The sequence below is a fragment of the Eptesicus fuscus genome, chromosome 9, assembly GCF_027574615.1.
Source record: "Eptesicus fuscus isolate TK198812 chromosome 9, DD_ASM_mEF_20220401, whole genome shotgun sequence".
NCBI classification, from domain to species: Eukaryota; Metazoa; Chordata; class Mammalia; order Chiroptera; family Vespertilionidae; genus Eptesicus; species Eptesicus fuscus.
In genome coordinates this window covers 19,942,964-20,223,188 of record NC_072481.1, presented here as the reverse complement: position 1 = coordinate 20,223,188, position 280,225 = coordinate 19,942,964, and the positions used below count along the sequence as shown (strand labels likewise).

Below are 280,225 nucleotides of genomic sequence, written 5' to 3'. Positions count from 1 at the left end.
TCTGTTGTCAGTTATCAAGTCGTGGAATTGGGACAAGTGAGCATTGTTCCTGAGGCTAGGCTTCCTGTGTCACTTGAGTTTTCTATGTGTCTGTCTGGTACTGAAGAAGCACAGGGAACAGGAACAAAGGGTGGTGGAGCCAGCTGGCTCTGTCATCCCTCTCTGTCTTCCATAGTCCTCCGAAGCCTTGGAGTTCATGAAGCGAGACCTGACAGAGTTCACCCAGGTGGTGCAGCATGACACGGCCTGCACCATTGCAGCCACGGCCAGCGTGGTCAAGGAGAAGCTGGCTGTGAGTACAACCTATATCCTCAAAGTGACTGTCCCTCACACCTGACCTATTTTGAGACCATGGTGGAGGCTCACAACTTTTCTCCCATTTTTCTTTTATGTAATTTTTTTTCCCCATGGGCTCTCATTTAGAAAGAATTGTGTCTGCCAAGCAAACAAGCTACATCTATGTATTAAGTATTAATAAGCTTTCCCACTTCTTACTGTCTTAGCAGATGTTATCCTATTACCAATGCAATTCATTGTAGATAATTTAGAAAATACAAATAAGTAAAAGAAAAAGAGAGAGCCCTAACCAGTTTGGCTCAGTGGATAGAGCGTCGGCCTGCGGACTCAAGGGTCCTGGGTTCGATTCTGGTCGAGGGCATGTACCTTGGTTGCGGGCACATCCCCAGTAGGGGGTGTGCAGGAGGCAGCTGATCGATGTTTCTCTCTCATTGATGTTTCTAACTCTCTATCCCTCTCCCTTCCTCTCTGTAAAAAATCAATAAAATACATTTAAAGAAAAAGAAAGAGAGGCCTAGAGACATCCAAAATGCCATCTCCCAGCGATAACTACTGTTACTATGTGGGAGTATATCCCTTAGGTACCCTTTTATTTTCATAATTGGAATCAACTGAAGACCATGTTTTGTAACCTATCTTTTTTTTTTTTTTTAATTCAGAGAGGAAGGGCAGCAAGGGGACGGGGGGTGTAGGGAAAAACATCGATCGGTTGCCTCCTATCCGCACCCCAACTGGGGATTGATTTTGCAACCTGGATATGTGTCCTGACTAGGAATCGAACCCGCCACCTTTCAGTGCACAGGATGACACTCCAACAAACTGAGCTACACTAGCCAGGGCTGTAACCTACTTTTTTACTTAATCATTACAGATTTCATTCTGCAGCTTCACAAATGGCATGGTATTCTATTATGTGGCTAGTTTCCTATTTCATTTTTCCTCAGTATTGTAAAGAGAGGTACAGTGAACATTCTGATTGCTAAATCTTTGCCTCTCACATTTTATTTCTAAATAAAATAACTATACTCATCCTATGATCCTTTCCTAAAATATTGGAAGGGATCATAGGATGAGTATAGTTATAGGCCTTTTAATATCTGTTGCAAAACTACCCTCCAGAAAGGTGTGCCAACTTATATTTTTACTGGCCCTGTTTTTATTAATCAGAACTGTGCATTGGAATCCTCTTCTGAGTTAGGAGTTTGATTCTGAAGTCAGTGTGGAAGAGAAAATTGTATACAGTCAAATGTATCCCTGCAAGTCTCAAGTTTCTGATGAAGTACAGTACACTGGTTTTTTACAGTTTTCCCTTTAGTGATGGACAGATTGCAATTTCTTCATTTGCTCACCAGCTGATTCAGTTGCCTTGTAACTAGAGGCCATGTTATGAAAAACATGTTTGGCAGTTTCTTACCAAGCGTGTTTTGTTGAAAGTTGTAAAATGCTGCCTGCCTGCTAACCACAGCTACAGATGAGCATGAAAGACAAGTGGTAGTCCTGCTGAACTGCGATAATCCAGCCAGCAGCAGAGACAGCACTTGTTTCTTTCATTTATTTATTCCTTTTTTATTCCAAAAATAGGATTGTATACCTGTTCTAGGCACTAAAATAGGTTCTGGTTTAAAATGCCAGGGAAAATAAATAATTAAAATGCCTGGGCAGCCTCGTTAGGAATAAATATTATAGTTTTCCACGAGGTCTGTACAGCCTGACCCTGTCTCTCAGCATCTCATCCCTGCTGGCTCGAGGACATTCTGACCAGTGTGGCTCAAGCTTGGTGTCCATACATTGGCCCTCAGCTAGTCCTCTGCTTGCCTCTAGGCAAGACAATGTTCTGATCCAGCCCATATTTCCTCAAACTTCATAGAAAATATTCCACTTCCTGAGCAGTCATGATGAAATTGTGATATTACAATATTGCTATTTATTAAATGTTTGCTATATGCCAGCATTGTGCATGCCTTATCTCTATTTTTTTTGGTGCTGAAACTCACATGCCTTATCTTTTTAATCTTCACAGTAGCCCTCTGAAGGAAATATAGTTATCTGAATTTTACAGAAAAGGAAACATAGACTCAAGGAGGATTTAGGTCTCATATCAGCAAGTAGTAGAGCTAGGATTCAAATTAAAGTTTGATTCCATAGCTAGTACCTTTCTCATCGCATAGGTCTTCCCCACTGAATGTCTAGGGCATGGCTCCTCACCTGTCAATCTTTGCTCAGTCTGGCTGACCCTGAAATTTTGATGAAACAGCCAATCAAAGGAGCTCTGCTCTGACCTACAGAGGCCTACTGCAGCCCTATTCTGCACCCCCATCTGGGGGATGGGAACCCTGGCTGCCTCTCTCTCCTCCAGCCCCAGAGATGGGGTGAGAAGTTGTGAGTGCTTCCCTGGTCCCCACATACACAGTAAATTTTTGCCCTTGATACTTCACCACCGCTCTATGCCCCATACCCCAGATTGTAGCCTGCCCCTGGACCACTTGCTTCCTCTGCTGGCTTATCTTTCAGACTGAAGGCTCCTCGGGGGCGACGGAGAAAATGAAGAAGGGTTTGTCTGACTTCCTAGGGGTGATCTCCGACACCTTTGCTCCCTCAGCAGACAAAACCATCGACTGCGATGTCATCACCCTGATGGGCACACCCTCTGGCACAGCTGAGCTCTATGATGGCACCAAGGTATTCACTAGTGGCTTTCCCTGCAGTTGTCTAACAGCCCTGAGCTCTAGCTTCCCACATGTACTCCCAAAAGCAATGTGTGTTCTGGCTAAAAAGCATATATATGTATAGAACTGAATTGGAGAACACCGATAAGCAAGAAGATAATTATTTCTAAAATCATAATCCCATCAGTCAAAAAGAACCACTGATTTCTTATTGATGTATAGCCCTTCCTTCCTCCCTCCCTCCCTCCCTCCCTCCCTCCCTCCCTCCCTCCCTCCCTCCCTCCCTCCCTCCCTCCCTCCCTCCTTTCCTTCCTGTCTTTCTTTTAAAGAAGAAGGAGCTGCACAGAGAGAGTGTAGAGGGGAGTATTGGTATATTGGGATAATGCTCTAACCAACTGAGCTACCCGGCCAAGGCTAGCCTGTCATTTTTTTTGTTTACAAACATGGGTAAAGATAGTTTAGGGGTTTTTTTTGTTTTGTTTTGTTTTTGTTTTTTTTGTGTGTTTTTTTTTTTTACCAAAAAGGCACTTTATACATGCAATTTTGTTACCTGCTTTTGAAAAATTTATGATAAACTCAGCACCTTTCCTAATCACCATCATTTTTAATGTCTTTAAAATGAATATGGCATAATTTATTTCATTTTTTAAATATATTTTTATTGATTTCAGAGAGGAAGGGAGAGGGAGAGAGAGACAGAAACATCAATGATGAGAGAGAATCATTGATTGGCTGCCTCCTGCATGCCCCCTACTGGGAATTGAGCCCACAACCCGTGCATGTGCCCTTGACCGGAATCGAGCCCGGGACCCTTCAGTCAACAGGCCAAACCGGCTAGAGGTAGCATAATTTATTTTGTCACTTCCCTGTGTTGCACATTTGGATTCCTTTCAGATTTCATCCATAATGAGGAATGCTGTAGGGAGCATCTTGACAGACATGGTCTGCTCTATATTTGGAATATTTAAAACTAACTTCCAATAGGAACACTTGTATGGGAGGAGGATGTCTATATTTCTATCGCATTTTATTTTCTCTCATTACTTCTTGGATGTCATGGAGTGTTTTTTCCTAAATTCCATGGTGTCGTAGCTGTTTGGCCTCCTTCATAGCGTTTTACCACATTGAATTTCCATTCCAAACGTACTGAACTCCAGGAATTGGCACCACCACTTAGTGAAATTTGAGTAGAATTGTGAAAATTTTAAAATGACAGGTTTTTAAATTATAACAGTGAATCACCAAAACCACTTGCTGCAGTTCTGATGCAGCCAGCCAGCCCATGCTTCATGTAATACTGAGGGAGGAAGGGGGCTTTCTGTTCACCAGCTAAAGTTTGCCGCTTCCATGGCCCTCATTGGAACACAGCTTACAGTTCACTTGGCAGATGGCCATGAAATTAAGAGATTCTTGATGAATGGTTTTAACTTGGGGAAGTTATTTATTTCAAAACTTGTCCATAAATTTGGACCTTATTAATATTTTTGCATTAGTTTTTCAAACTCTACATAATTCAAAAGTATTTTATACATATAGTTTTGTAGCCTGTTTACCCTGTATTTCCTTAGTGTAATATTAGGTGAGAGATCGTTTTTCTCAGAGCCTGCTTTTGGACTCCTAGCCCAGCACTCCCCTCCCCAGCCTGCTTTAATTGACAAGTGTCCTGTGGGTATGGTAACCGACAGGAGAGAAGCGGGGCTGTGGTCGGTTAGGTACACTGGCAGAGAGGGGGTGCTTTCTTTGCCCAGCTTCCCAGAATTTATGTTCCTTTTCTGTGTTGTTGTTTTTTTAAAATATATTTTTATTGATTTCAGAGAGGAAAGGAGAAGGAGAGAGATAGAAGCTTCAGTGATGCGAGAGAACCACTGATCTGCTGCCTCCTGTCTGCTTCCACACTGGGGATCCAGCCCATAACCTGGGCATGTGCCCTGACTGGGAATGGAACTGTGACCTCCTGGTTCAGAGGTCAATGTTCATCCACTGAGCCGCACCAGCTTGCTGTTGTTGTTTTTTTCTTTATTGCTCCAGTCAACAAAAGGGAAACTTTATTGAGGCACCAGGGCCACGGGGTTCAGGCAGAAGGCAGCCAGTCCTGTGGGCTCGAGGAGGTGGTGGAGAGGCCTTATTTATTAACCTTCTTCTGGGGACACAGGTTGTTGGTGTGGCCTCACTTCTTTCGGGAGTTGACAGCTTGGGGGTGCAGGCAGGTGTAACACTTGTGACATCATCTTGACACAGTTGTACTTCTGGGAGAGCTGGAGGAGGAAGGGCTCGATGATGCCACCCTGTAGATGAAGCACCAAGTGTAGGGTGTACTCTTTCTGAATGTTGTAGTCTGAAAGAGCGCAGCCATCCTCCAGTTGTTTGCCCACAAAAATCAGGCACTATTGGGTAGGTTTTGGGTTTTGGCTTTGATGTTCTCAATGGGCTCAACCTCGAGGGTGATGGTCTTGCCAGTCAGAGTCTTCACAGAGATCTACATCTCTGCACCTGCTGGGGAGGCGGCTCCACCACCTCATTGAAGAATCTTCTCTGTTTCTTATAGGCTCGTCTCTATAGCCTGCAGTCAGACCCGGCAACCTACTGCAATGAACCAGATGGTGAGGGGGTAGCTGTGGGGGGGTGGGCATGCAGGGAAGGGAGACCAAGGGCTAAGCATCCCCTGTGTAGAGGGACCAGAGTGGGGCGAGTGTGTACCTTAGATCTGGTGGGATGGGTGATGGTCCTTCTTCCTCCCTGAACCCAGGCTATCTTCATCCCTGTATGCAAAGACTTCGACCCTTTCCCTCATCCTCAGCTCAGGCTCCCTCCCAGCCCTGTTGCCTGCCTGTTTGCTAAACCCCTGTGGTACAGCAAGCCCCAGGCTGGGAACTGGAGGTCAGAAATGAGTCAAACCCTCAACCTGGAGACCTTCAGGAACCTGCTGTTAGGAGAGAGAAACAAGAAACAGTGAATAAAGCAAAGGTGGTAGATTTGGAATGACTGCTTCTATAGAATGATGGGTGCAGAGGGAACCCAGAGGGATGGCACCCAACCTAGCCTGGGAAACTAGGACGTGACACTTGAATTGATGTTTTAAGGATGAATTAGCAGTAAATTAATTTTATCTTTAAAGTGGGGGGTGGGTGCTTAAGCGGAAGGTCCAGAAAGAACAGGGAGTAGCTGGCATTTGGGAAGGTTGAATTAAAGGGTGCATGTGAGGGAACGAGAGCAGTGAGAGATGCGGTGGAAGCCAGATTGGAATGCTTTGGGTGTCAGACTAAGCAGTTTGAATTTTGTCCTAAAATGCTCAAGGTAGTACTTCTTAACATTTTTTTAAGTCAAATGCCTTTAAAAATCTGTTGAAAATAACAGACCCTCTCTTCACAAAATTTTATATGCAAAATGAGAATTCTTTGACTGTTTGAAGTCCATCTTTGGAACAAAGCTTTAAAAGCCTTCCTATAGAGAACTAGTGAAGGATTTTGAGGCCTGAGGTGATCAGATTTTATATTATATAAAAGAGTTCTGGGCAGTGTTGTGAAGGATGAAATAGAGGGAGAGATAGAAGACAGGAAGACAAGTTAGGAGGCTTGGTAGCAGTCCTCACATCAGAGATAGGGCCAGAACCTAGGAGGTGGCAGGAGGAATGAAGAGGAAAGTGTGCATGTCTAGAAGGGTCCTCAGGTTTCCATTGGATCCCTGGGTGGATCAGGTTGGGCAGGAAAGAAAATGAGTTGGGTTTGCAGCACCTGTGCAAGTGGACGTGTCCAGGGGATACTTGGACCCCTGGATCTGGAGGCTTTTCAAGAGGGAAGCAATGGCTCCCAGAGTAAAAACCTGGATTGGTCACATGAGGGAAGACAGAGAAGTAGCCATTGGATCTGGAAACATGAGTCACTGGTAACCTGAGAACAGCTCTTTGAGAGAGGAGATCCAGTGGCCAAGTGCAGTGGGCTACACAGTGAGTGGGCATGGGAGAGATGGAGTCTGCAGCCCTCCTGGAGGTCATGAAGGTGCTGCGCCTGATATCACCCACCCCTTCACCCTACATACTCCCCACCGTGGGCCAAATGGCTTTGAGAAAAACCTTATCCATGACCAGGCTTAGGTGTGTTTATTGTAGGCAGGCCCCGTGTTCTTTCCTCAGACCAGGGAACTGACCATCAGTGTCTGTCCCTCCACAGGGCCCCCGGAATTGTTTGACGCCTGGCTTTCCCAGTTCTGCTTGGAGGAGAAGAAGGGGGAGATCTCAGAGCTCCTTGTAGGCAGCCCCTCCATCCGGGCCCTCTACACCAAGATGGTGAGGGCCCAGCTGGCAGGACCTCAGCCAGCTCCCAGCTTGAGGTGTCGGGAGGTGGGAGAGACATATCCTGAGTCATTTCAGAGTCATCTGGCTTAGAGAGCAGTGGGAGACCCTACAGAGCCAAACCAGCCAGTTCCTGGGCCAAGAATTTGCACGGGGGGGATTGATATGCCAGGTTTCTGGCCATCGTGGTGAGAAATGGAAGGACTGGCAAAGCCTGGTGCAATTCCTATTCTCTCTCCTGGGCCAACCTAGGCCAGGAAGGTAGCAGGAGTGGGGTGTGGTTTGGAAATACTCTGATAATCATTGCTCAACCTCTTACTGTATTTGAAGTCCAGAGTGGCTAGGAGCTGGCTGATAAGGCTGGGATGCAGACCCCACACAACCACTCCAGAAGTTTCATCTTTGCTGTCCCCTCCCTCCAGGTGCCAGCAGCTGTTTCCCATTCAGAATTCTGGCATCGGTATTTTTATAAAGTTCATCAACTGGAGCAGGTATGCTGGCCTAGCCTGGCTAGGTACTCGACTCAGCCATGGGGGAAGTGAGCTGAATTTTGTTGAGGGAAGAAGGGGACACAGGGTGCCAAGAGTTCTGGGGTCAGGACCAGATCTAGGAAGAGGGTGCTCTGACTGTTCCTCGACATCTGCTCCCCCACATTCAGGAGCAGGCCCGGAGGGATGCCCTGAAGCAGCGGGCAGAACAAAGCATCTCTGAGGAGCCTAGATGGGAAGAGGAAGAAGGTAAGACATTGGGCAGGTAACAGGTCCTGCCTGTGGGGGATTGTCTGTCCATTCTCTCTGAATCCTGGAGAGACATAGCACCCCAGGGAAACGTAATGAGTGTGTGCATGCTAAGGATAGGCTGAGCTGACGAGATGTTTCCCAAGGCTGGTGGGATCCTAGGTACAGAAAGCACCTAATCTGCTGTGTCCGCCGTTGTAGCAGATTACCCTGCCAGCCATGGACCAGCTACTGCAGAGTCACCTGGGATGCTTATTGAAATCCCAGAGCCCCTTATCCTCTCTTGTAAGATTCTATGGCCAAACTTACGGGGTTGTTGTGGGGTTTTTTGTTACTGTTTTTTAAATTTATTTTTAGAGAGAGAGAAACATCCATGTCAGAGAGAAACATCAACCAACTGCCTCCTGTACATGCCCCTATGGGATTGAACCCGCAACCTGGGTTTGCGCCCTGCTGGGCAATCGAACCTATGACTTTTTGGTATACTGGATGGGATGACACTCCAACCAACTGAGTCACACAGGCCAGGGCCAAACTTGTATTTAACAAGCTTCCCTAGTAATGTTAATGCCCAGCCAAACTTGGGAACCGCTGGCTTAGGGAGGGAGCTAAGCATCCTCTATGGCAGCTCAGCGTTTGACAGTGTGTGGGAGCCACCTGTATGATAAGTGCTTATATTATACTAGAGGCCCGGTGCATGAAATCCGTGCTGGGGGGGTCCCCTCAGCCCAGCCTGCACCCTCTCCAATCTGGGACCCCTTGGGGGGCGGGCCTAAACCGGCAGTCAGAAATCCCTCTCACAATCCTGGACTGCTAGCTCCTAATCACTCACCTGCCTGCCTGCCTGGTTGCCCCTAACTGACCCCCCCCCCCTGCTGTCCTGGTTGCCCCTCACTGCCTCTGCATGCTGACCTGATCACCCCTAACTGCCCCCCCCCGCCCCCGCCGGTCTGGTCACCCCTTACTCTCCCCCCCCCCCCTCCCGCCAGCCTGATCTCCCCCAACTGCCCTCCCTGCTGGCCTGGTTACCCCCAACTGCCCCCCCTGCCAGCCTGGTCGCCCCATGCAGCCTGCTGTTCAGTCATTTGTTCGTCCCTCACTAACCCCTGCTGCCAGCCTGGTCGCCCGACACAGCCTGCTTGTTCAGTCGTTTGGTCGTGCCTCACTAACCCCCCTGCCGGCCTAGTTGTAGGCAGCCATCTTGTGAGGGTGTGAGGATTAATTTGCATATTACCTCTATTATATAGGATACCCAACCTGTACTAAGAGCTTTATATATATGGTCATTACCACAACTCCATTATCCTCTTTTATAAATGAGGCAAGTAAGTTAAAGAAAAGTTAAAAAAAAACACCCACAAAGTGCTTTGCCTGAGATCATACATCTAGGATGTAGCAGAGCCTGATCTCAACTCAAAACTGACAGAAAAAGAAAACTTAAAAGTCTTAGTTTTCTAGTCTATAATGCCATCTTGGGCTGAATTTCTGGAAGCCGAGTGCCCACCAGATACGGGCATGGCCTCAAGGGTAAGTGACACTTGGACAGGGCGTGTCTGCAGAAGAACCTGAGGGAGAGGGGTGAGGACACTGGCACCTTTCATCGTGATCAGAGCAAACTGGGAGAAAACCGAGGCCTGTCTTCAGAGAGCTTCAGGGTTGTCGGGGCTGACCAGGGCACATTGCCCGCTTTCCCTGCTTTTCTCTCTTGACAGAGGAGCTTGTGGGCATTTCACCCCCACCTCCAAAAGAGGCAAAGGTTCCTGTGGCCAAAACTTGCACATCCCTTGAAGGAGGACCTGGCCCCCAGAGTCCCTGTGAAGAGAATCTGGTGATCCCAGTCGAGCCTCCCACAGAAGTCACTCCATCAGAGAGCAGCGAGAGTATCTCCCTCGTGACCCAGATTGCCAAACCTGCCACCACACCTGAGGCGCCAGGACTGCCCAAGGACCTGTCCCAAAAGCTTCTAGAGGCATCTTTGGAGGAACAGAGCCTGGCTGTGGATGTGGGCGAGACTGGACCCCCACCCCCAGCTCAGTCTAAGCCCCACACCCCTGCCGGTCGCCCCAGTGGCCCAGAGCCCAGGCCTCCAGCCAGAGTAGAGACTCTCAGGGAGGAGGTGCTCACAGACTTACGGGTGTTTGAGCTGAACTCGGACAGTGGAAAATCTACACCTTCCAACAATGGAAAGAAAGGTAAGTCAAGGCCTGAGCCCAGGGAGTGCGTGGGGCAGGGCCAGTGAGAGTTGACACCTCACAAGGCAGCCTGATCTCCTTGACCCTTGTGAGAATCCTGGGAGCAGCTGTCCTTCATTTGTGATACTGATGGTGATGACAGTTACTATGTATTATTTATTTATTTTTAAACATATTTCATTGATTTTTTACAGAGAGGAAGGGAGAGGGAGAGAGAGTTAGAAACATCGATGAGAGACAAACATCAATCAGCTGCCTCCTGCACACCCCCTACTGGGAATGTGCCTGCAACCAAGGTACATGCCCCTGACCGGGATCGAACCCAGGACCCTTCAGTCTGCAGGCCGACACTCTATCCACTGAGCCAGCCCAGTCAGGGCTACTATATATTATTTATTACCTTAGTCCAATTCTAAAATACACTGATTAAAGTGCATCTTACAAATTAAGGTTTATGTCAGGTCCTGTGCTAAGTTTGTAGCATTACTTTTAATTTCTCACATCTTACAACCCAGTGAGGTCACTGTTAACTGTCCTCGTTTTACAGATGAAGAAAGTGAGGCTCAGAAATATTAATTAACTGCTCAAATCACATGGCCACAAGTGGCCAGCCCAGATTCAGACCCAGGTCTGTCTGACTTGAAGCCCACGCCCTTAACTACCTACCGAATTCTATCCTTTTGGACAATTTAACCTTATCTTGGGGTGGGTATTCTGGTGACACTGATTGATGTCAAGGGTCTTCTTTCCTGGGTCACCTTAGGAAAGTCATTTAGCTTCCCTAAGCCTTCATTAATTATTATTATAAAATATATATAAATAAAACATACATGTACAGTTTTGTGGGGGTTTTTGTTAATCCTCACTGGATATTTTCCATTGATTTTGAGAGAGTGGAAGGGAGAGGAGGAGACAGAGAGAGAGAAACATCAATTGGTTGCCTCCCAGGTCGAGCCTGCAACCAAGGTATGTGCCCTTGACCTGAATCAAACATGGGACCCTTCAGTCCACAGGCCAGTGCTCTATCCACTAAGCCAAACTGGGTAGGGCTGCATTACAGTTTAAAGAATAAGGTTAATACTCATGAACTTTCTGTGAGCCAGCTTAAGTAATAAGCTTTAGTTTCTTATCTGTATAATGGAATTTTAATCTGGATACTCTGTGACTTGATGTCACGGGGGAACCTCTCTAACTCCTAGAATACCTCTCTAAGAGGCAGCTGATGGCCAGCAAGACCTTCCCTCAACTCCTCACACACACATGCATCCTGTCTTTGCCAGCACTCGGTACCAGTCAGCCATAGAGCTTGCCCATCTGGTGAGGGCTAGCCTGCTGGCACATGAGGGACTGGTTTGCTGCAGTGGGTGGGAAACAGACCCCACTATACCCTACCCTGCTCCCTGATGGAAACTGCAGGGTTTCTAGTTTCCAAACAGAGTGCTTTCCTTCTGACTGGTTCAGTGAGGTCATCCATTGAGCTCCTACCTATTCTTTGTGAGACACTGAGGAGGGAGGGGCAAAAGTTGCAGTCTTTGTGATGAAACATGAAGCTGTGTGGGACAGACTTGTATTGGAGAAGGTCAAAGAAAGAAGGAACATCTCGGCGTCAGCGAGTCTTTCACCGAGGAGACCAGCATTGTCTAGGAGAGTTGGAGAGTTTGGGGCAGGTGCGGGGAAGTAGTCCAGGCTCAGTGTGCCTACAAAGTCCATTTAGCAGAGGGCATGGGGCACATTGCAGGGGGGTGACCAAAGCCCACTTTTCTGTGTTGTCTCCTACAAGAGGGAGGAACAAGAAGGGTGAATGGATTGGCTCAGAAATAGAACTTAAGAACGTAAGCTGATTTTAGAAGGTTGGACTTAGGGTCACAAAGCAGCGGGGCATGCTGCATATATTATATGCCCAACCTGTACTAAGAGCCTCACATGGGGAGGCTCTGGGTTCAGATCCCAACTTTGCTCATAAGCCATGTGACTTCAGAAAAGTTACTGATCTCTAAGCCTTCGTTTACGCCTCTATCAACTGGGGGTAATTGTTCCAAGTGCTTAATCAAGGAGAAATGCTTTGGAGAAATGATAATAAGTGGTACTAGTCTCTGAACACTTTCTGTATGTTCATATAGCTCTGTGCTAAGCACGATATGCATAATCACTCAATCTTCACAAAAGCCCTGTGGGTTCTGTGCAATAGTCCCCATTTTTTATTAGTAGGAAACAGATCAGTCACCTACCCAATTAGTAGGAAACAGATCAGTCACCTACCCAATTAGAAAAGTATGAAATAGTCATTTAGGAGAGTGGATGAGTAGGTGATGGATCAACAGGTAGTGTGTGGTTGCTGGGTGGGTGGTACTACGGGCCCATTGGAGGTAGTCGTCATTAACTTGGAGACACTGGTCAGCACTATTGCACTTTTGTCCAGCCACATTCAGTTGCTCAGGTGCAGGCACAGAGCAGATGGGGAGTTGGATTTAACCAGGGTCCAAGTTTAGCCAGGTGAAATCAGTGGAAGAAAAGGAGACAGTCAAGTACACGCAAGAAGTGATCAGAATGATGGCTCATGGAATCCTAGCTGGACAAGGGAGGAAATAGCGGTGAAAGAGTTGTAGGGTTAAAGAATTATAGGTTCCATTTGGAATCCCATCAGAGAACATCAGGAAAATGAGTGGTGGGTGAAAGAAACTGGACATAATGAGATTTTGGGGAAGATGCAGCAAAAGCTCTTAACCACGCTGTTTTACTGTCTGCGGTGCACTCAGGGATTCACGGAAGGAGAGGCTGGGGATTTGATGCAGAAGACCCACCAGGAGTAGTTGTAGTCAGTGAGGGGAAGCCAGGGTCTTGGACGAGGGTAGGACAGTGGGAACAGAGTAGAGGGAGTAAATCTTAAAAGGAAGACTGGAGACTTAGAGACAGAGTGACTCCTTTCCGCTTGTATTACTTCCTAAAATGACATGAGGGAGGCTTGGTCTCTGGGTGCAGCAGTCTTTCCTGGGGTCTAGCCGCAGGGTCTCCCAGGTCCCAGTGCAATTCCCGTCTTTGCAGATTTGCTTCCTACCTGAGGTTAGTAATTAAAAAAACACACAGAAAAACGCCATCGTGAAGTCTAAAATGATGGTTGCATAGATGAGTTTTCTGCCACGTGCACAGATAATGGAGATCTTACTGCTCTCCTTGTGTGACAGGACCGGATGGTGGGACACGGCAGATGGCAGAGCCCCAGTTCACATCTCTGCCACTCAAAGCCTTCGTTTTCTCATCTGTAAGCCTGGACTGTAAATACCTACCTTAGAGGGCGGATGTGAAGTGCTCCAAAAAGTTTAGCTGATACTCTGTTTTCTAAAGGGTCTGCCCTAGCATTTAAGCCTGAAGAAGAGAGTTTTAAATCCCTAAAGGACCACTGAGGCTAGAGAAAGCTGTCATGGCCACAGCCACAGCTCTAAAGTGACAAATCAGCTAGGAGTCTGGCTTCTACCTCACAGGGAGCCTGCACTGTCAGATGGCCAGGTGGGTCCCACCAAAGTGTTCTGAAAGCACAGGGACACTTAGATGTGGATCAGAAGAACTGGGTCTTGGTGGCACATCTGTTCCTGACTAGCTGTGGGGCCATGTGCAACATCACTTAACTTTGAGAAGAGACCTTTAAGGACTCCATTTGTTAAATATCCACTATGTACATATGTTACGGGCACCTTCCATGGATATTTATAATATTAACACTATCTTGTATCGAACTGAAGGTTCTGGTCTACACAGAATCATCCAGGTTCCTGCAGAATCCTGGGCCATCCCCTAGATTGCTGAGTCTGAATGAGGGGGTTGGGGAGCAGGCGTCTGCATTCTAATAAGCTCCTCCAGTGGTTCTTTGCAAAGAGGGTGGTTTATCTTTGTTTATAAGTAGACTGAAGCTCAGAGTAACTTGCCCAAGACGACAATAAATAAAAGAGTCGGGATTCCACCCAGATTGACTTGGTTCCATAGACCATGCTCTTACCACACTGCTTATAGTTAGCTAGGTGGCTAAGAGGAGAGAACAGTGTGAGACCCCTTATAAAGAATGTGGGGGCCGAAACCGGTTTGGCTCAGTGGATAGAGCGTCGGCCTGCGGACTCAAGGGTCCCAGGTTCGATTCCGGTCGGGGGCATGTGCCTTGGTTGCGGGCACATCCCCAGTGGTGGGTGTGCAGGAGGCGGCTGATCGATGTTTCTCTCTCATCGATGTTTGTAATTCTCTGTCCCTCTCTCTTCCTCTCTGTAGAAAATCAATAAAATAAAAAAAAAAAAGAATGTGGGGGCTGGGCTTAGGGAGGGTCTGAGACCCTAAGCACCTGGTGAGGAGCAAGTTAGACAAGAAATAAGGAGAAATTATGAGTCATGCTATTGGAATCAGGGGCCTACATTTTTTAAAGGTGCTTTAAAAAAAAAAAAAAGATTACAAGGTAATATATGTTTCTTTTAGGAAAAAAACCACACCAAGAAAAATTACCCCATGACCTCATCACCTAGGGTTAACGATTGTTAGTATTTTTGTGGATATCTTGCTGATCTTTTCTGCATGTGTGCATACATCTGTGAGCATATTTCTAAAATGGAATCTTACTGCATATACTTTTTTTTACACGAACTATAGCTTCTTAGTAATAACTTTCAATGTACATTTTTTAAGTATTTGCTTGTAAGAAGTCATAACCAAATATGAATTTTTAGAGCAGTGGTTGTCAAACTTGAGCAGGCATCAGAATCACCTAGAACAGGGACGGATAAACTTGTTCTGTATAGAAAAACGTATAGGTCTAGATCACAAGTATGTTAGACTTTTGGGGGCATACATACAGTCTCTGTCTAAACTACTAAGCTGTGCTGTTGTAGCCTCAAAGCACCCATAGGCAATGTGTGTACAACATTTTATTTCCAAAAAACAGAGGCTGGATTTGGTCCATGGGCCATGGTTTACCAACCCCTGGTTTACAGAAAGGGTCCATGAATATTTATTGAGAACAAGCTATGTGTTCTAGTCACTTGGAATATATGGGAAAATAAAACCAACACCCTGCCTGCTCTTGAGGAGCTCTCATTTTAACTCCTATATTATTAGACAGTAAACATTAAATCTGATGGTATATGCTAGGACGTGACAAAAAAAATGGAAAAAAAGAACAACTAGAGCAGAGAGGGGAATAGGTTGCAATTTAAAAGGATGTTAGAAAATAAAAGGATGGTTAGGGTAGGCCATACTTAGATGGTGAGCTTTGAATAAAGGTGTACAGGAAGTTAGGAAGTTGGCTTGTGGATATAGGAGAATTCCAGGTATAGGGAACAGCCCATGCAAAGGCCCTGCAGTGGGAATGTGCCTGGTGTTTTAGATGTAGCAAGATCAGTGTAGGCAGAATGGAGGGAGTAAAGAGGAAGAGGTTCATTGTTTATTCTGGAAGATTTTTGGGACTCCCAGGGAACCTTGGAACCAAAGTGCTTCTCTATTCTTCAGTAACTTGCTTTTCCTCACTTAATAGTATAGTTTAATACTATTTGTCATGTATATGTCCTGCAGCCTAACCTTTAAAAGCCACATAATGTTCCATCACATCACTACCCTATTTATTTATGTTTGTAATTCTCTTATCAGTGGATTTTCAGGTGGTTTTTTAAGTTTTCATCACTATAGCAGCACTACAGTGAACATTCTTTTGGCTACATTTTTTACTGAATCTAGGATTTTTCCTTAGATTCCTAAAAGTGGGAAGTGGGCTAGAACAACAGCAGAAGGCAAAGACCTTTGTTGTGTATTTGTCAGGTCCTTTTAAAGAGTGCCATTATCTCTAGCTTTGACCTCTTCACATACCACTCTCTGACTTCGACACTGTGGATTTTGGTTCTAGGCTCAAGCACAGACATCAGCGAGGACTGGGAGAAGGACTTTGACTTGGACATGACTGAAGAAGAAGTGCAGATGGCACTTTCCAAAGTGGATGCCTCGGGTGAGGTGAGTGGACCTGGTTGGCCACAGGGAAGCAAGCCCAGCGATCCCAGGGTCTGAGGCCTCTCCCTCTCAAGCCCAACTGTTCCCTCAGGGTGGATGGATCCCTGTGCCTATCTGAGATGGCAGACTGCAGAAAGAGAGCTGGGACCTCCCCCTCAGGCCCTGAGCAGTTGTCATTGGTAGGCTCTGCTTCCCCTCAGTTCCAGGATGGAAGAAAGGGAGAGTTCCTGATATTAGCTCTGTGTCAGAATCACCAAGGAACTATTAAAAAATACAGATGCCAAACCCCGCTCCAGATCTTCTGACTCATGGTCCCCCAGGTTGGGACCTGAGCAGATTTCTAGCCTTGGAGACAAAAGACAGTGTGATCTAGGGCTAATCACTTAGCCTAAAACATGGAATTGATAATTATAAGCTTATAAGCTGTGATAGACAATGATCGACACATTAAGCATAGTGCCTGGGACTTGGGAGCACTAGTATATGTTACCAAAACCACCACAAGACCCAGTCCAGTTATGAGCTCATTCTTCACTTCCTCTCAAAATAAAAAATGGGTCATTTTGAATGAGAGGCTAGGGATAAAACTCTCATAGCTAGTAAATAACAGGCATATGATTCAAGTCAGTGTTACTTCCACTGTCCACCATGTAACTCATGCACCTGCTAAAGCGGTAAACAGATTAGAGGCACGGGGAGGGCCTTGTTTTTCATATTGGAAAACTGAAGCCCGAGAGGAGGCAGTGACCCATGCGAGAGCATTTTGTACCTGTGACTTCATGATACCCAAGGCAGAAAGGCCCTGGTGTCCTGTCATGGCTTTTGTGTCTTTGCAGCCTGACATCCAGTCTTCCTGAGCAGAGTTATTTTGTAACTCGTCATAGCAGGGATCAGCAGGCAGCAGGCCCAGAGGAAGTGGCCTGGGAAGACTTTAGCTAAGGACTGGGGTGCCGGAGCCCCTAGTGAAGACCCTGTAAGCACCTGTAGTCCAGGGCCACGCTTGCTTCTAATTTAGTGCCGCTCTCAAGCTCTCTGCCTCTCTGAGCCATCTTCGTAGCTGCTCAGCAGGAGACAAGTTTTCGTTAAGGAATTGCTGGCTTCGTTCCTGTGGGCAGGGTGTCCCCCTTGTAGAGACAAGTGTTGGTTGGTGGAAACATTTCCTTTGGGTCTGGAATGATCAGAGAAGCAGACTCACCCCTTAGGTAGAGGGCAGCTCTGCGCCCAGACACATTCCCTAAGACTGTGGTTCACTCATGGGCAGTGTATGGCCCAGGGCAGTCGGGGGCTTGGGGGAGGGCTGTCTGGAAATGGAGGCAGCAAGGGGAGCTTTGGGTCTGGGTTTGACTTAGAGGAATAAATTGGTATTTGTGCTCTCCATTGTCCTCTCCCATTTGCAGCTGGAAGATGTAGAGTGGGAGGACTGGGAATGAGGGGAGCCAGAGCAAGCAGCTCCCCCTCCCACAGCACCTCCCATTTCCCTCGATCGTCTCAGCCCAGCCCTGGAAGACACTGACCAAGAATGTCCCCCAAATGGCCTCTCAACCAGAGCTCTAGGCACAGATTCTGGGTTGCTTCTTGCTGGCCCTGTGGGCCCCTGCTCACATCTGGGAAGGGGCTCACAAACCAAGAACTCTGACTTGTGCCAACCATAGGATGACCTAAGGGGAGGAAACCTATCCCCTCACCGGAAGAGCCTACATTTTTATGCTGAATACCCCGTTCCTGGGGACTCTTGCTGGGAAGTCCCAAGGGAGAGCTCCATCCCTTCTGCCTGCGTGGACAGAAGCTGAACCACCAGTCTCTCGGAAGAAGCCAAGTCAACACGCTGTCCACCCATAAGCAGGCAAGGAAGGACATGCCACCTGCCATTGGCTAGATAGGGATGGCAAACAGTGTGGTCCTTATTCCAGTGGGTAAGAGACATTTGATTCTGGGAAATTAGCCTCTCTTGGGAATCTCCTCTTCCCAGGCATTTTCCATTCCCAGAAAGGTTCCTTGTGGTTCAGAATCTAGAGACCAAACCCCGAGTTCCCATCTCCTTTCATCCAGCCCAGGCTGGTGTGTCCCCCACGCCTTTCCCAGGGCTTCTTCCTGTCAGATGCACCCAAGTCCTTAGCCCAGCCGTGCCACCTGCAAGACTCTGCTCTTGCTTTTCTTCCCCTCCCCGTGGAGGGAGGGCCCTTCAGGCCTTCTGTGCGATGCCTGGGGGGTACTTGGTCCAGCCAGCTACCCACCTCAATTCACCTGGATCTTAGGACACAAGCCAGCTCGCAGTGGTACAGAGCAGTGATCAAAGCTGATACTTACACTTCCGGTAAGCCCAATTTCTCTGCCTCAGCCCTCTGCTTCTAAACGGATGTGCTGGGTGAGTTCTTGAGACTCATCAGGCTTCTGAAAAAGCTCTTCTTGAAGGCAGACCCGTCTTTGTCTCTCTCACCCTCCACTCTGCTAAAGCGGCCCCTCTCTTGGGGGACTGCGGGCTGCAGGAATCCCTGGAGGTCCTGGCGCTTACAGTGCTGCTCTGGTATTCTAGTGCGTAGTCTGGTGTGCACCAGTGATTTAATGGGAGCGCGGCTGGGATCCCAAGGAGTGAGGGGGTGGGGTGGAGAGAATGCTGAATCTTTTTGATGGGATGAGGTTTTTCTCTTTGTAATTATTTCTTTAGTTTAATTAATCTTTTGGTTGTTTGTGCAATATTATATATTTTAAATTATAATGCATCTCCCCAGAGTATTTTGTAGCTGGGAAAAGAAAAAAAGGAGAAAAAAAAAAGATTCTAACAGCTGTTAGTTTTGTAATTAAAAAAAGAAAGAAAAAAGAACTTTGTTCTGAACCTTTTCCAGACTGTCGTTAACAGCATTAAAGAGATTCAACAGAAGCTGGAAGATGTCTGGGGGTCTGTTCCTGTCCCCCATGGCAGCTGGGGCAGGACATTCACAGTGTGCAGAGTGGCTTCCTGCTTAGAATCTGGGGTGGGGGTGGGGGAGAGGGAGGAAGGGGGGGTGGCCTGGGTTCTGAGGAAGTCCCTGTCCTCGTCTCAGACTCAGCCTGGCCTTTGGAATGAGAAGGGGCAGGACTCCCAACAGGCTTCTCACCAAGACTAGAAGTCAAGAGGCCAATTCTGCATTCCCAGTGCTTCTGCTTTTATTTGGAAAGGAAGTTGCAACAACAGTGGCTCCAATTGCTCTTGGTCATTGTTCTCCCCTTCACCCCCCCGTATATGTATGATTCTGGGGTCTAATTTAATTAACTTGAGTTAAATGCCCGTATGAAAATCACTTGTCAGTCATAATAAAAGGGAAGTCTGAATGAGGCCCTCTGGTTCCATGAAGATCTTTAAAGGGAAAGAAAAGTCAGGCGGGGAGGGTGTAGGTAAGGTTTAGGATAAGTAAACTTACAGTGTAAAATATATACCACCAGTTCAGAAGCGGGTTTTTGGGTTTGCTTTCTCCCCTGCTTTATTGGGGAGGACTTGCCATTGCTTTTATGAAGTGCTTGCTAGCCATGGATGCCAACTAACTTCTTCGATCGAAGGCCGGAGGATCATGTCTGGTTCCAGGAGCTGCTTGAGCAAGTCCTGGCATTCGGCCGAGATGCCCAGGTGAGTGGGGAAGGACACCCCCTTCTGCTGCTGCCACAGCATCTTGGGAATGTCTGTGTCATCAAAAGGTAGGCTGGCACAGAGCATGACGTAGAGGACGACGCCCATGCTCCAGACATCACCCTTCTTGCTATCGTGGGGGATGCCCTGCAGCACCTCGGGAGCGGCGTAGGCTGTGCTGCCGCAGAAGGTCTGGCTCAGCTCCCGGCGTGACTTGGGCAACACCTTGGCGAAGCCGAAGTCAGTCAGCTTCAGGTTGCAGCCCTGCAGCAAGGCGTTCTCACACTTCAGGTCCCGGTGGGCCACGCCACAGCCGTGGCAGTAGCGGATGGCCTCGACCATCTGACAGAAGAGGGCCTTCGTTCGGCTCTCGGGCAGAGGCCCCCCATTCAGCACGCAGTCAAATACATCCCCTCCCTCGGCCAGCTCCATCACCAGGTAGATTTTACCATCGGCAGACTCCAGCATCTCGTACACCTGGATGATGTTCTTGTGGTCCAGGGTGCGGACGATCTGGAGCTCCCGAGGCAGGAATCTCTGGATAAATTCTGAGGAAACCAGGGGAAAGGAGGTATCAGTCCAGAAGAGCCTAACTCCTCCCTCCCGTCTCCTGCCCTCCAACATGTGTCTGCCTGCCCACCATGTCGGGCTGGTGCTTCTAGACACAATGTCAAGTTCCCTTTAACAGTTTTAAACATCTAGATGCTTGGACTGTACAAAGAATATTTATCTTTGTAGTTAATACATTATTCAAAGGAACTACATGCCAACCTCAAGGACTGTTGGGAGCAGCCTGTGAGACCATGGATATCCAAGAGCCACTGACACTCATATTCTGAGGCCCGATTTGCCCACAGTGTGTCACCCAGCGCCTCTCACCCCTGCCTCCTGACCCACAGTTCTTCCCATGAGCCCAGTCTTTTTCCCATCTCCACCCCCTCCACACCAGCCCCTGCCCTCTGGTAGCCCTGATCATGCCTCCTCCGCTGATCTCTGTTCCCCTGATGGGCTTAGGTTCTGCCTCTGAGGACCCTTCACCCCCTGCCATTTAATCTTAGGTTTTGGAAGGTGTGATGTTCCTGGACTCCCAGCATCCCTCTGTTCCCCACTGACCTACGCCAGAGCCACAGTCCCTCTTGCTTTCCCTTGGTTTTAGTCTAAAGGGGAAGAGGAGTGGTCCTTCTGGCTGGAGGAGGCCCCCACCCACGTCCGCCAGCCCTCCCCCCCACCCTCCCAAGGGGCCCCAGCTCACCTTCTGGCCCTCCCATCTTGTCTATAATTTTAATTGCCACCTTTCTTTGGTGTTTTTTGGAAAATGCTTCTTTGACTTTTGAGTAGGTCCCTTCCCCAATGGTCTTGCCGAGCTGGTACCCATTGGAGAGCAGAAAGTCCTCCATGCTGTCTAGCGTCTCCTTCCTATCACCCTCTCAGCTCATGCTGCCTCTGTGAGGCAGCTCTACTCCACCATAGCCCTTGGCCGGGTCCTTTTCTCCCCAAGGACTTCATCCACAGCAGCCCCTATCGCTAGAACATTCAGCCGCAGATGGTGGGGAGGGAGAGGGCCAGACATTTTTAAACTCCAGCCCAATTGTGATGTAGATGTAGTGTGACCCTTGGCCAAAATGGATAGTGCCCCTCTGCCCTCACCAAACCCAGCCCCGGTTAAGCATCGCTGCGCCCCCACCCCCAAGCCCGGCGGCGCGTTGCAGCCCAGCCTGGTGCGGAGGCGCCCTCCGGCTGTCCGCGCCGCCCGGAACGCCAGGCTCCTTTTCATGGACGCCACTGGTGGCTGTAGCCGCCCGCGCCCCCATCGGGCTGCCGGGGGTCTGCGCCGCCCAGTCTCAAGGCGCCATGGCAAGAACCCACCGGCTTCCTGCTCCCGGTGGGTGCTGGGCGGTGGGAGGGTTCCCCGGCGGGAGGAACGGGTTCTGTGAGGTCAGCACGCCAGGCCCGGGTCACAATGCAGCCCTCCCCCTCGACGCCCGTGTCCGCACGCGCCGCAGACACCTGCCCGGCTCCGCCTGGACCGGAGCGTCCTTCCGCGGCCAGGACTCAGGCAGCTGCGTCCAGCCTGGGACTGGCCTCGGCCTCCAGCAGGTGAGGAACGGCCCAGGGCGCGGACGCGGGGAGGGAGCGCCCGGCGGCCCCGAGGCGTCCTGACCGGCCCTCCCCGTGCAGAGCGACCCGGGGCCTGGACATGAGTGCCCAGGAGCCCCCTCAGGGTCGGAGATTTCCCATTGAGGCCGGAGACTCCCCTGGCCTTGCCGCCACCCCCGAGTCCCAGGACAACCCAGAGCCGGTCGCTACGGAGCACAACCGGGTCAGGTGAGCCGGCGCCCTCCCCCGCGGTCCCTCCTGCGCTCTCGGGTCGTCCCTGTCCCAGAGGGTCTTGAGCAAAAAAGCCATCCCCAGACAGCCGCCCCCAGTAAGGGCCCCACATCCACGCCCCCCCTCGGAGACCAAGTGCACTCCGCCGGGGAGGCCCCCACAGCGCCCCCTGTCGCCCCGCTTTCCTCAGGCCGCTTCGACGCTGCCCGGGCTGCCACTGCCTGACGCTGCTGCACGTGCCCATCGACGTCTACCTGGCTATGGGCGGGAGCCCCCGGGCCCGCGCCACCTGAGTGCGCCTCGCACGTCGCGCGCGCCGAGCATGAGACAATGATGCACATTTTAAAATAAAGAATGATGCACATTTTAATAAAGCACAGCATAAACTGTTCTTTCCACTCCGGGCTGGCCGTGTATGTCTGTCCCGTCGGATCGGGCCGCGGACTTCTCTGCTTCATCCCATAGTGCCTTCCCTTAGGCTGCCTCCTCCCTTGGATCCCGCCAGCCCCAGGGCTCTCCCGGCCCGGTGCCCACCCTTCCCCCTTTTCTTGCTAGTCATGCATGACCGCTTCTCTGGCAGCCTTTCCTCTCGGACCCTTTCCCCTTATGCTCCTCTCTCCCCCATCCCTCTCGTGGTCTCCAGTGAAAGTTGTATTGCTGTGCTCCCGGGCCTAGATAAGCTGGGGACTGGAGGGGATGGGCAGACAACTTGAATAAAGAGAATGATCCCCCACACCAGGCTCATTCAATTCTCCCAAGATGCACTTCGGTTTTGCTACCTGCTGTTTTGTAACCCTGGGCATCTCTGGTTTTGGTGGAAGAGTTAGGGGCTGCCTCTTCTATTGTGACCCTTGGTTTCTCCTAGAACCGGTGGGACCAGAAAAAGATTGAGAAATAGGTCATTTGAAAAACTGATTTCTTATTCCTATTTTACAGGTGAGGAAACTGAGCCTTGAGAGCCTTGCCTAAGGTCCCCCAACTGATAGGTGATGCTATCATATTCCTGTGTCCTCAAACTCAATGCCCTAAAAGCTATTGAGGGCCATGACAGGAAGTTGCCTGGAAGTGTAGTAATTAAGCTGAACAAGTATTTTCCACTTTCCAATTTTGCTTTAATGAACCTGTATTATTTTAATACTAGAGGCCCAGTGCACGAAATTCATACATGGGGGGAGGGGTGTCCCTCAGCCCAACCTGCATCCTCTCCAATCTGGGACCCCGAGGGATGTCCAACTGCTCGTTTAGGCCCGATCCCACCTAAATGGGCAGTCGGACATCCCTCTCACAATCCAGGACTGCTGGCTCCCAACTGCTCGCCTGCCTGCCTGCCTGATTGCCCCTAACCACTTCTGCCTGCCAACCTGATCATCCCTAACCACTCCCCTGCTGACCTGGTCCCCCCCAACTGCCCTTCCCTGCAGGCCTGGTTGCCCCCAACTGCCCTCCCTTGCAGGCCTGGTCCCTTCCAACTGCCCTCTCCTACTGGCCTGATCGCCTACAACTGCCATCCCCTGCCGGCCATCTTGTGGCAGCCATCTTGTGTCCACATGGAGGTGGTCATCTTTGACCACATGGGGTGGCCATCTTGTGTGTTGGAGTGATAGTCAATTTGCATATTACCTCTTTATTACATAGGATTGGAAAAATATATGTAAGCCAAAGATCAGATTCAGTCTCCTGTCTCCTGAGATCTAAGTACAATTGACTTAATTTCCCTCCCCTAATCACATAGGGAAGAAGGCCAAGCTGTCCTCAGAGCACTTCAGAATCCCACAGTGGTCGCTAACCGGTGGTCCGTGAAGTCCAAAGGGTTGGCGACCGCTGCTTTAAGACATTCTGGTACTTGAAAGCCCCCCACACCTATCTTTCCCTCCACCATAATAACCCCTGGCATCAGGCACTAGTGCTGGCTTTTCTCTCCTCCTTCACTGCTCTCCTCCTCCACCCGTACCTCCTGGAAAACCCCTCAGGGATTCTCAGTTCTGTTAAATGGAATAATCCAGCTGTCTCTATCCCCACCAAACTTAATGTCAGCCCTCTGAAGCCTAGCAACCCATGCTGCTGCTCTGCAGAAAAAGGACCTCATTCCCTGTAAACGGTACTCACCCTCCTTAGCAGGATGTTTTCATTTTAAGGGAGAAAAAAAGGTTATCAGGCTCTGTATTGGTGGGGTCTCACCATTGAGAGCAACTGAAGTTAGTTTGAGCAAAAAGAAATTACTTATTTTAAGTGCCTTGTGAGGATATAAGCTAGTGATTAAAGCAAGAACTGTAGGAGCCAGGGCATCTATCTGGCTATAACCAAGGATTCAATCCCACCAGGACTGCCCCATTGTTCCTCTCTCATCCCAGATTATCTCCTGGGCAGGCAGCACGTCCGAAAGCAGCTTAGAAATCCCCAGAAGGGAGAGATGTTTTCTCCCAGTCTCTGTATATCTACCCGTAGAGGGACAGCAATTGGCCCTTCTTAAATCATGTGTACACACCTTGGGCCAATTACCATTGCCAAGAAGGTGGGAGACGGTAATCAACAGGCTTGGCCATAGGTAAGCCTTTCCTTGAGGTGTAGGTAAGCACAGCCAGGTGATTGACAGCATCACCAGAAAATAATGGGTAAAGATGGAGAAAAAACCAAACCAGGAGCAGAGACAGCTTATGCAAAGATTGGAAGATTGGAATGCCTGGAGTAAAAGAGGCCAGAAAAGAAGGGGTAGAGAGTGGCAGGGGTCAGGGTGACAACTCTGTTCTCTGGCAATGAGGAGCCGTGGACAGTATGACCGGGTTGGCAATGAGGAGCCGTGGACAGTATGACCGGGTGTCAGGCCTCTGGGTTCTAGTTCAGGCTTTGTCCCTGGCACAGACAATACAGGTCCCAGGCCTGTGCAGGGCACTGCAGATTCAGTGGTGAACCTGAACGGCACTGGCCTTGGCCCTCATAGAACTCACATGGCCTAGCCTACCAATCAACTACCAGGAGGCCTCACTCAGGCAAGGCTCTTCCCTCAGGGCCCCTTTCCCCCCTGATTAAAAAAAAAAAAAAAAAAAAAGGCACTGGCTGAGTTCTTTGGACTTTGCCAGCCCCATAATGCTGAATCCTTCCCATCTTCCTTTCTCCCATCTCTCTTACTTCCTTTGTCCCATCTTCTCAACCTTCCTTTCCTTAAAAAAAAAAAATCTATCTATCTATCTATGTATCTTTGGGGCAATATATATATTGCTTCATCCCATGTGCTTGGATAGTGAGGGATGCAAAGATTCCAGACACACCCCTTGCCGATGGGCCAGACCCTGGAGCTAGTAAGCTCTAGAATGTCCATGAGTAAGGGCATTCTAGGTGGAAGGAACGCTGTGGACAAAGGCAGGAGGCAGAAAAGTGCAGGGCAAGTTCAAGGAATTCAATCAACTTTCACCAGTACCTACCGGGCCACACCCGGTGCTGAGAGCCCAGGCCTGAATCTGATCACTTGCCCTTGCCGAGCTCAGAATTCAGGGGATCCAGGAATGAATTCACAGAAGAGAAGCTGGATTGAGACACTGAGCTGGAACTTTGTTCTGTAGGTGACAGGGAGCACAACAGGCTCCAATCTGGATCACGTCTCTCTCCTACTTCTCATCTTCTCCATTCTGTCCTCGGCCGCTGCTGCTTCTTTCCCACTGAAAAAGTCACTGGCCTAAATTCTAGTCCTGGGTTTGAGTCCTGACTACCATTTACAAGCTGTGCAACCTTGGGCTAGTTACTTAGCCTCTCTGAGTCTCCATTTCCAAATCTGTAAAACGAGATTAATGACACCTGGTGGAAGGTTTCAGTAAAGTCATGTGAGTACAGCACCAGGCAGGAATAGCTAGCCTTGAAGACCGAGAGGCTGATGCCGCTCCTACCGTTGGCTTCAAGGGGCAGCAGAGAGCCGGCCAGCCAAGTCCCCAGGGGCTGGGTGATGCCCAGCCAGGGAGGGGCTTGGGGAATCCCTCTTGCCTCCCTCTGCCAGCTTCCCAGCAGTTCTGCTCAGAAGCCTACAAACTTGGTAGGGGGGCATTTCCAGGGGAATCCCCGAGTGGTAAAAGCAGAGCTGCCTCCCTCACCCTATAGGGTAAAGCTGTCCCCAGATCCCAAAGCAGGATCCCAGATCCCAGCCTTATTGTCTGGACCTGAGGAATGGGGAGGGGCCCGGGGCAAAGGGGATGCTTGACTCACCGCCTTCCCTTATTCTCTCAGACACCTTATTAGCCAGCCCCTCCCTCAGGACTCCCTTTTAGAAGGAGGGGGTGAAGTACAGATGGACCCCCAGGTTACCATGGAGATGGCAGGGGAAGGGTTGCTGTGTCGTTATGGCAACAATTGACGTCAGCACCATCTTTTCCCATTGCTTGATATGAAACCGGGGCAGCCACCCCAACCACAAGCAAGTTCCCATAAAACCTTCTCCTCTTACTGAGCCAATCAACCAGGGGTCGACAGGCTTAAAATAGTTCTGGAGTTAAAAGCACAGACTCTGATGCCAGTCAAACCTTAGATCCAATCCTCCTCCTGCCTCATTTTAGCTGTGTGAATTTGAGCAAATTCCTTAAACCCTGAAAGTCTCCTATGTACAATGCGGGTACATAAGCTGGGGGACTCCAGGGTCAGTGTGAGGATCCCAGTCCCGGAGAATCGTGCAGGCAGTGGGCACGTGTGAAGTGCACACTGATGTCAGGGACTGTCCAGAGTCCTGGAGGCCTGTCAGGGGGTGATGGACCTTCAGATATAGACTCACAGACCCTAGAAGGCTCCTGAGACTTCCAAGGACTGGGTCCCAGAGACTGAGCATTTCAGAATTTGGGGGTCAGAGTGGAGCCAGAGACAGTGGAATGTCCAGACTCTGAGGAAACCCCAAATATCACTTTCCCTGAAACCCCATCACATCTGGACTCTGACCCAACTTCCCTTTTGTCCTCCCCTCTGCCTCATCTGGGTCTTCTTAGCAGCCTCTTCCTCTTGGGCCTCCACCTGCTCCTCTAGGAAAAATGATGAATGAGGGCCCCTGGGAAGACTCAGGAAACCCCAAACCAGGTAGATCAGTGAGTTGGACACCACAGGGATATGGGTGGCCCAGCTCCCATGGCCTCTCCCCACCCACCCTTGGGGTAGGGCACCAGAATCATTTTCATTCCCTCTCTCTTTCCCAAGCCCAGTCCAGATGACCACAGTCCATCCTGCTACCCCTCCAAATCAAGCCCTCGTTGCTACTCATCTGGATTACTCCAGCAGTCTCCTAACCAGGCCCTCTGATTTCTTCCTCGCTTGATTCCTCCAGTCTGGACTTGTTTTATAAAGACCACAAACCCAGCCATGTCATTCTCCTATTTAAATCTCATCCATGGCTTCTTTACATCACTTGTCCAGCCACACTGGACACCCCTCAGCTCTTCACTAAACCTTTTTCCCACCTTTAAGCACACGGGTCCTTCTGCCTGGAATGGCCTCCTTTCCAATCCCACTGACCCTTCAGATCTCCACCAACTGTCACTTCTCAAAGAAGGCTCCTCTGCCCACCTGTTTCTGCCCTCCCATAGCACCTAGTTATCCCATTGTGTGCTTACTCTATTCTTTAATCCCTGTTGAATGGCTGTCTAGCCCATTTCGATATGGATTCAGTGAGGGCAGGGGGCTGCGACATATTCATCCTGACACCCCCAGGGCCTAAAATGGGAGGGCTAAGGATCTTGTAGAATGTCTGCAGATTAGATTAGCTAGCCAATGGCTGCTTGAGAAGTCCACAGAGCAGAGGCCACAGTGCTGTAGGAGAAGGAAAAGCAGAGCCAGCTGGGGGTGTCCAGAATGGCTTCCCTAGGGAACTGACACTGGAACTGAGATAAGAAGCAGTTACCATGCCTAACTGGTTTGGCTCAGTGGATAGAGCGTCAGCCTGCGGACTGAAAGGTCCCAGGTTCGATTCCGGTCAAGGGCATGTACCTTGGTTGCGGGCACATCCCCAGTGGGAGGTGTGCAGGAGGCAGCTGATCGATGTTTCTAACTCTCTATTCCTCTCCTTTCCTCTCTGTAAAAAATCAATAAAATATATTAAAAAAAAAAAAAAGCAGTTACCCAGGCAAAAACCTAGGGGTGGGAAATGTCCCAGCACTGGGATTGGTGTGTGCCATGGGTGAACTTTTTGCTGAAGACACTGTGCAGAGGGACATGCTCATGTTTGGACAGGCAACCCTGGTTGCTTTGTGGGAACAGACCACCTAAGAGATCCAGAGTGGCAGCAGGAGACAAGTCAGGAGGCTGCTGCAGCCTCCCAGGTGCAAGGCGACAGGCACTGGGACCAGGTGTCAGCAGAGGAAATGGAGAGAAGCAATGGGACTTGGATGTGTCTCAGAGAGGACAGGATTTTGCAGCTCCTTGAACATCGAAAGGGAAGAGTATAGAACCAAGCCCAGATTTCTAGTTCAGGCAACTGCGGAGAGGGCCAAGCCGGGGAACATAAGAGGAAGGGCAGGGGCTGGGCGTGTTTCCTGTGAGGTGGGACATCTAGGGGGAGGGGTCCAAGAGACAGGTGTGGAGCAGGGAAAAGCGGTCAGGGCTGAAAGAGAGAAGTGAGTCTGACACAGGTGGACACCAAAGGCATGGGAACCGATGAGATGAGATTCCCTTGGGACTGACGGCAGAGGGCCCGGGAACACCTATGTTTAGGCAGTGAGCAAAGGATGAGAAATTTGCCATGTGGCCGCAATCAGTAAGATAAGAAAACCAAGAGTGCAGTGTCCAGAAAAACAAGGACACGAAAGTACTCCAAACAGGAGACAGTATGTGACTGTGCCGAAGCCACCACTGCTAAGAGGTCAAGTGAGATAAAGCCTTGAGAGCATCCTTTGGATTTAGCCACAAGGAGGTCAGCGGTGACCTTGGTGAGGAAAGGTGGGGGCGGGAGCCACACTGTGTGAGTGCGGAGGCAGAAAGGGAGTGCACACAACTCTTCCAAGCATGTTGGCTGTGCAGGGATCTAGAGAAGGACACTGGGCTGAAGGAGGGCTTTCTTCTTTCTTGTTCAAAGATAGGAAGGACTACAGCCTGCCTGTGGCTGGGAAGGAGCCGTCAGGGAGGGGAAGGTTGGAGAGAAAGAAAGGGGAAGGAATGAGAGGAGATTCCCTAAGGAAGAAAAAGAGATAAGTCCCCAAATGTGGTTGCACAATTTGAAGTTGGGGAGGGCAAGTCAGGACCTGTGCTGGACTCTGGGGGCTCAAAACAGCTGCCCACTCTCCCCAGCAGCCAGTATGAGTCACTGGGGGGGAAATAGCCCAAACTGGCAGTGTGGGAAAGGGAGCTGGGCCAGAACGTTCCTCAGGATCCCAAGGGGTTGAGGGCTCTGAGCCCTGAACCCCATGCTCTGAGCAGGACAAGGGCACAGAAGAGTTATCTCCCTCTTTGTTGAGGGGGGCTGGCGGGTGGGGGGCAAACAGAGTAGTAGGAAGCCAGGGTTTTACTTTTGGCTTTTCTCTACTCCTCTTTGAACCTGTTTCCCTTTCTGCAAAGAGTGGGTTAGACCAGATTGAGGACTTTTTTAGGGGGAGGGGAGGTAGTCAGGAACCCTTTCTAGATTCTTTCCAGAAATATACTTGTGTTTGGAACTTTGCAGACAGTTTAGGGGTCCTGAAGCTCCCAGAAACGAATTCCTGAACTAGATAACAATTCCTGAACTCCAGCTGGCTGAGAGCCTCTGACATTTAAGAGTGCCCTGGAGCAAGGGGAAAAGGCTCTTAAAGGGCCGAGCGGGGCTCCTAAACCTGGGAGCAGGGAGGCCTTTTGAGGTGTGGGTTCTACCTGAGCACACCACCAGGGTGTGAGAGTGGAGGCTGGAGTGGAACAGGGGTTTATTCAACCGGCAGCTGACCTTCCTGCCCTCAGCCCCCTCTTGCTGCCTCTGCCTGTCCTTGCCCTTCTGACCCCGGTCCTGGGGAAGTGTCTCAGGGGATGCTGAAGATCTGGTGACCAGCTCTCTCCCACTAAAGCGGCTGGTGAAGTCAGACAACAGACTGGACCCCGCCTGAGGGGCTGGCGCTGCCCCCACCCCACCCTGCCAGCTGAGGCCTCCTGCTAAAAACAGCCGGGCCCAGGGGGACTATGGGCTTTCAGGCCCCCGCCCCCTCCACGCCGGGGCAGGTATTAAAGAGGCCGAAGCCGGGCCAGGCGGCCTGGACACCATGCTATTCACCGAGACTGCCCACTTCGTGGTGAATTTTCTTCTTTCCCGGTGAGGGGGATGGGGGATGGCGCTGGCAGGATCCGGGGCCCTGGTCTGGCAGGTGGGGGAAGGAGGGCCAGGCCCGTGGGAAGACCCCGACGGGAGCCTCCAATCCCCCTCCCAGTCCCTCTGAATGGACCAGGAGTGAACCCCGCCTTTGCCTCGTCTCATCTGATTCGAGGCGGCCCCTCCTCCCCGCTCGTCTCCCCCTCCTGGGGTGACCGCTGCCCCACGTCCCCGCAGGCGACCCCGGGCCACGCCACCGCACCGCCTGGACCAGGAGCTGTGTTTCTGGGGCTGCCGGGGCCCGTCCCTGCCGGCGCCCGCCGCCCGCCGCAGTCTGGGCGACTACTGGCTGAGCCCGCAGCGCCGCCTCCCGCCCGGCGCCGCCTGGCGCTGGCCGGCGCGCAACCTGCTGCTGCTGCCGGGGGCCACGGGCCTGGCGGACATCCCCTCCGCGCGGTGGCCCAGCTGCTACGGCGCGCGCCCGCGCCTCACGTGAGCGAGGGACCAGGGGGAGAGGGGCGGGGCCTATCGCCGGGGGCGGGGTCTGTGAGAAGGGGCGGATCCCCACCGCCGAGAAGCCAGTCAGGAGTTGGATGGGCTGGGCTTGACGGTTCCTGCGAGCGGGAGGAGGGGCGGGACTGGGAGGAAGGGGCGGAACCTGAGGGGCTGAGAGCGGGTAAGGGGCGGGGCTAGGCGGAGTGGGCGGAGCCCCGGGGGGAGTAGGGGAGCCTTCCTCCCATCTTGTCTGCCAAATTTTCCCGCCCTCCAGCTGGACGCACCGGTGGCAGAATATTAACTACCAATTCCTGGGCAAGAGGAAGAGACATCTAGTTCCTCTGCGCCCGTGAGAACCGGTAAGGGGCGGGGCCGGAGAGGGGGAGACCACAGAGGGGCGTGTTGTGGGGGCGGGGCCTAGGGGAGGGTTGGGGCGGGGCAAGGCCTGAATACGAGGTGGGTGCACTGTTGCTGCAGACTTCAGGACCTGGAGGAGTTGAGCTGAAATGGAAGAGGCATGTGGGCCCGGCTAGTGTGGCTCAGAAGGCTGAGCATCGACCTATGAACTAGGTCAGGATTCGGTCAGGGCACCTGCCCCGATTGCGGGGGTCAATCCCCGGTAGGAGGCGTGCAGGAAGCAGCTGATCAATGATTCTCTCTTATCGTTGATGTTTCTCTCCCTTCTTCTCTGAAATCAATATATATGTGTGTATATATATATTATATACACACACATATATATGTATATATATATATATATATATTTATTTTTTTTTTTAAGAAGAGGCACATGGGCTGGGTGGGGGTCTCTGCGGGGTTATTTATCCCTGCCTTTCTCATACCAACACCAACATATTTTAAAGATTAGCATATTTTAACCATATTAAAATTCCTGTTCATCAGAAGACATCTAAAAAAGTAAAATAAGAGTTCCAAACAGGACTCCTCAAATAATGCCAACTTTGTGCCCTGCATGAGGAGTGCTGGGACCAGGATAGGTCTTGACTTTGGGCACCAACTAGATCAGGAGTGACTCCAGCCCTTGGCCGGGTGACTAAGCTGAATGACCTCAGGGAAGGAAGGCAGGGTCCACCTGACAGGCACTGTCATGGTGGTCATCCTGTGTGTGTCTGTGCACGCTTACACTTCTGCGCATCTCTGAACGACTGCATCCACCTTTCAGTATGGCTCAGTTTCTGTGTATCCGTCTATCTCTGGTCTCTGTGTCCATTTATTTATTCAACAAATATTTATCAAGGGCCCTTTTCAGTGGTTTGTGTCAGGTTTATACACTGAGTCACAGGGTTCACATTTAGTGAAACAAGCAGTTGAAGTCCCTGCCCTCATGGAGCCTATATTCTGGTTGGGGAGACAGACAATAAAAAGAGGTCAGAGATCAAAAGTTCTGTGTTTAAGAAGAACAAGGTGGATCAGATGCTACTTTCTATGTAGTGGGCAGGATTTGGTCTTGTTCCCAGATCTAGAAGAGTGCCTGACTCTTGATTGGGGCTCAGTCAATGCTGAATGAATGCATTTGTTGGTCAGGAAGTCTTGACTGAGGAGGTTAACTCTCTGACAAGGCCTGCAGTATGAGGGGGTCAACACTCCAGACCCTGGGAAGTGTTCTGGACAGAGGAAACAGCATATGTCTAGTGGGTGGCCCCTGGCCTCTGGCTGGCTGTCCTCAAGTACCCCTATTGCCATCTCTGTTTTTGTGATCTTGGGATCCACAGGGCAGGTTTAAACAGGGCCCCTCCAGGGTGTCTAGAAGTAAGGTCACTGCAGAGCTAATTCACCCCACTGAACCATTCTGGCCTGGCCATTTCCCTTAAAGCAGTGGTTGGCAAACTCATTAGTCAACAGAGCCAAATATCAACAGTACAACAATTGCAATTTCTTTTGAGAGCCGAAAACCGACTTCTGCGCACGGGCCACGAAGTTCCAATCGCACTGTACGTGCGCGCCCGCACGTGGTATTTTGTGGAAGAGCCACACTCAAGGGGCCAAAGAGGCGCATGTGGCTTGAGAGCCGCAGTTTGCGGACCACTGCCTTAAAGCAACCCCTCCCCCTAGAGCCTCAGTCCCAAGACCTCTGGCTCCTTTCCAGGGTAGTATCCTGCAGCTCAGAAGGAAGTCCTTCGTCCTGTCTAACCACAGTCCCTGCTGGCCAGCCCTTTCCTCTCATTCTGCCTTGCGGGCAGAAGGGAGGAGATGGGCTGGCCCTGTGGGAGCAGGTACTGCCTGGACTGAGAGCCCAGTAAAGACCTGCCAGAGTGGGGGGTGACACCCCCCTGCATTCCCCAGGAGATAAACCTCAGAGGGGCAGAGGTAATTATTCACCTTGGAAGCCTCTGCCACATCCATGATCTCATTTAACCCTTCAACATCCTATTTTACAGATGGAAACTCAGGCAGGCCCAGAGAGGAAAACATGGCAGAACTGGGACCAGAACCCAGGTCTCTTGATAAAGTAGAAATAATCATAACAAATAATATTTATTGATCTGTGCCAGGTACCATGCTTAAGCTTTGCATTCAATTATCTTTCTTTTAAATATATATATACATATGTATATGTATATGTGTGTGTGTGTGTGTGTGTGTGTGTGTATATATATATATATATATATATATATATATATATATTTGTATTGATTTCAGAGAGGTAGGGAGAGGGAGAGAGAGATAGAAACATCAATGATGAGAGAGAGAATAATTGATTGGCTGCCTCCTGCATGCTCCACACTGGGGATCGAGCCCACAACCAGGCATGTGTCCTTGACCAGGAATCAAACCATGACCTCCTGGTTCATAGGTCCATGCTCAACCACTGAGCCACCCTGGCTGGGCTCAATTATCTTTCTTAAGCCTCATCACAACCCTGGGAGGTGGGTACCTTCATTATTTTCCTTATCCTCCGATGAGACTGAGGCTCAGGGCCATCAGATGACTTGCTCAAGGACACCTGCTAGTTCATGGCAGAGCGGCGTGTGAGGCCAGGCAGCCTGGCATGCTCAGCTACACGCCCTGTGCCTGTGGGTCCAGAGGCGTGTCACAGATGCCTGTTTTCCAGGGATTTGGGAAGACAGACTTCAGGTTCATCGCATGATGGTCCTGGAGCTGACTTGTGCCAAGCCAGGATGAGCAGAAAGATGGCCTGGCCTGGGAGCACTGCACCATCTCCTGTCCCTCTCTGAGGGTGAAGATGACCTAACTCTGACTTCTCCTGGGCTCTCTGCCCTTCAGTGCCCAAATAAAGCTGCTTCCACCTCTCTGTGGCTCTCTCAGTTCTCCCCATTCCCACACAAGGAGTTATACTGAACCCCAGGGGTTGGGGGGCATCTGCTGTCACCCCCAATATTCCCACTGCACCCATTCCCACCCATGAACCCCCCAGTAGGGTAGACTGGATGAACCAGACCTGGCTCCTGCTCTCCAGACTCTCACAGCGATAGAAAGAGAAAGGCAGAGGTTTACTTCAGCTCAGTAAAATGCCACGGGGGTGGGGGGACGATGACATTGGTTTCTGTGAGGCACAGAGGGTCTTCTGGGCCAGAAAAGCCTTCAGGAGGGGTCCCTTGAGCTGAATCTTGATGGGCGAGCATCAAGGAAGGCACACACGCGGCACACAGTGAAGGCAGAATTGGCGGCATGGAGAAAGGTCTGGTGATGTGTAGGCTGAAATGGTCATCCCACTGATGGGATGGTGAGACTGGCAGCCCAGTGGACGTGGACTAAAATGAAGCCAGCTGGGCTTGGAGCGTCAAAGGAAAAAACTTTATTTTTGCTTCAAAGAGTTTGAAGGCCAAAGTAGGGAGTCAGACATTCTCCAGAAGGAAGTTGGGAGACATGGACAGGTTTAAAGCAGGGGAAGGACATGGTCCCCTCCTGGGGCCTCAGATCCACGCTGGTGGGCGATAGTGGTCCCCAGCCCTCCATTAGTTCCAAGGCCCCGAACCTGTCCCAGGGCTCCCCCCCACACACTCTCCCAGGTCCTGCGCAGGACTGAGTCCCAGCACTGTCTTCAGGAGCCACTCCGCTCTAGTGGATCCCGGCTAGTCCTGTGGCTTCAAATTTGGGGACCCCCCAAAAAAAACTCCTCTGAAGTCCAGGTTTGTTGATCCATTAACTGCAGCCTGATGTCTCCATTCTTTTTTTTTTTTTTTTTTTATGTCTCCATTCTAATAAGCATCTCAAACTAACTCTGAGGCTGCACTCATACTCCCAGCACTGAGTAACACCATGTGAGAAGTGCTGAGTGGGAACCCTAAGCCCAGAGATGTGGCGTACGTGGTGGGGAGAGCCATTCCTTCCTCCTGGGGAATCGGAAAGTCCTCAGGAGAGGTTTGGTCTGGGTTTTAAGGGGAAAGTAGAAACTCAGCAAGCAGAGAAGTGGGGAGAGGCATTCTAGGTGGCGGGACATCATGTCCACAGGCCCTGAGGTGGCGGCTCAGCACTCCGAACTAAAAAGTCCAGTACATCTGAAGTTCAGTGGACTGAGGAGAAAATGAGGCAAAGGAGGCCAGGAGCTCAATCTCTCAGAGGCATAACCTGGAGCAGTGGGGGAGGGCCACCGGGATGCCGGCCCCTGGTGCGGATAGAAGGGAAGGGGAATTTGTGGATGGACTGGGAGGGGACAGACAGATAAAGTATGTGCTGGAGGGGGGCTCCAGAGTGTGTGTCTTTCTGGGAAAAGCCACTAAAAGGAGGTCCCAGGGGGCCACTTAGGGGTGCAAGACAAGAGGAAGAGAATCCTCAGGGTTCTGGGGAGAGGCAGAATCCTTTACCATTTAAGGAAGGTACTGAGCCAAATCCCTCTGAACAATTCAGTATCTGGTCAGTCTGGATCAGCCTGGTCAGTCCCTCTACCCCCTACCCCAGAAGATTGTTGATGGAGAGACTCAAGGTTTTCTCAGGGTGGTCCTAGACCCTCATCTCCTCTCCCCAGGGCAGGGAGGGAGGAGAGGAAAGGGAATGGGCACACTGTTGAGTGCTAACTTTGTGTCAGGCCTTTGCCTGGCATGTCATATAACCGAATCTAGGAACATGGCTGAATTTCCCGGGTGCTCCTTGCCTCAGGACTTCGGTTTTACAGGCTTTACTGGCTGGCACTAGCTCATTTATCTCACAGTAACCCTAAGAAGTGGATACTGTTATTCCCATTTTACAGATGAGAAAACTGAGGCTCAGAGAGAGCCTAAAGCCACACAACTAGGATATGATGGAGCCAGCTCTTCACCACTACAACTGGCTCAACACAATAACTCACTGAACCCTTTCCACACCTGAAGTGGCACCCAGTGTCCTCATTTTAGAGTGAGCATGGTGAGTGTCAGTGTGGGGAAGGGTTCTGTTAGGGTCACAAAGCTGGAAGATAACAGTAATTTGGGTCCAGATCATTTGGAGGAAGAGGCTGAATGGGAGAGGTGGTGAGTAGTGTGGAGAGAACGGGGTGGGACTGGGGACTGGTCTGGGAGAGAATTTCAGTTTCCCTTTTAAAGGGACTTCCCCTAAGTGGGGGATTTTGGCTGGAAAGTTGTAAGCAATCCACATTCCACCTCTTCCCCAAAGACACTCAGGATCTAAAAAGAAACTGAAAGTTGGGAAGATGGGAGGGAAGGTGGAAGGGAGAGGTTCAGGGCAGCCCAGAAAAACTGGATTGAATTTCTGGTGACTTCATCCAGCCTGGGGGAGATAGGTAGGTGAACTGAGATACACACCTCTTGGCTATCGTCGAAACAGCCTGGGCCCTGTCCATTACGCAGCCACCCCCCACCACACACACAGAGACCAGGGGACGAGGGAGGGGAAAGGAGTATTGGGATGATCACTTAGTAAGTTATGTCTAGTAACTTACTAAGTTGTGTCTAATAACTGGGGTGTATACCTGAAACTAATATAATAATGTATGTCAATTATCATGGAAAAATTTTAAAATCATTTTTTTATAAAGGTCTGGGCTGCCTAAAATTCTGAAAGGAAACTTTCAGAATCCCTGTCCCTGTGATTTGGTGACTGGTTGCACGGTGGGTCCCAATAAAGGCCCTGGAGTACCTCAGTATCTAGACCCAGGTTCAAGGCTAAGTGACTGGCAGTGAGTCTGCAGGCCGGGGTCCTCCTGACTGCCTTGTCAGAACCTAGCATACCCAGGATGCCAGAGACTCACGTCACTGGGGCCGCCAGCCCTGTGACTGCCTTGCCTCTCCCTGCCGACATCTGACATCTAACGGCTCCTCCCAAACCCAAAGCATCAGAACCCTTTGTGGATGCCTCCAAGTGAACTTAGCATTGCCCTGCTCCGCAGAGCTTCTGGAAACCGCGTTCTGCTAGTCCTGACCTCCTCCCTTCTGCTCACATAAACTCTCCTCCTCGGGGCTTCGGTTTCCTCTGTAAATGGAAACAAAGATGCTACATATCTCAGTGGTTGGAGATAATGTATGGGAAGCTGCATGTAATCTGTGCTAGCAGCTTTGATTATTATTACTGCTGGTCATTCCTGCCTTGTTAACCCTTAAGCGCCGTGTCAGTCTTAAAGACCTCCCCAGTGGCCCAAGGTCTCCATGACTCTGTACTCTGGGGTTTTCCCTCCCCCTCTCTGCTGGCTCCCTCCCAGGCTCCTTCCTGGGGCCTCCTGCTGCCTGCCCCTCCAATGACAGTGCTCCTTACTGCCCTGGTACTTTCTGGGTGACCTCATGTGTTGTGTGGCTCCTGTTCAAAGCAGTGACCAGAGGCCCAGATTTTGTGGGGTCAGTTCTGACTTAAAACCTTCTGTCTGTTGTCCCTGCATGGTCTCTAGTCAGCCTGGGCCCTGGCCTTTGTGATCGCATGTCTATGTGCTGAAGCGTCCTGGTCATCTCCCCGAGTGTCCTCTGGGCACCTCAAACTCAACAAGTCTAGATTTAGCAAACCCCTCACAATTATTTTTTTCCTCCGATGCCTTGTCTCAGTCAAAGAATTCGCTTTGCCAGCTGTCACCCCAAACAGAAATGTGGGCGACAACTTCATCACTGCCTTCTCCCCGCTCACCCCCTTTATCCCGCCCGTCACCGAATCCTAGGGAGCCTGTCTCCTGAACTTTGCTCCGGAGCATGCCTTTCCCTCTGTCCACATCCTCACACAAGCCATTTGCCGTTCTCCCTTTGTCCTGCTCTAAGCTCTTCCTCCATCCCCTGGCCCACCTCCATGCCCCCTCTCCATGCCGCCCATGATCCTGGTCTGGTCTTTCTTCTCCCCGTAAGGCACTGCCTGTCTCTTCCCTCAGTGGGAAACCCCGGCGAGCAGGGCCTGTGTGACTCACAGTTGACGCTCTGCCTTGGTGAGAGCAGAAGGAACTCCAGTCTCTGTGAGTCTGAATCAGAGCCCAACCTCTCACTGTACAGACAAGCAAACTGAGGCCAAGAGGAGAGGGGACTGGCTCACAGCTACAGAGCAGGAAGAGGCAGACCTGGGGCTAGAACAAAGGTCTCTGGGTCCAGGTGATGTTCCCGGAAGGAGATGGGGACCCTGGGGCTGGGAAACCCCTCTGCCCGGCTGGCCCAAGAACGAGCCTCTCTCCTTCCCACACCAGACCCCACCTGCGCTGTGCCCAGTCACCGTTCCTGAGGCCTCCACTGGGACCTAGCCCTTCGCCGATGTCTTCTCCCATCTCCAGGCCTTCCCTGACTAGGAAGGCCCATCCGCCATCACTGACTAGGTGGAGCTTACTCCCACCTCACCTGGCATCTGATCTGATCCCACCACAGGGCCCCCCTCAGAGATCCCAAAATGCCCCCAGCCTCCTTTATGGGGCCGTGTTCTCTGCTGCCCTCCTTCACCTTCAGCCCCACGCTGCGTCTCTCTGAGGTCCCAGGCTTCCTGCCAGGGAAATTCATTCCTTTCTGTCCATGGGGACTAGGAGCTTCTCAGACCAGGGCTGGGGTCTGAGCCTTACCAGAGAGCTGGGAACAGAGGGGGGATGTATGAAAACACGGGGTTTCTAGTCTCTGCAGCTTCCCTTCCCCCATGTATCCTGGAGTCACCCTGTTTTCCCATTCCTTCTTTCCCTGCCACTCTTCCTGGCCAAAGTTCACACCTCAAAGATTCTGGCCACCTCAGCCTCAGGGACCCACTGAAGCACACCCAGCACCCATGAGCACACATACAAACACTAAGTATTCACTCTTTCGTCCACACACTCATAGACATCCTCTACACAGCCACACGCACTCATAGGTATACACCCAGTCATAGTCAGACAATAGTCAGCAACAAGCAATCTCAAGGACAGACAAGCACACACCCAGAAAGTCTCAGAGTCACCGAGAGTCACCCTAAACACACACAGTCACACAAGGATGCAGACTCACACAACCACAACTGTACACACTTGGTCACATACACATGTAGTCACAGAGTCTCTCACACACAGACAGATACAGAGCAATACACAGTCACACACAGAGAGAAACAGACACACACAGTTGCACACAGGCCCCTGGAGGCGCAGAACAATGGACACATTGTTTGGGCTGGCAGCAGCTGGGGAGGAAGGAGCAGCAGTGTGGACAGAGGAGGCCGTGGGGGCTGCTGTACCCACCCCCTCACTCCTGCAGCATCCTCTAAACCTCTTCCTTTTTCCAGAAGCCAGATTCTGCTGGGACCTAGGTTTGCTGAGGGATTGGGCTCCCAGGCATCCCCCTCCCTGCAGCCTCCAGCAATGTCTGGTGGGTAATGCAGGGGCTCCCCTGTGGACCAGGCTCCTCCTGAGGACTGGGGACTCAGGGTCCTTCAGCTCTGATGCTCCTTTCTCCTCCTGGGATTATCCAAGCAATTTGCCTCTCATCCCCGGAAGGGCAGTGCCTGGAAATCAAGAGCCTTGGGATCTGCTCTTAACCTCTAACCTCAACTTCTCCTCAACTCACCCACACCCTCCAGCTAAGCCCTACCAGCTCAGGTGGGTAGCTCCAGGCAGCATTGCGGGTTCCCTATTGTGGCCAACACAGAGATGCAGGTCACTACGTCCATCCCTTTGGCAGTGGGCAGAGAAGTCACTGTTATATGAGAGCTGTAGCAGGGCATGGTGCCCGCCCCCCCGCCCCCATCCCAAAGCTAGTTCTTGCTTCCCACTCTGACCAAGCAGCCCTAGATCTCAACAGAGAATTCTTCCAGGGGTTTCCTTACAGCCTTCAGGCCATTTTAGCAGGTCTCTTGGCTCTTTCTTACCCTCAGCTACTGGTGTGTGCTGCGTGTCCTTGGACATGTCACGTTCCTTTTTTGAACCTCAGTGTCCCAGTCTACAAAATGGGAGGGTGCTAATGAAGCTGAGAGTGTTATGTATCCAACTCGGGGTGGGGATGGAGGATATAGGAGTGAGTGCTGAATGTAGAAGCCACCTCAGCCTATCGCTCCACCCCCACGCTGCGGTTAGAGTTGCTGATTTCTCAGGGGTGTGTGTGTGTCCATGGGGGAGGGGTATGTCCATCCCTGACCACCTCAGGCCAGGGAGCCTTACCCACTGTAGGTTGGAGGGAGGATGGACACCGTGCTGAGCCAGCTGTCCAGGACACGGCCTTGCTTTTGTAGCACTTTGCTTCCTCCAGTCCCCATCCCCTTCCTGCTGTAGAGTGACAACACACACACCCCTTCACCGCAGGCAGCCGCACAAACACACATCTGGGGCCAGCCGGGACTCTGGGGTTCCTATGGCCTGTCCAGGCTTGGAGGGAGCCTTGGTGAGGTCCTACCCCTCCTCTGCAGGAAAGTTTGTTGATTCCCCCTCCTGGGGTACCTCTGCCTGCTTCATGGGGAGTCCTGATGTAGGGGGGCAGGTGTGGAGGGGCGAGCACCAGACAAGTCAGACAGAGTGTAACAAGTCTTTGAGCCCCAGGCTCCTCAGCTTTCAAATGGAGATGAAGATGCCCTTCAAGGTCACAGGACCACCTTCAGTGGTGTCCAAGCTGAGGGCATGAGGGACCAAGAGTGAGCTGGTCTGTGGGGCTCAGCATGACTGGCCACCAAGCACTGAGAGGAGGGATGAGGAACGGGGCCTCACCGGTCTGACCAGAATGATCCAACATGTGGTCAGACCCCCAGGCTGGCTAGAGCAGGCCCTCAGGGAAGTGGGTGGGACCTCTCACCTGTCTCCAGGCCCGAGGGGGTGCCGATCCTAGCGAGGGGCCCTGCAGCTTCGATGACCACATTCTCTGGAGCATAACTCACGACCAGCATGTGATGAGTCTAGGCATGTGAGCCCTCCGAAGAGTTGTAGGGGGAGACTGCCAGGGCAGGACCGAGGCCATGGGCTACTCCAGGTGCTGAGAGGTGGGCCGTGAGAGGAGGAAATGTTTGCTCTCCCCTGTCCTCCAGCAGCGCGCCCCTCTGCCCAGCTCGCCCAAGAACCCGCCTCTCTCCTCTCCTCATCAGACCCCACCTGCCATGTGGGCCGAGGGGACCAGACCTCCAGCATCGCCCACTGCACTAGTGGGGCGCGCGACCTGAGCCCGCCTCCGCCCCTCGATTGGGCGCTCATTTAAATGCCCAGCCACGCCCCAGGCTCGGGGCTCATATATATAGGCGGCTCGGCGGGCGGCGGGCGGCATTCTGGCGCGGAGCTGAGCGGCGGCGGGCGCAGCTATCGGGTCGGGCGGAGCGGGGGCGCAGCTCGGTTTCCCCCGATACCCCTCCCCCTCAGGCACGAGCCCCACCCCTTCGCCGGCCAGGCCGACCCCACCGAGTTATCCCCTGCGGCGCGAGCCCGGGGCGGCTCCGGGCGCCCCCCCAGCAGACCCCCGCATCATGGGCAGCCAGAGCTCCAAGGCTCCCCGGGGCGACGTGACCGCCGAGGAGGCAGCAGGCGCTTCCCCCGCTAAGGCCAACGGACAGGTGGGTGCGCTGGGCACGGCCCGCCCTGGCCCCCTCCTCTCGCACCTCGTCCCCTCTAGGGCCCTGAGCCGGGGCCGCGCGCTTTGTCCGGCCCGGGACACGCGGCAACCCCCTCCCCCGCCTGGTCCCTTTGTTCTCGGCGCCGCAGCCCCCGCGGGCGAAGCGAGGGGAGGGGCGGGGAGGGGGCGCCGGCCGAGCCCCGCCGCCTTCTTTGTTCGCCGCCCCGGCCCTCGGCGCTGCCCCCGGGCCGCCCCGAGTGCCGCGCGGGGAACAAAGGGCCGCGCCAAGGGGGCGCCCAGGGGCCGCGGGGCGGGTACCCTCTCCGAGCACTCCACCCGCTGCCCCAACCTCGGTGGCCCACCGCCTTTTTTCAGGGGGTAGTCGGGATGAGGGGAGAGCCTGCGGTGGGTGGGGGACCGTTTACACAAAGCAGGAGCCGGGAAACGGGCCGTCCAGGTGCGGAGAACAGCGCCCCGGGGCGGCTTCCCGCCCAATCTCGGCAGGCACGGCTCCCGGCCCGCCCGGCCCCGCCGCCGCCGCGGGTCTGCGCGGAATGGAGAGCGCGCCCCAGGGAAGTGGGTGGGGGCTCGGGACCCCAGCGCCTCCTGCCGGCCGCGGCCTCCGCGCTCGGCCCCAGCGCGCCCGAAAGGCCGGGAGGGAGATGTTTGACGGGATCCCGGTGTGGGGTGAGGCTACAGTCCTCTCAGGCTGCAGTAGGATGAGTCGAGCCCCGTCGTCTGGAAGGGATGAGAGGCGGGCTGGAGTGGGGTAGAGTCCTGACCCTTACTGCTGTCTCCTCTGCCCCGCAGGAGAATGGCCATGTGAAAAGCAATGGAGATTTATCCCCCAAGGGTGAAGGGGAGTCGCCCCCTGTGAACGGAACAGAGGAGGCAGCCGGGGCCACTGGTGATGCCATTGAGCCAGCACCCCCTAGCCAGGGAGCTGAGACCAAGGGGGATGTACCCCCCAAGGAGACCCCCAAGAAGAAGAAGAAATTCTCTTTCAAGAAGCCTTTCAAATTGAGTGGCCTCTCCTTCAAGAGAAATCGAAAGGAGGGTGGGGGTGAATCGTCTGCCTCCTCACCCACAGAGGAAGAGCAGGAGCAGGGGGAGATCGGTGCCTGCAATGAGGAAGGCACTGCCCAGGAAGGGAAGGCTGTCGCCACCCCGGAGAGCCAGGAGCCCCAAGCCAAGGGGGCCGAGGCTAGCGCTGCCTCCAAGGGAGGAGACACAGAAGAGGAGGCAGGGCCCCAGGCTGCAGAGCTGTCCACTCCCTCGGGGCCAGAGAGTGGTCCTACACCTGCCAGCGAGCAGAATGAGTAGCTGGGTTGGGACAGGTGGGTGATCTCTAAGCTGCAAAAACTGTGCTGTCCTTGTGAGGTCACTGCCTGGACCTGGTGCCCTGGCTGCCTTCCTGTGCCCAGAAAGGAAGGGGCTGCTGCCCCCTCCCAGCCACGTTCCCTTTCCTCCTTTCCCTCCTGTGGATTCTCCCATCATCCACCTGGTCTTCCTCTTAAGGCCAGTTGAAGATGGTCCCTTGCAGTTTCCCAAGTTAGGTTAGTGATGTGAAATGCTCCTGCCCCCGTCCCCACCCCTACATAAGGCAATTGTTTTCCTCCCCAATTCTTTTCCAAGTAGGTTTTGTTTACTCCCCAAATCCCTGAGCCAGATGTGGGGTGCCTACACTCCTAAACCCTGAGTGTCCAGCCTTCCCTGTTTTTAGTCTCGTGCTGTGCCTAGTGGCACCTGGGCTAGGGGAGGACACTGCCCCTGTCTAGGTTTTTATAAATGTCTTACTCAAGTTCAAACCTCCAGCTTGTGAATCAACTGTGTCTCTTTTTTGACTTGGTAAGCAAGTATTAGGCTTTGGGGTGGGGGGAGGTCTGTAATGTGAAACAACTTTTTTTCTTTTCCCCCTCCCATTGTTGTAAATAACTTTTAATGGCCAAATCCCAGATTTGTACTTTTCTTTTTTTGTCTAACTTTTAAAACCATTCTCTTCCACCTGGTTTTACTGTAACATTTGGAAAAGGAATAAATGTTGTCCCTTTAGTGGTGCTTTTTAATGAGTGGTCTTCTGGGGGAAGGGTGAGAAGACTGGTTCATCTCAGCCCTGGCCAGTGTGGCTCAGTTGGTTGGAACGTAGTCCAGTATACCAAAAAGTTGCAAGTATCAAATCCAGTTGGGGTGCATGCCAGGGGCAACCGATCAATGTTTCTCTCTCTCCCCCTTCCTCTAAAAATTAAAATTTTAAAAGGATTGGTTAGCCTCAAACCTTGAGGGAGGGATGAAGACAGGTAAGTTTGTGGGGTTCTTTTATTGTTGGGGTGTTGCCCAGATCTTCATGGACCCCAGAAAGGCAGGGAAGTAGAATAAAAATCAACCCAGGGATACTGCTAGATGAGCTCAGGAGGGTATAGAAATGTACCATTTTATTACAAAGATTCTCACACACACACACAAAAAAGTCCCCGAAAATAGTATCTCAAAAAGGAAACTACCAATTCCCACCTGCAGAATGGGGGAGTGAGGGGTCAGAGGTCAGATAGTGTGAGTTTAACTCAAACTCACTTGGGGCCAGTGGGAAGGTATAACAGAACCAATCTAAATGTGGCTGAGGTTACCTTAAGGCGCCTGTAAAGAACGGGTTCCTGAAGACCCAGCCATTCCTAGAATGCTCAATATGGGCACCTTTCCAAAGCCACTAAGCAGGAAGTTGGCATTTCAGAATTTTGTCCTATGGATGTTTAAGGGAATCGAATCCCTTCCACCCAGAACTGGCACCCTTTATGGTTCAAAATTAAGAATTGGGGAAGGATGGCAGGGCAGCCATTAGAAGAGCTCGCCCAGCACGTGTGCCCTGGGCTCACGGCCCTGGTTCCTGTCTAGTCCCTGGGGATATTTATATTTAATATATTTTTATATAAATACACAGAAATAGAAAATATAAAATCTGAGGGGTTACAGGAGAAAGGTCGGGCACTTTGCAAGAAGCCAGAACTGGAGGACTGCTCAGGCCAATTTGACCTCCTCTTTAACCCTGTGGAGAGAACAGAGACTGGTATGAGATAACCCACCCCAGAGGCCTTGAAGTGTGGGTACAATGACTTACTTTCACAGGACTCCGCTGCCCAGGTGACTACTGAGGGCTGGGGCTTCCTAGCTCTGCCTAGAACTGCAGAGACAGACTGGTCCCTGAAAGAGGCCTTTGTAAGCTGGACCAGCTGTCCCTGTGCCTTCCCTCTCAGTGTAGTGGGACAAAGGGGCTGGTGCACCAATGCCAGGGAGATGGCTGACAGGCAGCTCCTTCCTCACCCTTTGGCTTCTTGCTTGTCCTCCTTGGTTTTCTCCTCCTCTGTGACTTCTGAAACATAAAAGTGCAGGGATGGCCAAAGACAGCCCCTCTGGAAAGACCCACGGGATCTTCACTTACCCAAAAACCTCTTCCCCACACTACAGCTCACTGGACATAAAAAAGAAAAGCCCATCCCAAATCTACCCAGTGAGCCCTGTTGAGAACAAACAGGTCTGACCGGTTTCCCAACCTGCTAGAGCCTGAACCTGGTGGGAGGAGGCAGCCCCCTGGGAAACGGGTGAAGTGCCAGGAAAAGGGCTTGGGTGGTATGTGAGGGCCACACTCCTGACCACAGGGAGCCCAGGCATGTCCCTGGCCTTGGAGCCTGGCAGGGCTCAACAATCCGGTGGAGATGATGAACTGAGTTTCATTCCTTTGTAAGCCTTGCCACTTCTGGGAGCCACTGAAAGGCCCAGGTCAGCTCCCTCCTCCCGGTGCCCTACATAGATCCATCATCCTCCAGGACGGGCTCAAGACCCAAATCTTTGCCCAACCCATACCCACCTTTCTTCTCTTCTGGGTCTTTCTCTTTTTCATCCTCAGTTTTGACTCTCTTGGCTTTTTTGAAGTTGGAAGAGTTCTTGCGACCACCTTCTCCCTCCTCATCAGAGTCGGAGAACTCTTCCTCACAGGCAATTCGTTTGTCAGAGGAACAGACTGGGAAGCAATGGGGAACACTGAGAGCAGGAGTGCCCAAGCTTCCTCATGAGTGTCCTCTGAGAGACACTAAGGGTCGAGGACAGAGAAGGGTGGAGGGAACTCAGGTGCCCTGGTTGCTCCTACAGACACTGAACTTGGGTTTCCCAACAGGTGGGTAGCTTGGGGGGAAATGGAAACCAAGAGCAGTGGAAGGAAGTCAGAGTTGCCTACTCAGGGAAGTACAGGACCCTGGGTCGGGGTCTTACTCGAGATGCGCTTGTCAGGGTCTTCCTCATCCTCATCACCACTCTCCTCTGGAATGGCGTCCTCAGGAATCGCCTGCATTTGGACCCCAGGTGCATGGGGCAGCATTCTCAGGTTCTCAAACAGTCGCTGTCTATGGCCAATGGTATAGAGGGTGGCTGGGTTCTAGTTAGGGACAAACCACAGCCTGGAATGTTCAATCAAGAGGTGTCTGGGGATATACTCACTTGATCTTCTCCAGGTACTCATTTGTGTTCTGGTTAGTCATATTGGAAGGACTGATGTGAAGTTTGAAATCTGGCCCAAAGTATTCAAAGTAGTCGTTGTATGGAAGCTCTAATTGGGGTAGCAGATAAGAGAGTCATGAGACCTGGCCAAACCATGGGACCCCAAGAAAAGCATTTACGGGTTTATCTGGACCTATAAGCCCAATTATCAAAGAGAAGAATGCCTCCAAAAAAGGGTGAGAAGCATATCTATAGTACGTCAATCTTTTCAATGGCATTCTGCAATGTCCACACCAGTGCGGTGTGCGTGCGTATGTCTCATTTTGAGAAGGCCCAAGCCCTTGGTTTAGAAAAATTTAGGCAATACTCATTGGGAGCACTCCCTTACTACCCCAGTTACCATACAGAGAAATTCCAAAGCTACAAATAACCAGTGGTAATTTTGTTCAGACCAAAAAAGGGAGAGGGAACAGGGTCAAAAAGGACTCAGGAAAAATTAATGACTATGGTCTGACAAACACAAGAGAATAAGCAGGAGAATAAATAACTAGTATTGAAAGAGGAGAGGTCATTTAGCCAAAGGGAAAGGAGTTGTGAACTTGAGGACACGTGAGCTCCAGCTCTACCCAGCCCAACTTGGCCTTGGAGCTATTACCATTAGGAATCTCTGTGTCCAGGGCGACAGCTGTTTCATACGTCCAGCATCGGGCAACATTACGAATGGTGTAGCCACCTCCTCCCAGCATCAGCATAGGCAGGTTAAAGCTCTTCACAAATTCCACACACTTGGCATGTCCTTTGGTGGAAGAAGGTGGTGCTGGGTTACAGGAGCACCCAGCAGGACCCTGCCCACCCAGGCCTATGCTACCTGGTCTCACCTTTGATGGTCAGATTGAAACAACCTAACCGATCCCCAGACAGGGAGTCAGAGCCACACTGTAAGACGACTGCACTGGGTTGAAACATCTCCATTACTTTGGATATGACCTAAAGGACAACATCCTGGTCACGACCAGCCTCAAGAAAAGCTGTGTTGTTCTAGGCCAGTGATGGCGAACCTATGACACGCGTGTCAGCACTGACATGCGTAGCCATTTCTGATGACACGCGGCCGCATGCCGAGGATGAAACATTTGCTGCTCCTGAGGATGAAACATTTGCGAAATAATGTTTTTTCCTCAAAGTGACACACTACCCGAGTTATGCTCAGTTTTTTGGCGAAGTTTGACACACCAAGCTCAAAAGGTTGCCCATCACTGTTCTAGGCTAAAAAGAGTGGGTACAGGACTTTCTTCTGTACCTTTCCACTCTCCCACATGCTGGGTGGTAGATAAAAGGAAGTATCAGCCTGGGCTTCTGGTTTTCCCACTTTGAATTTGTTTTCTAATCTGACAGGATCTCCAAAAGCCTCCTAGCTCTACTAACACTGAACTTAGAATGGCTTCTGTATCAACTCCAAGTCCCTTCTTTCACTACCTAAGACTTCCTCCAGGAAGTCTTTCTGACCCTTAGGTGCAGCTGCTCTACTTACCTGGTTCTATAGACTTTGAGCCTGATATTTCGAGGAACCATTACTGAGGACAGAGACTATAACCCAGGCTTCTGTTGCTGCCCGCCCTTACTACAAGCACATTTGGTGTTTGCTGACTTTATTAGGTTACTATTAATGGTTCTCTGCTGCTGACAAGTGAAGATTTATTTTGTCAGCATGACATTCAAGGCTCCCTCTGAAATACTGACCCCAACATACATTTTCTACATCCTTATATACTCTTCCCACATATCAGTGGCCTACATACAGTTACATATTGGCACCACTGTTCCCTCTGTTGAATGCCACCTGGCCCCCACGTCCTTCTTTACATGGGTAACTCATTTTTCAAAGTCTAGCTCAAATGTCACCACCTCTGTGAAACCATCGGACTACCCTTTGCCCAGCCCAGGCAGCAGACTGCCTCTCACTCCTCTGGTTCATCCCTCAAAAACAGTACTGATTACACACTGTTTCTCCCAACCAGCCTCTCAGTGGGGAAAGATTCCTGAAATATGGTGGGGCGCTTTGCTACCCCTCCCTTAGACCAATCCCATTTGTAACCCAGGTGGAGGATAAACCACTTACCGGCTTGAAAATGGCCTCATAGGACTCGTCATCAATCCCATCTCGAAGCGGGTAGTTAACAGCATAATACTTGCCTTTGCCAGCCCCAATATCCTAATCAAGGGGACATTAAAATAAAACTGAAAAATGAAGCTAGAAGTTCAAGGATGGGGGCTGGTTCTAAGAGGCAAGTAGGGCCCATGAGGTGGGCCAGACACTGTGGTTAGTATCATTCCCCTTAGTGGCAAGTCTAGCTCACAGCTCATGACACACCACTAAGCCTGTACCCAAACTGGGAATTGTTTATGGGGCCAGAGATTAAATATTCTAACCCACAGCACAAAGACCTCTACCTTTGGGTTGGGTTAGAGCTGCCTGGTGACTGGGTCACAGAATACCTACCTGCCATAACCCTTACCTCTCCAGAGAGCTTTACTGCTCACTCCTCTACCCACCCACCCTCTCCTCTCTAGGGATATATGGTGGGGACACAAAGAAGGAAAAAAAGAGTTCTTCAAAGTAGTAAATACTCAGTTACTCTAATGCTCATCATACCAAACAATTGAATTAGTGCCACTTTTTTCGCCTAAGGGTAACTGGCATGACAAAATGGCTGATTTCACAGTATTCATGCTAATAACAATGGTTCAATGAATTAGCTTCCAAGGATTCTTAGAGGTCCATGGATGGACTTCATTTAGGCAGAAGTGTCTATTAACTATTCGATATCCGATGCAAAATTTCATGTGCAATTAAAAATGCAATTTTCTGGGGATAGAGTCCATAGCTTTCAGTCAGATGATCAAAAGGGAAGTGACCTAAAATTTTTTCCCCTGAGATGGTTCATAGGGTCCCAAATCCTAGCCCATGGGAGAGAACCTGATGTTTCTAGCCTAAAATTCAAGCCATATGGGAATAGTGTAATGCGATTTAGCTGTGGCCAGGAAGAAAGTGCATGAGTCAGGCAACCCCTTTCCTTCCCAAGTCCTTTACTCTCCCAACATCCCTTCCTCCAGAATAAGGGAGGAAAGGAGACTATGGGCAGGTGTCTTGGGCTGGAGAATGGTGTTCTGAAAGGCAGAAGAGGCAGGAAGTGGTTTTTGGTGACATGAGATAAGAGAGTGAGAGCTGGCAGCTGAGGGTGAGTTGACTGGCCCCTAAAAGGAGTTCTCACCCGTAGATCCCCAGTTCCTGGGAAGTACTCTCCATATTTATGAAAGGACACAGTCATGACCCGGTCTGTGGTATAGAAGGCCTCTTCCACGCCATCGCCATGGTGAATATCAATGTCAATATACAGCACCCTCTGGTGATACCTAGGATTAAAAAGGGGTTAGGAATCTGGGGGCTCTTTCTGAGTGGGACGCGCCAAGGGCGCCAGGTCCCAGCTTACCGAGCTGGCTGCCTCCCTCAGGTATCTCTAAGCACCAGAGACGTGGAAACTGGCTGAAGGAAGGTGGAAGTGCGGCAGGGTGTCTCCAGAGGCCTGACCAAGCCGACCAAGTCCGATCTTCCTACTCTACAGCCAGGGTCAACTCCAGCCACACAGGGACACTCTGGAGGCAGGATCTGAGCAGCGCCTGCCCCTGATCTTGCCGTGGGCTCAGATCAAATCAAGACCCCGTCAAGGAGAGAATGGCCGGAGACACTCACTGAACATATCCTAGCCAACACACTGCTAAGAAAAGCAAACTAGGGAGGCAAGCCCAGGGGGAAAGGTAAGTGGGAACCTGGCCTAAGGTGCTTCTCCGAAAGAAAAGGCCAGGCAGGCATACTTTAGCAGTTCCAGGATGGCCAAGACGATATCATTGACGTAACAGAAGCCAGATGCCTCAGACTTCTTTGCATGGTGCAGGCCCCCAGCCCAATTCACAGCGATGTCCGTCTGCTGCTTATTAAGTTTCACAGCACTTGCTGGGCGTGGGAAGAGAGAACATAAGCCTATTACCAAGCCACTCTCTCCCTCCCCCCGAGAAGCCCAGGGAACCAGTGAGAGGTAGGACCTTCCTATTCAACAGCTGTATCATATAATTCATAAGCCAGTCTTCTCCCTCCCAACCCATTCCATCCCATCCCATCCCAACAGGCAGTAAATACGATATTACTCTAAAAAAACTGTTTTCTAAATGGAAGGTGGTAAACCCTTTAGTATGCCTTAAAATTAGTTTAGTGGGTCATGACCAATATATATATATACTTAAATGAAGTAGAGTAGAATAAAAATATCAGAATAACAGTAAAGGTAACTGCTCTTCTGTAAAACTGGCTTCAGGGTAAGAAAGGGTTTTTGAGTGAGTTGAGTGTGTGTGTGTGTACACACACAACCTGGATTGCAATATAAATGTTATTTCTTACCATGGTTCACAGTGAAGATGCCAAAGGTAACAGAGGCTCAAAATACAAATAGGTCCAAGAAGTGAGAGAGAAATATACACTCAAGTGTTCTAGTACATTTGTGGCATTTGTTAAAGTGTAATTTTAATAGAAATAACATGAAACAATCCAAATGATCCAATAAGAGGCAACCAATTGAATCAACTGAAGTAGTTCCAAAACATGGGATGATCATGTAGCCAATAAAAATCATGCTGTATCTACTACAGATAGAGAAACTTTAAAGATTTATTAAGTGAAAAATGGAGACAAAACTGTATATATAGTTTTGCATTATATATATCATGTATATTATATAATGCAAAACATTTTTTGCATTATATAGATATACATATATATTATGTCCAGATATATATACACAGAAAAAAGAATGATGTACAAACTCTAAAATGGTAACAATGGTTATTCATTGACAGTGTAATTGTGGGCAATTTTCCCCCTCTGTGCAATTCTTTGTTTCCTGAGATTACACTGGGTAGTGGAAGGGAGAGGGGAGGAGAGAAAACAACAGGCATAAGAAAATAAATATTTGTTAAGAAAAAGGGTTAGAATAATTCTAGAGTTAATCTAAAAGTTACTAATGAAAGTGGGCAATATTTAGAGCCTATTTCTGACCTCAAAAAGATAATTACCATGCTTTTTTGTACAACACAAATGATGACACTTCCCATTTTTACAGCACTAAGCAGTTCACAAATTGCTTTTATGTATAGAATCTCAACAATCCCATAAAATCAGCAGGGAATTCCTGTATATAAGATCTCTTGGTAGGATAGAGCAGTCAAGGACACCTATCAGTACCATATCAAGACCCTGAGCCTGGGCTGGGACTGAACCAGGACAGCTGAAAGACCTAAGGTAAAAACCCACAGGACCACCCTGGCTGGTATGCCTCAGTGGTTGGAGTGTCGGGCCACAGACCGAAGGGTCTCAGGTTTGATTCCTGGTTAAGGGTATTTATTTGGATTCAGGTTCGATCCATAGCCCCAGTAGGGGCAAACGTAGGAGAAGACCAATCAATATGTTTCGCTCCTCCCTCTCTCCCCCTTCCACTCTCTCTAGAAGATCAATGAAAAGGGTATCCTTGGGTGAGGATTAACAAACAAACAAACCCACATTACCATTTCATATGGTCACAGACCAGCCTACTGGGACAGTGACCTAAAAGACAGACCTCATTATTACAACCCAGCACAGCCCTCAAGGAGGGAGGTATGTTCCTTACCCACAGAGCCACCAGTAGATAACTGACAGAACTCAAACAGGCCATCAAATACCGGACAGTCTTCACCAACGTTGACTTGAAAGACATAAGTGAAAGGTTAGTTTCCACAATTTTCTTTAGTTTTTATTTATATATTTATGAACTGACAGAAAAACAGAATTTGAATTCAGAAGGCTTGGGTTCTAGTCCAGGCTCTACTAATTACTGGCTGTGTAAGTGGGTCACATCATTTAATTTCTTTGAGCTTTGGCTTTTTATCTATAATAAGTCATAATGATATCCCACCTTACCCCATTGTTGAGAAGATGAACAGAAATCTTCAATGAGGAAACATTTCGCAAGTAAGTGCTTGGAAAATGTTCATTCATTATATGCAGGAGAAAAATTTAGCCTCTTCTTCCAGCATGGGTTTGTTACTGTACCTCACTCCAGCTGACCAACAAGGAATTCACTGAACATTTAGCAACATGCCAGACACTATGCTAAATGCTTTCAATACCTGATATGATCTATCCTCACACAACCATATGAGGTAAAATTTGGTCCCATTTTATGAATGGGGAAACAGGCTGAGAGAGATGAACTGCTAGTAAATGGCAGAGGCAGTTTCAAGTATTGGCCTGCCTGTCCTAAAAGCCTATGAAAACATACTCTGGCTTTTCCCCAGTAATTTCACATACACAGTCTCCTCTGATCCTCATAACAATCCCATGAGCTAGACAAGACAGATAGCAATCCCACACAAAGAGATACGGAGAAGTGGCCGAAACCGGTTTGGCTCAGTGGATAGAGCGTCGGTCTGCGGACTGAAGGGTCCCAGGTTCGATTCCGGTCAAGGGCATGTACATTGGTTGCGGGCATATCCCCGGTGGGGGGTGTGCAGGAGGCAGCTGGTCGATGTATCTCTCTCATCGATGTTTCTAGCTCTCTGTCCCTCTCCCTTTCTCTCTGTGAAAAATCAATAAAATATATAAATTAAAAAAAAAAAAGAGATACGGAGAAGTGGCTTGCCCAAGATTATACAACCAGGCAATGGCAAGAACCAGAATCAGAGTCCAGGTGTCTTGAATCCCACAGTCCAGTGCTCTTTCTACTACACCCACAAGTGACAACTGGAGTAAAGTTATTTCAGGCCTAAAGGGGTAAAAGTACAAACTAACCCATAATGATAAACACATGCAAACCATAATGCAAATGAAAAGGACAGGAAAGGAAGCACACCTGAAGGTTGTAGACTCACAGAGCAAGAGAGGAACCTTATGGCTCCAAGTCTCTTCTCACAGAAAAGGAAACTGCTGAGACATCAATGATATATAAGAATTTAGAGGCAGGGGTAGGACTACAGCCTATTCTCTCGCCCTAGCCTTCCCATTACCCACCCACTGTTATCAATAGTAGTTCCCAAATTAGACTAAGGAGGTGGACCCCTAGGATGAAGAGGGCAGGAGAGCCCAGCTTGGATTGTGGTAACCTCTTGAGACACAGCTGAAGCTCCAGGTTTGCAATAACCGTAAGCGTTATCAACTCTGGCACTGCCCTATCCGTGGAGGGTGCTCTGATCTGGTGCCCTGCCAAGACAAGTGCTCGGGGAAAGTGTGGCCTGCATAAGGGGGTGCGCAGTGGGTGGCTCTCTCCTCAGCTTCCCGGGTAAACACTGGGAGGCTGTGTCAATAGGAACTTTGGTCCCTGGGCCAGGATATTTATCCACGGCAACCAATTTCCCCCCCTGGCTGCTTCCTCCTGCAGTGGGTTTGGCTTGCCTAGGTTTCCAACATTTTGCTTGCATTCCCATTCGGGATGTGGAGCATCCATGGAGGAAAGGGGAGTTTTAGACATAAGAAAATAATAATTCATTTCAGGTATAATTTCCTAGGTTAAGTGTTGGTAAATATTTTAAAGAGAGCTCAGTTCTTACATCCCTGATATCTTTGTAGATACCTCAGTCATAAAGCACTGTACTAAGTGATATCTCTCTATAATCCTATGAATCAAGTCAATAAGGTTCTCTGAAATCCTTAGACAGAGCCTTATCCTTCCTACTCCTCATCTTCAATGAGAAAAAATCCTAGACTTAATTTTTGAATGCACAAATTTAGAGTGCCAGTTTCAGGAAAATTGAAAAAACTGAGCCAGAGCCAAACCTGTGCACTCTGGAGGGCCTATTATTTTGTCTGCCTTGACAGATTTAAAATATATTTATTGATTTCAGAGAGGAAGGGAGAGGAAGCAAGAGATAGAAACATCAATGATGAGAGAGAATCATTGATCAGCTGCTTCCTGAACACTCAACACTGGGGATGGAGCCTGCAACTTGGGCATGTGCCCTGACCAGGAATGGAACTGTGACCTCCTGGTTCATAGGTCAACACTCCACCACTGAGCCGCTGGCCAGGCAGCCTTGACAGATTTGAAAATAACAAAAGTTTTAAGTCATACTAGTTGGTGCTTTGAATACATTATCTAATTTACCTGCCCCCAACCTCCACTATAAGAGAGACACTACCGTCTTCTTTTTAAAGAAGGGCAAACAGCCCTAACTGGTTTGGCTCAGTGGATAGAGCGTCGGCCTTCGGACTCAAGGGTCCCAGGTTCGATTCTGGTCAAGGGCATGTACCTTGGTTTCGGGCACATACCCAGTAGGGAGTGTGCAAGAGGCAGCTGATTGGTGTTTCTCTCTCATTGATGTTTCTAACTCTATCCCTCTCCCTCTCTGTAAAAAATTAATAAAATATATATATTTTTAAAAATAGATATTTAAATAAATAAATAAATAAATAAATAAATAAATAAATAAAAATAAAGAAGGGCAAACAGGCTCAGAACAAAAACAAAAACAGGCTCAGAGAAACTAGGAGACTTACTCAAGAACACATATCGAAGTGGCAGAGCTAAGGGATTCAAACCAAGACATCAAAGCTAACTTTCTTGCCCTAGATGGTTTGGCTCAGTGGATAGAGAGTCAGCTTGCGGAATAAAGAGTCCTAGGTTCCATTCTGGTCAAGGGCACATACCCAGGTTGCGGGCTCAAACCCCAGTAGGGGTGTGCAGGAGGCAGCTGATCAATGATTCTCTATCATTGATGTTTCTATCTCTCTCTTCCTCTCCTTTCCTCTCTGAAATCAATAAAAAAATATATTTTTAAAAAAGCTCATTTTCTTGCCTCAACACCAAGCTGCTTCTCTGAGAGCCCTCTCTACTAACAGTGGAGCCTCACTACTAGTCTAAATAGGTAATGGAAACCCCTAAAGCCAAAGGAATGAATTTGTCTCACGTTGAAAGGAAACAAGACCCTGCTAATTCAGAGCAAACACTTCACTTAGAGGGCAGCAGCTCCTGGAGCTGTGAAACTCAATGCTTCAAAGAAGGTCCCTGTGGTTCTGTAATCACTACCTGCACAATTATTGCAACGAATAAATAACTTTCTGCCTTGGGACTCAGACTACCTGTGGCCAGTAGCAACAAACAAGTGCCACAGATTTCCTGATATTTGAAAATAAGCTGTCATAAACTATGAAAACCTCTCTGGACAATGCTGTTACATTGTTTTCCTGAGATCTTAGGTACTCAGAGAGAATTTCTAAAATTACAAGAGCAAAGTCATATATGATAGTTACTCCCAAATTTGAACGTATTTTTTCCCACAGCTAAAATAATCTCCATAATTCCTATAAATTGGGTGTTGCTTCTGAGATGGAACCTGTTCTGAGTTTCAAGTCCCAAGAGGCCAGGGAAGAATCACCTCAACTCAAAGATTACATCATCCCGAGTCTGTCCTCAGTTGTTGCTAAATTCTCAATTCACATAGTGGGAGCAGTTAGTTGTATGACATCCAGTCCATTTTACTAAAGAAAAATCTGAGATGAGGGGAAGTGACTTCCCAGTCAGTTAAGAGTCAGAGCGGGGCCCAGTCGAGGTGCCTCAGTGGTTGAACATTGACCTATGAACCAGGATATTCCCGGTTCAATTCCCAGTCAGGGCACATGCCCTGTGTTGCCAGCTCAATCCCCAGTGGGGGACATGCAGGAGGCAGCCAAACGATGATTCTCTCTCATCACTGATGTTTCTGAATTTCTCTCCCTCTCCCTTCTTTCTCTGAAATCAATAAAAATATATTTTTAAAACAAGAAGTCACAGCTGGGACCTATATCTTTTATCCCCCCTCCCAGGTCAGTGCTTTTTCCATTACAACAACTACAGTTTTCTTGGTAAAATGTTGTGAATCTAACTGGATGAGGTTCAATCTCTATTCCTTACAATCAGAAACAAGGAAAACCAGAGAGAAAAAAGAAGCACTTTAGCACCCTTGGGAGGCAAGGGAAATCAGGTGTCAGCTGAATGGGAGGAACAAAGGAAAGCAGGGTGGCCCCCTCCAATTGAAAGGGAGCTCCAACTGGGGGCTTGAACACAGGAAGCAAACAGAAGGGACTTACATCTCTGCATCTGCTTGCTGTATTCAGACATGTTATCTGGGCGGATGGAGCGCAAGAATTTTATGTAATCATCGCTGTGATACTTGGTCATCTCCTCAGCATTGGCTTTGTGAGGACGCTAGAGGGCAGAGAGGAGAAAGGGCATATTATTCTTTACATGCCAGTCTTCACTCAGTCTAGTTTGAACACTTATATCTGCCCAGCATCGGGCTAGATGCTATAAAGGATAAAAAGAAATTACTGATTAGATTTAGGCCTCGAGAAACTTGCAATCTAATTAAGCAAATAAGATTATCAAAGGAAACTCGGTATCAGAAGACCCAGATGCAACTCAACCTCTGTTGCTTTGGCAAGTCTACCTCTTGAGCCTCAATTTCCTCATTTACTATTTAGGGATAACAACATCTACCTTACTCAGAAGTTGTGAGAATTGAATGAGATTGTTAAATCTCTTTATAAATTATGAAGCACTTAAATTATTACTGCTTTTTAATATTAAATATAACAATTTATAATTATGGGCCAAATGGCTCCAAAAGTTCAATAAGAAGGGGTGACTAGCCCTAGCTGGTTAGCTCAGTGGATAGAGCATTGGCCAGTGGACTAAGGGGTCCCAGGTTCAATTCCGGTCAAAGGACACATGCGCGGGTTGAGGGCTCAATCCCCAGTAGGGGGCGTGCAGGAGGCAGCCGATCATTGATTCTGCCTCTCCCTTGCTCTCTGAAATCAATAAAAATATATTTTTAAAAAAAGAAGAGGTGACTAATAATTGAAATAGATGGGACATCATTCTGATTCTTCCTCCCCTTTTTAAAAATTCTCTTCTCTTCCCCTCATCCCTTCAAGGCAGATCTTCAAAGATGACCCTCTTCTTTTCTAATTACCAATACTTTTATCATAGACACTTTATATGCTATCTCATATGATCCTTACAACCACCTTTTATTTTATTTATTTTTTAACTAGAAGCCCGTTGCACGAAGTTTCGTGCAATAGACTTTTCCTTCACCTGGCTGCCGGCACCAGTTTTCCTCTGGCCACCCGCAGATCAGAGCGCCTCCAGCCAGCACGATCGGCCACCCCGAGAGGAACTCCGATCGGGAGGCCCTCCGATGGGCGGGTGGCCAGAGGAAAACTGCTGCTGGCAGAAAACTGGTGCCGGCAGCCACGCAATCGGCCGCCCCGAGTTCCGCCACCAGCGTCTTCCACCGGCCCCATGGGTCCTGGCCCCATGGGTCCTTCCGCAGCGCCGGCCGTTTAGGCCGGCAGGAGGAGCGGGGGTCCTGGACTCGCGAGTCCCCGCCCCCCGCTCCTACCGCCAGCCAATCGGCCACCCTGAGTTCCGCCCCCGTGCCTCCAGCCGGCCCAATCGTGGGTGTAGCGGAGTGATGCAATTTGCATATTACCTTTTTATTATGTAGGATTGATTAGAAACATCCTGCACGCCCCCTACTGGGGATCGAGTTCGAAACCCAGGCATGTGCCCCGACTGGGAATACTAGAACTGTGACCTCCTAGTTCTTGGGTCATACTTAACCACTGAAACACACCAACCAGGCCTTACTACCACCTTTTAACCAGTTACCTGCCATGATATTTTGAATTTAATTAAAAAAAGGTCCGCCGCTTGCATCTATAGACGCTTATGGAGAACAAATGGTTAAAGTTTATACTATTATCATCCTCACCTGCAGTAAGGAAACTAAAGCAGAGAGGTTAAGTAATTTGCCCAAGGTTACACACTAGGAAGCTGGATTAGGAAACCCAGAGGTCTGGCTTCTTTAATTCTCTGAGTCTCATTTAATTCTTACTAAATATTATGAGAAATATAAGACTGAAAGACGGATACAGTTTTATTAAAAAACACCCACAGTGAAAGAAGCAAGGCTTGGCTTCAAATACTTAGGTGTTTTGTATTTGTTTTTAAATATATATATATTTATAAGTATATATGTATATATTTTAATATTTTCTTATTGATTTCAGAGAAGAAGGGAGAGGGAGAGAAACATCAATGAGGAGAGAGGATCATTGATCGGCTGCCTCCTGCACACCCCCTAATGGGGATCAAGCCCGCAACCTGGGCATGTGCCCTGGCCTGGAATCAACCGTGACCTCCTGGTTCATAGGTTGATGCTCAACCACTGAGCCACACCGGCCAGGCCCTTTTCTTAAAGTAGGTAGTATTAATTACAATGTGATTTTTTATACCTTACATATATTTTTAAAAAATTATTTCACATCTACAATATTTTATAAAAACATTTTTTAAAAACAGAACAAAAGAACAGAAGGCGATGAATAAGAAGCCTAGGAATATATAAAATTAGCATCCGAGGCAAGGAAGAGAATAGGACTTTTGTATGTAAATAGGAAGGTGCCTGGATAAAAGTGGGGATGTGGAGATGAATTGAGGAAGGGGCCCAAAAAGGTGAAATTGTGTGAAAAATACCTCAACATGTCTCTTTCAGGTGTAGAGACAGAAGTACAGAAGTAATACAACTTCCATGAGAATTCTAAGGAGCATCTTTCAGGACTGACTCTCAAAAGCCATCCATCTCAGGAAAGATACTAAAATGGCTATCTATACTTTGGGAAAGGAATGCTAGGATCACAGCCCAGAGAAAGGAGAGGACAGGGATGAATGCAGAGAAACAATGTTGGAATAGGACCAAAGATGCACTCTCAATGAAAAGGTAGGGCCAGAGAAAGAAAAAGATCACATTAAAGAGAATAAGGTTTAGCCCTAACTGGTTGCTCAGTGGTTAAAACATCTGCAGACTGAAGGGCAGGGGTTCTATTCCGGTCAAGGGCATGTACCTCAGTTGAAAGCTCAATCCCCAGCCCAGGTCAGGGTACATGCAGAAGGCAACCAATCGATGTGTCTCTCTCACATCGATGTTTCTCTCTCTCTGTCTCTCCCCATCCCTTCCACTCTATCTAAAAATCAATGGAAAAAATATCCTCAGGTGAGGATTAACAAAAAACACACACAAGGTATAGAAGATTTCGGAAGAGATAACACTGAGGTTTTGCTTTAGAAGTTTAGAGTAAGAATACCACACATCTATATATATAAAACCCTAATATGCAAATAGACCAAACTGTGGAACAACCGAACCGAGTGCTATGACATGCGCTGACCACCAGGGGGCACGCGCTGAACATGGTGGGCATTGGCCACGGTGGGATGGTGGAGCAGATGAGTGGTGGCGCCAGACCAAAATGGGGCACCAGTTGCTGTCATGGGGCGAGCCTCTGGTGGTTACTGAAAATTCTTTTCTCACGTGTGCTGTGGTCCCGCCTGGCGCTTGCACCTGCTGCTGGTGCTGGCCCCGATCACCCCTCAGGGCTTCTCCACATCCCCCTGCTCCTAAGGGGTGATGGGGGCTGGCAGCCACCTCTCACACTTGCTGCCAGCAACAGCCCCACTTGCACCCGCTACTGGTGCTGGAGCCACTGTTTACACCCACTACCAGCGCCAGTACCGCTTGCAACTGCAGCTGGCGCTGGAGCCACCCCTCGCACCTGCTGCTGGCCGATTGCTCAGTGCGGTCAGCGCATGGGCGCAGTGGCGGCAGGAATGGGGCTGCCGGCAGACAGGGGGCCAGGGGCTGTGGCGGAAGGGGCTGGGCGGGGGTACGGAGGATGGGCCGAGACCCGCCCCTGTGCTCACCACAGCCTCGAAGCCCACAGTTTCTTTCAAGGTACATGAATTCGTGCACTGGGCCCCTAGTATTACATAATTTTCAATAAGGTATTATTATTTTCTATGACAGCCACAGTTGGTTGCTTTCCAAAGAGCCATTCTCTCCTTCCTTGATAACTTATCTGTTTGGTTGGGTGTTAATGTACTCGGCCACAGGGATCAAATGTGATTAGTCTAAGCCAATCCCTGGTAAATGGTCTAAGGATGGCAAATGACCCAATGAGATTTAAGGGGAAATCTGGTGGGAAATCTCTGTAGAGGGTTTTCCTCTTTAATAAAAAGAAGAAAGTGGGGTGGGGTGAGTGATCCATTTACCCAGTTCCCTTCCTTTTTGGATTCTGTTACATGAAGACATAATACTTGGAGACAGCCATCAAGGCAAAAAAACATGATGAAATCACATAAGCTAAGGATGGCTGAGCAGAAGGATAAAATAAGCCTGAGTCCCTGATGACATTGCCAAATGGTATAGAGACCATTTACCGCTAGACCTCTTGTTAAAAGGTTGTTTAGGAAGGAAAAAAGGACAAATGGACAGATATAGACACTGGAATTAGAGAGATATGGGTTGGAGTCTCAACTCATTTATTAATAGCTATGTGACTTTGAACATGTTAATTATCTTCTTTGAGCTTGTTTTCTGATCTATAAGTTAGGGTTGTTATAATTAATACACTAAATAACAGGTACCATGGCCAGGCATCAGCAATCATCAATAAATATTAGTTTATTTTTCCTCTCACTTGAAGATAGAATCCATTTTTAATTTCTCAGTATCTCTCATGGAGGTTAATATAGTCCCTGGGGTATGACAGTACTCAACAAAAATATGTTGAACGAGGACTTGAGGTTACTCTTAAAGATGAGTAAGATATGGGTGGGCACAGTAAATAATCCTCCCAGTTAGGATGGTGTGGAAAGATGCAGAATCTCATCTGGCTGATTTGGAGGGCTAAGTGGGGAGAGGAAAGAAAGAAGGCAAGTTGGGGCCAGATTAGCATGGTGTAGATGTGCAATAGGCAGCTCTGGAAGCTCCTATTCCACATTCAGGTATCCTCTTTATCTAAATGCTAGTCTGGCCCTAACTGGTTTGGCTCAGTGGATAGAGCGTCGGCCTGTGGACTGAAAGGTCACAGGTTCAATTCCAGTCAAGGGCATGTACCTTGGTTGCGGTCACATCCCCTGCAGGAGGCAGCTGATTGATGTTTCTCTCTCATCAATGTTTCTAACTCTCTATCTCTCTCCCTTCCTCTGTAAAAAATCAATAAAATATATTTAAAAAATAAAATAAATAAATGCTAGTCTGCTCTCCAGAGTGCCTAAAAACCTTGCTACCTTTTATGTTTTTCATTCCCAGCTGCCTTTCACACCTGAAAAATCTCTCTGGTCCCAAGATCTGACCTGCTCCTATCTACCTTCCCTCTGGCTTCCCTAGCTATCTCTACAGGATCTTAGAGACATAAAAGGACCATCTGGGAAGGAAAACTTATCCCTTTCATTCTCTGGAATGGTGAGGAAGGATACTGCTGTTGCTAGGTTACTTAAGCTGCCCGAACACTTTAACAGACTCTTATGCTCTAACCATAAGGCAACATGGGCCCCCAGATCCTCTTGATTTTCTCACTTGGACCTTTGCAACAGCCTCCTAAATGGCCCCTGGGCTACTAAAATGCATGCCTATTCCTATCTCTTTCATGTAAACTCGTTCACTTTTTCTTCACTACCTCCAGATAAGGTTCAAACTAGGAACCTTTGGATCAAATTTGGTTCACAGATGTACTGATATGTTTATGTTTAAGTTTTAAAAACTGGAAGATGGCCGAAACCGGTTTGGCTCAATGGATGGAGCATCGGCCTGCGGACTGAAGGGTCCCAGGTTCGATTCCGGTCAAGGGCATGTACCTTGGTTGCAGGCACATCCCCAGTAGCGGGTGTGCAAGAGGCAGCTGGTCGATGTTTCTCTCTCATCGATGTTTCTAACCCTCTATCCCTCTCTCTTCCTCACTGTAATAAATCAATAAAATATATTTTAAAAAAAAAAAAACTGGAAGATGGAGCAGAGATCAGCAGGAACTGGTTCAAGAGGTTAGACAGTCTATACTCTTTAGTAACTAGAGACTTGGAGCTAGTTCAAAAATCCCTATAAACGTTTTAGGCATTGGTTTTTTTTACTCTGACCCAACAGAGCTGCTTAGTACAGCACATCCAATTCTTGCTGACCTCTTCAGCTCTAGCTCCCCTCACACCTGTGAACATTTACCACAATACCTAAACACTGAACTATTTGTATTTTCCCCAAACACACCATATTGTTCTTACCTCTCTGTCTTTTTGTATATGTTCTTCCCTTGGCCTAGAATGCCAGTCCCCTTCTGAATTCCAGGCTAGATTCTAAGATTCTACTTAATCTTTAAACTCTGCTCAGATATCACCTCTAGGAAATATCCCAAAGCTCCCTTACTCCTTCACTGCTCCTTATCTCTACATCTTGTACTTTTTAAAAAATAGTTTATATATTTTTAGAGAGAGAGGAAGGGAGAAGAGAGAAATATCGACCTGAGAGCTTAACACATCGATTGACTGCCTCCTGCACACTTCCTACTGGGGATTGAGCCCACAATTCGGGCATGAGCCCTGACTGGGAATGGAATCAGCAACCTCTCAGTGCACAGGATGACGCCCAACCAACTGAGCCACACTGGTCAGGGCGCATCTTGTACTTTTTGTTGTTGTTGTAGTTAATCCTTACCCGAGAATATTTTTCCATTAACTTTCAGATAGAGTGGAAGGAAGGGGGAAAGACACAGAGAGAGAATCATCGATGTGAGAGAGAGACACATTGATTGGTTGCCTTCCGCATAAACCCCGACAGGGCCAGGGCTTGAACCTGAAACCCAGGTATGTGTCCTTGACCAGGAATCAAACCTGAGACTCTTCGGTGCACAGGCCGGTGCTCTAATCACTGAGAACACTGGCCAGAGCTTATGCATTTTTAAATTGTTGCAGGTACACACTGTAGTACAACACATCTGATGAATGAGCATTTAAGAAAATAAGATAATGAATGACATATGGGGAATCAGAGCTGATGAGATTAGGGAGGGGCAGAGCTCCCAGTAACTCACATAGATTTCCATTTTTCGGTAGAGACCATAGTTAAGTAGCAAATTATGAGTCATTCGGATTCGGTGAGGTTTCATTGGGTGGCCTTGTCCATAATAGTAATTTCCAACATCCCCTGAAGAAGAAAGAGTGACAGTTTCAGTGACATAGACACACATTCCTAGGAGAACCCAGGAATCTTTCCAATAAACTTTCTGGTTCATTCTAGTCTTTAAGATTCTTACCCACCTTGAGGAGGGATAACTCCAAATGGGGAAGAAAAAAAAAAAAAAAAGGGCAGGGAACCCTGGAGAAGTCAACACTTACAAATGTCAGTCTATCCCAGTTTCTTCCCCCATGACCAACAGGCACTACTAGAGAATGTGAGGGGTTCATTCTAAAGCTACTTGGGAGGTGACACTATATCTCTAAGAAATCCACTCCCACAACAGAAAAATAACCATCAGCCCAGCCAGTGTGGCTCAACTGGTTGAATACCATCCCATGAACCAGGAGGTCATAGTTTGATTCCCAGTTAGGGTACTTGCCCGGATTTTGGGTTCAATCCCCAGTAGGGGGAGTGCAGGAGGCAGCAGATCCATGTTTTTCTCTCATCATCAATGTTTCTCTCTCCTCCTTCTCCCTCTCCCTTCCTCTCTCTGAAATCAATAAAAACGTATTTTAAATAAAGAAAAATATGGGACCCTTTTCCCCCTCCCTAAGTGGGAGTCATTTCTGTGGGACTCTTTCCCTCTCCCCACGTGGGAGTCTGTATTTGTTCTTCAATAAATCTCCACCTTTACTATAAATAAATAAAAAACAACCATCAATACTCAGAATTATTATAAGCCACAGTTCACCTCTTGCACATGACACTTCACATTCATTTTCTTACTGGATTCTCACAATAACCCTGTAAAGTAGACAGGGAGTTTTATTGCCATTTTCTAGAACAGAAAACTACTCTTTCTTCATCTACAGCAATGGTCCCTCTGCCTTCAATTCAAACTATCAGCCACACTATCACCAGTTATTCCCCTAATACCGTGGTTGGCAAACTGCGGCTCAAGAGCCACATGCGGCTCTTTGGCCCCTTGAGTGTGGCTCTTCCACAAAATGCCAAGACCTGGGTGAGTCTATTTTGAAGAAGTGGCGTTAGAAGAAGTTTAAGTTTAAAAAATTTGGCTCTCAAAAGAAATTTCAATGGTTGTACTGTTGATATTTGGCTCTGTTGACCAATGAGTTTGCCGACCACTGCCCTAATACACAGCTTTGATAACATTACTCTCCTGCTCAATAATCCTTAATGGCCCCCCATCCCCTACAGGATGAAAAATAAAGAACAACAAAAAAATAAAATTAAATAAAAAAAAAGAACAATTTCAGTAATCTGGCATTCAAGGACTTCCTAAATATACTTTTCCAGCTTCATCTCTTGTTACCTACCATCACCACTCTCCTCCACAAGTGTCTCCCTCTCTCTCTCCCCCCCTCCACTAGCTAGGAGCAGGCAAACTATTATAGCCCTTGGGCCAAATATAACTTGCTGCCTGTTTTTTGCAAATAATATTTTATTGGCACACAGCCATGACCATGAGTTTATATATTGCCTACAGCTGCTTTCACATTATAATAGCAGAGTTCAGTAGTTAAATAATTGCTACAGAAACCCATCCATATGGCATGAAAAGTCTAAAATATTTACTATCTGGACTTTTACAGAAAGTTTGCCAATATCTGCTCTAAACACACTAGATTTTTGTCAGCATCCTAAACATGGCATTCGCCTTCATCAAATATCCTTAGTTCATACTGTTCCTTTGACCTGGAATGTCCTTCCTTCTCTGATGATCCTCATACTACAAAGCCCAGCTCAAGCTCCAAAGATATTCCTAATTAGAATAATGGTCTTTTCCTCTGTGTGCAATTTATTTAGCACTTAATTCATTTTGCTTTGTATCTGAATTATTGACATACCTAGTTATATCTCCACAAGACTAGGTGCTCCTTCAAGGCAAGGACAAATATGCCCTGTATATCACAGAGGCTCAATAAAGATTCAAGGAGTTGAACTGAGACTAAGAAAAGTTAAGTGCCTGCACAAGATCACACAATCAATGAGTGATTTGGGTGTCAACTCTTCTGACTCCGAATCTAGTATGCCAGGTACCTACTTCAGTTTGCACTTAACCTAGAGGGCTCTGTGAGTCTACTTAGTAGACAGTTTCTGTAACAATATTCCAAAATCTAGTGAACTGCACACCCAAAGATTCTTCCTAGGGAGTCCATCAGGATGAGGCAGATTTTTCAGCACCAGTGAAAAAAAGGTCCCAAACTCTTATCCACTGTGGGTTGGTGGTACCAGAAACAGGTTTCATTTCAGAGAGCAATGCACTGTGGGGAATACCACCAACAGCATCCAAACCACACTCCAAGTCTCTTTGTCATAGACAAGGTCTGGGATAATGGGAAACTTCTAAACAGCCACAGTACAGCCTGTAGTGGCATTCAACAGGGATCCGTGTTCCACATAGACACAGATTTTGAGATGCAGTAGCAAGGAAGGAAAGCAGAAAGTTGTTCCCAGGGTCCCTTATCAGCCATGGGGATGGGTAGAATAGATTCTTAAGGCATTGGCTGATGCAGATCCAATTTGTTGGGCAGTCAGTAGTCACATGGCCCTAATCATGATATATAATTGGAGTCCTGCTTACCCAAGTCTGGCATGGGCCTTGACCCATAGCAACTCCCTTGCCTATCAAGCTTGGATCCAGCCAAGATTTAGACTTGAGGAACTAAGATACCTTATCTAGATGGTTAAGGGAGTACCTGAGGGTGGGGCCCAGAGACACCATCCTCTTAACAGTTTTTAATTAGGTTGCTGAGAGACTTTAAAAGAAATAATTGGTATTTAGGTACTACTTTTAAACTTTAAAAGAGCTTTTCCCACTGTTCTCATAGTGTTTTTTTTTTTTTTTAATTTTATGGAAGTGACCTGAGGCTAGAAAGGTAAAGTGACTTACCCAATACTGCAAAGCTTCTGAGCAGCAGAGCCAAATCTGAGTTCCAAGCTAGTGACCTCACTGCAAACTCACACTGTCTTAAAAAGTAAGACGTTTCTCTTCTCTAAAAGTTGGTTCTTTCCGCTCTTTCTCTTTTTAAACTAAGACTGTGGAGATCACAAAACTGCAAACTAACATGGCTATGAAGTCATAAGATCCAGCCTCAAATGCGCCCTCACCACTGCCTAGCAATCTTTCCAAATTTATTTTTCTACCTCCCTCTTTCACAGCAGCTATTTAACAGTTATCTCTCTTCAAGATTCCTACTCTACCAAATGACCTCCCGCACTCTCAGGAAAAAAATATTCTCCTACTTTATCTTGAAACCCCCCTCAAACTTAACTACATTAGAACTTTTTCTTACCTACTTATCAAGAAGAACTTCCTCTTGAAGGCTAGTGTCCCCACCTGTGCTCTGGTGTCCATCTCACCTGATCATCTCAGGGAACTCCATCATTACTAGCCTCTCTAATATCTTCAACCTCTCCTTCTCCCTGACTCTTTTCCCTAAGAATCTGAAGATGCTCAACTCTCAACCATTCCATCTCCCCTTTGTCAACAACTCTCTCTCTGCCCAGGACAAGCTTTATTAAAAAGGTTTCAACCCGATGTCTCCTCTTCACTCACTTCTTCAATTCCAAACCCTGCACAGAAAACAGTTCTTGCCCACACTTGGCCACTCCTTCCCTCTTTTGGCTACTGTAACCCAACACTTTCTGGTTCACGTACATCTTGGACCATTCCCTCTGTATCTTTACTGACAGCCTACTAGGAGCTAGCACTGTTTTGAGGGTAGAGCATTCAGAGGTAGATAAGACATGTTCCCTTTCCTTCCGGCATTTACTATCTGTAAAAGGTATGAACAAGTAAATGGGCAATTCCAATACAAGTGACAAATGCCTACAGGGGAGTACAGAGCATGAAGGACACTAGTCTTTTCCTCAGGACACTTCCTTAGAATTCCACCCTGGATCCTCTTCTCTTTTCACCCTATACAACTTCTTGGGTGAGTGCATATAATAAAATTCCTCTATAATAAAATTCCCATCTGTATGCTGATGACTACCAAAAATCTCTCTCTTTTCATGTCTGTCTTCTAAACTACAGACCAGAATGGTCAGTTGCCTACTGGACACCTCTACTTGGATATCCCCCAGACATATCCACAAGAAAACAAACAAACAAACAAATAAGCAAAAGCCTACCAAAAAAAACCCCAAAGTTATCAACCGACACAATCTCCAAACACTCAGCATCAAACTGCCCAAACCAGAAACTTGGGCTCCTGTGTTCTTCCTTACCCCAACATTCATGAATTTAATTTCTGTCCCAGAGTGATAGCTCTGAGCATAAATCTGATGACGTCACTAACCTGCATAAAACTTCAATGATTCACAAGTGCCCTTAGAATAAAGTACAACTTCCTTAGGATAGTATGCCCAGCCCTTCATGCTCAGGTCCCCATTTACTTCTCCAGCCTCATCACTTGCAACCTTTCCCTTACCCCTGCTCTCCGCTCCCTACCTTCTCCGCTCTGCCCTCAAATCGATGTCTCAGGCTTACTGCACAAGTATAGACACCTGCTGGGTTTCAAATGTGCTGTCCTCTCTTTCATCTCTCACCCTGCTGTTGTCTTTGCCTTCCCTGTGCCAGGCTAATAACTCCTGTTCTTCAGGTCCTAACTGAGATGGCACCTCTCTCCCTACCTCCTGAGCCTGGGCTGGGTGCCCCTATAGCTCTCTGAGAGTTCCTTTATCCCAGCAAGACACTGGAGAGCAATTCTGTCACTATCTCCCCCTCCAAACTGAGCTGGAGAAGTGACTTGATCACCTCTTCTCCCCCCCCCCCCCCCCCAACCCCCCCCACCCCACCCCCGCCGCTCCAGCACCGACAGGCTACCCATTTCAGAGTAAGCGGCTGGGTAGACTTTTGTTACATGAATAAGTAGCATCCTTCTCCTTCCAACCCCGCAGGGGCTCCATTTCCCAGTAGCAACTGCAGGCCCAGCTCAGAGACTGGGAGAGGGGCAGCGGTGACCACTAGCTGGTGATTCCCGAAAGCCTCCTCCCAGGGAGGAAGGACAGGGGCAACAGAAGACCTCGGTAGTCTCAGGAGAAAAAGACACCCTTGCAACCTTCCCCATCATATTCTGTCTCCCTCCTCAGACTCAGCCTCCCCTCTCGGAGTCCCACTCAAACTCTCCCATCAGACTTCAGAATTCCCCACCAAGATCACCTCAGACTTCGCCAAGCGACCCCTCGGCCTCACGCTCTTCCCTCAGTTTCAACCCCTTTGCATTCCTCCGCGTCTCCCATCCCAGGCCCGACCTCCTCTCATCCTCCTCCCTCAGCCTCGGTCTCTTCTCCTCGCGCCTCTTCCCTCGGTCTCGCCCTCCTTCCCCAGCCCGACCTCATTCCTCTCAGCCTCCTCCCTCAGCCCAGACTTCCATCCTCTCAGCTCCTCCCTCAGTCTCGACCTCCGTTCCTCTCAGCCTCCACCCGCAGCCCCGACCTCCGTCCCCCCCCTCAGCCTCCTCTCAGCCTTTCCCCAACGCCTCGCCTCTCCCAGCCTCCCCACTCAGGTCTCCTCAGCCTCCCGCTCCCGGGTTCGGCCCGGCCAGGCCCCGCCCCCGCCGCGAGGACCGTGCTCACCGTCGTAGTAGTAACAGACTTTCCTCCGGGTGCCCTGAGTCTGCGCCATCTTGCTCGCCTGCCGTCGTTCCCGTCCGTCCGTCGGTCCGTCAGGCCTCCCGCCCGCGGCTCCGCTCAGTGTCCGACCCAGGGGGGAGGGGGCGGGCCTCCAGCCCGCTCCGCCCGCCCCTCCCAGGCTCACCTATAGCCGCGCAGCCCGGGCACTGCTCCAGCCAATCAGCTTGCGCAGGGACGGCCCGGAACTCGGCAGGGGGCAAGGGCAGCCCGGAGAGGCCGCCCGGGGCCCCCTGGGCCTGTACCAAGGTCCACGACAGGGGGGTGGGGAGCTGCTTAGGGACCGTACCATTAGTCTCGGGGGAAGAAAGACAGTATACACTTCAGAGTCCCATTTCGGTGGCCGGTGCGTGCTTGGAGATCAGAAGCCAACTTTGTAATTTTACAGAGAATCCCCCGAGCCCCACGGGCTGGGGGTTAGTGACTTGCACAAGGTCACTCATCTGGATTGAAATTCCGGTTTGGAGAAGGGAGAAATTAACTGACAAAGGGAATAAAAGTGCTGTAGGCCAAGGACTGTGCTATACCTTTACCACGGTTATCTCAGATATTCCAATTATTCCTCATAACACTTTTGGAGGAGGGATTTTTTTTTTTATCCCCAGTTTACAGATAAACACATTGAAGTTGAGACCTTTGTGACTTGCTCAGTCACACAATAAGTAATTAAATTCAGTTTTCAATTGTACACATATTTTGAATGACTATTATGCACCAGAGACACTGTAACAAAGTGGTAGAACCCAGTTTTTCTTACTCGAAAGCCTCCCTCCCTAATGCAGTCACCCAGGAGGACTAAGGCGTGCCTTCAGACAGGAGTGCCCCCTTATACTGGCACAGGGTTTCTCCCGTTTTTGAACCTATTGACATTTTTGGCTGTGATGTGTGTTTTTAAATCAGCGAAGGATACATATATATTGTTTGTTTGGTTAATCCACACGTGAGGATATTTTTCCAGTGATTTTAGATAGAGTGGGAGGGAGGGATGGAGGGGAGAGAGAAAGAGAGAGAGAGAGAGAGAGAGAAAGAAAGAGAGAGAGAGAAACATCCATTGGTTGCTTCCCACATGTGCCACGACAGGGGCAGAGGAGGGGGGGAATCAAACCTGCAGCCCAGATATGTGCCCTTGACCAGGAATCGAACCCTCAACTCCTTTGGAACACGAGCCAACAACTCTCTAACCACTGAGCAACACTGGCCAGGGCAGAGGATATATATTTATTGGTTTTAGAGAGAGGAAGGGAGAGGGAGAGAGAGAGAAACATCAATGTGAGAGAGAAACACCTACAGGAACCTGGGTATGTGCCCTGAATGGGATTCAAACCCAGGACATTTTGATGCATGAGATGAGGCTCAACCAATTGAGCCACACTGGCCAAGGCTGGGCTGGATAATCTTTTTTTTCTTTAATTCTTTGTTGTAGAAAGCTGTCCTATGCACTATAGGATTTTCGCAGCCTTCTTGGCCTCTACTCCCCCTGTTTTAACAATCAAAATTGCCTGAAAACATTATATGTCTCCAGGGCAAGGAGGGGAAGGGATTGGAGGGAGTGTAAATAGCCCCACCTCTCTACCCTCCAGCAGTGTGGCTTAGTGGTTGAAGGTTGACCTATGAACCAGGAGGTCACAGTTCAATTCCAGTCAGGGGTACATGCCAGGGTTGTGGGCTGGATCCCCAGTAGAGGGCATGCAGGAGGCAACCATCATTGATTCTCTCTCATCATTGATGTTTCTATCTCTCCCTCTACCTTCCTATCTAAAATCAATAATAAAATTTAAAAAGTCACAGTGGAGCGTACTAGTATGCTGAAGGCAACCAATCAATGTGTCTCTCTCACATCAGTATTTCTTTTTCTGTCTCTCCCCTTCCCTTCCACTCTCTCTAAAAAGTAATGGGAAAACATCCTGCAGGCTAGAAAGGGTAAATGGGGGTGTCATTTACAGTGGTTGAGTCTCAACAACTGGTCAACCGGTGATTCTCATCCTTGATGTTTCTCTCTCTCTCTCTCTCTCCTCCTCTCCTTTCCTCTCTGATATATATATATTTTTAAAAATAATTAATAAAATGTCACATCACGTCACAAATCTCTTTAAAGACTCCTCAAAATGGGTCCTGAAAAGGCCACGGGGCCCAGAGGACCTATCCAGGCAAGCTTCTGCCTCAGGCTGTTCCCTCTACCAACCAGCTCCTCCCCCACAAGGCTCACTCACTCACCTCCTTCAAATCTTTGCTCACCTTTTCAATGAGGCCTTCCCAGACCACCCTCTTTAAAAATGCCAAGCTCCCCAAACATAAATCCCCTTATCCTGCTCTATTATCCCCTCAGCACTCATCACCTTGTAGCATATATCATTTACTTTGTGATGTTTATTATCTGTCTTCCCTTACTAGAATGTAAGCTCCATAAAGGCGGAGACTTTTTAAAAAATATTTTTTTATTGATTTCAGAAAGGAAGGGAGAGAGGAGAGAGAGACAGAAACATCAACAATAAGAGAGAATCATTGTGCGCAACCAGGGCATGTGCCCAGAACCAGGAATCAAACCGTGACCTCCTGGATCATAGGTGGATGCTCAACCACTGAGCCACACCAGCTGGGCGAGACTTTATTTTATCTATTGTATATCCTATGAGCCCAGATCTGTGCCTGGTACACAGTAGATGTTCAATAAATATTTGTTAAATGAGCAACTTAGCTCAATATTTTTTAAAAATGTTTTTATTGATTTCAGAGAGGAAGGGAGAGGGAAAGAGAGACAGAAACATCCATGATGAGAGAGAATCATGGGTCGGCTGCCTCCTGCATGCCCCTACTTGGGATCAAGCCCGAAGCCTGGGCATATGTCCTTGACCGGAATCGAACCTGGGACCTTTCAGTCTGCAGGCCGACATTCTATTCACTGAGCCAAACCGGCTAGGGCATTAGCTCAATTTTAAAACAACTTGAAGGTGAATCAAAACATATTTGAGGCCAAATATAGCCCTGAATCAATGGCTGTAAAAAATGCTATTGCCCTTATATAATGGGAGGGGGAGAGTCCTGGGACACACCCACTCCCTAGGGTAGGGATTGCCCTAAATCCTTTGAGTCAGTGGTTTAAAGGGATTCAAAGAGCCCAGACAGGAAAGCATAGGGACCACCTCTTCATCCCCAGCATCAGCAAAGCTGGAAAAAGTTCAGACATCCCCTCATTCCATCTTTCATCCCAATTCGTGGTTATCAACTTCTGAACCCCCCACTCTTCCCTCCCAAGGAAGAAGAAAGGAGAGAGGGGAGCGGAGAGATGCACAATCTTCATCAACAAACATTTATTGAGCTCCTGATGTGTGCCAGTCACCAAAGAGGGGGGCATGGAGGTATTACATAAGGTTCCCCTCAAGGAGCTTCTTGATGACCAGGGGAAAGGAAAAGGGGGAGAGCAGAAGCTGGTGTCAATCACAGGCCTCTCTCCTTTCTCAGGTGGTCTCAGGAAATGAGAGGCCCAGAAAGGGAGAGCCTGGACAGGTGTCCAAGACATATGCACAGGCTGCACATGTACAAGACACATGTGCAGAGCCCACACAACTAAAGAACCGGTGTATAACACAGGAGAAGTATACGTGTCACACGTGGGCAGGATTCACATGCAGAGTCCATATGTGCATCGGCCCTGGGTATGGCACAAGAACTGCTTCTCCCAGACAGGTTGGCTAGATGAGGGCAGGGCTCCAGGCCCCAGCTAGGGCTCTCAGGGCTGGGGCTGGTACTGGCCCTCCGTGGCCGTGAAGAAGTCGTCCAGCACGCTGCGCAGGTAGTCAAAGGTAGGCCGGTCCTCCGGGCGCTCCTTCCAGCACAGCATCATGAGGTGGTACAGCTCCTCTGGACAGTTGTCAGGTCGCACCATGCGGTAACCTCGCTCCAGGTTCTGAATCACCTCAGGGTTGGTCATCCCTGGGGGGTTGATGGGAGAGAAGACATCAAGGCTCCACTTTGGAAGCCCACAGGCAGGGGCAATGTTCAGATTATTTAACTGTTATGGTGTGAGCACCAATCCGAAAGGATCTTGGTCTTCATCAATGGTAAGGCCTTACCATAAGTACCTGCTAAATGTCAGTTGTGCCCCTTGGCATGTCAGCTATGGCTTAGACACTCAATAACACACACTGTCGGCTGCCTTGGGAGCCACCTCAATATTTTGAGCCTCAGTGTCCTCATTTGGAAAACAGAACAAATAGTAACTCCTACCTCAGCGTTATTGTGAGGCTTGAATGAGATAGTGCATACAAAGCATGTCGTGCCTGGAAAGGAGATACTGCCTAAATCACACTTGTGATGATGATTGTTTGGAGGGAAGACGTGGTGGTCAAGGCCCAGGGCAGGATGGGAGCCCACAGCCACGACAGTGGTGAGGCTTCCCTAGCTTTGGGACCAGGCACATGAGAGGCTACATTAGGAAGCCAGATGGACTCTGGGCGCCAGCAAAGCAGAGTTCTGCATGGGCAGAGGTCTACCAGGTCCCTCCATGACCCAGAGGAAATAATTTGGGGGCCAGTTCCCTGCCTTCGTACTGGTCCTGTCCCACCTGGTAAGCTCTTAGCATGTGGACCCTGAGAGGACTGGATCCAGAGAACTGCATGATCATGGCAGAAACAGCTGCCTGTGTCTAAATTTCCCATGTGGCCTCTTATTTCTCCTTCAGTCTTCTGGGAGGAGACTGTGACAGGCAGTTCCCAAAGACTAAACCCTTATGGTCCTGCAAAACTTGGGAATGGACCGTGCTCAATAGATACCCTCTTGCCCAGGCCTTGCCCCTAGGAGGCCTCCAGCTATGGGTCCCTCACATTTCAAAATTAGCACATTGGAGGACATAGGCCATGGAACTAAACACCCAAGGCTAGAGTCAAGGCTGCAAGCCCATAGGCTAAATCCAGCCTAAATATAACCTCTAGACATACTTTGGTTTGGCTTCTGTAGTGTTTTTAAATAATTTGAATCAATCACCAATGTTTGAAAATGGGCACATTTTTTCTAAAGCTGCAAGTTTGGGCTTCTCTTGAAAAAAAAAACAAAATATTTTTTGGGCCCCCATGCCTTTTGTTTTTGTGTTTCCTTTTTGTTAATCCTCCCCTGAGGACACTTTTTCCATTGCTTTTCAGAGAGAGTAGAAGGGAGGAAGGAGGGGGGAGAGAGAGAAAAAAACATGGATGTGAGAGAGACACAGTGACTGGTTGCCTCCCACATGCACCCTGACCCAGGGTGGGGAGCAAACCCACAACCAAGGTACGTGCCCTTGACAGGGAATCGAACCTAAGACCCTCCGGAGCACAGGCTGACACTCTAACCACTGAGCCATGCCAGCCAGGGCTGGACCCTCAGGTCTTAAAGGCAACTGTCTGCTAGAGCAGGTGCAAGTTCACCCAGGTCCCCATTACTCCCCATTGTCTCCCTGGCCCTGAAGCCACGTTGCCATTTACCACCATGCTTACAATGTCTTTTCAGTTGTAACAGAGGCATTGCCTATGGATTCACCTCTGTGGCACAGTGGAGGAGCAGTGAGGGTCCTTAGCACGATGACCAGAGTGGGCTTCCAGCCCCAGCACTCTCCCTCGGTTCTGTGATGGGGCAAGTCCAGGGCAGGAAAAGCCCTCCGATTCTAAGGTGCCTTTAACCTTCCTGGGAGCAAAGTCCTGTGCACACTGCTCTCGGGATGGGGGAAGCTTCTAAAATCTGGCCACTGTGCTCCATGACCTCCGTGCCCTGTCTTTGTGTTCCATTTCCTTTCCCCAGTTTCCTAGCAAGTTCCTTTTAAAAGATTCCATCGCTGTCTTGGCTGAATTCAGGGGTAAAGGACTTTGTCCAGGAGGTAAAGGGAGGGGTGGGAGAGACTTAGTTGTTTACATCTCTCTCTCACTCTTTTTTTTTTTTTTTAATATATTTTATTGATTTTTTACAGAGAGGAAGAGAGAGGGATAGAGAGTTAGAAACATCGATGAGAGAGAAACATCGATCAGCTGCCTCTTGCACACCCCCTACTGGGGATGTGCCCGCAACCAAGGTACATGCCCTTGACCAGAATCGAACCTGGGACCCTTGAGTCCACAGGCCGACGCTCTATCCACTGAGCCAAACCGGTTTCGGCTCTCTCACTCTTTAGAGAGAAGGAGAAGAAAGCTTCAGAGGGAAGGGAAGTCAGTGTTTAGTGAACACCTATAATGAGTCAAGCTCTTTCACAGATAATCTTGTTTTTCATATCAGGAAACAGGCTCAGAGAGGTGAGGTCACTTGCCCAAAGTCACTTGCCCAAAGTGATTATTAATAACAAAACCTAACACTCTTGAGTGCTTAAATGGGCCAGGTAATATTCTTTTTGTGTGTGTGTGATTTTTTCCAGACTTCTAAACAATTTTGGCATCATTTTCTCTCGAGAAGATATATTTTTTTAAATTATTATTATTGATTTCAGAGAGGAAGGGAGAGGAAGAGAGAGAGAGAGAGAGAGAGAGAGAGAGAGAGAGAGAGAGAGAGAGAAACATCAATGATGTGAGAGAATCACTGATTGGCTGTGTCCTGCGGCATATGCCCCCTACTAGGGATCCAGCCTACAATCCAGGCATTTGCCCTTGACCAGAATCGAACCCAGGACCCTTTAGTCCACAGGCCAATGCTCTATCCACTGAGCCAAACCAGCTAGGGGAGGGCCAGGTAATAGTCTAACCTTACACTTTACATATGGGAAAAGCAGGAATCATCTGACCAAACAGAAAGTTAATATCACGGTATGTCTGATAATGAAAGGCAGGCTTCTTGTCTCCCAGGCCAGAACCTTTTCACCCATACGAGGCTGCCTGTGTTGGAACTAAAAAGAAGAGCTGGGATTATCGAAGGGAGAGAGAGAGAGATCCAGAGACAGAGATAAAAGTCAGCCATGGTTGATTGGTACCTCCCTGGTGATATCGGAGTCACATCTCTGAGAAGATGGAGGAGAAGCAACTAGAAAGTTTTCAGATTCTGAGCCTGGGAAGAAGTGATTGGAAAGACATGGATTTTACTGCCCTGCCTCATCACCCTTTTTAGTTCCTGCCTTTGGTCCTGACCTGGGTAAGGGATGCGGCCATGGGTAACAATCTCCGTCAGCAGGATCCCGAAAGACCACACGTCCGACTTGATGGTGAAGGTCCCATAGTTAATGGCTTCTGGCGCTGTCCACTTAATGGGAAACTTGGCCCCTGTGGGGAGGCAGAGTGAGGTCACCTGGGTCTGCTTGGCCTGTAGGTCCCAGACTTCCCTTATATCCCACACCTACCCTCCCTGGCTGTGTACTCGTTGTCCTCAATGAGGCGTGCTAGGCCAAAGTCTGCGATCTTGCAGCTCAGGGTGTCAGACACCAGGATGTTGGCGGCCCTCAGGTCACGGTGGATATAATTGCGCTCTTCAATAAATGCCATGCCCTCTGCAATCTGCAGGTCAGGTATGGATTGGTCAGCAGTGGTGGGCCAGACATCCTTACCCTGCTGGCCTGTGCCCACACCCAGCCCTCCCAAGTCTCCTTACTTGGGCTGCCATATCCAAGAGTTTGTTGATGGTCAGCTTGATGCCTGCAGGGGTCTTGAGAAAATCCACCAGGCTCCCTGTGGGCAGAAGCAAGAGTTGCTGACCCAAGTTGCCAGAGGAGAGAGCTCCCGACCCTTCTCCCCCTAACTGTGTGTAGGGGGTGTCTAGAAGCAGTGTCTTATATGTGGAAAGGAAGAGGAAGGGCAGAAAATGGAGGAGTGTGTGTTCAGAGTGAGGAGCTTTGGGACATGTGAAGGTCTTTTCCAGGGGACTAGGATGGGGCATGCTCAAAGGGTAGGCTTTTTGTCACCCATGGGGTAAGAGCTCAAACTCCTCAGCCAGCATCCAAAGCTCTGTATGGTCCACTTTGTAGTTTCTTCTCTTCCCCCACTCCTGCTACTCTTGTTCCACCCACCCTAGACAATTTCAACATTTTTCACATAGACCATTGCGTTCTCACCCCAAAGTCTCTTTGTCCCATCTCTGCCTTACTTTTCTTTCGTGGCCCAGCTAGACTATTCCGCTAGGAAGCTTTTCTAGGTCCTACTAGACATAATAAATTAAATCACCATCTACATTCTCTGGGGCATGCTGGAACTTTCCTAGCACAAACTCTGGTTTTCCTGGTGCGCATAACTAAAATGAGACAGCAGGCACCTTGCTTTGTCCATCCATGTTCCCAGTGCCCAGCCCAAAGTAAGCAGCAATAAATGTGTGCTGCATGCATTAAAAGGAGTGTGGAACCCTAACCCGTTTGGCTCAGTGGATAGAGCCTCGGCCTGCAGACTGAAGGGTCCCAGGTTCGATTCCGGTCAAGGGCATGTACCTTGGTTACAGGCACATCCCCAGTAGGGGGTGTGCAGGAGGCAGCTAATCGATGTTTCTCTCTCATTGATATTTCTAACTCTCTATCCCTCTCCCTTCCTCTCTGTAAAAAAAATCAATAAAAAAAAATATTTTTTTTAAAAAAAGGAGTGTGGAAAGAGATGCATGGAGGCCTGACAGGTTGGGAGTTGCTGGACTGGAGCTAGTAACTGCTGTCCCTTCTTAAGAGATTAAAGCCCTGTGTGAAGATGATAGCAACCTGTGTGTCCCCACTATGAACCCTGAAGTAGTCACCAAAGATAAAGGCCTCACCCAGGCACGGCAAATATGTGACATAGACTGCCATTCCTCCATTGTGTCCGTGGCAGATGTTGCTAATCAATCCTAGCACTCACTTCCAATGAGCCTCAGAATCCTTCTCAACACAGAACTCCAAGCAACTACCAACTAAAGTCGGCTTATATAATAAAATCTATTTGCCATTTCCAGAACCCATTAGCCAAGGAACAGCTTTTCTCCCTTCCTGAAAGAGGGAGAGATCTCATACTCCCAAAGAATCAGAGCCAGGTAACAACAAACTGATTGAGCAGTTAACATATGGCAGGCACTGTTGTAACTGCTCTATATGCTTTAACTCTCTCTCCATAAAGACCTACGAGAAAGTGACTATTGCGTTACAATCACCATTTTACAGACGAGGACACCAGGGCAGAGAGAAGTGAAGTCGTTAGCTCAAGGCCACAGAATTGTGAAACCAGAATTCTAACCCGAGCAGTCAGGCTCTAGAGACCTTAATAATTTCTCTGTGTTATTTCTGGGTGAACCGTTTAGATTTCTGCTGTTTTACTTAGGGAAACGGAGCACCAGATGCAGGCCAGGAACTTGGCCTGTGTCACACAGCAAATCTGTAGCAAATCTAGGCCTGGACATTCCTATTTACCGCCGGGGGGGCTCTTACTCTGTGCGGTAACAGACCAAGGAAGGGGGAGGGGATCACCCAGAACTGAAAAAGAGGGCTTTGGGGCAGATCTGGCCTCCCAACACTCAGGGGCAGAAGGGAAAGAAATGGGACTAGGGACCCACTCATTTCCTGAAAACAAGCATCTTTAGATCAAGGCAGAGCTTTGAAGGCCAACGGGACTTGCAGGTCAGGGAAGATGTGGGCAGGATGCTCTTCTAGAGCCTGCCACCTTAGGCTGGGCTCCCAGACAGGCCCCAGGAGGACACACTCTCTTCTCGCCCCTGGAGGTGAGACTTTAGGGGCCCAGGAAAACTCTAGCAACGTCAGTGCTGTGCCAGGAGAAAAGGCACATCTCCTCCACCCGCCAGCGAGAGCAGAGCGGACGGCGGCGCGCACCGTTCTCCATGTATTCCGTGATGATGTAGATGGGCTCCTGGGTGACCACCGCGTAGAGCCGGACCAGCCGCTGATGTTGCAGCTGCTTCATGAGGTTGGCCTCGGCCAGGAAGGCGTCGGGGGACATGCTGCCCTGCTTCAGGCTCTTCACCGCCACCTTCGTGTGCCCGTTGTAGTACCCTGGGGTGGGGAGGCGTTGGAGGAAGTCACCAGACTGCAGGGGGACTCTCGGACCTCCGCGGACGCCTGCCTCTCTTCGCGCCCCCCCTTCCCCGCCGTCCAGGAGGCCTCACTTACCCATCCACACCTCCCCGAACTGGCCAGCCCCCAGCCGCTCCACCAGCTTCAGCGTCTCCCTGGGAACCTCCCACTCGTCCTCCCACCACGGCTTCTGCGGCTTCTGGGTCTGGCAGGGGCGGCTCAACCGCGTGCATAGCCCGTCCGGAGCATCTGCGAGGACAAGGGAGGGAGTAGGGACGTCACCAAGCCCCGTCTAGGGAAATGGCCTGGCGGGGGAGGTGTGGACCCCTGCGGCTGCAGGTCATGGCCCCGCACCCCGACCACCCCGGCCGGGAATGGAAGAGCTGCTTAGTGATGGGCGGAGCGTATCCCCGAGAGGGACGTGGGGGAGGCAGGCTGCCGGGACGCTGGTGAGGGAGCTCAGGCCCACGTCGGAGGGGTAGTGCTGCGCTCACTGGTGTAATGGCGGACCAGCTCCTGCAGGCCGGGAAAGGTGATGCGGGGGGAGATGTAGAAGCCGCCTTTGTCCAGGTTACGGATCTTGTAATGTTTCACCACCTCTCCTTGGTTCTGGTCGAAGTCCCGAACGGACAGGGAAAAGGATCCTGAATAAGAGAATAGGTAAGCGAACGTCAGGGGGGGAGGGGGGACCTGGGCGGGCGCCCCTTCGCCACCGCGCCCCTGCCCGCAGGCCCGGCCAGCCCCGCCCGGCCCCGCCCACCGCGGCCCCGCCCAGCCGCTCACCCGCGGTGCTCTCGCTCTCCCGGATCAGGAAGGAGCCGTGCGTGTTCCCGGGAGCCAGGAGCTGCCGTTCGGCATCCTTGCGACTCAGGTTTTTGAAGAACCAGCTGCGCAGGGCAGAGCGGAAGCCGTCGTGTGTTGGCAGGCTCTTCCTCCAGCACCCCGCTAGCGGCCCTCCTCTGCTCCGGGGGCCCTAGGTCCGCTTGCTCCTACCCATCCCCAAGACGAGTCCCCACTCACGGTTCGGGCTCCAGGCTGTTCGCTTTGGCCACGAAGTTGAAGGGGATGAAACCTTCCTGGCCGGTGGTCAGAGACTGCGCCTTCCACCACTCGCCGTTCCTGAGAACATCGGTGGTCAGCGTGGCTTGCTCAGCCTGGGCTCGGCTGGAAACCCTCCCTCCAGAGCCCCAGCTGTGAATGCCACCCCACCCTCCAGCTCAGCACGCCCCAGCCTCTCATTTTGTCTCAAGGGCGCCTGCTGCAAGCCAGTCAGGCCCTGCAGAAGGGCTGCGGAACCCGGGGTCTCCGCTCCTTCACTCCCTCACCACCGCATAGAGGGGACACTCACTGCTCCAGGACACGAAGCTGTTCACCCTTTTCGAATCCCAGGTCCCCATCGTGAGAGGGCTCATAGCTGTGCAGGGCGATGACCAGGTTGTCTGTAAAGACCAGGGGGCGTCAGGGAGAACCAGTCTGGAATGGGCTGGGAACATGGAGTTCAGAAGTGACAGGGCAGAGCACAAGACTGGGGCAAGAGAAGTAGGGCAGAAGAGAGGGGAGATGGGGAGGAGATGGAGGCCAACAGCCAAAGATCCGCAGGCCTTATCTTCCAGGGCCTGCTGGCTGAGGTCACCTTGCAGTGGAGAAGCTGGGGGGTTGGTGTCCTGGTAGGTGACCAGTGGATCCCGCACCTCAGAGCCATTCCGGATGGGCAGCTGTGGGGTAGGGGATGAGAGTAAGGTCGGAGAGCAGGAGGCTGGGTCAGATCCCGGCTCCCCTCCCCACCGCCCTGATCTTCACTTCTCCAGCCTAGCTGGGTCTTCCTCTCCCTGAATTTGCCAACTGCTTGCTGTGTGGCCTTAGGAGAGTCCCTTCCCTTCTCTGAGCCTCTTTTCCTCTCTGTATTGCAGAGGAGAGAGCCGCTCTGTTATTCCAAGGACCTTTAGTGGCGGCCCGTTTCGTTCTTCTGAGTTGTGCACTCCACCCGGCTCCCTCACCAAGCCCCATGTCTTGCCTCTTACCGTGGCCTTGCCATCCAGTGGGACTATGGGGTAATGGCAGTTCTCACATACATCGATGTTTTCCATCCAGTCATCTTCAGGGTTTGAGCTGCAGCCACAGCCCATGGTCCCTGGGGGAATGGAGAGGAGCTTACGGCGTTCCCCCAACATCTGCTCGCCCAACATCCGACTTACTGGGGCCTAGCCCTGAAAACTTCCAGAAGTACCTGAGATTGTTAGCCCTCCTCCCCAGACCCCCATTCACCAGCCATAGAAAAGCTGAAATGGGGACCTAGCTACTAACTGATGCGCCCTCGGAGCCCCCATGCCACAAGTAAAGTCACACACTCCCCAGTCCTAGGCCCCGCCCCCCCACCTGGGATGGGCAAACCGACGCAGGCACCTTTGTTAGTCTAGCTGCTTCCTGCCTCTCCCCCAACCTCTCTCTCTCTCTGCCCATCCCCCATGTTGGGGGACTACCCACTGAGATCACACATTTCTTCCAAACCCTGGGAGAGACCTAAGTTTTGATCCGCCCATACCTTAGAGGTGGGTGCGCCCCACCTCCTAATACAATTCCCCTCTCCCGCCCAGAAGGCTAAATGAAAGACTCCTGCTCCCCAAAGTCAGCCATCGGGCCTCTGCCCCCTTCCCCTCCCACACAAGTCTCCGTCAGAGGGTTCCTTCTGCTTCTCCCCAGCAGAAAATCCTTCAGTGGCCCTATTGGCTGTAACTTTTCTTTTTATTTGTTTGCTTGCTTTAGCAGTGGAAACTTTTTGTCAGATGAAATCAAGCAGAACCCCATAGATAAAGCAAAAGTGGAGCTGTTGTGCCTGAAGCCCAGTGGGGCCTCTCTCTGAAGCCCCTGGGAGTCCCCAAGACACCTCTTTCCCGGGGCTGCTCCTCAGAACTGCTTGGAAAGCACTAGTCCTCAGATAAAGTTAAATTTACCATGTGCTCAAGACCCTTTAATATCAAGATCAAATCCACTTCCTCAGTCTATTCTTACACACACACACACACACACACACACACACAAGCATCCCCGCCTACACACTCACACAGTCTGTGTTTTGAGCTACACTTGTCCCTCCTAAACACCCCACACTATTTTCTTACTCCAATGCCATTGCACACGTGCTTCTCCTGCCTCGGGATGCTCTCTTTTCGTCCATCTATTGAACTCAGCTTTCAAGGCTCAGCTCACATATTATCTACTCTGTGAAGCCTTCCCAATGCTCTTTGCTTCTACAGGTCTACTCAGGCCACAATCATCAACTTAGGCACTGAGTGCCAAAACCACACGGACTTATGTATCAACCCCATGGCCTCTTCCACCCGTTGATGAGATGGGGGAATGCCTGGAGAACAGAACCTGTGCTTTATTTGCTTGACTGCCCCAGCATCCAGAACTAGTTGTCATTTATAAATGTCAACTAGGGCCCAGGCCAGGGAGTTCAATTGATTAGAGCAGTGGTCAGCAAACTGTGGCTCTCAAGCCACATTCGGTTCATGAGCCGCAGTTTGCCGCTCTGTTGACTAATGAGTTTGCCGACCACTGGGGTAGGGGCTTAATCACAAGGAACAACAACAGCCTGTAATTATTGGAATCGAGAATCTAGGTCAGTGGTCGGCAAACTCATTAGTCAACAGAGCGGCAAACCGAGGCTCTCGAGCTGCATGTGGCTCGCAAGCCGCAGTTTGCCAACCACTGGATTAGAGCATTGTCCTGATACACAAAGGTATGGGTTCAATCCTCAGTCAGGGCACATACAAGAAACAACCAATGAATACATAAATAAACAGAACAATCTCTCTCTCACGCACAAACAAATAAATAAAATTGACTGGTATATGAAGGGTTAATGCACAGATTCTCTCCCAGATGAGAAAAAGCTAAAAAGTTCACCACCACAAAACCACTAATACAAGAAATGTTAAAGGGACTTCCAAAAGAAGAAGAAGAAGAAAGAAGGAGAAGAAAGAAAAAGAAGAAGAAGGAGGAGGAGAAGGAGGAGAAGAAGAAGAGGAGGAGGAGGAGGAGGAGAAGGAGGAGAAGAAGGAGAAGAAGAAATATGAATAATAAAATGATGGTAACTACATACCTATCAATAATTAGCTTAAATATAAGTGAATTAAATCTAATCAACAGACATAGGGTGGCTGAATGGATGAGAAAACAAGACCCATACCTATGCTGCCAACGAGGAACCTATTTCAGATCAAAAGACACATGCAGACTGAAAGTAATGGGATGGAAAAATATATCTCATGCAAATGGAAATTAAAAAAAGCTGGGGTAGTAATATTTATATCAGACAAAATTGACTTTTAAAAAATCCTCTCTTGAGGATATGTTTTTATTGATTTTTTAAATTTTATTTTTTAAAATATATTTTTATTGATTTCACAGAGGAAGGGAGAGAGAGAGAGATAGAAACATCAATGATGAGAGAGATTGATCAGCTGCCTTCTGCATGCTCCACGGTGGGGACGGAGCCTGCAACCCTGTCATGTGCCCTGACTGGGAATCGAAGCATGACCTCCTGGTTCATAGATCGACGCTCAAGCACCGAACAACACCGGCCAGGCAGACAAAATAGAGTTTAAAACAAAAGCTATAGCAAGAGACAAGGAAGGACATTTCATATACAATAGCTACAATTTGGAAGCAACCAAAGTGTCCATCAATAGACAATCCGATAAAGAAGATGTGGTACATATGAATATACAACAGAATATTACTCTGCTATAAAAAATAATGAGCTCTTACCATTTGCAGCAACATGGATGAACTTGGAGGATATTATGGTAAGTAAAATAAGTCAGCTTTAGAAAGACAAATAACAAATGATTTCACTTACATGTGGAATCTAATGAACAGAATAAATAAAATAGAAACAAACTCATAAATACAGAGAACTGGTAGTCTCCAGATAGGAGGAGGGTGGAGGGGCTGGGTGAAAAAGGTGAAGGAATTAAGAAGTGCAGCCTGGCCGGTGTGGTTCAGTGTTGAGTGTCGACCTATGAACCAGTTACTGGGTTGTAAGTACAGCATAGGGAATGTAGTCAATAATATTGTAGCAACTATGTATGGTGCCAGGTGGATACTACACTTATTAGGGGCTCACTTTGTAAGTTATATAAATGTCTAACCACTATGTTGTACACCTAAAACTAATATAGTATTGAATGTCAACTGTGATTAAACAATTTTAAAAAATTGTTTTAATGCGCAGATTCTTCCACCTGTAAAGGTCTTAGCAGCCACCAAATCTAATCTCTGATTTTAGGTGAACAAACCAAGGCCCAGAGAGGCCTGCTTAAATTCACACAACTTACCTAGCAGAACAAAGCTAGAGTTGCTAACCCATGCTGGGCCCAAGTGGAAGGAGGGTTGAGTTAGCAAGAATTAAGGACATATGTCAATTATACCTCGATTTTGAAAAATTTATTTTAGAGGGAGGAAGAGAGAAAGGGAGAGCGAGAGAAAGAGCGCGCACACGCGAAAGAGCGAGAGAGAGAGAGAGAGAGAGAGAGAGAGAGAGAGAGAGATCCATGTAAGAGAGAAACATCAATTGGCTGCTTCCTGCACACCCCCTACTGGGGATTGAGCCTGCAACCTGAACATGTGACCTGACCGGGAATCAAACCATGACTTCCTGGTTCATTGGTTGACGCTCAACCACTGAGCCACCCGGCTGGGCAAGCTTCTGTTTCTGTTTCTTTTTGTTTTTAATAATTCCTTATTGTTGAAAGTATTGCATATGTGCCAAGCTCCTGTTTTTTAAACTGAGACACTCATAAGCTCTCATGGGTACCAGAGTCACTGGTGTGCATCTTCCCAGAGCATCTTCCTTGACCTTCTTCATATAGTTAAACAAACCCAGATCTATTATAGAGGAAAACGCAAAATATACGTGGAATTTTAAGCCAAATCAAGGAAAAGGGGACACATTAATTCTTCCCCCTACTGTTAGGAGTCTTGGAGGAGGGTGGGGGGTAGACATTTGAGAAATCGCTAGCCACAGTCCACCCATCTGTGGCTGCAAATGCCTTTGTTTTAAAATTAAAATTTATTGGGGTAGTCAACATGAGCATATAGGTTTCAGGTGTAGGTTCCTATGTTACGTGATCTGTGTATTGCACCGTGTGCCCACCACCCAAAGTCAAATCTTCTCCTGTCATCATGCAGATGGCTTTTTTTTTTAATATATTTTTTATTGATTCTTTACAGAGAGGAAGGGAGAGGGACAGAGAGTCAGAAACATCGATGATAGAGAAACACCGATCAGCTGCCTCCTGCACAACCCCCACTGGGGATGTGCCCGCAACCAAGGCACATGCCCTTGACCGGAATCGAACCCGGGACCCTTCAGTCCGCAGGCCGATGCTCTATCCACTGAGCCAAACCGGCTTCGGCGCAGATGACTTTTTGACTGCTATTTGTATTCTGACCAGGAACTGGTTAGTAGCAAAAGCCTTCAGGAAAGGACTGGTGACAACTGGAGCCAGCCTAAAATAAGCTGAGCTATCTAGTAAGGTCGTGAGCATCCTGTTGTTTGTGCTACTCAAACAGGCCTTAGAAAACCACAGGCTGGTTATAATGTAGTTGAGAACACCAACGTCAGATGGCGTGTGGACTGAGATCAGTAAGGTCCCTCCCAGGCCTGACATTCTTGGAGGCCCTGGGAAAGGGTAAGAGAAAGATGAGAAAAGTCTGGGGTTATGAAAAGCGGGGATGAACTGGGATGCAGCAGCGAGGAGAGGCCAGAAGAAGGGCAGAAGGAATCATAGGCCTGGAAGCTGGTACCTAGTCCAGGCTGGGGTCCTGGGGAGGGAAAAGGAGCCTCAAGGCTTTGGGCAAGAGTCCAGGAGATCATGCAGGCAGGACCTGATCCTGGACTGACTCCGGGCCTATCAGAGAGGACCTGACATCCCTAAAGACTGGGCCATGAGGGGAAAAAGTCAAGTTGTGTTAAATTAAGCGGAAGGGAACTCTGTAACTCTGCCAGTATCTGACCCCTCAGTATTTCCTCCCTGGCTTGTTTTGGGCTCCAGCCGCAGGTAGCAGATCCTGCTCTCTACAATGTAGGGCCTGGCCTCGATCAGAAACCCCTAGGACCTGTCAGTGTCAGTGGCTCCCAGTCTAGAGCCACTGGGAGCGACATGGTCCTAGGAGGCCCCAGGATAATGTTGAAGGCCTGCAGGTTATTTCAATATTTTAAAAGTCTAAAGGGAAGTTGTATTATTATTTGTTTCTTAATTTGACAAATTGTTTTATTGTTTCTTTAGTGCAGACTTAGTTAAGTCTCTGATTAAAATTTGAACTAGAAAACAAGAAAAGTAGTACCTAAAGGAGATAGTTTAATGGCAAAAACTTCAAATCATAAGATCCACAGGGTGTGTTTGTGGGGGGAGGGAGGAGTAGGTAACACAGGGGCAAAGGAGACCTTGGGAGAGAAGAGTTTAGAAGCCCTAATGTATATTCACCAGCCTCGTCTTAAAGACGAAGAAGCCAGGGGATCAGAGAAGTTATGTAATTTTCCCAATAGTACACGACTCTTGCAGACATGACACTCAAATCAGGCCCCTACCCCCTTTATCAAGGTACTCTACCCTTACTCCCTGAGAAGTCTAAAGAGGGTGGAGGATCCTGAGAGGTCACGGAAAAAATGAACAGGGAGGCAGGTGTGACAGAATTGGATCCACTCTCCATCAAAAATGTAATCATTGTAGCTCAGCCGGTGTGGCTCAGTGCAGGAGGCAGCCAATCAATATTTCTATCTCCCTCTCCCTTCTTCTCTCTCTAAAATCAATAAGAACATATTTTTTTAAATATATTTTTATTGATTTCAGAGAGGAAGGGAGAGGGAGAGAAAGATAGAAACATCCATGATGAGAGAGAATCATTGATCGGCTGCCTCCTGCATGCCCCAGCCTACAACCCTGGCATGTGCCCTTGACCAGAATCGAACCTGGGACCCTTCAGTCCGCAGGCTGACACGCTATCCACTGAACCAAACCAGCTAGGGCAATAAGAACATATTTTTAAAAATGTAATCATTGTTCTGTTAACAAAGTCTTTTCTCTCCAAGACAATTCTCCCTCTACCTAGAATGCATGTTTCTGAGTGTACATTTACCTGATTTGTGAGTGCAAGTGCGTACATATGGAGGCATATGACTCAGTGAGCATTCCTGCTAATGTATGCATAGCCATGGGTGTGTATGAGTCAGTGCATGCAGATGGAGATATGCAAAAATAGGGGTATGTATAGTTTGTGCCTGTCCCTGTGTAATTGTGAGATCTCATATAGATACATCTATTTATATAAAATGTGGGTCCCATTCTTCTGGTCTTTGCTTGACAGAGATTGCTGAGTACCCAAAATTATATGACCAGGTTAATAAATGAAGTCAGTAAAAAAGAAAATAAAAATTAAAACTTAATAGAAATTTCTCATTGTCTGAAAGAAAAAAGAAGAAAAAAATCCAAGGAATCCCAAGGGCTTTCAGAACCAGCAATGAGGGCAGATTCTGGGGTAAATGAAACAGGACATTCTCTTCTCACAACTCAGAAATTCAAGGTCAATAGCAGGAATTTTGTAGATTCTAAACTTCCTCTGACTAGGGTCTGGAATGTTCTCCCTCAAACTCAAGGCTGTCCATGGTCCACAGAGCACTTTGTGCCATTTAGAAGGGCCACGCGTCCCTGGGGTTAAAAAATTTGAAGAGCGAGCCCTGTCTGATGTTGTTCAGTAGGTTGGCGTGTCATCCTGTACACCACTGAGAAGGTAGTGAGTTCGATTCGATTCCTGGTCAGGGCACATACAAGAGGCAACTGATGGATGTTTCTCTCTCTCTCTCTCTCTCTCTCTCTCTCTCTCTCTCTCTCTCTCTCCCTCTCTCCCCCCCCCCCCCAATAAAACAAACAAACAAAAAATTTGGAGAGTGCAGTGAGGGCTAGATTTCAGTCCCCATTCCTTCTTGCCTCTCAGTGAAGTACTCAACACACACACACACACACACACACACACACACACACACACAGTGGCCCTGCTCACATTGTGTAGAACTGATCAAAAACCCCAGGCTGGGGGAAGTCCTGGACTAGATTTTCTGATTCCAGGCTTGTTTAGGAATCATATCACGATGAGTTCTGATTCTTGCTAACTCGTTTACTTTTGTCAAATCCATAGACATTACCTTGCCTGGCTGGCCATAGAATGTATTTTACCCTCTTTTTAAAAAAGAAAAAAAGCCGAAACCGGTTTGGCTCGGTGGATAGAGCGTCGGCCTGCGGACTGAAGGGTCCCGGGTTCGATTCTGGTCAAGGGCATGTACCTTGGTTGCGGGTACATCCCCAGTAGGGGGTGTGCAAGAGGCAGCTCATCGATGTTTCTAACTCTCTATCCCTCTCTCTTCCTCTCTGTAAAAAATCAATAAAATAGCCCTAACTGGTTTGGCTCAGTGGATAGAGCGTCGGCCTGCAGACTGAAGGGTCCCAGGTTCGATTCCAGTCAAGGGCATGTACCTTGGTTGCGGGCACATCCCCAGTAGGAGGTGTGCAGGAGGCAGCTGATCGATGTTTCTAACTCTCTATCCCTCTCCCTTCGTCTCTGTAAAAAATCAATAAAATATATATATTTAAAAAAAAAAGAATCAATAAAATATATTTAAAAAAGAAAAAAAATTTTTTTGTTTTTTTTGGTTGGTTTCAGAGAGAGCAAGGAAGAGGGACACACAGAGAGAGAAACATCAATGATGAGAGAGTCATTGGTCAGCTGCCTCATACATACTCTCTAATGGGGATCGAGCCCACAACCCGGGCATATGCTGTGACCTGGAATTGAATCGTGACCTCCTGATTCATGGGTCAACGATCAAGCACTGAGCCACAAGGGCCGGGCTGTTTTGCCCTCTTTAAATTAAAAAAAGAAGAAGAAGAAGAAGAAGGTGGGGGCAACACTTTTCCTTCCATGAAGTATAAACTTATTCATTTACTAAACATTCTGTCCAAAATGTGTGCCAGCTTCTTGCCTGGGTTCCTCAGGCTAATCCTTTACAAAGAGCAAGCAGGCTAGTCCACTGCAGACCACTGTTGTACTCTGGGCAACCTTGTGGCAAAATCTGTCAGGAATAATTTCAAGGCCTTTTTCTTTGGCCAAGATTTGGTTATTGGCAAAGTTGCAAATGTCCAATGAAGAGCCTTAGCTATGGGGTTGCCCACACAGAACCCTCGTCACAGGACTCAAGAATCAGGGGTGGCAGACATGGTAAATAAATTCTACTGGGTGAAACAGGGATGTGTCCTGAGTTGCCTCCTTTTTCATGTGTTTCTTTTTTAAAATATATATTTTATTGATTTTTACAGAGAAGGGAGAGGGATAGAGAGAAACATTGATGAGAGAGAAACATTGATTAGCTGTCTCCTGCACGCCCCCTACTGGAGATTGAGCCCACAACCAAGGTACATGCCCTTGACCGGAACCGAACCCAGGACCCTTCAGTCCGTGGGCCGATGCTCTATCCACTGAGCTAAACAGGTTAGGGCCATGTGTTCCTTTTTTATATAATACCACTTTTTTAAAAATATATATATTTTATTGATTTTTTACAGAGACGAAGGGAGAGGGATAGAGAGTTAGAAACAGATGAGAGAGAAACATCGATCAGCTGCCTCCTGCACACCTCCTACTGGGGATGTGCCTGCAACCAAGGTACATGCCCTTGACTGGAATCGAACCTGGGACCCTTTCAGTCTGCAGGCCGACGCTCTATCCACTGAGCCAAACCAGTTAGGGCTATGTAATACCACTTTTGAATTAACTCTGTGAGTTCAGAGTTCCCAAAAATAGGGAACATGAAGATAAGTCTCAAAGGAGGCAAGACCATACAATGGAGTCAGGACAGTCTCTTCAATAAATGGTGTTGGGTAAACTGGACAGATACTTGCAAAAAAATGAAACTAGACCACCAACTTACACCATAATAAACACAAAAATAAACTCAAAATGGATAAAGGACTTAAACGTAGGATGGGAAACCATTAAAATCTTAGAAGAAGCCATAGTCAGCAAAATAGCAGACATTTGTCATAGCAATATATTTAACGATACAGCTCCTAGGGCAGTGGTTCTCAACCTTTCTAATGCCGCGACCCTTTAATACAGTTCCTCATGTTGTGGTGACCCCCAACCATAAAATTATTTTCGTTGCTACTTCATAACTGTAATTTTGCTACTGTTATGAATCGTAATGTAAATATCTGTGTTTTCCGATGGTCATAGGCTCTAGGGCAATGGAAACTAAGGAGAAAATAAACAAATGGGACTACATCAAAATAAAAAGCTTCTGCACAGCAAAAGAAACCACTAACAAAACAATAAGAAAGCCCACTGCATGGGAGAACATATTTGCCAATGTTACCTCCAATAAGGCTTTAATCTCCAACATTTACAGGGAACTCATACAACTTAACAAAAGGAAGATAAACAATCCAATCAAAAAGTGGGCAAAGGACCTAAATAGATACTTTTCGAAAGAGGACATACAGAAGGCTGAGAGACATATGAAAACATGCTCAAAGTCACTAATCATCTGAGAGATGCAAATCAAAACAACAATGAGATACCATCTCACACCTGTCAGAATGGCTAAATCAACAAACAAGTGTTGGTGAGGATGCGGAGAAAAAGGAACCCTCCTTCACTGCTGGTGGGAATGCAGACTGGTGCAGCCACAGTGAAAGATAGTACTATGGAGTTTCCTCAAAAAGTTAAAAATGGAACTCTCATTTGACCCAGTCATCCCACTTCTAGGAATATATCCCAAGAAAACAGAAACACCAATCAGAAAGGATATATGCACCCCTATGTTCATAGCAGCACAATTTACAATAACTAAGATTTGGAAACATCCTAAATGCCCATCAGCAGATGAGTGGATTAGAAAACTATGGTACATCTACACAATGGAATACTACGCTGCTATAAAAAAGAAGGAATTCTTACCATTTGCAACAGCATAGATGGAACTGGAGAGCATTATGCCAAGTGAAATAAGCCACATGATCTCACTCATTTATGGATAATAAAGAACATTACAACCTGATGAACAAAAAGATAGATACACAGGCAGAGAAGCATCGAACAGACTGTCAAACTACAGCAGGAAGGCTGGGGAGGGTTGTGGGGGAGGTAAGAGATCAACCGAAAGACTTGTATGCATGCATATAAGCATAACCAATGGACGCAAGACACAGTGGGGGGAGGGGGGAGGGCATGTGCAGGGAGCGGAATAGGGGAGGCCGGGGGAAGGTCAATGGGGAACAAAGGGAGACATATGTACTACTATTTGTAATACTTTAAACAATAAAATAAAATTTAAAAAATAAAAATATGTTTGAAAATAAAAAATAGGTGGCAATAGTAAGATATGTACACATATAATACCTTAATAAAAAAAAATTGAAAAAAAAGAAAATAAAAAATAAAGAAGATAAGTCTCTTACATGCAAACAAGTTGAATTTATTCTCACAAACTGGAAGTGTGCTGAACATAGAACTGATTCTGCTAGTTAATTGTTGCCATAAACAAGGGCTACAGAGCAATTACGCTAAAGCTGGTATTTTTGGTAGAGGCCCTTCAACTAGTAACTTTTATGTACCTAGTAATCCCTTGTAGTGAGTGCCCTCCCTCATACCTCTGTGTGTATTTTGCACCATGGGGTTTTATCAGGACAGAGCCTTACTTACAGCTTGACAATCCGTGCTGCTTTATTAAACTTTCTTGGAGTCTGCAGGTCATGGAGGCTCAGCTCACCATGTCCATGTCACAGTGACCCAAGTTCAGCCCCAAGGCCTCCCAGTCACTCACTGGCAGATGGTCTTTGGGCAGGTTACTAAATCTTTCCCAGCTTCCCCCAGTGACTTCATCTACAAAATGAGAATAAAAATAGACCTGCTTCTAGGGCTACTGTGAGCATTACATATGATATATAGAGGACCCCATATAATAAAGTGCTTAACGTGGAGCTTGGCACGTAATAAGGACTAAATAAATGAGAATTATAGTTATTGGAGGCTAGCATGAACATTTCATTATACCGGTGTTAAGCATTTTCCAGACTAAAATTATGAATCATTTTCATTTTTCTTTGACATTTTTGGTACTTTCACGGACCACCTTTTCTCCTTTAGTATATTTACCTAAAATGAAACTTCACTAACATAAATGGAAAACCAGTATCGCCAGCCATAAATAGAAGTCAGTACATATGAAAATAAACACATAATTTAATACATAAATTCTCGTTTGTAAACGTCTACTCATCACCCCCTGAAATCACTCACCCACATCAATGGTGCACAGGCCATATTTTTGGAAATGCTGCACCGTGAGACAATTTTGAGCTTAGGCCTCTGTCAGTGAATTAGAGGAGGTACAATTTTCCTTTTCTTTTTCTTTTTAATATGCTTGTATTGATTTGAGAAAGAGAGGAAGGGAGAAAGAGAGAGAAAGAGAGAGGAGAGGGAGGGAGAGAGAGAGATATCAGTTGCCTCCCATACACACCCAACCTGGGTCTGGGCCCCGCCCAGGAATCGAACCTGAAACCTTTACTAGTAGGTGCACAGAATGATGCAAAACCAAATGAGCCACACTGGCCAGGACAGACACAGTTTTCTTTTCTTTTTTAAGTATATTTTTATTGATTTCAGAGAAAAAGGGAGAGGGAGAGAGAGATAGAAACATCAATGATGAGAGAGAATCATTGATCAGCTGCCTCCAGCAGGCCCCCTACCAGGGACCAAGCCCCCAAGCCGGGCATATGCCTTTGACCGGAATCGAACCTGGGGCTCTTAAATCCGCAGGCTGACTCTCTATCCACTGAGCCAAACCAACTAGGGTGGCACAATTTTCTTAATGGGCCAGCCTATTGACAAAAATTTAGTGGGCAATTTTTATGTGCCAAGTTCTGGTCTAGCGCTGGGGATACAGAGGTGCACAAACAGAGAGGTTCCCATACACCTGGCCCTGCCCTCTGTGACTGAGCCGGGTGCCCCTCCGGCAAGCTACTCCATTTTCACAGGAAGCCAACATGCCTGTCTTCAGCTCACTGATCGGTAATGTCTGTGACTCCCAACAACACTGACAACACAAAACAACGATACTTGCCAGGAAATAGCATCTCAAAATCTCCACCATTACCCACTTACCAAGTTAATGATGATTAGCTAAAACTTATAAAGGTGGGGTAGATCTCCACGTATTGACATGGTAAGACATCCCCGATACAGCATGGTCAGAAGTTACAGAACAGAATGTACAGTATAAGCGTATTTGCATTTAAATATGTGTGTATATATATAGGGGGGTTCTTTTAAGCAGGGCTCTGTGCTAAGCCTTTATTTGCATGATTTCATGTAATTCTCATAATAATCCTATGAAGTAAGTGCTATTATTATCCCCATTTTACAGATGCAAAAACTGAGGCCCAAACAGGGTAAAGCAATTTGCCTGAGGTCTCATTACAAACAAATAACTGGTAGAGTGACGATTTGACCCTGGGTTAACTTGCCTCCAGAGACTAGACTCTTAACCACCAGGCTTTTTAGTAGCCAGACATAGGAAATTCTGGAAGCATGCACACCAAATTGTCCACAGTGAGCATGCCCCAGGAGTGAGATTGGAGGGAGCTGCATTTCTTGCATTTCTTGACATGCCTCTATACTGTTTGAATTTTTAAAATTCAAATCCTGTGCTACTTTTGCACTTGAAAAAAACAAAACAAAACACAAACAAACAATAAAACCACCATCAACGCAAACACTCTGCTAAGAAACACGATCATTTTAGGAAGATCAGTTCTACAGCCCGTCCTTCCATTCCTCTCCTTGTCTCAAAAGGGATAGACATGGAGGAGGTGATGCTGGGGGCAAAACAGGTTCTGAAACCAAGGACGTTTGGAAAACACTGGATTAGACAAAATCAATCCAGCTCCTTCATGGAGGGACTTCCAGAGCTTTAACAAGTTCACGTCCACCGTGAAGCTAATCAGGACAGTTTGCAGCTGAGACCATGTTGATTTGGCTCTAGAAGATTTTCTTTCCAGACGCCTCAGGGAACTAGTGTTCTTTAGAACAAGCATTGGATATGCATCTACAGATACTTTTAAACCAACATTAATGTTGGTTGTTAGAGGAGGACACATCCCTGGATAGTATCGTGGTTTTGCCTGTCCCCATGCCACCCACACACCAGCTCCTCTCAGCATTGCTTTCACTGAATTAAGCTTGGCCTTAAAGCCATCAGCTTGTGGGTGTGCATATGGATTTGTAGGGTCCAGTGTGTGTTGTATGTGTAGCCCCTGCCTCTGCCTCTGAACATACATGAGTATATACATTTTCCAATGAGGATATGTATGGTGTTTGTGTAGCTGCATGGGGGATCCTCTTCTAAGGAAGACCTGTAGCTTAGTCTACAATTCTCACACCCACTATACACAGGAAACAAGCTCATTTGCAAAGCCGCACCACAAGTGTGAGAGAATGGGTGGTTCACTGGTTTGCCAAGGCGCTGAGTGGGAGTAATCCTGGGTGTGGGCATCCCTCCCTTTGGTGCACACTTGCAGGAAGATGGGGTGCCAAACCTCTGCTAAGCACCTACTATGCGTCAGGTACTACCCTGGCACATCACAGTCATTGTTTTCTCTCTGAGTGCCCACAAGCACTCTGTAAGGGAGAGACTCATTATCGCCTCTTTAGAGTCCGGAGAGGTGAAGCCACTTGTTCAAGAAAATGGCAGAACCGGAACTGTGCCTGGGTCTGCCTGCCTCTGAAGTGCGTGTTTTTTGCGTCGGCTGTCTTGCATTTGGTTTTGCTCTGAGATCTCTGCCATCACGGTACACAAGGAACAGGTCCCAGGGACAGAGGCCGTGGCTTCATGGTTTAGGTACTCTCCAAAGGGGGCCATTATCCCCCCTCAGAACGGCCTTGACTCTTCCAGGAAGCTCCCAGATCACCCAGGGATGTCTTCTCCCCTCCTCGGCACCCTTCGCCTGTCCTGGGCCCCACCACTTGGCACTTTTTGCCTTTGAGAAGAACCTCTGCCTCGAGCCCTGGCTCATCTGTCACTCCAGGCTGGGTTGGTGGGAAGGGGGACCGCTTACTCCTGTCCAGGATGTGCATGAGCCCCCTGGGTTCAGAGGGAGTCCGCATGTCCCCAGCCCCCACAGAAGTCTGCAGGCCTTGGAGCTAGGGACCGGGGAAAGGTGGGGACATGCTGACTAGATGGAAATTGTGTGTCAAAAAAAACTCCAATGGCAGGGGAAACCTGGACGGTCTGGTGCAGGTGGGGACTCCCCCCACAAACTGAAGGCCGAGAGTTAGGTGGTGGGTGAGGGGGTGGGCAGTTAGCTGACTATGCTTTCCTGGGTCTCCACCTTGCTGGGGTTTGAAGCAGGAATCCACAGGACCAATTGGCCCTACACCTGCAGTCACTGAGGTGGAGGGGGGGGGCGCGCAGTGGGAGCTAGCAGGCCAGGGGAGAGGGGAGGACATCCGGTGACACTTGGCAGGGGCAGGAATGGCAACTTTCCAGATGGAAGTTCAGATGTTCCTCACTCAGGGCCAACTGCACGCCTGTCCGGGACTAAAATAGCCCTTCCTCTCCCCTTCTCCCCTTATTCTCTCCGCTCCAACTTCCCGGCGTCCGGGCAGATGAAGGCCCCTCCCAGATGATAAGTATGCCCTCACATGTCCATCCACTCCCAACCGGAGACTCCTCCCTCTCTCAAGCAATGCTGGTCACTGCGGCTAGGATCTCTTTACTCACGTCCATTCGGATGCTCTGGGGGACTCCGAGCTCTCTCAGGAGATTCTTGTCGCTGGGTTCTGCCCCAGCAACCGGAAGGATTCTGGGTCCCTTGACTCAAGCCTGTCCATTACCCTGCTCCATGGGAGGTCACAGCCTGCCCTAGACCATCACTCTGTCCCAAGACCTGGCTCTGCCACTGCCTTGCTGGGGGACTGCCGGGAGGGAGTGCTTGGCCCTCTCTGGGTGTCAGGAGGCTCATCCATCGTGGGATGAGGGACTGGACTTGGGGATTCTTTTTCTTTTCTTTTTTCGTATAGGCGCTGCCAAAGCGAGCGCCGACTTGGGGATTCCTGAAGGTCTTTATAATACCTGATAGTCCATGTGCCAGATCTCCAAGTGAGGTGGAGGCTAGAGGCGGGCAGTGTGGCAGAACCAAGAGCCACCATCTCCACAGGAAAGAGGTGAGCTGGCTGCACTGCATGCCTCCTGCCTGACCTTCAGCAAGGTGCTTCTGTTCCCCAAGCCTGCAGGGCTGCTGCATACCCAGGCAGCCTGGCCCCATGTCTAGTTCCATCCCCCTCATATCAGGTTCCCAACCACAGCCCCTTGGCCCCTGTTCCCAGTCCTCCTTACCTGCCCAGCCCAGGAGCCCTCTGGCCCCATTCACATGGTCCTCCCGGCCTAGCCTGGCTGCCCAGACAGCTTCAGCTCTCCTCGCCGTGGTAGCCACCACCTGACTCCTCGCGCCCACGTCCCACCCTGACTTCCTGCCTCCTCCTGAGGGCTTCGCAGCCAACCGGGCCCCAGTAGCCCAACCACAAGCCTCCAGCACCCCAAGCTTCCTGCCACCGCAGTCCCTCGTGCCTCAGTCCCTGAGGGTCCCGTACATCTCCAGGCCTAGCTCTCCTCGCCTTGAGGGTGGCACTTGGAGAAGGGAGGACATTTGCTGTTATCTCCCTCCTGCCCTCCAGGGTGCACCCGGACAAGAGATTCAAGGGCAGCCTTTAAACCCCAAAGAGCAGGGGCAGGCAGACACACACTCAGCTGTCAGTGAAAGGCAAGAAGCGCTGCTCTCACAGTCTGAGAGACGCTTTCGTGACAGTCTGAGGCAAAGGTAACATCACTTCCGAGTCAGAGGAGAGTCCAATGTCCCTGTTAAGCAGGTGGAGAGCAGAACCCCCATGTTATAGGCAGGTGTCAGGCTAACATGGCTACTTGCAGTCAGAAAAATAGCCGTCTCATTTCTGGGCACAGGACGATGGCTTATGATAGTCAGAGGGTAGGCTAACACTCCTCTTCCAGACAGATGCTGGACAGCAAGCTGTTTAAGGAAGCGGGCAGGACAACACAATGGCTGGTGAGTGGTGGATCACTTCTAATTCAGGTAGAGGCAAGGCCATAGACCCTGTTAAAGGTGTGGGGACTGGCACCACCTCCTGCAGCCAGTGGAAGACAGAACAAACAGCCCTTCCCCGGGCACCAGGTGCAGGCAGCGGACTGGCAGCACTTCCTGTTACAGGCAGGAGGCAGGAACTCTGTCTCAAGCACAAGAATCCCCCTTTTACCTGGGGCCACACTGAGGCTGGCACCACCATAGGCGGAGGGCCAGGTCACCGGTGTTAGGAGAAACTCTAGGTGGCCTTTACCAGGCCCACGATCCTTGACCCCCTCCCAGAGGAAAGTATAAACGCGTCACTACCGCCGCTGCCCGAGCTACACTGAGTGAGCAGGTTGGGGGAGGGGAGCCCACAGAGCATTGTTGGGGTTTGTGAGGTGGAAGCTGATTGTGTGTGCACCTCAGCTGCCGAGGGAAGGGGAGACAGGAAATGGGTGGGGGAAGAGGAAGCCTGAGTTGGAAAGTCAGACAAAGAGGGTAACAGAAACAAAGGCTGAGAGAGACAAAGTTAACAGAAAACACACAGCAGGCTACAGTGACACAGAGCCCGGAGTCTGGGCTGCAGCCGAAGCGCCCCTTCACAGGCCATCTCCGGGCCTCAGCCCAATAGTAACAAGCGCTGGCGATAGTAATTGAAATCTGCGTCTATCGAGGGCTTGCTGGGCATTGCCGCACTAAAGACAGGTCCAACCACTTGTGGAGTGAGAATTAGCGCTTCCATTTTAGAGGTCAAGAAACAGATTCAGAAATTAAGGGACCTCCTCAAGGTCTGATGGAAATAAATGGTGGGGCTGGCTTTGAATCCAGGCCTGGCAGGTCCTGCAATTCTTCAGCTGCTCATTTACCCACGTCACTTCCATGGGGGTCATGTAGGATTTTAAGTTCTTTCCCAGTTCTGACCTTGGTAAGATGGATAGAGCTAGAGCTGTGGGGGCGATCAGGATCCATTAGTTCGTGTCCACCCCCAACCCAGGCCTTCTCTCCTATAACGAATCCCTGGTCCCAGCAACAGAAGACACTCAGCGACCTTGGCCTGAATAAATGACTGCAGAGACCTTGGTGGGAAGCAGAGAGTGCATTTATTATGTAAGCTCCTACCGCCCCTCTCCAACTCCCTCACCACTCCTCCCCGTCTACCCCCCCCCACCCCCACCCCCCACACACAGCTGGGGCAGCAGCAGGAACAGGATGCTGGGCTTTAGGCTCCCAGATCTGAGTGTACCCACCAACCCCCTCTCCTGCCAGGTGCTGGTGCCTCTGGGGCACACCTCGCGTCCAGGTGGGTGGGGGGAAAGGGTAGCGGGTGGTCAGTAGGCACGCAGGTTCCCCTCAGCAGAGCGTGAAGCGTCGGGCGCTGATGTTCATGCGTGTGAGGCCGAGGTGCCGCAGCGGTGGGGCCAGGGCCAGGCAGGCCCCCGGCTCCAGTTCCAGCTCCAGCTCAGCCTCGTCCAGCAGCTCTTGGTGCAGATGACAGGCTTGGTCCACCTTCAGCCGGTGCAGCTGGGCCCGCAGGCGAAGCAGCTGCCCCGCCAGCTGCCGGTCCTGAGCCTGCATCTCCCGCTGCATCCGAGAGGGGGCATCAGCCGGCTGCCGGGGCCCTCAGCAGCTCTCGCCCGCCCGTCCTTCCCTTCCTGCCAACACCCTGGGTCTTTGCACTGTCTGTGTCCTCCACACCCCTTCTCATTCCAGTTTAATCCCTCCCCATCTCTCTGTCCTTGCTGCACACGAGTGGTTCTAAAACCAAGCTAAGAAGCCAGCATTGCCCTGGCCAGTGTGGCTAGGTTGGTTGGAGCCTCCTCCCATACACCAAGAGGAGGTGGGTTTGATTCCTGGTTAGGGCATATACCCGGGTTGCTGGTGTGACCCTCTGTGGGATGTTTCTCTCTCACATCTCTCTCTCTCCCCCCTCTAAAAAAAATCAATAAAATATATAAAAAAGAAAAATTTAAAGAATAACCCAGCATTAAACAAATACAAGTGCCTCAGGCCCCATCCCAGATAACTAAGTGGACTCTCCAGTTGGGAGCCTGGACCTCTTTACATTTACACACGTTGGATTAAGAGCCACCTATTCGCCGAAACTGGTTTGGCTCAGTGGATAGAGCGTCGGCCTGCGGACTCAAGGGTCCCGGGTTTGATTCCGGTCAAGGGCATGTACCTTGGTTGCGGGCACATCCCCAGTGGGGGGTGTGCAAGAGGCAGCTGATCAATGTTTCTCTCTCATCAATGTTTCTAACTCCCTATCCCTCTCTCTTCCTCTCTGTAAAAAATCAGTAAAATATATTTTTAAAAAAAGAGCCACCTATTCAACATTCGCCCCCCCAGATTCTGCCTCCAGAGAGCCTCATTCTGAACTTCACAGTGCCTGCGGGTGGAGCAATCCCCAGAGTAGGGGAGGCCATGCCCTCCCCATCTGTGTAACTGGTGGCCCTTCAGCCACAGAAGCACTAGGTCAGCAGACTGAATGGAATCCTCCAGCAAGTCTTCCTGAATAAAACGCCGTGTCCTGGCCCCTCAGGACACAGCCACAGGAATGCGCAGTTGCTGGAGGTGGGATCCATTCCCACCCCACACCAGTGGGCTTGGAGAACTGTCTCCCAGGCCCTCTGCAAGGCTGTCCACCCCACAGACTCACCAGCTCCCGTCGCAGCCACTCAAGGGCAGAGTCCATCGAGTCAAAGCCGCAGATGGCCCCAGGTTCCCCCGGCCCCGGCCCAGGCCCAGCTCGGGCCTTGCGCCAGGCCTGGCTCTGGACCTGGGCGGTCCACTCCAGGTATGAGGGCCGCCGTGTTTGCAGCTGCAGCTTCGCCGTCAGCGCCTTCACAGAATCCAGGCTCTCTTCCTCCTCATTCTCTTCGCCCACTGCCTGGAATTTCAGTGGCCTCAGGGACATGGAGGGAGGGGTGGGTGACAAAGCAAGACTGCAGCTCTGGGATTAGGAAAAGGCTGGTAATACGGCCCAGGTAGTGGCGGCAGAAGCTGAGGGTGAACGGAGTGTGCCAGTGTGCGATGGTGAATGTTCCAGGTGGGTCGGGGAGGCTGAGTGTGTGAGGGTGAGTGAGTAGATGGGTGTGGGAGGCAGAGTGTGCAAGGGCTGGGATTTTCCAGGACCGCTAACCCTGGGGCCACGTGATGCCCATCCGTTTGGCGACAGAAGAAGCCCTGCTCTTTTGGCCCCTTGGATGGATTTTATTGTCTTTGCCCAGAAGGAGACACCCAGTTTCCCAGAAAGGAAGTTGTTCCAGGATAAGAAAAGCATCACCAACACCAGCTTCTTGGCCCTCTTCCTAAGACCCAAGTAAGGGAGTGGGGAGGGGATAGAACGCTGACAAGCTGCCCTCTGTCCTCACTCATGGCAAAGGAAGTGTCCAGAGCCCTGGCCTGGGAGTCAGAAGACTTGGGTTCTGCCGCTGGCTGTGAGGGACCTTGGATATGTCACTGACTCTCCGCTGGGACAGATCTTTGATTTCAAGCTTGCTCTAAGGAACTTCAGGTTCCCCTGGAAATCTCCCAGAGACTGCATGCAGGACCAGGGCACACCTTGGGTGCTCCAAGGCCTGTTTCTCCCGGCCCTTCCCAGGGCTTCAACCCGAGCAGTTCCCTTTTTTAAACTTTGTATTGAAATATGACACACACAGAAAAACTCACATATCATAAATACACAGCTTGATGAATACGCACAAGCTTGGAAGCTAGTGGACCAGAAGGCCCTTTGAAGGCAGGAGTCCATCTCCTTCTTCTTAATAGTCAGTACTTAACACAGTATAGGCCTCAGTGTTTGAGAAATAAAAGAATAATTGGGTGGGTGGGTTGATGAGTCCTCCAGTCAATCGGTTTATCTCGTGTTAATTACCAGTTGAAGTGTGACTCTTGCCAGACTGTAAGCCCTATGAACAGAACTCAAGTCATCCTTTGGTTACAACACTAAGCATAGGGCCCAGCTCATTGTATGGACAAAGAATGGAGTAATAGGGGACGGAGCTCCAGAAGTGGTCACAGTAGAGGGCGCCCTTAGGCAGGGGCATCCAGCTGTGGTGGCTGAGGGGTGCCAGTTACACAGCTGCTTGCATTTAAGGCAGACCAAAGGATTTCCCCCACCCAACCTCAGCTGTAAGGGAGGAAGTAGGCAGTTCCCAGTTTCACACCCACACTTTCCACCCCTACCGCCAGGGTCCAGAAGAAGAGATGGTATTTTTCTTTCTTTTTTAAGTCAGCCAGAGTGCCAGCATTCCAGTCTAAAAAGCCAAAACTATTGCCCTAGCCCAGTGGTCGGCAAACCGCGGCTCGCGAGCCACATGCGGCTCTTTGGCCCCTTGAGTGTGGCTCTTCGACAAAATACCACGTGCGGGCACGCATGTACAGTGCAATTGAAACTTCGTGGCCCATGCGCAGAAGTCGGTTTTCGGCTCTCAAAAGAAATTTCAATCGTTGTACTGTTGATATTTGGCTCTGTTGACTAATGAGTTTGCCTACCACTGCCCTAGCCAGTTTGGCTCAGTGGATAGAGCGGCGGCCTGCGGACTGAAGAGTCCTGGGTTCATTTGGAGTTTCCGCTGGATCCCCAGTAGGGGGCGTGCAGGAGGCAGCCGATCCATGATTCTCTCTCATCATTGATGTTTCTATCTCTGTCCCTCTCCCTTCCTCTCTGAAATCAGTAAAAATATATTTGTAAAAAATAAAGTAAAAAGCCAAAAATATTGAGTGCCTCATGCGAATTAAGCACCAGGCTAAGGGTTTAAGCAAGATTATTCTCCCCATTTCACAGATGGTGAAATTGAGGTTTCCTTAACAAGTTCTGTGGGGTCCTCGCTAAGAGGTGCTGGCAGTAAGAGGGGGAAATTTCTTTGGAAGTGTGTTATCCCTTCCTCCAAGGAGCCTCCTTAACAGCTGTCCTGGGGGGTGCCAGCTGCCCAGCCAGTTCCTGTCCCTTTTGGAGCCCGAGCTTGCCCCGCCTGACGCTCCTGGAGTCTGTCCTTTTGCTGGGCCAGGGCCCACCTCCGGAGGAATGGAGTTCTCGGAGTTGATCCGCACCAGCCGGGCCCAACCCGAGCTCTTGCGGGGCCAGGAGGCGGCCCCACTGCGTGGCACGCTGTGCGTTACCGGCCACCACCTGCTGCTGTCTCCAGGGCCCCAGGCCACTCTGGACCTTTGGCTGCTGCTGTTGCGTAGTGTTGACTCCATGGAGAAGCGGTGAGCTTGGCGGGGGCGACCCTGGAGTTGGGGACTTCGCGGTTCCGCGGAGCGAGGGGAACGAGCAAGTGCAGTTGGAGCTGGTGCATTACGTCCAATCCTACAACTGGTTTCTCCTCCCCTGATGGGGGGCGGGGTACACTTAGCCTAAACCCGTTCATCCCCAGCGTCGCGGGTGCTACAGCTGGACCTAGGCCGCCCCATCGAGGTACACCGCGGTGCACCCGAGGCGCTTAAGCTAACCCTATCCCGTAACGACGGTAGTAAAAGGGGTTACTGAGCAAGAGTATTCAGCAGCCAGTGTTATCCCGGGGCACAGCTAATGGCCAGGGAACCCGGGTGGTCTGGAGTACTTGGAGAGGCGGGAGCTGCGGGACCGAGGGGCTGGAAGGTGTGGGTGGGATGACCCCACCTTTCCCAGATCCCCCGACTCCTTCTCCCTGGGATCGGTCATCACCTCCTCTCTGTTCTTCTACCGTCCCACGGGCTTGAGATTGGGCGACGCCTGGCACTTCCACCCGCCCGGATGCTACACTACAAGGGACTAGCACGCGAGGTGGTGCGGTCGTGGGGGCCTCGGGATGGGGAAGCGCCGGGCCTGGGAGGGGCGCGGGGACACGGCACTCACTGGGTGCTCTAGAGCTGGCCTTCGGCCCTCCCTGCGCTGCAGACCCGTGATCATGCCGGCACCCTACTGGTGCCTTCACTGGCCCAGCTCATCCTGGGCCCCTTGAGCCGGACCATGGCTGGATTCCAGGAACTGGTGGAGTGGGAGTGGATCCAGGTAAGTGACCACCCAGCCCCAGCCCTACCCCTCTATCCAGATACCCTGCTTCCTTGTACCTATTGCTCTGGCCAGCCATCGCTTCCAGCTGCACTGTGCCCACTCGGCCTTCTGTGCCTGCCCCAAGCACGAGGCGTCCACCTTTCTCCTCTTTCTGGGCTGTGTGTGGCAGCTGGGCCGCCAGTTCCCGCTGTCGCTGGAGTTTGGGGAAGGTTTGCTGTTGGCGTTGTTTGAGCACGCCTATACCTCCCTTTTTGGCACCTTCCACTGCAACAGCGAAAAGGGGAGGTGAGCTAAAGGGGTGTCAAGGTGGCTCAGGGGGCAGGCATAGGACAGGGTCAGATATCTGCTGCATCAGCACCCTACTTCCTTAGAAGACATCTTTCCCTTTCAGATGAGTTTCTGTCTTAGGAAAACTTCGAGTGTCCTCTCCTGCCTCCAAATCTCACACTTTCTCCTAACGTTTGCAAACCCAGAGGTGGATGGGTCTGAGGTCAGTCCTTTGAACCTACTCACGCTGTCCATAATCAAGAGCAATTGCATCTTTTACTTAAAAACAAGGACTGAAAAAGTTGCTGCAAAAAGAAATTATTTCTGAGGCTCTACCTCCTACAGGATTGATTCTAGTGAAGCAATAGAGGTTGAAAGCTGAATCCAATTGTTTGGGCTCGAATTCTGGCTCCACTACTCACCTGCTGGGTAATCCTAAGTAAACCTGAGTCTTGGTTTGCTCATTAGTAGCAAAGAGAGGATCATAATCACAGCCATAATCTATTGGGATGGTGGTGATGGTGTGAGGATTAGCAGGGTTTAAGCATGGAAAGTGCTTAGCACAGTGTCTGGCTCAACCACTGAGCAACACCAGCCAGGCAGTGTGGGTTATTTTTATTATTTCTCTCATGAGACTGAATTGTTGAAAGGGTTCTCTCCAGGAAGGTGGAAATCATACTCTTTTGTTGCCTATGTCCCCCACCCCCTTGTTTTTACCAACTTCATTCATGGGTCATCCAGGTTGGAAATGATGTTTACCTCCCTCCTTCGTGTATTTAGTCTTTCTCCTAAAAACTTCATAGCTTAGTCCTCTCATGTCAAGGCTACTTCTACCAACCCCAATCCAAATTCTTTCCTTTCCACGCGGCCCATTGGAACAGTCACCACACTGCTTTATTTCCACTTTCATCATTCATCAGTTTTTAACAAAGCCCCGGCCAATGTGGTTCAGCAGTTAAGCATTGACCGATGAACCAAGAGGTCATGATTCGAGTCCAGGTCAGGGGACAGCCCAGGTTGCAGGCTCCATCCTCAGTAGGGGGTGTGCAGGAGGCAGTTGATCAATGAGTTTCTCTCATCATTGATGTTTCTCTCTTTTTCTCTAAAATCAATTTAAAAATATATATTTAAAAAATTAACTCTACAGTTCAGATCTGTACATTACACAATTAAAAAAAGCAACAACTCATCAGTCCTGACCTATCAACACGCACACTGGGGCCTTTTCCACTTTCTTGCTTTTGCCCATGCGGTTCCCCTCTTAGTTATTTCCATGTGTTTGCACACCTGGTGGACTTCTGCTGAAAGGCCCAGCTTAAATGGCATTTTCCTAATTAGCCTTCCCTGACACTTGCAGGCACAGCTAAGCAGAACCCCTTATAAACAGGACTAGTCTTGCCCAGCTTTATTCTAATGCCCAGTTCAGGATCTGACTGCAGTAACATTTGCAAGAACAAGGAGAGATTATCACTACCCCAGGTGGCTGTCACCGTACTAAAAACCCAAGCACATAGCTGAGTCTGGAACTCACTCCCTCATTCCCTACAGATGCCTGTGTAAGAACTCCAACACACTCCTCGTGCTCGGGGCTCAACCAGCCAAAAAGGCAACGGAAACTCTGGAACCTGCTCTATGTGCTCAATCCTTTGGCCATCTGGCCTTCTGTGGAGCCTCACAGCCTGAGACTGTGGCACAGTGATTCCCCCCTTCTCCCCTAGGGAGCTATCCTCTCTGCTTAACTCTTTATATATATATATATATTTTTTTATTGATTTCAGAGAGGAAGGGATAGAAACATCAATGAGAGTCATTAATTGGCTGCCTACTGCACGCCCACTGAGGATTGAGCCCACAACCCTGGCATGTGACCTTGACCAGAATCAAACCCGGGACTCTTCAGTCTGCAGGCTGAGGCTCTATCCACTGAGCCAAACCGGATAGGCACTGCTTAACTTCATTACTTGTCCTTCTCTTCCTCAGGCCTATTTCTGCACTGGGACGCCCCCCCCCCCCCCCCCCCCCGCCCCCAAGCCTTCAGAGGTAGCATGGGAGGCGTGGCCAATAGTAACAGATGAGAAGACAGAAGGCTCTCAGCCAATGGTTTCAGCCTCTGAGCCCCAGCCCTAAGTGCTGGCATCTCCTAGAGTGGCTGAGACCTCTCCAGGCCCCACAGCATCTTCGGACCTTGAAGGTGCCTGCAACCAGCCTAGCTCATAATACTGAACTTCCAGGTTTGAAGTGTCCAAAGAAAGTGTAGGGAGGTCCAAATAATCAAGGTCCCCATGCCTGGATAGCAGCTCACTGGGTGTCACACTGAGAAGGGGAAATTATTAAACAGACCCCATAAAATATCTGACCAGAATCCATTTATTTCCAAACTAATTTATTATTTCTCAGAGTCCAAAACTTTCTGTGAGCCTGGATGGGAAACTTTTCCCTGGCCAGGATGGAGATCCAGCTTCTTAAGCCTCAAACTCAAATTCAAAGTACTGTGGGTCGAAGTAGTGGATGCGGACATAACCATCTTCACCACCACTGCTGTAGCTGAAAACAGATAAACAGGGACAGGTCAGATGCCTGCTCCGGGGGAGGCAGGCCTGTGAGGCAGGGACCAGGCCCGGGCTGAGCTCACCTCCCTTCACTGGCCCTACCTCTTGCCATCAGGATGGAAGGCAACACTGTTGATAGGTCCAAAGTGACCCTTGACTCTTCCAAACTCTTCTTCAAAGGCCAAATGGAAGAACCTGGAGGAAAAAGGGTGGTGAGAAGGGGCAGTTTATTCACTCTCCATCTCCTTCCAAAATGCTCTGGAGGTATCACTCCCCAATACAAACTATAACGTGGGGAAACTGGGACAAGGAGAAATGAATGTGAACAACATTAAGTTAGGGGAAGATTAGGCCAAATGTCTGCCTGCCTGCACACACAGCTAACTCTTCCTTACCATGTGCTGGGCAGTGCATTAACTCACTTATTTAATCTGCATCATTTTATGGGGGAAGTATACTATCACTGTCCCCATTATACAGCAGAGGATAACTAGGAACAGAGAAATATAAACATGTGTCTAGGGCATCAGGCCGAGCCCAAGAGTTCATGCTCTTAACTGCTGTATTACACACTTGTCACAGGAGGGCCACAAATCTGGCTGCACTTTCTAACAACTAAAGAAATAAGGCAAGTCTCCTTTGTTACTCGGTCTGTGTCCATTATGAAAGATACCCCATGGGATCTCCCTCCACCTTTACCTGGCCTCGAACTTGCCAATCCTGGTGGAGGTGGTGGTTACATCCATGGCTTCCTGACCACCACCCAGCACCACCTGAAGAGAAGAAGAAATTCTACACAGGCCCAAAGGACAGGCAAGCCCATTTGCTGTTTTCCTCCCCACTCCATAAACTTAGTATCTCCCACATCAGATGGGAGGATAGTAGGGCAGGGACAAAGAGATATAGTACTTTAGCCACCCCCTACCCCACTGCTGGGGCATTGTTCAGTCTTGTTGATTCTCTGGGAGTCACCTTTCTGCCTGACACTATTTCCCCCCAGAGTTCTATCTTAACTGCTACACAAACACCTAGATTCTGGAAGCATTCTGAGGCTTTAGCAGGAAGGTAAGAGGGATTCCCTTACATGGTCATAGTTAGGAGAGAGGGCAGCGGAGTTGACGGGACGTTCTGTCCGGAAAGTCTTCTGATGTTCAAGGGTTGTGGAGTCAAAGAGCTGGAGAGAGAAGGTGGGGGGGGGGGGGGGGGGGGGGAGAGAATCTGTAAAAGGAGACTTCTTGGGGGAAGCTGGGCAAGTTGAGCTCTGCCAGACCCCTTGCCCAGGCTCACCTTGGCTGTGTTGTCCTTGGATGCAGTGACAAACATGGTCATGTCCCTGGATAACTGGATGTCATTGATCTGCCGGGAGTGCTCCTTAACATTCACCAACACCTCTCCAGACTGGGAAGGAAAAAGAGTGAGCCTGACCAGACCCAACCCCACTAGCCCCATTACTCAGCCAGGATTTACACTGCTTCCTGTCCCATCAAGGGGACCAGAGGTCTCTGCTGGGACTGCCCACGTATCCCTGAATCAACACTTACTCCCTCTCCCAAGCCCAAGCCTACATCCTAACCTGGCCCATGAGTACAAGTTTCATAAACACTGCTGGTCCATCTAGGAAAACACATGCTTATGGTGACAAATCCATGGACCTATTAACTAATCATCACATTATAATGGTAGAGCAGTTCCCATCTGTCCCTTTTTCCAACGTAGTTATTGTACAGCTACTATTTGCCAGGCACTGTGCCAAGCACTTAACAACATCTTAGTTCATTTAATCCTCACAACAATCTTATGAAGTGGATACTTTAAAGGAAATTTTAAAAGGAAGACACTAAGGTTCAGAGAGGCGGTATGACTGGGAGAACAGGCAAATAGTAAGAGGCAGAGAGCCCAAGCTTATCCCTCTCCCCTGCCAGGGTATGGGTTACAGTCCACGAGGACTGCTCTGTCTACCTTTTCTTAGGTCTTCTCAAGGGGCCATTTCCTGTTTTCCCTTCCCACAACCTGCTAGACTGTGTAGTACAAAGAGCAGAGTTGAGTCTGTCCTTAAATGTACTTCTCTGTGCCTCAATTTCTCTATCTAGAAAACAAGGGTGCTAAAAGCCCGCTGCCCAGGGTCACTGTAAGGATATTGGGACTATGATTTAGTGGACTTTATGTTGTGACAGGCGCCTGGCATATGTCCTGTAAACATTTGTTAGATGACTGGAAGGCCTTGAGCATTGTGCCTCACACATAGCAGATCCTCAAAAAATATTCATTTCCTTAATTATTTTTATCTATTCTGAGAGAAGAATATATTTTTGTCTCATCCATCAATTTGGACACATGATAGGGATGCATCTGTCTCCTACATTTTGGGAAACATACACCAGCGTTACAGTCTGGCCTACCTCAGGGCACAGATCAGCTCCACTATTTGCCAGCATCAAGCATCATTTATGCCTTTGACCTGGGTTCAGTTTCCTTCCTGCAGATAGGCCTGGTGCCTAGTGGACCACAGTCAGTGCTTGCTGAGTGACTGACTGACTAACCTTTAAGGCATTACATTCCAGCATTCACCAGGAATGCAAGTACCTGAATCAGAAATCTCAGAGAGCCTGGGCTTTATCCTCCCCACCGCCCCCACCCATTTTATCCTCATCAGTCACCCTTAACTATCTCTTGACCGTTGAGTACCCCATATCTTCATGGTTATTGCTTAGTTCAGGTCCATTCTCCAAACTGTAGCCTGCAAAAGCTTTTTAAAGAGGAACTCTGATCATCACTAACCACTTAAAAATAATCCCACTGTCTAAAGGAAAGTCACACCTTAATTCCTGATGCTCAAAAAACCTTGTCCCTGACAAAAAAAATAAAATTAAATGAAGGAAATTCTGTCCACCTTCCCCAATACCACATTCCAGTGAAACCAGACTATTTCCTGAAGAACCCGTACACTCCCTTAATTCTGTGCCTCTGTGAATGCTACCCCTTTTGCCTGCGGAATGTACTTCTCTTCCTGTGTGAAGCTCCATTTGTTCTCCATTACTTAATGTTTGTGCCACCTCCTCTGTGACAGAAGGCATTTTCTGCATTTGACCGAGACCTCTACGGTGGCATAACTCACAATCTGACTCGTGCTAGCTGTTTGTCAGTCTATCTCCCCTGGGGCAGGGCCCTGAAACTCGGATAGCAGCAAAATACTTAGTTATGATCATTATTAAAAGATCCTGAGAACTACGTAACAACTTTTTCAAATACCTAATATTATTAGATCCTTGAAACATTTTATGATGAACAGGCTCAGGTAAGTTATGTGTAACTTACCCAAGATCGCACAGCTCAAATTGGTCGAATCTGTATTTAAGTCCAACCCTCGTTCTTAACCACTGTGCAATCCTGCCTCTTGTAGGGAATCATTCTGGTGGGCACGGGTCCCACCCAGCCACTTACCTTGGCACTATACTGGTTGAGCTCTCCGCTCTCATGGCCCGCAATGATGCACTCCCCTAGGGGTCCCCAAACGGCACTGGTGATCTTGGAGTCATTGCAAGGGATCTTCATGTAGGGCTCATTGCTGTCTGTGTGGGGCAGCAGATGTCAGGCCTTGGGCTTTGGAGTTGCACCCTTCACCTCAACCCCAATCTAGGCCCAGTCCTTACCAATCTGGCTCGGATCCCTCAGGTCAAAGAAGCTCACAAAGCACTGGTAGCCCATCTGCTTGTCCGTGGAGAACATGATGATATTGCCGCCAAAGTCAAAGCCACAGGTCCGGACAGCTGAATTGGTCTTGAGTAGAGCCAGCTGCTTCCCTGGGGACAGACAGAGTGTAAGCTACCTCTTGCCAACTGTTATAACAGGGAGGAGACTACCCCTGCCTATCATCATTTCTCACTGTTTCTCCTGCTCTAAGGACTCTAACCCACTATCCTCCTCTTCCTCACTGCTATGCTTTGGCTCAAGCCTCAACTTTCCCCCCATAGTCTTTCCTCAGACATCCTGCTCACACTGCTCATAGTGGAGTGCAAGACACCTGTCTCCTCCTCAGAATGCGCTCCTCCACAGCAAAGACCTAACTTCTCTGCGTGTCCCCAGTGAACTGGCACAGAACTGGATGCCCAGTAAATACTTACTAGACCGAGGAGCTTAATAGCATCCCATCTTTAGTCTCAGTTCTTCCAATATTCCCCACGGCTACCCGAGCTTGCTAAGAGTTACCGCAGACCACTCTTCCCTGCTCAGGATCTCCTCAGCATGCCAAGTCTTACAGAACAAAGCTAAGCTCCTGAGTTTGGCATTCAAGGCCTCTTCTGGTCCCACTCTGCCCCATCTGCTCCACTGTCTTATTTCAGTCTCCAAGAAAGAAGCAGGAACTCCACTAGATCAGTTTACTTGGACATGACCCTTGCCATGCTTTTATTCCTGTATGTGTCAAAGTGATGAACTCTTTCTCATCCTTTAAGTGTCTGCTCATATGACATTTGCCTTGGGAAATCTTCCTAAGCTGCTCCCATCCTATTCCAGGCAGTCAGTTGCCTCCCTTCCACCCCACTACCCCCCAGAACCCATTTGCTTAAACAGTACACTGTAGGCCCTATTTGCTAAAAAAGTGAATGATCCAGACTTACCTGTTTCACAGTCCCAGAGACGACAGCTGTTGTCAGCTGAGCCAGTGAGGACATGCTTGGTGTCCCCTGAAGAGGGTGTTAAGAAACATGACCAAGTTCACCTGAGCCCAACTGAATCACTTCCCTGTTCAGCTCTAGAGAGCCCTTCTTCCTCTCTTTCCTCAGAGCATTCTAACCTTCTCAACTAGAAATGGAACTTGTCCTAAATGTTCCCCCAACCAGTGAACAGACTGGGGAATAGGAGGCAGGTTTTATTCTCTAGACCCACAATCCGTACCCCAAATTCCCAGTCCAAGTCAATAGCCTCTCTATTGCTGGCAGACTCTGGGAACATAAACTCAGAGCAAAGACAAGGATACAGTCAGCGTCTACACACCACACAGCTCCAGTATGGCCCATGTAGGTGCCCAGCCGCTCCCCATTCACAGAGTACCACACATTGACAATCTGGAGGAGCCAAAGATAATGTGACAGGTCAGTACACACTGAGGCAGGGTGATGGCTTCCTATTTGGCCCCAGGAACCCTCAGCAGCCTCTAGCCAGGTCAGATTCTGCCCTCTCCTGCTCATCTCTTGGGAAATGGCAGATTGCTGGCAAAAAGATCAACTCCTGGATTCTCCTCCTTCCGGTAGGTAAGTGGCAGGGTAGTTAGGAGGCTTCCAGCCCTCCCCCAGACTCCTAAACCCTCGAAGAAAAACAGGAACTTTGGTGTTTGGTCCAAGTGGGAGCTGCTGGTAGTAGTGAAGCCTGGGTTTCAATCCCTGCTCTGCCACTATCTCACTGTATTCTCTCAAATACAGCGTTTCTCCTCTCTGAACTTCAGTTTTCCCATCTGTAAAATGGCCATGACAATAATGCCTTCTTCAAAGGACAGTTGTGAGGCTATTCCAATAAGTAATGTCTAAGGAATTTAAAATAAAAGTGACTAACGTTCAAGAGGCACTCATTCTCACCAGGTTCTGTGCTACAGTGTTTACTTGAATGATCTCATTTAATTCTAAAGACAACCCTACCAGGGAGGTGCTACAAGTACCCATATTTTACGAAAAGGGAAACTTGGAAGTTAGAAAGGTTAAGTGACATCCTCAAAGTCACCCTGCTGGTGGATGCAGGAGTTAGGATTCAAATCAAGTCTGTTTGGCTTCAGAGGCCCCACTATTAGCCTCTACTGTTCACGTTCTCCATATGGAGGTACCGTGGCAGGATGGTAAGAAGCTAGGAAAATGCCTGGGCAAGTGGACTGGGGGAACTGAGACAAGAAAGTTAAACAAGGCCAAACAGCTTGGGAGCTTACAGCCAGCTTGTGATTGGAAGACCGTATCTTCCCTAACCCAGGACACTTGAGAGCTAATGGTTTATACCTCTCCTCCCCAACCAGAAAATACATAGCTTAAATTACATACAATAGCTTAAAACACATAGCCTGGGGAAACAGAGAACAGAGACCCAATCAATGCCATTTGTGCCAGCTAACCCCAAAGACAGAGGAGGTTGGGGAACAAGTAACAAAAATCCCATGAAAGCCAGACAGACATAAGATAACAGTTAAACAGACCAAAGAATAACCCAAAACTCCCCTATACACTCAGTTTAATGCATCAGCATATTAAAAATGCACCTGGAAAGCTGATGAATATTCTACTGAAACCCTCCCCTAAGATTCTCACCAGCAGAAAATAAAAAGCTCTAAGGACAAAGACTCAATGGGGGCTTGCTCTAGAGCACACCCATGTCTCCTCCTGGACATGAACTTTTTATTTTTAAAAATGTTTTTATTGATTTTAGAGAGAGAGGAAGGGAGAGGGATAGAGAGATAGAAACATCATTGAGAGAGAAACATCCATGGGCTGCCTCCTGTCCGCCCCACTGGGGATAGAGCCTGCAACCCTGGCATGTGCCCTGACAGGGAATCAAACCCGTGACCTCTGGTTCATGACTGGATGCTCAACCACTGCGCCACCACGACCCGGCTGACCTTTTAATTTCTAAGGGTCCCCGGGAGACTTGCAGCCAGGAGCTCAGTGGGCAGCGGCTCACCCCCTGATCCTATCTCCAAGACCCCCCTTTTCTCCCACTTTCTAGTGAGCGAACAGCAGCCCTGCCTTGGGTCACTTCTTTCCTGGAACGTTTCTAGAGAGCCAAAGCAGAGCACCCCCGAGGCTCTCCCCTGTTGTTTCTTCTACCCTCATTCCTGCTTTTGCTTCGCTGTCCCCGGCATTAATAAACATATTCTCAAACCCATCTGGGCTCGGGTGGTGACATCTTTCCTACAGTATAGGCCAGCCTGAGGCAGGCCTGCTCCAGGCCGGGCCGTCATTAACTGCTTTATAAAAGGCAGCCGTGTGAGGGACTGTTTGCATTCTTCTGGGCAGGCCGGGGCCCGGAGAACTGACTGCGATAAGACCAGGGACACCTCCATTAAGTCCAATGTGTCCCTCGCTGCCCAGGGACCAGCTTTCCCCTCTAGAAGTAGTTTCCCTATCCTGGCAGAAGAGTTCTGTTCTTCCCAGAATGGTCTCCTCCCGGTCCCCTGAACGAACTGACTCCTCGTCCCGCCCCTCCCACACTGGGTCTCTTGCTTTTCTCCCTCCAGCTACTCCCTCCTTCCACCAACCATTGAGTTCTATCCCACCTTTCCCGGTAGAATGGGTGGGTCGTTCCCTACTTCTTAGAACGGGGTTCTCTTTGGTTCCCCGCTCGCGGCAAAACTGGCTTGTCTACCCATCACCCAGGCGAAAGGACCTCGCCCGCTCCCGGGCCCCCTCCGAAGGGCCCCGCCCGCCAGCCCTCCGGACGAAGCTCACAGGGTCCTTGGCCACCGTGAAGAGGAGGTCTCCCTCGCGGTTGTACTTAATCTGCGTAATGGACCGCTCATGGCCCTGCAGCAGGATCGGCTTCTGTGGGGACAGGACGGGGGTGTCAGCGCCCAGAATCGGCCCTTGCCCCCGCCCCGGCCCCCCACGGCAGCATCTCCAACTCAGTACAACTCACCATCGCCGCGGTGACACCAGGAAAAAAGCAGCGTGACTAGGACCGGAAAACGCTTTGGCTCCACTTCCGGTTCACGGGTCTCCGCCCTTTCGTTCCCGGAAGTGGAAGGTGCGGCGTTGCCATGGCGGCGTCTCTCGGTGTGTAGGCGGCCCATCCCCTTGGTGGGCTTCTCACATCCACTCCCCACCCACCTTCTGAGCCCCTCACCCCAGAGTTCATGTCCCCCTCTCCACTTTCCTCACCTAACGCAGACCCCCCGCTACAGCCCCAAACCCCGGCCTTCCGGTCTGCCCTACCCGCCAGCTGCACCCGGGGCGTCGGAGAGCGGAGGGGGGCTTTGGGGGCGGCCAGCCTGGGATGGGAGGCCGGAAGCTGGCTGGGCCCGGCGGGCGGCCGTTTGGGGGCGGGGAGAGGGTCACTCGCATCTTCATCCAGGGCAGGTGCTGGCTCTGGTGCTCGTGGCCGCTCTGTGGGGCGGCACCCAGCCGCTGCTGAAGCGGGCCTCCTCCCGCCTGCAGCACGTTCATGAGCGGACCTGGGTCCGGCAGTTGCTGCAGGAGATGAAGACCCTCTTCCTGAATATTGAGGTGCGTCTGTGAATGACCTCTGAAATCAATAAAAATATATTTAAATAAATAAAAATAAAAAAAAAATATCCTCGGGTGAGGATTAACAGAGGGAAGTCTTGGAGTTCAAATTGTCCCTGGGGAGGGAGGTTAAGGAAGGCTGTGGAGAATTTCCTCGGACCCCAGCACTGCCAGTCTAGGTTTGTGGAGAAGAGAAGACACACACCACCTCTCAGGGCTGAGGGCTAAGAGAGGTGCGGATAAAGCGCTGCATGCGTTTAGAGGAAGGGGGCTGGAGCAAGGGGAATTGCAGGAGGGGAGGATGCGAACTAGCAGGACTGAGGGAGAGGGCATTCAGGGCAGAGGCAAAGGGTTCAGTCAGCAACTTTCCCTCTGCCCCCTGCACTTTGGGGAGGGTGCCTGCAACACCTAGTTTCCATGGGTGAAGGCGAGCCCACTGTCTCTGGTTTTCTCTTTGCACCCTCTTCTCAGCCGCAGGGGCACAGCCGGCTGGTTTTGAGTACACTGCCAGGCACTGGGGTTGGTTTTCAGACGGCTTAGTGCTCCATGGGTCCTTATAGCATTCCTCCCTCCAAGGAAAGGCATATCTAGAAGCTCAAAGAAGGCAGTGCTGCTCAGTCATGCAATCACACTGACTTTGGATTTCGTCTGTTTCCAGTACCTGATGCCCTTTTTCCTCAACCAGTGTGGCTCCCTGCTCTACTACTTCACCTTGGCATCAACAGGTGGGTCTCTGGCTCAGAACTGCTGTGCTTAGAGTCACTTTGGGGAGGGTGCCTGCAACACCTTGTTTCCATGAGTGAAGGTGAGCCCACCATCTCTGGTTTTCTCTCCGCACCCTCTTCTCTGAGCTGTAGGGACACAGTGGGCTGGTTATGAGTATACTGCCAGGCACTAGGGTTGGTTTGAAGCCTGGCAGTTTTGTGCAGCAGCAGAAGGAAAAGGAAAGTTCATTTTGCAATTTAATTTATCTGTCTTTGTCCAACATAGCATGTTGGTGTAGAAGGATTTGAAGCCATATGTTACCTAAAGTTTATGCTTTTGAACTTTGCTATGAGAAATCTCCCTGTTGTAGCTTCACCTCCCCTGGAGGCTCACCAGGCCCGCCAGGAACTTGAGGGGAGTCTGGGCACCAAGTAGCTTTGGGGAACCCCTCAGAAACTGTGGGTGAGGGGATAGGCTAACCTCCAGACCTGCCACCTCGGCTTCAGCTAGAGCCACTCTACTTGCATCTGTTTTACATTTTGAACTTCTCATAATGCTTCATTTAAAAAATATATTTTTCATTGACTTTTAGAGAGGCAGAGTGAAAGAGAAACACCGATGTGAAAGTGAAACATCGATCCGCTGCCTCCTGCACACTCCCTACCAGGGATTGAGCCCACAACCGGGCATGTGCCTTGACCGGGAATCAAACCGGCAACCTTTCGATGTGTGGGACAATGCCCAAGGGAGCCACATCGGCCAGGGCTCATAATGTTTCATTTAAAAGACAGTTTGAATGTCTCTGGCACTCCTCAAGGCCCAAGAATGCTAAACCCTCTGGCCAGCTGATTGCACTTAGCCATTTACCAAATTTTGAGCAAATTGCAGCTTTAGGATCTGGTTCTCATCATCTACTCTACCTCTATCCTTTAACATCCACCCATCCTAATAATCAGAACTCTTAAGCATCTACTTTATCCAGGGACTATACATGCATTATCATATTTCATCTTTCAAGATAACATCTGTTGTAAGATGTTCTCTTGCTGTCACTGTTTTACATGTGGGGAACAGGCTCAGCATGTCTGAGTGACTTAACCAAGATTACATAGGGAAACCGATGTCTGCCTCACTCCAGTGCCCTTGCTGCTCCATTGGCCGTATTGCTTCCCTCTCCCATCTGCTGTTGCAGACCAGTCCTTAGCAGCCATGGCATCTAGTGGAATGTGTGTAAATTTAAGGAAGCAGCTGAGTAGGTAGGAGTTGTGTCAGTTTCTTGGATGGATAATGCTGTAGTGGGGCCTTGGAGGGGATGAGGAGCAAGACAGTTCTTTCCACCTTTACCTGGAGCAGGTGAGGCCGGGAGTGCTAGGAAAGAATGTTCTAAGGAGCCCACATGAGCATCCCAGTCTGCCTGGCAGTTGTGAATCTTGTTGTAAACAAATAACTCAGCTTCTGATTTATCCATTAGTGTTTTGTTTTGGTAGTGTGTGACAAGAACACTTAACATGAGATTTACCGTCTTAGCAAATTTTAAGTGTACAAATTTTTTAAAAAATATATATTTTATTGATTTTTTTACAGAGAGGAAGGGAGAGGGATAGAGAGTTAGAAACATCGATGAGAGAGAAACATCGATCAGCTGCCCCCTGCACACCCACCACTGGGGATGTGCCCGCAACCAAGGTACATGCCCTTGACTGCAATCGAACCCGGGACCCCCCAGTCCGCAGGCCAACACTCTATCCACTGAGCCAAACTGGCCAGCCAAAATTTAAGTTAATAACATTTTAAGTTAACAGTGTTATTAACTCCATTAGTCTTTTTCAAGTTTGTTTATTGGCAGTCAATTCCTTGGAGCTTCAAAAGTAAGGAACAGATCCTGAGCTCTGGTGACCTCTACATAAAGTCCAACCCTGTCTTTTTCTCTTCCTTAACTCCATAAGGCCTGAGCCTGAGCTGAAACAGAAACAAAATGTGCTTCGCCTGCTGTTTTGGGTTGTTCATATCCATTAGTTTAGTAAGGGACAGCTTTGGAGTTAGGCAGACCTTGGTTTAAATCCTCAATGTGCCTAATTTATGTGACCTTTTAAAAAAATATATCTTTATTGATTTCAGAGAGGGAGAGAGAGATAGAAACATCAGTGATGAGAGAGAATCATTGACCGGCTGCCTCCTGCACAGCCCTGTGAGGGACTGAGCCTGCAACCCAGGCATGTGTCCTTGACTGGAATTGAATCGGTGACTCTTCAGTTCGCAGGCTGACACTCCATCCACTGAGCAAAACTAGCCAGGGCTATGTGGCCTTTTTGAGCCTTGTTTCCTTTATCTGTGCAAAGACATGATAAGGCTCTTCTTGCAGTGTTGTTTTGAAGATTAAATGAGAGCTGTACACAATGCACCTAGCACAGAATATGTGCTTAATAAATGTTTGGTAGGTTTATTGCAGTCATTCTGCTGCATCCTTTGAGTTTTGGTTGCCAGTCTGGCCAGATGTCCTTGAGATCTCAGGAGCTCTCTTTCAGTGCAAAGATCTCATACTTATCAGCAAACCAGGGTGATCCCATACCTTGTGGCTCAGGTCTTCATGCTGGAATCCTGAGAGCAAATTAGGAATCAGGAGACCTGGGTTTGAATCCTGAGCTTTACTGGGACTTCATCTGAGAAATGGAGTCTTGAGATACCTTTTTAATAAAAGCTGTCTGGCCCTGACTGGAGTGGCTCAGTTGGTTGGGCATCATCCCGTGCACTGGTTTAATTCCTGGTCAGGGCACATGCCTGGATTGTGGGCTCGATATCCAGTAAGGGGGTGTGCAGGAGGTGGCCGATCAATGTTTCATCTCCCTCTAAAATTCAAAAAAATTTTTAAAAAGGCTGTCTTGATGATAAAATGAAAGTGCTTTGTGCTTAGAAAGGCATTTTTTTTTGCATCTCAGTGATTTTTTTCAATTTGACCATTCAGATCTAACTCTAGCTGTGCCCATCAGTAACTCCCTGTCCATCGTCTTCACACTGATTGTTGGAAAGGTCCTTGGAGAAGATATTGGTGGAAAACGTAAGTCAGGCCACTGTAAGTGTGGGAAGCAGCTACTTGGGCCTTGACACCCCTGGGTCAGACCTTTCCCAGAGCCATCTCCCATGGGCGGGTGAGGAGAGGACCTTCCCCCAGCCCTGCACCAGCTCCTACTGACATGGCTGGGCCTAGAGCCCCTTGATTTCTATCCATTATCCCAGGAACATTTGCAGGCATGGTGCTCACCATGGCAGGAATTACACTCTGCATCACAAGCTCAGTGAGCAAGACCCAGGGACAACCGTCTACCCTTTGAGTGGGCCAACGCCACCCTCCAGCTCTGCTCTCTCCAGGAAGCCCCTTGGGCCATGAGGTGCAGGCGATGGACCTAGCACTTCCATCTGAGCCTCAGCTTCCTCATCTCTTATGGGGATAATTACTACCTCGAGGATCACGATAAGAGACCAAGAGTGAAAGGGTTTTGTAACATTCAAGAGCTGTTCAACGGCTAGGATTTAGCACAAGAAACTTCACACTCAACCTCAGCAACCTGTGGTTCCCAGCAGCTCTCTTCCTGCTGTCACATGAGGCCCCCAGCCCGGCGACTGTCACTGTGGTCTGTTCTGACTCTCACAACAGCAGGGTCAATGGACTTCAGAGCCCTAGCTGCACTGAGAGGGCCAGCGCTAGTCTTTAAGCCAGAAATGCAAACAGAAGGCCTCCAGGACTCAGTCAGAAAGCCTTGGCTACCAGTGGGGGGAACTGAGGGGAGGGAGGTGCCTCAAAATGGCAGATGTAGGGGCGATGAGCTGTCTGTTAGCCTTGCATGTCTGCCCTTCTCAAATAGATAGACACCTGTGAACCAGCGTTTGGCGCAATGCTGGGTGGGTAGTAGCCGGTAATAAATCTGTAGTAAACAGACGAGGTTAGTATTCTTTTATTGTGACAGACCCACTCCCAAGTTTGTGGTCTCTCCCAAGCTCAGTTGGCTACTCCTTTCTCTGGCCAGAGAACCCCATAGGAAATGACCTCTGTGGCTAGGGCTACTCTGCTCAGCAAGCAAAGGAAGACGCGGCTGTGAGTTTAGAAGCAGAAGACTGGGGAGGGGCTGAGGGGCCTGAAGCATATTCTGCAAGCCCAGGGGAGGCACTGGTTCCTCTACAACAGGCTGCTGGGGCTGAGGATAAAATGTGGCTGCAGAGTGGTAGTCCCAGTTCCTGGCTGGGGCTGTGGCTCTCAAGATGGAGGAGCAGGGGCTGAGGTGGAGATAGCTGCCCCAGCTCCAGGCTGGATTTCCAGGGGCAGGGCCTCTTCCACTATCTGTGCTGTCCTCTGGAGGAGAAGGAAGGTCATAGAGAGTGGACCATTAGCATCCCATGTCCAGCGTCCAGCCCTCAGCCGAGTTTCCCAATCCCAGGAAAGGAAGAGACTTTAGAAATTAGGATCTGCCCTCTTGTTTAACAAGGTAGGAAGTGGGCTCTGAGATGTTAGGGGATCTGTTCAGAGTCACAGGGGGAAGAACTGCTCCTGGGACTCAGGGCTGATAGTTTCTTTCCAGCTCAGAACTGTCCCAGCATACTGCTCCCAGCCCCAGCCCACCTGATCCAGGGGTTCCTCTGTCCAGGTGTCTGTATCATCGGCTACTTCCTGGGCCCCTTCTGTTTCCTTCCGTGGGTGGGGAGCCGCATACACTCCTGATGAGGGGACAACATTGGCTGATGCTCAGGCTGAGCCCTGAACATTCTTTCCCTTGATCTTCTCTACCAGCCCCTTCCCTTCCCCTGAGCCTTGCTCCTCGTTACCTCGGAGGATGGCAGGGTACTTTAGAAGCAGGACTTTGGCCCCCACCCCCTGTCCTTTCCGAATCCCACCCCTGAAAACTCATTTCTTTGAGTTTCCATGTACTTCTTTCCATATGCCAAGTCCTTGCAGAGACAAGGGACTGGCCCTGGCTGGGTAGCTTGGTTGGTTGGAGCATCATCTGTTCACCAAAAGGCTGTGGATTTGATTCCTGGTCAGGGTACATATTTAGGTTATGGGTTCTATCTTTGGTTGGGGAGTGCATGGGAGGCAACCAATCGATGTTTCTCTCTTATATCACTGTTTCTTTCTTTCTCTTTCCCTTCCACTCTCTAAAAATCAATAAAAAGCCGAAACCGGTTTGGCTCAGTGAATAGAGCATCGGCCTATGGACTCAAAGGTCCCAGGTTCGATTCTGGTCAAGGGCATGTACCTTGGTTGCGGGCACATCCCCAGTATGGGGTGTGCAGGAGGCAGCTGATCGATGTTTCTCTCTCATCGATGTTTCTAACTCTCTATCTCTCTCCCTTCCTCTCTGTAAAAAATCAATAAATATATTAAAATAAATAAAAAATAAATAAAATAAAAATCAATAAAAAACAAATCCTCAGGTGAGGATTAAGAGACAGACAGACAGACAAAGGGACTGGATATGCACATGGGTGACAGCTCTGCCGAGGTCAGGGCTGGCTCTGTACCTGGGCATTCTGCCCCCATGGACCATCCCCACAGCAGCAGGGACCTCCCCTGTTCCAGTGAGAAGGTGGCTGAGAAGAGTCTCGGTCCAGGGGCCCCTCACCTGATGGAAATGAGAGCCTGGGGAGCATGCTTCTTGACTGAGTAGCCTGCTGGGGTCTGGCATAGAAAGCAGATGGCTCCATTTGGCTTGGTTCCTTTGGGGAGGGTTGGGTTGCGTGTGTCCTGTGGTCATGGGCCTGTAGAGGGAACACTGCGCTTGGGCCACAGGCACTGGTTGTTCTTACCTTCTCTACTCCCAGTCCAGGCTTGAGTGCCCCTGGTGCCTGTGGTAGCTTGGAGAGGAGATGCTGTCCATCTTCATAGCCTGCATCCTCCCTCCCCGCTCCCTCTTCCCATCAGGTTGCCTTATCCAGGAACAGAGTAGCTGGTGCCTGGCACTCAAGAAGCCCAGGGAGCCCCAGCTGGCTTGGCTCAGAGGATAGAACGTCAGCCTGTGGACTGAAGAGTCCTGGGTTCAATTCCTGGTCAGGGCACATGCCCGGGTTGTGAGCTTGATCCCCAGTGGGGGTCGTGCAGGAGGCAGCCGATCAATGATTCTCTCTCATCATTGATGTTTCTATCTCTCTCTCCCTCTCCCTTCTTCTCTCAAATCAATAAAAAAATATATATTTTTTAAAAAAAGAAAGAAGGCCAGCAAAACCAGGCTGTGTCTCCCTAGCCCCCGTTGGATGCTCACTGGCTCATCTCATGGGAGATAAGCTCCTGTGGACTCTGCTGTGCCAGATATACCACTTCTCTCTGTCAGCACTGAACCTGGCAAGCAGGCATTAGGTCCAGGAAGTCAGAGTCCTCAAGTTCTTCATAGAGCCTGGATGAGCTGACTTTCCGATCAGGTTCTGGTCTGGCCCCTACCACTCAATAACTGTGTCACCCTGAACAAATTACTTCACTCCTTTGAACTTCAATCTCTCCTCTGGAAAATGGGAATAATAATCTGTCTTTCACATGATTACTGAGAGGATGCAGTGAGGTAAGGGCAGAGCCTGAGCTGCAGGAGGAGCCAGCCAGTCACTCTCCTTCCTTCCCTCACTCCCTTTGGCCTCACACGTCACCTACCCCCTGCTTGTGGGGCTTAGCCTTTGGGTCTCGAGGATGCCTGCAATGAGAAAGGAAAGGCTTGTAGTAGGCAGAAGAGGACATGGAGTCAGGGTGGCTTCCTCTGCTCTAACCAGCTACCCCCGCCCCCCTCACACACACATACCAGCAGCCCCTGGGCAGTGAGGGGTTAGGCACCAGCAGCTCCAGATAGGGGAGGGCCTTGAATTCATCTTCTCCAACAGCCACATAGTAACGGCCACTCACCAGAGCCTCCCTTGCTGACAACGGGAGGCCCTCCAGGGTGCAGAGTCTGGGAGAGAGGAGAGTGGAGGACAAGATGCCTCTTCATATTTGGCAGATTATGAGGGGGTGGGTACAGCTATTCCAGGGTATCCTTTGGCTACTGGTCCTCTGGGCACCAGGGCCAGTCACCTAGGCTCTGCCCTGGCTCCAAGCGCTGGGCTGGAGGGGCCTCTCCCTGTGGCACAGAAAGAAATCCCATTTAGGGAAATGTGCCTTCCTTTTGCCTCTTCATCCTCAAGGACGGTCGAAACCAGTAAGGAGGCTCCCTCTGGAGACGTTTGGGCTTCTCCCGTCCCCATACTCACTTGCGCACAGCCCCACTCTGTAGTTTGGCCTTCTCCGTCAGGAGCTTCAACACTGTTTCCCAGTCCTCGCTGGCAGCCTGGGACAGCTTCAGGCCAAATGGGGGACTTAACAGGTCCCCATTCCTGAACACACTGGGACAAAGAGCAGCCTGGTGAGGGGGAGGGTCCCCAGAACTTCCTATGTATGAAAGGAAAAAGGGTGGCACAGGGGCCAGAAGATGGTTCAAGAACCAGCAGTGCATTGGTCCATTTTCACCCATCAAGCATGTGGGACTTTTTATATTCCCACCAGGGACCACAGGCTCCTGGGATAAACCCACTCACATTTTGAGACAAAAATGTATGACATGAGCACTTACTGGATATAGCAGGGGGAACCTGTAGGTAGCCTCCATCCAAGGGCTCCGTCACCTGGGTGCTGAGTCACAGGACAACACTGAAACCCAAATCAGGTGAGCGTTGAGGCCTTTGGTTAGGGTGGGTCAGTCCAAGGCAGGTAGGGTGAGGGAAAGGAACCAGATTGGGGCAGATGGGGCAAGGAGGGATGGTATTGGTCATATCTTCACCAAAGGGTCCTTCTAACTCCCTAAGTCACATTCTAATCACCCCCTGCCCATGTGTTTTACAGCTTCCTCTTTCCTTTGGGGACCACAGCCTGGAGATCAAGTGAAAGGCTGGGAAGGGAGCAAGGCATAGTGTCTTGAAATCTTACACCCAGAAAGCAGAGTATCTGTTCCAGAGAAGGCGGGAGACTGCTGCCATGAGACTGGCAGGTCCTGCCCTTTCCAGGGCCCCTGGCTTCCCCGACGAAATTGGAGGCAATCCCAGGAGGGGTGGGAGGACTTACTGGTAGTCTGCTGCTTTTCCCACCTAGATCCTTCCCTCCAGGGGGCAAGTAGCTGAAAGGACAGATAGGTCATAGGTCATCTTGGGGAGCCTTGTAGATGCTAGAGCTCGGGGCTGGGGCCCAGCTCACCAGCCATCCCTTCCCATTGGAACAGTTTCAGTCATTTCAGTCCAGAAACAGATGCTGGTACTTGAACCTGCCTTAGTGTCCTGAGTCAGGTTGACACAAACCGTAAGATTAAAGGTTGAGAGAAACTAATTCATTAAGCATCCTACTGTATCTCAGAAATTTTCTCATCCGTGAGGAAGAGCCTTTGGTACAAGGGGCTCAGCCTGCAGAATGTTTTCCTTCTCACAGGCTGGTTGTGATGGACACAAAACATCAGTGTCAGACTTCAACTTGACCTGTGGCTCCACTATTTGTTACTTTATTGTCTTGATTTCCCCTTTCTAAAGAATGGGAACAAGACCATCCCCTTTATTTTATTTTTAAATACATTTTTATTGATTTTTACAGAGAGGAAGGGAGGGGGATAGAGAGTTAGAAACATCGATGAGAGAGAAACATCGATCAGCTGCCTCCTGCACACCTCCTACTGGGGATGTGCCCGCAACCAAGGTACATGCCCTTGACCGGAATCGAACCTGGGACCCTTCAGTCCGCAGGTCGACGCTCTATCCACTGAGCCAAACCGGTTAGGGCAAGACCATCCCCTTTATAGGGTTGCTGCATTTATAACGTTTAAAGTGTCTGCACATACATAGTACTGAACATGTGCTATTGCTATTACCTCCCTCCCTACACTCTGACCAGCCCCAGCCTACTCACTGGAGCTTGCAGAATCGTTCGAAGCCAGCAGCCACATACTGCCCTCCGTTTTGCAGGTCGGCCAGGTCAGTGACAGGGTGGCCATGACAAGGAGTGTATAGGGCACGCACAGCCAGTGAGGCCTGCACAGCTGAGGTTACCTCACTGAGGAAGGTCTCCAGGGTGGGGAAGCGGCGTTGAGTGACCACCAGCTGGCGGCCTGGGAAGAAAGGGTCCCCATTCCGGTACACCACTACCCTCTTGGCTGCCATAGTGTGCTCTCAGCTAGAGACGCAGAGCTGTTGCCAGGCAACTAAGGCAGGCCTGGGAGCAGTGCCAGTCAGAGGTGGAGGCCTGCCCTCACTCAGGAATGCAGGGAGAGCCTCAGCAGGAACATGTGTCCACATTCAGGGTCTCATTCAATCTGCCCTTGCAGGGGCCTCACCAGAGCAGGAGGGTGTAATCACTATATACAAGGAAGATGCTGGGGCTCTGAGAGAGGCAGTGGCAGAGATCACACTGAAATACAGATGGTCCAATACTGGGCAGAGGGAGGGCTTCTCAGAATCTCCCTGTCACCTTACAGCCCAAGGGCTGAGCTCAAAGGAGGATCAGCTTTGGGGATTATTTCCCCAAGGATGGCTAGTCTGCTTCCAGCCAGTTCTGGCAGGAAGGCCCAGAGTATGTCCTGACCACAGGCAGCAGATGAATGCAATGAGGCTCAGAATCCAAGGAAAACCTTTATTTTCCATCAGGTCTCCCCCTTTACTTACCCAGGTAACTCCCCTGTCCTGAAATTTGGATTGAGCCCAGGCAAAGGATGAAAGAGTGTCCTTCCCCCTCCTCTCCCTGTACTGGTGCCAACTCTTTGCTCCAGCTTCTCTTAGCCCCACTGGCCACCAATAGCTAGGGGCGGGAGGTAGAACTGGTACCGGGGACCTGTCTCCTTGCCTTTCATATCAGCCCTGGCTCCCCCAGGGTCTAGCCTGCTGGTCCTGTCTCCCACAGCCTGTCCCTCCAGTGCTTCTCTCCTATGCTATCTACCCTGTAGAAGACAGTTTCTCAAGTGGCCTTGATCTCCATGGTGCATTCCTCTGGTTTTTCCATCCTTCAGAGCTAGGCTCATTGGAAGCTCTACCTCTGGAGCTTTTATTACTGGGGGTCTGGCCCTGGGTGGTTTAGTCTTCCAGAGATCCAGGCTACCATGTTCTGCCAAAGTCCCACCCCAGGTGACACGGTCCTCCGAGAGGCCCAACTCTCGTGGCCTAGCTCTTTGGCAATTAGGCTCTTTGTGGTCCGACCTTCTGGGAGACTTAGCTTCAGTATTTGGGTCCACACGGAGTGTGGGCAGCTGTGTTCTGGCCTTTCCAGAAGTGTGACCCTTAGGTTTGAGGCCTTTGGGGGTCTGGTCCTCTAGTTTTGTCAGCTGTAGGCAGGTCCCTCCAAAGGTCTGTTCCCCAGGATGTGGCTCTTTGGTGAGCCTGTTCTCTATGGCTTGCTTATCTGATGATGTGGGTAGCTGTGGTCCAGCCCTCCTGCGGTTTGGGTCCCTGTGCTTGGCCCCAGCAGTGGTTTCATCTGTAGTGGCCAGTCTTTCCGGGGATTTGTGAGGTTGTGATCTGAGCCTCCAGCAAGAGTCATCTGCATGGTCTTTCTTTCCAGTTGTCCTGTCTCTGTAGTACTGGTCTTCCAGTGGGGGGCCTGGTTGTGACCCAGCTCTCTCACAGCTCTGTCCTCCGTGGTCTAACCTTGCCTCTGGGGATCCCAGTGTTTGTTTGAGAATTAGGTACTGTTGGGAAGAGAACAAACACTGTACCAGGCAGGCCTGCATGGGCATGGCAGGAGGCTTTTCCCTCACCGCCACCCTTGGCTCTAAATGTGCACTAAGGGCTCCAAGTCAGTGCCTACCTCCTTACGGCTATTGATGGCCTGCTGTATCCACAGCAGTTCCATGGCCACGTGGCTGCGATGGTACTGGAGCTCCTGGAGCTCTGTGGGACTGTGGGGCAGTCCTGGACCTGCAGCTTCTGTGAAGGAGGGAGGAATGGGAGAAAGCCTTGAGGGGTAAATACTGGGCAATGACCTAGCATTAGACCCTAGCACCCTCCTCCTGCCCACCCACAGTTGCCCTCAACTAGGCAGAAGGAAGGAGGATGGGGTGCAACTTATCTAGAAAAAGCCTTTCACTTTGCCCTGGCCGGTTTGGCTCAGTGGATAGAGTGTCAGCCTGCGCACTGAAGGGTCCCGGGTTTGATTCCAGTCAAGGGCACATGCCCAGTTGTGGGCTCAGTCCCCAGTGAGGGGCATGCAGGAGGCAGCTGATCAATGATTCTCTTTCATCATGGATGTTTCTATCTCTCTCTTTCTCTCCCTTCCTCTCTGAAATCAATAAAAAACATAGATTTTTTAAAAAGCCTTTCACTTTTTAGATGGGAAAGTTGGCGCCCAGAGAGGGTCACGGACTTTCTCTGATCTAGGCAGAGAGGTACCTGGGTTCTCCATCCTTGGCATAGCTTCAGTCTCCTCTTGGCTGGGTTTCCTGCTATCTCTGCAGTGAAGACTTTCTGAGTTTGCTGAGCTCTCTCCTGACTTCTTCAGCATCATCTCCTCTCTCTCAGGCTCCTTACGTGGGAAGCAACTCCATAGCTCCTGCTCTGACTTTGGTACCTTCGCTCCAGCTTTCCAGTTCCGATGGGGTTTTGCCTTCTGAGAAATCAGAGAGGTATGAGTGCCCCAGGGCTAAACCTCTAAGTATCTGGGTGCCATTAAGCTTACAAGTTGCGGGGGAGATTCAGGATTGGGGTGTGAGGAAGTAAGTCTGCTGCTGCCTTTTCCATTGAGAAAAGCTTGTCAGCAGGAAGGGTGGAGTCTACCATTCCTTTGGATCCCCTACCCCGGTCCCTTCTCCTCTGGGTGTGTACTACCTGTGGGAGAAACTGGGGCCTGGGAATCCAGCCTTCAGTCCACTGTAGTGTGCCCAGATCACCCTCGATCTCTCGTACAATAGCCTCATACTCTGCTCGTAGACTCTGGAACCGGCGTCGGACCAGGAAACCCCGGACGCAGGCCTGGTGGGGAAAGAAAACCCTCCTCACTGCAAAAGTGGAGGCATCTTTTGGGATTCTCCTGGGGAGGTCATCCCGCGGCCACGGGGAAAGGAGAGGTGACGCTGTGCGCTGGGGCTCCGGGCTGGACCCCTCTCTTGGATTTAAGGTCCTTCCCACCGTTTCCATGACCCCTCAAAAGCGTGTGGTGGGAGCGCGTGGGGGTCCCAGCTTCCGCTGGGCGGTGGGGGCGGGTCGGAATCTCTGAGTTCCCAGGGGGTAATCATGTGCACCCCCGACCGCCCGGTACCTGCAGCACCACCACCTTCCGAACCAACCGCTCCCGCTCCATCTAGGTGTCAACTGCCCGGCGCGGCTGCCGGCGCCTGCGTAGTGCGTCACTAGTCCGCGCCGAGAGCTGCGAGCGCTGGCCCCGCCCCGCCGTCTCCAGGACCACCTTCCCCTCCGGCTTGGTTTGGACGAGTCCGAGCCTCCACCCCCCCCCGCCCTCCCGGAGCCGCACTGGGGATTCCAGACTCCAGGAGCCGGGCCTCCCAAACCGAAAGTGTGTTGCGCGGGGGTGTACCTGCCCGGGCCGGGGCGCTCCGGCCGAGAAAGACGCGGTGAGGAGAGGGAGGACACGGAGCCGCTTTCTTTCATTCCGGTTTAATTCCATGTAATGCCCCCCTCCCCATAGCACCTGGGGGGCCACAGAATACGCAGTTGAGTCTGTAAAAAGTCACAGTTTGAAGGGAAGGAGAGGGGGCAGTCTGGGCGTAGGTCCGACACCTACACAGCTGCCTGCTCCTCAGGCTCCGCATTCTCGGCCAGGTGCAACTTCTGTCTGTGACAGTCAAGGATTGGACACTTGGGACCCAGTCTTTCCAGCCCTATCTTTCCATCCTGCTCAGGCTGGCTCTCCTACTGCGAGAAGGGGCTGTGCAAGGGACTCTGGGGTGGTCCGTGGTCTGAGGTTGCAGTCTCCATCGGCCCTTCTTTCCTAGGCCCGTATTCCAGCTTGGAGCACTGAGGCCAGGGCCCTTCCATCGGCCCTTCTTGCTAGGTGGCTTAGCCCATTCTCTTTGGATCTAGTAGATCCTACAGGTGCCTGCACCCTTACTGTTTCTGACCAGGACTAACTAGGGAGATCATCTAAATCACTGCAAATAATTGAGTGCTGAAAGGTTAGGAAGACATTAGACAAGCTTTGCCACGGATTGGTGTCAGCTAAAGTGCTTGCAAAGATTTTGGATAAGTAGGTAAAACATATTCTCTGCAATCACCTTTTCCCTAATATTTGGGAAATTCTTCCTGCACTCCTTTTCCTGGGTGGGGGCAGTCTGTGGCTAATTCTGATTTAGTAGGACATCTGAGTGTGGGGATGATGGTTATATGTAAACACTCCTGGAGGGTGGTAGGGAAGAGGAAATTGATATCTTCTCTGGAGGCCCATACACTCATACACAGGTCCCCGGAAAGGATACATAGAATTACTAAGATCTTCCAGCTGTGGAGAGAAAGAGAAATTCCTGTCAGAAGAGGCACCAGGCCAAACCCCAGATGTTCTGAGTGCCGTTTTCTAGTGGGCTTGAGAGACCCAGAGCTCTTAGCTTTATGCACCCCCAGCTTTTCACCCAAGGGTCAATAATGGCCTTAGGAGCAGTACTTCCCCCACTCCCTTATGCCCCCAGGAAGCAAAGCACCCAGCCCTGACCCACATTGCTAAGCAGCTGGTCCAGGTTGCGGTCAGCCGTGGTCTTCTTCTGCTCTTCAGGCAGCCCCTCAGTGACCCCGTCCTCTTCTTCCTCCTCTTCCTCCTCCTCCCCACACACGTCCAGGCTGAAGTGCAACCGGGCCAGCTTCTCCTGCATCTCCCGCACGTGCTCCAACTGCTCGAAGGAGCATTCCTTCCCTGGACAGCACCTGTCTGAGCCCTGGGAGCAACTTTGGGACCGTGGCCCCAGCCACTCACCAGAGACCAGGCCCTCTAGCCACGCCCCCCACCCCCTCTCACACACACATCCTCTAAACCCAGCTCCCAGGACTCACCGAAGGCCTGTAGCCGGCCTGAGTGGAAATCATTGAGCAGGTTCAACAGTCCTCCCTCCATCTCATAAACATCGGTCACCTCAGTCAGGAACGAGTGCTGCAGGGGGGTGCCTGCAGAGCCACCCCCACCTCCGGCCAGCACCGGGCGGCATTTCTCCTTGCCTACCCTGCGTGGAGTGGACATGACCAAAGTCACAGGGCAGAGGCAGCCAGGCACCCCCAGGTCTTTTGTGCCATCTGTCTGTACACTAATTCATCTTCCTACCCACTCACCAATATAAATGGATGATTGTTCTTCTGGCCCTGCTCCGGGCACCAGGACTGATAAAGGGAAGGGAGGCTGAGGAGGGATGAGGGTAAGAGGTCAAAATAAGTTTGGGTTTTTTTTCTGCCAATGATAAAGTCAGAGCCATGCCTGGAAGGAGGCTCCTGGGTTCTTGTCTGAGCCCCCACTCATTCCTCCTGTGACCCTGAGTGAATCACTTGTCCTCACTGGTCCTCGGTGAATTTGGGGACAGTTACTACCTTATTGCCATGAGAGCTATCTTACCTCTCCCCATAATATCTGACCCTCTTCTATTTAAAAACTTTAAACATTTTTTATTGATTGATTGATTTTGAGAGAGAGAGAAAGAGAAAAAAAAAACCACATACATTGATTTTGTTGTTCTACTTATTTATGCATTCATTGGTTGATTCTTGTATGTCCCCTGACCAGGGTTGAACTGCAACCTTGGCGTATCAGGAAGATGCTCTAACCAACTGAGCTACCCGGCCAGGGCCTTTAAAAACTGTTTTGAATTTTCCATTGCCCTTAGAATGACACCTAATGACCTTCCCAGCCTGGTCCCCATCTGTAATCCCATTCTCCAATTGCATTTCTTCTTATTCCTGACCCAGTCCAGAGCTTCAGCTATACCCACTGTAGCTGTCCCTAAACATGCCCCTAAGGCAGGGGATGTCAAAGCCATAGGGAAACAGCAATTGGAGAAAGAACACACAGGGACACATTATAGGGTAGGGTGCAGATTCCCAAACATTAAAAAAAAAACACAAAAAAACCCATGGATGAACCTTGAGAATGTTATGCTATATGAAATGAGGTCAGTCAGAAAAAGCTAAGAACCATATGATTTCACTTGTATGTGGGATATAAAACTGAAACTCAGACACAGACAACAGTGTGGTGGTTACAGAGGGAAGGTGGGTTAGTAAAGGGGAAAGGGGCAAATATATGGTGTCGAAGGTGCCACCCCAATAAATTTAATTTAAAAATTAGGCAAATAAGTCTAATTGTATACCCGAGTAGCTCCTCACCATTTCCTACTATGACACTCCAGGGCCACCAACCCACCTGTGGTTCCTGGAACTTTCCAGGCAGTGTTTCTTCTTTCTCATGCCAAGCAAGCCCCTTAAACATTCCCCCTGTCCAGTGTACCCACCAGCCTTCTTTGTCTCTCACTTCCTGGCAGGCAGTGCTGCTCACTCCCTGCTCTGAGGTGGTTCAGTCATCTCACTGTGTGACCCACCCAGCCTCCCCCCCCCCACACACACACACACTTGAGGATAGACGCTGGGCCTGAGCCTTTGGGTTCTCGGGGGCATCCCCAGGAAAAGCATCCATTACTGTCCAGGACCTAAAGGCTAAGGCCCCTTTTCCTTCCTGACCATAGGGCTCAGCTTAAGAGTTAGGGTCCCTCCCTTCTGGCCCTTTCCTTCTGTACCCACCTCTTGAACTTGGCCCTCTGTTTGGGGGACGGCAGATGAGGGAGGCCCAGGGCCAAGGAGCCACTGTGGCTGGTGGGCACAGGGACCCTGCGGAGTGTTCCTGGGGCTGCCGCCGGCTGGGTCAGGCAGGGCTTGGGACTCCTTTTCTTCTTCTTGTCCTCCATTAATGCTGGCTGGGCCTCAGGCCTGGGTGGGAGGCAGCCCCACTGAGATCTGAGAAGCAAAGTCATCCCTTCACCTGCCAAGCCCTGAGAGCTGCAAAGGAAGGCCCTGGACTTTCCAACTGTCCCTTCACATCTGCCAGGGCCTCTGTCCCCTCATCTGTCTGTCCAGTATGGGCAGGGCCCAATGCCAGCGCCTACTGTTGGGGTCATGGATCTGTACTTGCAGGACCTTTTGAGCCCACTCAGGTCCCCACCTGTCCTCCAGCCCTGCCTGAAAGGGCTGCATCAGGTAGGATTCTCCAGATGCTGCTGGAGTTCCCTGCCCCGCAGCTGAGGGGGAGGAGCTGGCAGAGGAAATGTGGAGGGAGAGAGGCAGGGGAGGTGAGCTGGCAGGAGCTCCAAAGGATTAGGGGTGTCTTAGCCAGGCCATGTTCTAGATCAACTGCTTAGGCAGAAGCTGGGAGCATCTGCATGGGAGGTGACCAAGGTGTGGGTGTGCCACACACTAACCACCAGAGGACGGATAACAGCGGGAGAAGCGGTGGCATGCAGGGCGGGGCTCAGTGTGGGGTTTTCCCCATTTAGATGCTTGCACCCCCTCCTCCATCCACCCCCAAACTCAAACACCAGGCAGCTCTCATAAGTTCCCCGGGACATGCTTCCAGCTGCTTCACCCTCCGCACTCAGAAAGTCCTGCTTGGCTTCAGGGGGCGGGGGCGGAGGGGCGCTGGGCAGCAGCTGGCTGCCTTGGCCCCAACAATGCTGGCCTGTGGCTGGCAGTGCTGGGCCTCCAGTCCAGCTCCGCCGGCAAGCCCAGGTCTGTTGAGGTCCTCCCCAGGGAGGTCTGGGGGCCCTTTCCGGGGGTTTTCCCCAGCTGCTCCTTCCAGGATGCTGCCACCAAGCCTGATTCTGCACTCTGGGATGGTGGTGGTGCTGGGGGCATTTAAATTGGCACATGGCTGGTGGGCAGTTAGGGGGTGTGGCAGCGGGGAGACCTGCGGCAGCTTGACCCAATTAGGGTCTTGATAGAAGAATTGGAGTGGGAGCCTCTGCTCCCCAGGAACCGCTGGGGATGGCCTGGGATCTATTTCCCACTCAACCCCCAAACCGTGTGCTAAGTGGATCGCTCAGCTCAGGAGCCAGGATCTCAAAGGGAGTGTGATTCTGCCCCACCCCACTCCCGGGGGCAACAGACCTGGAGGTTTGGGGTCTGGAGTGAAGCTTCCGTGTGTGTTCCTCCGCCCTCAGCACTCTCCTACCGGGAACCGGGAACGGGAGGGGTGGAAGCTGAGCTGGCAGGAGGTAATTTGCATTTAAAGAGAAAGTGACCTTTATCGCTGGTGGTGGGATAAGATGGGAGAGCATCTCCACATTTATTATACTGTTCCTCTCAAGACTTTACCTCCCCACCCGAACAAGGTGACTGCGATGTTGTGTGATGGCAATCTAAAAATCCTTTCACTTTTCCCATCTGTTTTGGAGAGAAACTATAGTCTCACAAAATGGTGGTGGCTTTGTCAGAAAGAGGAATGCAGAGAGGGAAGAGAGAGGGAAGATGGACGGACATATATAAAAGCATGTAAGAAGCACCAGAGCTGCAGCAACAGGAAGAAACTGGGAGAAGACAATGATCTATCAAGTGAGTCCAGGACCCCTTTAAGCACTTTATGGTCATTTAATCCTCATAACAACCCTGACGGAAGATACTGTCAACAATAGTCTTTTGAGGGCAGTAGCACTCTTCCCACAACACCCAGACACTTCTCGCTGGTTAAGTGTACTCAGTCACTGATGAAGTGACAGGACAAGTCGCCCCCCCCCCCCCACACACACACACCCCAGGCCCAGGAGACCTGGGAGGGGGCATCGGGTGGATGGAAACCTGCGCGTATGACTGCAGGCCTGGAGGGAAACCAGAGCGGGTGAAGGAGGCTGACACCACTTCCCCACCCCCTTCTGCCCCAGGTTGGGCATGTGACGGGGGTGGGGGTGGGGGTCAATGGGGCAGCTATTTAAAGACCTGGCAAAGGCTCCCAGCTCAGGTCCTCAGAGAAGCATCTGATGCAACTGGAGACAGGCTGCCCTACAGGCTCAAATAACTGCCCCAGGCCAGTGCACACAGCTCCTCCCATCCAGCACACAGCTCCTCCCAAACACCGTCCTCTCCCGAGGGGCTGGGGCAGCTTCCCTGGGCCTGGGCCTCAGGCTGAGTTAGAGAGGGATAAGGCACTGTTTCAGCAGGCTCCAGAGCAGGGGTCCTCAAACTTTTCAAACAGGGGGCCAGTTCACTGTCCCTCAGACCGTTGGAGGGCCGGACTATAGTTTAAAAAAAAACTACGAACAAATTCCTGTGCACACTGCACATATCTTATTTTGAAGTAAAAAAACAAAACGGCAAAAACACCCGCATGTTGCCCGCGGGCCGTAGTTTGAGGACGCCTGCTCCAGAGCAAGGCTTTCAATGCCCAGGCTGCTCCTGAAGGGGAGACGTTAAGTCAGGACTTGTTCAGTAACAGGGATCTGAGAGAGAGCCCGCATAGGCAGAGCGGACAGCTGGAAGGCCTCTCCTCCCTCACCAGAACTGCAGGATGGCACCAGGGCTCCTCCAGGAAAGAGGCAGAGGGCCCAGGCGCACCTCTAGGGTGAAGTTATTCTTAGAGCTGCTTTGCTCAGAGCTCCCAGCTGTGGCGGCCTCCCCTGAAGGGGAGACATTAAGGACCTTTGGAACCAAGGGGCAGAGGCTCTGCGGGACTGTCCCAGCCAGCGTGGAGGGAAGGGCCCTTGGTTTCTGTCATTGGTTGGCCATTCATATGTGGTCCTTTGTGATGAACAGCCAGGCCCCAGAGAACAGGGTGCTGGGTGAGACATCCAGGATGTGTCCCACACAGGAGCTTGGGGTGGGTGAGCAGGAGTGCATAAGAAACCAGTTCATTCTTTTTTAAAAATCTCACTGGAGGATGTTTTTACAGAGAGAGAGAGAGAGAGAGAGAGAAGAAACATCTATCAGTTGCCTCCTGTGTGCGCCCTGACCCCGACCAGGGACTGAACCCACAATCTTTTGGTGCAGGGGGATGACACTGCAACCAATGGAGCCACCCAGTCGGTGAAACCGGTTCATTCTTAATAACCTTATGCAGAATGTGGTCAAGGAACACACAGAATCAAAGGAAAGGAACCTGGAGGTCCCTGGTGCGCTGGTGCCAAGAGGTGTTGCCCATGGAGACAGCCCAGATGGTAGTGATGCCACTTGTCTTAATTTGGACCTCACCATGTGCCTAGCTTTCTGTAGCCCTTGCTTTTGCATTCCTCATGGACCCTCCCTATCCCCTACCTAAAGACCTTCAGTGGGTCTCCTGGTATAGCCCCGATTCCTGCACCTGCACACAGGCTCTTGGTGACTTATGTGGCCCCTGCCTCATCTCTTCATCCCCTCCAGTGCACCTGCATTGAACCAGTTACTAAACAAGGGGTGGGGAACGTCCGGCCTGCGGCTGTGTAAGGCCCATGAAATAAGTTGGCGTGGCCCCGACAAGGCAACCATAGGCAGGACTCGAAATTCAATAAATCTAAGAGCTTTTTTCCTATCAACACAAATATATATTAAGTAAATTGTTATAAATATGCAAATGGCCCTTAGCAAAAACAGGTTCCCTACCCCTGCACTGAATGGTTATCGAACTTCTACCTGCTCTTTGGGCCACAGGCCCTTCCAGTATCCACCCGTTCTCCTGCTGAAGGGGACAGGGCTTCCCTCCTCTGCTCCCATAGGACAGCCACCCCTGCCACATCTAAACATGCCTTTTCCCCTCACCAGCCTGAGCCCTCGGAGGGCAGGGCCTATTTTTAACTGAAAATCATTTCTGGTGCTCCCATATGTATGTGTGTCATGCCAGCTTTGCCAAGGGCTCCACTCGGGCAGCTCCGGTGAGTCTGTCCTGAGCTGGAAGGGAGGGCACTTTGGAAGATGCAGGGTGTCAGGGCACAGCCAGATTTGGCAGCCCATCCAGACAAATCACTGATGGCTGGATGGATTCAGAAGCCCAAATGACCACAAAGGTCAGGAGAGAAGCAGTAAGGCAACAGACTCTTTATTTAATATGGTTTAAAATACATCAAAATCAAGTCCCTGGCTGTTGTGAATACCAAAAAGAGACCCCAACCAAAAAAAAAAAAGCTGTCAGTACAGCTTCAAACAAACCTGGGTGGCCAAGTTGGGCCATAAGGGAAGCAGTTAGAGACAGATGGCAGCACCCCTCCCCCAGGAGGGGGGTACCTGGCTGTCCCTGGGGTGACCTTCTGTGCTGTGCAAGGTGGGAGGGCTGGAGCAGCTGGAGAATCAGCTCAGCAGACCTTGGCCCTCCCCTAGACACCAGGGCAGCTCCAGTGGCCTCCTTGGCCAGCCCTCAGCAGGGCCACCACAGTGGGGTAGAGAAGGGAAAATAACCATCTTTACAGACATAACATTCTCTTACAGAAAAAAGTGCCTGAGCTCAGCCCATGGTCCAAAAACCTCATGGAAAATGAACAAAAAAGTGCTGTTGACACCTCTTAGAATCTGGTGTACATGAAGCTCTCAGCTGGACAAGGTCTGAACACAAACTACTGTCAGCAGAGCCAAGGGCTCTGGGCTGTGAGCCTCACCTGCTGTGGTCCCCTGGAGGAAAAGCTAGCAATCCAAGAAATCAACACAGCTCTTGGTCCTAGAACTGAGGTCATGTGCATGGGACCTGACCTGGTGAGGAAGGCACTGGCCTTCAGATAGGCCACAGCCCCTGCATCTGGCCCAGGCTCCTGGCTGGCAGCACCCAAGTACCTGGGCTGACTTTGGAAAGCGGAGCAAGCATTACAGCTGTAGTGATTACAATTTGGTCAATGGAGTTAGAGGAATGGGATCCCTACCTGTAGGCTGGCCAGGATGCCCAGAGCTGAGAACAAAGGTTCTACCCTGCCCAGGGCCTATTATTTCTGACCTGGGAAGCCCGGCTGGGGCCACCTTGCTCACTGTAGCTCCACTTGGTTTCAGAGAGCTGTTGCGCCGAGTTCCCACCCCACCACACTGGGCTCCCTCCCCGCTAACCCCATGGGCTTTAAGAGGTAGGTGAAGTGAGGCAGGCAATCATGTGGGCTACTGCAGGTCTACCTGATCTTTAAAGGGTCGGGCAAAAGCTTCTGCCTCCTCCCAATGCTCCCACAGCCCAGCAAACCCTGTAGGGGGCAGTTCTTGAGTACCTCAACGGAGCATGAGTGAGGGAGCCTTACTGGAACAGGAAGAGGCTGTTCAGGGACCATTCTAGACACACCCACTTCAGAGGGGAAGATAAGACCTTAGGAAACACTTCTCCACAGGAGAGCAGTATCTCAGCCAGGGATGGTAAACAGGTCTCAGCACTTGCACTGGCTGCTGAGGGAACCTTGAGAAATGAAATACCAGGAATGAGCAGGAAATACTCTGAAGAGACTAGTGGGAACTACTATGGAGCAGAGAAATGGTGTACCTTTCACTTGCCACCTCTGGTCAGTCAGAACAAGAGTATTTAATAATCTTCATGAACCTATTTTATGAGGGATTTAAGGGCTGAAAGAATGGGCTAGTTGTGCAAGGTGAAAGAACCTGTATGATAATGAATTAGCTTTAAGAAAATACAGCATCAGCTCAACCATTTTATCTACCTTGGTCTGCGGCTCCCTCAGCTACACTGAAGCCCAGGCCCAGCTGGAGATGGGGCACAGTCCCCAAGCCCAGCAGAGTTCTGCTTCCTGGTCCAAGACTCTCTGTTGTTCCAGAAAACTGCTCTGTATGAAGATGGCCTAATACCTTAGGCAAGTTTGCAACCAGCAGAACTTTCAGAGTATAGAGGAACATGTAAGAGGGGATTATGGAATATGGGAATATCTGCAGCCACTTTGTGGATTTCTTGGGGTCAGTCAGTTCTCATTCTTTTTTTTTTTTTTCAGTTCTCATTCTTATCCATCAGTTGTCAGACAAGAGCTGGGGCCCCCACACAGGAAGTAGGATATCGAGGACACCTCAGCTCTTACTCCTTGGACAACAGAACTAGAACAAACCTCAAGGACTGCACAGTGGGGGTGGGGCAGGAAGCAGAAACAGACTCACAAAGCCACCGGGAACAGTTGCTCCTGGGGCCTAGCAACCGCTACACGGAGGCAGTGGTGATGGCATTGGTAGTGGCCTTCCAGGATCGAAACCCGTAGGATTGAAAGCCCTTTCCTTTCTCTCACTACAATTTGATTTCATCAAACAGGAAACCTAAGCACCAACATGACAAAAGTGCCGGGCGGGGTGGGGAGGGTGGTGGGGCACTGGAAGCCAGGAACCCAGGCACCACTGCTAGAGTATTCCTCCTCCCTCCTCAGAAGACTCTCAATACAAACACTGTCATGTGCAACAAAAACAAAAAGCCTTCAGAAAGAATCCTTTGGGTGATCCCATCAATCATTTGTGCAGGCTAGAGAGGCACCTGTGAATGATAAGGCTACTGAGAAGCATCACTGGCCTGGTCCTGGCACTAACATAGGGCAGGGGAAGCAGTGCCCAAGGGCTCCCTACCAGCACATCATCCCACACAGAAACATTCTCCAGGTTCCTTGTCTGAGGCAGGAAAGGGGTTTGATCACCAGCTCTGAGTACCCTGCCAAGGCTCTGTCTGGGGACCCCTTTCCTGGTTAAAAGCAAAGGAGCGTCCAGGGGAGCTAGGAGAGCCAGAGCTGCCAAAGCCCTGCTAACAAGAGAAACACAGTCAGGCCTGGGTGTGTCACTTGTCATGATCCCTGAAGGGCAGGGAGGGGAGGGGTCTAAGCCTCATGTCAGGCAGGGAAACGTTCAAGTCACTGTCCTGCCAGGTCACTGAAGGCGGCTACAGATGATGACTCCGCTTTGACTCTTCAGCTCACAGAAGAGCCACTGACTTCATCTGTACACGTCCGCTCCGCATCCAATGCAAGCCTATTTTACACTTACAGATACAAATGTATGAGGCCTTGCACATGTCATATGTATGTGAAGCTGACCCACGAAATTCAAACTGCAGTGTCAGGTGCCAGCCAGGTCAGAGCACCCTGGGCCTCAGCACTGGACTACTTAGCAGTGGGAGCCTTGCACGGGCCAGGCCTGGCTGGGCTGCTTGCTCCCTTCCCAGCATGCCCCTAGTGCCAGGCTCCCTAGGCGGTGGTGGAGGTGGGCTCCCGGGGCCCTGTTTGGCCTGATGCTTCTGTGCTTGGTGCTCCAGGGCAGCAGGGAGCTTCTGTGGCTCCTATAGAGCTAGGTGCTTGGACCCCAGGCCCCTCGCCACCCTGCTCTTTGGAGGCAGTGGCAGCCTCTGGCCTTTGCTCAGGGCCGCTGTCAGAGAGGGGGCCCTGGCCACCAGCACTCAGGTCCTGTACCCTCTTGTTCAGATCGTTGCGCTCTGTCTGCAGCGCCCGGCACAGCTTCTCCAGCCGCTGGATTTTCACCTGCAGGCCCTCAAGCTCTTTGTCCCGGAGGGTTTTCTAGGGAGAGAAAGGGGGCCTTTCAGTGTTATGCATCGATCCTCCACCTGTCACTGCCACTGCCACTTGGTAGAAAACATTCACACTTTAACAACACTGGGAACAGACTGGAGTCCAAAGCTGGCCCCTTTCAAGTAAATAGCCCTGGTTTATGCCAAGACCTGGCTGCCAGTTGAAGGCAATGTGGTGTAGGGCAGGGGCATGGCTTAGAGACAATGTATTTCTCCATTTATCTACCAGAAGACCTTGATAAAGTACTCGGTTTTGTAGCTTATCCCCTGATCTGTTACTCTTGTCTACTAACATCAGCCTCACAGATGTCGAGGGCAGGTTCAATGTACTGCATAGCACCGACACTCAGCGGGTCTGGCTGCAGGAGCCGCTCTAGCACCGAGTTCCTTTCCTCTCCTACATCCCAGTCACAAAATCAAATGATCGGGGCCACTCCACATACAAACTATACACATCGTTGGCACCATTTGTTTTTCTTGTTCCTTATTCTTTTCTTCCATTTCTTCCCTTTGCTTCCACTGCAGGCCTATGACTGGGCTCACCACCTCCCCTGGGGAGAGCTGGCAGTGCCTTGGACTTGGACAGACGTGCCCAGCTTCACCTCATGCCAGCTGCATCACTTACTGCTAGAACTACAGAAAATGGCCCGATACTCAGTCACTGCACACCCATCCCTGGCTGCAGAGCGCACTCAGCCCACCTCCTCAGCCATCTCCAGCAGGGCCTTGTTGCTGCTCTCCCACCGGGACCGGTACATGGTGGTTTCTTTCTCCAGCTTCTTGATCTTCTTAGTCATCTGGGTTAAATGACAGGCAGAGGAAATGGTCAGGGCACAAGCTGTCTGCATCGATGTCCTCAAGGTGGGGCAACGGTCCCATGGAAGCAGGCAAGGCAGTACAGGACACAGCCAGTGCTTTCTGTGCCACCTTAGGACCTCTCAAGTTAAATGCCCACTGCCAATAACAGGAAACAGCAAGGCAGTCCCTTCTCCAGGACAACCGGAAGGCGCACGTACCGCCGACACTTCCTCGAGAGAGAGGAAAGGGTGTGATTCCTTCTGACAGTCCCTCCCTTGGCCTCAGTCACACAGTGAGGCACCACATTCTGAAGGAAGCGGCCTGGGCCAGTGTTACCTTTTCCATCTCCTGTTTGAATGTGGTGAACACCTCACTGCTTTTGGAAAGAGTGTTCTGGAACTCCTCGAACTTCTCCGTGTATAGGGCAAGCTGGGCGAGAAAGAAGCCCACAGTTAAAACCAAACTTCCCTAGAGGGCACTTCTGGTCCACACACTTGGACCCATGCTTGGCCCTCTGACCCAACAATTCCGAGATCCCCTTTTTCTTCATGTAAGCCTAGAAAGTAGGATTTGGGGTGACATTTTTTTTTTAATGTCTATCTTCCTATGTTTCTTCCAGAATTACGTATAATTTATAGAATTTAACCATCTGTCCCCATCCCCTCAAAAGCAGCACAAAAACTACTTCCGAGTAGGAATGAAGTCCTCCAAGCTCATCTAGCCACCTGGTCACCACCACACGTGCTGGGCAGGTCCAGAGAGAACAAAGACTCAGCAAGGTCACAGAGCAGTCAAGGTAGTCCTAGAATGAGGGTCCCATTTCCTTCCCCCCAGGACGGGTCCCAGTGAGGAGACCTTGGAGGCACAGGGGCAAGATACACACTGTCTCACCTGCTGCTTCAGGTGGGTCTCCTGCTGCTTCATCAGCTCACACATCCTCTGGGACTCCACTGCCTCTTTGAGGAGCTATTTCCAAGATAGGACATCAGACCTCGTCAGAAGCCCCAAGGGGCTGTGTGTGTTTTTTGCCAAACACACCAAAACCCTCTGAAGTGTCCTGCTCTGGCCAGGCACCAATCTTTCCCATACAAACGTGACTATGAGCTAAGCCAGAACCCAACCCACCTCTTCCAAGACCCCCCAACCCCAGAGCCTGAGCCTCACAAAATCCTTCTCCCGCTGGTGCCTCTCCTCTGCCTCCTTCAGCATCTCCTGGGCCTGCTGGAGCTTGGCGTCCACCAGCTGCTGCTGCAGGTCCTTGTGCTTGAAGACTTTGTCGATATGCTGCAGGAAAGCAGGGTGGGAGGCGTCCACCTGTTAGGAGCTCCCTTTCCCTTTCTCAGAGGCCCGCCTAATAGCTACAGACTTCAGGACTCCCTGCCCAGCCTCCCATCTCAATCTGACATGCTGGACTCCCATGTGTACCATCGGACATGGGCCCCACGTCCCTGGAAAGTCTACTTCCCAACCTCACCTTATTTCTCTCCCTCTGAGTCAGTCCTGGGTGAGCACAGGGGTTTATGGATGAAATCAGCTCCCAGGAAGTCAATTAATAAATACTCAAATCTCCAGCCCCAAGAGAGATCAATCCATTGGGCTGACAACCCTTACTTTTGTAGCCTGACTCCCTTGTAAGTGGGAAGAAAGGGCAAAAACGACACCTCTGCCAACACAACAGCTTAGCTCTACTGGCAGAGCTCTGCTCAATCTCTAAGTGAAGATTTGATATCCCAAGGAACAGCTGTCCTAACTGGGGGAGGAGCCCTAGGAACTGGGACGGGTGAGAGAGCAGGGGCAGAGCAAAGGTGATGGATTCAAGTGCTACAAAGGTAAAAAAGGGATGTAGGGGAATTGTATGCGTTTTTGAATGAGGAAGGGAAGGTGGCTTGGGGATGTATAGAGTTGGGGACATGATGAATTTCAGTCTCCTGTGATCTGAAGTCCAGAGGCTCAGAGAGGGCAGGATGGCAGTGCCTGATTCTGACTGGGGGTGGGGTGTAAATGAGGAGCACAGGTTCTGGGGCCCACCTCTACCTCTGCAGGCAGTTCCAAATCTTATTCTGCCTTGGTGTGAAACATGGGGGGTGGGATGGGGAGAGGGGGAAGAGTCCTCAGGTTTTTGAAGGAGGTGCCTCACTCTGGTGGCTCAGGAAGGACAAGAACCAAACCAACTCCTCTCAAACCACATGCATCACAAGCAGCCTGGTTCCCAGAGGACAAAGTACAGGAAAAGATGGGGTGGGTCAGGGGAGCCCCTCTAGGCCCTGCATACAATGATTGCCACACTGGCCTGTGAGCCCATGTGGGCAGGGTCTTGCCTATCCCACCTATCACCTATCACCACACCTCCAGGCCTAGGAAGGGGTCTGGTCTGGGACTGTAAGGTACCTGGCAGTGGCATGTGAAGACCCAAAGAGAGGGACTCTAGTGACAGGGGCAGCAGAGCAGCCTTTAGAGTAAATCACTGAGCCCAGGTCTAGCTCCTCCCCTGGGATTTCAAATTCTAAAAATTTCTGAAAACTGAAATTGTCAGACAAACTTGACCTGTACCTTTGTATGGCTAATTATAATGTAGGTGAGTATACTCAGAAATTAAACTGCGTAAATATTAACGTGTCTGATCTGGGGGTGCTGCCACAGCAAGGCCCTGCTGGGGGGTGCTTTGTAACACACAGTACATGGACATATCTCCATTCTAATACTTGGACAGTTCTAATTCTATAATATACCTGGCCCTACCATTTAGGAGACACTATGGACCTGTGGTCATGTGGCTGTAGGCCATTCTCTTTTCCTTACCTCAATTCCTTGCCTACATGAGGATGTGCAACATCGCTCCCCTCCCAAGGAAGGAGGAAGAATTGGAAAATGGCCCTAGCCAGTTTTGCTCAGTGGATAGAGCCTCGGCCTGAGTATTGAAGGGTCCCTGGTTTGATTCCGGTGAAGGGCACATGCCTGAGTTACCGGCTCGATCCCCAGTAGGGGGCGTGCAAGAGGCAGCCAATCAATGATTCTCTCACATCATTGATGTTTATATCCTTCTCCCCCTCCCTTCCTGAAACCAATCAATCAATCAATGAATACTGAAAATTCTTTAAAAAAAAAAGAATTGAAGAATGGAATGAAGCCTAAAAAGTGCTGTCCCAGTGCCCGCCACACACCCACGACCTCCCAATTCCCTGTCCACAACACCTCACCTCCTCTCGCAGCTCATACTGCTCAATCAGCTTCTTGAGCCTCTCAGCCAGCTCCATGTTCTCCTGGCGCAGCTTGGAATTGCGCTCATTATGCTGCTCCATCTGTAGCTGAATGTCATTCAACGTCACCTGGAAGTGCGAGGTCACCTCCTTGCGTTTCTCCTCCTCTTCCCGGGCCCGCTGCACGCCTTCTTCCTGGGCAGAGAAGTGAGACCCAGCTCCATTATCGATTGCTCCTCAGCCAGCCTTGCAAGGCTCCTCCCACCACCTCAACTAGCCCAGGATGGTCTCTATCAATAGTCCTCCCTGCTCTCAAAGTGATGAATAGCCAGGCTCCAAGATGTCAAGCAATGGGGACTCCTAATGGACCCTTCTGTATCTCAGGTGGCAACAAGTGAGAGAGCCTCTCCCTAGAAAAATGCAGGCGTACTTGTTCAGAGCCATTCTAAAGAACTCTGGATATCCTGAAGCCTATTCTTCCAGACTTATAGTCTATGTGTGTGTGTGTGTGTGTGTGTGTGTGTGTGTGTGTGTGAATTTTTAGAGAGAGGAAGGGAAACAGAGAGGGAAGTGGGAGGGAAAGGGAAACATCGATTTGTTGTTCTACTTACTTACGCATTCATTGGTTGCTTCTTATGTGTGTGCTGACCAGAGATCAAACCCACAACCTTGGGGTATTGGGACAGGCCCTAACTGAGCTACCTGGCCAGGGCCTTAAGTAGTCTTGTTTTAATGTGCTTTCATCTCTGACAGCCACCCCCCTCCCCGCCCCACACCCACACCCACATAACCATCAAGTTTAAGATTCAGTAATAGCCAGGGTTGGCAAAGTTGTTCAGAATTAGGCACTCAGACAGTTAGAGGGAAGGCAACCTGGGCAAAATCTATTAAAATTTGCACACGCAGTGACTCAGACATATCACTTCTGAGATTTATCCAATAGATAAATTCTGTGTAATTAGTCAGGGACATATGTAATAAGAATTTTCACTAACTCTCCATATACTAGAGAACCGGTGCACAAATTCATGCAAGGGTAGGGTCCCAAGGCCTGGCCAACGATCAGGGCTGATCTGCAGAGCGACCAACCAGCAGGGCGATCAGGACCCACCCCCCTCCTCTGCACCCTCCTTGGCTGGCCTGTGGGCTGGGAGCAGTTCCTGCATTGAGCGTCTGCCCCCTGGTGGTCAGTGTGCATCATAGAAACTGGGCATTCTGTCATTTGGTTGATTTGCATATTAGGCTTTTATTATCCTACATAATAAAAGGGTAATATGTAAATTACCATCACTCCGCTACGCCCACAATTGGGCCAGCAAAAGGCGCAGGGGGCGGGACGGGGTGGCCGATTGGGCTGGCGGGACGCTGAGCTCGTGTCGCCAGCGGCGGCGCGAGCTCAGCGTCTGCGCCATGGCTGTGCTGCAGCACAGAAGGGTCCTCTGGGGCAGCGAACCCACGCCCTGCTGTGGACCATCAAAAGTGGGGAGCGAAAGCGGGGGAGCTGTCTGTCCGCTCCGGCACCAGGCCTTTCGAAAGCCTCCGAGGCTTTCGAAAGGCCCAGCGGACAGCCAGCCAGCTCCCCCGCGATTGAAAGCGGGGAGCTGTGTGTCCGCTCCAGCACCAGCGGACCCCCTGCTATCAAAAGCGGGGAGCAGGCTACTAGCAGTGTCCATGGAGCGTGCTAGGCTTTGCGGGGCAGTGGATATGGCCTGGATGGCAGGTTAGACCTAGGGGACCCTACACGTGCATGATTTAATCATGCACTGGGCCTCTAGTATAAGATAACAGTAAAAAATTAGAAGCTACCCAAAAATACCTTAATGAGGACAGGAATAAAATGCAATATACCCATATAACAACGCTGCTGAAAAGAATGAGATAGCTCTATGTATACTGACAGGGAGGAAAGATATGGCATTGTGTAAAGTGAGAATGGAATAGGATATGGAAAAATACGTGTATAATACTTTCATTTAAAAAACTGTATGTAAGATTTTCTATGTAGACAGGAAAGTTAAAAGGTTGTACTTAAACTTACATATATATTAGTAGGTTTACTTCCCAGTGGTTTCTGCTGGCCACTGGGGTTGAGGATAGTGGGTGACTATTACTTTTGACTTGTTATACTTTTATCTTACTAGAGGCCCGGTGCACGAAATTCATGCATGGGGGGAATTGTCCCTCATGCACCCGCTCCAATTTGGGACCCCTTGAGGGATGTCCGATCCGACTGCCCGTTCAGGCCCGATCGCGGTGGGATCAGGCCTAAACGGTCAGTCGGACATCCCTGTCACAATCCAGGACTCCTGGCTCCCAACTGCTCGCCTGCCTGCCTTCCCGATTGCCCCTAACCGCTTCTGCCTGCCAGCCTGATCACCCCCTAACCACTCCCCTGCCAGCCTGATTGATGCCTAACTGCGCCCCTGCCAGCCTGTTTGCCCCTAACTGCCCGCCCCTGCAGGCCTGGTCCCCCCCAACTGCCCTCCCCTGCAGGCCTGGGTCCCCCGCAACTGCCCTTCCCTGTAGGCCCTGTCGCCCCCAACTTCCCTCCCTTGCAGTCCTGGCCCCTCCCAAAAGCCCTCCCCTGCTGGCCTGATCGCCCACAACTGCCCTCCCTTGCAGGCCTGGTCCCTCCCAACTGTCCTCCCCTGCTGGCCATCTTGTGTCCACACGGGGACAGGATCTTTGACCACATGGGGGCAGCCATCTTGTGTTGGAGTGATGGTCAATCTGCATATTACTCTTTTATTATATAGGATAGGGTGCTCTGAAGGGTGTCCCAAATCAGGGTGGGGGTTCCCTTGGCGCGTGGGGCAGCCTGGACGAGGGGCCTGTGGTGGTTTGCAGGCCGGCCACGCACCCCCACGACTCAAGCGGAGGCCCTGGTATCTGGGATTTTATTTATCTTCTACAATTGAAACTTTGTAGCCTGGAGTGTAGCCAAGCCTCCTGCTTGCTCCGTGATGGCAGCCATTTCTATTGGGGTTTATTTATCTTCTATAATTGAAACTTCGTAGCCTTAAGCGGAGGCCTAGGTTGGCCAGGGTGTGCGGAAAGCTTGGCTTCCTCCATCGCCGGGGAAACCCAAGCCTCCCTCCTGCTCTCTGTGGCTGCAGCCATCTTGGTTGGGGTTAATTTGCATAATCAATGCTGATGGGCTGGCTTGCGGGTACAGCGGAGTGATGGTTAATTTGCATATCAATCTTTTATTAGATAGTATATCAAACATATTAAATTTGTAACTTTTTAAAAGATAAACTAAAAACAAGCAAAGCAAGTTGCAAAATACCATATATTTACTGATCCAAATTGTATGACCTGGAGGTCATAGTAGTGACCAGGCTTTAACCAGTGACCCCACCCTAGGCAAGGCAGAACAAGGAGAAAGGACGCACATTCCTGACTAGCCAACACTAGGACAAGAGCTGCTGGTCGGCACTGGACCCCAGCTTACCTGGGGACTGTGATGGAGTTAAGAACTCCTGAAGGCCTGCACTCTGGGTTCTCTTTGCTTCTTAGCCTTTACCTTCCTTACTACAAGTACATGTCAAATGGTTATAAGCAATTCTTGCTAATCAGGGCATTACTGGGAAATCTATTTCTGTACTGAAAACCTGTGCTCATTTTTTAAGGGAAAAGCTGCCAAAGATAAGTGGAAGTTAAGGTAACCAATTGTCCCTCTCAGGGGGCCCAGCCAGCCTACCTTGAGGGAACGGTTGTGGCGCTGCAACTCGCGGCACAGGCTCTCGAGCTTGCTGCGGGCCAGGATGGCCTTGCTGTGCTCACCGCGCAGGTGGTCCTTCTCCTGCACCAGCTGGCTCTGCTTCTTCTGCAGGAGCTTCATCTGCTTCTGGGAGTTCCGGTGCTCCTCCAGCTGGAGACAGGAGGGCAGGTAAGTACCCTGGAGGCTCTTCCCATGGGGATCCAGGGTCTCCTGAGCTGACCTAACCCTGGCCCTCTCTCCCGACTCCAGCCATAATAGCTCAGGTCGGACACTGTGTGGGTGCTCCATTTGCTACTCATAATAACCCCTAGGGCCCCCGTACCCCAAGGATACAGAAATGGACACTCAGATAGGACAGAGGTACACAGCCAGCAGATCCCAGTTTCTCTCCCAGCTCTCAGACCATTACATTACCCCAATTCTGGGGACACTCATGCCCTCAGATGAAGTCACCTGCTACTCCTCTTTGTCTTACACTTACAACACATCCAGATTCAGAGTAGTCACATTCCAATTGGCCACTATGTCATCTTTCAGAACTGCACCCATCTCCAAGATCTCTTCCAAGCTCATCCTCTCCAATCTTTATCTGAGGTCTCAGGTCTACTACCCTATTGAACCTTCAAGCCTTTGAACCAACCGCCCTTGCACTTCCCTTTAAATAATCTCTCACTCAGCTGAAATTCCTTACGCCCTCAACTCTTTTGCCCTCTTTTCCCAGGAAAATTCCACTTTATTTACAGGAACTATGGAGGTAAAGGAACACGTGAAATGCCACCACAAAGCTAGAACAGGACAACTGGTCTGCAATAAGTCAATGTTATGGGAAAAAGAGCAGGGCAGTAAGATAAAAACTGCTTTAAAGGGGGGGAAACGTTGTAACAACACAACGTAATAAATGGACCTCCTTTGGATCCTGATTTAATCAAACTGACATTTTTAAACAATTGGGGAAATGTGACTGTGGACTGGGTATTAAGAGAATATCAAATGATTAATGTTGTTGCACTAGAATGTACAATTTCTCAGACCGGAAGAAGGTGGCTGGGACTAGACCCCCCCCAGTCAGATGAGGAAAAGGCTTAGAGAGGTTGAACAGAAATTAAGCCACCCACCTGCCCTTGTACCCTCAACCCCATGCTGGGTGGCCTGCTGATGTTCCGAGGCAGAGAGGGTGCAAGGAGAAGGGGGAGAACTGACCAGTTCAGCATACTTCTTGCACAGAGCTGCCAGCTTCTCCTCTGGGGTACTCAGTGTGTTCAATGTCTGCATCAGTAACGTAATCTCCTTTCCTGCAAAGTACAGGGAACAAAGGCATGTACCCCTTTCTCTGGGAGTCCCCTCCAGGACTGGGCCCACCTATCATACTTTACATTTCTGTTTGTTGAACTGGCTGCCTTTCCTGCTAAAACGTGTGCTTCGTGAGGTCTGCAACCAACTCAATTCTGCCTACCAATGTAGCTCAGTGCTGTCCCTAGCGCCCCTTGCTGAGGACATGCTCAACAAATACTTATTAAATGAATGACTGGCCCTAACCAGTTTGGCTAAGTGGATAGAGTGTCGGCCAGCGGACTGAAGGGTCTTGGGTTCAATTCCAGTCAAGGGTACGTACCTCGATTGCAGGCTCCTCCCTGGCCCGGACCCTGGTGAGGGCTCGTGCAGGAGGCAACCAATCGATGTGTTTCTTTCACATCGATGCTTCTCTCTGTCCTTCCCTCTCTCTTCTACTCTCCCTAAAAATCAATAGAAAAATATCCTCGGGTGAGGATTAGCAACAACAACAACAAAAATGAATGACTGAATCTCTGTGGAATCTCCTTGGTGAGCACCAGGAAAGGGAGAAAAAAACTACCTGCTTTACCAACAGGTTTAAGAAAGGTGTTCCTGCCCGGCCAGCATGGCTCTGTGGTTGAGCAGCAACCTATGAACCACAATGTCATGGTTTGATTCACATACCCGGGTTGCGGGCTTGATCCCCAGTAGAGGGTGTGCAGGGGGCAGCCGATCCATGATTCTCTCTCATCAGTGATGTTTCTATCTCTGTCCCTCTCCCTTCCTCTCTGAAATCAATAAAGATATTAAATATGTGTGTGTCTTATGTGAATTCAGTACTACTGTTTCAGTGCTAGGAACTCCCTTCTGAAACAGGAAGAATGCAAAAAGGAACAGGTCTCTTTGAGAATTATGAAATTCTTATCAACAGAAGTAGCCAAACAAGGAACTTTAAAATGAATATACCTTCCAATAATTGATCCTAAGATTAAAAACAAACAAACAAACTTTCCTTAAATTAGAATGACAGGGGGTGAGTAAGCAGGGAATAAAATATGGGTATAATACCACCCAACTTTGAGTCTTTAAGACACAATATCCTTCTACTTCCACCCTCACCCAAATTACTCTCCCCCACTGCCTGTGCCTGAGTCCGATTCTTCCTGTCTCCCTGGAGGGCCACTGTACATAGCACAGCACTAGACTTCTGCAATGGCAACCCTGGGCTCCCAGAGAGACTGCAAATCACAGGCCAAAGCCAACCCACAGATAGGTTTTGTCTGGCTCCCAGCATACCAACTGCCAACTGTTAAAAATCTAGAGATTGCACATAACTCTGGCTGGGTTTTGTTGTGTTGTTTTTTTTTTTTAAAGGAAGGCTGTCTAGACTTAGCCTGTAGTTTTACATGCTATCAACGTGCTGGGACCCAGGTGGCAGTCAATCCTCGGATGAAGTGGGCACTTTCTTGGCTAGCTTGGCTTATTTGAGTTTTCAACCCGGGTCTAGCCCAATTCTCTTACTGCAGAGAAGTGACAACTAAGGACCAAAAAGGAGAAAGGCCTTGCCCAAGGTCGCACAGATTAGAAATGGTGTTGGCTGGCATAGGAGTCCCCCCAGGTCTCCTGCTCCCCATTTTCTCAGACAGCAGGTTGGATTTCGCTTCTCACTTGCTCCCAAGGCCAGAAGTCCCTGTGCAGTGAACAATCTGCACTCCTCTATGCTATGGCCCCATAGCCCTGTGGCTACGATTAAACTGGTGTGGTCCACTGCACTGGAAGGGAGGGTTTACGCTGAATCCTAGCAGAGCAGGCTAGCCCAAGGAATGTCAGGCCCAAACACTCCCCCCTCATAAGCCTCACAAGCAGTTGCCCTCTGCTCACCCAGACCCTTGGCTTTCTTCTTCTCTTGTGGCCTTCGGTGGTCTCGGTCTCCCACCTCATCACTTGCCCGGATCTCGTCTGTGCCTGGCTCCCCCTTGGAGGTCTTCTCACCATTGACTACTGGGGTCTCTGGCTCAGGCTCCCCATTCCTTGAGGCATAGGTCCGGGACTTCTCTGCATCTTCAGGTTCAGCAGGCTCACCCTGTGCACCATCCTCACCTGGGCCTCCCTGACTGTTGTCCACACAGTATGTACTCAGGATGTCTTCCAACTGGCGGCTCAGCTCCTCAGAGACATCACGGAGGGCTCCAGACTGAGAGGTTTTGGCTTGTGCTCCTACAGGAGGAAGAAGGGCAGAATGTGAAACAAGATGGTTATACCACTGGTCGGGATTTTTTCAGGCCCAAACTTACTGGTTTGGATTAAATGTTGCCTAACTTATTTTTTTTTTTTTTAATATATTTTATTGATTTTTTACAGAGAGGAAGAGAGAGGGATAGAGAGTCAGAAACACCGATGAGAGAGAAACATCGATCAGCTACCTCTTGCACACCCCCTACTGGGGATATGCCCCAACCAAGGTACATGCCCTTGACCGGAATCGAACCTGGGACCCTTGAGTCCGCAGGCCGATGCTCTATCCACTGAGCCAAACCGGTTTCGGTTGCCTAACTTCTTTAAGCCTCAGTTTATTTACCTATAAAATGACATGAGTATTTCTCTTTTGTGAGTATAAAAGAAATCGGGTAAAGCATCCAGCACATAGGGATGGCATGTAGCAGGAGCTCAATGTCTAATCCACCCCCTTCTCCTCCTGGTGAAAATCATTTCTTGATAGTAAAAAAAGTTCCAGAAATGCCTCAAATATAAAGAGCAGTTACCCACTGGTACATGAGGCGTTTCTAACCTGGACTTGCAAGTTCGGTGTCTCATTTGACTGCTCCCGATTTAATCCTGTCAGAGCCTTCTCTCAAGAGTTCTGTTCCTGTGCTTAGAGTCCAAGGCTCTACCAACTCCCTAGGACACGGTGGGGATCGCACAGACTCAGCACTGTCCTCTCTCATTCTAATTTCCTTCTTTCTGGGTAAACAGGGGCCTCTACCTCCAGAAGCTAGACTGGCGCACCACAAACCCCGCCCCCTGCCCGCTGGAAATGGCACACACCCTCCGTCTTCCTGGGAGTCTGGCTGGCGGAACCTTCAGCTTGTGCCGCGGAGGGCGCCTGGCCGGGCAGCCCCTGGACTCCCTCTGGTCCGGCTTCCACTTGCCCCGGGTTGCTTTTTGGGTTGGAAGTGTTGCCTGATTGCTTGGCAGCCCCATTCTTTTTGTCTTGGTTCTTCATTGTGGGTTGCAATGCTAGCTGAGGAGCAGATCCTATAGAAACAAGCACATGCGCTATTTTCCAAGACTTCGAAATTCTTCTCAGCCTGGATGAGAAATCCCAATACCGGATGCACAAAGCTTCTAAAACAAACCGGCCGACCTTCCCTGGAGGTAACCCACGGTTCTCTCCGTCTCTGGCGGGTCAGGGGAGCCTGGTGTGCAGAGGCAGGTTTTCGGGGCGCTGCTCCAGGAGCAGGGGAAGAAAGGCCTCCTTTTCCCTGAAGCCTCTTCCCGATACAACGCGGCCCCCTCAGGATCCGCCGAGCGCCGGATAGGTTCCCGGCGGTGACTGACGTGGCGGGACGCTAGATTCCCGGTCTCTCCCCCGCCTCCCGGGCCCCACATGGGCCTCCCTCCACCCCCCGCGCGCACAGCCACCCACGCCCCGCGAGCGGCCCGCTCTCCTGCCGCCCGCGCACGCGCAGAGGCCTCAGCCCTGCCCTCCGGCCCGAGCCCTCGCGCGGAATCTGCGTGATTCTTCCCACTGACCGAAAGCGCTCAGGTCTACGGACCCTCTGACCGCCCCCTCCCTCTAGCCGCCACGGTACGGACCCCACAGCCGACGTCCTCACGGCTTCGCCCGCTGTGGCCTCGCACCGGAAACCCGGGTAACCGCTGCCGGCAGAGCCGCCTGCTCTCCGCAGCCAATCAATAGCCGGCTCTCGCGCGAGGCTTGCTGGGAAAGATGAAGAGACGCGGCCTCTGAGGCGGGCAAACTGGGAAGGCGGGGGAGGGAAAAGACTACACGTCCCTCCATGCAGCGGGGATGACCCTCAACTCCCAGGATGCAATAGGAAGGGCTTTAGTTCTAGGTGCCAGAAACGCAGGAGGTCCGAAAGGAACCAGTCATTCTGCACAAAGACCCCCGTCAAGCTTGTTTCTCTCGCTCAGAAGCTACGATTCAGCCCCAAAAGCCTTCCACCTGTCTCTTCTTTCTTGCACGCTTCCACCAACACTTCTTCCATGCTGTGAACATGTATGACCGTCTGGGAACTGAGGACAAGGGACAAATTACTGGACTGGGAACCAGGAGACTTGTATTGCAGTCCCAACTTCATCATGAATTTGCTACGTGACTGGCATTCTTTTCTCTCCTCAGGACTCAATTTCCGTATTCAGATGGAAGCTTTCAGTAACAATAGTTCTCTGCGTGCTTACGATGTGCTTTAAAATATATGTGTATAAATATATGTGTATATTTTTATTTCAGAGAGGAAGGGAGAGAGATAGAAATATCAATGATGAGAGAGGATCATTGATCAGCTGCCTCCTGCACATCCCCTACTGAGGATAAAGCCCACAACCCAGGCATATGCCCTTGACTGGAATCGAACCTGGGACCCTTCAGTCCGAAGGCCAATACTCTATAGATGTTTCTGTCTTATCACTTTCCCTCTTCCTCTAAAAATCAATTTTAAAAAACATTATAAAATAACTTGTGAAAGTAGCCGAAACCGGTTTGGCTCAGTGGATAGAGCGTCAGCCTGCGGACTGGGGGGGTCCCAGGTTCGATTCCGGTCGGGGGCATGTGCATTGGTTGCGGGCACGTCCCCGATGGGGGGTGTGCAGGAGGCAGCTGGTGGATGTTTCTCTCTCATCGATGTTTCTGGCTCTCTATCCCTCTCCCTTCCTCTCTGTAAAAAATCAATGAAATATATTTTAAAAAAATAACTTGTGAAAGTAGGTTATATTTTTTTCTCTGCCTATTACCAGCATGAGTCCCTCTTCGGAAGAAGTTGAGGAGACCCTGCAAGAAGTTTAGCCTCAGCCAATTCCTGAGCCTTTTCTCTGACTGGCCCATCCTCTGCAAAGGAAGTCTCTATTGCACTGGGGATAAAGGTGAAAAAAATCCAAACTTTTCTCCAAATGTGAGATCACAATTCTTTATCCGGTTGCCTATCGGTGATGGAATAAAAACTAACAACCCAAATGCCTGGAATTCAATGCCTACATGGTTGGCTTAGGTTTCCAGCCATTCCTGCCCATCCTCTCTGCCTTTTTAATATATATATATTTTTTATTGACTTCAGAGAGGGAGAGGGAGAGAAACATCAATGATGAGAGAAGATCATTGATTGGCTGCCTCCTGCACCCCTCCCCCCAATGGGGATCAAGCCTGCAACCCAAGCATGCACTCTTGACTGGAATTGAACCTGGGACCCTTCAATCCGAAAGCTGACACTCTATCCACTGAGCCAAACCAGCTAGGGCTCCTTTCTGCCGTTTTTTTTTTTTTTTCTTTATTGATAAATGTATTACATATGTTCTCTGCCTGTTTTTGCTCCAACTCTACTTTTACTATTTCCAGGAGTTCACAGGTTTTTGCAGGTGCTATTCTAGCTACCAAAATGCTTTTCTGGAAAAAACATTTTTTTAAGGCCCAACTCAAAAGTTACTTCAGAGCCTTCCAGTGCTCCCCTTGCAGTCTGTCCTAGCTCCCAATGTCTGGATAGAGTTCTGTTACACATTAGGTGTTGAAATTATTTGCTTACAAATCAATGAACATTACAAGAACTGTTGGCTAAATCCTCTAGTTCTAAAGCAGGCATCCTCAAACTATGGCCCGTGGGCCACATGCGGGTGTTTTTGCCATTTTGTTTTTTTACTTCAAAATAAGATAGGTGCAGTGTGCATAGCAATTTGTTCATAGTTTTTTTTAAACTATAGTCCGGCCCTCCAACGGTTTGAGGGACAGTGAACTGGCCCCCTGTTTAAAAAGTTTGAGGACCCCTGTTCTAAAGCCTAGAATTTCTGGGGGCAGAATGTTACACTTGTGCAAATCAGCAGTTTTAGGGCTCTTTTAAAAAATATTTATTTTATTGGGGAGAGATCAATCAACCAAAGGACTTGTATGCATGAGTGGGGGGTGGGGTGGGGGGGCAAAAGGACACATATGTAATACCTTAATCAATAAAAAATTTAAAAATATATATATTTTATTGATTTTTATAGGGGAAGGGAGGGGGAGAAACATCCATGTGAGAGCATATTATCGACTGGCATGCCCCTTATTGGGGAATGGAGCCCAAAACTCAGGCATATGCCCTGACCAAGAGTCAGCCGGCAACCTGGAAATGCCCAGCCAACTGAGTCACATCGATCAGGGCTGTTTTAGGGCTCCTAAGTTATGAAGTGTTTTTCCCAGTTAAGAGACTCCCGGGCAATGGTCTTTCCCTTCCTTTAGGCAGCAAAAGTTCATATTTACCAGGTAACATTGAGAGGTAATGTGGTATAATAATGGTGAAACTCAAGCCCAGAACATTTTGGAATCCAGATCACAGGAAACCAAGCCTGATTATTTCCAGAAAAGCATGTTGGAAATTTGTTGAAGAGGCAATATATAAATCGGACTTTGATGAATTTCCACAGGATGAAGCTGTCTAGGCAGATAAAGAACATAGTAAACAAGAACAAAATGAGGGGTGGAGCAGTGTATCAAGAAGGATCAAGTGGAATAAACAGGCAAGAAATAACAAAATTTGGCTTTGACCAGCAGCTAGCTCAGTTGGTTAGTGTCACCCCAATATGCCAAGGTTGTGCGTTTGATTCTCCAGTCAAGGCACATACAAGAATCAATCAATGAATGCATAAGTAAGTGGAACCACAAATCTGTTTCTTTCACTCAAACCAATAAAAAAATTATTTTAAAAGAGTAATAATTGCCCTAGCTGGTTTGGCTCAGTGGATACAGCATTGGCCTGTGGACTGAAGGGTCCCAGGTTCGATTCCGGTCAAGGGCACATGCCCAGGTTGCAGGCTCAGTCCCCAGTAGGGGGTGTGCAGGAGGCAGCTAATCAATGATTCTCTCTCATCATTGATGTTTCTCTCTCTCTCTTTCTCCCTCTCTGAAATCAATACAAATAAAAAAATAAAGAATAATAACTAGATCTGATATCATGGGTTAAAAAGTTACTTTCTCCTTTGCTACCAAAGAAAATAGCAACAATGTTAGAACCTGCCATTGAGTCAGGGAGACCATTTGGAATGGTGGTGATTGTGGCCAGAGCTCTTGACGATTGTTTTCAAGCAGAAACTCAGGCCTGGTAATGCCAGATATTTTTCAAGAGAGTTATCTATTTCAAAATGTTGGCAACATATTAAAACTTAAACACACTATCAGTTAACCAAAATCCTCTTTTTGGGTTAATCAATTTTTTGGCAGCTTGTCTATAATCTTTGCTTTAGGAATTGATCTAAGCCAAAGCAAGTAATCAGTGAACTGTATGACGTTAATGGGCTCACTAAGTTATAGTGACAGAATGCAGATCAGTGGTTGCTGGGGGTTGGATGAGGATTCCTGAGGGGCATACAGAAACTTCTAGAGATGATGGATATGTTCACTATCTTCATTGATGTGATGCTTTCATCGTTACATATATGTCAAAACCTATCAAATTGTACATTTTAAATATGTGCCATTTATTGCAGGTCAATTATATTTCAATAAAGCTGATTTTTAAAAACATCTTTATAGCAAGAGTAGGCTGTTACCAATTCTTAATTCCACTGTTAAGTCACAGGTTTAAACACGTTCTCCCCCTTCACATCGTAAGAATCCAGTCTAGAAGAATCCCAAAGACGACAATTTGGAACTTTGCAACAGGTTTTTATTTTTGCTTTATTTCTATTACAGTGTTTGAAACCTAAAGAAATACATTTTCTCTTCAAATTTGGATGTGTATATAAATATCATTTGTCTGGACTCAGCACACTCAATGCTATGGTTTCTTGGCCTATGTCTGCTCTGAAATCAAGCTTTGTTGTCTACCCAGGGGCCCTGAGAACATAGAGAATAGCCAGAGTTTACAGTTCTTGGAAAATGAAAGCAAATGAACTTGGAAAGAAAACCCAATGAGAAAAAGGGTTTGATTCACCTTTGCAGGGTTGTATGGGAACCCAAGCTGCTTTTGAGAGACATCTGGTTTGTCTTGGGTGACTGGGACCTCACACCACCTTCGCTTCTGTAGTGGCTTTCAAAGGCAGTTCCCACAAAAGTTGGCTGAAAGAGTCAATACCCAACTACAGGGCTTGAGGGTTCTCGCAAAGGTGGTCTCTCTCTCTAAGGCCATCCTCTGAGCCAGAGGTTCCCAGTCAGTCTCAGGATCTGAGATTTGACTTCCTTCACTACCCCCAGGGAATGGCAGGATGTTCTGTCCTAAAACCCAGGGGCTGAAAATCTGACCTACACAGGGGAGCAGGGCTCTAGCATTTAGAGGGGTTCAGGTATGTTCTAACATGGATGTCAGCATGGCTGGCCCAGAAATAGCGAGGTAGGCCCAAACTATACACTACACAAACCTTTATAACACTACACAAACCTTTCTCCTGTGGTGTTGAGCCCAAAACTTAATGCTGCAAATAGCTCAGGCCTGAGGCAAAATGCCCCCAAAGGAAATATAACAGCTTTAATTCAGACTTGGTTGGTGCTGACCTCAAATTCTTCCCTTGCTATGGTCTTAATCTGGGGCTGGAGGATAGACAAAAGAATTACTGAATCATTTATGAAGGCCTTGGCCAAAGAGCAGCTACGACATGAATCCCCACAGGGTCAAAATCTCAGCTTGTTGGTTTAACAAAGAATCCAAAAGTTAAGACACAGAAAAAATACTGGACAAGATTGGTCTAGAATCCTAAAACGGCTATGGAAGAAACCGACTCTGAGCAATTTCTCAGTCTCACACTCACTTGTAGGAAGATGTTGCAACTGGTTATGAGCATTTTCCTGTGGTTCAGTGCATTGAGACTTGCACCCTTCCCCAGCCTGCCAGGGAGGCAGGCAGTCACACACATTCCTGAGGTCCCCAGCCAGGCCCATAGGGACCTGGAGAATCTGGCTTCCTGCCTTCAACTGAGAATTCAGAATCTGAGCCCACAAGACAAATCTATAGAGGAATACCCAAGATGATGGGACACCAAGCTGAGTGAGTCTCGGGAGAGGAGATGTAGCCGCAACATCTGAGCTGAGGCATTCAAAGAGGGGTATGTGGAATGAGGAGGGAAGTACTGCCAGGCATTCATCTTCCCTCCTAGTATGCTAGAAGCAGTAGTAACTCTAGGATGTAGGGGAAGGCAGGCAGACACGAAAATGGAAACCCATTCCATTCTGTACACCGCTTTTCCTTTTAAGCTGGTTTGGCTTGAGAGAAAAAGTCTGTGCCTGAGAGCTTTCTTTTGCTCTTCCTTGACCAATTATAGTAGCAGCTCTAATCTGTGCAGTTCAGCTCCAAAAAATTGGGCTTCTGGAAAGTAGCTTCCAGAGCAAGGAGAATAAGTAGAAGGAGGTAGACCTAAGGGTTCTAGATAATGGGGAACACCAAGGGCTCCTGAAAGCGGAAGTCATTAACGCCTGCTCCTTGGAAGGGCCATTGGTACTCAATGACCCAAGTAACCAGGCTGGCCAGCTGAGGTGGAACCCATGTGGCTCTATCACAAGGTGCAGCCAACATCAAGGCCAGGTAGTCACTGGGGAGACCTTAGAAATGTGGGCAGGCTTCTAGGACAAGAGGCCCTGCAAGTGCTGGAAGATGAAGAGGGACTGGCAATAAAGAATAGCTGGCACTGTTCAAAACAGTATTTGAATACTTTAGCTAAGAAAAAGGCTCCTTATCCCCTTAATCCACACCTAGATACCTCCATCCCCACCAGAGATCTTAAAGTGGACATACCAGTCATGTGCCAACATATGAAGATTCCAAAACATGTCTTACCAGGCTACTCCCTATAGCAGCCTGGCAGTCCCTCCATCCCTGCAATATCCATTCAGAAATCTACCTGAAAGCCTTTGACCTCACCTAGGCCAGGGTCGCGAGTCCAGATGGGAGCTGTCCATGAAGAGTGGCTGTCAAGTCTGGGTTAAAGAAATATTATTTTGCTTCCCAAGATGGCCAAAGGAGAGGAGAAACACAAAAGAAACACTGCCTCTGCGGCTGGAAGAACTTCACCTGTTGACTGAGAGGGGTCAGAGGAAGATCATGGGAAAACATGGTCGGAGGAAGACGCTAACAAAGGAAAGCTCCTAGAGGCCACTTTTATCCGATGAGAAATCTGTCCTCATGTTGTGCCCTGGGAGACGTCAGCCTTTGAAGAAAACTGGCTTTAAGCAGCAGCCAGAGGACCAAGTCTTCCATCTGGTACAGGGCCCAGATCTGAAGGGAAAGTAGATTTTGGAGGAATAGTTGGGAAAAGCAAGATGTGTATGTCTCACAGTAAGAATTTGGTCCCAATGTCAGGGACTTAACTATTGCTTAAGATGTACAAAGTAGATCCTACTAAAGTGCTTTCTTTCCCCTTTGGACAAGGATGGGGGGCAGGGGTGAGAGTGAGTTTTTCTTTGAACTGTAGTTTGCAATGGAGTCCGCAGGCCAGCTGGAGAAGGTCCTGCCTCTTGCCCACCAGAGACTGGGGTTGAGTCATCATTCCTAAGCTGAAGAGTAGCATCTGACACACTTTTTAGTGATAAGCGATAGCCTCAAACCACCTTCCTCAGAAAATGGCTGTGGAGTTGGATCTCAAACTAGAATGAGGGCAAATTCAAGGCTGACAGTGAGCACCTGAACCTTGACCTGTAAGCAGAGGGGCATGGACTTCACCTGAGCCAGAGATGTGTAGGAATGGGAGCAAGAATGGCACTGTTTCTGGGGAAGGGAAAATACAGCTTAGAGCTGGGCACCTCTGACTGACTGACTGACCATGGCAGGAAAGCAGGGGCAGTGCAGACTGTGCCTTCTCAAAGTTGCTCTATATTTACTTACCCGACAACTTCCTCCACCCCATCCCCAACAACTGGGCTTTGCTCTCATTTATAATCCACCAAAGCATAGGCAAGCCATTGTGGCACTGCACTAGCTTTATTCAAAGAGAAAAGAAAAAAAGACACTAGGGTTATAATTGTCACAAGGAAGGGCAAAACCCAAACCAGGTACAAGGATCCCAAACAGGGAAGATATCGATAACTCTCACAAAAGTCCTGAGGCTGCTAAGTTAGTGATAACTGGAGAGTCAGCCATGAGTGATAACTTATGTGAACAAGGGTCTTTTGAGGCCAAATCTAAGAAGGCGGATGCTTTCTGGGTTTTCTGATGTAAGCAGGATGCTCATAGTAAAGATTAGAGTGTTATACTTCACCACACCCACACCCTGGGGTCATCCTTGCTTCCTTCAGGTACTGGGACAATCAGACCAAGCTGACAGGCTACATAAAGGTTCCAGAGCTAAGGGTTGGTCCCTGGTGGTGGCCCAGAATCCAAGCAGAGAAGAAAAGGACCAAGCTCAGGCCTCCTGAGTGAGGAAGCTTCCACATTTCTTTTTGGTCTTCCTCACAGTACCCTTCTAACAGAAATTACAGTTCTTCCTCTCAAGACCAATTAAGATTGACCTACCTAATATATAGAATATAAAAAAATACAGAACTTTTTGACATTCTCTCCTTTGGAAATAAAATATACATGATCCAACTATGGAAGAGGAAGAAAGGCCAAAGGCAGGGATTCCTGGCTATCCCAATACATGACACTCTCACTCCAACCTCCTCTGCAACTTATGGGTCACCAGAGCAAGGACTTTCTCCTCAGGAGAAAGGAAGGATCACAGCCCCCTGTCTCATGCTTAGGAGAAAATACAGCTACCTCAGAGGTTCATTCAACTCCGAGGGGAATTTTCAAGTAAACAAATGAAGTTGGGTCGCACCATTGGAAGGTGGGTAGGAAACATGGGATCAGTAGCGACACATGGGAAGCCCCGTCTGAAAGGCCTGTGCTCCTCCCCTCCACTCCCACTGGTGTAGGTACCCAGGAGAGTGAGGGGGATCTCCCAAACTAAAGAGGTCTGGGCAGAGATTAGAGAGAGGGGGGAAGGGCCTTGTCTTATGGCGACCTCCCCCTCAGCCTCTAGTCCCAGACAATGCTGGCAGCTGGGATTCCTAAAACCAGGAACTCATGGTTCTTGGAAAGAGCAACCTTAATACAAGAAAAATGTGCAAAAGAAAAAAATTAAATAACTCAATCCAAGCATACAAGATTAATATTCTGTCAGAGCAAGAATACTTTTTTGGGATTTCTCTCCTCCCCTCCCACCCCCGACTTCTGGAATATTCCATCTGCTCAAGTACCCAAGATAAGAGTTACACAAATCAGGGCAGAGAACTGGGAAGAATAAAGGAAGATAAAAGGGAAGGAAGTCACTACTAAAGAAAAAATAAACATAAAAAAGGTGCAAAATTGATTACCTCAGTCCTCCTTTGTCTACCCTGGGCTCCTGGGTTAAAGACATATGTGCAGCCAAAATAGAGTGTAAGGAAGAAAAACCCAACACGTCCCCTTCTTGTCACAAAACCCAAATGTGAGCCTCGGATGGTTCTGTCTGTCCAGAGGGTGCCCCTCAAAGGGAAGGGGTGGGGCAGGTCCGGAGCACAGTTTCCAGGGCAGCAGAGGTGTGTGGTGGCCGGTGGGGGGGCTGGCTTCCCGTCCACCGGAGGGCTGCTTTTCCGCTGGCAGGTGGTGCTTCCCATCCCATCCCCTCCCCGGAGGCAGACATTATAGCTGGAAGCCCTCCATGGGGGCCTCAGGCTGTTGGAAGATGAACTGCTGTTGCGTTTCATCCACTTGGGGAGCCAGGCTGCTATCATCATCTTCTACACCGAAGTAGTGCTCAATGAGGTCGAAGGCCTTCTGGTAGATGTCCTGGTTCTCGTGGCTCTGGAGAAACTCAATTTTATCCAAGCCTATGGTGGTACAAGGAAGGAGGGAGAGTCAGCTTTCATAAGTGCTTTTCTATTTTTCCTTCCCTGAGGTATGTTGCTGTTTATAAATACAAGTAATATGATCGAATCTTTATTTTTTTGACCTGAAAGAGGAAAGCCAAGATTTCCCTCCCAAACTACATAATTCCAAAGGAAAAATACCATATGTCAGTTATAAATCAGAGGTTCTAGTCCTGATTCTGCTTTTATTTTTTAAATTATTATTTTTTAAAATATATTTTTATTGATTTCAGAGAGGAAGGGAGAGGGAGATATAGAAACATCAATGATGAGAGAGAATCATTGATCAGCTGCCTCCTGCACATCCCCTACTGGGGATCGAGCCCACAATCCAGGCATGTGCCCTTGACCAGAATCGAACCTGGGCCTCTTTGGTCCGCAGGCCGATGCTCTTCTACTGAGCCAAACCAGCTAGGGCCTGATTCTGCTTTTAATTACTTCTCTGAATCTCTGAGATGAGTCCATCTTGTACTCTTGAACTTGCTATAAGCTCAGCTAAAAATATGCCTTCCAGTGCCTGGTTCTGGAGCTTTCTTTTTGCATCTGTATCATACTTACTTGCTGGGTAGAGCCCATCTGGGTAGAGCTACTGCCCCTGAGAGGAAGAAGGAACTGATGGGATAGAACCTTGCATTCAATGATGACTCTAAAACATACACCCTCACATATGTGTACTACTTTGGAGGCCTACAATCACGAGACTCTGAACTATAACCTCTCTACTTAAGTCAGAGATAATGTTGGGAAAGCACACATACCATAGGCTTCTTCGATGAGGCCACAGTAGGGATTTACTCCTGAGCCACTGCGCTTGCTCTCTTGCTCTCCAAGCCGAAGGATATTCTCCAGTCCATTGAGGGCCACTTGAACAATCTTTGAATCCATTACAGTCAGCAAGTCACAAAGGGGTTTGATGCAACCCAGTGATACCAGGTACCTGAGGACCAGAGACCAGGCAAGTTCTAAAATTAATGCAGGGCCAGGAGGGAGGGGAGAAATGAGTGGGAACCTTGAAGTTTAAAATATAAGGATGTTGCTAGGGCCGAATTTTTCTAACCAACCAATGGGAAGTTAGCGGGTCATATATTAACTCTTAGAAAAAGGAACTGCCCTGGCAATCCGCTCGGGTCCTCTCCCTGCAGCAGGGAGCTTTTCTGTAATAAACCTTTACTTTAGCTAAAAAAAAAAAAAAAAAAATTAATGCAGGGCAAGGGAGGTACTATGATGCCTATGGGTCTCCTTCGTGCATGTCAACATGCTAAGCAATCCATTCTTACTGAGCCTTTTTAAATATATATATATATATATATATATATATATATATATATATATAAATAATTGGTTTTTTTACAGAGAGGAAGGGAGAGGGAGAGAGAGCTAGAAACATCAATGAGAGAGAAACATCCATCAGCTGCCTCCTGCACACGCCCCACTGGGGATGTGCCCACAACCAAGGTACATGCCCTTGACCGGAATCGAACCTGGGACCCCCGAGTCCGCAGGCCAACGCTCTATCCACTAAGCCAAACCAGCCAGGGCCTTACTGAGTCTTTATAACCACCCATCCTTTATCTCAATCTACCTTCCCAATGCTAATGGTCTAGTTCAGCGATTTTCAACCTTTCCCACACATGAATTAATTACTAAAATTCTGTGGTACACCAAAAATATAATTTTTGCCTAACTGAAAAAATAAAAGGCATAATTTTGATTCATCCACACCAGACAGCTATTGTTGTATTGGCTGTTGTCAATTTTATTTGACAATCTAAGGGAAAAAGAGGTCAGTGCCCTTGACTAAATAGTCAGGTACTTCATGTGTTTTGTTTTTTTTTTTAACACTTTAAAAAAGATTTTAAATTGATTTTGAGAGAGAAAGGGGAGCGAGAGAGAGAGAGAGAGAGAGAGAGAGAGAGAGAGAGAGAAACATCAATAATGAGAGAGAATCATTGATCACACCCCACACTGGAGATCGAGCCCGCAATCCAGGCATGTGCCCTGATGAGGAATCAAACTGTGACCTCTGGGTTTATTGGTCGACGTTTAACCACTGAATCACACGGCCGGGCATAGTACCGCATGTTTTAAAAATTATTGTGGCACACCAGTTGAAAATCGCTGGTCTAGTTCATTGCCATGTGAAAGGCTACCATGATTCTTTCTCCTCATCTCTACTATCTCCTTGCTGTAATATTACCACTCGGAACACATCATTTCTCTGCTTAAAAGTTTGCAGAGTACAAGCTCTACAGGCATGACAATATAGACCCTCTACAATTGGCTCCTACACTTCTCTTCTAGCTCCGCTTCCCATCATTCCCTTCTAAGTACTCTACATTCCAGTCAAACATGCAAAGGTCTCCAAGTTTCTGGTTCTTGTACTTATGTTTTTCCAATCCTAAAGGCCTTTACAACCCTGTATTTATCCTTCAAAGATTAACTTAATGGCTATCCCTTTACTCCTAAAGCTTTATGTATACAGTCATGCACAGCAAAACGAAATTTTGGTCAATGACAGACTATATGATGGTCCCATAAAAATTACAATGGAGCATAAAAATTCTTATCACCTAGTGACATCGTAGCCATCATAACGTCATAGCACAACACATTAGTCACTTATTTGTGGTGATGCTGGTATAAACAAACCTACTGCACTGCCACTGTATAAAATTAAAACATACACAATTATGTACAGTACATAATACTTGATGATAATAAATGAATATGTTGCTGCTTTATGTGTTTACTATATATACTTTTTATTGTTATAAGTGTACTCTTTTTCAAGGGTGGAGGAAAAAAGGGATCCTAATATACGGTGACAGTGTAAGATGTGACTTTGGATTGTGGACACATGGTGCTGCAATAAACAGACCTTATAACATAGAAACCCACACCTGAAACCTATGTTCATGTTGACCAATGTCACCACAATAAATTCAATAAAAATAAATAAATAAAGTGTACTCTTCTGGTTATAAAAAAGTTTGCTGTCAAACAATAACTGTTATGCTGGCAGCAGCTTCACACATCTCATGTTTACCATGTTGCATCATTTTGTTTAGTATAATAATATGTAGTACTAGAGGCCTGGTGCACGAAATTCGTGCATGGGTAGGGTCCCTAGGCCTGGTCAGTGATCAGGGCCGATCAGGGCCTTCTGGCTGCTGGCTGGGGCCTTCCTTCATTCTGCACCGCCCTCTGGTGGTCAGCACACGTCATGGCGAGTGATCGAACTCAAGGTCTCCTGGTCGAACTCCCAAGGGGACACTTTGCATGTTAGCCTTTTATATATATAGATAGGCTTGTAGCCTAGATATGGAGTAGGCTAGACCATCTAGGTTCGTGAAAGTGCACTCTGTGATCTTTGCACAATGGCAAAATCCCCTAATCTTATAACATATTCTTGTCATTAAGTGGTGAATGACTGTACTGAATATATACCCCCTTACTAAGGGCAAGACACTTGCCTAATTCCCACCATTCCTACTCATATTGATAATGGAAACTAAAAAACAAAAACAAAACAAAACACACACACACACACACACACACACACACACACACAAAACTTTGTTTCTCCCAAGTATTACCCCCCAAAATGATTTCCTAAAAAAGCTGATGTGAATGAACGATATCATGGCTCTCCTTCATTTGCATGGATAACTGACAATTACATATAGTCTCTGGTGTGGAGAATGAGGTAGGAGACAGATGTCTGTATCAAAGATTTCTGTTCTCCAGGAGAGAAAAGAGGTACATGATCTATAGGTATCTAATCCAGACTCCAGTGCCACTCTAACATTTTATCAGTTAGAACCTACTGAAGCTGCCTTGCCAGTTCAGTGTTTGAGCATCGACCCATGCACCAAAAGGTTACTGGTTCCACTCCTGGTCAGGGCACATGCCTGGGTTGCAGCCTTGATCCATAGTATGGGGCATGTAGGAGGCAGCCAATCAATGACTCTCTCTCATCATTGATGTTTCTATCTCTCTCTCCCTTCCTCTCTGAAATCAATAAAAATATAATAAGCCCTAACTGTTTTGGCTCAGTGGATGGAGCATCGGCCTGCGGACTAAAAGTTCCCAGGTTCGATTCCGGTCAAGGGTATGTACCTTGGTTGTGGGCACATCCCCAATAGGAGGTGTGCAAGAGGCAGCTGATTGATGTTTCTCTCCCACCAATGTTTCTAACTATCCCTCTCCCTTCCTCTCTGTAAAAAAATCAATAAAATATATTTTAAAAATATATATATTAAGAAGGAGAGTATACATATCACTCCAGACAAGGGGGGAAAAACGTGATACCTGATCTGCTCAGGGGTTCCTCCAGATGTGGCATTGGTGATAGCCCAGGCTGCCTCTTTCCTTGTACGGAACTCTGCTTTCTGAAGAATTTCGATCAGCACAGGGAAGATGTTTGTATCTATGACAGCCTGAGAGAGGATTGGGGTGGGGATGGGAAGGAGAAAGTAAGTCACTTCAAGAAGAGAAATCAAATGCAGCCCACAAATCCGCTAAGATTTAGACCTCTTCCCTTCCTGGGAGTCTTCCTTTGTTCTTGTTATATAGATGAGAGACTACAGGGGAATCTGGCTTCCACTACACAGAATCTTTGACCCTAATTTCTAAAAGGAAACAAAATTCTTCTAAAAGCAAATATTCTACAACCTCTCATGTCCCCCTGCCTTCCCACCTGACATACCCACCCCCTGACTTCCCTCCTGCTTGTTTTACCTGTATTTGAGCCCTGTTGCCAGCAGTGATATTTGAAATAGTCCAGCAAGCTTCTTTCCGAATTGACTCCTTGGGGCTGCTCAGCAAGTGGAGGAGGCAAGGGAGTGCTGAACAGTTGAGAATGACCTAGAACACCAAAAGCATAGGCAACAAAAAAAATGGACTCAATCAAAACTTAAAACTTTTATGCATCAGAAGATATCATCAATAGAGTGGACAGGCAAATCACAGAACGGGAGAAAAATATATGCAAAACATATAACTGGTAAGAATTAATATCAAGAATATATAAAGAATTTCTACAATTCAACAACGAAGAAACAAACAACCCAATTTTAAAAATGGGCAAAGGATTTAAATAGACATTTCTCCAAAGAAGATATATAGATGGCCAAAAAGCAGATAAAAAGATGTCAAACATCACTAATCATTAGGAAATGCAAATCAAAACCACAATGAGATACCACTTTACACTTACTAGGATGACTACTATAAAAAAAAACCCAGAAAATACAAGTGTTGATAAGGATAGGATAAAACTGGAACCTGGTACCTTGAGGGTGGGAATGTAAACTGGTATGGCCACTGTGCAAAACCCTATGGTGGTTCCTTAAAATATTACACATAAATTTATCATATGATTCAATAATTCCACTTCTGGATACATATCCAAAAGAACTGAAAGCAGAGACTCAAACAGATAACTTAAACACCAATGTTCAATGCAGTATTACTCACAATAGCCAAAAGGTGAAAACAACCCAAGTGTCTATCAACAGATGCATAAAATGCATAAACAAAATGTGGTGTATGCATACAATTCAATATTACTTACACATAAAAAACAATGAAGGTCTGACACATACTATAATATGAATGAACCTCAAAGACATTATGCTAAGTGAAATAAGGTGACACAAAAGGACAAATATATATGGTTCCACTTATATGAGGTACCTAGAGTAGTCAAACTCACGAAGAAAGTAGTATTGTGGTTACCAGGGGTTGGGGGGAGGAGGAAACGGGGAGTTATTATTTAATGGGTAGAGTTTCAGTTTGAAATTATGAAAAAACTAGAGGCCCGATGCATGAAATTCGTGCAAGAGTAGGACTTCCTTCCCCTGGCTGCCGGCACCAGCTTCCCAATGATACCTGGGATCTGGGCTTCCCTCCAGCTGCCGGCAGGCACCCGGGACCCAGGACCCGGGCTTCCCCAGCTTCCCTCGCAGCCCTGGCTTCATCTGGAAGGACATCTGGTCTAATTAGCATATTATGCTTTTATTATTATAGATTGTGAAAATGGATGGTGATGATGGTTGAATAACAATGTGAATGTACTTAATGACACCAGTAAATTTTATGTATGAATATTTGCTTACACACGCACACATAAGAATGGCCTAGAAAATGAGTGTGGGTTTGATCACCTATAAAAAACTGTCAAGAATCCCACAGAATTATGCCCACTACTCAAGACTCAAAGAATACCCAGATCTCTAACCTTTGAACAGAAGAGAATCTGTTTACTGTGCCCTCCTTGTCTAGATTAACAGGAGGTAGTGTCCCTATCTATATAGGATCCTAAGGTCTATGAAGTAGGGGTAAGGTTTCATAGCTTTTAATATCTCGAAAGGAACAGAACTCAAAAACTGTTAACAATTAGCTTACAATGTCCCAGGTACTGAGTTAGGTTAATTTAATGTTCCTTCAAAAGCACAGAATGAATGATAATTTGCTTCCCATTTATAGAAAAAAAATGAAGGCAACCAAGTTGCGCATGATCATATAGCAAGTGGCAGAGTTGGAAATTTTCACCCAAGCCCATGCTTTCTCTCCTAGTCTATGCTGCCTCCCATCAGCTTTGTCCATAGGCAGCTCTCTTCTTCCTTACCTGGGTTTGGATATCATCCCCAGTGACGATGTTACCCACAGCTCTCAAGGCAGGAGAAGCCACTTTGTAATCATTATGCCTGCAGAGGAGGGAGAACTGGTGAGTGAAGGACAGTACATAGTACTCAGCCCTGCTGACCACCAAGCCTGACAGCACTCTCATGGCTCCAGATCTTGGGAGAGGGCAGCAGTTCTTTAGTCTGAGCTTGGAAAAGGTTAGGGAATCTGTACCCTTTCTGAGACCACTCACATTAGAAGCTCTACCAATCTCCTGCAGACTCCAGAGTCTATGACTGCCTGGATCTTCTCATTGGGGCCATCAGACAAATAAGAAAGGGCCCAGCAAGCATCTGCCAGCAAATCTGAGTCACTGCTGAAGAGTAGGCGAGACAGCACAGGCAAACAAGGGGAGACCTGTTGGAAGCAGAGTGAGAGGGACACACAGGGGGATAGTTACAACAGCTCTACTACTACCAACACCGCTGTCCCCGCCTCTATGTACTGCTGTGCCCTGGACATCCCTACAACATTAAGCCATCAGGCCTAGCTTTTCACTTTCTCATCCATGCACACAAGATTACCTATTTCATTGACAATAGCCTTTTTCAGTCTCCCATGGATTGAGAGACTCACAGGAGTTCTCCAAAGACTTGAAAACTCCCACATAAAAATTCATCCACTTGCCCTAACTGGTTTGGCTCAGTGGATAGAGCGTCGGCCTGTGGACTGATGGGTCCCAGGTTCGATTCCAGTCAAGGGCATGTACCCTGGTTGCGGGCACATCCCCAGTAGGAGGTGTGCAGGAAGCAGCTAGTCAATGTTTCTCTCTCATCGATGTTTCTGGCTCTCTATCCCTCTCCCTTCCTCTCTGTATAAAATCAATAAAATATATTTTAAAAAAAATTCATCCACTTGAAGGAACCTACTATCCCTCAGGAACCAGTAAGACACTCTCTCACCATTGCAAACTCTGGAGGTGGGTTCTTCCCTCGGCAGAGGTTTGACAGGGCCCAGACTGCATTCCGTGTCATTGTCAATCGTGTGGATTTTGTAAGGAGCCTGAAAGAAAAAGAAAAGCCAGATCCTGAGCAATGATGTCCTTGGCATAGGGTTGTTGCCAATGGACCCCAAGAGCAAATCAATCAGATCCCTAAGACTCTAGCAGCCACGGTTTCTTCTTACCCATAGACCTAAGGTAATAGCCTGTTTGTGCTGGGAGGCCAACCTGCATGCTCAGAGGATTATGATATGAGATTGTGATCTCTGAAGAACAGTTCATCCATTTATTTGGTTTAAATGTAATGTAGCTCTACTTTAAGGGTTAGCGTGAGGGATGGGGAAAGGATCCAGATGACCTTTCATGGGGACTCTGACCTGAGGTTTACAACAGAGCTTTCCAATGACTCGATGCATAAACCCATAGCAAATCAATGTATTCTGCAGAGAAGGCTGGATTTTCCAAGATGAGCTAATCCTGCTTCTCTTCCTGGCTCAAAAATGAGGCAGGTATGACCAACATAAGATTTCACGGTGCCATGAAGTGTGGAAGCGCAAGATCCGCCTTGGTGCAGACCAGCAACACAATCTTCATGCTCTTAATGATACTTTTTACTTTGGCAATCAAAATGTACTTTTTATATTTACTTACCATCTTGAGGTAAGTTCCCCCAAAAGAACTACCATATGGCTGCCCTACAGATGTCTCAGGTGCAGGTGATCAGTAATTACTCACGTTAACAAAGGATTAAGGATGGAACAGTTCAAGACGTAATCTCGGCAGACGGAGCTGTCTCCAGCTATGTTTCCCAGTGCCCAGACTGCCTGAAAAGGGGTGATGAAACGGTCATCCACAGAGCCTAGTGGTTTCTTTGCGTACTTTATACTTACAACCATAGTATACCCACCAATAATCAGATGAAAACCATATCAAGGCCCAAGACACACTAAATAAGCTCAGGTGCCATCTCTGTTGACTCTTTTTTTAATGTAGTTTTGTTTGTTTGTTTCATACTCACACAAGGATATATTTTTAATTGATTAAAAAAATTTTTTTTTAGAGGGGAAGAAACATCGATATGAGAGAGAAATATTGACTGGTTGCCTCCCCTACACACCCTACCTGGGATTGAACCCGAAACCCAAGTATGTGCCCCTACTAGGAATCAAACCCACAACCTTTTGGCATATTGGATGATGCTCCAACCCAGCCAGGGCCCTTTTGGTGTCTTTTATGAGCACTTGCTCTATGAGGGCCTTTATTCTGAGAGTTCCTGGCTTAGTGGCAAAGACAGGCTGACCTCTGTATTGCAGCCAGAGAAGCCTAACCAAGACCTTTCTAGCCCCACCCCCTACAAAAGGCGAAAGTGATTGAAAAGGTGCACTCTTGTATTCTCACATTCTTACTGTTAATGGAGGGGGGAAAAAATCCCAGTACCACTCTCTACTTCTAGCCAACCAGGAAATATCCAGTGGAAGAAATGGAAGTTGTGTCTTTATCTCTATGATCTGTAGCTACTGAGAAATGGGTACAGGGGTATCTTTTCTCCACTACCACCTCTGATGTCAAATAGGTGGAGTTTTTCCACACCAACAACTAATTATCTGACACCAAGTGCCCAACAAGTCAACTAAATTCTAACACTAACTCTTGGAGTTAGCGCAAACCCTACAGGTTAAAGCTCAGTCCACAACACTGCCTCCACTTTAGACACTAGGCACCACCCACTGGCTATAAATTTGAGAGTTCCCATAATCCTCTTCTCAGGTTCAATAATTCACTAAAGGTTTACAGAACTCAGGGAAACACTTTAGTTACATTTACCAGTTTATTATAATGGCTACAACTCAGGAAGAGCTAAATGAGAGATGTATAGGGCAAGGTATGGGGTGAGGAGTGGGGGTGTCACAGAGCTTCCATGCCCTCTCCAGGCTTCCCATCTTCCCAGCATATTGATGTGTTCACCAATCTGGGAGCTCTCTAAATAATCACTGTTCAAGAGTTTTTATAACCCAATCTCTAGCTCTCCTAACCTTCCTGGGGAGGTTGGGGTGGATGGGTGGGGAAGGTTTTGGGAGTTGGGGCTGAGAATTCCCACCCTCTAATCCTATGTTTGGTCATTCTGATGACCAGCCACCCCTCCCTCCCAATCCTGAGATTAAGGAGCCACATCCTGAACCATCTCATTAGCATAGACTCAGGTATGTTCCAAAAGGGCTTATCTACACTAATAAAAGAGAAACATGCAAATTGACTGCACCTCCGCTACACCCACAAGCCAATCAGGAGCGAGTATGCAAATTAACCCAACCAAGATGGTTACAGCCATGAAGAGAGCAGGAGGCTTGGGTTTCCCTGGCGATGGAGGAAGCCAAGCTTCCTGGCCAGCCCTGGCCTCCGCTCAAGGCTACAGTTTCAATTATAGAAGATAAATAAATCCCAGATACCAGAGCCTCTGCTTGGGTCACCGGGGGGCGTGGCCGGCCTGCAAACCACCACAGGCCCCTCGCCCAGGTCGCCCCACACCCCAAGGGAACCCCCACCCTGATCCGGGACACTCTTCAGGGCAAACCAACTGGCCCCCACCGTGCACCAGGCCTCTATCCTATCTAATAAAAGAGTAATATGCAAATTGACCCTTACTCCAACACACAAGATGGCTGCCCCCATGTGGACACAAAATGGCCAGCAGGGGAGGGCAGTTTGGAGGGACCAGGCCTGCAAGGGAGGGCAGTTGGGGGCAATCAAGCCTGCAGGGGAGGGCAGTTAGGGGTGACCAGGCTGGCAGAGGAGGGAAGTTGGGGGGGACCCAGGCCTGCAGGGGAGAGCAATTGGGGGGACCAGGCCTGCAGGGGAGGGCAGTTGGGGGGGGGGACCAGGCCTGCAGGGGAGGGCAGTTGGGGGGGACCAGGCCTGCAGGGGAGGGCAGTTGGGGAGGACCAGGCCTGCAGGGGAGGGAAGTTAGGGATGATCAGGCCTGCAGGGGAGGGCAGTTAGGGGCAATCAGGCTGGCCGGGGAACAGTTAAGCATCAGTCAGGCTGGCAGGGGAGTAATTAGGGGGTGATCAGGCTTGGCAGGCAGAAGCGGTTAGGGGCAATTAGGAAGGCAGGCAGGTGAGCAGTTAGGAGCCAGCAGTCTTGGATTGTGTGAGGGATCGCAGATTGGAGAGGGTGCAGTCTGGGCTGAGGGACAAACCCCCATTCGTGCACCGGGCCTCTAGTCTATGTATATAAAAGCCTAAGCAACCATTATGACTGGTCACTATGACACGCACTGACCACCAGGGGGCATATGCTCAACACAGGAGCTGCCCCCTAGTGGTCAGTGCACTCCCACAGCCAACCTCCTGCAGTCCCTGTCCCCGGCTGGCCAGCTGGCCCTGAGTGGTGGGGAGGGACCCCACCCATGCACGAATGCGTGCGCCGGCCTCTAGTTATAAATAACAAAAGACACTACTATCACTTAAAAAATGTGAAGGATTTTAGGAGCTTTTTGCCAGAACTGGAGGCAAAGACCAAATATATTTTGTATTATACCACAGGTACTATCAAGAATTAAGCCAGCCTTGGCTGGTGGGTTGCTCTGTTGGGCATTGTCCAGGGCACCAAAAGGTTGCCAGCTCGATTTCCACTGGGGTTTCTGACTCAATCCCTGGTAGGGGGCAGCAAGGGGCAGCTGATTGATGTTTTGCTTTCACATAAATGTTTCTGCTGCCCGTTCCCACCCCCCCCACTTCCCTTCTCTAAAAAAAAAAAAATCAATTAAAAATATCTTTTTTTAAAAAAGAATTAAGCCAAATCTGAGCATTACCTGTTCCTGTACATCCTCAAAGTCCGAGTTAAGCAGCTCTATAAAAATGGGGACAGCCCCTGCTTCAATGACAATTTTGGTCTGCTGAGAGGTTCCAGAGGCAATGTTCGTTAGAGCCCAGGCAGCTTCAAACTGAAAGTGAGATTAAACCATTATTGAGAAGTCATTCCAGACAGGGCAGCCATGCCTACCAGCTTGCTCAGGCAGTAAGCCTCTTGTTCCTGACTAAAATAAATAAAAAATAAATAAATAAATAAATAAATAAATAAATAAAAACACAGGCCTTTTCCACTCCCCCTTTAAATGGTAGGAAGAGGTATTGGCAGTGACATAACAGAATGGGAAGCCAGAAGTGGGCCTCAGTGGTCCAGGTCCTGACCTGCACTACCACCGCACCAATTAGTCCTTTAGCAAATCATTTTTTTATTTCCCAAGCTTCACTTTCTTTATACTGAAACTAGGATTAAAGTGTGCTGGATCTCTCAAAGTCCCTTTCAGCCAAGTTTCTAGCAAGTTCTAACAGATTGACTCACCAACCATTTCTGAGAAGTAAAATCCAGAAGCTAAATAATTTGCCTCAGGTCACACAGGTAATGTGGAAGCGAACTAGAACCTCTGATTTATAAATGAACAATCCGAAATATTCTGGTATCTTTTCTTTGAGATTATTTTAGAGAAGAGATCTGGGGTCTCTTATTTGAGGCTAAGACTTCTGAGCAACAGATAGCTTCTCTTAAATGTTTCCTCACATTACTTGTCTATTTCCTGAGAGACGTGTCTATAGAAACATCCCACTGCAATTTCTTTGAAGGAGGGCTTTCATCGGATACCATTCCATCCCAGATCTCACCTGTAATGTACAATTCTCATTCCTCTTCAGAAACTCCACAAACCGATCCACCACTCCTGGTGTGTTGATAACTTCATCTATTGGAGGGCTAGGCTCTGGAAGAGGGAGAAAGGAAGAAGAGGAAAAGTCAGGATAGGCTTTGGCTGATGCATCCACTGGGGTCAACTCATCATCCTTCCTAGGTACTCCTGACCATCCTTATAAGCATGCTTAAACTCCTTTTGGGTGAGGTGGTTTTTTAACAACAGTTGGTCATCTCTGAACTGTATGAAGCAGCTGGGATGCTAAAGAGTAAAGCCTATCCTAATTTAAGTATACTCACCTTTGGCTTATTGAACCTAAGCAAGTATGTAACCTTACTTACCTAAGCAAGTAAGGAAGGAAGGAAGAGAAGAGAAGAAAGCTCAAGGGATGACCAACCCTCATCTACACATTTTCCTTCTAAGACCAGAATTCCTTTCTTGGGAGAGCTGCTTAATATACTCAGACAAGAAGTATTTTTACTATCACATTTTTACTGAGCATGAACAATGTGCCCGACACAGTTCTAGATACTGAGGACAAAACCAAAAGTCTCTGTTCTCATAGAGCTTACATACTAGTGAGGAGAGAGATTCTATTGATAGAAGATAATAAATATAACGAGGAAAAAAAGAATAGGTTGGGCCAGGTAAAAAGATTAAAAATGCCAAGGGTTGGGAGATAGCCTATAATTTTAAATAGGATATCAGGGTAGGCTTCATCGAGAAGGTAGGATGTGATTCACAGAAGTGAGGGAGTTGTCACACAGATATGTCAAGTAGAGGGTATCAGGTAGAAGGAATAGCCAGCACAAAGGTAAAAATGTGCCTGGATTATCTAAACACCAAAGCAGAATGAGTGAAGGTGGGTAGGTTGATGAAGTCAGTGAGAAGAAACAAGACACTAAATCATGTAGGTGGTCTCTTTGGGGGAGGGCCAAGCTTTGTACCTTTAGAGAGCAGTTTCCGGAATTTCTGTGTGGTTGCTAACTGCAGGTCAGAGTCATCAGAAAAGAGCATCTCTACCATCTCTCTTGTGATCACACTCTCCTAGAATATAAAACAGGTTCAAGGCTTTGCAAACCAACACTAGAGTCAGACATGAGCACATAATCCTGTGTGGCATCCTACTTTGTAAAGAGTTGAGGGCAAGAGGACAGCATAACAGACAGACTCAGGAGAATGCGCGGGTTTAATCCATGGCTGCTTCAAGTCAGGACATTTGAAAAATAATTCCTAACTTTTGAGGCAACTGATGGCTTCCTTTGTGTTTCCTAAGGTGTCTCTATCAGAGATAAATCCTTGTTGTCTCTTAAAGCTGACCAACTACAAAAGGGCCCGTGGAAGGAAGAGCTTTGCATGGTTGTGAGCAAAACTACTAGATGATGTGAACTGCCCAATTTCTGTTCTGTAGAAGCAGGTACTTCCCAGGCCTGCCTGAAGCAAGGGCCTTACCCCAGTGGTAGAGCTCACGTAGGAGTCCATGAGGAGACTATCAAACATGGCAGCTTCTTCATTAATCATCTCCACATTTCTCCGTTTAAATAGCTGCAAGTGAAGAGAAGAGATGATGATAAGACTATTCACTGAAACAAAAACAACATCAACAAAGAATAACCTAATGTTAAATTATGGCAAAACTGTCAAGGAAATGCTAGCATAGTTGAGAAAATGCCAAGTTTAACATACTGACACAGAAAGATATTCAAGAGCTTTACTTTCTATTTTATCTATTTTCATTTTTATTAGCAAAAAAATCTTTAAAGATTCTAATGTCCTTTGTATAAAAGGTGAAGAGTACAAAGGCTTTGAAGGAATAATGGTAAAAGCAAGAGGGTAGGCAAAAGCAGGTTAGGTTTGGGCAAGGCACCAATTTAGTGGGTGTGTGAAAGAGCATAAATGATGAGGTATTAATATACTCTTAGTCCTAAGGAGACTTACAAAGAATGGACACAGGAAAGAGAAATAAGGCAGCCCAGAATAGCGGATGAACCTCTTAAAGGTCAGGCTTAGAGGTAGGCTTGAAGGCCAAGCCTAACACTGACTTTAGGGTAAGAAGAGAGAAGGCACTAAATAAGGGGCTAGAACCAAAATGTTATATTGAAGACAGAAATGATGCTGCTAAGTTATTCTAAATTATGAAAAAAGAATAAGAAATTGATTTTTCTCTTTCTCAAAGCTTCCAACATTTCTTTACAACAAAGGAAACTATCAAACATGGCAGCTTAGCTACTTTCCTAAAGGGAGGGTGAGAGTGCAAGGTGGAGGCCAATCATGGCAGCTGGATCTTTTCTCTGAACAATATGTTTAAGAATACTCTGGGCCCTGGCCAGATGGCTCAACTGGTAAGAGTGTTGTCCCAATATGCCAAGGTTGTGGGTTTGATCCCCAGACATGGCACATAAGAATCAACCAATGGTCCTGGTAGGTGTAGTCCAGTGGTTAGAGTACCAAAGGGTCACCCATCAATCATGATTAAGGGCATGTACCTGTGTTGCAGGTTCTATCCCTGGCCCCAGTTGGGGCGTGTGCAGGAGGCAACCAAGTGATGTGTCTCTCTCACATAGATCTTTCTCTCTTTCTCTCTTTCCTGTCCCTCCCTTCTAATCTCTCTCTCTCTCTCTCTCTTTTTTTTTTATAATATATTTTTATTGATTTCAGAGAGGAAGGGAGAGGGAGATATAGAAACATCAATGATGAGAGAGAATCATTGATCAGCTGCCTCCTGCATGTCCCCTACTGGGGATCGAGCCCACAATCCAGGCATGTGCCCTTGACCAGAATCGAACATGGGCCTCTTTGGTCCGCAGGCCGACGCTCTTCCACTGAGCCAAACCAGCTAGGGCTCTAATCTCTCTCTTAAAAAAAAAAAAAATCAATGAAAAATATCCTTGGGGAGCCCGGCCAGCATGGCTCAGTGGATGAGTGTTGACCTATGAACCAGGAGGTCATGGTTCATATCCCAGTCAGGGCATATGCCCAGGTTCCAGGCTTGATCCCCAGTGTGGGGCGCACAGGAAGTAGCCAATCAATGACGGTCTCTCATCATTGATATTTCTATCTCCCTCTCCCCTCCTCTCTGAAATAAAAAAATATAAGTGGAACAAATTGATGTTTCTCTCTCAACACACATAAAAGAATAAATTTGAAAAATAAAGAATACTTGGGTTACTCACTTGTTGCTCCCGCTTCTGCTTCCGAAGCTGAATGCCCTCTTCCTCTCTTCTCCGCCTCATTTCCTCAGGGTTTAGGGCATTGTTCTTATAGCTCTTCATCCGATAATTGTCTTTCCCTGGGCTTGCCATGGTCTCTAGAAGAAGAGAAGATACAAACACATTGGCAAAGGCTCTTAAGAAGACATTTCCTTTTCCCTGGGCTCCTGTCTCTACCCACCCGCCCTTACTCAGGAAAACCACACTTTCTCAAGGAAGCACAATAATCTCATTAAGCACACTTGACACCTCTACCACCACCAACACAGTTTCCTTTAATCATAATAAGCTGGTTAAATTAAGTGTAATTATAGCAATTAATATAAACGTAATAGTTGAATGTGTAGGCCCTGGAGGCATTTTGTGAGGGTTCAAATTCCGGCTCTTTGCTTTTTAACTGTGCAAACCTTCAATAAGTTGCTTTAGCCTCTATGCTGTAGGATCTTATCTTTAAAACAGGGACATAATAGTTCCTACTTCATAGAGTTGTTAGAAAAGTGCCCTTGCCAGGCAGTTCAGTTGGTTAGAGTGTCAGCCCAATATGCCAAGGTTGTGGGTTTGATCCTCAGTCAGGGTACATACAAGAATCAACCAATGAATTCATAAATAAACAGAACAAAAAAATCAATGTTCAAATCAAATAAAAAAAAGAGAGAGAAAAATAGGTTAATACATGTGAAGTACTTAGAACATAATATGGTAAATGCTCATAAGCTATGATCACCTCCATGATGAGAAACAGTTATATGACTTGCCCAATAAACTCAAATATATTTAACCTAGCCAGATGAAATAATTATAGTATACACAAATTCAATGGAATACCATGTATTGTTTAAAAAGGACCCAATTTTAAAATTAATCTGTAATATTTGATACATACAAAAAGAAACAATGTTGTTACCAAACAAAATAATACAATGAGAATCTGTAAACCCACCACCAATCTAAGAACTAGAATATTATTAATATGTCTGGGCACTGGCTGGGTAGCTCAGTTGGTTACAGTCATCCCGATATGCCGAGGTTGCACAGGACAACACTCCAACCAACTGAGTCACACAGGCCAGGGATCACTCTTTTTTTTTTTTTTTTTTAAATATATTTTATTGATTTTAGAGAGGAAGGGAGAAGGAGAGATAGAAACATCAATGATGAGAGAGAATCGATTGGCTGCCTCCTGCATGCCCCCTACTGGGGATCGATCCCGCAACCCAGGCATGTGCCCTTGGCTGGAATGAAACCTGGAGACCCTTCAGTCCACAGGCCAACGCTCTATCCACTGAGCCAAACCAGCCAGGGCCAGGGCTCACCTTTTTTATGGAGCCGTATTTCATTCATTTTTCTTGTTACATTATTTCACTGCATAAATATATCATAATGTAACCATTTTTATGCTGGTCTTCCACGCCCGACTTCCCCCACCCCCCATTTTATTCTATTACAAACCTCTTGGAAAGTTGTTAAGCTTAGGTGGTAGGTACAAGTTTTCTCAAATTATTTTTTTGCTTGAAAGCTAAAATTTTATCATTGGCAACAAATACTGACTTCTTTTTTTTTCTTTTTAAATCCTCACCTGAGGATATTTTTCCACTGATTTTTAGAGAGAATGGGAGAGGGAAAGACTGAGAGAAATATCTATGTGGAGAGAAACACATCAATTGGTTGCCTCTTGTACACACCCCAACCAGGGCCCAGGCCAGGAAGTAGTCTGCAACCAAGGTATGTGCCCTTGACCAGAATCGAACTCAGGATCCTTCAGTACACAGGCCAAATCTCTATCCACTGAGCCAAACTGGCTGGAGCCTGACGTACTTCTTTGCATTTTAAGAAAATGTCTGCCCAATACCTAAGTGTGAATAATGAGTTTTTTTGTCAGTCATTCTTTCAAGTAAAAACAGTGTTGATTTAAAAACGTCTAGTTTAGCCCTAGCTGGTTTGGCTCAGTGGATAGAGCGTCGGCCTGCAGACCAAAGGGTCCCAGGTTCAATTCTGGTCAAGGGCATATGCCTGGGCTGCGGCCTCGGTCCAACGTGCAGAAGGCATCCCATCAATGATGTTTCTATCTCTCTCTTCCTCTCCCTTCCTCTCTGAAATCAATAAAAAATATTTTAAAAAAAGTCTAGTTTTAAGGGTAAAAGAAACTAAGGAGAAAATAAACAAATGGGACTACACCAAAATAAAAAGCTTCTGTACAGCAAAAGAAACCATCAAAAAAACAAAAAGGGAGCCCAATGTATGGGAGAATATATTTGGCAATGATATATCTGATAAAGGGTTAATATCCAAAATATATAAGGAACTCATACAACTTTACAAAAGGAAGATTAAAAGTCCAATTAAAAAATGGGCAAAGGACCTAAATAGACCCTTCTCCAGAGTGAATATACAGAGGGCTAAGAGACATATGAAAAATTGCTCAACGTCACTGATCATCAGAAAGATGCAAATTAAAATGACATTGAGGTATCATCTCACACCTGTCAGAATGGCTATCATCAACAAATCAACAAATGACAAGTGGTGGTGAGGATGTGGAGAAAAGGGAACCCTAGTACACTGCTGGTGGGAATACAGACTGGTGCAGCTATTATGGAAAACAGTATGGAGTTTCCTCAAAAAAAAAAAAAAAATTAAATATGGAACTGCCATTTGACCCAGTGATCCCACTTCTAGGAATATATCCTAAGAAACTCAAAACACCAATCGGAAAGAATATATACACCCTTATGTTCATAGCAGCATAATTTATAATAGCTAAGATATGGAAACAGCCCAAGTGCCCATCAGTAGGAGTGGATAAAAAAAACTGTGGTACATTTACACCCTGGAATAGTATGCAGCAGTAAAAAAGAAGAATCTCTTACCCTTGGAGACAGCAGAGAACAGTGTTCTCAACCTTTCTAACGCCGCGACCCTTTAATACAGTTCCTCATGGTGTGGTGACCCCCAACCATAAAATTATTTTTGTTGCTACTTCATCACTGTAATTTTGCTACTGTTAATGAATCGTAATGTAAATATCTGTGTTTTCAGATGGTCTTAGGCTCTACAGCAGCGGTTCTCAATCTGTGGGTCGCGACCCACAGGTTGAGAACCGCTAGCAGGGTTGCCTAAGAAAACACAGATATTTACATTACGATTCATAACAGTAGCAAAATTACAGTTATGAAGTAGCAACAAAAATAATTTTATGGTTGGGGGTCACCACAACATGAGGAACTATATTAAAGGGTCGCGGCATTAGAAAGGTTGAGAACCACTGGCATAGAGGGACCTGGAGAGTATCATGCTAAGTGAAATAAGTCAGTCAGAGAAAGACAAGCATCACATGATCTCACTCATGTGGAATCTATTAAACAAAATAAACTGATGAACAGAGTGGATCCAGAGACTTGGAAGCATGGTACACAGTGCGGAATCTCAGAGTGAAGGCTGGGGAGGGTAGGTGGGTGGGAGGTAATCAACCAAAGACCTTGTATGCATATATGCATAACCCATGGACACAGACAATAGGGTGGTGAAGGCCTGTGATGGGGGAGTGGAGGGGGTCAATGGGGGGAAAAGGAGGATATATATAATACTTTCAACAATAAAGTTTAAAAAATAATAAACCAAACAAAAAATTAACTGACCTACCTGACCAGGGCCTAAAATAAAAGGCGGGGGTGGGGGAGTGTCTAGGTTAGGACCTGGCCAGTGTGGCTCAGTTGGTTGGGTGTTGTCCTGTGCATGGAAGTGTTGCTCATTCGATTCCTGGTCAGGGCACATGCCTGGTTGTGGGTTCAGTCCCACATGGGAGATGTGCAGGAGGCAGCCAATCGATATTATGCGCTCACATATTATTGAACACAAGCACTGTGACAGTATGACAGTCAATCTTATAACTAAGATAGCTACTAAGTGACTAACGGGTGTGTAGCATATACAGCGTGAATCCACTGGACAAAGGGATGATTCTGCTTAGAATGGTGCACAATTTAAAACTTATAGTATTTTATTTCTGGAATTTTTCTTAATATTTTCTGACCATAGTTGACCACAAGTAGCTATAACCATGAAAAGTTAAATTGCAGATAAAAGGGGACTACTATCCCCAAGGCAACCACAATATCTAAAACAAAATTAATGAAACAGTAACCCATACACAAAAAAATTAAAAAAATACACAAAAGGAAATGAAACAGGAATCAAAACAATTCACTACAAAAAAATCAACTAAACACAAAAGATAGTAATGAAGGGAGAGAGACAAAAAAGGCATCAGATATACATAAAACAAAAAATAGCGGAAGTCCTTCCTTATCAGTAATTATATGTAAATGGATGAAATTCTCCAGTCAAAAGGCAGAGATTGGTAGAATGAATAAAAAACCAAACACGGCCCTAAGCAGTTTGGCTCAGTGGACAGAGCGTCGGCCTGTGGACTGAAGGGTCCCAGGTTCGATTACAGTCAAGGGCATGCACCTTGGTTGTGGGCACATCCCCAGTAGGGGGTGTGCAGGAGGCAGATGATTGATGTTTCTCTCTCATCGATGTTTCTAACTCTCTCTCCCGCTCTGTAAAAAATCAATAAAATATATTATAAAAAAAACAAAAAAAAAAACAAATACGAGCCAACTGATGATGCCTGCAAATATTTACTGTATATTCAAAGACACAAATGGGCTGAAAGTAAATGAATGGAAGAAGATTATTTCATGCAAATGGTAACCAAAAGACAGCTGGTATGGCTATACTAATATTAGACAAAAATCTTTGTTACAACAGACAAAGAAGGACATTACATACATAATGTAATTGACAAAAGGGTCAATTCATGAAGATATAACAATTATAAAATAAATGCACCAAATTAGAACCTCAAAATATATGCAACAGTGATAGGCTTGAATGGAAAAATGATTCTACATTAATATTTGGAGACTTCAACATACCATTTTCAATAATGAATAGAATACCTAGATAGAAAATTAATCAGGAAATAGAGAACCTCAACATTATAAATCAGCTACTAAACCTAAAAGATATATATAATATTCCACTCAACAACAACAGAATATACCTTCTAAAGCATACATGGAACATCCTCCAGGACAGACCATGTTTGGCCACAAAAAGAGTCTCAATAAATGTAAGATTGAAATCTTAAGTATCTTCTAAGACCACATGAAACAAAGGTAGAAATAAACATCAGAAAAAACACTGGGAGATACCACTTCATACCTACTAGAATGGCTGTAACAAAAACAAAAGAAAACAAAATAACAAGGTGTCAAGAATGTGAAGAAATTGGAAACTAAGGAGATTAAAAATCGCACAGAGTAGGAGGATGCTGCATGGACATGCTCCCGAAACAAGCTGGAATTACAACTGAAATAACGGAAAGGCTTCCTGAATAATCAATGGAAAACTTACAGGAGAGAATCCTGATACCCAAGGACCGAAGGTGGAGGCTGGACACCCACAGACTGCAACTGAAGTCCCAGAGAGATATCTCAGCTGGCGGGGGGTAGGGGGGTGGGGGGAGGGGAGGGTGCCACTGAGAACTCAGGGATCTAATCCTCGAGCTGGGCTTCCCAGCAGAGAGCACCAAACTGAGGAGGGTACCCACATAACACCTAGCTGTGAAAAGCAATGGGGTGCTGTCTGCCAAGGGAGAGGAAGCTGCAAGTTCGGGCCCCCTCTTAAAGGGCCAATGCACAAAAATTCCCTGTGGAGCCACCACCTTGTACTCTGGCAGAGGGAGGGTGAAGTGGACTAGAGCTGCGAGAGCAGAAGGCAGGCACCCCAGGTGTCCTGGGCTGAGTCATTCCCTCACACAGCGGAGGACATCTTTCCCACATAGACATCTGCCTTGCCTAGGGGGAAGACAGTTGACACACCCTATTGGAAAACACCTTGCCCTGAGGCCACTTAAAAGATTAAAAATAACAATTACCCTCCAGGCAGAAGCAACTGCCCCACCCTGCTGAAAAACTGTCGACACGCCTGAGGACGATTGCCTGGGGGCAATTCAAGTTAGAATCCTATTAGTCTGTAGACTGAGGCAGTCTATGGAGGCTTTGAGATTTTGCCTGATCCAATTAGTCAGAAACAGCCTTCAACACTGTACTGCACTAGAGATTGAGAGGTGTAGAGGATCTACCCAAAACATAGTCACAAACCCAAACAACCAAAATGAGGAAACAAAGAAAGAACCCCCAAAAGAAAGAACTAGCAAATTCTCCAGAAGAGATAAATGAAGCAGAGATAAGAAATTTATCTGAAATAGAGTTCAGAGTAATGATGTTAAAAATGCTCAACAGTACGAAAAAAGATATAGTAACTATGAAAAAAGGATAGTCTGAGATAAAGAATGACATAACACAAATAATGAACACATTGGAAGAAATACACAACAGATTAGGGGAAGCTGAGGATCAAATCAGTGAATTAGAAGACAGAGTTGAAAATATCACTCAATTAGAGAACCAAAAAGAAAAAACAATTAAAAAACAGGAGGAAAGCTTAAGGGAGCTGTGGGACAATGTGAAATGTAACAATATTAGAATAGTAGGTGTGCCAGAAGAGGGAGAAAGGGAGAAAGGAATAGAGAAGGTGTTTGAAGAAATAATGGCAGAAAACTTCCCTAACCTGGTAAAGGAAAAAGTCACACAAGGAGGCACAGAGAACCCCAAACAAGAAGAATCCAAACAGACCCACACCCAGACACATCATAATTAAAATGCCAAAAATTAAAGACAAAGAGAGAATGTTAAAGGCAGCAAGAGAAAAACTGTTACCTACAAAGGAGTTCCCATAAGGCTGACACCTGATTTCTCAACAGAAACTCTACAGGCCAGAAGGGAATGGCATGAAGTACATAAGGTAATGGAAAGCAACGATCTAAGACCAAGATTACTATATCCAGCAAGGCTATCATTCAAAATAGATGGTCAAATAAAGAGCTCCCCAGACCAAAAAAAAAAAAAAAAAAAAGGCTAACGGAGTTCATCACCACCAAGCCAGCATTGCAAGAAATACTAAAAGGTTTGCTGTAAGGGATTGCTGAGAAGAAACAGAGAAACCTAGCCATACAGAATTAAAATGGCTATAAATAAGTACCTCTCAATAATAACCCTAAATGTAAATGGATTAAATGCTCCAATCAAAAGGTGTAGGGTAGCTGAATGGATACAAAAACATGACCCAACTATATGCTGTCTACAGGTGGTCCATGAGGTCTGAAAGGTCGGCGACCACTGGACTCTACAAGAGACCCACCTCAAAACAAAAGACACACACAGGATGAAAGTGAAGGGCTGGGAAAAAAATTTCCCATGCAAATGAAAAAGAAAAAAAACGCTGGAGTAGCAACATTTGTGGAATATACTGAACAACATAAACCAATGAACAAAAATAGAGCCAGAGGGGGGAAAATATATACTAGAACGTAACAGAAGTAATCCTGTTATTTGCAGATTTTTAATATTTCCTATAACTTTTGTGATATACTATGTTAGTACAGTTTTGGTAATATTATTATACTTAAAATCCTTTTATTCTTGAAATGTGTATTGCATGTAATATTATCATATATAAGATCATTTTCTTGAATAATTAGTGTTTACTGTATGTAACATTGTCATATATTTAAAATTGTTTTTCTTGAGATATTGTTTATTGCATGTAACATTATATTTAAGATCATTTTTCTTGAAATATTAAGGTTGATTGCATGTAACATTATATTTAAAATCGTTTTTCTTGAAATAAAAAACCTGAAAAAAAAATTCATAAAAAAGGAACTGGAAACTGGTGCCCTGCTACGGGAATGTAAAATGGTGTAACCTTTGGGGAAAACGGTATGGCAGTTCCTCAAAAAATAATTAAACACACTTATCATGTGACCTAGAAATTCTACTGTTTGGCATATATGTATCAAAAAGAATTGGGAACAGGGACTCAATCAGATACTATATGTCAATGTTCAATTGCAGTGTTATTCATAATAGCCAATAGATAAAAACAACCCATGAAAAAACATTTAACAAACAAAAAGATGAAAACAACCCAGGTATCCACCAACAGATAAATGAATAAACAAAATGTGACATATACATAAAATGGAATATTATTTAGTCATAAAAAGGAATGAAGGTCTGACATATGCTACAAATATAGTATGCTAATTGAAATAAATCAGACACAAAAAGATAAATATATGATTCCACTTATATGAGGTAATTAAAGTAGTTAAACTCATAAAGACAGAAAATAGATTAGAGGTTATCAGATACTGGGGGAGGGGGATATGGGGAATTATTGCCTAATGGGTTGAGTTTCTGTTTGGGGTAATGAAAAGTTTGGAAATAGTGGGGATCGTGGTACAACATTGTATATGTAATTAATGCTACGTAATTGTATACTTCAAAATGGTTAAAATGGTACATTTTGTTATATTTTACCACACACAAAAATTTTTTTAAATTGTAGCATACCTCCTCCAATTAAATCTGACATGGAATCCCTGTTCTATGTTTTCTTATATTCTGTATTTATCCATTTGCATTCATTCATCACAGGGCCAATTATATTAACTATATGTTCTTATTGTCTATATTCCTGATATTCTGGTATTTGGGAGATTTACAGACCCAGGGAGAGACTGCCCCTCTCAGGCCTACTAATTCCTAAAGATCACTTGCCTAAGAGCATGCCTTTGATATGCAAACTAACCAATCAAAAGCCATATCTCCTCTATCTAGCTTGTAGGTAGACCCCAGGAGGAAATATTCCACGGCCAGGTAATAGGCAACTAGAGACTACACCTATAGACCAAAGCCCTTCAGAATGATTCAAACTAGCTTAACCCTAAACTGTTTACTCTGCCCTGCCTTCACTTTCCCTTGGAAACCCTAATACAGGCTGTTTCCTTAACCTTCCACTGGCTCCTGTCTCTTCTGCCTCTCCACCATTTGGTGTTTTCCTCTGTGACAAATGTGTGGCATAAAGTGACACCCTCTCTGAGACCACTGAGTATAATACACATCTTCCTTCCAAGCCTTGTTCTTGCCTCCTCCTGTGGCTGGAGTGACTTTATCATACCTTACCCAATATTTTAAAAACTATCTCATTATTTTAAAAATTGATAAAAGTGAAGCTGATTGTGCTGAAGTACGAGTAGAGGAATCCTTACTAAGTAGGTTATAAACATTTCTCATTCTACAAATTTCTAATCTGAAGCAGGTACTAAAAGTACTGCAAAAGGGATGAAAAACAAGCTTTATAGGCACACAGAAAAAAAAAAAAACTAACTCTAATATTTCCCCTTTTCTGGAGTGGTTGGGGTGACTGTGATTAGAGTTTAAAAAGAAATCTCCTGGGGAGTGTGAGAGGGGTTCTAAAAAAGAAAGAAAGAAAGAAAGAAATCTCCTGGCCCAGCCAGAGTGGCTCAGTGGTTGAGCATTGGCCTATGAACCCGGAGATCATGGTTTGATTTCTGGTCAGGGCACATGCCCAGGTTGCAGGCTCGATCCTCAGTGTGGGGAGTGCAGGAGGCAGCTGATTAATTATTCTCTCCCATCATTGATGGTTCTCTCTCTTTCTCCCTCTCCCTCCTCTCTGAAATTTAAAAAAAAAAAAAAAAATTTTTTTTTTAAAAGAAAGAAATCTTCTGGTACACCCCCCTAGAGGCACATCACTCGAATCTCCTTTTCAGATGATTTTTTCTTTCCCCTAAACTGTAAGGGTCCCCCTGACAGGGGAGCAGCAGGCAGCGGCAGCTCATTCTGAGCTAACCCCCTGAATCTGTCTCCAGTGAGCTGACAGCAGCCCTGCCTAGGCTCTATCCTGTTGCTTCTTCTATCCTAGGCCCTTCCTTGTTTCACTGCTCCCAGCTTTAATAAATGTACTCTCAAAATCAAAAAATAAATCTCCCGATATAAATTGTCTAACCACTATGCTGTACACCTGAAATATAATATTAACTGTAATGGAAATTTTAATAAAGACATCTACACTAATAATAGACAAATATGTAAATTGACCAGACCTCCAGCACCCCACAGCCAATCAGGAGCAAGAATGCAAATTAACCCAACAAAGATGGCGGGCCTGTGGGCATTGCAGAGGTACGCAGGCACCGAGCGGCTAGGGGCGGGGCGGGCCACTTGGGGCCTACGCGCATAGGTGCCGAGCAGTCTGGTCCTATCAGCCCAGCCTGTGGGCTGCTGGAGTTCGCAGTCCTTTTCGTTTGTGCAGCCCCTGGACAGGAAGCGGGAACCAAGAGCGCGGGAAGCACCAGGAATTCTGGGAATCGTAGTTCTGGTGGCAGACACGTTGTGGGATCTCCTAGACCCGTGGTCAGCAAACTGCGGCTCATGAGCCACATCCGGCTCTTTGGCCTCTTGAGTGTGGCTCTTCCAAAAATACCATGGCCTGGGCAAGTCTATTTTGAAGAAGTGGCATTAGAAGAAGTTTATTTTAAAAAATTTGGCTCTCAAAAGAAATTTCAATCATTGTACTGTTGATATTTGACTCTGTTGACTAATGAGTTTGCCGACCCCTGTCCTAGACACTAGAGCAAAGTGAGCCTGGAGCAAGTTACTGTTGCGGGTGGGGATGGAGGGAAAGCAAAGGTGAGAGACATAAGTAAAGTCACAGTGTTGAGGAAAAATTAAAGGGAAGAGATCCAGAAACTTCTAGGAAATCTCCACCAATGGAGCAAAGAAAAAAAAAAAAGACCTCTATTATTCTGTGAGCATCAAACCAAACTGGGTTGTGGTCTCAGACAATGTGCTCATGATTGCAAAGACAGACAGAAACTCCCGGATTGGAGAGGGCTCCCCTGAGGGCTCCCAGATTGGAGAGGGTGCAGGTCGGGCTGAGGGACCCACCCCCGTGCACGAATCTTTGTGCACCGGGCCCCTAGTTCTATATAATAAAAGGCTAATATGCAAATCAACCAAACAGCGGAATGACCGTTGCTATGACGCGCACTGACCACCAGGGGGCAGGCACTCAATGCAGGAGCTGCCCCCTGGTGGTCAGTGTGCTCCCACAGGGGGAGTGCTGTTCAGCCAGAAGCCAGGCCCACGGCTGGCAAGTGCAGCAGTGGAGGTGGGAGCCTCTCCCACCTCCATGGCAGCGCTAAGGATGTCCAACTCCTGGCCTAAGCCAGCAGTAGGACTCCCCTGAGGGCTCTTGGACTGAGAGAGGGCGCAGGCCGGGCCGAGAAGCCCCCCCGCCCCCGTGCACGAATTTCACGTACCGGGCCTCTAGTAAATAAATAAGTCTCCCAAGGATAAGATTTGGGCTGGTTCAAGCAGGAGATTCACCTTGGGGTTGGAAATGGAATAAATGAGAGGGGGGGAAATAGTCTATTAAGAGAATCTGAGGGAAAAAGAAATGAAAATGAAAGATGAGAAGAGAGCTGAATTCTAGAGTTAAACATACTGAGAAAATGAAACTTCAGAGACGGTGCCCTGAGTCATTCTAGAAAGTAGTCTGGCAAACCAACAGCATCAACTGGGTCTTAGAATGTGCAAGTCTCCATTCCCACTTGACAAAGCCCAAGTGGATTTATCATTAAACAAAAAACCAGGGCAGGAGCTTCCCTCTGGGGTCTCTAATTACCCCTGTGCCTCGAGACTAACAGGCACAGGACAGATTCCTAAAGCCGGCACTGTGGACTTGTCCCCCATTACCTGACAGATGGTTTTTCATGACTCTGAACCTGGGCCCTTCCTGAGGGCTGTTTTCTCCTTCCAGCAAAGCTGACAGTGAAGCTGGAAGGAGACCCAGGTTGTACTTCTTTAGTCACCATGGTGACAAGAAACTATCACAAATATTTGCTTATGACTTCACTGGAGAAGCCAAGCAGGGAAGACTGGATTGGAAGGAAGAACATCTGCAGAAGCACATCTGGAATCAGCAACCAAAGAAGGCTGGACTCTTGTTTATGGGACCAGCAGGCAAATCAAACCCGGGACCCTTCAGTCTGTGGGCCAAACTGGCTAGGGCTGCATCTGTATCTTTTTTTTTTTTTTTTTTGACACTATGTGCATCTATATCTTAATCTTCATATTGGATTAGGGCCTTACCCCAGTATTAAGACCCTATCTCCAAATACAGTCACATTTTGAGGTACTGAAGGTTAGGATTTCAACATCTGAAGGAGGAAGTATAATTCAGGCCATAGCAGAGTCTATACTTATTTTGTATTATTATTGCTAGTCCGTTGTTTCTAAAAGCTTAGAAAAGCCATGTCAGTATTAGACATTAATTTCCTAGAAATGGGAGGTATAACTTCAGGGATCTATTTACTTTGTGAGAGTTCCTTGACTAAGAAAACCCAAGGCAGTCAGGTGCTAGAAAAAGTATATTTGTATTGTGGATTTCTTGATCCAGGCCCAGCAAGTAAGGGGGTGCATGATGAAAAAAGCCCCCTTGCCTTCTTGTCCCATAAACAAGAGTCCAGCCTTCTGGAGTGTTGATATTTGGCTCTGTTGACTAATGAGTTTGCCGACCACTGGCCTAGAAGAACCTGAAAGAGTTATATTTAGGAGATAAGGGAACTAACCTTATTTTCTAGGTAATGACACAACAATCTTCTAAGGAAATGGGCCCTAGAACACTATGAAGCTGTCAAGTCTTTTCAAATTACTTCCTTTGTCCTGGTGCTAAATTGCGTGAGCCCTCCCCTCCTGTTTGAAGAGGGAGTCTTTCTAATAAAATGTTATTGTAGCTGCCTAGGCAAAGAGAATGAGCTAAGGTTTTAAATCAGGCAGACTATTGGACATATGCTACAGTTACGAAGTTTTGCAATTTATCACGATCCACTGAAAGTTACTTAATGGCACTGGGAAGAGAGATAAAAGAGATGCATTGGTATCTCCCATTTTAAGGCCTCTTCCTTAAAGAAAGTAAGAAACCTGATTCTTCTCAGGCTGGATTTGTGTGTTTTTTTGTTTTTAAGCTGGCCTCTCTGACTTTTCACTAGGAATTCTCTAGCAAATATGCATCAACATAAGATCCCTAGGTTAAAACACTATGGCCACATGGCAGTAATGAAAGAGAAAGGAGTTAAGAGTGTACTGAGGTATAGAGTCCATAGCCTCAGTGAGCTACTAAGATTTGATATGCCTCTTTGTAGATATAATCCTTAATCTTCACAATAATCCTGAGAATACATTTTACAGATGAGAGAATTGAGACTCAGAGATTAAATAATAAACCATGATGCTAAAAAGTCAACCCTGACCTATTTGGTCCCAAACTCCAGGTTCTTGTCATTTCCTGAAAAGGAAGAGACTGATAACAAGCAAATCCATCAGAATTCTGGGTTGGGGACTGCTCAATCACCAATAAACAAACAAATCTGCTCACATTCCAGAATTTCAGTTAATCACAAACTCAAATGACTTAAAAGGTAACGTCTAGAGGTTAATGATTTTTAAAAAATATATTTTATTGATTTTTTACAGAGAGGAAGGGAGAGGAATAGAGAGTTAAAAACATCGATCAGCTGCCTCCTGCACACTCCCCACCGGGTATGTGCCCCCAACCAATGTACATGCCCTTGACTGGAATCGAACCTGGGACCCTTGAGTCCGCAGGCCGACGCCCTATCCACTGAGCCAAACCAGTTAGGGCAAGATTAATTATTTTTAATAGGGGAGTTACAATAATAAAGCAGGGATTGTACTTATAATCAATTTTTACATTGTGCCAGCCAAACAAAATTTGACAGGGGGACTTACTCCTGACTGCTGGATCTTGAAGTCATAAGACAAGAGGTGGCCTGTGCATGCCTGTTATGCCTTGTGAATGCTATTTATATTTGATCCTCAGTGTGTGACACCAGCTTTGGTAATTAAATTAAAAGCTTACATTTTATTGCTTAATTCTACAAATTAAAACTTGTCATGATTAATTATGTCAAGTGCTGAAAAGAGAAATGTCAATAAGATCTGAATGAACATCTAGCAGCTAGTTAAGTCTAAGTTATTTTCTCACATCAAGTAAAAGTTTCGCTGAAACCGGTTTGGCTCAGTGGATAGAGCGTCGGCCTGCGGACTGAAGGGTCCCAGGTTCGATTCCAGTCAGGGGCATGTACCTCGGTTGCGGGCACATCTCCAGTGGGAGGTGTGCAGGAGGCAGCTGGTCGATGTTTCTCTCTCATCGATGTTTCTGGCTCTCTATCCCTCTCCCTTCCTCTCTGTAAAAAGTCAATAAAATATATTTTTAAAAAAGTAAAAGTTTCAAAATTCACTAAAAATAAGAAACTTATTTTTTTTCTATGGTTTTGCTTTTTCTGAAGAATAAACAGTTCTGGATAATTTTAAATTTTGATTACATTATTTATATATTTATAAATGCTAACTTGCATATGCAATTTGATACATTACAATGTATATAAATAATATTACAAGTTACGTAGTAAATACAGCTATCAAACTTAGTTAAGTGCAAATAGCTTTTCAATTTAACTTTTAAAATAAAAATTTTGTTTAGTCATTCTTAACCCTGCACTGAATAAAAAACAAGCTTTATGCTTTCTCTCTTTATATATAAAGCAAAGATGCACTTATTATATGTAAAAAGGCATAGAGTATATGCATTAACATTTAATGGGAGGGATGCATACGGGGGAAAACTGTCCAAAAAGGCTCCTTAGGTGAGTGATAATGAAAGAAAAGGTTGAGAAACACACTGATATAAGGGATTAGGCATTTGTCCAATATCTTCTTAGCTTTTCAGCCAGAAACTTGGAGAGTCACCCTGGACAACTCGTTTTCCTTTATCCACCATCCAATCACTGAGGATGGCCATCTTTATTTCCCAATTATTTCTGGACTCACTTTTTCTCTGTTCCTACTATCATTGACCTAATTCAGGTCTTCATGATGTCTTGCCTAGATTTTATAAGAGCCTCTTTAACCTGTTCCTTTTTTCTTTACACCATACTTCTTGAAACAGTTTGCCTCTCCTCTCTCATTTCTTATCCCACTCCAATTTGCTTCCATGCCATTGAAATATTTTGTAAAAGCCACTATTGAAACAAGTGCATAATGCTAAGGTTTACCTTTAATATAGGTATGTGTGTGTATCCTATATAATAAAAGGCTAATATGCAAATAGACCAAACGGCGGAATGACCAGTCCCTATGACGCGCTCTGACCACCAGGGGGCAAATGCTCAATGCAGGAGCTGCCCCCTTACGGTCAGTGCACTCCCACAGGGGGAGTGACGCTCAGCCAGAAGCCAGGCTCTGGCAAGCACAGCGTTGGTGGCAGGAGTCTCTCCTGCCTCTGTGGCAGCTCTAAGGATGTCCTCCACAGCAGTGCTAAGGATGTCCGACTGACAGCTTAGGCCCATACCCCATGTCGGCCTAAGCTGTCAGTAAGACATCCACCGAGGGCTCCCAGACTGCATGAGGGCACAGGCTGAATTTCATGCACCGGGCCTCTAGTATATATATGTATATATATATATATATATAACTGCCAGTATTAACTATGTATATATGGCCTATTAATACTTGCAATTTTGATCTGATAGCCACATTTTCCTTAAGAAAGTTTGAGAGTTATACCAAGCAGGTAAGGACACTAGCTCATTCATATTTAACATACTACGTCATATTGTAGTCTGTGTGACTAATTATAAGAGGATTTATAAGTTATCTAGTTTTAACTAAATTAAGATCCACAAAATGAATAAATGGTTTAGAGTCCTATCAAAAAACTAAATGGAAAACAATCCTATATAATAAAGCTTAATATGCTAAGTGTCAGACAGTTCAACCAGTCACTATGACATGCACTGAGCACCAGGGGACAGATGCTCCGACTGGTAGGTTAGCTTGCTGCTGGGGTCTCGCGGATCGGGACTGGGCGAGACAGGCCGGACATGCTCTAGAGCCCTCCTATGGTCCCTCTCCAGCCCCGATTGTGCAGTGGGGTCCCTCGGCCTGGCCTGTGCCCTCTCACAATCCAGGACTCCTTGGGGGAAGTCGGAGAGCTGGTTTTGGCCCGATCCCTGCAGGCCAGGCCGAGGGACCCCACCAGCGCACGAATCCATGCACGGGGCCTCTAGTGTTAATATAAGCACAGCACTAGCTGGTTTGGCTCAGCAGATAAGAGTGCCCTGCAGACTGAAGGATCCCGGGTTCGATTCCAGTTAAGGGCACATGCCTGGGTTGCGGGCTTGATTCCCAGTAGGGGGTGTGTAGGAAGCAGCTGATCAATGATTCTCTCTCATCATTGATGTTTTTCTCTCTCTCCCTCTCCGAAATCAATTAAGATATATTAAAAAACAAATAATATAAGCACAAAAGGAACAAAAGAACAGCAGAGCTGATGTCTCTAGAAATATGAGCTCCTAGTACCAAAATTACACCTGCTTTCACAATAAAACAAAACAAAATATATAATGACCAGCTAATCAGAACTAAGTCAGCCAAAAACTTTAAATTATCTAAAAGATAATTTAAAATATGGACTTAGCCGAAACCGGTTTGGCTCAGTGGATAGAGCGTCGGCCTGCGGACTCAAGGGTCCCGGGTTTGATTCTGGTCAAGGGCATGTACCTTGGTTGCGGGCACATCCCCAGTAAGGGGTGTGCAAAAGGCAGCTGATCGATGTTTCTCTTTCATCGATGTTTCTAACTCTCTACCCCTCTCTCTTCCTCTCTGTAAAAAAAAAATCAATAAAATAAAATATGGACTTATGGCAGGGCACACTCTTTTTCTCTCTTGAGCATGCCGGCGCCTTTCCTCCTCTCCTTACCATAGGTGCGTTCTCTCTGCCTCGCTTTTTCCTAAGCTCAAAGGGCCCTTCTTCTGCCTTTGTAACTCATTCCCAGAGCCCTGACAGCCCAACAGGCTCACCTTTTCTAATTCTGTGACTTTCTAAAACTTTCACTTGTAATTGAAAAAATAAAAATAAAAAGGACTTAACAATCTCTTGTTCATCTCACTCCAAATGGTATATTATGTTTAAAAATATCTACTGCTCAGTGTGGCTCAGTGGATTGAGTGTCATCCCATGCACCAAGGGATCACTGGTTTGATTCCTGGTCAGAGCACATGTCCAGGTTGCAGGGCTGGTTCCCAAGTAGGGGTGTGCAAGAGGCAGCCAATCAATCAATGATTCTCATGACTGATGTTTCTATCTCTCTCTCTCCAAAATAAAGAATATATTTTTAAAAAACTAAAGAAAACAAAACTACCAAGCCCTAGCCAGTTGTGTAGTGGTTAGAGGCCTGAGGTGTTGCAGGTTCGATTCTGATCAAGGGCACATAACTCGGTTGCAGGCTAGGTCTCCAGCGCCCTAGGGGATCATGGGGGAGGCAACCAATCAATGTGTCTCTCACACATCGATGCTTCTCTATGTCTCTCCCCTTCCCTTACTCTCTCTCTCTATAATATCTATATATATATAATCTATATATATATATATATCTCCGTGGCTGAGGATCAACAACAAAATAATGATAATAATAATGCCTACTGCATACAAAATGCTAAGGATCAGCAAGATGTTTAAAAACTTGTCTTCATCCTTTTAATATGTATTTTTAAATACATAAAATTCAGTAAAATACATAAAATATTTAAGAAATATTTTATAGCCCAGGCAGCATGGCTCAGTGGTTGAGCATCAACCTATGAACCAGGAGGTCAACTTCAGGGAGTAGATTGCATGGGACTCTCTAGTTGGCCTGCCAGTCTCCATTTGGTTGATTTCATGCAATTACCCACTGTAATTTAAACTCTAGGGATTTCAATAGGAAGATAGATTTTTGTCTGTTTTGTTCACCACTGTATTTCCAAGGCCTTAGAACAATCTCTGGCACATAGTAGGCATTCAATAAATATTTGCTGACCCGGCCAGTGTGGCCTAGTGGTTGAGTGTAGACCTATGAATTAGGAGGTCATGGTTCCATTCCTTGACCAGGAACATGCCCGGGTTTCGGGCTCAGTCCCCCAGTAGGGGGCGTGCAGGAGGCAGCCCATCAATGATTCTTTCTCATCATTGATGTTTCTTTCTCACCCTCTCCCTTCATCTCTGAAATCAATAAGAATATATATTTATTTTTTTAAAAAGGTTGAACCCCACAGAGTTAATACTCTTCATGGTACTAGGTCAGTGATGGCGAACCTATGACACACATAGCCATTTCTGATGACACGCAGCCGCTGAGGTGGCCGCATGCCGAGGATGAAACATTTGCTGCTCCTGAGGATGAAACATTTGCAAAATAATGTTTTTTCCTCAAAGTGATACACTACCCGAGTTATGCTCAGTGTTTTGACGAAGTTTGACACACCAAGCTCAAAAGGTTGCCCATCACTGTACTAGGCTGTGAGAAAAGCTCACACAAAGCAATTTAGAGAAGACCTTAGTAACAGGATAACACAGTATCCAACAACTGCCAATACAGAAAGGCAAGAAACAAGTAAGAAACCAAAGATAGATATAGTTTCTATCTTATGCCCTAGTGTGTGGGTCAACAGCCACCAATAACAAAAATGCAGGCCCTAGCCGGTTTGGCTCAGTGGATAGAGCATTGGCCTGCGGACTGAAGGGTGCAGGGTCAATTCCAGTCAAGGGCACATGCCCAGGTTTCAGGCTTGATCCCCAGGAGGGCGTACAGGAGGCAGCCAATCAATGATTCTCTCTCATCATTGATGTTTCTATCTCTCGCTCCCTCTCTGAAATCAATAAAAATATATTTAAGAAAAATAAAATGCAGGAAAAGAAATCCAAGAAGGAGTGAGTTTGGTGCTTGTGAGATAGATAGTGATTGATGGTTTGGTGCCTTCTCTGCAAGAAGCTGTTATGAACGGTAGGGTGGGTAGGTAAGGCTGGAGGTAACGAAAAGAAGAGATGGGCTAAATGACTTCCTGACCTAGAAGGGTTATTATCAGTTAGAAAGGCTTTGTTACTTGCACCCAAAAGCAAACTAAAAGTGGTCTTCAGTATACTATTTAAGGGCAAAGATAGGACAGTTCCAAAGTTGGCTAATTCAGTGACTCAAAAACATGAGATCAGATTCTTTTTATCTTCTCTACCCTCACCCTAACAACAGCCTATTCTTATAAATTCTGCCTCATGATCCTAGCATTGCCAATGGCAATTTCAGAGTTAGAAAGGGCTTTCCGTTCCAGAGGCAGAACATTGTCCTTCAGATAGCCCATATTTTGGTTGGAGCCAAACCACCTGAGTAAGTAGTTCCTCTATTTGCTATCTCTGAACTTTCACAAGTTACTGAATCTCTCTGTGCTTCAATTTCCTCAACTAGAACATGAGAATCTGAGAATTAAGTGAGTCAATATTCCAGTACTTAAGACACTTAGATGTTAGGCATTTAGACCTAAAAAAAATATGGTACTTAGTGCCTAGCACATAGGAAGTTCTATATAATTTTTGGCTATTATTATAGCTTTTTCAGCTGTCTTTTTTTTTGAAGTTGATTGGTGATATCTGGATTAAAATATAAGCTGGCAAAAATAATAAATAAAACACGGCAAATCTCTTTTTAAATAAGGAAGGCTTTTCCAGAAGTCACCCAGACTTCCCTTCACATCTAATTAGCCAGAACTGTATCACAAGCCCAGGCCTAAATCAATCACTGAGTAGGGAGCTAGAATTACAATGATTGGTTTAGAGTTTATATTAATCAAGACCTATCCCTGGGGCTGGGGAGGGGCTGCCAGATTCCTGGTTAGCAAGGTGGCAGGAATGGTGATAAAACCACCAGTGTCTGCCAACACTTAGTTTTGAGAGGTTATGGTCTCTGCCAGGGAGGGTTAGAATAAGGAACAGGGCTCCTAATGGCAATGAAATCACTACAAAGGTCTGAGAAGGCTAGTGAAGTTTGGCACAGGAGAAATAGCATCGGATGTAGGCCAGAGCTCAAGGAGAGTACACCAGAGAGGTGGTGAAATACAACAGGTTCTAGATTCATGTAGGTGTGGTGCAGACCACCTGCCTTGGACCATCACCTAATCTCAAAGCCTCAGTTTACTCATTTATAAATGAGGAAAACCCAAACTAACTCAGATTTGATGTTAGGATTAAATGTATCCTTATACTAGTTTCACTCCCATGGTATAAGGACCAGCCAAAACAAACAAAAAAAAACCCCACAACAGCTGGAAGGTCGGAAAGGCAAGGTGGGACAGGGAGAGGTACCTGAAATAGAGTTGGGGAGACAAGAGGAGGCAGCCTGACTCTAGATTAAAAATCCCTTTCAGGCCCTAGCTGGTTTGGCTCAGTGGATAGAGCATCGGCCTGTGGACTGAAGGGTCCCAGGTTCAATTCCAGTCAAGGGCACATGCCTGGGTTGCGGGCTAGGTCCCTGGTGGGGGGCTGTGCAGGAGGCAGCCAATCAATGACTCTCATCACTGATGTATCTATCTCTCTCTCTGAAAGCAATAAAAATATATTAAAAAAGAAAAATCCCTTTCAGGACCTTGGTCAGGTTTTGTTGCTCCACTGAAGAACTTTCAAAGTCTACTGGAAAAGGACTATTTTACTTCACACCTTAAGTCTTTCAAGAGGTTTATGTGCAGCAAAATAGGTAAGAATCTCACTTCTGGCTTTACTACTTACTGTGTTATCTTCTTTGAGGTAGTTTCTCAATCTGTAAAAATGGGAGTAAATCACCACCAAATTTATTTCACTGAACTTAAACTAAACATTAGCTCCTTCACTTTGAGGCATCAGTATTCCTGAACTTGAAGGCCAATACAAAATCCGTAACATTAAAGCCCCTAAAATTTTTCAATACATAAAGCAGCAGTTACAAAGAAAGGCATATCAGCCTTAATGGAGGATTCTGGAAACCAGAGCACTTAAGAAAAAGGAACTAAGATTATTGACAGTGGAAAATAATCCATTCTGATATTTATGAAGCTCTTACTAGGCTTCCAACACTGTGTTATATCATTTGTTCTCAAACACCTTGATAACACTGCCCCCTCACTCTTTCTAGAGATGAGGAAATGAAGACTCAAAGAAAAACAACATTTATTGAGGATACGCTAGATGCTTTCCGTATGTATTACTGCATTCGACACCTAAGTGACTTCCCTGGATGAGAGCTAGGAAGCAACAGGCAGGATTGTAACACCAGATTTGACTCTACAGTCATTGCCTTGCAGCTCAAGGTAATCATTTATGTTTTCTCAGGATCAGGGATCTTACAAAACTCAATCCTAGAGTCTCATTTAGCGCGCGCACACACACACACACACACACACACACATATTTGGGGTTAGCAATTCAATTTGCAGTTTTTCAGTTTCGTTCAGACTAAAAATTTCAAAGTGGTCCCACTAGCAAAAAACACACCCACCCACCCTTACAACTTTGTCTCGTTAAAAGCTTTCTTTCACCCTTTTCCAGCCCAACCACTAGGGGGCCAGGCTCATAACGAGGGTTCTGGAGTAATCACCCTGTTTTAGGCACCCTGTGACCTTGGGTAAGTTACCTTACCTCTCGAAGCCTCAGTTTCCTTATCTGTAAAATAGGGATACCAGTAGTACCCACCTCATTAGGTTGTGCATATTAAGTAAAACGTGACACCTAAACACTCAGAACAATACCTGCACATAGAAAGTGCTCAGCAAATCTTTTTTTTCTTTTTCTTTTTTCTGGAGAGGAAATACCAGATGTTTCTGTCCCTGAGCCCAAAAGCTTTGCCACCGTCGTTTCCCTGAGCACAAGCCTTGCCAGCCGGAGTCCCTTAAGAAAGCGCAACAGGTCGCTTTTGCTCCTAAGTCCCCGACCTACGTATGGCCACAAGGTGTTGTTGGCCTTTGGTTTTCTACCACGACGAAGGCTGTCACTCGGCCCAACCGAACCACCCCATTTCCGCCCGGGCTGGGGAAGTTCTGCAGGCCTTCGGCCGCCCAAGCTGTCTTTGGCATGGCTACCCTTGGTTACAGGCCTGGAGCTGGCTCGCCTGGCGCCCCCACACCGGAGGACTCCACCCGCGACGCAGGTAGGGCTTCCCTCAGTTCGGGGGAGCCACTGACTACATCAAGATGCGCGTCGGGGAAGCACACGCCGGGAGGAGGCTCCCTCGGCACCGCCCGGGCCTGCGGCGGGGAGCCCGGCCCCAAGTCCCAGTCTCCACAGCGCAGGCCGGAGGGTCGGCCCCTTTCTAGCCCCCAGCAATGCTTGGGCTCCGGCCCAGGCACACCACGTGGGGGCTCCAGGCGTGGCAACGCTCCCGGAACCAGCCCCCGAAGACGGCTCCCCGCAGGGGGCCCTCGCCCGGTCCCTACACGGCCTGAGCAGCACTCCCGGCCTGGCTTCTCCCCAAAACCTATTTGGAGGGGCCTCCGACATCCTCTGCAGATTGCAGGCAGACTGTCGCCAGACCCCAAGCCCCGAGACCGCCTCGGCTGGAGGTCCCAGTGCCTGGTTTCCTTACTCACCCATCGCGGCTCCGCTCGCTCCTACTTGGCGGCGGCGGCGGCGGCTTCGGCGGCAGCTTCAGCAGACAATATGGCGGACCTGCAGGACGGCAGCCCCGAACGGACAAACAACCTAACATTCAACCCCGGGAAGAAATGCGCTCTCAGCCCTCCAGGGGAGCTTACACACAAGAGCGCATTTAAAGAGACTGCAGCTACTAAAGGCGGGGAATGGGGATGGACTATGAAAAGGGTGGGTGGAGAGAGATTGATATTAAAGCCAATCGTAGACCCTGCACTGGATATGATAAAGGCTCACTTGAAGAGGCGAAATGACTTGCTCAAGGATATAGAGATAAGAAAATAAAGAAGTCAAGAGGAAACAGGATTGCAATCTTATTGTGAGTTAAAAAGTAGAAAAATGAGACCAGTGCAGTGCTTTATAGTTGGCAGAGCTACTGTATTTCATTGATTTTCGCAGCAAGCTCTCTGAGGGCAGAGGTCAGTTCTGTATTTTTCATCACTATCTCCCAACACCTAGTACAGTATCTGGCACATGGTATGTGCTCTATACATAATTGTTGAATGAATAAACAAACGAACAGGTCTGTGAGTCACACAAAGCATGGAAAGTGATTTCCCTTTTTAGAGATGAGAAAATGGGAGCCTTGAGTGTTGTCATGCCTTTTGAATCATGAAATTTTATGGCTGGTACACATTAGGCCGCTCTTTTTGCATGACAGGCCAGTCCTGTTCCTCACCTCAACACACAGGGAAGCTATGACTTCAAGTCACTGGTCCCAAGAGGAAGCTGTCTTTTGGAAGCAGAATGTGGGATCTGGGCTTCCAGGTCCTGTCACAACAAATTGCCAGCTAAGGGAAACAACTCAAAAAGCTAACTTTAAAACTCAGGGTCAGGAAAGGGAGTACTATCTTTCTCTTTCTACTGCCACTGCTCAAGGACAGACCTCTTCAGTAGCTTCTGCTCTATTTTGCCTGCCTCCTCACTGGTTCCCTGGTCCCAGGTTTTCCCACTCGCACCTAATCATCTTAAAAGCAGATACCTTGCCCTAGCTGGTTTGGCTCAGTGGATAGGGCTGTGGACTGAAGGGTACCAGGTTCGATTCCAGACAAGGGCGTGTGGGAGGCACCTTCCATTCTCTCTCAGAAAAAAAAAAAAAAAATCAATAGAGGTGAGGATTAACAACAACAAAAAAGCAGATACCTTATCATGTCATACCTATGCTTAACAACTTCATAACTTCCTACTGTCCCTCCTTACGTAATGCCCCCAAATTCAATCTGACACACAGGCTGAGAATCGAACAAGCAAATTTTTGGTGCATTGGGTGACACCCAACCAAGCCATATCAACCAGGGCAGCTATTTCTTGTCTGGGAAGCTCTTTATCTGTGCTTCAATTCTAAATGATAGCTTTGAAGGTAGAGTAATCTTAGTTGTTGTAGGTCCTTGCTTGTCATCACTTTGAATATTTCTTGCCTATCCCTTCTGGCCTGCAGTTTCTTTTGAGAAATGAGCTGACAGTCTTATAAGAGCTCCCTTATAGGTAATTAACTGCTTTTCTCTTGCTGCTTTTAAGATTCTCTCTGCCTCTAACATTTTGCATTTTAATTATGATGTATCTTAGTGTGGGCCTCACTGGGTTCATCTTGTTTAAAGAAGTTTTCTGTTATTATTTTTCTTTTCTTTTTTAATCCTTTCCCGGAGATATTTTTCCATTGATTTTTAGACAGAGTGGAAGAGAGAGGGAAAGACAGAGAGAAATATGGATGTGAGAGAAACACATCAATTGGTTGCCTCATGTACATGCCCCAACCAGGGCCTAGCCGGGAAGGAGACTGCAACCGAAGTAGTGCCCTTGACCCTTGACCGAAATCAAACCTGGGACCCTTCAGTTCACAGGCCGACACTCTATCCACTGAGCCAAACCAGCTAGGGCTGTTATTTTTTTAAATAGGTTTGCAATTTCTTGCTCTCTCCCTTCTTCTTCCTGCACCCCTATGATGGCAAAGTTGGTATGCTTGAAGTTGTCCCAGAGGCTCCTTATACTATCCTCATTTTTTTGGATTCTTTTTTCTTTTTGCTTTTCTGAATGGGTGTTTTTTACTTCCTTACATTCCAAGTCAATGATTTGCTTCTCGGCTTCATGGACTCAACTGAAAATTATAATTTATTTCAGTTAGTGTATCCTTCATTTCTGACTGTTTCTTTTTTTCTTAATATTGTTATTTTTTTATTGGTTTTAGAGAGAAAGGCAGAGGGAGAGATAGAAACATCAATGATGAGAGAGAACCATTGATTGGCTGCCTCTTGCACTCCCCCTACTGGGGATCGAGCTCACAACTCAGGCATGTGCCCTTGACCGGAATCGAACCCGGGACCCTTCAGTCCACAGGCCAACACTCTATCCATTGAGCCAAACCAGCTAGAGCTCTAATTCTTTAAAAAAAAAAAAGTTTTTATTGATTTTAGAGAAAGAGGAAGGGACAAACATCTATGTGAGAGAGACATGGATCAGCCATCTCCTGCATGCTCCACACTGGAGATCGAACCCACAACCCCGGGCACATGTCCTGACCAGGATCAAACCGTGACCTCCTGGTTCATAGGTTGATGCTCAACCACTGAGCCATGGTGGCCGGGCCAGGGCTCTTTCTTTTTTATGCTGTTGAGGTTCTCATTAAGTTCCTTGAGCATCTTTATAACCAGTGGTTTGAACTCTGCATCTAGTCGATTGCTTGTCTCCGTTTTGTTTGGTTCTTTGTTCTGTTCTTTCATTTGGGACGTGTTTGTCTCCTCATTTTGGCAGCCTCCATGTGTTTGTTTCTATGTATTAGAGCTGCTATGTCGCCCAGGCTTGGTAGAGTAGCCTATTGTAGTAGATGTCCTGTAGGATCCAATGGGCCAGCCTCCTTGATCACCCAAGCTGGGCACTCTAGTTGCACCCCTCCCCACCCGTGGGCTATGTATACCCTCCTGTTATAGTTGAATCTTGATTGCTGTTGGCACATCAATGGGAGGGATTTACCCCCAGGCTAATCCGCTGCAAGGACCGGCTGCCACCACCAACCACCGTGAAGGATCAGGTGTGCAGGGGCCTGCCCCACAGAGCAGCACACACTTCAGCAGGGCTCTGTAGCCCTGAGTCTGCCTCTTGAGTGTGTCACTGTGGTGGTGGTTGGGTGGTTTTCCAATGTGACCTGAAGCTGTTCACTGGGTGCACTGGCTCCTGGAAGGTGCAGGCCTGCTCTTAGATACGTCAGTATTGGCTCTCACTCCTATAGGTGGGGCTGGAACCCCAACCTGCTACAACTTAGCTGTGGCTGTGCCCACCCAACTCCACAGGACAAAGTAGCCAACAAACCCTGGAAACTGCAGGTGGCGCAGGACCCGGAGGAGGGCCATGAGGCCTCACATAAACTCTTATAAAAACTCTCAAGCCCTAGCTGGTTTGGCTCAGAGGATAGAGGGTCAGCCTATGGACTGAAGGGTCCTGGGTTCAATTATATCAAGGGCACATGCCCAGGTTGCGGACTGGATCCCCAGTAGGGGTGTGCAAGAGGCAGCCAATCAATGATTCTCTCATCATTGATGTTTCTCTTTCCCTCACCCTTCCTCTCTGAAATCAATAAAAATATATTTTAAAAAACACACAACTCTCAACATAAATGAAATAAAGCAAATGCTATGTAACTAAAAAAATTTTTTCTATAGCTTTGGGCATTCTTATGTTGTATCTTCATATTTGTAGCTGTCTCAGTGCCTAGTACAATGCCTGCATCAACAAAGGCACCAAAAACATTTGTAGCAAGTGTCTCTCTGCCATATACCTGTGTGGACTCATCTGCATATCCTGTGGCCAAAAGGGCTCAGGGAACACAGGCAGACTAGATGTGCAGCTATGACTGTCTCTCCTCCCAGCCCGAGTTATGTGCCCCATAGGAACCAGGTGGCTCTCCAAGCCACTTTATGTTTCCACTCTAGCACTTGGCCTTGCTCAGAAACTCTTGTCTAGAGCCATTGATCCTCCCTGAGCCAGGCCCTCCATACCTTTTTAGCTCCATCCCACCCCCACCCCACTTTCCTTATCTTTCCTGCTCTAAGGAACCACATCCTGGTTACCCTCCCCAAATACACCAGGATATTCCTAATCTGTGCTATCGCACATGCCCTTTTCTCTGCTTCAAGTGCCTTTGCCCTCTTGTCCACCTAGGAAGTAGCTGATGCAACTCAGGCTATCCAATCCTCCAAGAAGTCCAGAGAACAGTAAACATTCTTTCCTCTATGCTACTGTGTACCTTGTAACTGTTAAAACCGTCCCAGTGTAGTATGACTTGTTTCTGTGTCTTGGCATCCTCACCATCTCCAACACCTGGCATAGAACAGGGTCGCCACGACTGCATGCTGAATCAGGACATCACATTCTGCTAGGATAGTGGTGTCATATTTTGGAGGTTTTTTTGGCCCAGCTCTATCCTAGCTGTGTTACCTTGGGCAAGTCACTATAGCTCTCATTCTTCATCTATAGACTAGAGTGACAGCACCCACCTCCTAAGGTTGTCATAAAGGTTGGATTAAGACAAGGCCTGTAATACACATAAAGCAGCATCTGGTACACAGTGAGCATTCAGTTAGCAGCAGTTTTCATTGCTACCATGACCTCTGGTGTCTCATCTCCCCTCCACTGGAGAAGGCAGAGCCCACAGGCCCCAGAAGACACACGTGGGGTTTCCTGGCCCAGAATCACACACCACTGCACTCTGCCTGACAGGTAAGAAGGGAAAGAAACTCAGGACACAAGCTTATTAGGAGTATAAAAATAGGACTTTTTTTTCCTCATAATCATATCAATTATCAAAGAAAGAAACAGTATGTAACAAAAATACAAAGCTCTGGTGGATTTTTTTTTGTCAGTTTTTGGGATTTTTCCCCCCATCCCTCCCTCCCCAACAGCCCCTTCCCAGGGATCCCCTGGCTGAAGCCTGGATGCCGTCCCTGGGCTTGCCCTGGGGCTCAGGAGAACCGGTGGTCCAGGTCCCTCTGGGGGTTGGCCGAGTACGAGTAGGCCTTGCCCAGTACCAGGCGGTCCCGCAGCAGCTTGAAGAAGGCGTAGTAGTTGCTGAAGAGGATGAGCGCCAGTGAGATGGTCTGGTGCCACTTTTCAGAAGACATTAAGGAGTACAGCTGGTAGACAATGACAGCACCCTCCAGCAGCAGGAGGATGTTGAGGATCCGCAGAGGTTTGCTGAAAAAGAACTGCCCAGGAAAGAGGAGGATGGACCGCAAAGTACTCTCTGGACACCTGCCTCTTGGGGCCCCATGCAGAGTGGGCTGGGAAGGAAAACTTCAGGCGGTTGGGCACTGACTTTACAGCCTCTCTGCCTTTGCTTGTGGGGTTCCTTCTGTCAAGACTACTGCTCCCACGTAATGTTGTTTAAGATCCTATTCAACTTCTTTCTCCAGGAAGCTTTTCTTGAGAGGTCTTGGTTGCTCTCTCAAACTTTTTCTGGTCTAAAATCAGACCAGATTTTATATGTGATCTTCCTGGGTACTGTAAGACCTGAACCAATTAGAATCTTATGACATATTAGAGGCCTGGTGCAGGAATTCGGCCTGGACTGCAGGTTGGGATGAAACTGGTTCTCTGACATCCCCTGAAGGGTCCTGGATTGCAAGAGGTCGCAGGCCAGGCAGAGGGACCCCACCAGTGCATGATCGGTCCAGGGAGGGATGTGGGAGGTTGGCCAGCCAGCGAGGGACCGAGGGAGGGCTCCAGGGCGTGTCTGGCCCGTCTTGCTCAGTCCCAATCGGCCGGACCCCAGAAGCAAGCTAACCTACCGGTCAGAACGTCTGCCCCCCTGGTGGTCAGTGCACATCTTAGCAACTGGTCAACTGGTTTACTGTCTGCCCCCTGGTGGTCAGTGCATGTCATAGCAAGCAGTTAAGCGGCCTTAGCATATCATTAGCATATTACGCTTTGGTTGGTTGAATGGCCGACCAGACGACCGGATACTCAGCATATTAGGCTTTTATTATATAGGCAGAATTATAGACTCTACAGCCTGAGTCACCAATTACTTCATGTATAGCATTTGCCAGCTAGGCCAGAAGCTTCCAGGGGACATGGTGACACCTCACCCTTACCTGCTGTTTACCAGGCAAGGTAGAGTGTAGGAAAAAATTTCTGATCAATTCAAGAGTGATCAATGTCTAGGGATCCAGATTCTGCAAGAGGCAAGGTACCTAAACCTCAAGAGCTGCTTACAGGATAGGAGAAGTAGCAGGAAATGGGAGTCCAAGAGACCAGTATGCCAGGTTCAGCTCTGGAACCTGAGAGGCTTCTGGGACCTTGGGCAAGTCCCTTCCTGTCTGGGCCTTAGGTTTCTCTACAGTGAAACGAAGAGATTACCCAGATCAATGATTTCTCAGACTGTGTCCTTAGGGCACCAGGTTCCGAGGAGGTTATTTTAGGGACTTTAGCAGCGGTGAGTGGGAGTGAAAGGAGTTCCAACCCTTGCAAACAGAGCAGTGCCATGAGGTCCTATACATTGGACTTCAGTCTGTGACTGTATTGGACAAGGATTTTGATAGCAAAATAAATAAATAAAATGGAGACCACTAGCCTAGATGATTTTGAACAGCCCTTTTCCATAGTGTCATTACTTCCACTTTTCAAGTTTCCCAGGAAGGCACCCTTGAACAACTTAAACTCTCTAAGCTGATTTTAGTATCTGAAAATGGGGAGAGCCCTGGCATTTCTCCCATACACACAAATTCTGGTAAAGACTGATGGAAGGGTGCATGGGAAGTGCTTACCAGTGCCTGGCACACAATAGGAATGATGATAGTTATTATTTTCATCACTAAGAACCCTTCCTTTTATTGTACCGTCTTTCCCACCTCCACCCAGTATTTCAATGATCTGCTACCAAGCGAGCTGCAGTTATGAAGTGCTAGTTGGCATGGCTGTCCTTGTTCTGCATGTGTGCATTGTCTTCCTTTGGATTTGGGAAATACCTAAAAATAACTCTCTTGTTATGATATCACCTTCCTGCCCCTCTGATCCCCCTGCCCTCTAGATCAGGCCCCAACCCTCCATCCCAGGGGAAGAGACTCACGTGGAACCGGAAGTGGGAGACATCAGAGGGGATGGCCACATTGTAGTGACCCACTGCTTTGTAGACGTTCTTGCTGTGCTTCACCAGCACACCCTGCGGCCACATGCATTCTTCAGTCCACCTGGAGGCATAGCCCAACAATGCCCTTTATGCCCAGCTCACCCACAAAAGGGGGTCCCAGAGACTGGGCATGAGCAGAAACCGCCAGGGCTCTACTCTCATTTCTGACTTAGCACAGTGACTTCCCCTTTCTGGGTGTCAGTTGTCTCCTCTGTAAAATGGGGTGAGAACCATGAGAAATTCACTGTACTGGCAGTCGCAAGGTCTAGGGCTGATGTTAACGTCCGAGGGAGTGTCAAGAAAATCTTTTCCCCTCTCTAGGTGAATCTTCTTCATCTGGTCTTACCTGTAGCCTCCAATTGGTCCATCACAAGTTGCCTAAGTGGTCTTTTAAAATACCAAACTGAGCCTGTTTTCTGCTCAAAACCCTCTGAAGGCTGTCCAATGCTCTTGGGTCAAGTCCTCTGAGGCCCTGCATGGCCTTCCATGCTTGCCACCATACAGCTCAGTTTCTAGTTCCTCCAGCATACCTTACTGCTCCATGTCTCTGTACAAGTTGCCCCTTCCAATTGGACTGCCCTTCCTGTTGCCTTATCCTTTTGGCAAGCTCTTTGTCATCTTTTTTAAAGTTTTAATTGATTTCAGAGAGAAAAAGGGAGGGGAGCAGGAGGGAGGAAGGGAGTGAGAGAGGGGGAAACACTGATCAGTTGCTTCCTGCACATGCCCCAACTGGGGACTGAACCTGCAACCTGGGCATGTGCCCTGACCGGAATCAAACCTGCCACCTTCTGGTGTATAGGATGGTGCGACAACCAACTGAGCCACACCAGCCAAGGCTCTTTGTCATCTTAAAACCCAGAGTCCTCCAGAAAGCCTTCCTCCAACTCCTCATAGAATTCAGCATCCCTTAACGCTCCCCCAAACCCCGTCTACGGGTCTACTTTTCCCCATGTTTTGTCACTTATTTATTTCTCTGGATCTCTCATAGATTGGGAGACCTTAGGGAAGGGATAGTGTCCAATGCACCTCTGTCCTCGAAGCATGCCACAAGGGCTGGCACATAGAGGCCCCAGTGACCCTGTGAATGAGGTGGTGGAACCAGTGAGCTTTCTTCCGATGTTCTGTGAGATCTCTCAGGAACTCCAAGGGTGCGGGGCTAGAGGACTGAGAATCACTGTCTGCAAGAAGCTCAATCTCATGCTCCTGCCTTGTTGATTCATTCATTTAAAAAAAGTTATTGTGTTACATGCGATAACACAAAGTAATCTCACAGACAATATGTTGAATTAAAGAATCTGGACTCAAGATTTCATTTATATGAAGTTGCAGAACAGAAAACAAACCTATGGTGAAAGAAAGTGAAAAGATAGTTGGGGTGGTCATTGGGAAGGATCACGAGGAAATTTTCTGAGGGGCTGGAAATGTTCTGTATCTTGATGGAGGCTAGATTACATGGGTGTACATACCTTTATCAAAACTCAAAGAATTATACATTTTAAGATTTATACTTTTCAGCTCTGGCTGGTGTGGCTCAGTTGGGTGGGCAGCATCCCATGCACTGAAAGGTTGGTTTGATTCCCAGTCAGCGCACTTGCCCAGGTTGGGGACTCAATCCCTGGTGGAGGGCATGCAGGAGGCAGCCGACTGATGTTTTGCACTCACATAGATGTTTCTCTCTCTCTCTCCTTCCCTCCCTCTCCTTTTCTCTCTTAAAATAAATTTTAAAAATCTTAAAAGATTTATACATTTAATTGTGTATAAATTTTACCTTAAAAAAAAAAAAAAAGAGTATAGCTCTGCTCAGAGGTTGAGCATTGACATATGAAACAGGAGATCATGGTTCAATTCCCGGTCAGGGCACATGCCCGGGTTGCAGGCTCGATCCCGAGTAGGGGGCGGGCAGGAGGCAGCTGATCTATGTTGGCATGGCTGTCCTTGTTCTGCATGTGTGCATTGTCTTCCTTTGGATTTGGGAAATACCTAAAAATAGCTCTCTTGTTATGACATCACCTTCCTGCTTCTCTCTTATCATTGATGTTTCTATCTCTCTCTCCTTCTCCCTTCCTTTCTGAAATCAATAAAAATATATTAAAAAAAAAAAAAAAAAGACTACCCAGCCAGTATGGTACAGTGGTTGAGCGACAACCTATGAACCAGGAGGTCACAGTTCACTTCCTGGTTGGGGCACATGTCGGGGTTGCAGGCTCGGTCTCCAGTGTGGGGCGTGCAGGAGGCAGCCAATTAATGATTCTCTCTCATCATTGATGTTTCTATCTCTCTCCCTCCCTCTTCCTTCTTCTCTCAAGTCAATAAAATGTTTAATTTAAAAAAAAAAATAAAGGACTATACACAAAAAATTTACTGTGGACCTAGTGTAAGCCAGGCACTCAGCTAGGAATGAGAGATGGCTGAGAGCTTGATAGGTAAGGACCCTGATCTCCAGGAGCTTTAGTCCTGGAATGACAGGTAAGTCACTAAGCAAACAGAGCAGAAAGTGCTAGGTGTAATGATCATGGTATTATGGGATTGTAGGAGCATAGGGGAGCACTTGGATGGACAGGAAAGTATTTCTGGAGGAAGTCAAGTGCTAAAGAATGGACAGGAACTAATCAGGAAGAGAAAGTCGGGAAGGATGTTGCAGGCAAAACATGCAGCATGTGCAAAAACCTAGATATAAAAATGCATACAGAGTTTAAGGATTTGAAGAGGTTTGGTCGGGCTAGAGCGGAGTATGAGTTGGGGCATGGTAAGAGATAAGGTAGAAAAAGCTGGCAGGACCCAGCTCATCAGCTGGGAAGCCATGTGAAAGAGCCTGGATGTTATCTGCAGATTGTGGTGAGCTACAGACAGGTTTATTCTCATATTCTGCTATGTTCTATCTTTCTGTTCCTCCCTCCCTTCAGAGCCCCCTTTTGGCCCATTTGGCAATGCCCATCCCCTTTCCTGGACCACCTGGACAGAGGCTGAGAAGGGCCCTGACTGGCACAGAGGGCCAACACCAGGAGGCTTGCTCTCTGTGGCCTCCCTTTGCATCTCTGCTTCTAGATGGGCCTACCTCTACAAACCTGTCCTAGTGGCCTCTTCTCTGCCAGGCCTTGTGCTTGGCCCATGACTCAGATGTGATACAGAAGTGGCCTCCGCCTTGAGAAGCTTTCAGTCTATTGGGGCAAACAGGCAGGAAAATCCGTATAACCTGGGTGAAACGCACTGTGGTGAAAGGCTGTAGAAATGCTAGGCGCCATGAAGAATGAGCCAGGCTGGGGGAAGACAGCCTAGCACCTCAGGGTTCCCAAGCAGGGTAACTTCTGCCTCTGTTCTGGGTGCAATAATATCCGAGAACTGGGCCTCTTTCACGTCACTCATCCTATTTATGTACACAGCTATCACCCCCAACAGACTGAACTCCTCAAGGATCTCGTTTCAATAATTTCCTTCCTGTTTTTTCTTCCCTGTCCAAGATTCACCATCAGCTAACATAACACCATATCTTGTTATCAGTTTGATGTCTCTAAGATACACCTTGGAACTGGTCCCTCCACTACTCAAAACCCTTTATAGCCCTCCTTTGCCTATGGGTCAAAGCCAAGCTTCTTTGTCCAATATATAGCACCAAGCCTGGTATGGATTAGGTAGAAATAGATGTCTGCTGAAAGAGTAGGTGACCTAATGACTGAATGGATGAGTAAGCAGTTGATAGAGGGAGTGAAGCGAGGAATGAATGCATGAGCAAATCAGTCAATGGGTGATTAAATAATAGTCAGTGAATGAGAAAGTCCACGAGTCCATGAATTTACTGTCTGCCCCCCTCCCATCTCTAGTACACTACAAGTCACCTAAGGACAGGGAACATGTCCATCTTGGGCCCTGCATACCCCACTCTGGTCACCAGTTCTAGCAAACAAGACATGCTCAATAACCTTTTGCTGACTGAATGAATGCGTTGATGAGCAAAGAGGTGAGTGACTCCAGACACTGACCAGGAGGGTTAGGGTTGGGCCGAGAAGGGTAGGGCAACTCACGGGTGCTGCAGCACGTTGGAGCACAGCGCTGGGTCCACTTTCTGCCAGCAGCCAAGGTGGGCAGCGGCCTTGTGCAGTAGGTCGCAGTAGCTGGCAGGCAGCAGGTGCTGCATGAGGATCACTGAGGTGCTGATGGACACCAGAAGGAAGAGCTCGCAGGACCAGCGCTTGTCATAGTAATGTGTGTTCTGGGGGCAGGAAGAGGTGGGAAAGGCCTGGGATGCCCATAATGTCCTCACTCCTTCCCCCTTCCCTGATTCTATGTACCTTAAAGATCAAACCTGGAAAGAACTCAGGGTGATGTGAAACCAAGGATCCAACACCTAACAAAGAAGGCTTAATCATGGGCTTAGACCCAGTGCCCACTACTTAGTCTTTTACAAAGAAAAACTGCTCCCACTGCCCACCACTCTGAGCCAGAGCACAGGCTCCCAAGTCCGGGCACAGACTCTGGAGTCCAATGAACATATGCGTTCAAATCTTGGCTCTGCTGCTTATTAACTGTGCTACCTTGGGCAAGTCATTTCACTGCTCTATGCTCGTTTCCTCATCTGTTAAATGAAGATAAGAGTAACCACCAACCACCTTTGAGAGGCATTTGGAGGACTATAATGCCCATGAAAGCTCTATCACATTGTAGGTGCTCAATGGACTTTACAACCTCGACCTCAAATTATTCAGTATAGTCCATCCTTGGATACATGTTTCAAGCCTACAGTCAGCTGGGAAAATACTTTCCCAGAAGGCCACACAAACTAGAGAGCGAGCACAGGCTTTTGCTGTCACTCAGATCTGGATGAATCCTGCTTTCCGATTTAATGATAAAGCAGGACATTGTGACATGCCTGTACCAAAACAGCCAAATTAAAATACAAGTCACTGCTCTTTGTTACCAAGTATTATGAACAACAATGCATGTCCTCCTCATTGGCTCGGTGACCCTGTGCAGAGCACTTCCTTTCAATGAGCCTGGTTCTTTCCACTCTAAAAATAGAGGCAGCAGTCACTCTAGCCCTTGAGAGAACATACAGAATCTCATAAAAAACAGTGCTGCTATTTGTGTAAGCAGGAGGTCTCCGGGGGGGCAGGCAGCAGGGTGAGGTCCTGGGCAGGCCCTTTACCTCCCTGGGTTGAGCTACACACCTTCACGAACCAGACAGGCACAAAGGCCACATAATAGGCACTCAGCATGGAGCTGACCAGCACTTCCTTCATGCGCCAGTTGAAGTCCATCTTGAGGAACTCCACCTCGCTGCGGATGAGGCTGGGTGATAGGCAGCAGGCATGGGTGGGCATGGAGTCTGGGCCATACAGCTGCCGCGTGTGCTGTTTCCACGTCTCCCGCAGAGTCAGCAGGTAGTCCCGGCTCCGTGCCAGGCCACTGACAGCCTCCCGGGGACCCATGGAAGCCATGTGGCTGAAGAGATTTGTCTTGCGGATGTCACAGTTCAGCTGCAGGAACGGAATGTACATCCCAAACCTGCTGGGGAAGACAGTGGTGAGGACAGGCCTGCCCGTGGGCCAGGATCCCAACCCTCAGCCACTGAGAGTCCTTCTTTCCTCCCTGGGCCTTAGCTCTCTTGACTTTTCTGAAGGGGGAATTTACTCGTCCTTCTAACATCCATCCTCCCATCCAATGATCAGTCATTCAACACATGTATTAGCATTGAGTGTGTGCTGAGTATCAGGGATATAGCAGGAAGCAAGAGACGAGTCCCTGCCCTGACAGTCTATTGACAATGAACAGTATTCCTAACAGCCCCAGTAACTGGGCACCACCTATGCTCCAGACACGGTCTTAAGTCCTTTACGTGCATTCGCTTCTTTTTTCCTCCTAAGAACACTGTGCATTCGGTCCCGTTGTTTTGTGCCCTTTCAGATGAAGAAGCTGTGGCTCAGAGAGGTAATGTGGATACCCCAAGTTCACAATTAGTAAGGAAGTAATAGAGCTGGGATTTATCCCAGGACAGTCTGGTACTAAAGATCTGGACAGATAATAAATACTATGAGTAATTTATTTTAAATGTACACGGCACAGAGGTGTAAGTTCCTGAGTACATATGTTAGACAGCTCTTAGGGCAGGGCAGGAACAATATTTGTGCATCTATTATGTGCTATACACTGAAATGGGCCCTTGAAAAAGTACAAATCTCTTCCTCTGAGCAGTACTCTTAGGTTATGGCTGGAGCTAATTAGTCAAGGGGTGTTTTGAGTGTCTGGCTCCTATCACCTGAAGAGAAAACTAGACGAACCCATAGCCAAGAAGGGCATATAGTTATAAAAAGTGGGTAAATGCCTAGCACAGTACATGGAACATCATAGTAGGTGCTCTTTACAAGCATTTCTTTTTTTAGCTTGGGCCCTCTCAGTTTCCCCAGGTCCTCAGACCCAGACCCAGACCCAGACCCAGAAGGGTTCCTGGGCTGCCCCCAGAAGTCAGGGTCAATGAGCACGCTACATTTTCTTATCAACAGTAATTTCCTGTTTTCTGAGGTTCCAAGGGAAATGAGTGTCCTTGGGCAATGTGCTTCTTTGGGTTTTTGCTTTCTGCTACATAAAATGGGGATGCTGCCCAGCCGGTGTGGCTCAATGGGTGTCGACCCATGAAACAGGAGGTCACGGTTCCATTCCCAGTCAGGGCACATGCCTGGGCTTCAGGCTTGATCCCCAGTAGGAGGTATGCAGGAGGCAGCTGATCAAAGATTCTCATCATTAATGTTTCTCTCTCTCTCTCTGAGATCAATAAATACTATGAGTATTTATTATATTAAAAAACTAGAGGCCCGGTGCACGAATTCATGCACGGGTGGGGTCCCTCGGCATGGCCTGCGGGGATTGGGCTGAAACTGAGAGTCCAATGCTCACTGCTGCTCCCACTCATCACGGCCCCGCTGCGCCTACTGCGGGTTCGCGCCCAGTCAGTCCTGACTGGGAGAGGCTCTGCCACGGCAGCAGCCCTTGCCAGCTGGGAGCTCTGCATCTGGCGCCCATCCTGAGGGGAGTGTGTGTGTGGGGGGGCAGGATGCAATTGGCCCTCCTGGGCAGGCGGTGGGACACCCTTGCAGCCAGGGATCCAGATCCATCCCACTGACGTTTGCGCTGGTTGTCGGGAGCCACCTGGTGGCCCTTTTTATATCATTTCTTCCTTGCGGAACGTCTAGGGAGGGGAAGTGGCCATGGTTCCTGAAGCTGACTTCCAGGAGGCCGGTGGGATCGTGCAGGCAGCGCTGGCCAGTCTATCAGTGCCCGGCCCGTTCTCCGGATATTGGATCTGCAGGACTACTGAGGGAGTGAGTGGCTGCCACTGGGCTGGTGGGCTGCCCGGACTGGGTCCGTCAGCTGAGCGGCACTCCTGCTGTGGGAGCACACTGACCACCAGGGGGCAGCTCCTGCGTTGAGTGTCTGCCCCTGGTGGTCAGTGTGCATCATAGCAACCGGTCATTTGGTCACTTAGGCTTTTATATATATATATATATATAGATTAGATAGATATAGATAGATATAGATAGATAGATAGATAGATAGATAGATAGATAAAATAAAATGGGGATGCTACCATTTTCCCTGGGTTAAGATTAAGTAAGATAACTTAGAGAATTTGGTTGAGAACATAACCTCTGGGGTCAAATAGGCCAGTATTAAAATTCCAGCTCTGCCACTTACTAATGCTATTATTTAGGGCAAGTTACTTAATCTCTATGAGCCTCAGTATCCTTTTTAAAAATATATATATTTTATTGATTTTTACAGAGAGGAAGGGAGAGGGATAGAGAGTAAGAAACATCGATGAGAGAGAAACATCAATCAGCTGCCTTCTGCACACCCCCTACTGGGGATGTGCCTGCAACCAAGGCACATGCCCTTGAACGGAATTGAACCCAGGACCCCTCAGTCCCCAGGCCGACGCTCTATCCACTGAGCCAAACCGGTCAGGGCAAGCCTCAGTATCCTTAACTTGCCTTAAGTTACATAGCTTATATTGATTCCCTATGTTCAACCAGGCATTATGCTAGTGTTTTCATAAGTGCGCTCTTAATTTTTGCAACAACCCCCAGCATGGTGCCTGCCTCAGAATATATCAATATAAGTTTGTTAGAAAAAGAAATAGGCCAGTGATTCTATGAGACAGGAAAGAAGACTGAAATGGGATTCCCAAAACACTCTTCAGGATACCCTGTGGGGATAAGGAGGTGGGCACTTACATGAATATACAAGGGATTCAGAGTCAAACTTAAGAGCAAATACTTAAAATCTCCCTGATTTTGCCTCTAAGAAGAACTACAGATCAATTAAATTACATGGTAACAGCAAGTGACTGCTCTGACAGGTCACAAGTTAGAAGCAGCTTCACATGAAAGATGGCAGATTCCCTCCCATCCTTTCCACCTAAGACATGATGGTAGGAAGTAAATCCATATCAGCAAAACAAATGGGAGGAGTACCCAAGTGATTTTGACAAATTTAGAAAGCGGACGGAAACATGTTGACAGATGAGGAAGGAAGCCATTGTCTAGAGCAGAACTGTCTAATAGAAATATGAGAGTCACACATGTTATTTAAATTTCTCTAGGGGGCAGGCTAGAAGAGGTCAATGGGGGCAAAAAGGGGACATCTGTAATACTGTCAACAATAAAGATTAAAAATATCTATTAGCCACATTAAAAAACAGATAAAATTAATTTTAATACTCTATTTTATTTAACTCAATATATGCAAAATATTATCATTGCAACATATAATCATTATTATGAATATGTCTTACTTTCTTTTTTTGTACTAAGTCTTCAGAATCCGGTGTATATTTTACACTTACAGCACATCTCAATTCAAATTAGCCAATTTCAATGTTCAATAACAATAGGTGGCTAGAAACTACTAAACTGGATGGCACAGTTCTAGGATATGCCATGAGAGGGCTGGACTGGGGGTAGGAGCTTCTCTGCCTAGAGCAGTGATGGGCAACCTTTTGAGCTTGGTGTGTCAAACTTCGCCAAAAAACTGAGCATAACTCGGGTAGTGTGTCACTTTGAGGAAAAAACATTATTTCGCAAATGTTTCATCCTCAGGAGCAGCAAATGTTTCATCCTCGGCATGCGGCTGCCTCAGCGGCCGCGTCATCAGAAATGGCTACGTGTGTCAGTGATGACACGCGTGTCATAGGTTCGCCATCACTGGCCTAGAGTGATCCAAGAAAGACTCTGACTTGATGTGAGCACATTTGATAGAGGATAGAAGTAAGAACCAGGGCTGAACAAATGGGACTAAACAAAGATCTGTATTTATGAATAAGGATCAGTCCCTTTATTCTCTTACACACCTCACACAATGCACCCTGAAGGATTTTTCTGTAAAGAACTTGAACAAAGTGTTTGAGAACTGAGGTCCTCATTCTGGGCATCCTAGAGTAACACCTAACCCCCTTTTTCTGGCCAATGGGGGCCACAGCCTGACAACGAGTAACTTACTCAAACATCCAAAAGCGAAGTTTGCCCTGCCCATGTACTCAGAACTTCCAGTCAAATCTCCTATTCTCATATACAATGGCAGAGGGAGAGAAAATGCACTCCAGGCTACCAGGTTCTTTGTTCTTAAGTAGAAATAGACAACCAAAGAAACCAACTATATTTAGAAAACTAGCAGCATTTAATAGAAAAACTGACCCAGGAAGAAAGACAAAATTGAGGGCACATAAGAGATTTTAAAAACAAGAACAGAAATGCCATGAAAAAGAATAATCAAAATAAGAAAGAGGTCTTAGATATTAAAAATATGATTGCTGAAAAAATTCTCAATAAAAAAGCTGGACGATATAGTTGAGGAAATCTCCCTAAGGGAAAGTGAAGAGAGACACACAGAGAGAAAGACTGAAGGAAGGGAGAGAGAGAAAGGGAGAGAGATGAGAAAATATAAGAGGAACAGATAACCAATCTATGAGGTCTACCATATGATGAACTGAAGTCCCAGAGAGAATAGGAAACATGAAAGGAAAGATATTATCAAAAAATAATAGAAGAAAATTTCCTTGAGCTGAATACCTAAATCTCGTGGTAAAAAAAAAATCCTAGAGTACTGATAAGATGAATGAGAAAAGTTCCATACCAGACACACCCTTGTGAAATTTCAAATAATCAAAAGTTAAACAGAATATCCCTAAAAGCCTTCAGAAAGAAAAAAACAAGTCATCTACAAATAACTGGAATCAAACTGGTATTAGTCTTCTCTTTAGAAACATGGGATACTAGAGACAATGAATCAATATCTTCAAAATTCTGAGAGTATGAATTTAGAAATCTACATTTAGCCGAATCATCAATCAAATAGGAGGGCAGAATAAAGACAATTTTAGACATGCAAGGACTCAGAATGTACATAACTCCCATGTACCCATTGTTAAGAAAATTACCTGATTATGCATTCCAGCAAAATAAGGGAGAAAAACCAAGAAAGAGGAAGACATGGGATCCAGGAAACAGTGGATCCAACCCAGGAGGGCAGCGTAGGGAAGTCCCAGGCTGAGAGCTGACATCAGGCCTAAAGAGCAACCACTCCAGACTGGAGCCGGAGGATGGAGAGCTCCAGGAGGGATGTCTTTTGGGGGGAAAATGAACTCCAGGCAACAGGTAGCATGACTGAGAGGCTGGATAAACTTGAGGATATGTTGAAGGCCCATCATTCTTTTGTCAACAAGAAAAAAAAAGGCAATTAGAAACTCCAAGATGAAAAAAAAAAGCTGTATAAGAAAGTTACAATCTAAATACGAAGCAAACTAAACTATGATAATGATTTTAAGCATTTGCTGGAATGTAAGAAAAGAGAAACCATTTGACCTAGACACTAGAACATTCTTTTTTTTAAGAGGCTCAAGATTATAACTCAGTTAACTATAGAGAAGGAATGTCATCTATGCATACTACTTGGCCCTATACTAAGTGATATTTTCATATTTACAACATCAAGTCTACTTATTAGAGAAGATGAAGAGGGGAGAAAAAATGGAATGGCAGAGTTCCTAATATTCTTCTTTTACATAAAAGGAATTAAGATACTGACTACTGTTGATGGAATAAAAAAGACAGGCATTCTCATATTACTGAAAATGATGACCAATAGGAAACTAAAAATAATAACTTATCAAACACTGGAAACAGTAGGGATGGAAAGGTAAATATTTTGTTATTGCATGTGCACCTGTATGCATGTGCATATATGAGTGTGTGGTATGCTTGTATATGCAAAGGATATTTATTTCTAGGATATACAAGAAACCAGAAATATTGGTGGCTACCTCTGGGGAGGGAAACTGTATAGCTGGGAAAAGGGAGTCAAGGGGAGACGTTTTCATTCATTTTTTTTTATATCTGTTGAATTTTTGTTTTTATTAATTTTAGAGAGAGAAAGGAGAGAGAAACATCCATCGGCTGCCTCCTGCATGACCCCTGCTGGGGATCAAACCCACAACTCTGGTATGTGCTGCAGTGAGTATGCAGTATTTATACCTGCTGAATTTGAACTATATAAGCCTATTATCCCAACTATAATTTCAATAAATTTTTAAAAAGAGTTAATAAAGGTATAAAGAAACTAAAATTATGGCGGTAACCTGAAAAACATTTAACACCAGAAACAGTGACAGAGGTTGCTTTTGAGAAGTGGGACTACTCTGGGGGGTGGAGTTGGAGGCTATTTTTCATTATAAGCTTTTAGCCTACTGTATTTGATTTTTTTATGAGGTACATGTATTATGTTTGTAAAAAAATAATTCAAGATATAAACATTGGATGATGTCTGTATCCAAGGAGAATGGACTCACTGGAGAATAACTAGAAAGGGTCAAATTTAGGCGATTGTTGAAAATTTTAATCAATACAACCATTTTGGAGGGTCAATTGCTAATAGCTATCAAAGCTGGTGTGACTCAACTGGTTGAGTGTCGTTGCTTGCACCGAAGGGTCCCGGTTCGATTCCCGGTCAGGGCAAAGCCCAGGCTGTGGGTTTGGTTCCGGGTCCAGGTGAGGCAACCTATCAATGTTTCTCTCTCACATCAATGTTTTTTCTCTCTCTCTTTCTCCCTCTCCCTTCCTTTCTCTCTCAAGTCAATTTTTAAAAAATGGACATAATTTTTGATGCAGTAATTCTACTTCTGCGAATCTGTTGTACAAAAATACTAAACAAGTGTGCAAAGATGTATGCAAAAGAATGTTCCCTGCCTCATTACGTAGGGAGAAGCTAGAAATAAGTAAAAAATCTACTAATAGAAGACAAAACAAATTGTGAAAAATCTATACAATAGAATGCTATCAGGCCATTAAAAAAAGTGAGGTAGATCCTATGTATTGCCATGAAAAAATATCCAAGTTATATGATTATGTGGAAAAAGTAATCAATTTTACAACATCATGCATAGTACAATCCCATTTTTGTTTTTAAAAAAGTATATGTGTGTAAAAAAACCAACCAACAAACAAAAACAAACAAAAGTACATGTGTTCTAACACACACAAAAAACTCGAGTTTGACATGCTTGCAGTAAATAATGGTTTTCTGGGGGACTGAGATTATGTGGACTTTCATTTTCTATGTTAAAAGCTTCTATAAAGTTTATGTTTGTATATGACATGTGTCACTCTTCTAATTATAAACTAGATTTAACTGAAGCAATAGTGATGGGGCTCCTCCCATGGGGGCCCTTTTGGTTAACCAGAGTAGAGAGGGGAAGTGTCCAGCTATGAAGCTTCCCAGGGAACAGGGCTGGTCCAACCTGGAGAAGCCCACGAACCAGAAAGCTCAGGGGTTGAGAAATAACTGTTAATGCCGAGGCAGCCAGGAGCCTGCCCCAGGAACAGCCAGAGTAGACACCTTGCCAAAGCCCTCCCCAATTCTAGGCCAGAGAGGGGCAGTCCTGGGCTCCTCTCAGACACTATCTCTCCATCTTCAACAATTTCGGTTCTGGCAAGATAGAGGGAGAGTGACCAAAACAGACAAAGACAGACATATACACATGCATGTGCACATATACAGTATACACACACACACACACACACACACACACACACACACACACACACACATGCTTCATGCATAGACACCCACAGGAAACATGCATACACACAGGTGCTTGCATGCACACAGACCTACGGGAGGCACCAAGAGCTTATCAGGGGACCTCAAACTACGGCCCGCGGGCCACAAGCGGCCCGCCGAGGACATTTATCCAGCCCGCCGGGTGTTTTTGCCGCCACTGCCTGTCCTGCTTAGCAGCCGACTTAGCAGTGTGCATAGGAATTTGTTCATAGTGTTTTTTTTTAAACTATAGTCTGGCCCTCCAACGGTCTGAGGGACAGTGAACTGGCCCCGTTTAAAAAGTTTGAGGACCCCTGGCTTACATAAACACTGATATATACAGAGACAGAGACAGAGAGAGAGACAGAGAGAGAACTAGAGAGAGAGGAAAGGGAGAGAGGAGACAAAGTACATGCACTTCCCTCAGGAACCTCCCTTTGGGATATACACTCAGATTTGAGTCCTATTCTGACCTCTGCCTTGGTGGCACCTTGGGTAAATTATGCCATCTCAGTTTCTGCTCCTGCGAAAGAAGGCCAATCACTCTGATCTCAGGGAGATATTGCCTGACAATGTGAGAGAACATCGTTGCTGCCTTGCCTGGGAGTCTTCCAGGTGTGGGGGCCTGCTGACCCAGCTACACTCAGGACAAAGGTCAAGAGCCAGGTGTTAGGCAGTGAGGGGTGAATGAGGGGTACTCACGGATAGCAGAGGAACAGGAGGTTCAGGAAGGAGTAGGTCCTGAAGAGGTGGATGAGGGAGCGGCACAGACTCCAGCCTGTTGCCGTGAGAACGGTGAAACGGGTGAGGAACAGCAGGATGGAGCGAAAGAGGGAGACCTTCCCCCTCTGAGAAGCCTGGGTCAGGGTGAGATAGGACGGGATGGGGCCTTGGATGAAGGCCACAGAGGCTGTGCCCAAATCCCTCCCAGCACGGCCTGTGATCCCACCCAGGGAAACATGGGGCAGCAGCTTGGGCAGAACCTGGCAAGGTGAGCCCTCCTCAACATCCAGTAAACTCCAACAGCCAAAGGGATGTGAGTAATGTTCTTCAACCAAGTCCAAAGGGAGCCCCAAGGAAAGGCCTCAGGATTGAAGGGCTCCACGTATCACCCTGGCACCCGCAGGGGAAAGGGAGTCCCAAAGTCCCCAGCCTCTAGGACCCAATCACCTCCTTCACGATGGACCCAATGAAGCGGCGGCCCAGTACGATGGTGGTCACCATCAGCAAGTTGAAGTCGATCAGGTGGAAATTCTGTCAGGGGCAGAGGCCTGGGGGTCACGTGGGCCCCCTGCCCATATACAGTCTATTCTTATATCCACCTCCCCCTGCCCAGTCCTTTCCATAGGGACTATCCCCACTCTCTGACCTTCATAGGCCTCCAGCTGAGTCAGGACAGGAAATTACCTAGAGTAGAACAGGACCCAGAGGAGGGAAGTGGGAACGTCCCTGGAGATAAGAGAGTGGTGTGTGAGCCCTCTTGCCCTAATCACCCCTACCCCTGTCCCTGAACCTCTCGTTCTGCATGGAGATCCTTCCACTCCTTCAAACACTCACAGATGTCTATGGGTCATCTCCCCCACAGGACTTAAGACTGTGTTCCTTTAGGCAAAATCTGTCAGATTCATCTCTACCTTTACAATGCCTAGTGTGGTGTTGGGCACATTAGGGGTGAGTATTCAGGAATCACCAGTTTCCTGTTCTTTCTACACTTCCCTTGCCCAGCATGAGGCCAAGCCTACAGGGTGCTAGGTAAGCTGTGCTAAACTGAAACCAAACATATCACACACACACATGCACGGATGGTCCCAGCTGGACACCTACCAGGGAGGTGTGGGAGGGCGGGTGGGAAGGTGGGTACCACCACACTGTCTTGTAGATATTGATGTAGTGAACGAAGAGGGCTATGAGCTGGCAGAAGAAGAGCTGCAACTCAAACAGAATGCTGGCTTGAACCGGCAGCTCCGGGATCTTGCAGTGTTGTAGGGGAACGACTGTCTGGGTGGCCAGTGGGGGGCTGGAGAGGCCCGTCCCAGAACTGCTCCTGGGGACAGGAAGGGAAAACATGAGGAGCTGACCTGAGAACCCTACCAAGAAGGGCTTCTGAGGCACAGGATGGTGGGGTAAGGTCAGAAAAGCAGTTCCTGGCTGGAATGGAGTCCTTATCCTACATGTCAGACATAGGGGTTGACAGAGCCTTTTCCTATCCCTACTCTTGTTCAGGCCTCCCAACATTCCCCAGGAAGGAAAAATTTATTAGGTCCATTTTACAGACGAGGAAAATAGGAGGCCCAAAGAGGGGAGATAACTTGTCCAAGTCACCAGCAAATCAGCAGCAGAACTGTAACTAGAATCCAGGCCTTTGGATTTATTACACTACTAGAGGCCTGGTGCATGAAATGTGTGCACTCGGCTGGGGGGTGGGAGGGAGGTCCCCTCAGCCTGGCCTGCACCCTCTCACAGTCTGGGAGCTCTCAGGGGATGTCCGACTGCCCGCCTCAGGGCTTTTGGCTGAGAGGCGCTCCCCCTGTGGGAGTGCACTGACCACCAGGGGCAGCTCCTGTGTTGAGTGTCTGTCCCCTGGTGGTCAGTGCGCGTCATAACGACCGGTCGTTCCCCGATTCGGTTGATTTGCATATTAGCCTTTTATTATATAGGATTATAGAGGATGTCCCACTGCAGCTGTACAAATGACCATGCTCTGGGTCTTTTCTGCTGCCTTCTGAGCCCCCTTCTGGCATCTGGGGTATCACATCCTAGAGCTCAGTCAGGGACAGCTTCGTCCTTACTATCCCTGTGAGCCCACAGTGAGGGGCGAGACACAGAAAGGCAGTTTACCTGGTTCGGGAACGGACACTGGTGACTGATGCACTGGAAGTGTGGCCCCCACCAGAGCCCCCGGAGGACCCTGGCTCACACAGCGGATTACGACAGTAGGATGTCCTGTTGGGACCTCTTCGTCCTCCTGTGGGACTCAAATAAGGTAAATCCTCAAGCCAAAGGGCATATATCAAGGATAACAGCAATGATACTGGTTACCAGTTTACCTGCTGTCTCACTTCACCATTTAATCACAAAGACCTATGATCTGGCTCCTGCCTACCTCTTCAACCTCGTCTACCATTCTCTGCCTGCCCCCATGCTTCAGCCATCCTGGCCTCTCTCTCCTTAAGCAAACCAAGCTTATTGCTACCTCTTGTACTTGCTGTATCCTCTGTTTGGAGAGCCCTTCCCTGATTGCCATTTTGGAAGTATCTGCTTCATAATTCATTCCCACCCCCACAACAATTCACTCTTGGAATTTTTCTTATTCAGCTGTTAACATATTTATTGTCTGTCTTACCCACTAGTATGGAAGGTCAGTGAGGTCACCATATTTATCTCTTTTTCCATTGTATCCCCTCCCCCTTCCACAGTGCCCAGCATTAAGTAAATGCCCAGTAAGTATATATTGATGAGTGATGAAACCAGCAAGGTAGGTTTTCCATAGATTAGGAAACTGAGTTTATACTGTGTCACAGGCAGTTTGGGGTCTGGGTCCTGTGCTCTTAGCTCTGGTGTATGCTGGTCCATTCAGATACTGCCCAGTTTCTATAGGCTTACAATTCTGGGCAGTCTTGACGTTTTTTCCTCCAGTGCCTGAGATCCAGCTCAAGGGGCATCCTGGTGTCTTATGGTCGAGACCCAGGGCCTGAGCACAGGGCCAAGGATGTGGCTTTGGGAGAATGGTGTGTTTGTGGACCCAAACTTGGACCCACAATCTATTTCTCGAACCTTAGCAGTCTAGCCCAAGTTCCCAGGCTCCATCCTGCTTATGAGCACCACCCCAGTTCTAGTCAAGGTTATAGCCTTGTTTATATCCCTTCAGGGCAACACAGCAGCTTACACAACACACACCTTTTGCCCTAGTTCCTCAGTTTGAAAGCTTTTCCCACAAGTCTCTACAAAGCCCTTGTCCTTGAACTCTGCCCCTCCACCAGCCCAGAAGCTCTGTTCACACACTATTATACTCGGCTTAGAAAGTCCCACACAAATACCTTCACCCCAAAAGCTCTGCCCATACCTAGTCTCCTCTCTTTGGAAGCTCTGCACCCACACAAGCACCCTCAGCCCAGAAGTCCCGCCTACACACAATCGTCAGCCCAGAAAACCCGCCCACGAGCCAATAAAAGCTGCGTCTACCCAGAAGCCCCGCTCCAGAATGGGGTTCCCTCCGTCTAGGTCTCCTCCCCGCCCCACCGCTTCCAGTAGAAAGCCCCCACAGCCCAGAAGGAAGCCCCCGCCCCAGTACCCCCAGTCCTAAGGCCCCGCCCCTAGACCAAGGCCCCGCCCACGCCTAGCCCATCCTCACCAGAGCCCAATCCTCCACAAGACCCCACCCCGCATTTGAGAAGCCCCGCCCCCCACCCAGCTGCCCCGCCCCCACAAGAGGCCCCACCCCGCAAAGCGACAGGAGGGGGCGGGGTCCCTCTGCGCCCGAATCCCCTCCCCCGCCCCTTGCCGGGATCCTGTCCGCGTGGGGAGCCATTAGCAGCCTGGCCATCCCAATCTCCGCGCCGCCCGTCCCCGGGCCGAGCCGGGCCCGCTCTGCTCACCCATCTCCTCCCCCCGGCGCGCTCTGCTTCGCCGCCGCAGCTCCTGCGGGCAATATGTCGGAGGCGACGGCGGCCGGGAGAGGACTAACCGCCGCAGCCCGGTCCCGGGTATCGGCCGCGCGCTCCCGCCTCGCCGCTGTATTTGCATACAAGGCCGGGCTAGAGGCTGGGGGCGCGCTTCTTAAAGGGGCCGTCTGGACAGAGGCGGGGCCTGTGGGGTCTTTGTCTCGCCGTCCCCCCACGCCCTTCCTGCAGCTGCTGCTAAAGAAACCCGAGAGGCAGGGAAACCCACGTCCTGCTCCTCAGTGCGTGCCTTCTCCCAGCATCTCTCAGGCCCCAGGGCGGGGGCCGGAACCCGCCTCCCGTCTCAGTTCCTGCCGGAGATGGACTGCATCCTTGAGTGGCTCACAGGCTCCTCAAACTCAACACCTTCCAAATTGGGCTGTCACCTTTCTCTTCGGCCTTATGGCTCTTTGGTCCACTCCAGCCAAACCTGGGAGTTATTTCCCGTTTCCCTCGGCACCACGTCTAATCTTTTACGTACGTAGTCGTGCCCATCCTAAGATCTAAGTATTTCTCACATCTGACCCTACTCCCCTGCCACCCCCTGTGCAAACCCTGACTCGGCCGGTTCCCAGTCTTGAAATCCTGTTTCTTGTCTTTTCCATTGAGGCTGGTAATATTCATGTGATAGGTCTTGGTGAGGGTTAAATGAGATAATGCATGTAGAACAGAGTCTGTTTTATAAATGTTATTATTATTATGGTGATGTACGGCAAGCACTTAATACAGAGGAAGCATTCAATAAATGAGCTACACTTGTTATGATTTCTTCCCTTCTAAGGCTTATAAGCTGTGTTAATCACCTGGTAGCTCCATCACTTAGCACAGTGCTTGGCACATAATGGAAGTTCAGCCCTGGCCAGGCAGCTCAGTTGGTTAGAGCATGTCTGATACACCAAGGCTGCGGTTATGAATTAGTAGATATTTCATTGATATTCAGAGCTTACAGTCCTGGGAGATGGACCTTAAATGAGTAAATTCGGTAGTATGTTAGAAAGGAATGATTGCCGTGGAGAAAACAAGAAAGGGGATGGCAGGTGGCAATTATACACAAGGCAATTAGAGTAGGCTTCACTGAGGTGACTTCTGAGCAAACACATGAAGGAAATGAGTGAATTAGTCATGCATATATCCAGAGAAAGGGGGCATTCCAGGCAGAGGAAGTCAGTGGAAAGGCCCTCAGGCACAAGCACGCACCCATGGTGTGTTTAAGAAACAGCAAGGAGGCCAGTGTGGCTTGGACGGAATAGACAAGAGATCAGGATATGAGAAAGGATGAAACATAAAGGACTGTTTAGCTTTATTCTGAATGAGATGGGGAGTAATTGGAGGGTTTGAACTTCCACTTTTATTGATTTTTTAGAGAGAGAGAGAGGAAGGGAGAGAGAGAAACAACTATTTATTGTTCTGATTATTTATGCATTCATTGGTTGATTCTTGTATGTGCCCTGACTGAGACCTAACCCGCAGTCTTGGTGTATCAGACAACATCCGAACTAACTGAGCTACCTGGCCAGGGCTGAACTTCCATTTTTAAAGAATCACTCTGGCCTGCTCTGTGAGAATAGACTGTAGGGTCACAAGGGTGGAAGCAGGGAGACCAGACATGAACCTATATGGCAATGACCTTAGCAAGAGATATTAATGGTTGGTATCAGATTGAGTGAGGTGATGAGACATGGTTGGATTTTGGATTTGAAATGAAAGTCAACAGAATTTGTTGACAGATGGATAGATGTGTGGGAGAGAAGATCAAGGATTACTTCAAGGTTTTTAATCTAGACAAATGGAAATCTGGAGTTTAATTCCACACATACACATCTGTTACAGATTTTACAACAAGTCAGGTCTTTCCTTCTGGGGGAAAAAGGCCTGGAAATGGTGGGGTTGGGGTGAGGGGAGGAGAATGACCAGGTCACAAGGCAGAGTAGAAACCAGGGCAGATATTTGTTTTCCCAGCTAAAGAAATTCTGGTAGGAGAGCTAGTCTGGCCTCTTTAGAGCACTACAATTGAAATGTATCTCATTAATTTCTGAATCCTTAAAGCCTAATACTACCTGGCATATGATAGGCATTCAAAGTAAGTATTAATTCAGTTGAATTGAGATAATGGCAAATTGACTCTTGAAAGGAATGCCTATTGAGAAGGGAAGCTAAATAGTTTCAGGAATATTCCATAGAAGCCTGAGGACAAGCCATACCTGGGAACTCATTTTAAATCAGGTCAATAAACTTTTTGGAGCATCTATTATATATCCTGGGCACTAGAGATACAGAGATGCCACTCATTATTTGGGGAGACAGAGAGAAGAATCAATAATTATATCAATAATTATGGTACAGTGTGATAATATCAGTATGTATCAAGTTCAGAGGTGGATGGAAGGTGACTAACTCTGACAGGGATAGTAGACAAGAGGCTTCCTGGGAGATGACGTCAGAGCTGGTTTCTGAGAGATGAATAGCAATTTGCTCCTTATACTCCTACTAGAGGCCCGGTGCATGAAATTCATGCACTTGTGTGTGTGGGGGGGAGGGTCCCTCAGCCCAGCCTGCACCCTCTTGCAGTCCGGGAGCCCTCAGGGGACGTCCAACAGTCAGGCATCCTTAGCGCTGCCATGGCTTCTGGCTGAGCAGAGCTCTGGTATTGAGCGACTGCCCCCTGGGGGTCAGTGCTCCTCATAGCGACCAGTTGTTCCTCTGTTCAATCGATTTGCATATTAGCCTTTTATTATATAGGATGGGAGGAATAGCTTGAGTCTGGTAATTCTTACTGGGGATGGCAGCAGAGGACTGTCTTGCTGTGCATTTATTATGTGGAAGGTGCTGCACCTTGTACATGGTGAATACTCAGTAAATGTTTGCCAAATTGCTTTTAGGGCATTCATACAACCAGGGTAAGAGTTTGCTCAAATTAACTGTTTTGCATGTGACCCATTATCTGTGGCTCCTGCCCATCTTGTACAGGTTGACTATTGATTTTTGCCTGCCCAGCATCTATTCATTCCTTCTTCTGTTAAGAAACCTATAATTTTCTTTGGGGAACTACCCTTCCCACCACTCAGTTCATGAGGTTTTGTGGGGCTGCTTTACTCTGCAGTTCCAGTGTGGGCAGATGCTCCTGTCCTGTTGAATCAAAGCATTCCATTTCTGCCACTCCAGCGACAGACAGTGACTGGCTGTGTGTGTGTGCGTGTGTGTGTGTGTGGTGGGGGTGTTAGTGCCTAACGCAGCCAAATGCGACATAACCCTAGGATCTTTGCTAGAAGTATTGGGAAATAATTTTAACTTCTGAGATGGCTAAGCAAATAGGTCATAAACAGAGTTGTTCGTGGGTATCTTGCTACTTTTGGGAGGAGCTTAACTGACAATGAAGGAAACACAGCTGTACTTGAAGCCATTATGGACTTTTCTATTACAAAACTCCAGTTTATATTTGGTGTCTGACAACTGCATCTGAAATAACCCAGAATACACACTTCTATCCTGGTTTCTAGTAGTAACATCTAGGGTCTTAGTCCTTTCACATCTGCCTCCTACAGGCTCTCTGGGGGAAATAATAAGAAGGTAGGATGCTAGTTAGGTTCTTTCCTCCAAATCGGCAGCCACACATTTCAGCTGTTTAGTGACCTTAAAGCCCTCACTTTGCTTCTCTGTGTCATTTCCTGATGAACTTGCTCTCTATTGGCTCGTCCAGGAGTCTTGAGTTTTTGAGGAAATGCCACTGGCTCTAGGCCAGGACTGTATTATTATTGGGTGTCGGGAGTCGGAATCTCTTTCTTGGTCATGTTATTCTGGGGCCAAGGCTGGCACATCTGTCCTCAGTATCAGTAGTTTTCAGACCTCTGATGGTATACAGTGGGGATGCTGAAACCACAGGACAAAACACAATGCTGCTTTCTGGAGTGTCAGTTTTATTCATGAAAATGTTTTTCAATATTAAAGTATAGTTATTCATAGCATCTTCTCTGAGCCACACTTAGATGAATTAAATCCTGGCTCCATTTATTAGCTGCATGACCTTAGGATTACTTAACCTCTCTGTACCTCAGTTTCCTCTATAAGGGTAATATCAGTGCCTATCTTATGAGATTATGGTAAAAATGTAGTCTGTGTAAATGTCTTAATAGAACAATGCCCGGTGCATCATAAGTGCTATTTAAGTGTTAGCTATTACTGTTAAAACATGAATATATTATGAAGTACAAAAAAATCCCCACACAAACTAGTGTAACTTAAAAATCCAACACTGCCCTAGCTGGTTTGGCTCAGTGGATAAAGTGTTTCTCTGTGGACTGAAGGGTCCCAGGTTCGATTCTGATCAAGGGCACATGCCCAGGTTGCGGGCTCGATCCTCAGTGTGGGGCATGTAGGCGGCAGCCAATCAGTGATTCTCTCTCATCATTGATGATTCTATCTCTCTCTCCCTCTCCCTTCCTCTCTAAAGTCAATAAAAATATATTTAAAAAAAAATCCAGCCGAGACCGGTTTGGCTCAGTGGATAGAGCGTTGGCCTGCAGACTGGAGGGTCCCAGGTTCGATTCCGGTCAGGAGCATGTGCCTTGGTTGCGGGCACATCCCCAGTAGGGTGTGTGCAAGAGGCAGCTGATCGATGTTTCTCTCTCATCGATGTTTCTAACTCTCTATCCCTCTCTCTTCCTCTCTGTAAAAAATCAATAAAATATATTTTAAAAAAAATCCAAGACTTTGAAGAAAGTCACTTGCAGCTCTGACCCAGCTTTGCAGGGAGGAATTTGTTGTCACTTTCTTCCGGCAGCAAGAATACTCAGGGAGCCCTAGCCTGTTTAGCTCAGTGGATAGAGCGTCGGCCTGGGGACCAAAGGGTCCTGGGTTCGATCTGGTCAAGGGCATGTACCTCAGTTACAGGTTTCTCCCTGGCCCGGGCCCTGGTCAGGGCTCATGCAGGAGGCAACCAATCAATATGTTTCTATCTGTCTTTCCCTCTCTCTTCCACTCTCCCTAAAAAACCAATGGAAAAATACCCTTGAGTGAGGATTAACCAAGACAAACACCCAGCAATAGTAATATTTCTTTAAAAAAAGAATATTTAGGGAACCTTTGTTCACTGCTTGTGGAAATATAAATTAGAGCAGCCACTATGGAAAAGTTTGGAAGCTCTTCAAAAAATAAAAAAAAGCCGAAGCCGGTTTGGCTCAGTGGATAGAGCGTTGGCCTGCGGACTCAAGGGTCCTGGGTTCGATTCCGGTCAAGGGCATGTACCTTGGTTGCGGGCACATCCCCAGTAGGGGGTGTGCAAGAGGCAGCTGATCGATTCTCATCGATGTTTCTAACTCTCTATCCCTCTCTCTTCCTCTCTGTAAAAAATCAATAAAATATATTTTAAAATAAATAAATAAAAAATTAAAAAAATAGAACTACCATACAACCCTGCAATTCAGCCTCTGGGGATTTATCCAAAAATGAAAACACTAATTTGAAAAGATATATGCACCAAGATATGGAAGCAAGCTAAGTGTCTATTGATAGGTGAATGGATAAAGATGATGTGATATACAGTAGCATATTATTTAGTCATTGAAAATAATTAAATCTTGCCATCTGCAGCATGGGTGGACTTAGAGGATAATGTTACTAAGTGAAATAAAGAAAAAGACAAATACTATATGATTTCACATATATGTGGAATCTAAATAGCAAAAGAAATGAACAAGTGGACTCATAGAGAACCTGTGGTTGCCAGAGGGAAACGGGGGTGGGGGGGGGGCATGCAGGAGGCAGCCAATCAATGTCTCTCTTTCATCATTGATGTTTTTCTCTCTCTCTCTCCCTCTCCCTTTCTCTCTGAAATCAGTAAGAATGTATATATATTTTTAAAAAGAATGCTATAGAAATAGAAAGGAAAGGCATTTTAAAAATAACATAAATAAGTCACAGGGATGTAATGTACAGTATAGGGAATATAGTCAACAATAATAGTTTTTAAATGTTTTTATTTATTTTAGAGAGAGAGGGAGAGGGAGAGATAGAAACATCAATGTGAGAGTGATACATTGATTGGCTGCCTCCTACACACCCCTACTGGGGATTGAGCCTGCAACCCAGGCATGTGCTCAGACCAAGAATCGAACCTTTGACCTTTTGGTGCATGGGATGACTTTCAACCAACTGAGCCACACTGGCCAAGGCTATTCAATTCAATAATATTGTAATAACTTTGTAGGGTGACAGATAGTTACTATACTTAATGTGATTATTTTATAAGGTATTTAAATGTTGAATCACTATGTTGTACACCTGAAACTAATATTGTATTCAACTATATTCTTTTTTTAAAATCCTCATCCAAGGACATGTTTTTATTAATTTTATTTATATTTACTTATTTAATCCTCACCCAAAAATATTTTTTTTCCATTGATATTTAGAGGGAGTGGAAGAGAGAGGGAAAGACAGAAATATCGATGTAAGAGAAACACATCAATTGGTTGCCTTCTGCACATGTCCCGACCAGGGCCCGGCCCAGGGAGGATCCTGCAACCGAAATATGTATCCTTGACTGGAATCAAACCTGGGACCCTTTGGTCCGCAGGCCAATGCTCTATCTACTGAGCCAAACTGGCTAGTGCTGTTTTTAAAGAGGGATAGAGAGAGAAGCATCAATATGAGAAACATTGGTTGCCTCCCATACACGCCCTGACTGGGGATTGAACCTGCAATCTAGGTATGTGCCCTGACCAGGAATTGAACCCGCAACCTTTTGGTATATGGGACAATGCTCCAATCAACTGAGCCACCCAGTCAGGGCTCAACTATATTCTTTTTTTTTTATTAATATATTTTATTGATTTTTTACAGAGAGGAAGAGAGAGGGATAGAGAGTTAGAAACATCGATGAGAGAGAAACATCGATCAGCTGCCTCTTGCACACCCCCTACTGGGGATGTGCCCGCAACCAAGGTACATGCCCCTGACGGGAATCGAACCTGGGACCCTTGAGTCCGCAGGCCAAAGCTCTATCCACTGAGCCAAACCGGTTTCGGCCTCAACTATATTCTTTAAAAAATAATACTTACATGTGATTCTTACTATAAGAGCCCACAAGAGAGAATCCAGGTTCTTTTAATTTCCGGGGCCATTCTCACTTCTTGTATACATTAGTCTCCCCTATCCACCTTCCACATCTTAGGGCCACCCACCCATTGTCATCCAGACATTTGCCTTCCATTTGATTATTACAAAGATAATGTATGCAAACTTTAAAAAATAACAATTTCTTCCGTTTTTAAAAAATAGGATTTTTTTAGGTAATGTACTTGGTGGGGGGTGGGCAATGAAGATAGAAGGAACAGCATGAGCAAAGGTCCAGAGGTTATGTTCCAGAAGAGCAAGCCCATTTTGGCTTGAGAGTAACTGAAGATGAGGCTGGAAAAATAGATTAAGTTTATATCACTTGGGGATCTTAAATGTTACATACATTGAAGAGTTTGAAGTTGATTTAAACTCTCTAAGCCTGTTTCATCTGTAAATTTAGGATAATTTCTATCTCACTGAATTGTGAGGATTAACAACAGAGAGAAACAAACAGATGGGCGAGATATCCTATGGAAGAAACGGAATGGCTGTCTTACAAGCTGAAGACAAAGAGGTGGGATAGAGCAAACCATCCCACCTCTCAGGGTGGCCTATAATTCAAATGGTCTCACATTTGAGATCTTGTATTTCTGCAAGGCACATATCAACAACCACCAGAGGGAGCTCATACAAAGGAATCAGAGCTCCCAGCTCGACAGGAAAATTGTGGTGGGCAAGTCTGGGCAGCAGTGTGGAATCCTGAACCAAATCCAGTCTCAATGATAGGAGTGGGGCATGGATCTAGGTGCCCCCTCTCTGGTTCCTCCTTTTTAGACCCATCTTAAGGACAGGGGTTGGACATGCTGCTACAACCTAGAGCTTAGCAGCTAGCCAGATGTAAGATCTCTGGGATGGGGGTAGAGGATGAGGGCCAGATCTAGTTTGGGGGCCTGAATTTCTGTCTCAAGTAAAAAGGGTTTTCACCAACTCTGCTTATAAGGAGTCCAACTCCTTAGGATACGGGTGCCAGGCCAGGTAGTCTATCTGGATCTGGGAACTGTAGAGAAGGAGCAGGGCTGCAGTGTGAGGAAGGCTAGGCAGTGCCATATCTGATAATCAGTCATTATAGTGGCATCTACATTGCCTCAGGACTCAAACCTTCAGGTCTATCAGCAAGGGTTATGGGGTCTAGCTTAGCGCTTCATACAATTTTTACAAAACCTCCTTTGTCCTCTCCACTAACCCACAGTGAGAAAAGTGGGGATTTTTGTGTTGCAGATATTGAAGTGAAAGCCTAGAGACATTTAGCAATTTACCCGAGATCAAAAAGCATTCAAGGGCAGAGTTGGGCCTGAAGCAGTAGGAGTGGCTTTGAGGGGCCCAGGAAAGGGAAGGCGGGCCAACAGAGCGAGAGCCTTCAGACTGCCTCAGCAAGCTCTGGCTCTTGGCCAGGTTTCATACCCACAGCTCCAGGGCCAGCTCTGCTGCTAGGCCCCAGGCTGCTGGCCGAGCCGCCATGCTCCTACCCTATTCTCCGGAGAGCCCATCACCCTGGCAACAGCCAGAGAAAAACCCAGCTAAAATATTTATGGCTCAAAACAGTCCAGAGGCTTCGATGGGGGGAGGGAAAAAGTTGATGTCATCCCTTCTCTGCTTGTCCAGGAAAGTGACTGACATGCAGGGCAGCTGGGTGTGTGGGACAAACCCAGTAAGTCAGGGCTCTCACAGGAAGCTCCCTCCCTAAGGCTGCAACAGTTAATGAAAGGAGGGAGGAGTCTGTAAGTGACAGGTGACTGGGTAAGAAACACAAGCCAGATAAGAGGAGGAAGGAACTCAACCGTTGAACAGTATTGTGTATAGACTCTGTGCTAGGTATTTCACACACATTCCATTTGCTTCTCCGATCCCATTCAGTGGATAAGAATTATTATCCCACTTTTACTGAGTAAACAGGCCCTGAAAAACACACGAATGATGAGCTAGGATTTGAATCCAGACCTGTTTAGCTTTACCTCTGTGAGCTTTCTGCAAGATTGCATGGCTCCCAAGTAGATATCCTGTATTTGGGGTTGAGCATATGGCTGCCTAGGAACCTAGCTGCTTCTCAGACAGTGACACCAGCTCTGTGGCTTAATTTACCAATGACCAGGATGTCATATGATTCCCTAACTCCTTCACATCCCAGGAACTCTCTCAGTTCTGGATAAACCTGATGGTTTGTCATCCTTAACAAATCTTTTACACAAATACAATGTTTTACTGCTTCAAAATAGTTGTGGCTGGAAGAGGTACAAACAGGTCAAAAGCAGGGACTATGAAAATCTGATAGCCACCCTTTGTATTTTTGGTTAATCCTCACTTGAGGACATTTTTTTCCATTGTTTTTTAGACAGAGTGGAAGGGAGGGCAGGGAGGGGGAGAGAAACATCGAAGTAAGAGACACATTGGTTGCCTTCTGCATGCGTCCCGCTGGGGGCTGGGGATCGAAACTTGCAATCCAGATACAAGCCCTGGGAATCGAACTGTCTAACTGCTGAGCAACACCGGCCAGGGCTGATAGTCTCTATTTTTAACTTTAGGTACTGTTATTTATCCTCCTTGAACCTGTTGCCTCATATGCAAAATGAGTATAATGAAATGGGAGAGTAAGTGAAACAGTGCATATAAATGCTTGATATAGTACTGGTACATACTAAGCATTCAATAAATTATTAGCTGTTATTTATAGTAATCAAAATATAAAAATGTGCTCAGAGGTTAAATAACTTGCCCAAAGTAAAGCAACTGATTTCAATATCCTTTTCCTGCTAAGAATAAATCTAAGCTTATGACAATGTCCTAGGCTCAGTTAAAAGGCAGACAGGTTCTCTCCCCAAACTCAGCCCTTCTCCTTGATCCCTTCTTAGGATAAAAAGCCAAAAGGCATTAAAAGAAGAGTGTACTAGGAGAGGACCATAACCTCTCAGAAACCTCATTGTAAAACCAAGTCATAGGAAATCGGAAGTTTATATCAAAGGTTGACTTTCCAATCCTTCAAGAGAAATGTTAGGGCAAATAGCTAACCTAATGTGTAACTAGAAGGTAAGTGGGAGCTCTAAAGGGAAGCTTTGGTTCTCTTTCAAAGTTGATAGAAGCTACCAGAGCGGGACCATTCATCACTTGACCAAACCTTTATTGAGCCCCTCATTGCCAGATATATGCTGGGGAAGGGATACAGTACAGGAGTTAAAGCCCTACCCTTAAAGAGCTTTTTGAGTAACTTTAGTAGTCAACAATGAAGAGAAAAACAGGTGCAGAGGTTAAATAACTTGCCCAAAACAAAGGAACCTTCTCACTTGGCTTTCCTCAGCCTGTTCTGGAGTTGGTGACCACCTTCTCTCTAGGAGCCCCTGGAAGCGTCCAAGGGCCCCAGGCTGGCACCCACGACACAGATGTGGCAGGGAGGGAAATAGGAGGTGCTGAGGTATAGGTAGGGTGTTCTAGCCAGTTCTGTTGGAGGCTAAGGTGAAGCAGGCAAACTGAGAATGACACAGAAGTTAGTTGCTGGTTTATTCAGATTTAGGAGGCCATGATGAGGATATTGTTAGTCCCCTTCAACATTAAAAAAAAAAAAAAATGTTTTTTATTGAGTTTTAGAGAGAGGAAGAGAGAGAGAAACATCGATGAGAAACATTGATCGGCTGTCTCCTGCACATCCCCCACTGGGGACTGAGCCTGCAACCTGGGCATGTGCCCTGACCAGGAATCGAACCTGGACCTCCTGGCTCATGGGTCAATGCTCAACCACTGAGCCACACTGGCTGGGCTCCCTTCAATTTTTTCAAGTTCTGAGCATGTTTAACTGTTAGTATCATAGTCCCCTGTAACCCTGAGGACTTCATTCTGGTCCTAGAGACTATTAGGGGATCCTAACTGGCTTTCTGTGTGTAAATCAGACACATCAATGAAGTGGCTGAGAACAGACTGTTGATCTCTCTGGTGTTTCTCTGTGCTCAGCAAATGCCCTCAGGCCAGCCTTGACACAGCAGGCAGCTTTCCCAGTTTCTGGAGTCCTCTGATAGCTGCAAAGACACAAGCAGAAAATTAAGAAACATGAAACTGCCCTATCAGGGGCTTCCCTGCCACCCATATGGCCAGGCTGCCTCCCTTACAATCTCCCACCACACAGGACAACTGCAGTTGTTTCATTCAATACAAGATTTCTAGGTGCACAGATGAGTAGAAAATAAAAGTCCACAGCCTATGAGCTCTCTTTTCATGTCAGTCAAACATACGGACCCTCACACCTTATACCTCCCAGCCTTGGCCTCAGCTGAGTGATCCAGGGCAGAATCAACTAAACCTTTGGGGTTTTTAGTTATACAAGCTTTGGGATCCCCAATTATACAAAAGGGAAAATGCTTCCTGCTCTCCCAGATCTGAAAAAGATCCAAATGAACAAAGAACTTCAAAAGACTTTGGAAGAAGAAGAAGAAGAAAAAAAAAAAGAATTTGGAATAAAGGGAATGGGGAAATAGGCATCTTCTAGTACCGCAATCTTAGATTCAGGGGTCTATCTCTCCTGGCCTTGAGGTGTTTAATCCCAGCCTCAAATGATCAGGGTTAACCACAGGAGAGATACATCCTACACCAAAGCCTGTAACAGTGTCCCCATCTTTTAAAAATGGTACTACCATTGCCCCAGTTGTTCAAGCCAGTAACCTAGGAGCCCTCCTCTTCTCCCACATCTAATCAACCACCAAATTATATTAATTAAATTCCCTACAAGTTCTTTTTTAAAAATAATATATTTTTATTGATTTCAGAGAGGGAGGGAAACATCAATGATGAGAGAATCATTGATCAGCTGCCTCCTGCACACCCCTACTGGGGATCGAGCCCACAACCTGGGCGTGTGCCCTAGACTGGAATCAAACCTGGGACCCTTCAGTCCACAGGTTGATGCTCTATCCACTGAGCCAAACCGGCTAGAACTCTCCTAAAAGTTCTTGAATCCACTTACTTTTCTACATTCTCACTACCATCACCTGAAAGAGGTCTTCTTTTCTTGCCTGGACTATAATCCATTCTCTGCTTGGGAGCAAATGAAGTTTAAAAACCAGAAATCTAATCATGTCATTTCCCTTCCCGTCACTCCCAGATTCAATGGTCTCCAGTGAAGAACACAGAATAAGGTCCACATTCTTACCTTATCTTGAATCTTGTTCAGGCCTACCCTCTGCCTATAATGTGCTCCATGCCCTTTCCCAAGCCTTCTTCCTAGGTAATTCTTCCTTTTATTTTATTACTTTATTTTTTTACTTACTCTTCTTTTTATTTTTTTTTAAATATTGGTTTCTTTAAAAAAAATTTTATTCATTTCAGAGAGGAAGGGGAAAAAAAAAAAAAAAAACCAGAGAGGAAGAGAGAGAGAGAGAAACATCAATGATGAAAATCATTGATCGGCTGCCTCCTACATGCCCCCTACTGGGGTTTGAGCCCACAACACAGGCATGCCCTGACTGGGAATTGAACTGTGACCTCCTGGTTCATAGGTCAACCACTGAGTCACACTGGCTAGGCTGCTCTTCCTTTTAGGTGTCAGCCTAAACATAATTTCCTCAAGGAAAACCCCAGTTAAGTTAGCTCCCTGTTGTGTACCCTCATAGCACCCTGTTCTTTTTCTGTCATAGCACAGATGATTACAACTGATATAACATGTTATTTATGAGAGTTTTATCTGTTTAGTGTCTGTTTCTCCAAATATACTGTTTTTAGTTTTTTAAAAAATTGTTTATTGAGGGAGGGGGGTAGAAATCAATTTGTTTTTCCACTTATTTATGCACTAGATGCCCGGTGCACGAAATGCGGGGATCGGGCTTAAGTTGGCAGTCGGACATCCCTCTTGCAGTCCAGGACCCCTCACTCCTTACCGCCCACCTGCTCACTGCTCCTTAGCAGCAGGCTCCTTACCGCTGAGCTCGCTGCTCCTTAGCGCTGCCATGGAGGTGGGAGAGGCTCCTGCCACCATGGCTGTGCTGCCAGCCGTGAGCCCGGCTTCTGGCTGAGCAGTGCTCCCCCTGTGGGAGCACACTGACCACCAGGGGGCAGCTCCTGTGTTGAGCATCTGCCCCTGGTGGTCAGTGCGCATCACAGCAACCGGTCATTCCACCATAACTGTCACTTAGACTTTTATTATATAGATTCCTTGATTGTTTCTTGTATGTGCCCTAATTGGGGATTGAACCCGAAACCTTGGTGTAATGGTATGATGCTCTAACCAATTGAGCTACCCAGCCAGGGCTCCTCAAATATACTATAACCTCCATGAGGCCAGAGACCAATTTTATCTTGCTCACTTGCCACTAACTCTCCAGTGTCTAGCACATAGTAGGTGTTACTATTTGTAAGAGTGAATGCATTAAGAAAAATGAATAAAAGGAGCCATGTGTACTGATATTTGGACAGAAGCTTATGATGAATCATATCAGAGCATAGGTATTTCTTTCTCAATGGCTGATGCAATGTTTCCTATTTTCCAACCCCAGAGAGCCCGAGAAATGGGTAGCACCCATTTTATAGCTAAAGCTGGACCATAAATAGAAAGCAAGAAACCTGCAGGAGTCAGAAAACCCCCAAGAAGACTTGGCCCTGTATCTGAATCCAGGTATGTACCCTGACTGGGGGTCGAATCTGCAACCTTTCAGTGTATGGAACAACGCTCCAACTGAGCCATACTAGTCAGGGCTGAACCCAAATACTTTGATCTCAAGTTCTTACTGATGGTGTCTAGGGGGAAGAGACTGGCTATCCTGAGGTGGGCTCTAGAGGTTGACAAGGGAACAGCTAATTCAGGCATCTTAACTCAGTATAAATAGAAACAGTGCCCAAATTTCTGGTAGTGTGCTCTACTTACCTGATTAATCTGGGGAGATACTCTGGCCATGGCTCACACACTGCCTAGAAACAACTCAAACAGGCTGTCTTTTTTCAGGAGTCCCCATAACCTCTCCAAATCTGCCCTGGAAACAGCAAGGTCTTCTTAAAGCAAAAAGCTCCCCTAGGTCTAGGTGAGGGAAGCACAAAGATAGCTTGAGTACCTGCCTGAGAACTCACCTGCCTAATGCCTGCCTGAGATGCAGCCAATGCCACAGTGTAGGCTAGGAATGAGCCGGACACCTACTGCTGAGAGGCTACTACTGCATTTGTGGTCAAGGAATGTTGAGGCTAAAACCCAGCAGCATGATTATGAAATTCAAGTCTCTTCCAGATACAAGTCTCCCTCCTTTTAGAAAAGAGAACTGAAGTTGGCAGAACACTGGATGAGAACACATTATCCGTCTCAGAGGCAGAAAAGGCCGTAGAGTAGAGAACCTCCAGCCCAGGGTTGAGAAATTGATTCTAGATGTGAGGGAACATGATCTGCTCCCATTACCCAGAAAAGGGGTTTGGTCTGCTGCTTGAATGTAACCTCCTTGGGGGCCCAGGGCAGCAATCAGGCCACAATAGGACTAGGGCACAGTACCCACCATAGGCGCAGTGCAGTACACTTCCTCCCCTCCCCCCAACAGCTGCCATCTCAAGGCAGCTGTATGCAGCCTGTGTGCTCAAGACTATTAAATATTCATCAGATGCTTGCTAGCACTAGTTTCAAACATGCAAGAGGCACAAAAGGATCTGAAGGGAGGGAGGGAGGGAGGGGGAGAGGGGAGAGAGAGAGGGAGAGAGAGAGAGGGAGGGGGGGTGGGGTGGGGGATTGATTGAGGTTGAGATTAGAAGGGTCCAATTTTTTCAAGCCCAGGAATCTGGAAATCAAGCCAGGTGCACCCACCCTGTACATCAAAGCTGAGAACGACTCTGAATGTAAACGGATCTTCTTGTTGCCCCTCTAGAGGAAGCAGCTCCGTGGGAGCAGAAAGACCTGGGTCTAAGCTCCCGCTTTTGGACCTTGTGGTTATCCTAACCTACACATCAGTTTTGTTTCACAGGATTGTCTGTGAGAATGAAATGGGATGCTGCATATGATATTCTCAGCACAGAGTTAGCACAGAATCAAAAGCTTAAAATGGAGGCAGAGACTTCACTCATTTAGGACAGAATAGTGAGAGCAAAGTTTGTATCAGTGGAGACTCAGAGACTTTCACCCAACTGGGTAGGTGAAAGGGACAGACATGGGAAGACTATCAACCTATGGTGAATTTAGGCTTAACATCCCACCTTCATATAGCCCAAATACTGAGGAGAAATGATTTTTCTTTCTGAAAAAGGAATGAACCAAAAGGCCTTCAGGCAAGAGGGAGAGAGGAAAGAATGCAAAGTGAGGGGCGACTATACCCTTCACTCTCCCACAAAGGAGTGGTGCCACTTAGGGAGGCTTTTTTTTCTCTGGTTCCCTTACTCCCCCACCTCACCAGCACAACGGCAAACACAGATGTGTTCTTGGCTTAAGGACACCAATAGCTCCCTAAACTTTAGAATAAAGTCCAAATTCCTTGCCTAACATTTACCGTTTCAAAATTGGCACTAACCTACTCATCCAGTCTCTATTTATACCTAAATTTATTGGGTGCTTACTACATATCATGTTGAATGTTTCACACATATTAGTCCACTCAATCTTTACAACAATGTTGTAAAATGAATGATATTACCCCATTTTACAGATGATGGAACTGAGACTTGGAGAGGATAACTCATCTAAAGTTCGAAAGCTAGTAGCTTTGGAGTAAGCAGAATTTGAAATTAGTCTGTTTAAAGCCATAGTAAAATGCTATTGCTAACCTATCTGCCTGTAAATTCTTAGTTATACTTTAAGGCTCAACTTAAATTTTGCCACTCCTGTCCTGGCCAGTTTGCTCGGTGGTTAGAGCATTGGTCAGTAGGGTCTTGGGTTCGATTCTGGTCAAGAGCATGTACATTGGTTGCAGGATTGATCCCCATCCCAGGTGGTGTAGTAGGCAACCAATCAATGTCTCTCTCACATCGATGTTTCTCTCCCCCCCACTTCCACTCTCTCTAAAAAAATCAATGGAAAAAATATCCTCAGGTGAGGATTAATAAAAATTTGTCACTCTCTTTCTTCAGCACTCCTTATGCCTTTCTCATCAGCTCCTGCAAGCTCGCTGATACTCAGTTCAGCAACATAAATGATCACACACTACCATAACTATGTAAGACTTACTCTTTCCCATTAGACTGAGTTTCTTTTATTTTATTTATTAAAAAAAATTTTTTTTTAAACATATATTTTTATTCATTTCAGAGAGGAAATGAGAGGGAGAGAGAGAGAAACATCAATGATGAGAATCATTGATTGGCTGCCTCCTGCACACCCCCTAATGGGGATCGAACCTGAAACCCAGGCATGTGCCCTTGACTGGAATTGAACCTGGGACCCTTCATTCTGCAGGCCAACGCTCTATCCACTGAGCCAAACCAGCCAGGGCTAGACTGAGTTTCTTGAAGGCAGAGACTATGAACTGTTGCAGACCTGTGACCCAGCACAACCAGCATAAGACCCTAAGTGACCCCAGCAAATGTTCACTGTATTAGTAATGACATTCCTGCTGAATAAGCCTCCTTCCAGAATACAGAATGACTGTGAAAGCATCCTGGGTTGGTTCGGGCTGACAGGTAAAACCCCTCAATTCCAATATAACCTAGTAGTCGAGACTGATCATAGCCTCTAAAATCAGACTGCCTGAGGCTGAATCCCAATTCTGCTACTTAACAGCTACATGACCTTGGATAAGTGTTTTAAATTTTCTGGGCCTCAGTTTCATCACTGTGTAAAAATGGGAGAATAATAGCTACTCTACATGTGGAGAAGACAGTGCATGGCACACAGTGAAGAATATTAGAACTGACAAAATACTGTACTACCTAAGACATATTTTTTTTTTCATATTTTAACATCTCTGAAATCAGGATGCAGGATGCATCTTACATTCGATATAAAAAAACAAACAAAAAACCATTCTGTCATTGTGTTGGTTTAATTGGTAGTCTTTGTTCTTTCTTTGCCGTACTTAATAATACATTTTGCCCTAACTGGTTTGGCTCCGTGGATAGAGCATCAACCTGCAGACTGAAGGGTCCCCGGGTGGATTCCAGTCAAGGGCACGTACCAGTTGAGGGCTTGATCCTCAGTAGGGGGCGTGCAGGAGGCAGCTGATCGATGGTTCTCTCATCATTGATGTTTCTCTCTCTCCCTTCCTCTCTAAAATCTATAAAAATATATTTTAAAAAAAAAATCACATCATGTGAATTTTATCTCATTAAAAAAGAAAAAGGTAGAGAGGATCAACTGACATAATCCTTATTAACTGCTTAGTATATTATGACGCACATAGTGATAAATGTTAGCTATTATTATCAACTTCATCTGATGATAAATGAGAAAGGTTAAGGGCTTTGTTTTTGTCAAAACAAAGACAAAGGCTATGATGAGACAGAGCCAGGACATGTTCTATTCTTGGCTGGTTCTAAATTAGCTTATAAAACTGTAGTAAGTTCACAGGTAGTGACAGGAAGTTATAGTAAACACTGGACCCAATTGATTAAACTACACAACCAGAGCAGGCAGACCATGAACAGGCCTGGTCTTCCAATAATGAAACCTGCCTTTCCAAGCACAAATTACAGGCCAAATGAAGAAAGACATTTTCCCCAAAGTCTGTTCTTAAGACTACCCTAGGCAGAACTGAGACAATTTTTCTGAATTCAGGGACTTTATCTTAAATTTATCTACCCATTCATGTGACTAATATCATATTCAGGACTTTCTGGATGCCCCAAACCATGCTAAAGACAAATGGCCTTCCTTAAAGTCTTCAAATCTCAGAGGCTCCTGGCTAAGAGCGAGGCTAAGAAATGATATCTAAGAAGGCAAATTACTCTGTCAAAGACTATAACGTGCCTTTGGCTTAAATAGGTAGATCTTGTCTCCTCAGTGCTATCAGAACCCTAACAACTCATTCAAAGGGCAGAGGGGGAAAAAATCATCCAGTTAGTTCCTGGATGGCTTTAAACAATAGGAAGCTCATTCAAGTTGTTAGAGTGAGGCCAACCACCCAAACAGGAAGGGGTTAAACTTCCTTAGGGGAAGAACACTAATATTTACTATGTATAGGGCACTGAATTGGTTGGCCTTATACGGAACTCCTTCAGTTCGCCAACCACAGAAAGGTGTACATTATCACTATCTTCCTTCCCAGATGTAGAAATAAGTGATTTGTTTTAGATCACCAACCAAAAGAAAGCTCATAGATTCAACTCTAGGTTTTTGTCAGGTCCGATGTTATTTTTACTATAAAAAAATATCCCTACCATGGGTCTCTTAAATGTAAGAAATACCCCTTTCCTTAGATTATAAGCAATATCGTATAAATCAAGATGTTAAGTTCTGGCAACACATAAACTTGGGCTTGATTTTGAATAATACTAATTATGTGACCCTGGGAAGTCACTCCACCTAATTAAGTCTCAGCTACTTCTGTAAAATACAGATTTTACTGGACAATTGTTTTTTGACTGCCCAGAATCCATTTCCCCTCCCTAAGAACACTGACTTCCTTTTGTGGAATGAACTTTTTTGTACTGCATACTGCTAAAGTACGGGTAGGTGAATCAAACAAATCCAGTTTGATATTCCCTTCCTAAAACTTGAATCTTGAGGGAGAAAGAAACCAAACATGGCTAGAGCTTACTTATTCCAGCCAACAGTGTGGAAGCAGTTATTGCTGTTTCAGGACTATTCCTGTGGTCTACCACTGCTGTTTCATTTCTCTGCAGCCATTCTGGTTCCCAAGCCAGATTTTTTTATTTTTAAATTGTTTTTAATGATTTGAGAGAGAGGAAGGTAGAGGGAGAGAGAAAAACATCAACCAGCTGCCTCCTGTATGCTTCCTACTGGGGATCAAGCCTACAACCCCAGCATGTGCCCCAACCAGGAATCAAACTGGTGACCTCTTGGTGCACATAGTATCCTTCCAATAAATTCCCTTTTGTTTACATTAGCCACTTTGTTGCTTATAACCAATGAACTCCAAATAAAACACTGCCTTAGCCCTAACCGGTTTGGCTCAGTGGATAGAGTGTCGGCCTGTGGACTGAAAGGTCCTAGTTTTGATTCCGGTCAAATGCATGTACCTTGGTTGCAGGCACATCCCCAGTGGGAGGTGTGCAGGAGGCAGCTGATCAATGTTTCTCCCTCATTGATGTTTCTAACTCTCTATCCCTCTCCCTTCCTCTCTGTAAAAAAAAAAAAATATATATATATATATATATATTTAAAAAACAAATAAAAACAAAACAAAAAACACTGCCTTATTAGATTACTGACAGGATAGAACGGGAGTCAATAGCCTTAAGTTGATACTACCTACTCATTATAAGTAAATTCAGTATGAACTATAAACGAACATATAAACATGGTAATGTTGTAAATATGATACAAATGATATATAAAAAAGATTCACCACTGATTACCCCCCAGGCTACCTTTTGGCAGAACTGTTTTATAGAACTAGAGGCCCGGTGCATGGATTCATGCACTGGTGGGGTCCCTAGGCCTGGCCTGCGCTCTCTTGCAATCTGGGACCCCTCAGGGGATGTCGGACTGCTGGTTTCAGCCCAATCTCTGCAGGCCAGGCCAAGGGACACCACTGGGGCACAAATGCATGCACCAGGCCTCTAGTATGCATATAAGATCTTTAGTTAATCTCATCCTGCTCTCTCTCCTTCTCTCTGAGATTCATCAGTCTGTTCCATGTTTCCAAGCCTGTGCGTTGAGCATCTGCCCCCTGGTGGTCAGTGCACATCATAGCTACCAAATGGTTGAATGGTCACTTAGGCTTTTATATATATAGACTAGTGGCCCGGTGCATGAATTCGTACACATTGACAGGAAATTAATTAGAAGAAACATTTTAATATCATTATTCGCCCTTTCTCTATAATAGAAGTGTCAACCAAATTCACGATCGACAATGACAGATTGAAACACATGTACGTGATTGGCGCCAGTGAGAGTTTTATATGTATTGCCCATGTGTGAGTCAACTTAGCCTTTTATAGATATAGAATAAACTTGCTTAATTAGACCTGCTTTCTGATGTAGCTAAACTTTTTCCAGCCCAGTGAAGCACCACAACTTCTCTTTCAGCACTGGTTTAGTGCTGAAATATCAACATGAAGCAGATTATTACTGTAGATTATGCAGGGAGAAAAAGGGTAAAATACTTAACTGCAGCAGTGACTATATTCTGTGCAGTGAGAAAACCTGAAGTCATTTTCAAGGTCCACCATTTCTTACTTCTTTTCAGTCGGGTCAAGTTTCTAAGTTTTCTAAATCTCCATTTTCCGGCTAATGAAAAGAAAATAGGATTCCACGGAGTCTCCTATCTACCTACTCCAGGACTTCTGTGAGGATCAAATGAGATGAGGCACGGGAAAACACTTTACAGACATTTGGTCAAAGTGTAAAATGTTTCCACCTGGCTGTAAAGCAAGTCATGTTCCTGGGCTGAAGAAACTTCAAGGAGGCTAGTCACTAGGGAGAGGAAGCTGGGCGTTGCTATGTGATGTCATTACCCAGCGCCCACAGCCACCATTTCCAGGCTGGGTTGGGCTGTGGGCTGCATTTTGTGCCATGGGGTCTCGGCAGCGTTGGCTGCGATTGGGTGGGGTGTTACTTTGGGGTGGTGACAGGGCCTGTGTCCCACTTGAGGGAAGCCAAGTGTTGTTTTGTGGGGCACCAGGTCCGTGGTACTGTTTACTGTTAAATGGCCTGTTGCTAGGGAGAGGAAGCCGGCTGCATTTTGTGCATCTCGACTGTGTCAGCTGCGATTTGGTGGGCTGTCGCTCCGGGGTGGTGGCAGGGCCTGTGTCCCACTTGGGGGAAGCCGAGTGTTGCTTTGTGGGCGCCAGGTCCACGGCCGTTTCTCTGTAAATGGCCAGTGCGTATCATGGCAACTCCTGCATTGAGTGTCTGCCCCCTGGTGGTCAGCGTCATAGCGACTGATCGGACGGACAGACACTTAGTGCATGAGCCTTTTATATATATAGATAAAAGTCCCACATCCTTAATAGAAAGACACCTTAACATACCTGACATGGGTCTTTAATACCCATTCTACTCCAGGAAATGTCTTGAGTTTTCAATGACCTGAAAATGGAGAAGTAAGAGATCAGTCTTTCGAAGAAGAAGTTTTAAAGACATACAAAATAAAAGATAGAGATCCTGCATGCAGTTTACACATTACAGGAGAGAAACATGCAACTTTAAGGAAATTTTAAGTAACATTTCATTGTGAATATCAATATGGGAACCTATAGGGGCTCATCCTTGTACATTTTAAAATAGCTGAGCAGAAATCTTTACTTTGGGGAGCATATCTAATCTACAGTCATTGAAATTTTACATTGTGTCATTTAAGATGTCAGACTTTGTGCCCAGGTTACATTACAGTTCACTTGTGATGGGCAGGATTATTAAGAGTTATGGCTAATTTATGCGGCAGCATATGGTTTTTCTTTTTAACAGCTATTTTTATTAAACAAGTTTTGCAAAGTTTTAACATTAAAATTAACAGCTAAAGAATTGTTTATGCAAGTTGCTGTCACAGTTTATGTAAAAGAGAAATATGTGCTATTAAAATCAGACATTTAGGTTACCTTTGGTTTTTTGCGATGCATGTTAGCTTTACACATCCTGATTCTCTTGCGATAATTTTCCTTTAAAAAGGGGGGTATAGAGTGATCTCTTTTCATCAAAACAAGACATAATGCCCTGAAAGCTGACTTCAAACCATGGTTGAAAATTCAGTTATTTACACTTTATCACAATCTACAAATACATTTTTTGTTGGTGTGTTTTAAAAAGAAAAAAAAAATGTCCATCATGCACTGCTGCAGGCAGCTTGGCACTTCATACAAGAGGATTTTTCACCCCCGAGCAGTTTTAGGTGGCTCACTTAGAGAAGTCATGCAAACCCTAAAAATTAACAGAGGAGTGGAAACAGGGCCAACCAATTCCATCATTTCCTCTTGATCTCTCAGGAGGGAGTACAGAGCCAGCCTATCATGCCAGATCCTGCCCCAGCCCAGCTGATTTACTAATAGCATTTCTGGGATTAGAAGGGAAACCCTTAAGTGTACCCAGAGTTTGCTGAACTGACATCTTGAAAGCAGGTGCTATCCCTTTCCAATCTCACAGAGATTATTTGGTGTCACTTTTAGGACCACCAAGGGAAGATGCAAACAAGGTGGCTGGCACTTTAAGTATTGACACCTCTGTATGGAAACCAACCCAAGTTTTTGATTAGTTATTTCTTTCTCTCTAGATAGGATTAGATAAAAATGTTTTCAACAACTTCCAGGGGGTGAAAAAGCTTTGGTTATTTTTAAACTAAAACTTAACAACTCATAAACTTTTTTTGGTAAACTTAAAATAAAATCCCCACCACAACTTTTAAGAAAGTCTCCAAGCTCCAACTTTTAACAAGCCCATTAACTTTAGAATTAATTTAAGTTTATTTGAAAGAGAAAACTATTTTATTGTCCACCCACAAAAATGACAATTCATCACATTTACTTTGATTAAAAAAGGACTAAACTTTATTGACAAACTGCTTCAGACATTTTGACATAAGTTTAAGCTACCTATTTAGGCAGACTTACACATGTAGCATTTAATCTTCCAAGAACAAAATGGGAGGATGGTACAAATCCAATTAGGACTTTAACTTATGTACAAAGTGGATTTTGATTCCTTTTTCATTCAGCTGCAGTGTCCCTTTTTATATCATGCTAGTGTTGAGACATACTTCATTGACTACCTTGGGAACAGTTCAATATTGACAATTGTCAAACTTAAAAAAATTATCAGCTTTTGGCCCCAGTGTCCAAATGAGCTTTTCATGGAGTGTAGAATCTCAGATGGACAAAACACTTTCTTTTTAAATACTGAAACTTTAATTATTAGTACTATTATTTAAAGACGGTGGCTAAAAAGCTCTGCATCAAATTCAATTCAGGTGGCAAACCCCTCTCCCCCAATTAAACGCTTCAAAGCCTACTTTCCACTAAGTATCTCTCAACACTGTATGTCTGGGGCTAGATTTCAAAACCCACATAATGAAAAAGTCATTTTTACAAACCTAATCTTGTTGTTTTTTAAGTCAATTAATGTTAAAATTGCATCAACTATTTAATTCATGAGGATCTTTCATATTAAAATTTAACCTTAAGATTCAACCGCCATGTGCTTTTAAAGGAAACATTTTTAGTGACGTCTGAGCTCACTTTTACATGGTGGCACCTATTGCCGTTAACGTTTGTGATTTTAAATCTTAAACAGCCCTGAATTTTGAAATGTAGCCTAGTTTGGGATTCTGCAACTACAACTATACGGGATGCCTCAAATCAAAACTAAGATAAAGTTAACAAGCCTTAACTTCAGAACCTTTAAGCAAGCAATGTCACTTTTGAAACTAACAGGTTTGTGGTGGTTTTTTTTTTTACTCAACTTCTTTTTTTTATTATAAAAGGTACATTTCTGTTTATATTTAAACAACAAAGAAAAAAAGCATCTACACACTTAAAAAAATTAATTCGATATTCCTAAATCTATTTTAACTCATTTTAAAATACTACATACAGAAGCCAGAATGCAGAGTTAAGAATGGAGTAAGGTGGGGAGAAGAAGGGGACCACGAAGAAAAACACTTAGACAATTACTTGTCTGTTGTGGGTAAAGCAACAGGAATCCTGGGAGATACAAGAAATCAGTAACAACTTTGCTCATAACTGATATTTTCCCCTCATGTTTGTTTTTAATAACGTCCATATGGGTGCTCTCTGTATGCTCCCTTCACCGGCCTAGCTGGAGGGGCCTTCAGCGACGGCCTGGTCCCATTCCAGTCGTCTTGGCCTATGGGGAAAGCAAGAACAGTTTATAAACCATGTGTCAATGGCATCTAGGATGAACAGGGGTAAGTCACCTGGTAAAGAAACACTGCTTTGCTACCTACCCAGTGGTCCTTGCTTTTCCCTCTACTTGGCCCTCCTAGCAGCTTAGGCAATTTCCCAACTGGAGGGAAGTTTTGAGTAGATAGGCAGAAGGAAACAGCTCAGAAAGGGCTTGGAATAATCTCCAGCAAAGAGGGTCTCCACAGGCAACATGACTTATACTCCAGCCCCCAAACCTGGATAAATCCAACACTTGCTGAGACAGTGAGGAAATCAATCTCAGTGGGTTTGCAATACCCTTTCCTGTTCCCAAAGCAACCAGACAGCCTCAGGTAAGGTGAAGCAGGTAGCTCCCTTTTCATACAACAGAAAGTCAGGTTTCCTCGTGGAGAAATGCCCTCTGACTCTCTGGGAAGAGCAAGCAAGGACCACTTTTCATGAGGCTCCCCACCAGCAGAGCTGCAGCCCACTGCTCTGGCAGAGCAAAGTTCAATCAATTATGTTTAGAGCACTAATGAGAACCCATTATTTCCGCCCTGATGCCAGTAGTCCAGAGAAGCCAGTCCGGAGAAGCCAGACAACATAGGTGACATCCTCAAATGGATTTCCTTTGTAATATGGAAAAATGTGAGGGAGAGGATCACTTATTTCTAGAACTGACCTCTCATAAAAATGAGTTGTGTTTATAAGCTTATTCTTCACATTCACTGCCATATTTTACCCATGCCAGTTCATTCCTGAAGTATTTCTCCAGCTGCCTGCCTGCATTCACAAATATCTGCCTCCATCACTATAGGTTTAAAATCCCCTATATGGGCCTGACTGGCATGGCTCAGTGGTTGAGCATCGACCTATGAACCAGGAGGTCCCGGTCCCATTCCCAGTCAGGGCACATGCTCAGGTTGTGGGCTCGGTTCCCATTGGGGGGCATGCAGGAGTCAGCCGATCAATGTTTCTCTCTCATCATTCATGTTTCTTTCTCTCTCTCCCTCTTCCTCCCTCTCTCTGAAATAAAAAATATTTAAAAAAATAAAATAAAAAATAAAATTGCCCATATGGCCCTAGCAGCTTTGGCTCAGTGGATAGAGCGTTGGCCTGCAGACTGGGGTCCTGGGTTTGATTCCGGTCAAGGGCACATGCCCGGGTTGCGGGTTCAAGCCCCAGTAGGGGCGTGCAGGAGGCAGCCAATCAATGATTCTCTCTCATCATTGATGTTTCTATCGCTCTCTCCCTCTCCCTTCCTCTATGAAATCAATTAAAAATATATATATTAAAAAATTCCTTATATGCATCTAAAGTCACACAGCACCCTATCTAAGCCTGTTTCTATGCCTAGTATAATAGGTATGTCCATCACTTTCCAAATTGTTTCTGGGTTCCAACAAGATAGTTTATTTTTTCTAATTCTCTTTATAAAGGCAGAAATCAGAACAGATTACCATGGCAACATCATACCAGGGGCATAAGGAGCAGTCTGCCTCTTTCAGTCCAGTCTTTTATCCAGCAAAACAGAAATGCAATATAGTCAACACATACAGAGGCCCATTGTGCTGCCTCACTGATGGGAGGGAAATACCCCAGGGCAATCATACCGCTCTTCTACAGAGTGGCATATGAACAGAAGAGTTACTGATGGCAACAGTCCAATGCCATTTAGCTAGAATTAGTAAAAACTGCTTCCCTGGGAAAGTAGCTCAGTGGTTACTACATACCATGCTAAGTTGTTGAGCTCAGCTTGTCCATTTGTGGGAGGCCCTAAGAGGTTCCCCTTTTTCAGCTAGGGGAAGAGGGAGATATTCAACTAGCATCTTAAGAAGATCTGTCAACTGCTGAACCTCTTGCTAAGAATTCTAGAATTCCTTTAGGTATGTTTAAAATATCTCACCTTTAAAAGACTGCTCCCTCTCTGCATCTGTGGCCACATGGCACACCCTCTGGGGCCCATTAACATGAGGTCATTATTGGCTCTTGAGGACACTCTTGAGCAATGCATTTTCAACTAAACCTCAGGGAAGACAGTTTGGTCATGCAGCCATTCCAGCCGCTATAGTTCTCTTAGGAGTTGAGATATCTCCAAAACAGTAAGGATCTTGATGCCAGTACTGCCCTGAATTGGCTCCAGCCCCACTCCTCTAATCTGAGTCTAACAGGTGTTATTCTTGCCCCAATTTGCTCGGGCTAGCTACTTGCAATGTAGGTCTCTTTCAGCTATTATTTCCTCTACATTGGGATTCTGTTAGATGAGAACCAAAATTGTTTTTAAAAGTGAGGTAGGGCAGAAGAGCAGAGTTGGATATAATGAAATTCTTATCTACCAATGTGGTCTAGGTAATCAGCAGCAAAGGCCCAGCAACATAACCTAGGTCCAGCCATCTCCTGGCCTAAAGTAGGAAAAAAAAAAATCAACACCAGCTTAAAAGTTTACTGTTCCAGCCCTGGCTGGTGCTGCAAAGTGGTTAGAGCGTTGGCATGTGCATCAAAGGGTTGCAGGTTCCATTCCGGATCAAGGGCCAAGGGCATGTACCTGGGTTGCGGTTCACGCCCTACCCCCGGTAGGGGTGCATGTGGGAGGCAGTCAACCGATGTATCGCTCATATTGATGTTTCTCTCTCTCTCCCTCTCCTCTCCCTCCCACCATACCTCCTCTTCCACTATCTCTAAAAAGTAATAGAAAAAATATCCTCAGGTGAGGATTAAAAAAAAAGTTTGCTGTTCCAACCAGACAAACTAGTTTGCTGAGTCCTAGTTTAGGACATTTTCTTAGCCTTCCAAGAGTAATAGTACCCCTATCTCTACTGCACACAAAATTTAAGTAAGAGTAGGATTCCTATTGTTACATCTACCAACAACTTGGCCTTTAAAGGGTTCTCCTCAGGTGTGTGACTGTCTGATCCTCAATAATCCAGCATTCTCTCAGGCACTTACTTGCACATTCTGCCCCAACATAGAAATAAAGACATACCATATGCTTCATAAGAATCTTGAACCTCCCCATGTCCATAGTCATAATATTCTGAGTCCCTAAAAGCCAAAGACATAGTGTTAAGAGAGCCATACAGCAACTATGTTTCAGTTTTACCTTTCTCCCAAATACTTACATATTTCAGTCATTTTACTGTGTGTTTAATAAAGGAAAATGCTCATTCCCCATCTTCAAACCATAAAATATTACCAACACATGTATAACTATGTACTCATAAGAAAATGGATAACAACTGTAGCAAAGAAAAATGGATACCACACAATTTAAAGTGGAAAAGCACAATATAAAATTGACCACAGTGCTCACTGGAAGAGAATAAACAAACGTGAGAACTATCTTGTCCCCCATGTAGAATTATGAGACATCTCTTTAATCAATCACAGATAAAACAAATATACACAAAAAAATGTTTTTAAAAAAAAGCACAACCCTGCCCAGTATGGCTCAGTTGCCAGTTTGATTCCCGGTCAGGGCACATGCTTGGGTTGCAGGCTTGATTCCGGGTAGGGAGCATGCAGGAGGCAGGTGATTGTTTTGCTCTCACATGGATGTTTCTCTCTCTCAAATTCAATAAAAATCTTAAAAAACAAACAAACAAACAAAAAAAAAAAAAAAAGAAAGAAAAGAACTCAAGTTATTGCAGTGGAATTCTAGTTTCCTTTTAAACTTTTATACAATTTTACTGTGACTGTGATATTTTTAAAAAATAAATCAAATAATTTAAAGGCATTTCCCCTTTGTTTCCATGTAGTCACAGCTCAGGAATTTTTCTATTATCAGATTCTACTATATAATTCAAGATTCATAATTATCTAAACTTACAGATGTCCAAAGCATAGTAGATACCCTCAAAAGGTAAGCCATACTGCTCCTTAGATTTGTGCTGCCTAAATCTCTGTACCTTCCACTACCCCCAACCCCTGCCCCGCTACCCATCCCCAGGACAAGAAACAGCACCTCTATTGCCTGACTTACCCTTGGCTCTGGCTGTAATAGCCTTCGTAGCCTTCATAACTCTGCTCTGCATATGTATCATCATATCCCTAGAACCAATAAAATGAAATAACAAGTCAGAATCACAGAGAGTAGAGAAGGTAATTACATCCCTTGGGAGGATGCAGGCTTTTACATGAACAGAACATGAACTTTCCCTCCCAAATGTTAACACCCATTGTGAAATAGTCAAGAGAGAAAGGGTTATTTTTAAAACATGAAACAAGCCCTGACCAGTTTGGATCAGTGGATAGAGCATTGGCCTGTGGACTGAAAGGTCCCAGGTTCGATTCCAGTCAAGGGCATGTACCTGGGTTGCGGGCACATCCCCAGTGGGAGGTGTGCAGGAGGCAGCTGATCGATGTTTCTCTCTCATCGATGTTTCTAACTCTCTATCCCTCTCCCTTCCTCTCTGTAAAAAATCAATAAAAAATATATTTAAAAAAAAACATGAAACAAAACAACCAAACAAAAAGAAACAGAAACGAAAACAAAAACCAAGTGTGAGCACGAAATAAGGTACAAAGTTGAACTGGTAGTAGTGGGAGACCCCCTTAGTAAAATACTGTACATCGAGGCACAGCTTATTTCCTGTTTAATCTACAAACATATGGTAGCAAACCATGATTAAAATGGAAAAATCTTCTCCTAAGTTAACATTCACTGCAAGAAAAAAGAGCAGATTCTGAATCTTACAGGCAATCCCTGCCACCTACATCAAGGGCCAAGGCCCTGTCATTCAACTTCCTTTGGCAACCTTCTAGGTAGTGGGAAATGGCACATTGTTCAAACTCTTACATAATCTTCATATGTTTCTGGTGCAGGGGGTGGAGGCAAAGGTATTCTCTGGATGCCTGCTGTCCGTGCCCTTGGTGCTGGAGCACCCCGCACAGTAGGTGGGGGTGGCACTCCTCGCGTCACGGTGGCACCTCTGGTGATGGCTCCTCTCACTGGCGTACCACGCACCAAAGCCCCACGAGGTGGTACAACACCACGGCCCCTATAAAAAGAAAGTTTCCTCCCTTTTAATTGAATTTATTGGGGTGACACTAGTTAACAAAATTATATAGGTTTTAGGTTCATGATTCCGTAACACATCATCTAAGAAAGTTTATTATAAATGGAAATCAATTTTTTTTAGTTTTTTTCTTTTTTATACTTTATCTTTATTATTGAAAGAGATTTTTTAATAAATAGGCTACTTACATGGTCAGATTTGTGTGCAAATTCTGGAACGAGCCAGATTTTATGACGCCTTAAAAATACTATTATTAAAACCTAGAGGAATGTATGGGTAAGTAAAAAACCCACAATGGAAGATTCCCCAGGTCCCACAATAAACTGCTTTGGAGAGTCTGAACACTCCATAAAGATCAGTAACAAAAGGTAAAATGCTAAAGTCAGTGATCATTTAAAAATTCTATAACTGGCCCGACTGGCATGACTCAATGGTTGAGTGTCGATCTATGAAAACCAGGAGGTCATGGTTCGATTCCTGGTCAGGGCTCGACCCCCAATGGGGGCATTCAGGAAGCAACAGATTAATAATTCTCTCTCATCATTGATGCTTTTCTCTCCCTCTCTCCCCCTCTCCCTTCCTTTCTGAAATCAATAAAAATATATTTAAAAAACAAAAATGCTATAACTGTCCAAAATTAAAAGACCAAAAGTTTCAGAAGGACTGCTACACTTGACTATGGCCAAAATGCTCAAGAGCTAGAATTCCACTCAATGAAGGATATAAGACTCCTTCTAGGCTGGAGATAAGAGCACCAAAAAGAGGGAAATGGTACTAGCGGTCAAATTCACATCCTATTTCTTGTTGTTTACATTATTTTTACCTGGGGACAGGTGGAGGAGGAGGGGCAGCTCCCCGGCCTCTCACTGGCACCCCACGTCCTCGAGAGGGCTCTGGTACTCCATTCAAATAGGACAGCTCTAGAAACTGCTCCTGACAGATATCATCCATCATATCCTGCAAATGAAAGGTAATAGAAGGATTATTGTGGAACATCTCCAACTTTTGCTGGGAAGTCTTCTAGCCCATATGAGCCTTGAATGATAAGAAAAAATTAGGAAGCCCAGATGAAGTATAAGAGATCATTCATTCTCTAAAGTCAAATGTCAGCCTGCCTGTTACCTCTTTGAGGAAGGTATCGTATCTTTATTAAAATACTAGGGGCCCAGTGCATAAAATTCGTGCATGGGAGCGGGGGGTTGGGGGGAAGGAGAGGGAGGTGTCCCTCAGCCCAGCCTGTGCCCTCTTGCAACCGGGGACCACTCCGGTAGGGTCCCTAGGCCTGGCCAGCGATCAGGGCCTATCAGGGCTTCCCTTCCCCTGGCTGCCAGCAGCTGGTCCTGCACACGCCGCTGCCACTGCTACTGCTTGCCATCTGTGTGGCGCTGTCCTCCCTTCCCCGCCATCAGTCGCCTCCATCTGCGGGTGACAGGTGTGGGGTGCGATCACTTGGCTGGCCTGGGCCTCCCTCTGTGGGATGATCACTGGCCGGCCCTGCACAACCACCACAGCGTTGCTGGCTGGTGGCCTGGGCTTCCCTCTGTGGGGCGATCACACAGCAGAGGGAGGCCCCGCCCACCCCGGCTGGGGCTCCATGCAGAGGGTGGCCTGAGCCTCCCTCTTTGGCTCTTTGGGCGATCACCCTGCCAGCTGGTGGCCTGGGCCTACCTCTGCAGGACAATTGTGGGGCAATAGCAGGGCCCCCTGACCAATCGTATCACACCTGCCTTGGCTGGCCTGGTGCCAGTGCATGTCATAGCGTGGTCATCCGGAAAGTAGTCTGGACCGTCGTTCTACTGTTGGGTCCTTTGGTCTATTTGCATATTATGCTTTTATTATTATAGATCATAGCTCTTCATGATGTGGTGGTCCCTGCCTAGCTCTCCAGATCATCACTTCCATCCTAAGTATAACTTCTTTCAAGCCAGGCTGAACAACTTGTAGTTCAGATTCTGGCATACTCTTACACATCCATTCTTGCAAATAGTTTCTTTTTCCTAGAATAATAAAAGCCACTACCATAAATTAAGCTGTATGTATCAGGTATTATATAATAAGCTTTATATAGACTTTTCAGTTTAATCTTCAAAACAACCCTTAAGTAAGTAGACATAGAGCTAGTAAGTGGCGGACTCCAGATGTGAATTCAGAATCTAGGCTTTGAATAATCCTATATAATAAAAGTCTAATATGCAAATTTTCCCCTCAAATGGGAGTTCGACCAGGGGGTGGGGCCAGCGGGCCAACCCTGCCTGCCCCCCCCCATCGGGGGTGACCTCACCCCTTATCGCCCCCCACCCCGACGGGGAGGGCCAGCCAGACCCCACCCATGCACGAATTCGTGCACCGGGCCTCTAGTTAAACTACAATGCCCTTTTCTTGCCTACCTGAGGGACTTTAACCCACTCTTACAAGACAATCTAAAACATTACCTCTTTTGAAAAACTTGCACTTGATGTCACCCCCGAGTCCCTCTTCTTTTCCCATGGCACTATGTTGATTTTCTCTACCAGAGCAGTTACCACATCATTTTAGAATTGCTGGTCTGTCTTTCTCACTAGATTGTGAACTCCCAGGAGCCATTTTTGTAACTTTAGACCCAAGGTACCTACCAGTTACTTAATATTATGTTTTAGATGAATAAAGCTCAAAAAAGTGAAATAGTAACTTGTTCAAGATGATGCAGATAAAGCTCCCAGTCCAGTGCTCTTCCTACTGTACCAGAAGTCTCTCTGATATAGTTAATGGCTCCAAGGGGAAAATGTACAACTCTGGTAATAGATGCAAAAATAGGCTCATTCTTTTTTCTTCACAAGAGGGAAGAATTGAGTCATCTGCAAATCTTTTCACACATTTCCTGATAAAAGCCATTCAGTCTTAATACACATGCATTTTTATACAGTCCAGGTGGATAAAGTTTCAAGAATAGAAAATTCTAATCACCACAGAGATGCCCCTCCATAGCTCTTTACCTTGTATTCCTACCTTACCCATTACTGCTGCTTAAGACTCACACTGGGGAATCAAGTGACCATAGACAGCCAATTTGTTTAGAGTCTCCCAAATGCCACATCAACACTGAGGAAACCCAGATCTCCCTGGCAGGAATCTTATTTGATGATCCACTTACATGGAAGTCTTGTAAGCCTATTCCTTTTGAGAAATATGCTGAGACCAATGATAAAGAGGGGATGGGCACTCCCCTGTAGTCCCGTTCAGAAACTGGATTGGCTCAGGATGCTTCAATACAACACCTCAAAAAGAGTCAAAAGAATTCCCTTAAGGAAAAATTGACCAGCTCTGGGTTTTTCTCCAGGATATTTAAATTTGGCTGCTTCATGTTGAACATTCTAACGAAGACAAGGTACTTGGAAGCAAAGCAGATGCTGAGATATTTGAGACAGTGTTGGAATCCTTGGAACTCAGCATTATAGGTACACAATGCTTATAAATTATTGCTCTACCAGTTCTCACATCCTCTGAATACCTCATTTAGTTCTCTCTTTAAAAATTTATTTTTAAAAATTGATTTTAGAGAGGAAGGGAGAGGGAGATATAGATAGAGATAGAAACATCAATGATGATCAACTGCTTCCTGCATGCCCCCCAGTGGGGATAGACCCAGCAACGTAGAGTCTGCTTATTCTATGGGATCTAAGAACATAATATCAAGGCTGTGGGCTCTTTTTAGGAGCCTACAAAAATGTTTGTGAGTGGAAAAATATGAAAACGAAATATGACTGGGAATAGAACTGTGACCTCCTGGTTCATAGGTCAACACTCAACCACTGAGCCACACAGGCCCTGCCACATTTTGTTCTAATTCCCTCATTTTACACAGTCAAGAAAACCAAGAACTGTAGTCACCCCCTTTAGTTTTAATATTGAAAATATGATGCTTACTCATTTCTAGTTGAATAGTACTGCAAATGCTTTCTAAGATTCCAGATTCAACCTTGGTTATTAAATATTCAACAGTAGTATGTTAATTCTAGTAACTACCAAGCCTTACTAAAAGGCAGAAATTGCACCATTTTCTATTAATTCAAAGAATGGACCCTCTGACCAGGTGTCTTGATAAGCAAGACAGGTAACCTTGTCTGTTCTAACTCTTCTTGGGCCTCAATTATATTCTTAAAGGAGCTGCACACCAATCTGTTTAATATCAACAGTCAAGCCTGTAATAATCAGGTCTCTTTCTAATCAAACTCTACTTGAGTAAACTCCTCCAGGAGAAAAAGCCCTGAACACACTCAGGTCAAATTAATCCATTAAGATTGGATACTAGAAGTTTCTTGCTGTTATCCTCTAGACTCTGTAAAGTCTAAAACACAAACCCTTGAGTCACTTTCCTATAACCTCCTGGTTCCACACTAGCACCAAAATACTTAGCTCAGTGAAGAAACTGTTAAATCTTTGTTAACCAGATGTTAAAATGCCAGACATGCTGTGGACCTAAGATACTGATATACAACTATAACCACATTACACAAGGATGAGTAGAGTGGCCTTGGGACACAGTGCTTTGAAAACTTGGTACAAGTTAAAGGACCACCTCAGGAAAATAAACGCAAGTGCAGAATTGGGTATACAATTTTAGGTTATGCAGAGACCCTGGTTAAGAACCCCTGCCTTAGCAACAGCACAAAATCCAGTTCTCTCTTGCTCAAAAGATACAGGATATAGATTTCCTTACCGGTACGAGAAACTTCTTGACTTCCTCCATAGCATGTGCCATAAGAGCATAAGCCTCACATGGAGGTCCAAAGACTTCAATGAAGACATGCAGATCCATATTCAAATGGGCATATTTGGGGTCTCCACCTTTGCGCAGCTCTTCTTCCTGTGGAGAAACGAAAACAAAACATCACATCACAGACTAGGGATTTAATGACACCTTGAACTTCAAGGTCAAAGAACAGCAGGAAATAACTATAACATCTAAGGAACACAGTAAAGCATAAGAAAAAAGTAAAACAAGCTCTGGAGAATAGTAATTTACACAACCTGCTAAACCTACAATTGGTCTTGCTGCCAAAAGTTAACTATTGTTTTAAATCCCTGCTGGAGCTCTTATCCTATCTAATAATAGACAAATATGCAAATTGACCATACCTCCAACACACCCACAAGCCACGCCCACTATCCAATCAGAGCGAGTATGCAAATTAACCCAAACCAAGATGGCTACAGCCACAGAGAGCAAGGTTTCCTAGGTAATAGAGGAAGCCAAGCTTTCTGCCAGCCGTTGCAGGCCTAAGCCTCCACTCAAGCTACAAAGTTTCAATTATAGAAGGTAAACAAATTCAAACAAATGGCGGCAGAATGGAGCTTGAGAGAGCAGGCCAGGGTTGCCGCCGGCAACAGGGGAAGCAAAGCTTTCCAAACATCCTGGCCGGGCCCACCCGCTTAAGGCAACAAAGTTTCAATTATAACCCCAACACAAATGGCTGCGGGCCTCGGAGGGAGCCCCAGGCTTGGCTCTGCTCCAGGCTACAAAGTTTCAATTGTAGAAGGAAAATAAATTCCAGATACCAGGGCCTCCGCTTGCGTTGCCAGGGAGCGTGGCCCGCCTGCAAACCACCACAGGCCCCTCGCTCAGGCCGCCCCACGCCCCAAGGGAACCCCACCCTGATCAGGGACACCCTTCAGGGCAAACCAGTTGGCTCCTACCCCTGTACCAGGCCTCTATCCTATCTAATAAAAGAGTACTATGCAGATTGATCATCACTGCAACACACAATATAGCTGCCCCCATATGGTCAAAGATCCTGCCCCCATGTGGACACAAGATGGCCACCACAAGATGGCCAGCAGGAGAGGGCAGTTGGGAGGCACCCAGCCTGCAAGGGAGGGCAGTTGAGAAGGACCAGGCCTGCAAGGGAGGGCAGTTGGAGGTGATCAACCCTGCAGGAGAGGGCAGTTAGGGGTAACCAGGCCAGCAGAGGAGGGAAGTTGGGGGCAAACAGGCTGGCAGCAGAGTGGTTAGGGGTGATTAGGCTGGCAGGCAGAAGCAGTTAGGGGCAATCAGGAAGGCAGGCAGGCAAGCAGTTGGGAGCCAGCAGTCCTGGATTGCCAGGGATCGGGCCTAAACGGGCAGTTGGACATCCCTTGAGGGGTCCCAGATTGGAGAGGGTACAGGCTGGGCTGAGGGACAACCCCCCTCCGTGCACGAATTTCGTGCACCGGGCCTCTAGTTAGAAGGTATAAAAAAGACAAACTTAATTCCAGTCTCCATTCAGACAACAGGTGTTTGCCAATCCCTGATTCATTGCTAAACATTTCTTTTATTTCTTTTTAATTTTTTCCTTAAATTGTTTTCTGCCCGACTCCCCTCCTAGAATTACAATTGCACAAAATGTTAGATTGCACAATAATGCTCCACAGGCAACTAAGACTCAGTTCATTTTCTTTCAGTCCTTTTTATCTTCTTACTTTGGCCTGAATAGTCCTGCCTTTAAGTTCTCTGATTTACAACCCTCTTCTTCTTTTTCAGTATCTTACATTGTAGTATGCTTGTCCAGTGAAATTTGCATTTCAGCTATTACATTTTCATATTCTATACATTCCATCTCTCTCCTAATTATTTTTCCTCTACATCCCTGAACAAATTTATATTTATAATAACTATTTTAAAGTCTTGTCTGCAAATCCCAAAATCTCTTATTATTTCCAGGTTTCTTTCTTTTTCTTTCCCTTTCTTTCTCCTTTTTTTAAAAAAAGAAAATATTTTTATTGATTTCAGAGAAGAAAAGAAGGAAGAGGGAGAGAGAGATAGAAAGAAACATCAGCCCTGACCGGTTTGGCTTAGTGGATGGAGCGTCGGCCTGCGGACTGAAGGGTCCCAGGTTCGATTCCGGTCAAGGGCATGTACCTGGGTTGCGGGCACATCCCCAGTAGGGGTGTGCAGGAGGCAGCTGATTGATGTTTCTCTCTCATTGATGTTTCTAACTCTCTATCCCTCTCCCTTCCTCTCTGTGAAAAATCAACAAAATATATATTAAAAAAAAAAATAAAAAAAAAGAAAGAAACATCAATGATGAAAGAGAATCGTTAATCGGCTGCCTCCTGCATGCCCCCTACTGGGGATTGAGCCTGCAACCCAAGACCCTTCAGTCCGCAGGCTGATGCTCTATCCGATGAGCCAAACCGGGTAGGGCTCAGGTCTCTTGCTATCAACTGATTTTCTTCACTGGCTATAGGTCACATTCAATAATTTCTGTATGTTTAGTAATTTTTTTGACAGACAAAAAAAAAAGTGAAAAGAAAAAGCACAATAAAATAAAGTTTAATTCATTTTTTTTTCTCATTCCCCACCCCTTCCCTTTGGCAACCATCAGCTTCTTCTCTAAATGTTTGTTTTGTTTATTCATTTATTTTGTTTTTAGAATCACATAAATGAGATCATACATTTGTCTTTTTCTTTTTTTAAATATATTTTATTGATTTTTTTACAGAGAGGAAGGGAGAAGGGACAGAGAGCCAGAAACATCGATGAGAGAGAAACATCGACCAGCTGCCTCCTGCACCCCCCCACTGGGGATGTGCCCGCAACCAAGGTACATGCCCTTGATCGGAATCGAACCTGGGACCTTTCAGTCCGCAGACCGACGCTCAATCCACTGAGCCAAACCGGTTTCGGCACATTTGTCTTTTTCTGTCTGACTTATTTCACTTAGGATAATAACCTCTAGGTCCATCATGTTGTTCAAATGACAAGATTTCATCCTTTTTTTTTTTAAATTGAGGAATAATATTCCAGCACACACCATCCATTATCCAGTCATCTACTGATGTACATCTAGGTTGCTTCCATATCTTGGCTATTACTAGTAATGCTACAATGAACATAGGGCTACATATATCTTTTCAAATTAGTGTTTCTGTTTTCTTTGGATAAATACCCAGAAGTAAAATTGCACATGGCAGCTCTATTTTTAATTTTTTGAGGAATCTCTACACTGCCAACCCGATTGACTCATTCACTCATTGCTAAGCACGTGCTTTTAAATTCCAGGTAGAGCTGTTAATCACCAGCCCTTCCTATGTGCTTACATGGCCTGGGGAGTTCTGGGGAGGAAAGAAATTAGGATAGAAAGAAGAAAATCTCATGTAAATTTCATTAGCTAGAATAACATACTTCAGCCCTAACTATATTCTTCTAATGAGAAACGAGGATGGACAAAAGAAGAGGGTCTGAGAGAACAATGTTCATCAATTAGGCTGCATAAAAGGAGGACTGAAAGAGTAAGTTTTTAGGCCTTAGCAGGTATGTCTCATCTACAACCTGACCCTAGAAGGCTAGGACTATTCTGTTTTGGTGGGAAGTTTCTTGGCACTTACAAAGAATACAACATGTATGGGGCTATGGCACAAAAATAAATAAGCGTTAGGTTTTGTTGTCAGGATTACCCTTGGCTCCTGTTGGAATACCTTCTTTTAGCAGGCCTCGAATTTGAGCTGGCTATAAAAACAAACCAGACAACTAATCCTCAGTCTTGCCTGCATGTACAACACTAGTGCTCTCACTTTTCCATGTTACTGGAAAGAGAATGTGTTTTTAGTCTGGGTTAGTTTCAGCACAGCATCCCTTCCAAGTTTTCATAGATAAGCTTTCTAATGCCATAGTTGCCACTGCTGTTTCCATTACTACATAGTCAAGTCAGAAAAAAACCATCACTTGGGCACATCTAGACTCTTTCAGGGTTACCAAGAAGTAAACTACCTTGATCTACAATCTCTTACATCCAATACAAATTTAAAGGAGTCATATTCTGTACATATACAAGTGCTAGCTTCCATAAGGCATCCATACTGGACCCTGGGCTACAAGGCATTAGAGTAAGCATGTCAAACTCATGGCCCATGGGCCACATTCGGCCCATAATGAATATTTTTGTAGCCCAGCCAATATAACAGTATGTAAGAAACATTTTAATAAAAATTTCATAATTTTTACAATATTCTGTTATATATCATCCTATATAATAAAGAGGGAATATGCAAATTGACCACCACTCCAACACACAAGATGGCCACCCCCATGTGGACACAAGATGGCCACCACAAGATGGCCATCAGGGGAGGGCAGTTGTGGGTGATCAGGCCTGCAGGGAGGACAGTTGGGGGGGGGGACCCAGGCCTGCAGAAGAGGGCAGTTGGGGGGAGACCAGGCTTACAGGGGAGGGCAGTTAGGGGTAACCAGGCCTGCAGGGAGGACAGTTCGGGGGGACCCAGGCCTGCAGGAGAGGGCAGTTGGGGGGAGACCAGGCTTGCAGGGGAGGGCAGTTAGGGGCAACCAGGCCTGCAGGGGAGGGCAATTAGGGGCAACTGGGCCGGCAGAGGAGTAGTTAGGCATTGATCAGGCTGGCAGGCAGGTGAGCGGTTGGGAGCCAGCAGTCCTGGATTGTGAGAGGGATGTCCCATATTGGAGAGGGTGCAGGCTGGGCTGAAGGACACCCCGCGCCCATGCACGAATTTTGTGCATCGGGCCTCTAGTCTATATCATAAAAGACCTGTGGTCATGATGCTATAATGGCGGAACGACCAAACAACCGGTCACCAGGAGGTGCATGGAGCACCTCTTGTGGGCTGGGACTCGCGGCTCGCGCAGGGCGGGTCTGAGACATGGCAGGTCTGGGTCTCGCACAATTTCGCACACCGGCCCTCTAGTGTTTTGTTTTTTTCACCTCTAGTTTTTAATAATGAACTTCAACGTTCGCTAATGACTGATTACTATAATTGTGTTGCATTCATTTCCCTTAACACGCCTTACTTGCAGGCTCATCATTTCTCTCCACTAATACTAGTAGCGAATATTTTAGCAGCCGATTGCCACGTCATTAGTCTTGTACTGAGTTGTTTGGTGTGCACAACAGGAAATATTTCGCTTTCAGAGAACAAGAAAAATAGGTTTATTTGCGTTATGCTTATTAACTTGTGCAATTATTCAGTGTCTGGTAAGTTAATGTTCAAGAAATAATATTAATTTTTATTAAAATGTTCTATTATTTTATGTTAATTATTACTCATTCATTTCAGCCCTTTGTATTTAGCATGTCTCTATCGGAATAAACCTACATTTCTATGAAAATCAAAGCGTTTGTTTTTTTGTGGCCCACATAAACTTACACCTTATTTATTTTGCCCGTGTTAGCTTTTGAGTTTGACATGCTTGCATTAGGGTGTCTTCTTGCTTCACTAAGTGAGCTTACCTTGGCTTTGTCTCTCATTGAGCCCTTTCCTAACACAGAGATCTTTGCACCAGTCTCTTCTTGCAGTCTTTTGATAGTATTCCCTTGTGGTCCAAGGATCTTCCCCACAAAATTGAACTGACAGAAAATAAAAACAGATTTCTAAATATTCATACTCCTATGAAACATTTCCACATGTACTATCTCATTTGATCTCAACAATCCTATGAAATAGGTAGTTTAATTCCCATTTTACTGAGGTTGTAGTGATGAAATGATTAGCCTAAGGTTATGAAAGTGGTAGTTCCTAGAGTTGATTTTGGGATTTCAGATGTAATATCACACTGCAACCCCTAGTACTTTAACATACATAAACATTTTTAAGGAAGTTACCTCAGAACAGACACATGGAATACTTGTTTAGTGCTTTTTTTTGTAAACTAAATATAACTAATTGCTTTCCTAAAAAAAAGAAGAGGAGTAGGTGGAGAAAGCATTTTTTTTTTTAAAGTAAAACTTTGAGTAAAAAATAAAGTTAACCTCACCTCTTCAAGGATTTATGTTATAACTTCCTTCATTTTGATTTCATATTAAGAAATCTTTTGACAGAATAACTCTTTAGGTTTCAATTTTTTTTCTTTGAACTTTGAACTGGAACAAACATTTGAGAAACTCTTTTTAATAAGAAGATGACTGCATTTCTTTCCTGGCTATAGCTAGCTATCCAATCCGTTATGGACTTACTTGTTTCAACTGCCAGAAACAAGTATGCAAGTATGGAAGAGAAACTTCAAAGGCTTAAGTTTCTGATGCAGTCTCTGGAAGTTGTTATTAGAGCCCATGACTCATAACTACAAAGACAACTCAGAGAAATGAGGCACTTTTTGTCTTACCTTGGGATACTGCTTGACGGGTATCAGTACCCGTTCCTTCAGCTTCATGTTCTTATGAGAAAATAAATCCAAGTAATTCTCCTCATCGTCCTTCTTTGAAAGCCCTTTCTGAATCTTCTCAATTTCTGAATAAAAGAAACAGAATTTAACTGAGTTTTGCTCTGGTGAATAAAGGTAAATTTCTAAGTCTGCATAAAGCAATAACATGGAATACCATGGAATGACACGAAATAGTTCAGATGAATGTGCTAATTTCAGAGTGAGTAACTAAAAGCACCAAAGCTAAAAAAAAAAAAAAAAAAAAAAAAAGCACCAAAGCTTAAGTTGATCAGAAAACCCAAAGCCTGCTCCTAGTAAGAGCAGTCTGCTCTTTAACCCCCACCTGAATGTCTCTACATCAGAGACATTCAAATGTTTCTTAGAATAAAGAGACTTAACAACACTAACGGGGAGAGATGAGGAAAAAAGGATAAACTAAAACAATAAAAATAAAAATCTGCATCAAGAAAAAGTACAAAGTCTTATCTTGATGAAAAAATAAAAATCAATAATTTAAATATACAGTGGAGAATCCTGTTAAAATTCCAGTGACAGCAGTAATATGGACAGTAGTAGTCCTTAAGAGTTTGAAAGACCTGGTTCTTTTTTAAAAATATATATTTTATTAATTTTTTACAGAGAGGAAGGGAGAGGGATAGACAGAAACATCCATTAGCTGCCTCCTGCACACCCGCTACTGGGGATGTGCCCACAAACAAGGTACATGCCCTTGATCGGAATCGAACCTGGGACCCTTCAGTCCACAGGCTGATGCTCTATCCACTGAGCCAAACCGGCTAGGGCACAAGACCTGCTTCTTACTCTGCTACTCACTAATTGTGTGAGCTTTGCAAGTTATTTAATTGCCCTGATTTTTAGTTTCCTCATTTATAAAATGGAGGTGATAGCTACTTCATGAGGTTGCTATAAAAACAGAATAACATATGTACACATGCTAATCAAAGCCCATTTCTTGAGAAGTATCAACATTAGCTAGCCCAAATTCAGTCAATTCGCAGGTTAAGACAGTTTCATCAGATAGAACCTTGGCATCCAAAGTTATTTCCTATCATTAGGGAACTCCATCCATCCATCCATCCATCCCATTCTTTGCAAGCATTTGAGTGTTTCTTTAAAAAAAGGCAGATGAAAGAAAGGAGAGAAACAGGTATAATCATTAACATATATGCGAGACTTACTAAGGGCCAGGCACCTATCCTATAAAGCAGAAGTGGGGAACATCCCGCCCATGAAATCATTTGGTCTGGCCTTGCCAAGGCATGAGGGGTGAGTTATTAAATGTTTGACCAAATATAGCAAGCTAATTTTTAAGTTGATAATTTTGTATGGCCCAGGAATGATGTTATAAACATCCAAATGGCCCTTGGCAGAAAAATGGTTCCCCACTTCTGCTATAAAGTATAGGAGATACAACAGAACAACTCAGATATAGTCCCCAACTTCACTATCTACAATAAAAGAGAAACATGCAAATTGACCGTACCTCCGCTATGCCCACCAGCCAATCAGGAGCGAGTATGCAAATTAACCCAACCAAGATGGCTACGGCCACGGAGTGAGCAGGAGGCTTGGGTTTCCCTGGCAATGGAGGAAGCCAAGCTTCCTGGCTGGCCCTGGCCTCCGTTCAAGGCTACAAAGTTTCAATTATAGAAGATAAATAAATCCCAGATACCAGGGCCTCTGCTTGGGTCACCGGGCGGGGGCACGTGGCCAGCCTGCAAACCACCACAGGCCCCTCACCCAGGCTGCCCAACATCCCAAGGGAACCCCCACCCTGATCCTGGACACCCTTTAGGGCAAACCAGCTGGCCCCCACCCGTGCACCAGGCCTCTATCCTATTTAATGAAAGAGTAATATGCAAATTGACTGTCACTCCAACACACAAGATGGCTGCCCCATGTGGACACAAGATGGCCACCACAAGATGGCCAGCAGGGGAGGGCAGTTGGGAGGGACCAGGCCAGCAGAGGAGGGAAGTTGGGGGCGACTGGGCCTGCAGGGAAGGGCAGTTGGGGGGGGGACCCAGACCTGCAGGGGAGGGCAGTTAGGGGCAATCAGGCTGGCAGGGGAGCAGTTAGGCATCAATCAGGCTGGCAGGGGAGTGGTTAGGGGGTGATCAGGCTGGCAGGCAGAAATAGTTAGGGGCAATCAGGAAGGCAGGCAGGCGAGCAGTTGGGAGCCAGCAGTCCTGGATCGTGAGAGGGATGTCCCAGATTGGAGAGGGTGCAGGCTGGGCTGAGGGACACACTCCTCCGTGCACGAATTTTGTGCCCCGGGCCTCTAGTGTTTATATATTGGAGTTCTCAGTTAATGAAGTTAGCAATGAAGTATAGTTAAGTGCTATGATAGGAATACTAATAGAGATGGGGGCAGTGTGTATTGGTAATGAATAGCAATTAAAAGGTTCTATGGTGCACTGAGAACAGTAAAAAAAATTTATATTCCCCCCTGGCTAGTGTGGCTCAGTTGGTTGAGCATCATTCCATGCACTGAAAGTCACTGGTTTGGTTTCTGGTCAGGGCACATGTGGGAGGCAAACAATATTTCTCCTCCCCAAAAAACATAATTATATTCCCTAAAATCAGTGTGACATTCTAAATAACACAAAACGTTCTCCTTATATAATATTTCCACAGTGTTTCTATCATCTGTAATTTTAAGGCAAGGGTTCTCAAACTTCAGTATGCATCAGAATCACCTGGAGGGCTTATTAAACGAGACTGCTGAGCCAGAACCCCAATCTGGGATTTGTGTTAGGAATTTGCATTTCTAACAAGTTACCAGGTGATGTTGATATTGTTGATCTAGGGACCACACACTTTGAAAACCTGGTTTGGCATAAAAATATACTACTTCAAAGACATTCTGCAAATCTAAAATTTTGACAGTTTTAAAAAGTGTTTAGACTAAATCCAACTGTGAAGTACACAGATGAAGACGGAAAGTTACTTTGACAGAGACTTCCTAAGAATTCAGGATTTCAAACAGAAAGCTTCCTGTTTATTAAAAAGCCTAATTTCAGATGTTAAAGTATACAGTGAGCTAAATGACCCACTTATATCCTAGAGCACATACTCCCTTCCTTTCTGACAATTAAAACTGCTAATCATATTCTAAGTATCCTTAACTAAACATTTACTCATATTAGAAGAACTGTAAATGGGAGTGCCTATTTTCACTGCTCGGAATAGAAAACAAACCTGACCTTATAATTAACAGACTAAATGCTTCATTCAACATCTCATTTGTTTGCTGTTTTACTGGTGGTAACCTCCACCCCTTCCCACCGACTGCTAATACTAACTTTTTGTAGTAACTAGTTTCGAGCCTACCATCATCTCTGAATACGTTTTGAGTTTTTAGGCTGGAAAACTCCGTACTCAATCCTCAAAAGTTCTAAGGGGCCCTAGCTGGTTTGGCTCAGTGGATAGAGCGTCAGCCTTTGTACTGAAGGGCCCCAGGTTCGATTCCAGTCAAGGGCACATGCCTAGATTGTGAGCCCGATCCCCATTGTGGGCCTGATCCCCAATGGGGGGCGTGCAGGAGACAGCCAATCAATGGTTCTCTCTCATCATTGATGTTTCTCTCTCTCTCTCCCTCTTCTTCCTCTCTGAAATAAATAAAAATACATTTAAAAAGAAAGTTCTAAAGGAATAAATGCCATACTTCATTTTATCTATGTACCTCAGTGTTTCTTAATTGCTACCATCTAGTTAGGGCCTTCAGCTGTAATTTATAACCCTTTCCAGAAACTTTACTTGGTTAGGGCAGGAAGATTCAAAAGTCAACTAATCTGTTGTACTCCTTACAGGAAGCAGGACTATAAAAACTGAACCCAGTAGAAAGGTTTGTTCATATGCAATGTAATGCAGCCTGTGAATTTAAAGTTTTTCTACATGGATCCTTCTGCTAAATTTTGTACTAGTCAGATCCTAGAGAATCTCTTTGTCCAATTTATCTCACAATTTTTAATATGAAAGCATTTTTTAAAAATTCAGAGAACAATGACTTAAATAAAACAGAACTGAAAAGACGAGTCCGGCTGGTGTGGTTCAGTGATTGAGTGTCAACCTATGCACCAAGAGGTCGCTATTTTGATACTCTGTCAGGGCACATGCCCAGGGTTGCAGGCTCGATCTTCAGCAGGGGAGTGTGCAGGAGGCAGCTGATCAATTGATGTTGATTTTTCTCTCTCATTGATGTTTCTATCTCCCTCTCCCCCTCTAATATCAATAAAAATAAAAACATTAAAAAAAAAAGGATAAAAGAATCACGGGAGGTTAGCCTTCTTAGATAAAACACTAAGGGGCAACTTGAGTCTTCAAGAAGGGTCATCTTCCATGTTTGGAAGGGGAAGGACTGAACATGTATTCAATGTCTACTATGTATCAAACACTGTACAATATTACCTCACTTATCCTAAAAATTAACTCAGTGAAGTAGCTGGTACAATTTCCATTTTACAATTGAGGAAACTGAAACTCAGAAAAGTTAAATTGGCAAATCAGCCAGTGTGGCTCAATGGTTGAACGCCGACCCATAAACAGGAGGTCATGGTTTGATTCCCCGTCAGGGAACATGCCCGGTATTTCAGGCTTGATCCCCAGAAGGGAGCCTGCAGGAGGCAACCATAGATGATCCTCTCTCATCATTGATGTTTCTCTCGCTCTCTCTCTCCCCCCCTTACCTTTCCTCTCTCTGAAATCAATAAAAACATATATATTTTTTTAAATTGATAAATCAACAAAGGCTATTGAAGTACCAGAGTAAAGATTAAAACCCAGGCATTCTCTAACTTCAAACCTCATACTTTTATTATTGCCTCTCAATGGCATGTGTGTGTCAGTGGTAGGTTTGTGTTTTTTTTAAACAAGAAAAAGCTTATTTTGTAAAATTTTGGGAAGTACAGTTTTTAACCTCAGACACTTTTATGCAGCTAAAGGCAATAAAAGGGCTCGGTGGGTGTCTCAAGGATATTCAGTTACCTGGTCTTTTTTTTCTTTTTCAATTTTGTTTTTCTTTCCTTAGTTTCACTTCTCTTGGAGAGCTAGAAACTGGATGTAATGGGGGAAAACTCAAGAAGCTTCCTAAAAATGGCTTATCCTCAGGTAAAAGTACTTTCTGGACACACTTTTTGAAACTAACTCCTTTAAATGATCTTTGCTTGAGCCTCTAGAGACCTTGGATGTCTCACGAGCCAAAGAAAGAAAAGCTAAGGTGTAAACAACAGAGAGATGATCCATTTGTTTCCTAGCCAGACACTTTAAATAATCCTATCATATCCAATGCGTTCTATATATCAGGAATTTTGTATTGTTTCATCTTGTCTTTATAACTAGGATTATCCTCATTTAACAACCAGAGAAACCTGGGCTCAGAAAAGTTATGTAACTTGTCAGAGATCACAAAACTAATTAGTGACAGAGCAGGTACTTAACCCCATGTCACTCCTTACATTAGTCCGATCAAATTCAACTAATCTTGTGGCATTTCTTTTACTCTTTTACTATAATTTATTCTTTCAATTTTTGGCAGCCCCTGCAGATGAGGACAATTTTTAAAATGTATGTCTCAAAGGAAAGAACATGAGTTTTGAAGCTCGACAGAACTGGGTTTGATTCCCATCTCTGCTACAAGCTTGGTATGTGACCTTCAGCAAGTCATTAAACCTCTTAGTCTTCCCTTCTTATTTTTTTTTTAAATATATATTTCTTTTATTGACTTCAGAGAGGAAGGGAGAGGGAAAGATAGAAACATCAATGATGAGAGAGAATCATTGATTGGCTGCCTTCTGCACGCCCCCCACTGGGGATCGAGCCTGCAACCCAGGCATTTGCCCTTGGCCAGAATTGAACCTGGGACCCCACTGAGCCAAACCAGCTAGGGCTTCCTTTCTTATTTTTAAAGAAAATTATGGCATATTACCCATGGTCTTCAAATCTCTTTCTCAGGGCACAATTTAGGGTTTAGGGCCTTATTTCTTAAAAATACTTTTGAGACAATTGTAGATTTATATGCAGTTGTAAAATATAACTGATCTCTAGATGCTTCACGCAGTTTTCTCTATACTTTGCATATCTACAATACAATCTCATAATCAGAAAATTAACATTATCTGTTGACTTTATCAAAATGTCACCAGTTTTACATGCACTTATTTGGGTGTGTCTTTAGTTCTATGCAGCTTAATCAGATTCATGTAACCACTACCATAGTCAAAGTACAGAGTAGTTTCATCACCTGGATTATTCTCCATGCTATACGCTTTTACAGCCAGTCCCTCCCTCTATTTCTCGATCACCATTAGCAACCACTAATCTGTTCTCCATCTCTTATTATTTTGTCTTTTCAAGAATGTAAAATTAGCCCTGGCCAGGTAGCTCTGGTTAGCCAGTGATGGGCAACCTTTTGAGCTTGGTGTGTCAAACTTCGCCAAAAAACTGAGCATAACTCGGGTAGTGTGTCACTTTGAGGAAAAAACATTATTTCGCAAATGTTTCATCCTCAGGAGCAGCAAATGTTTCATCCTCGGCATGCGGCTGCCTCAGCGACCACGTGTCATCAGAAATGGCTATGCATGTCAGTGCTGACACGCGTGTCATAGGTTCGCCATCACTGGGTTAGACAGTCATCCTGATAAGCCAAGGTTGCAGGTACCATCCCATCAGGTCACATTCAAGAATCAACCAATGAGCCGAAACCGGTTTGGCTCAGTGGATAGAGCGTCGGCCTGCGGACTCAAGGGTCCCAGGTTCGATTCCGGTCAAGGGCATAGTAGGGGGTGTGCAAGAGGCAGCTGATGGATGTTTCTAACTCTCTATCCTCTCTCTTCCTCTCTGTAAAAAATCAATAAAATATATTTAAAAAAAAAAGAATCAACCAATGAGTGCATAAATAAGTGGAACAACAAAATTTATATTTCTCTCTCTCCTTTCCCCTCTCTTAAAAAACAAACAAACAAACAAACAAGTAGAGTGTTAAATTAGTGGAATTACAGAGTATGTAATTTTTGAAGATTATTTTCACTTAGTATAATTCTCTCAAGATACAAATTGTTGCATTCATCAATAGGTCATTTCTTTTTATTGCTGAGTAGTCTTCCATGGTATGGATATACCATGCTTTAACTATTCATCTATTGGAGACATATGGTTTGTTTTCAGTTTTTGCCTATTATGAATAAAGCTGCTATGAACATGCATGTACAGGTGAACCTAAGTTTTTAAGTGCTTAAAAGTGCAATTGCTAAGTCATAAACATATTTAGTTTTGTAAAAAAACTGCTTTATCAGATATATAAAAATATTGTACTATATGTAGCCTTATGGAATTTACTTTTTCACCTAATATTAAATTTTCAAGATTTCTCCATGTTGTTGCATGTAGCTATAGTTTTCATTTTATTGCTGTATAAGTAATTCATTTTGAAAATCTCATAGTATCCAATCAGTGGTGAAACAAGTTGTACCATTTTGTGAACAAGGTGTACTATTTTATGAATGAAGCATTCATGTGCAAAAGTTTCTTTGGGCATATTAGAATGGTATGGTTGAATTTTAATGTTCAACCTTTTTTAAAAATACCATTTTCTTTTCTTTTTAAATATATTTTATTGATTTTTTACAAAGAGGAAGGGAGAGGGAGACAGAGTTAGAAACACTGATGAGAAACATCAATCAGGCCCTAGCCGGTTTGGCTCAGTGGATAGAGCGTCGGCCTGCAGACTGAAGGGTCCCAGGTTCGATTCCGGTCAAGGGCATGTACCTTGGTTGCAGGCACAACCCCAGTAGGGAGTGTGCAAGAGGCAGCTGAATCGATGTGTCTCTCTCATCAATGTTTCTGGCTCTCTATCCCTCTCCTTTCCTCTCTGTAAAAAATCAATAAAATATAAAAAAAAAAAAAAAAGAAACATCAATCAGGTGCCTCCTGCACACCCCCTACTGAGGATGTGCCCGCAACCAAGGTACATGCCCTTGACCGGAATCGAACCTGGGACCTTTCAGTCCGCAGGCCGACGCTCTATCCACTGAGCCAAACCGGTTAGGGCCTAATGTTCAACTTTTAAATGAAATGCCAAAATGTTATCCAAAGTGGTTAATACTTCCACCAGCAATGTAATTCACATTCTCTCAAGTTCTTGGTCTTGTTGCTTAATCTGTCAATACAGAAGGTTTTCATCATTTTCCTATCTTGAAAAAAATTTTTTTTCTCATTTATCTTCTTTTATTTTTTTTCTTCTTTTCTTCTTTTTAAAAATTCTCACCCGAGGACATATATATATATATTTTTAGAGAGAATGAAGAAGAGAAGGAGGGAGGGAAGGAGGTTACCTTTTGTATGTGCCCTGACCAGGGATTGAACCTGCAACTTCTTGGCATATGGGACACTCCACCAACTCAGCCACGTGCCAGGGCTCATTTACTCTTTGTATTAAATCAAACTTTTATGCCTCCCAGTCTTCGTGGGGTTTTGTGGGAACCAGTGGTGCAGTCTCTTAGATCTCCTGAGTTGGGTGCTCTAGGAATGCCCCTTGAGTCACTTGAGTTGTCCTGTTTGTAACTGGGTCTTGAATGTTGTTGTCCCATTCAAGGATGAAATCTCTCCTCTCAGGCTGGCTTCATTTACTCTTTAAAGCTACTTTACATTCAACACGTCACGTTAAAAAAGTAAATCCAGTTAGAATTAGTTTGGAAAATGCAAAAAATCAACATGTTAATTTAAAAATTCTGTCATCTTGCTCGGCCGGTATGGCTCAGAGGTTGAGTGACAACCTATGAACCAGGAGGTTGTGGTTTGATTCCTGGTCAGGGCACATGCCCGGGTTATGGACTCCATCCCAAGTGGGGGAGCATGCAGGAGGCAGCCGATCAATTATTCTCTCTCATCATTGATGTTTCTCTCTCTCTCTCTCTCTCTCCACTTCCTCTCTTAAATCAATAAAAAATTTTTTTTTTTAATTTTGTCATCTTGCCCTGGCCAAGTAGCTTAGTTGGTTGGAGCATCATCCCGATGTACCAAGGTTTCATGTTTGATCTCAGGTCAGGGCACATACAAGAATCAACCAATGATGCCCGACTGGCATGGCATGGCTCAGTGGTTGAGTGTTGACCTATGAACCAGAGGTCACGGTTCGATTTCCAGTCAGGGCACATGCTCAGGGTTGTGGGCTTGATCCCCCCAGTGTGGGGTGTACAGCCAATCAATGATTCTCTCTTATCATTGATGTTTCTACCTCTCCCTCTCCCTTCCTCTCTGAAATCAATAAAGATATATTTTTAAAAAAGAACCAGCCAATGAATGCATAAATAAGTGGAATAACAAAATTGATGCTTCTCTCTCTCTCTTCCTTTCTCTATCAAAATCAATTAAAATTTTTTAAAATAAAAATTCTATAATCTTTGTAACACTAGTTCCTCCTCCACGCCCTCCCCCCTTGCAGGAAATGACATATTTCTCTTTTTATTCAGATCTTCATCACCTTCAGTAAAATTTTAGTTGACAATATGATCACAATATTCTTCATCTGTAAGAGTAAGATAAAAATTCTTTCTGCCTCAGAGAATGGCCAGGAAGGTTGAATTATGAGTAGCACATTTCATGGCACATGTTACAAGCTCTACAAAGGTTAAATATTATTGTTTGTTATGGTTATTCACATACATTTTGAACTGATTTTTATTGCTTGTCCCAAGGCATTTGATACTGTTCTAAAAATGAGATCATTTTTATCAATTCTTTTCTAACGCTCACAGAGCAGAAACCTACTGATTTGTACATCTTTAACTTGCAATCAACCACATCACTGACCACTTTTCTAGGTAAACAATCATGATGTTGTTGCAAACAGTGAGTTTGCAAATTTCTGCCTTTCTTTTCTAATATTTATACTTATATCTGTATTTGGTCTATAATTTCTTTGAAATTCCACTTTCTGGTTTAAATAGGTTGTCTAGCCCTGTAGAATGAAATAGGAACATCTAGATATATTTTTATAGTGTATTATAAATAAATTAAAGGAGTTAACTATTTTGAAGTTCCAATAAACTTCGAAAATATTCTATACTGTGTGCTTTTGGAAGGTAGATGTCTGAGTATCCTTTTAAGATCTGGGGATTGTTAATCTATCAAATGCTTACTGATTCCTGAGTTATTTACACTAACTTATATTTTCCTAATTGGAGAAAGTAGAAAAAGGACAGTGATACACTTAATAGCATTTTATGTTTATTATATAAGCATTTAACACAAATTATAAATTATTTTTGTCTCAGAAAGCAAGCAAGGGTACACTGAGTCCTTGCATGTCTGCAAATGCATTTGTCATCAGTTAAATATCAACGTGGCTAATACAGAAGTCTATATTCAAAACCCAAATCCCTTAAAACTGTTATTTTTCCATCATGAAATGAAGATGAATATCCATTCATCAAATATTTAGTAAGAAGCCTCTGTGTGTGTGGTACTCTTCAAGGAACAGGAGATATAGTGGTAAACAAAGGAGACAAAAGATCCCTGTCCTGGTGGAGCTGACATTCTAGCTATGAAGGAGAAGGGGTGGTCAACAAACACATAACTATAATATATAATGCATCAGATGCTGAGAAGGGCAAAGTAAAGCTGGGCAAGGGACAGGGAGAGCTATGTGAATAGTGAAGGAAGAGTGGTCTGGGTCTTGCTGCAGATCTTTGAAAATAAGCAGAGGTACCTCAGTCACTGACCCAAGGGCTAGGCTCTCTCTATGGGTTTCCTTTTTCTATATCTTGGCCTTGTCATCTTCACTGCCCTGTTCTAGTACTCTGATATGTTCAAAATGATTTTATAATATTTTGTCTAAGTAGTACAAAAAATATGTATTTTTAATCCTCATCTGAGGATATGTTTTCACTGATTTCACAGAGAGAGGAGAAGGAGGTGGGCAGGGGGAAGAGAGAGAAACATCTATTAGCATGCACCCCGACAGGGTATTGAACCGGAAACTTTTTGGTGTATGTACAATGCTCTACTGAGCTACCCTGCCAGGCCCCCCCCCCCCTCACACCACACCCACACACACACACACACACACACACATTGCAGAGAGAGAGGGAGAGGAAGAGAGAGATAGAAACATCAATTAATGAGAGTCTTTGATCAGCTGCCTCCTTCATGCCCCACACTGGGGATGGAGCCCGTAACCCAGGCATATGCCCTGACCAGGAATCAAACCACAACCTCCTGGTCGTTGCTCAACCTCTGAGCCACGTAGGCCAGGTCCAAAATATTTTCTTAAGTACAATTTGTTGCAGGTACTATAAGTGGAGGGGTGGAGAGGGTTAAGTGTGTGGACTCAGACTCAGACTGATTTCAAATCCTAGTTATGCTGTTTACTAACTTTGTTACCTTGGCTAATTTAATCTCTGTATGTATGGTTCTCTCATCTGTAAAAGTGAGGATAATAAGAGTAACTTCATAGTATTGTCCTGAAGACTAAATATTTGATGTTAAGTGCTTAGACCACAGTGCCTGGACAGTAAGCGTTAGCTATATTTTTCTTACCGTATCCTTATCAGAGCTTAAATACCACTATTCTGTCTTCTCAGTCTCTTACTTTCTTGTAGTTGGTTACCTTCACTACAATCCCTTTTCCAGATCATTCAAAAATACCTTAAAAGTTGGGTTCAACATATACCAAGATTTTCCATGCTAAGAAATATACATAGACTGTTTTTTAATAAACAAGCATTACCTTAATCCCATTTCTCCAATTAAATTTCAGTTTGGTTAAAAAAAACATAAAAAAGCCCACGCTAAAAAAATTAAAGAGCACTGTATTTTCACACCATATTTAACCAAGAATTTACATATAGAAGGAAATGGTGGTGACAAACTGTCATCTAATAATTACATGTCAAAGGGAATTGTGCTAGTGCTTTACACATCATTTAATCCTCACAACTCACTATCCCACTTTACAGTTGAGGTTGCTGAGGTTCAGAATGTTTCCCAAGAATAGGTAACTACGTAAGCGTCAGGATTAAACCAACAGCTTAAAGTCCTAAAGTTTGATATTTTAGTCTCACAAATTTTACTTGGACTAATTAAAGATTTGAGAAGGTAAAAATCAGACTACTAAGTAAACTTTTACTACTTAGTCTAACATTCCTAACTCTGCATGTACTTGCTTTCAAATTCAATTACCTGGTGTTTGCTATATGCAAGGCAATCTGAAAAATATAAAAAGCATTCCTTGCTCTCAAAAAGCTTGCCGGAAGAATACAATGGACAAACAACCCAACTGTGTTACAGAACAGCAAAGCACTGAGTTGAAAATGAAGCACTTTAAATATTCTTAGTTTGCTTTTTTTAAAGACCCCCTTACCGATGTTTGGAGACAGAGAACAAAGGGAGGGAAATATTTTCATAACGATCTGTCCATTATATCAACCTTGCCGGAGTCCAACTATTCATTCAGGGTTGAAGGCTGCGAATTTTTACTTAAAGCTCAGGTATCGTAAGAAATACTTATTAAAACAACGTTTCGACCAGAAGTGAGGGCCAAACAGCCGGCTTCAGGGAGAAATCAGAGCGACTCGGTAATTGGCCAGTGCCGAGCAGGACAGGAGCACCAGTCTACCGACAATAGAGAACAAAGACGACTATTCCTAACCCATTTCACTGAAGCAAAAACAAACAAAAAGACCCAGCCTTTCAGGTGCATGCATCGTGCAACTTCCTCAAGGTCTGTCCATCTCGTTGGCGAACGTCAGGCAACCATCCTTGACCACCCTCTACCCCATGTTCACTGTTTTTTGGGGGTTATTTTTCTCCTTGAAGGATGGCGAACACACGTAGTAAAATAAAGGTGTCCAATCTTCCGGCTCTGTAATTACTTTATGTGCCGAAATCAGAGATCTGATTAGGAAAACCTTAAGCGTCGATTCCCACAGGTTGCTCCTGCCTGGGAGAAACTTAAGCTCATTACCGCTAAGTCCGACCCGGACCCTGCGACCTCGGACAGGGCACTCCGGCCTCACCCCGTCTTACCCCAGCCCTCCCTCCCACGGCCCCTTCCTGCTCTGGCTGTCTTCACCTCCTACACTCTCGGTGCAGGCGCCTACCGCTACCCACGGTCAGGAAAGCGCTCCCTTTGGGGGAAGGGGAGTTAAAGGTTCGTTTCTGGAAGAATCTGAACACTTGGGGCATGGGGCAGCTGCAAGAGGTGGGAGGGGGAAGGGTCGGTAAGGGGGCGGGGACCTTAGCACGACCCATCCACCTCTTTGCGCCAGGAGATCCCTAAGTCCCCCTCGGGCCTCCACTGCAGCCTAGACATTCTCCTTCGCACCCGTGGCGGGAGGGGAACCTGAAATCCAGGCTCCGGAAGACGAGAAGGAGAGGAGGGGAGTTCACGGCTGCCTCGGTCTCCAGGGGGCGGGAAGCAAGGGGAACAAAGCCGCTGGCCACCCATGCTCCCGGGTGGCCGGGCGACCCCGAAGGACCAGGGAGGCCCGCTTACCTGCCGTCAGCAACTGCATGGCGTGAGTGAAGGACGGGTCGAGCGAGTCCTTCTCGGCCATGAGTTCGGGCAGGTACTTGTTCTCCGGCTCCATCTTGACGGAGGCAGTGGCTGAGGGGGGCAGCAGCGGGGTCGGCGCCGGACCGCCCACTGTCGCGTCGGGACCTGTGGCCGAGGGCGGCAGCAGCGGTGGCGGCTGCGTGGCGGGCGAGGCCCGGGCTGCCCCCCGGGACCCTCCTCCGCCTCCCCGGGACCGGTGAGGCAGCGGTGGCTGCCGAGAAGGCGCCTGACGCACCGAGGGGTGGGCACCTGAGGGGTCCATGGAGCCGCTGCGGCCCGAGGACCGGCTCATGCGCGCGGCGGGGTCGTCCCGGCGCTGCATTGGGGAGGATGAGCGATCGAGAAATCGAGAAAGCGACGCGGCAGCGGCAGAGGCCTCGGAGGCGGTTGGCGGGGGTGGAAGAGCGGGAGCGACGCCGACCGAAGCCGACCCGAGCGACCCAGCGAAGGAGAGCACCGGAAATGAGGCGGCGCGCGTGCGCAGCCGGGCACCGGCACCGCCCTTGGGTTTCTCCGTGGAGAACAAAGTCCCCAGTCGGGCCTCGGCGCCTGCGCACCGCCGCGGAACCCGAAGAAGTCGCCTTCCCGCTCCCCTCTCCCCTCCAAGCCCGCCAGGCGAGAGCCTCGTGCGCGTGCGCGGGTGGCCGCGGGCTCCTCCGTTCGTTTTCTTTTCCACGTGACTCAGCGCTAGCGGGACACGCGTCTCCTCCCCCAGCGCGCGGAGGGGGCGGGGGTTGTGGAATGTCTTTGTCTGCGCGCGGGCCGCGGAGTGCGGGGCGGAAGACCTGTTACTCGCGGGGCCACGCCCCCCCCCCCCTCAACGGCCGAGCAGCTGACGGGGGGGGTCTCAGTGGGTCGGGGGGAGGTCACTGCCGTGTGGAAATGGAAAGAGACAAGCGTGGGGAACTGGGGGTGGAAGATGCGGGGGAGGGGTGGCGGGAAGAAGAGAGAATTGAGGTTGTTCAGGCAGGAAGGATGGAAGGAGAGAGCCGGCCTGAACTGGGAGGGGCAGAGAGGGCGCAGGGGAGGCCAGGGGTGAAGAAGGGGCAGCTAAGCCAGAGTCTGGCGCAGGGAGGAGGGTGGAGATGGGGCAGTGGGAAGATTGAAGTCCACTGGAAGACATGGACTAGGAGATCCGCAACAAAGTGGGATAGAGGCCGGCCAGGTCCTTAATCGATGATGGTTGCATCATTAGGGTGACTCCTACTGATGTGAGTGCTAGTCCTCCTGCCTCTGTTGGGCCCTTCATAATGGGTTATTCCAAACTTGCTCAGGGAGCCCCTTGCCACTGCTGTGGAGGCCCAGGTGTAGTAGCCTCCCACATCATTCTCCTCCCCAGTGCTATATATACACCAACGTGCGCCTTCTCTAACCTTTCCATAGTTTTTTGTTTCCCCCATTCAGAGCACTCCCCTTTTCCTTCTGGATCAGTTTCCCAAATATGCCCATGCAAAAGCATTTCTGAAAAAATGTCTTCTGGGTGCCTGGAAACGATGTTTGAGTCTGGAGCTTAAGACACCTTCAAGTAGGACACATTAAGGCCTGGCTACCTTCTTGTGGGTGGGGGGAAAGAAGTCCCCCACAGAAATTAGAACAAAACACAAGCCCATAAATTATCTCATGTATATTGTACAGATATATTTCCAGTGTCTGGTGCAGTACTTTACTTTGAGGTCACAAAGGTAGTTTATAATGAAGTAGAATAAGAATGTTTTAAATAATTGTAATGAAAAGCTGGAATGTGACAAGTGCCAAAAGATAAGCAAATATTAAGTGAGATTGGAGTTCATAGCACAAGATAGATGTCAGACAGGGAGAATGAGTTCCAGGCAAATGGAAATGTGAAAAAAATGAGCAGAGATGAGACTGTCAGAGATACCTTTAAGGAGTAATCCAGTTTCGACTGTGAAGAAATAGGTGGGTTGAGACGACAGCAAATGCATGCAGGAGGGGAAAGGGGGCAAAGAGGATTTATAGCTCCCTTGCAATTCGTTTCTGCTGCTGTCCTTGAAAATTCTGCTTGGATGGTGGTGTTACAAATGGCTGAAGTGTCCTTGCTCTGTAATGAGATGCCCAGATGGAGGTACCCTGAGCTGAGCCTAATAAAACTTTGATAAAGAAGAGTCTGAGAAGGAGCTGGGTTTCTAGACCAGAATCAACATTCTTACAGGATGGCTGCCAAACTTTTACTTACTTTTTTCTGTGGGTTGGGTTGAGGGGAGGTTTGAGCCCTTCTTTCTGGTGAGACACACAAAAGGTAATCTGTGAAGCCATGGTTATGCGGCTGCAGTGTACTCACCTGCTAAAGATGCAGCGGCCTTCCACTGTGGAGGGAGGGTGGAGGGGGCGGGGGTGAACCCTTCCATGAGGGTAGGGAAGAATAATTCCTGTCCTGAGAGCTGAGAGGTCTGGAGTTCATTTGTGTTGACCACCCAATGCTGTCTCAGGCTCTCCTGAAACTATTAACAGTATGGCTTTGTGAAAACACTGACTTTGAAGTGAGGCAGACATATTCAAATCCAGCAATGCCTTGTCCTTGCTGTGTGTCATTAGGAAAAACCACAACCTATCTGAGCCTTAGTTTCCTCCTTTATAAAGTGGAGATAATTACCTCTACCTTGCACAATTGTGAACATCAACAAATACCAGTGTAAACCTCTTGACAGTAGAGCTTGTAAGCAGAAGTTATTAATAATCATTATTATGCCATTTAGAGCCTAAGGAAGTGTTTTGGTTGCTCATGTTGGCTGTGGATCTGAAAGGCCTGCTCTCTTATCTCTCACTTTCACGGATTATAGCTAGACTTTGTTCTGGAGCAGGGAGGTTCCAAAAAGACTAAGTTTCTTGTACTCTATTTCCTTCCATAATCTAGTCGCTATGGCCTGGAGTGCAGGAGCAATTGAGAGCATTGTGATTCAGATGGAGTTCAGGCCAAAGCTGGCTCTTCCATTACTTAACCTTGCTCATCCTCTGTTTCCTCCTAGATAAGGCAGGGCTCCTAACGATAACTACCCCAGGACTGATAGGATTAAATGGCAGTACCTCTGTAAAGCACTAAGCGCAGGAGCTGGCAATTAGTAGGTGCTTGATAACCAAAAGAAGCCATTGTTACTATTACTTCACATGTGTATTGAGTATCTTATTTCAGGCTTTCACGTTCATGTGAGTCCTTAACATGCAGGCTGGGAAGGGTGGCAGTTTGCCTGACCTGTTTGATCACCATGGATCTGCCTCCCCTGCTTCGCAACCAGTTCCCAGGAGAAGGGCTCCAGCCCTGGGCAGGAGAGTTTCTCTTTCAAGGGTGTAGTTTATCTGTTCAATCTTAAACACCTACCTGGTGCCAAATACGTGGAGGATGGAGGACACAGGGAGACTTAGATTCAACATTTTAAAGTGTTGTTCTAAGATTTTTTTTTAATTACAAAAAAATATACTTTTAGCTTTAAGAAAAATCCAACCATAATAAAGGCATAAAGTGAAAAGTAACCCCCCCCCCTCCCCAAAACCTTGCCCATTCTCTTGACTGGCATTCTTTACAGATGCTATTCAAGGGTTGCTTGTGTATCTAGACATTT

The 280,225-nt window shown here is 47.1% G+C and overlaps 17 protein-coding genes and 1 long non-coding RNA gene across 32 annotated transcripts in view; 5 read left to right on the top strand and 13 right to left on the bottom strand.

The window, feature by feature from the left end:
* BSDC1 (BSD domain containing 1) overlaps positions 1–18,869 on the top strand; it is a 24,136-nt gene extending 5,267 nt beyond the window's left edge. For 3 of the 4 annotated variants that reach the window (XM_028133291.2, XM_008156999.3, XM_054720599.1), the window contains exons 3-11: positions 176–292; positions 2,809–2,976; positions 5,509–5,563; positions 7,130–7,245; positions 7,674–7,742; positions 7,910–7,988; positions 9,701–10,180; positions 16,053–16,156; positions 17,551–18,869. In XM_028133291.2, the coding sequence (XP_027989092.2) occupies positions 176–292; positions 2,809–2,976; positions 5,509–5,563; positions 7,130–7,245; positions 7,674–7,742; positions 7,910–7,988; positions 9,701–10,180; positions 16,053–16,156; positions 17,551–17,583 (1,221 nt within the window). In that variant the 3' untranslated portion in view covers positions 17,584–18,869. The remainder of the gene's footprint in view (positions 1–175; positions 293–2,808; positions 2,977–5,508; positions 5,564–7,129; positions 7,246–7,673; positions 7,743–7,909; positions 7,989–9,700; positions 10,181–16,052; positions 16,157–17,550) is intronic. The other variant, XR_008556919.1, reaches the window with a different exon arrangement.
* Positions 18,870–19,582: 713 nt separating this feature from the next.
* TSSK3 (testis specific serine kinase 3) lies at positions 19,583–21,151 on the bottom strand. Its single transcript, XM_008157002.3, has 2 exons — positions 21,007–21,151; positions 19,583–20,302 (listed from the first exon to the last, which is right to left on the bottom strand). Exons 1-2 carry the CDS (start codon positions 21,149–21,151, stop codon positions 19,638–19,640), a joined length of 810 nt encoding a protein of 269 aa, XP_008155224.1. The 3' UTR covers positions 19,583–19,637.
* FAM229A (family with sequence similarity 229 member A) lies at positions 20,991–22,456 on the top strand. Its single transcript, XM_008157003.3, has 3 exons — positions 20,991–21,851; positions 21,933–22,079; positions 22,273–22,456. Exons 1-3 carry the CDS (start codon positions 21,715–21,717, stop codon positions 22,373–22,375), a joined length of 387 nt encoding a protein of 128 aa, XP_008155225.2. The 5' UTR covers positions 20,991–21,714; the 3' UTR covers positions 22,376–22,456.
* An 18,952-nt stretch (positions 22,457–41,408) lies between these two features.
* MARCKSL1 (MARCKS like 1) lies at positions 41,409–43,715 on the top strand. The gene is made up of 2 exons (XM_008157004.3): positions 41,409–41,664; positions 42,474–43,715. Exons 1-2 carry the CDS (start codon positions 41,578–41,580, stop codon positions 42,984–42,986), a joined length of 600 nt encoding a protein of 199 aa, XP_008155226.1. The 5' UTR covers positions 41,409–41,577; the 3' UTR covers positions 42,987–43,715.
* Positions 43,716–44,064: 349 nt separating this feature from the next.
* HDAC1 (histone deacetylase 1) lies at positions 44,065–69,013 on the bottom strand. 4 transcript variants are annotated; one of them, XM_054721156.1, is made up of 14 exons: positions 69,001–69,013; positions 63,130–63,242; positions 56,296–56,413; positions 51,866–51,940; positions 50,022–50,160; positions 49,421–49,562; positions 48,268–48,360; positions 47,027–47,135; positions 46,804–46,944; positions 46,149–46,257; positions 45,924–46,054; positions 45,523–45,675; positions 44,979–45,027; positions 44,065–44,703 (listed from the first exon to the last, which is right to left on the bottom strand). In XM_054721156.1, the coding sequence occupies exons 2-14, from the start codon at positions 63,202–63,204 to the stop codon at positions 44,676–44,678; spliced, it is 1,362 nt and encodes a 453-aa protein (XP_054577131.1). In that variant the 5' UTR covers positions 63,205–63,242; positions 69,001–69,013; the 3' UTR covers positions 44,065–44,675. The 4 variants fall into 4 exon arrangements, with proteins under 4 accessions (XP_054577131.1, XP_008155228.1, XP_054577130.1 ...); XM_008157006.3 differs by lacking the exon at positions 69,001–69,013 and adding an exon at positions 68,820–68,983; XM_054721155.1 differs by lacking the exon at positions 69,001–69,013 and adding an exon at positions 68,404–68,422.
* A 3,151-nt stretch (positions 69,014–72,164) lies between these two features.
* Positions 72,165–80,912, bottom strand: LCK (LCK proto-oncogene, Src family tyrosine kinase). 2 transcript variants are annotated; one of them, XM_008157008.3, is made up of 12 exons: positions 80,808–80,912; positions 80,420–80,501; positions 80,135–80,225; positions 79,807–79,905; positions 79,570–79,673; positions 79,281–79,430; positions 78,883–79,035; positions 78,586–78,765; positions 76,404–76,480; positions 76,156–76,309; positions 75,947–76,078; positions 72,165–72,803 (listed from the first exon to the last, which is right to left on the bottom strand). In XM_008157008.3, exons 1-12 carry the CDS (start codon positions 80,910–80,912, stop codon positions 72,601–72,603), a joined length of 1,530 nt encoding a protein of 509 aa, XP_008155230.1. In that variant the 3' UTR covers positions 72,165–72,600. The 2 variants fall into 2 exon arrangements, with proteins under 2 accessions (XP_008155230.1, XP_027989060.1); XM_028133259.2 differs by lacking the exon at positions 78,883–79,035.
* A 17,250-nt stretch (positions 80,913–98,162) lies between these two features.
* FAM167B (family with sequence similarity 167 member B) lies at positions 98,163–100,333 on the bottom strand. Its single transcript, XM_008157009.3, has 2 exons — positions 99,637–100,333; positions 98,163–98,561 (listed from the first exon to the last, which is right to left on the bottom strand). The coding sequence occupies exons 1-2, from the start codon at positions 99,892–99,894 to the stop codon at positions 98,331–98,333; spliced, it is 489 nt and encodes a 162-aa protein (XP_008155231.2). The 5' UTR covers positions 99,895–100,333; the 3' UTR covers positions 98,163–98,330.
* Positions 100,334–101,995: 1,662 nt separating this feature from the next.
* On the top strand, positions 101,996–105,372 carry LOC129150200 (myotubularin-related protein 9-like). The gene is given in 8 exon segments (XM_054720714.1): positions 101,996–102,191; positions 102,359–102,366; positions 102,522–102,724; positions 102,727–102,750; positions 102,862–102,974; positions 103,045–103,266; positions 104,795–104,936; positions 105,223–105,372. Coding segments are annotated over 8 exon segments (1,047 nt in total). The 5' UTR covers positions 101,996–102,006.
* A 239-nt stretch (positions 105,373–105,611) lies between these two features.
* Positions 105,612–113,483, bottom strand: EIF3I (eukaryotic translation initiation factor 3 subunit I). The gene is made up of 11 exons (XM_008157010.3): positions 113,403–113,483; positions 113,216–113,308; positions 110,770–110,857; positions 110,411–110,476; positions 109,445–109,594; positions 109,236–109,363; positions 107,082–107,192; positions 106,879–106,968; positions 106,494–106,567; positions 105,897–105,989; positions 105,612–105,789 (listed from the first exon to the last, which is right to left on the bottom strand). Exons 1-11 carry the CDS (start codon positions 113,403–113,405, stop codon positions 105,708–105,710), a joined length of 978 nt encoding a protein of 325 aa, XP_008155232.1. The 5' UTR covers positions 113,406–113,483; the 3' UTR covers positions 105,612–105,707.
* On the top strand, positions 113,483–120,796 carry TMEM234 (transmembrane protein 234). Of its 2 annotated transcripts, none has more exons than XM_054720828.1 (5): positions 113,483–113,539; positions 113,838–113,989; positions 114,648–114,714; positions 117,657–117,764; positions 120,606–120,796. In XM_054720828.1, the coding sequence occupies exons 1-5, from the start codon at positions 113,524–113,526 to the stop codon at positions 120,686–120,688; spliced, it is 426 nt and encodes a 141-aa protein (XP_054576803.1). In that variant the 5' UTR covers positions 113,483–113,523; the 3' UTR covers positions 120,689–120,796. The 2 variants fall into 2 exon arrangements, with proteins under 2 accessions (XP_054576803.1, XP_008155233.2); XM_008157011.3 differs by lacking the exon at positions 120,606–120,796 and adding an exon at positions 117,929–118,628 and having other exon boundaries at positions 117,657–117,749.
* DCDC2B (doublecortin domain containing 2B) lies at positions 118,643–124,216 on the bottom strand. Its single transcript, XM_008157039.3, has 9 exons — positions 123,588–124,216; positions 122,760–122,811; positions 122,272–122,348; positions 121,913–122,044; positions 121,468–121,614; positions 121,323–121,362; positions 120,307–120,442; positions 119,307–119,401; positions 118,643–119,039 (listed from the first exon to the last, which is right to left on the bottom strand). Exons 1-9 carry the CDS (start codon positions 123,836–123,838, stop codon positions 118,944–118,946), a joined length of 1,026 nt encoding a protein of 341 aa, XP_008155261.2. The 5' UTR covers positions 123,839–124,216; the 3' UTR covers positions 118,643–118,943.
* Positions 124,217–124,293: 77 nt separating this feature from the next.
* On the bottom strand, positions 124,294–127,006 carry IQCC (IQ motif containing C). The gene is given in 6 exon segments (XM_008157040.3): positions 124,294–124,737; positions 124,740–125,355; positions 125,475–125,593; positions 126,056–126,272; positions 126,491–126,634; positions 126,921–127,006. Coding segments are annotated over 6 exon segments (1,269 nt in total). The 5' UTR covers positions 126,963–127,006; the 3' UTR covers positions 124,294–124,606.
* Positions 127,007–127,263: 257 nt separating this feature from the next.
* Positions 127,264–131,818, bottom strand: CCDC28B (coiled-coil domain containing 28B). 2 transcript variants are annotated; one of them, XM_028133334.2, is made up of 6 exons: positions 131,747–131,818; positions 130,388–130,600; positions 128,660–128,826; positions 128,329–128,522; positions 128,095–128,117; positions 127,264–127,454 (listed from the first exon to the last, which is right to left on the bottom strand). In XM_028133334.2, exons 2-6 carry the CDS (start codon positions 130,549–130,551, stop codon positions 127,400–127,402), a joined length of 603 nt encoding a protein of 200 aa, XP_027989135.2. In that variant the 5' UTR covers positions 130,552–130,600; positions 131,747–131,818; the 3' UTR covers positions 127,264–127,399. The 2 variants fall into 2 exon arrangements, with proteins under 2 accessions (XP_027989135.2, XP_054576802.1); XM_054720827.1 differs by having other exon boundaries at positions 130,388–130,573.
* Positions 131,819–134,623: 2,805 nt separating this feature from the next.
* On the bottom strand, positions 134,624–150,963 carry TXLNA (taxilin alpha). Of its 2 annotated transcripts, none has more exons than XM_054720825.1 (11): positions 150,876–150,963; positions 150,105–150,314; positions 148,941–149,276; positions 146,988–147,079; positions 145,767–145,937; positions 142,064–142,258; positions 140,031–140,150; positions 139,758–139,832; positions 139,203–139,295; positions 138,770–138,865; positions 134,624–138,057 (listed from the first exon to the last, which is right to left on the bottom strand). In XM_054720825.1, the coding sequence occupies exons 2-11, from the start codon at positions 150,280–150,282 to the stop codon at positions 137,731–137,733; spliced, it is 1,683 nt and encodes a 560-aa protein (XP_054576800.1). In that variant the 5' UTR covers positions 150,283–150,314; positions 150,876–150,963; the 3' UTR covers positions 134,624–137,730. The 2 variants fall into 2 exon arrangements, with proteins under 2 accessions (XP_054576800.1, XP_054576801.1); XM_054720826.1 differs by lacking the exon at positions 150,876–150,963 and adding an exon at positions 150,424–150,633.
* Positions 150,964–159,323: 8,360 nt separating this feature from the next.
* On the bottom strand, positions 159,324–198,170 carry KPNA6 (karyopherin subunit alpha 6). Of its 4 annotated transcripts, XM_054720393.1 has the most exons (15): positions 198,055–198,170; positions 186,721–186,733; positions 175,565–175,696; positions 173,844–173,936; positions 173,339–173,438; positions 172,369–172,463; positions 171,519–171,650; positions 168,443–168,531; positions 167,670–167,769; positions 166,961–167,124; positions 166,712–166,790; positions 164,821–164,946; positions 164,392–164,519; positions 160,839–161,017; positions 159,324–160,041 (listed from the first exon to the last, which is right to left on the bottom strand). In XM_054720393.1, exons 1-15 carry the CDS (start codon positions 198,156–198,158, stop codon positions 159,854–159,856), a joined length of 1,722 nt encoding a protein of 573 aa, XP_054576368.1. In that variant the 5' UTR covers positions 198,159–198,170; the 3' UTR covers positions 159,324–159,853. The 4 variants fall into 4 exon arrangements, with proteins under 4 accessions (XP_054576368.1, XP_008155240.1, XP_027989080.1 ...); XM_008157018.3 differs by lacking the exon at positions 186,721–186,733 and having other exon boundaries at positions 175,565–175,698; positions 198,040–198,141; XM_028133279.2 differs by lacking the exons at positions 186,721–186,733; positions 198,055–198,170 and adding an exon at positions 197,203–197,608 and having other exon boundaries at positions 175,565–175,698.
* Positions 198,171–202,995: 4,825 nt separating this feature from the next.
* Positions 202,996–223,022, bottom strand: TMEM39B (transmembrane protein 39B). The gene is made up of 9 exons (XM_008157020.3): positions 222,893–223,022; positions 221,136–221,262; positions 220,122–220,341; positions 219,468–219,551; positions 219,000–219,154; positions 210,380–210,716; positions 209,237–209,424; positions 205,158–205,278; positions 202,996–203,295 (listed from the first exon to the last, which is right to left on the bottom strand). The coding sequence occupies exons 1-9, from the start codon at positions 222,894–222,896 to the stop codon at positions 203,053–203,055; spliced, it is 1,479 nt and encodes a 492-aa protein (XP_008155242.3). The 5' UTR covers positions 222,897–223,022; the 3' UTR covers positions 202,996–203,052.
* A 10,516-nt stretch (positions 223,023–233,538) lies between these two features.
* Positions 233,539–244,156, bottom strand: LOC129150224 (uncharacterized). The gene is made up of 2 exons (XR_008556950.1): positions 244,097–244,156; positions 233,539–234,069 (listed from the first exon to the last, which is right to left on the bottom strand). It is a non-coding gene; the product is annotated as an uncharacterized LOC129150224 (long non-coding RNA).
* A 1,421-nt stretch (positions 244,157–245,577) lies between these two features.
* On the bottom strand, positions 245,578–277,122 carry KHDRBS1 (KH RNA binding domain containing, signal transduction associated 1). 2 transcript variants are annotated; one of them, XM_054720756.1, is made up of 9 exons: positions 276,591–277,121; positions 263,039–263,163; positions 262,167–262,283; positions 256,649–256,795; positions 252,776–252,909; positions 251,733–251,934; positions 250,917–250,984; positions 249,921–249,979; positions 245,578–246,920 (listed from the first exon to the last, which is right to left on the bottom strand). In XM_054720756.1, exons 1-9 carry the CDS (start codon positions 276,970–276,972, stop codon positions 246,823–246,825), a joined length of 1,332 nt encoding a protein of 443 aa, XP_054576731.1. In that variant the 5' UTR covers positions 276,973–277,121; the 3' UTR covers positions 245,578–246,822. The 2 variants fall into 2 exon arrangements, with proteins under 2 accessions (XP_054576731.1, XP_054576732.1); XM_054720757.1 differs by lacking the exon at positions 262,167–262,283 and having other exon boundaries at positions 276,591–277,122.
* Positions 277,123–280,225: the final 3,103 nt, after the last annotated feature.

Coding starts and splice junctions, on each gene's coding strand:
- TSSK3 (XM_008157002.3), bottom strand. CDS start 21,151: ATGGAGGACTTTCTGCTCTCCAATGGGTACCAGCTCGGCAAGACCATT. Junction 20,303..21,006: donor CAAGATGGGAGGGCCAGAAG/GTGAGCTGGGGC, acceptor TGGTTTCCTCAG/AATTTATCCAGAGATTCCTG.
- FAM229A (XM_008157003.3), top strand. CDS start 21,715: ATGCAGCCCTCCCCCTCGACGCCCGTGTCCGCACGCGCCGCAGACACC. Junction 21,852..21,932: donor CTGGCCTCGGCCTCCAGCAG/GTGAGGAACGGC, acceptor CTCCCCGTGCAG/AGCGACCCGGGGCCTGGACA. Junction 22,080..22,272: donor ACGGAGCACAACCGGGTCAG/GTGAGCCGGCGC, acceptor CGCTTTCCTCAG/GCCGCTTCGACGCTGCCCGG.
- MARCKSL1 (XM_008157004.3), top strand. CDS start 41,578: ATGGGCAGCCAGAGCTCCAAGGCTCCCCGGGGCGACGTGACCGCCGAG. Junction 41,665..42,473: donor CCGCTAAGGCCAACGGACAG/GTGGGTGCGCTG, acceptor TCTGCCCCGCAG/GAGAATGGCCATGTGAAAAG.
- HDAC1 (XM_008157006.3), bottom strand. CDS start 68,868: ATGGCGCAGACTCAGGGCACCCGGAGGAAAGTCTGTTACTACTACGAC. Junction 49,563..50,021: donor GCCATCCTGGAACTGCTAAA/GTATGCCTGCCT, acceptor TTTTAATCCTAG/GTATCACCAGAGGGTGCTGT. Junction 44,704..44,978: donor GACAAGCAAGAAGCCAAAGG/GTGAGGAAGGAG, acceptor TTCTCTCCACAG/GGTTAAAGAGGAGGTCAAAT.
- LCK (XM_008157008.3), bottom strand. CDS start 80,912: ATGGGCTGTGGCTGCAGCTCAAACCCTGAAGATGACTGGATGGAAAAC. Junction 79,674..79,806: donor AACAGCCTGGAGCCCGAACC/GTGAGTGGGGAC, acceptor TGCCCTGCGCAG/CTGGTTCTTCAAAAACCTGA. Junction 79,431..79,569: donor GGAGAGCGAGAGCACCGCGG/GTGAGCGGCTGG, acceptor TCTCTTATTCAG/GATCCTTTTCCCTGTCCGTT.
- FAM167B (XM_008157009.3), bottom strand. CDS start 99,894: ATGTCCCTGAGGCCACTGAAATTCCAGGCAGTGGGCGAAGAGAATGAG. Junction 98,562..99,636: donor AGTGGCTGCGACGGGAGCTG/GTGAGTCTGTGG, acceptor TCTCGGATGCAG/CGGGAGATGCAGGCTCAGGA.
- EIF3I (XM_008157010.3), bottom strand. Junction 109,364..109,444: donor GAGGGATCCGAGCCAGATTG/GTAAGGACTGGG, acceptor TGCCCCACACAG/ACAGCAATGAGCCCTACATG. Junction 107,193..109,235: donor TCAACCAGTATAGTGCCAAG/GTAAGTGGCTGG, acceptor TTTCCTTCCCAG/TCTGGAGAGGTGTTGGTGAA.
- TMEM234 (XM_054720828.1), top strand. Junction 113,990..114,647: donor CCCTCTTCCTGAATATTGAG/GTGCGTCTGTGA, acceptor GTCTGTTTCCAG/TACCTGATGCCCTTTTTCCT. Junction 114,715..117,656: donor CTTCACCTTGGCATCAACAG/GTGGGTCTCTGG, acceptor TTGACCATTCAG/ATCTAACTCTAGCTGTGCCC.
- DCDC2B (XM_008157039.3), bottom strand. CDS start 123,838: ATGGCAGCCAAGAGGGTAGTGGTGTACCGGAATGGGGACCCTTTCTTC. Junction 122,812..123,587: donor GAACGATTCTGCAAGCTCCA/GTGAGTAGGCTG, acceptor CTGTCCTTTCAG/CTACTTGCCCCCTGGAGGGA. Junction 122,349..122,759: donor GGAAAAGCAGCAGACTACCA/GTAAGTCCTCCC, acceptor TTTGGGTTTCAG/TGTTGTCCTGTGACTCAGCA.
- CCDC28B (XM_028133334.2), bottom strand. CDS start 130,551: ATGGAGGACAAGAAGAAGAAAAGGAGTCCCAAGCCCTGCCTGACCCAG. Junction 128,523..128,659: donor AGGCCGGCTACAGGCCTTCG/GTGAGTCCTGGG, acceptor GGTGCTGTCCAG/GGAAGGAATGCTCCTTCGAG. Junction 127,455..128,094: donor GAAGATCTTAGTAATTCTAT/GTATCCTTTCCG, acceptor TGACTGTCACAG/ACAGAAGTTGCACCTGGCCG.
- TXLNA (XM_054720825.1), bottom strand. CDS start 150,282: ATGAAGAACCAAGACAAAAAGAATGGGGCTGCCAAGCAATCAGGCAAC. Junction 142,259..145,766: donor GCCACAACCGTTCCCTCAAG/GTAGGCTGGCTG, acceptor TTCTCTGCCCAG/GAAGAAGGCGTGCAGCGGGC. Junction 138,866..139,202: donor TCAAACAGGAGATGGAAAAG/GTAACACTGGCC, acceptor CATTTAACCCAG/ATGACTAAGAAGATCAAGAA.
- KPNA6 (XM_054720393.1), bottom strand. CDS start 198,158: ATGTTAGGTTGTTTGTCCGTTCGGGGCTGCCGTCCTGCAGGTCCGCCA. Junction 172,464..173,338: donor CCGGAAACTGCTCTCTAAAG/GTACAAAGCTTG, acceptor TCCCTCTTCCAG/AGCCTAGCCCTCCAATAGAT. Junction 164,520..164,820: donor GCAACAGGGCTCAAATACAG/GTAAAACAAGCA, acceptor ATCCTCTCTCAG/GCTGTCATAGATACAAACAT.
- TMEM39B (XM_008157020.3), bottom strand. Junction 209,425..210,379: donor TGCCTGTCTGGTTCGTGAAG/GTGTGTAGCTCA, acceptor TCCTGCCCCCAG/AACACACATTACTATGACAA. Junction 203,296..205,157: donor TCTCCCACTTCCGGTTCCAC/GTGAGTCTCTTC, acceptor TTTCCTGGGCAG/TTCTTTTTCAGCAAACCTCT.
- KHDRBS1 (XM_054720756.1), bottom strand. CDS start 276,972: ATGCAGCGCCGGGACGACCCCGCCGCGCGCATGAGCCGGTCCTCGGGC. Junction 263,164..276,590: donor CATGCAGTTGCTGACGGCAG/GTAAGCGGGCCT, acceptor TCTTTTATTCAG/AAATTGAGAAGATTCAGAAA. Junction 256,796..262,166: donor CAATGAGAGACAAAGCCAAG/GTAAGCTCACTT, acceptor GTTTCTCCACAG/GAAGAAGAGCTGCGCAAAGG.